We start from the raw sequence: 263,014 nt of genomic DNA on the forward strand, positions 1-263,014 counted from the left end.
TCAATTTCAGAGTATGAACATTTAAAATCCTGAAACCAAAAAAAATGTTATGTAGGAAATAAAGCCTGTATTTTATAAATGAGCAAACTAATATTTTTGAAAAGAATCTTAGCAAGATTAAAATTAGTGAATATAAATCATTTTCCCAATATTGAACATTTCTCTTACAAAAGCATTGAAATATTTTTATATCTTGAAGACAAAAACATTTTCCTTTGAATATAAGCTCCAACAAAAAAATTATCCAAACACAATAGAAAATATATTTTAACTACAAATGCCAGAATTTTTTAAATAAGGGTATAATATTTAATATAGTGGCTAATAGTGCTAACTTTGGAAGCATATTAAAACTGGAAATACAAAGATTAGCATGGCCCCTGCAACAAGAAGACATAATACAAGTAGCTAACAAAATTCTTATGAGATTATAAAACATGTTTGCTTTTATTTAACATTATTTTCTGTCTTAAAATCTTGGAGAAAATTTTTGGTAATGGATGTAGCTGTACTAAATTTTAAAATAAAGAAAAAACTGAAGAAAGCAATTAAACTTACTTTTATCCATAAACAGCATATCATAATATAATAATCACCATGAGAATTATAAACAGTAAATTTACATATATATGATTTTCTAAAAACTTGAAGATATACTATGCATATCTTGAAGATATATCTATGTAGATGTTAAAAAATCTATGTAAAATTAAATGTATACATTAATATTTAAGTATTTTAAAATAAGCCACAAATATATCCTTCAAATACTTTCACCTTGTGCTTATCTACATATTCTCATTCCTTGTTATGTTCATGAAATTCTGAACATTAAATGAAATGCTAAATTTTAAGCTGACATTTTAGAATATTAGTTGTTCTTAAGGATTTCCTGCCCTCCAGTGGTATCTGCCTTAATATTTTCACTGCACTTTTCAATATTACAAGGAGAAGACACATTATTTCTACATTTACATTTTGAAATTATATCACACTGTATGGCAGCATCTAATTTTTCTTCCATTACAGGTTCACTGTCTGTTTGTACCCATGCATCACACCTTGCAACATGTAGAATGCAGTTACTGCTAGTTTTGTTTTGTAATATGTGTGCTGAATTACACTGAGACAGCAGAAACTGATCTGTATTATTTTTCATTGAGCACTGGTGAAGATTTTCATTTTGTTTATGAATTTTGGCACTGCTCTTAATAATCCTACCACATGGAAGTTTTGGCGTCCTTTCTAGATAAAAATTATTAGTTGTTTCTTTGATTCTGATAGATCTCCTATTTGACTCTTCCATTTCTTGCAATATTTGATCTTCATCTTCAGATGGCTAAAAGAAATTTAGTAATTTTTTCGTAAATTTTTGCTTAAATTTACAAAAATCATTCAATCACTTCATAGCATTCTCAAAATTCATACTCTAGAACATGTCAAAATACAGAAGATACTTGGCAGGTTGCAATTCAAAAGTGTTATACCAGCAACCAGTCAGTCTTCAAACAGTAATCCACTTCTGGAGATGCCTCGAAAAACGTTAAAAATAGAACTACCATATGATCCAGTAGTTCCACTACTGGGCATTTAACCAAAGAATACAAAAACACTAATTCAAAAAGTTATGTGCACCCTTATGTTTACTGCAGCATTATTTACAATAGCCAAATTATGGAGGCAGTCCAAGTCTCCATGGACAAATGAATGGATAAAGATGATTTGATATATACATATACATATATACATAATGGAATATTAGCCATAAAGAAGAATCAAGGGGCGCCTGGGCAGCTCAGTGGGTTAAGGCCTCTGCCTTCGTTTGGCTCAGGTCATGATCCCAGGGTCCTGGGATTGAGCCCCGCATCGGGCTCTCTGCTCAGCAGGGAGCCTGCTTCCTCCTTTCTCTCTGCTTGTCTCTCTGCCTACTTGTGATCTCTCTGTCAAAAAAATAAATAAAATCTTTAAAAAAAAAAAAGAAGAAGAATCAAACCTTGCCATTTACAACATGGATGGATCTAGAGACTATAATGCTAAGTGAAAGAAATCAGTCAGAAAAAGACAAATACCATATGATTTCACTCATATGTGGAATTTAAGAAACAAAACAAATGAACAAAGAAAAAAAGAAACAGACCAAAAAACAGACTCTTAAACTATACAGGGGAGGTGGGTTGAGGAAATGGGTGAAACTTGTGAAAGGGATTAAGAGTATAATTATCATGATGAGCACTGAAGTAATGTATAGAATTGTTGAATCACTATATTGTACACCTGAAACTAATAAAACTATGTTAGTTACACTGGAATTAAAATTTTAAAAAATAATAATAATCTATCACTCCCCAGGTTGTTTATGGACTTTTAAAATAGCAAGAACAATAATAATAATTCTTGTATTAAAAATGCTAAAGAGAGGGGTTCCTGGGTGGCTCGGTGGGTTAAGCCACTGCCTTCGGCTCAGGTCATGATCTCAGGGTCCTGGGATCGAGTCCCGCATTGGGCTCTCTGCTCGGCGGGGAGCCTGCTTCCCTCTCTCTCTCTCTCTGCCTGCCTCTCTGTCTACTTGTGATCTCTCTCTGTCAAATAAATAAATAAAATCTTTAAAAAAAAATGCTAAAGAGGGGTGCCCAGATGATACAGGCTATTAAGTTTCTGTCTTCAGGTCAGATCATGATCCCAACCCAACATAGGACTCCCTGCTCAGTAGGGAGCCTGCTTTTCCCTATTCCTCCACAGCTCTCCCTGCTTGTGTACTCCTGCACATGTGCTCGTTCTCTGTCAAAAAAAAAAAAAAAAAAAATCTTAAAAAATGCAAAAGAACTAAAAAAGAAAAATTTTTGTCTCTTATCAGTCCCTCATAAATTTTTTTAAAAGATTTTTATTTATTTATTTATTTGACAGAGAGAGAGATCACAAGTAGGCTGAGAGGCAGGCAGAGAGAGAGAGAGGGAAGCAGGCTCCTGCTGAGCAGAGAGCCCGATGCGGAGCTCGATCCCAGGACCCTGAGATCATGACCTGAGCCAAAGGCAGTGGCTTAATCCACTGAGCCACCCAGGCGCCCCAGTCCCTCATAAATTTTTGTCTCTTATCAGTCCCTTTTGTCTCTACATCATCCCCCTTCCCTTTTACAAAGGAATTTAAAAAACACATTATTCACTCATTGACTTATTAGGTCAAAAAACATCTAAATTGTATCCTTTATGGGCCCAGTCTCATGAAAGGTATAATTAAAGAAGAGTATAAGCTAACAGGAAATCAAGCAGACAAAAGAAAAGTTAAAGTAAGAACAAATAGCTCAGGGTGCCTGGGTGGCCCAGTCTGTTAAGCATCGGACTCTTGATCTCCGCTCAGGTCTTGATCTCAAGGTTGTGAGTTCAAGCCCTGTGCTGGGCCTACTCCAAAAAAAAAAAAAAAAGAAGAAGAAGAAGAAGAAAGAAAGAGAAAAAAATTTTTTAAAAAGAATAAATATCTCAACTGTTATCTAAAAAGTCAGTTTTAAAACTTTTAATAGGCGATTTTAATAGATTAACTTTTAATAGTAGATTTCAGTTTGTTAGCTTGAATATTTCAACTTCATGAAAAATTTATCTTTTAATTACTGAAATAACCAAAATATTTTAACAAAAATTTTATCTAAAGTACTGATTATTCGAGCTTTTTATAAAAAAGAGTTAACATAAATACCCTATAATGAGATATAACCTCAGTGGACTGGCACTAAAATAGAAAAAGTAAGCCCAAGAAATAGCCTTGAGACTGGCTGGGCACACATTGAAAAAAAAAAGATCACACTCAATACATTTATTCAAGAAAATATTCCTTTAGCATCTGCAACATGAGTGAAGCAGACATGGCTGCTGCCCCATTAAAGCACACATTCTCATAGGTGGAAATGATAGTAACTGAATAATCATATACATGCATATATAATTACAAATTGAGAAAAGAATTATAAAGAACAAGTATGAGGCACTTTGAAAGCATATCTAAGGAACCTATTTTTTTCTTAATTTATTTGAGACAGAGAGACAGCAGCAGGGTAAGAGGCAGAGGAGTAGACCCCATTCTGACCAGGGAGCCCAATGTGGGACTCAATCCCAGGACCCAGAGATCATGACCTGAGCTGAAGGCAGATGTTTAACCAACTGAACCACCCAGGCGCCCCATAAAGGACCTAAATTAGGAGGAACCAAAGAGTGGCTTTTAGAAGTCATATTTTTGAACTGAGACTTAAAGGATGAATAAAAGTAAGGTAGAGGAAACAATATATAAAGGCCCCGAAACAGAAAAGAGACCAGTAAGCTAAGCAAAGTGAAAAGTCAGTATATGTGGACTGTGCTGTTAAAGGGAGACTAGCAGAAGGTGGAGATGTAGCCAGAGGCCAGATTACACATGGCTTTAGCCAAGTAAGTAGTTAAGATTCCAAGGTAAAATATAAATCTACTGAATAGTTGAACACAGAAATAACATGATTCAGTTTAGGTTTTCAAAAGATCATGTTGACTGCTAACAAAAAAAAGTGGAGCAAAAGTCGAAGTAGAGATATCTCCCAGGAGATAACCACAATAGTGCAAGAACAATACATCAGTTCTTTAGTGTGCTAACAGCAGAAGCTGAGAGAAGCAGATGAATATGCAATTTACTCTGGAAGTAAAACTGATTGGATGAAAAGACAGAATGAATGTGGGTAAGAAAACTGATAAGCCAGGGAGAAATGGCAAAGTTAACTAAATTTCTGGCACGAGCAACTGAGTGGATGAAAAGGTATCTACTCATACAGGAATTACCAGAAACACTGATCTGGAGCAAAGACCAGGGAGTTTAATATATGAAGAAAAGGAGATTTTTGTGAAATATCCAAGAAGATCTATCAGCTGAGACATATCAATAAGGATCCGGGCTAAAGTGATAAAGTTGAAAACAGTCTTGAGTCAAGATAGCATATGTCAATGGGATATAGGACATCACCTAGAAGGACACCTGTGTGGCTCAGTTGTTCAGCATTTGCCTTCAGCTCATGTCAGGATCACAGGGTCCTGGGATCAAGCCCCACACTAAGCTCCCTGCTCAGCGGGAAGCCTGCTTCTCCCTCTCTCACCCTCCTCCTCATGTTCTCTCTCTTGCTAGCGTTCTCTCTGTCAAATAAATAAACAAAAACTTAAAAAAAATCACCTAGAGTTTAGAGTGTAATCTAAGAGAAGAAAGAGTCCTATAGCAAACCCTAAACATTATAACATTTATATAGGGGGAAGGGTAGAAGAGAGTCAGCAAAGGCATAAAGCTGAATTCAAAGAGGTATGAAGGAAACCGAGATACAGTGCTATCACAAAAGCAAAAAGAAGAAAATATTTCAAAAAAAAGAAAATAAATAACTTTTTCCAGTATTATTAGTTCTCATAAAAACTATAGAGTGACCAATGAATTTGGCAACATAGAGGTCACAGGTGTTTTTTCCTTAGCAAGAGCAGTTTGGATGGTGAGCCAGAGACAAAAAAAAAAAAAAAAGAAAAGAAAAAGAAAAAGAAAAAAGATGGAAGATTCAATGAAGAAGAATTCCACTGAAACATGTGGTTTATGAGAATGCAGCTCTCCTACTCAGGACATAACATGTCACTCCAATTGTTTAGATTACATTACTCAACTTTTTATAGTTTTCTTCATATAAGGCTTCAGACTTTTTCTAAATATTCTTAGCTGCTTCAGGTTTTCAATTATTGTGACTGGAAATTTTAAAAAGTATACAACTTCAACATATACACATATACATCTTGATAAGGGTAGTTTTTATAAGTAACAATGAACATATTTTAATAAATGTTAATGAATGATACTAACATTTCAATTACACATTTCTGTTTATAAGTTTCTTACATTTTAAATATTTTTATTTTTTCTTTACATTTATTTTCACCACTTACTGACAATTATTTTTCTCAAAATATAAAGGAAAACTGTGAGAAATACAAGTAATTCCAAATAAGCAGAGCATAAATTAATAAGCAAAAAGAAAAGTAACTTACCATCTCTGAACTAGAACTGAAGCAACTATCTGTTGGCCTTGGAGAGTAACTGGCAGACTGACTACTCTGTGAAGAATCATGATCTGAAAATAAAAGTTTAATTGATGAAGAATTTTATTTGTTAATGCTCTACAAAAAATGCTCTACATGTATACAACTTTAAAATTTTTTGTGAATCTGGTATATAATATTAATACTGAAATATCAGAAAAACTGCACACACACATACCTATATACATACTCTAAAGACAAATCTCACATCACCAATGTAAAAATCTTATATAAACACTTAAATTTCATATTTCAAATTAAAACAGCATATAGTAAAATAGAATAACAAACAAAAGTATAATACATCATAAATTGGTAGGATGTATTATAAAAATGCTAGGATAGTCCATATCACAAAATCCATTAGTTAAATTCACTATTTTAAAATATCTCTAACACTGTGAGATATAACACCTCACACCCATTAGAAAGGCCAACCTACAAAAATTTTAAAACCCAGAAAATAATAAGTGTCGTCAAGGATGTAGAGAAAATAAAACCCTTGTGCACTATTAGTGGAACTGTAAAATGATGCAGCTGCTCTGGAAAACAGTACAAAAGTTCCTCAGAAAGTTAAAACCAGAAGTAACATATGATCCAGCAATCCCATTTCTGGGTATATATCCAAAAGAATTAAAAACAGGATCTTTAAGAGATATTTGTACACTCATGTTCACTGCAGTTGTTATTCACAAAAGCTAAAAGGTGGAAGCAACCTAGATGTCTCCATACAAATGGATACAGAAAAGTGGTATATACTTACAGGGGAATATGATTCAGCATTAAAAGAGAAGGAAATCCTATCCTATACTGTTACATGAATGAACTTTGAGGATATTATGCTAAGTGAAATAAGCCAGTCACAAAAAGACAAATATTGCATAATTCGATTTATGCATCTAAAATATTCAAACTCATAACAACAAAGTTAAATGGTGGTTGTCACGGCTATGGGGGAAGGGGAGCAGAGATGTACTATATACTTGAAAACTGCTGAGAAGGTGAATTTTATGTTATGTGGGGTTTTTTTTGCTAAAATAAAAAAAAAATCTATGAAGAAAAATTAATAATCATTTTTACAGATGCCAAAAATTAGTCTTCCCCAAATTACTCATTCTCCTCAAAGTCATTTCCTTAAAAAATTCTCAATAAAATAATCAACATACAAGTGCCCTAAGCGCAAAATCTAGAATCTTAATTAAGTAAAAACATGGAATACATATTCACATTAAAGCAGCAACAAAACAACAAAAGTACCTATAGATAAATCTAACAAGACACATGCAGAATATAAAGAAAAACTTTCAAGTGCTGAAACATGGTTTAAACAAGTATTACAAATATAAAATTAGGCTGAATTAATTGAAGAACCATCCCTTGTTCTTAGATAGCCTAATTTATATCATTAGACAGCACATACTACATTAATAAATACATTCCTAATAAAAACTAAAACATTTCTCTGGAGTTAAACAAGTTGATTTTAAAATATATATGAAAAAATAATTTAAAAATAGCCAGAAAAACTTTTTTTAAAAAAATGTAAAGGGAAGTGTGACTCTTCTAGAAATTAAACATACTATAAAATTCTCACAATAAAAATAGTATGATATTAGCACATGAAGATAAGAGAAATGAAAAGTACAGAAAGTCCCCAAACAGATCTCAGTATATATAGAAAGTCACTATATAAAAAAGGTGGTATCAGAAGTACTTAGGGAAAAGATACATTTTAAAAACCTGAATAGATACTCTTAAGATTAGCACTGAGGTTTATTGGTTCCCAATTTAAAAAAAAATTAAAAATAAAAACCTGAATAGATATATATCTCACACATTAACAAGATAAACTCCAAATGGATTAAAGACCTAAGTGTAAAGATATAAAATTATGCTAATACTAAAAAAATATATAAGTGAATTCATTTATAATCTGGGATTGTAGAGTCTAATTAAATCCAAAAGTATAAAGGAAGAGATTGATAAAATTAACTACATAACAAAATGTTATGCAAAATATTTTTGCAAAAGCAGAAAACACCATAAGCAAAGTAAAAACAATGCAAAAAATAATAATAAACTAGGAGAAAATATTTGTGATAGATCACAAAAGCCTAAATCTCTTTAATATATAAAGAGCTCTTCTTAACTGTAAGAAAAATGCCCAATGCTCAGAACATAGGGTCCCTGGGTGGCACAGTTGGTTGGGTGTCTGACTTGATTTTGGCTTGGGTTGTGATTTCAGGGTCGTGGGATTGAGCCCCACACTGGCCTCTGTACAGTGCAGAATCTGCTTGGGTTTCTTCCTCCCTCTTTCTTTGCCCACCCCCTGCCTCAAATACATAAAGGAATCTTATAACAAAAAATCCTTAAAGACATGGAGAGAGTTCACAGAAAAAGAAATGCAAATACAGCCACTGAACATTTTTTTAAAGAAGCTCAATTTAACTCATAGAAAGAGCAGTAAAAACTCAAACATCCATCTACCATTGCAAGATTCACAAAAAAAATTTCTAACTTAGACCACAACTCCTGTTGGTGAGTCTGCAGAATAAAAGGAGGATTTCTGATAGGATTGCCAAATGGTAGGACAGGGAATTTGGCAATACCTATTAAAAAAAAAAAAAAAAAAAAAACAATGTATATTGAGTGCCTGGGTGGCTCAGTCGATTGAGCATCTGACTCTTGATCTCAGCTCAGGTCTTGATTTTGTGTTCAGGGCCCGTGTTGGGCTTTCCACTGGGCACGGAGCCTTTAAAAAAAGAAACTAAGAAAAAAAGAAGACAATGTATCTCCCCTCATACTCAGTAATCCTACTCCTAGAAATTACCATAAAAATGCACTTCCACAATTAAGCAACATTATTTGTAAGAACAGAATACTGGAAACAACCCAAGTGTCCATCAACAGGGCACTGACTGAATGAACTATAATCCATCCACATAATGGATTACTACACAGTCATAAATAAAAGATGACAGAATGTCTAACATTAACATGGCAAACACTACAGGATGTTCTATTAATCTGTTTAATTAATTTATAAAATATCCTATATTAAGTAAAATATCCAATATTACATTTGGAGTGAGAAAGGTAAGAACTAAGATTCATACACTATGTGACCTTATATATTTTTAGGCTTTATTTTGGGGAGGAAAAAGAAAAGCTGGAATGATAAACTAAATCAACAAAAAAACAGCTATTCATAAGATGCAGAAGAAAATAGAGCAGCAAAGATAGGGACAGAAATCAAACTAATGTGTTACATATTCAAAAAATTAAACTAATTCTAAAAGAAAAAGATCCATAAAAATTTCTAGGTTTCCTACTGGATTAGATATCCAGAAGGATCATTTTATGTAAAAATGGTCAGAAATATTTGTCCATAAGACAGCATAGAATAAAAAGAACACTCAAATATTGAGTATTTGCTACACATAGGCCTACAACCAATTAACACCTAGGATCTATAAAAATATATAGAACAGACACATAGAGATATATAAAAGATACATCCCATAATAAAAGCCAAACTTCTTAAAAGAAATATGGGCAACAGATGTGAAAGGCATTTCACAGATGAAACATGGATGGTCAATCTACCAAATTAATAATTAGGGAAATATAAATTAAAATCATAGTGAGATTTCAGTTTGCCAACATTGATAAAAGCTGACCTGGAGTTAGAATATATAACAACTAAAACTTCTACCTCTTTATAGTGAAAATTTAAAATGGCACAACTTTGGAAAGTAATTTTGCATTACCTGGAAGAAGTAAAAATATTCAAATCATATGAACTAGTCAATTCTGCTCCTAGAGCTGCATCATAGAGCAAATTTTTATGTGTGTGTGCCAAGAGAAATACCAAGAATTGCCAAAGAAGCACTATTTATCATATCAAAATAGCCAAACAACCTAAATAATCACTGCCAGAGGATGTATAAATAAGATGTGGTACTACAGGCTATCTCGAGCAAACTGGCAGAGGAATAACAGACTGAAACAGCATTAGGTCCCAGGAGTTCAGCTAGATAGTTATCAAATCATTCCAAACACCTACAAAGTCAACAGGAGATAGAAGAGAAGAGGAGCAGCAATTCTAGCAACAGAAAATTGACCACTTTCTGCAAGGTAGGACATGCAGAGAAGTGAATCCGAACCAATGGGAAGACAGACCGTGTGGGGAGGGGCCAGCTCCTGGCAAGTGGTGGAGCAAAGGAGCACAAAATCAGAACTTTTAGTTAGAAGTCTGCGTTGTCTCAGGACCCACAGGGTCACAGAAAGATTGCGGGTGTTTGAGTATGGCACAGCAGGTATCAGAGCAAGGAACCCAGCTACAGAGACGGAGCCGAGGACTGAGCTCTCAGCTCAGGGTTACCTTAAGCCATGATCCAAGGCACAGTCGGGCGAATGCGCTTTAAGCAGGGATCCCACAAGTGGCAGATCCAGGGAGACTCACCTTCCTCCTCAGGGAGGAGCAGCACAGGAGTGCTGCAGGAACCTGCTGCATTTGGAGACTCCAAACAGGGACATGCACCAGAGATAGAAATGCTCAGTCACAGGCCAGGTGAGCACGGAGTGCAGCCAGAGACCAGGGAGACAAGAGTGACTGAATGCTTTTCTCTGAAGCCACACTGAGGAGTAAAGCCCTGACCTCTCAGCTCCTCTCAGCAGGAGATTGGGAGGCCGCCGCTTTCACTGCCATTCTCCAAAGCTCAACGAAAAGTGTTCAGGGAACCTGAGCACAAACCCAAGCATATTACTTAGCCTGGCAAGGGTGGTACAATTCCGCCTCAGGCAAAGACATTTGAGAATCTCTGCAACAGGCCCCTCCCCCAGAAGATCAGCAAGAACATCCAGCCAAGACCAAGATCACTGATCAATGAGAACTACAGAACTCCAGAACTCCAGAGCTAGGGGAAAACAATGCATAGAATTCATGGCATCTTACCCATGATCCTCTAGTCTTACAAAGTTAAAATTTTTAAAATTTTTTAATGCTATTTTAAAATTTTTCCTCTTTCCTCTCTTAATGTTTAACTATTTCATCTTAATACCTTTTTAAAAAAAACTTTTAAAATTTTCATTGTTATAGTCATATTTTATCCCTTCATTGTATTTAACCTTGTATTTTGTATACACATCGGTTTTTTCCTTTAAATTTGGGGACACAATTTCTTCTAAGAGATCAAAATATACCCTAAATCTAGTCTCCAGTCTGATCACATTCTCTCTTTTTTTCTCCTTTTTCCAACCAACTTATCAATTCCTTTTTTAGAATCCTTTTAAAATGTTCATCTTTACATTCATATTCCATCCCTTCATTGTTTATCCTTATTTTTGTTTACATATAAATTTTCCTTTAAAATTTTGGGAGGTAGCTTCTTCTAAGAGACCAGAATACACCCAAAATCAAGTGGGTGGCTCTGTTCTATTATATATGTCTAATATATATGTATGTGCGTATATGTATGTGTATAAAAAATATACACTAACCAAATATACATACACACACACACACGTATATATATATATTTTTCCCCCTTTCTTCTCCCCCGGTTTTGGGGTCTCTTCTGATTTGGTTAGTGTATATTTTTCTGGGGTCTTTGCCACCCTTTCAATATTTTATTCACTCCTACATATATCTGTACCTGAATAAAATGAAAAGGCAGAATAACTCACCACAAAAAAAAAAAAAGAACAAGAGGCAGTACCGACAGCTAGGGACCTACCCAATACGGACATTAGCAATAGGTCAGAAGTAGAGTTCAGAATGGCAATTATCAAGGTGCTGGCTGGGCTCAAAAAAGGCATGGAAGATATTAGAGAATCCCTTTCTGGAGAAATAAAATCCCTTTCTGGATAAAGAAAAGAACTAAAATCTAAACAATTTGAAACAAAAAAGCCATTAATGAGGTGCAATCAAAAATGGAGGCTCTTACTGCTAAGATAAATGAGGCAGCAGAGAGAATTAGTGATATAGAACACCAAATGAAAGAGAATAAAGAAGTTGAGGAAAAAGACACAAACAACTACTGGACCACAAGGGGAGAATTCGAGAGGTAAGTGATACCATAAGATGAAAAAGTATTAGAATAATTGGGATCCCAGAAGAGGAAGAGAGAGAGAGAGGAGCAGAAGGTATATTGGAGCAAATTATAGTTGATAATTTCCCTAATATGGCAAAGGGAACAAGCATCAAAATCCAGGAGGCACAGAGAACTCCCCTCAGAATCAATAAAAAATAGGTCCACACCCCATCATCTAATAGTAAAACAAACAAGTGTTAGTGACAAAGAGAAAATCCTGAAAGCAGCATGGGACAAGAAGTCTGTAACATACAATGGTAGAAATATTAGATTAGCAGAAGACTTATCACAGATACCCAGCAGGCCAAAAAGAACTGGCATGATATATTCAGAGCACTAAACAAGAAAAATATGCAGCCAAGAATACTATATCCAGCTAGGCTGGCACTGAAAATGAGAGAGATAAAAAGCTTCAGGACAAACAAAAATTAAAAGAATTTGCAAACACAAAACCAGCCCTACAGAAAATATTGAAAGGGGTCCTCTAAGCAAAGAGAGAGCCTAAAAGTAGTAGACCAAAAAGGAAGAGAGACAATTTACCATCCCAGTCACGTTACAGGCAATACAATGGCACTAAATTCATATCTTTCAATAGTTACCCTGAATGTAAATGGGCTAAATGCCCCAATCTAAAGAAAGAGGGTATCAGAAAGGATAAAAAAACAAGACCCATCGATATTCTGTCTCCAAGACACAAAAGACACCTCCAGATTTAAAGTGAGGTGGTGGAAAACAATTTATCAAGCTACTGGACATCAAAAGAAAGCTGGGGTGGCAATCCTTATATCAGATAAATTAGATTTTAAGGCAAAGACTATGATAAGAGAGGAGGAAGGACACTATATCACACTTGAAAGGTCTGTTCAACAGGAAGATCTAACAATTTTAAATATCGATGCCCCTAACATGGGAGCAGCCAATTATATAAACCAATTAATAACAAAATAAAAGAAACACATCAACAATAATACAGTAATGACAGGGGACTTTAACACCTCCCTCACTGAAACGGACAAACCACCCAAGCAAAAGATCAACAAGGAAATAAAGGATATAGAGCACATCCTTGGTCACAAATCAGGTCTCAACTGATACCAAAAGATTGGGATCATTCCCTGCATATTTTCAGACCATAATGCTCTGAAGGTAGAACTCAATCACAAAAGGAAAGCTGGAAAGAACTCAAATACATAGAAGGTAAAGAGCATCCTACTAAAGAAAGAATGGGTCAATGAGTAAATTAAAGAAGAACTGAAGAAAAATTATGGAAATAAATGAAAATGAAAACACAACTGTTCAAAATCTTTGGGACACAGCAAAGGCAGTCCTGAGAAGAAAGTATATAGTGATACAGCCTTTCTCAAGAAACAAGAAACAACCTACACAACCTAACCCTACAACTAAAGAAGCTAGAGAAAGAACAGCAAAAAAAGCCTAAACTGAGCAGGAGAAGAGAAGTCATAAAGATCAGAGCAGAAATCAATGAAATGGAAACCAAAAGAACAGTAGAGCAGATCAACAAAACTAGAAGCTGGTTCTTTGAAAGAATTAGTAAGATCTATAAACCCCTGGCCAGACTTACCAAAAAGAAAAAAGAAAGGACCCAAATTAATAAAATCATAAATGAAAAAGGAGAGATCACAACCAACACCAAAGAAATATAAACAATTATAAGAACATATTATGAGCAACTATACACTAGCAAATTTGACAATCTGGAAGAAACAGATGCATTCCTAGAGACATATAAACTACCAAACTGAACCAGGAAGAAATAGAAAACCTAAACAGACCCATAACCAGTAAGGAGATTGAAGCAGTCATCAAAAATATCCCAACAAACAAGAACCCAGGGCCAGATGGCTTCCCAGGGGATTCTACCAAGCATTTAAAGGATACATATTCTCCTGAAACTGTTCCAAAAAACAGAAATGGAAGGAAAACTTCTAAACTCATTTAATGAGGCCAGCATTACCTTGATCCCAAAACCAGACAAAGACCCTACCAAAAAGAATTACAAACCAATATCCTTGTTGAACATGGATGCAAACATTCTCACCAAAATACTAATCAATAGGATCCAACAGTACATTAAAAGGATTGTTCACTATGACCAAGTGGGATTTATTTCTGGGCTGCAAGTTGGTTCAACATCTGCAAATCACTCAATGAGATACAATACATTAGTGAAAGAAAGAACATGAACCACATGATACCCCCAATAGATGCTGAAAAAGCATTTGACAAAGTTCTTGATCAAAATTCTTCAAAGTGTAGGGATAGAGGGTACAAATCTCAATATCATCAAAGCCATCTACAAAAAACCCATAGCAAGTATCATTCTCAATGGAGAAAAACTGAGAGCTTTTCCGCTAGGGTCAGGGACACGGCAGGGATGTCCACTATCACCACTGCTATTCAACAAAGTACTAGAAGTCCTAGCCTCAGCAATCAGAGATCAAAAAGATAGAAAAAGGCATGTGAATAGGCAAAGAAGAAGTCAAACTCACTCTTTGCAGATGATATGACACTTTATGTGGAAAACCCAAAAGACTCCACTTCAAAACTGCTAGACCTCATACAGAATTGAGTAAAGTGTCAGGATATAAAATCAATGCACAGAAATCAGTTTCATTTCTATGCACCAACAGCAAAACTGAAGAAAGAGAAATTAAAGAGTCGGTCCCATTTACAATTGCTCCCAAAACCATAAGACACCTAGGAATAAACCTAACCAAAGAGGCAAAGAATCTGTACTCAGAAAACTATAACGTACTCATGAAAAAAATTGAGGAAGACACAAAGAAATGGAAAAACGCTCCATGCTCATAGATTGGAAGAACAAATACTGTGAAAATGTCTATGCTACCTAAAGCAATCTACACATTTAATGCAATCCCTATCAAAATCCCATCCATTTTTTTCAAAGAAATGGAACAAATTTATATGGAATCAGAAAAGACCCTGAATAGCCAGAGGAATGTTGAAAAAGAAAACCAAAGTTGGTGGTATCACAATTCCAGACTTTAAGCTCTATTACAAAGCTGTCATCATCAAGACAGTAAGGTACTGGCACAAAAACAGACACATAGATCAATGGAACAGAATAGAGAGCCCAGAAATAGACCCTCACGGTCAAGTAATCTTTAACAAAGCAAGAAGGAATGTCCAATAGAAAGAAGATAGTCTCTTCAACAAATGGTGTTGGGAAAATTGGGCCCACATGCAGAAGAATGAAACTGGACCATTACCTTATACCACACACAAAAATAGACTCAAAATGGATGAAAGACCTTAACATGAGATAGGAATCCATCAAAATCCTTGAGGAGAACACAGGCAGCAACCTCCTCCACCTCAGCCACAGCAACTTCTTCTTAGAAACATCACCAAAGGCAAGGGAAGCAAGGGCAAAAATGAACTATTGGGACTTCATCAAGATCAAAAGCTTTTGCAAAGCAAAGGGAACAGTCAACAAAACCAAAAGACAACTGACAGAATGGAAGAAGAAGATATTTGCAAATGACATATCAGATAAAGGAATAGTATCCAAAATCTATAGAGAGCTTATCAAACTCAACACCCAAAGAACAAATAATCAAGAAATGGGCAGAAGACATGAACAGACCTTTTTCAAAGAAGACACCCAGGTGGCCAACAGACACACAAAAAAGTGCTCAACATCACCTGGCATCAGGGATATACAAATCAAAACCACAATGAGATACCAACTCACACCAGTCAGAATGGCTAAAATTAACAAGCCAGGAAATGATAGATGTTGACGAGGATGTGGAGAAAGAGGAACACTCCTACACTGTTGGTGGGAATGCAAGCTGGTGCAGCCACTCTGGAAAACAGCATGCAGGTTCTTCAAAAAGCTGAAAATTGTGCTGCCCTATGACCCAACAATCACACTACTGGGTATTTACCCTAAAAATACAAATTTTGTGATCTGAAGGGGCACATGCACCTAAATGTTTACAGCATAGATGTGGTATATATATATATATACAATGGAATATTGTGCAGCCTCAAAAGAAATGAAATCTTGCCATTTGCAATGATGTGGATGGAACTAGAGGATATTATGCTGAGTGAAATAAACCACAGAAAGACAATTATCATATGATCTCTCCAATATGAAGAATTTGAGAGGCAGGGTAGAAGTTTTGGAGAATAGGGAAAGAAAAAATGAAACAAGATAGGCTCAAGATGGGGACAAACCATAAGAGACTCTTAATTTCACAAAACAAACTGAGGGTTTGTAGGAAGAGGGTGGTTGGGTTATAGACACTGGGGAGGGTATGTGCTATGGTGAGTGCTATGAAATGTGTAAGCCTGATGATTCACAGACCTATACCCCTGAGGCAAACAATACATTATATATTAATAAAAATAATCAAAAAAAGAAAAAGAAAAACAAACAAACAAAAAAAGATGTGGTACTACATTTCACAAAATAGAAGGCTTAAAGTAGTAAACAAATGATATGAACTAGAATCACAACTATCAAAGTAAACAAATCTCAAAATACATTACTGAGTAAACAACAACAAAGAAAAAGCAAATTGCAGAAAAATATGTGGAGTTTGCCTCAATTTGTAGAAAGTTCAAAACCAAGCAATGGAAAAGACTGGGAGATCACAAAAATAAATTCAGGATAACAGTTACCTCTAGGTGGCAGGATAGGAAATGCAATTGAGAAGAGCTTCAAAAGTACTAAGTATACATTATTTCTTAAGCTACAAAGTATATCCAAGGGTATCAGTTTTATTATTCACTAAACTGTATTTATACATTACATATATTTATGTATAATGTATCTTATAAAAGGTAAGAGCAATTTTAAAAGAATCAGTTGCACTGCCAGTATATTCTTAAATATCTATGAAATATTTGTTGGCAAAAATCTGGAAAAAAATCAAAATTTAACTGATTCTCATTTAAATGTTAGTTGTTGGTGGTTTTTTTTTTTTTAAGAATAAAAAATTCATTTTAGTTACACTGACAGATTTTCTTAGCAGATGTTGATCTGTCTTCTAAAGAACAGGTTCCTCTTCCTTCCATCAGAATCTAGAAGAAAAACAAAATTTTAACTTCCAAGTATAAATAGTTAATACCTACTCATATCTCCCTTTTAATCTCACCAATTCATTTTATAATACTTTTCCTTTATATTACTTTAGTTCAACAAAGATGATCTTAAAACTACAAAGAAAATTTGCCTGATGAACAATAAAATAAAATTTTAAATGTGTTTTGAAACAGCAAGCAACAGAATAGACACTTGCTAAGAAAACTGATGGGAAAAAAAGGCCTGAGGTAATCACAATAAATGAAATTCAAAGAGATAGAAATATAAAAGCAATCTGGAGATTTATTCTGTTAAATTGGATAACTTAAGTTGGATATCAGTTTATGTATCTTCAAGTTTCTTAAATAATAAAAGCCCACAAGGCATAAATTTTCTGTAGAACAAAGCACTGGTTTTCATTTTTATCAATTTCTATGTAAGTTCTATTTATTTCCTTTTTTTTTTCCTCTTTTTAAAACCCAGAGTGTTTAATTTCCAAGAAGGTAAGGGAGGTGAAGCATCTTCTGTTGTTGATTTCCAACTTAATGAATTATTAGAGAATGTGACTATAAATCTCTCCTTAGAAAAATCTCAAAATTTATGACTTATTTATTGTATTTGCAAATGTATCATGGACTTAGAAAAAACATATATTCTCTCTTGGTAAGACAGAGTGTTTTAATAAAGACAAGCAGGATAAAGGAGAAACTGTCCAGCTGTTCACCAAACTATTTCCCTTTCCTCTTATGCATACAGCTAGACCACATTTTCTAGCCTCCCTTGGAGTTGGTTTGGACATGTGATTTAAATTCTGGTCATGGGCAAAAGTGGTGTACACCACTACTACTCCTGGCTCTAAAAGTTTTCTCCACAATCCTCTACTTCTGTTTCTCTTCTGCTATCTGATATCAACATACAATATAAATGTGGAAACGACCAGTTAAAGACAGCAAAGCCCCCATCAACTTGGGGTTCTGAATAACTTTATGGAGCAGAGCCTCTTCTCTAACCTCACTATTCACTCATTTAAAAAGTATTCTATATTCAACTCTTAAAACACTCAAGCCCCAAACTCGCACCACAACACAAAAGTTGAGACAGCTAGTTCATAAGTACATAAACCAATACCTATCTCAGATCTGTTTATAGAGGATAAATGATAGAAAAGATCATCCCAAAGAGAAGAAATTAAATTATTCAAAGAACTTCTCCCATACCCCAGGAGAACAAGCCTTTTCACAATGCCTGCCAAGCTGGGTTTCTTAATTGGTATGGATCAGTAACTCCGTATTTCCACTTTTCCTGTTTTCTGAATCAGTTTTCCACTGCATTTATACCTTTTTTGCTCTGCTACTACATATTTTATGTGATAGGCTTCTAATTTAACACACATCTAAAGGCTTACTAAAATACTCTCCAAAGACTGTAGAGCCCAACAAGCACCATCCTCACACTCTCCTTCTGCTTTGTTCCAGGTCATGGGTACTGCCTGAAAATACTCCCAGTGCACACATCTAGAACCCCTACCACCCATGGGATGTCCCTTGATCATCAGCTCTGATAGCCAGTGGGGCTTTATGTATGCAAGTCCCACAGGACTTTAACAAACAGAAAAAGAGTTCTTAGCCAGCTACATATCCAGGGAGCAGTGATGAGGCAGCTGACTGAAATATCCATTTTTCTCTGAAAAAGGCCTATATTAGCTTATCTTCATACTTTGGCCAGAGGGGCAAGCTTCTAATTAAACACACATCTAGTGGCCACCTGAAATCCTCTCTAGATCTTGTGGAGGCCAGCATGTACCATCCTCATACTCTCTCTGCCTTACCCCAGACTGCTGGTGACTCCAAGAAAGGAGCTTATAGAAACACCCAGCATCCCAGCTTTTGTGACTGCTGCCCTGAGGACACTGTCTTTGATAGCCTGGTTCTGATGGCTAGCAGGGCTTGGGTTCACAGATTCAACAGGATGACAGCAAACAAAGAAACACTTCTTAACTGGCTATCATACCAGGGCTTAGTGCAGAAGGAACAGACAGATGCCCATCTCAGAGTCTGCCATGAAAGAGGTACATCTGCATACTTTAAAAGTTTCCACCTAAGGGTGCAGCTTCCAATCAAACATAATCTGAGTCCTGATTGAGATCCTTCCCATTAGGACACAGGCAGGTTTTGGCATACCCTCAACTACCAGGAACTACTAAAAATAAAGTAGCCTACTTGGAAAATCACAAAGGTTTGCGAGACACCAAGAGATAGGGCAGGGTTGAAACACAGGTTTTATTTCCCACTTAAGGCCCCAACTTCAGGACTAAGAGAGGAGTTTTGTTTTTTTTTTTTTTTTTTTTTTTTTTTAAAGATTGTATTTATTTATTTGACAGAGATTACAAGTAGGTGGAGAGGCATGCAGAGAGAGGAGGAAGCAGGCTCCCCGTGGAGCAGAGAGCCCGATGTGGGGCTCGATCCCAGGACCCTGAGATCATGACTTGAGCTGAAGGCAGAGGCTTTAAACCACTGAGCCACCCAGGTGCCCCTGAGGCATCTGTTTTATCCAACACACAGAAACTAACAGAGTCCAAGCAAATGAAGACACAGAACAATATGTTACAAACAAGAGAACAAGATAAAGTCTTAGAAAAAGACCTCTGTGAAATGAAGATAAGTGATAAGTGATTTTCCAATAAGAGTTCAGAATAACAGTCATAAAAATGCTCTCACTGAGGTCAGGAGAATAATGCAAGAACCAAGTGAGAATTTCAATAAAGAAACAGAAAATACAAGAAAGTAACAAACAGAAATCAAAGAGCTGAAGAATATAGTAATTGAACTAAGAAATATAATAAAAGGATTAACAGAAATCTTGATGAAGCCAAAGGAAGGATCAGGAACTCAAAGAAAGGGCAGTGGAATTTCAAATCAGAGGAGCAACAACAAAAGGAATTTTTAAAAAGTGACAAGAGTATAAGGGACTTACGAAACAGTATCAAATAAATCAGTATTCATATTATCGGAGCCCCCAAAGGAAAAGGAGCACAGACAGAAAACTTACTTGAAATTATGACCAAAAACTTCCCTAACCTGGGGAAGGAAACAGAGTTCCAAATAAGCTCAACACAAAGAAACCACATCAAGACACATAATTATGTTTTTATAATTAAATCATAAGAAGATATTTTTTAAAGTAACAAAAGAAAAACAACTCATTATATACAGGTAAACCCCACAAAACTATCATCAGATTTTTCAACAGAAACTTCCAGGCCAGAAGAAAGTGGCATGACATATTCAAAATGTTGAAAGGAAAAACTACTAACGAAGAGTATTCTACCCAGCAAAGCTGTCCTTCCAAATAGGAGAGATAAAGAGTTTCCCAGATAAGTAAAAAGCTAAAGAATTCATCACTAGACTTGGCTTTACAAGAAATGTTAAAGGCATTTATTAAAGCTGAAATAAAAGGTCTCAATTAGTAACAGGAAAACATATGAAAGTATAAACTTACTGGTAAAGGTAAATATATACTAAAATTCAAAATAATGTTGTAAAGGGGGTAGGTTAATCACTTACAAAGCTAGTTTGAATGTTAAAGACAAAAGTAATAAAAACAACTACAATAATTTGTTAATAAATACTAAGACCAAAAGAAGTTGTGACATCAAAAACATAACATGTTGAGGGGTAGTAAAACTACAGAGCTTTAGAATGCATTTGACTTTAAGTTTTATATCAAGTTGAAATGTACTGTTATCAATAGAAGTTGTTTTATATAAGCCTCATGGTAACCTCAAAGCAAAACCTACAAAAAATAAACAAGATGTAAAAAGAAATGACTCTAACACTACAGAAAATCATCAAATCACAAGGGAACAGAGCAAGAGAAGAAACAACAAAGGAATTACACAACAGCCAAGACATGATGAGCAAAATATAAATTAACCCAAGTCTATTAATAACTTTTTAAAACAAAGATGGACTAAATCAATTTCTCCCATCAAAAAATACAGAGTGGGGGTGCCTGGGTGGCTCAGTGGGTTGGGCCGCTGTCTTTGGCTGGGGTCATGATCTCAGGGTCCTGGGATCGAGTCCCGCATCGGGCTCTCTGCTCGGCAGGGAGCCTGCTTCCTCCTCTCTCTCTCTCTCTGCCTGCCTCTATGCCTACTTGTGATCTCTCTCTGTCAAATAAATGAATAAAATCTTAAAAAAAAAATACAGAGTGGCCAAAGGGATTTTTTTTTTTAAAAATCCATTTATATGCTCTGTTCTAAAGACTCATTTCACACATAAGGACACATACAGACTAAAAGTGAAAGGATGGAAAAAGGTATTTCATGAAAATGGATACCAGAAGAAAACTAGAGTGGGTACAAATAGACAAAACAGATGTTAAAACAAGACTGTATTAAGAGACAAAGTCATTATCTAATGAAATAGAGATGAATCCCAGAAGAAGATGCAACATTTGAAAATATATGAGTCCAACCTAAGAGTATCTAAATACATAAAGCAAAGATGAGCAGACCTAAAGAGAGAAACAGCAATATGATAACAGTTGGGAACTTGAATATCCCCCACTTTCATCAGTGGATAAATCCTCCAGACAGAAAATCAATAAGGAAACACTGGCCTTCAATAACACTTTAAACCAGATGTACTAAACAGATATATACAGAGCATTTCATTCAACAGCAATAGTATATACATTCTTCTCAAGCACATATTGAATATTTTCCATGATATATTGTATTTTAGGCCAAAAAACAAGTCAATAAATTTAAGAAGACTGAAATCACATAAGCCATGTATTCAAATCATAATGATATGAAAATAAAAATTACAAGAGGGAAACTGTGAAATTGATAAGCATATGGAAATTATACAACATGTTTTTAAACAACCAATGGCTGAAAAAAATAATCAAAAAATATTTTTAAGTACCTTGACACAAATAAAAAATGGAAATACAGGGGCACCTGGGTGGTTCAGTGGGTTAAGGCCTCTGCCTTCGGCTCGAGTCATGGTCCCAGGGTGCTGGGATCGAGCCCCACATCGGACTCTCTGCTCAGCAGGGAGCCTGCTTCCCTTCCTCTCTCTCTGCCTGCCTCTCTGCCTACTTGTGATCTCTGTATGTCAAATAAACAAACAAAATCTTTAAAACAAATGGAAATACAAACTATCAAAACTCTGGAACGCAGCAAAAAACAGTTCTCAATGGGAAGTTTGTAGTGATAAGCACCTATATTAAGAAACAAGAAAAGGGGCCCCCGGGTGGCTCAGTGGGTTAAAGCCTCTGACTTCGGCTCAGGTCATGGTCCCAGGGTCCTGGGATTGAGCCCCGCATCGGGCTCTCTCCTCAGTGGGGAACCTGCTTCCTCCTCTCTCTCTCTGCCTGCCTCTCTGCCTACTTGTAATCTCTGACAAATAGATAAATAAAATCTTAAAAAAAAAAAAAAAAGAAACAAGAAAGATCTCAAACAACCTAACTTTATACCTCAAGAAACTAATGAACTGAACCTATAGTTAGAAGAAAGTAAATAACAAAGATCAGAGTGGAAATAAATGAGACAGAAACTTAAAAGATAATAGAAAAGATTAATGAAACTAAGAGCTGGTTGTCTGAAAAGATTAAAAAAACATTACAAACTATTAGCTATACTCAAAAGGGTAAAAAGAGGACTCAAAATCAGAAATTTTTTGAAAGAGATCTTATAACTGATAACAGAAAAACAGGTAAGAAACTACTAAGAACAACGATAAACCAACAAACTGAATGACCTAGAAGAAATCAGTAAATCAAACTACCAAGACTGATTCATTAAGAAATTGAAAATATGAATATACCAATTACTACTAAAGACATTGAATTAGTAATCAAAAACTTCCCCATAAGCAAAAGTCCGGAACTAATGGCTTCCTGGTGAATTCTATCAAACTACCAAACATTTTAAAAAGAATTACCATCAATCCTTCTCTAAAACTCTTCCAGAAAATAGAGGAGAAAGGAACACTTCCAAACTCATTTTATGAAGCCAGCATTATCTTGATACAAAAACCAGAAAAGGACACTACAAGAAAACATAGATTCAAAAATCTTGAAAATACTAGCAAATCATATTTAACAATACATTAAAAGGATTATACACCATGATCAAGTGGGATTTATTCTAGGATTGTAAAGACAGTTCAACACTGAAGGATAAGAATCATATGATCATCTCAAAAAAATGGAGAAAAGGCATTTGACAAAATTCAACATCCATTCATGATTAAAACTTGCAACAAAAGAGATAGAGGGAATATCCCATGACAGAATAAAAAACATATATGTTCAGCCTATAGCTAACATCACACTACAGAGTAAAATGCTCAAAGCTTTTCCTCTAAGATCAAGAATAATACAAGGATGCCTACTCTGGCCACTTTCATTCAACATGATACTAGAAGTCCTAGTTAGAGTAATCAGGCAATAAAAAAAAAAAAAAGCTTCCAAAACAGAAAGGAACAATTAAAATTACCTTTATTTGCAGATATCATGATACTGCCTAAACATTCCACCAAAAGACTGTTAGATATAATAAATAAATTCAGTAAAGTTGCAGGTTACATAATCAATACACAAAATCAGCTGCATTTCTATACACTTATAATGAGCTATCAGAGAAATTAAGGAAACAATCCCATTTACAATTGCATCAAAAAGGATAAAATACATAGGAATAAATCTAACCAAAGTGGTAAAAGATCTGTAAACACAAAACTATAAGACACTGATGAAAGACACTGAAGACACAAATAACTGGGAAGATAATCTGTGCTCATGAATTGAAAGAATTTATCTTGTTAAAATGTCCACACTACCCAGAGCAGTTTCAAGACAACCCTTATCAAAATTCCAATGATATTTTTTACAGAAATAGAACAAGTAATCCTAAAACTTGTACGGAACCATAAAAGACCCTGAATAGCCAAGGTAATGTTGAAAAATAACAAAGCAAGAAGCATCACAATCCTTAATTTCAAACAACATTAGAAAGCTACAATAATCGGGGGTGCCTAGGTGGCTCAGCAGGTTAAGCATCTGCCTTCGGGTCAGGTCATGATCTCAGGGTCCTAGGATCGAGACTTGCACTAAGTTTCCTGCTCAGCAAGAGAGTCTGCTTCTCCCTCTATCTCTCCCCCGTTTGTGCTTGCTCCCTCTCTCAAATAAAAAATCTTAAAAAAAAAAAAAAATAAAAAGCTACAGTAATCAAAACAGTATGGTACTAGCATAAAAACAGGCAAAGACCAATGAAACATAATAGTAAGCCAAGAAGAAAATACACACATAATGGCCAATTAATTTACAACAAAGGAGCCAAAACTGTACAGTAAGGAAGCATAGTCTCTTCAACAAATGGTGCTAGGAAAACTGATTAGCTGCATGCAAAATAATGAAAGTGGACCCCTATCTTACACATACACAAAAATTAACTTAAAATGGAATAAAGACTTGAACATAAGACCTGAAACCATAAAGCTGCTAGAAGAAAACATAGGGGTAAAACACCTTGACATTGATCTAGAATGATTTTCTGGATTTAACACCAAAAACAAATGCAACTGAAGTAAAACTAAACAAGTGAGACTACATTAAACTAAAAAACCTCTGCGCAGCAAAGGAAACAATCAACACAATGAAAAGGCAACTACAGAATGGGAGTAAATATTTGTAAACCATTTATCTGATAATGGTTTAATATCCAAAATCTGTAAAGAATTCCTACAATTCAAAGCAAAATACCAACAATCTAATTAAACACTTGGCAGAGGAATTGAACAGACTTTTACCCAAAGAAGACATACAGATGGTCAACAGGTAAACAAAAAGGTGCTCAATATCATGAATCATCAAGAAAATGCAACTCAGTAAAACCCCAATGAGACAGCACCTCACACTTGTTAGAATGGCTAATACCATAAAGACAAGAAGTAACAAGTATTGGCAAGGACGTGGAGAAAAGGAAACCCTTGTGTATTGCTGGAGGGAATGCAAATTGGTCAGCCATTATAGAAAGCAGTGAAGAGTATCCTCAAAAATTAAAAACAGAACTACCATATGATCCAAAGAATCCACTTCCAGTCATTTTTCCAAAGGAAATGAAGTCAGTAATTCGAAGTGATTATCCTCACTCCCTTGTTCATTGCCATTATTTACTGTAGCTAAGACATGGAAATGAACTAAGTATCCTTAGATGGGAAAATGTATAAAGAAGATGTGGTATACACATGCAATGGAATATTATTCAGCTATATTAAAGAAGGAAACCCTGCCATTTGCATCAAAATGAATGGAACTTGAGGGCATTATGCTACATGAAATTAAGTTAGACAAAGAAAAACAAATACCATATGATCTCACTTACATGTGTAACCTAAAAAAATTAAAATTAAATACAAACTCAGAGATTCAGAGAACAGATAGGTGGTTTTCTAGAGGTGGAGTATAGGCATAAGGGATGAAGGTTGTCAAAAGATACAAACTTCTAGTTATAAAGTAAGTCCTATGATGTAATGTACAGCATGGTGACTAAAATTAGTAAATCACTATTATATATTTGAAACTTCCTAAAAGAGTAGATCTTAAAAGTTCTAATCACAAGAAAAACACATTTTTAACTGCTGTATGGTAATGGATGTTAACTAGACCTATTCTGGTGATTATTTCACAATTTATACATATATCAATCATTATGTTGTACACCTGAAAATAAATTGTTATATATAATTAAACCTTAATAAAAATAATTATTATACTCCTCCAAGACCTGTTCTTTCATATTCCCTTCCACATCCAACAAAAAGATCTTGGACCACCCCTACACTTTCCATTCCCCACTATCTGCCATCGGAGATGGATTTTTGTTTTCTCTGTGTGCTTCTGTTTCTTCATTAATTCTGCCTCAGTAGGAACTACCTGTCCTGATTTTACCCAGCCAGTGGGCAGGCAAACCTTACCTTTCTTCTGCTCGTACCTCTTCTTTCTTTCCAGTTCTGACTTCTGCCTTCATAGTGCTTACAGAATTTAGGATTTTAGCCAGTGTTCCACTATAGAACAAATTAAAAATCCTATGCCTGGTCTACACGAAGAAATTCTCATAGCATCAGATTCCCTTCAGGCTCCACCAATGGGCTTATTTTCTTCTCTGATTTGCTCTAGCCACATTCAAGCTGTCATAAATGTACTCAAACAGAGTTTGTTTTTTCAGTTTTCTAACCTGCTGACAATTCCTTCTTTGAGAGAATATATCTATATTATTCTTTTTGGGAAAATAGAAGTTCTAGGAGTAACAGGACAGCATCTGATATTACTGACTATATTCCCTTCCTTGAAAAACTATTTTTCTTTTCTACCATTCTTCTAGTAGAATTCATCAAACCTGTCTAACAATTCATTCTGTCTCTTTTCCTAGCTTCTCTTCTACTGAGTGTCCTCCAACTTCAAATGTTGTGGCTTCTCAGGACTCTTTATTCTTAGCCTATACGTTTTCTCCTGGAAATCACATATGTAGACACAAATGTACTCAATTACCATCTATTTACTGAATACTAAAAGCTTCTTCTGACTTCAGGCTCTCTATATATAAATGGCTATGATACATCTTCATATATATCACAGATTTTTCAGAAGACTTCAATTAACCTCAACATGTCAAAACTTAACTGATATTCTCTTAGAAATCTCTCATTCTGAATTTGAGAAATGCTAGGTAACAAAAATAAATCACAAAATGTATAATGCTTAAACAATTATTTCTTTCTCGAGTAAATAATCTAAAATGAGTTTTCCTAGTCAGTAGGTAATCTTCTTCCATCTAGTGATTTAGATTCAGTCTCTCCTATCTTATGGATGCAAACATTCCTTAGGTCTTCACTACCATCTAGCTCTCACAAGAAGGATACCACAGAGAAGGAATCTCCACTTTTTGTGGTGTGTGAAAACAATGCACATTACTTCTGATAATGTTTTATTATTGAGCCATATGGCCAAATTTAGATAGATGGAAGATTTGGAAAAGTATTCCTTTCAAAATAACAGCTCTATTCTATATATAAAAAAAAAAAGTACATAAAATTTGGTGGAGAGTTAACCTTTTCTGCAACCATCTCTCATATTTTCAATCTTGGTGAATGGCATCATCCCATCAACTAATCATTTACCTAAATCATAAATACAGGTCTTTAATTTTTTCCTTCTCACTTAACTAATCATCAAGTTCTTTCAAATCTAGAACTTCTAAATCTGTGATAGCTCTTCCCTGTTTCCATCCACAATGCCACTCAACTTTTTAATACCCTGATGTTATCATATTCCTCTGCTAAAATTTTTTTAGTGACTCTCTGATGATAGGAAATTAAACTATTATATGTCATACAAGGTCTTTTATGACTTGGTCCTTTATAATGTCCAGAATTATTTCTTGCCTTCCCTCAACCTCTTATAATTTATGCAACAGTAGTAGCAATAACAGTAAGTAGAATGAAACAAATTACTTACAGTTTCTAAAAGAAGCTATATTCCTTCACCTCTTAGTTTATATCTATATTGCTCTTTCTTCAAAGGATGATGGTAATTTGCCCATTTGGTTAATTTACTGACAACCCGGATCAAAAGCTTTCTCCTCTAACACATCTTCCTCTGAGTGCCCATGAAACTTAAAACTGTCTTTTATTATTTATTATTGAATTGACATAAAAGTTTATATTAGCTTTGGGTATACAACATACTGATTAAATCATTCTACACATTACTCAATGCTCACTATAACTACAGTTACCATCTGTCATCATACATTATTATAATATTACTGGCAATAGTTCCTAAGCTATACTTTCCATTTCCATGACTTATTTTATTTTATATCATATTTACTTTATAATCCTCTTCACCTATTTTGCCCATCCTCCATCAACCTTCCCTCTGGCAACCACCAGTTTGTTCTCTGTATTTAAAAGTCTTGGTTTATTGTTTGCTCATTCATTTTATTTTTTACAAGTGAAGTCATATGGTATTTGTTTTTCTCTGATTTATTTGCCACAATACTCTCTAGGTGCATCCATATTGTCACAAATGGAAAGATCTCATTCTTTTTTATGGCTGAGTAACACTCTACTGCGTGTGTGTGCATACTCACATATATATACATACACATACCACAATTTATTATTCATTCATCAACTGAGCATTTGGGTTCCTTCCATATCTTGGCCACTGCATATAATGTTGCAATAAAGATTGGGATGCATATACCTTTTCAAATGAGTATTTCTGTTTTTAAGACATTTTTGGTTTTAGATTTGATAGAATGAATGAGAAAGAGAACATGAGCGAGGACATAGGCAAAGGGAAAAGCAGGCTCCCCACTGAGCAGGAAGCCCTATGTGGGGCTCGATCCCAGGACCCCAGGATCATGACCTGAGCCGAAGACAGCTGCTTAACTGACTGAGCCACCCAGGTGCCCATATTTCTGTTTTTTGGGGGTAAATACCCAGTAATGGAATTACTGGATTGTACAATATTTCTGTTTTTACTTTATTAAGTTCAGTACTGATTTCCATAGTGGTTGCACCAATTTTTATTCCTACCAATATGCTGGTGCTTGACCTTTTCACAAGTACCAAAAAGGAGTCATTTATGAGACTGACACGCTACCTACTGCGCTAACGAGGCACCTCCAAAAAGGAGTCATTTAGAGGTCCCTGTCCTTAATTATAAACAGCAGCCTTTTCAATTTTGGCTGCATTTTGCTCAGAGCACATGACAGAATGTGTAAATAAACCAGACAGACAGCTAAATGACTATTTGGATGAATTTGATATGTATTTTTATGAAACTACATTCTCTACAAAGCAGTAAAAAGTTGACCTTAGGCACCAGAAGAATCCAAGTACTGAGTAAATCAAAGAATATAAGTTTGTAATTCAAGTTAATCTTTCAATAGCTAAAACTGAAGGGCAGGATCTCTCATAGGCAACTTTTAAATTTCTGCAGTTGAGGTATCAGAGCAGATAACCAGAAGTTTTGCAAATATTGTTCATGAAAAGATAGAGAATGTATTTCCAATATAAAAAATTGAAATTAATCCTCCACATCCCCCTCAATACTTGTTATTTCTTGTCTTTTGTATACTGGCCATTTTGACTGGTATGAAGTAGTATCTCATTGTGGTTCTGATTTGCATTTCCCTGATGATAGTGACATTGAGGATTTTTTTTATGTGTTTGTTTCCATGTGGTTTTTTTTTTTTTTTTCACCTGTTTGTCTTCACTGGAAAAATGTCCATCTGGGTCTTCTGCTCATTTTTTTAAATCAGATTATTTGCTTGCTTGGGGCTTGAGTTGTATCAGTTCTTAATACATTTGGGGCATTAACTTCTTACTGGATATATATAATTTGTAAATATTTTCTCCTGTTAAACAGGTTGCCTTTTTATTTTGTTGGTGGTTTCCTTTGCTGTGCAAAAGCCTTTTATTTGGGTGTATTTTAGTTCATTTTCACTTTTGTTTCCCTTGCCTGAGGAAACACAGCCATAAATATGTTGCTAAGGCTGAGTAGAACAAAACTGAAGGTATCACAATCCCAGATTTCCAGAAAGACTACAAAGCTACAGTAATCAAAACACTATGGTGCTGGCACAAAACCAGACACATAGATCAATGGAACAAGATAGTCACAGAAATAAACCCACATCTATATGTCAATTAACCTACAACAAAGGAGGTAAGAATACAGAATGGGGAAGAGTCTTTCCAAAAAATGATATTTGGAAAACTGGACCGCTTCATTTGAAAAAATAAAAACAAACCACTTTTCCTATACCATACATAAAAATGAATTCAAAATGGATTAAAGATCCAAATCTAAGAACGGAAACCATAAACTCCTAAAAGAAAACTTAGAAGTGTCTTTTACTAAGTTTTAGCTGCCTTTTGTAAAAACCCCAATTGGAGCAACTGTATCTAAATGCAATAGGTTTTTTGTTTGTTTCAGTACAGCTACTAGACTATAACTTCTGAAAGATACGTTCCATGTCCTTTTATCTCTGTACCTTTCATCATCTCGTGCATAATAGAATCTAAGTATCAGAAGAGCAGAAACTTTTGTTATTTTACCACTGTGGCCACAGTGTCTACCTAGCGTATAAAAGACACTCAATAGGGCGCCTGGGTGGCTCAGTGGGTTAAGCCGCTGCCTTCGGCTCAGGTCATGATCTCAGGGTCCTGGGATAGAGTCCCGCATTGGGCTCTCTGCTCAGCAGGGAGCCTGCTTCCTCCTCTCTCTCTGCCTGCCTCTCTGCCTACTTGTGATCTCTGTCAAATAAATAAATAAAATCTTTAAAAAAAAAAAAGACACTCAATAAATTATATTAAATGCATTCATAATATGCAGTCAATGCATATTTATTGAAGACAAAAAGAGAAAACAGTGTAGTAGAAAATATAGTGTCAAGTAAGACTCTGAAGCAGCGCCTGGGTGGCTCAGTCGGTTGAGCATCAGACTCTTGATTTCTGCTCAGAATCTTGGGCTCAAGCCCCGCATTGGGCGTCCTGCTCAGTGGGGAGTCTGCTTGTCCCTCTAACTCTGTACCTCCCTCTGCTCTCTTTCTCTCTCTCTAAAATAAATTATAAAATAATAAAATTTAAAAAAATATTAAGAGTCTGAATCTTTGAGTATGTTATCTTTAACAAGTCATTTCATCTCTCTAAATCAGAGTCTCTTTTGCACTGAAGCTCTTACAGAATCAAGCCCTTATAGGTTAGGAATGAAGTACATAAAGCTCCTAGCACAAAACCTGGACTGTTGTAAAAATCACACACCCTTATTATAAGCAGCAGTTACAACTTACATAACCAATGTTTATAGCTCTTTCAGTATTCTTAAACATACAACAATGTTGACCATAGGACACTGAAACCTAAATGCTTTCATCTTGGAAGAAATTTTATAGAATTTACAGAAAGAATTTTTAAAATATCTAAATTGACTCATAAAACAAACTGAGAGTTTCCAGGGGGAGAAGGGTAAGGAGAGGGTGGTGTGGTTATGGACATTGGGGAAGGTATGTGCTATGGTGAGTACTGTGTATAAACCTAGTGATTCACAAACCTGTACCCCTGGAGGTAATAATACATTATATGTTAATAAAAAAATTAAAAAATTTTAAAAAATCTGGATTGGTTTGTCTTAAAGCATATTACAGGTTTGCAAAGGTGTTAATTTTATTTCTAAATCCAAGCTAGAATTTCCCCAGAATAAAAAAAAATATTAATCTCAGAGGAAATTTTTTGATAAAAACTAACTTTAAAACAAAGTAAACTGCCAATAATAAAATATGACATAACAACAACTGACTTAACTGGAAAGATAATGGAAGATGTACTTTACCTCATCAAATCCAAAGTCCCATGACTGCTTAGAACACAATTCTTCCAAAGACATATTACACCTAAGGACCATAAATAAGATGCTTTTAAAGTGTGCCTTATTTCCTATTGAAAATTATTACTCTAAATTATGGTTTCCAAAGTTGGCTTCAGGTCAGAATTATAAGAGAAGATTTTTTGAAAAACAATTCATAAGCTCCAACCTAAAGAGTTTATTTATTACATGCGGATCAAATGTGACATTTTTAATTTTAAAAAGTCACCCCCCTCAAGTGATGTAGACATGCAGCCAGACTTGGGAATTGTGTTCTAAATCAGTTTCATAAAGTACATTTTAAAATTCAAGGCCTACCATGCTGTTTTTCATTCACAAGTTTCTGAATATTTAGGGATTTGACAACAAAGCAGCTAATTTATTGATTTTATTAAATAAGGTGTGACTCTTCATTTTAAATAATTTGTTGTGTCAATCCCATTAAAATAGCAACTATACGCTCTTTTTTATAAATAGGAATTTTAAATACTTCCCTAAGAAAGTATTTTCAAAATAAAAATATATTCTAGTTAGTGATTTTCAGTTACCAAAATGTGACTAAATCACAATTATTACCAAGAAAGTTTGGGCTATTCTGAAACCAGAAATTTTGTTTAATTCCCTATAAATAACAGTCCCATAAAATGTTAATATGCTTATGCCATTAACGTTGAATTCTATCACTCTCTTGTTCTGATTCTATACTAACCAATCAACCTTCCCAAGGAGAGCTGAACCAAAAGTTAGAAAATATGCTTACCATGCAAGTAAGCATTCCTATATTATGTGACTCGACTCTTCCTCACTGTAAATTAATAAACTACATTCTGGTGAGTATACAAGTTTCTTGAACACATAAGTGAGTTTTCTCAAACTTTATTAATACTAAGATTCCAGATATTTTTAAAATAGCAAATATGAGCACCATCCTCTCAAATAAGTTGATATTACCAAGATTCTGACAGCTGAGAAGTCTTCCCTGAGGCTAGTCTATCCAATTCCAGAAAGCAATATGCCTACTGACTTTTCATCAATTCAAACATTCAACATGCACCATCCTAGATCCTGATTTGTAGTCCCCAGATTTACCTAAAAACTTACATATGATTCACTGGGAATTTCTGACTTCCCTTCTGTGGTGTCTTCACTTGGAAATCACATTTAAATTTTCCTTTAAAAATAAAAGTATGCGTTGAATTCAAAACCTTAACAGAGACTACTTGTTTTTTAATTTGAAGCTTACAAACTACATAGAAGAACATTACTGATCCAAAAAGTCTTATAAAAGAATGTCATTCTATTTTTAACTTCCTATTTTTACACGCGCACACACGCACACACACACACACACACTGAAAACAAAAAAATCCCAATAGATTATGTTTTCTATGTATAACACTCACCTTTTTTTTCAGAGCTGGATGCATAACAATTATTTTCAAAAGATGCACTAAGAGTATTTCTTTCATTATTATGGTACTCTTCTTGATACCTCTTGTTTGGCTGACACTTTTCTGGACAACTTGTTTTATTAAAAGTAGAATTACTAACAGTCAATTCTGGATCTGAAAAAATACTTCTAATGTATCTACCAGTTGGATCATTTTTATTATAACTTGTGATTGCACAAATATCTCCCATACTATCATCACCACACTTGTCAAACGTTTTCTTTATCCTCTGTTGATCTATGTTTAATAAATTGATGACATTTTCACGAGTAAAAGAGTTACAATTCTCCGATTTAAGGCTGGTTGTTGGCTGGTTCACACCTGCAAGAAAATTTGAAACCTCTCTTCTATTTTCTCCCCAATTATGTTGTACTGATTGTTTTTCGGTAAGGAATTCTGACTGTCTTCGTTCATTCATGCTTCCACATTCTTCATCCATAACCACAACAGGTCCAGTAAGGAAATTCCTACTGTCTGGACTTTGAGATAAATAAAAATATATTTAGCAAGAAAAATATATAGCATTTTCATTTCAAAACAACTAAATTCTTAGAGAATATACTGGGCAACTACTAATACTTACCTACACTATGTTTTAATTTTTTTAATTTAAATACACAATTTGCTTTGGGTCAAAATTTGTCTAATGTACTATTCTAGTACATTAGTGAGTATAAAATAATCTACACTTAATTCAGTATTTCAAAATGAAAATTAGCATAGGTTCAATTTACTGTTATATTAACAAAAAAAAAAAAAAAACCCCGTAGTTTGTCTTACCATCTATAGTAAGATCTAGTGAATAACCTGAACAATTACTATGTATACTTCTGCTTCATTTAACCATATAAAGATATTTAAATACTGTGATTACCCTGTTAAACATAAATCAAATAGTCATGAGAATATTATAATAGATTTTTCTCAACCTAACAACTCTGAAGTTACCAAGGCAGAAAAGTAGATACAAATGCATATATAAATAATAAAGCCAAAATACAAATTAGATGAAAAGGTTAGACTAGATAAATTTTAAGTTCCTTTCTAATGCAGAAATCATAATTCTACTTTATGTCCAACTTGTATCAAATCAAAGTATCAAAGGACATAATTAGAAATCAAGATATTTCAAAATTTGTTGTTACTGATGATCAAAAAATTCACTTGGGGTTGGATTGTTCCAGAGGTTGGAGGTACCAAGAAATTTAGAAAAGAAATATAGGCCACTAAAAATCTGACTGATTTTCAATTTTACTTATTTATTTTTTTTAAAGAATTTATTTATTTATTTGACAGAGAGAAATCACAAGTAGGCAGAGAGGCAGGCAGAGAGAGGAGGAAAGCAGGCTCCCCGCTGAGCAGAGAGCCCGATGTGGGGCTCGATCCCAGGACCCCGAGATCATGACCTGAGCCGAAGGCAGAAGCTCCAACACACTGAGCCACCCAGGCGCCCCTCCAATTTTATTTTTTAAGTTATTTTTAAACACCTAACAAGCAGGTATACTTGTTGTGTTCCAGACACTATGCCATGTGTTGTGGACAGAGAAATAAAAAAGTTCAATTTGCTGTTAAGGAGAGATATTTTACCCACAAATGTTCACAGATCACAATCCTACACTATTAATCAACATAGGTCTCACTGGGGTTTGGGGCAATATAATGCTGTTATATTATACCAAAAGGCATAACACATAGCATGCAATGATATACAACATTAACACCAGAGAAATTATTACTCTAAATTTTAAAAAATGTAAAGACAGACTTATCTATATATATTAAGCAGATATTTAATGTATGCCTATTATGTGGTAGGGAGATAATACAGCTTATATTCTAGTTAAGGAAAATAATAGTAACTATTAATAAGAACAAAGGATAAAAGAAATACAGAAATAAACAAATAAAGAAGATAGTTACAGTGCCTTTATAGATGCTACAAGATCATATGATGGAATAACTTGTGTTAGAAGTCCTGTATCAGATGGTGTGGTTGGAAAAGCCCCCAGTAAAGAAGTGATAAATAAGAATGGTTAAACATGTGAAGAAAGGAGTAAACCTACTCTAAGGGGACAGAGTAATAAGCACAAAAGCAAAATATGCCACACATTTGAGAAACAAAAAGGAAAGAACAGGGGTGTCTGGGTGGCTCAGTAGGTTAAGCATCTGCCTCTAGTTCAGGTCATGATCTCAGAGTCCTGGGATAGAGTCCCAAGTTGGGCTCCCTGCTCAGTGGGAAGTCCGCTTCTCCCTCTGCCCCTCCCCCAGCTTGTGCTATCTTATCATTCTCACAAATAAATTAAATCTTAAAAAAAAAAAAAAGATTGAATAGAATCAGTGAAGGAAATGGCCCCAAATTACACAGAACTTAGTATTTCTAATTCTAGTATAATTAATATACAGTGCTACATTAATTTCAGGTATACAATATAATGATGCAATAATTCTATACATTACTCAGTGCTTAACATGGTAAGTATACTCTTAATCCCCTTTACCTATTTTACTGACCCTTCCCACCCACTTCCCCTCTGGTAACCACCAGTTTGTTTTCTAAATTTAAGTGTCTGGCTTTTTGTCTCTTTTTTCTTTGTTCATGTGTTTTTATTTTTTATGGCTGAGTAATATTCCACTGGGTGTTTGTGTGTGTGTGTGTGTGTGTGTGTGTGTCCTTTATCCACTATGGATGGACACTTGGGTTGATGCCATAATTAAGCCATTGTAAATAATGCTGCAATAAACAAAGGAGTGCATACATTTTTTGAATTAGTGTTTTAATTTTCTTGAACACCCAGTAGTGGAATTACTTGGTCATATAAATAGAGCTTCATTTTTTAAAAGAACAATAAGAAACACTGAAAGGTTCTAAATACAAAAGTAAAACTGACTTGCTTTTTGCCCTGAAAAATATCAGTTTGACTGCCAGGTGAATATAAGTTTCAAACTTCCAACTGGCCAAAATGAAGCAAGAGGAACTAGACTTACCCTCCTGACTGGTGCAATTAAAAAGACTAGACAAAATATATGAGATAAAAGTTTTCATATATGGAGGCACCTAGGTGGCTCAGTGGGTTAAAGCCTCTGCCTTTGGCTCAGATCATGATCCCAGGGTCCTGGCATCGAGCCCACATCGGGCTCTCTGCTCAGCAGGGAGCCTGCTTCCTCCCCTCTCTCTGCCTGCCTCTGCCTTCTTGTGATCTCTGTCAAATAAATAAATAAAATCTTAAAAAAAAAAGTTTTCATATATGGACCATCAAGTAGAAAAGGAAAATGATTCTTGAGAAAGAAAGCAATTGAGGCGAACCTCATGACTGCTCCCAGCTTACTGCCTACAGAAGGTATACAAGCCATAGAATATAAACGGACATCCCAGTCAGAGCTCACAGATTCCCTTTGTTGAGAAAACAGAGCTGGGGGTTCTAAAAGAATACAGAGGATAGAGTTCACACGGCAGAGTATCCTTAGGAGAGTGCTTCAAGGAGAGAGCATTCTGGAGATATAGGGAGAGTTCTCAAATCTTCAGCTAAGCATTGATCAGCACATGCATATGAAGAAATAATACCCAAGGCTGGCAGTGGGGAGGAGAATAAAGTATCTAACAGGATAAGATGGGAAAATTTTGTTTGTATCAACCAGAGTGGAAAAACCTCATAATTCAAAAGGAATCACAGAGTATTCAGAAGGGTATTGCCTCAGCAGAGGGCAAAATTAAGTATAGGCTAAAGGCATATGTGGTCCTGCCTAACAAAATTTAAAGCAAACCTCAGTAAAACCATAGTATTTCCAAATAACTAAACTGTATCCAGAATAAAGCTTAGGATAGTTTATAGGGATACAAACATCTCCGGACAACCAAAAACATGAAAATCAGAATTCACAGAATCCAAATAAAATTACCAGGAATAAAAAGAAGCAGAAAGTACAACCCATAATGAGAAGAAAAATCAATCAGAAACAGACCAAAAAATGACAAAATGCTAGTATTTGTAGACAAAGACATCAAAAAAGTTAGAGGAAAGACTGAGCATGTTAAAATAAATGCATGGGAGATATAAATAAAAGTTAAATCAAGCTTACAGAGATGAAAAGTATACTGAACAGATTTATGAGTAGATGAGACATCAAAGAAGATACAACTACTGATTCTAGAGATAAAGCAATATAATTTACATAAGGTGAAACAGAGAAAAAATACTGAAAATATATAAATAAAGCATCAGTAAACTGGGACACAACTTCAATTGGACTAAGTTAATGTAATCTGAGTCCCCAAAAAGGAAAAAGAAATCATAAAAAATATTTTAAAAATTAATGGCTGATCTGTTTCCAAATTTGATAAAAACAGTGAGTCCACAGATTTAAAAAGCTCAACACAGCCTAAACACAGGAAGTATAAAGAAAATGAACATTCTAATCAATGGATAAAAATCCATGGTAGAAAGTACATGACAGAGAATCCATGATAGAAAAATCTTAAAAACAGAAAAACCATATATTGTAGATACAGATATTAAGATAAAAATGACAGCAAATTTCTAGTTAGAAACAATGCAAGTCAAAAGACATCTTTCAAAAAGAGTAAAACACAGACAAGTATACAAAAGAGAAATTAATCACTGGCAGACCCATACTAGAAGAAATGTTGAAGTCTTCAGAATTGAAGGAAAACATCACCAGATGAAATTCTAGATCTACACAAAATCAAGACCACCAAAAATGGTGGTGAGAAGGCAAATTGTGCAACCAGTCTGGAAAACAGTATGGAGGTTCCTTAGAATATTATAAATAGAGCTACCCTACAACTGAGCAATTGCACTACTCTAAGAAGGGGCATATGCACCAAATTGTTCACAGCAGCAATATCCACAGTGTCCATGCCAAGATGTCCTTCAACAGATGAATGGATAAAGAAGATGTGGTTCGTTTATACAATGGAGTATTACTCAGCTATCAGAAAGGATGAATACCTACCGCTTGCATTGACATGGAAGGAACTGAGGAGATTATGCTAAGTGAAATAAGTCAGTCAGGGAACTCCTGGGTGGCTTAGATGGTTGGGCATCTTTGGCTCGGGTCAGGATCCCAGGGTACTGGGATCGAGCCCCACATTGGGCTCCCTGCTCAGCGGGGAGTCTGCTTCTCTCTATCTCCCTCCCCACTGTCCTCCCTGCTTGTGCTCTCTCACTCTCTCTGTCAAATAAATAAATAAAATCTTTAAAAAATAAAAATAATAAGTCAATCAGAGAAAAACAATTATCATATGGTTTCACTCATCTGTGGAATGTAAGGAGTAGCACAGAGGACCATATGGGAAGGGAGGGAAAACTGAATGGGAAGAAATCAAAGAGGGAGACAAACCGTGAGACTTTTAACTCTGGGAAACAAACTGAGGGTTGCGGAAGGGAGGGGAGTGGAATGAAAGTGTAACTAGGTGATGGGCATTAAGGAGGGCACACGATCTGATGAGCACTGGGTGTTACACACAACTAATGAATCACTGAACACTACATCAAAAACTAATGATGTACTATATGTTGGCTAACTAGATTTAAATAAATAAAAAAAAAAAAAAGATATTTAGCCTCAGGACAAACTCCAGGGAATTACTCATGGTTTCTTCTATTTTGCTCATAAATGTTGATTAAGAAAGTTAAAAAAGGGGGTTTCTATGTGGCTCAAAAGATTAAGTGTCTGCATTTTGGCTCAGGTCACGATCTCCAGGTCCTGGACCAAGCCCTGCATCTGGCTCCCAGCTCAGCAAGGAGTATACTTCTCCCTCTCCCTTTGCCTCTCTCCCCTGATCATGCTCTGTCTCTGTCTCCAATGAATACATTTAAAAAAAAAAAAAAAAAAAAAGAGGGTTTAAAAATAAAGAGAATGAATTCTTGCCATTTGTGACAAAATGGATGGAGCTTGAAGGTATTATGCTAAGTGAAATAAGCCACACAGGGCAAGAAAAATGCCATGTAGTTTACCTATATAGAGAATCTAAAAAATAAAACAAGCAAACAAAACAAAATTCATGAATACAAAAGATAAGCTGGTGTTTGCCAGAGGGGAGCTAAGTTGGGGTGTGGGTCAAGTGGGTCAAGAGGTTAAAAAAAAATTCCAATTATAAAATAAGTTGTGGGAATGTACAGAATGGTGATTATAGTCAGTAATATTACACTGTATACTTGAAAGTTACTAAGAATAAATCTTAAATATTCTCATTACAAAAAAATTATAACTTTGTATGGTGACAAATGGTAACTAAACGTATTGTGATCATTTTACAACATATACAAAGATTTAATTATAATTTATACCTGAAACTAGTATAATGTTATAGGCCAATCAGTTTTAAATTTAAAAAAATGACCAGGAGGGGCACCTGGGTGGCTCAGTGTGTTAAGCCTCTGCCTTCGGCTCAGGTCACGGATCTCAGGGTCCTGGGATCGAGCCCCGAATCGGGCTCTCTGCTCAGCAGAGAGCCTGCTTCCTCCTCTCTCTCTGCCTGCCTCTCTGCCTACTTTTGATCTCTGTCAAATAAATAAACAAAATCTTAAAAAAAAAAAAATGCCCAGGAAAAAGAAGGAAGAAGACACAACTCATATTAGTAATGAGAGAATGACATCACTTTAAGTGTTAAAAATTTTAAATACATAGTAAGAGAATATTATGGATAACTTTAAGTCAAAATTCTACAACATAGATAAAATAGATGCACTCTTTGTATGACAAACTACCAAAGCTCACTAAAAATAATAATAATAATAATAATAATAATAATAATCTGACTACCCTGTATCTCATTTGGAAATTATAGTAACACAAAACAAAAAAAACCTTCCTACCGAAAAACTCCATACCAAGCGGCTTCACTGATGAACTCTATCAGACATTTAAGAAAGAAATGGTACCAATTCTACATTAACTCTTTCAGAAAATTACACAGGAAGGAATACTCCCAACTCACTCTATGATATCAACATTAGGCTAACAGCAAACCAGATGAAGATATCAAAAGAAACATAGAAAATAATATCCCTCATAAAGATTAATGCAAAAATTCCTGACAAAATTTTAGCACATCAAACCAAGAAATTCATAACAAGAATAGCACGCTGTAACCAAGTGGGGTTTATCTCCAGAATACAAGGCTCATTTAACATTTAAAAATGAATCAGTGTGGGGCGGACTTCTGGAATGACATGTGAAAGTCTGGCAAATAAATCCTGCCCCCCCCCCCGCCTCAAAAAGTAATGACAGTACCAGATAACACTTGTAAAAACAATCATTTCAGAATCTGGAGAGTAACAAGGGCATGCAAATAAACTGAAAAGCAGTACTTCAAGAAAAACTACTAAACCTTATTAGCAGGAACAGTGGGGGTCTGGAATTTTAGCTTCAGGAAGCTACCTTCCTTCCACCCCTACTCCATGGCTGGTACTACCAAGGTTCAGTAGTCTAAAAGACAAGGGAGTCCCATGCCCAGGAATTTGTCAAAAATAATCATTACCTTGGTGGCAAACCATCAGGAAAGCCCAACAGTACAACTAACTGGGGCGGCAATACTTGGAGCAAGCAAAAAAACATCCAGAAATTTCACAGAGAGATCCAGGGAACAAACAGGCATAATGACCTCTAATAAACTGCAAGAAACCTCAGTGGTCTGAAAGGCTGCCCACATGTATAAGTCTGTATTCACACTCAGGAGAGGACCTCAAGTGTCTATACTCATCCCTGGTTGAATGTGAAGTCCTTCACATAGGAAGAAGCCTTATTGGCTCAAGATGTTTAAACATAACCTCCCAAGTAATCACTGGCTGGCCTCTAAGCATTGGTGGAAGGAAAATTATAGTCTTAAATGCCTATACTAAACAAAAAGAAAATATCAAGTAAGTTAAAGTTACACTTTAAGAATCTACCCCCAAAAGGGGGGGGGGGGCAACCAAACCCAAAGCAAGCAGAAGATGGAAATTATAAACATTAAGGCAGAAATCAATGGAATGGAAAACAGAAAAACAGAGAAAAGTGGTGAAATACAAAACTTAGTTCTTTAAAAATATCAATAAAATTAGCAAATCTTTAGCTATACTGACCAAGACAAAAAAGAGAAAAGACACAGATCTAGAATTAAAGAAGGGACATCAGGAATGCCTGGGTGGCTCAGTCCTCTATCTGCCTCTGGCTCATGATCCCAGAATGCGGAGATGGAGTACTGCATCAGGCTCCCTGCTCAGCAGGGACATCAACAGTGACTTTACAGAAATTAAAAGGTTTTCAAGGAAATACCATAAACAAGTTTATACTAACAAATCACACAACTTAGATGAAATGGATAAATTCCTAGAAAAACATACATTACTACAACTGACTCAAGAAGTTAGAAAATGTGGACATTCTAACATTTAGTAGTTAAAAGTCTTCACAGAAAGAAAAGCTCAGATGCAAAAACACTTAAAGAAAAAAATCACACCAATTCTCCACTAATTCTTCCATTAAATGGAGGAGGACACAACTTCCAGCTTATTCTATAAGGTTAGTATTACTTTGGCACCAAAGACACTAACAACAAAAAATATATATATATTCACACCAATTTTCATGAATAGAGACATAAAAATCACCAAAAAAATAGTAACAAACTAAATCCTACAATATATGAAGAGGATTATATACCATGACCAAGCAGCTTTTATCCCAGGAACCCAAAGTGGTTTAATATTTGAAGATAAAGTAATATACAATGTATTGACAGAATAAAGGTGGAAAAAACTACATGATAATCTCAAGAGACTCATAAAGAATGTTTGACAAAATCCATGATACAAACTTTAAAAGAACTAGGAATAGAAGGGAATTTCCTAAACCTGAAAAAGGACAACTACAAAAAACCCATGGCTAACATAATAGTGAAATGTTTTTTCTTTAAGACTAAGGATAATGCAAGCATGCCCACTCTTGGCTACCTGCTTGCTATGCAACACTGTACCAGAGGTTCTAGTTACTGCAGTAGTCAAGAAAAAGAAGTAAAAGGCATCCTGACTGAAAAGAGAGAGGTAAAAATACTTATATTTATGGACAACATAATCCAGTATGGTAAAAAAAAAAAAAAAAAAAAAAAGAACTAAAGAATCCATAAAACCTCTAGAACTCATAATGAGATCAGCAAGATCACAGGAGATAAGATTAATGTAAAAAATTATATTCCTGTATTTTATCAATGAACAATCCAAAAATGAAATTAATAATAAATACCATTCACACCAGGATAAAGAGAATAAAATAAGTAGGAATAAATTCAGCCAAAGAAGCACAAGGCTTATTTACTGAAAGCACAATAACATTACATTAAAGAAGTTAAAGAAAAGTAAGTCTGGGGCGCCTGGGTGGCTCAGTGGGTTAAGCCGCTGCCTTCGGCTCAGGTCATGATCTCAGGGTCCTGGGATCGAGTCCCGCATCGGGCTCTCTGCTCAGCAGGGAGCCTGCTTCCCTCTCTCTCTCTCTCTGCCTGCCTCTCCATCTACTTGTGATTTCTCTCTGTCAAATAAATAAATAAATAAAATCTTTAAAAAAAAAAAAAAAAGAAAAAGAAAAGTAAGTCTGACATACAAAGATGAGTACCATATGACCTCACCTGTATGTGGACTCTAAAAGGTGACATTCCAAGAAGCAAGGAGAGAACTGCCAGGAGCTAGGGAATGGCAGAAATTTGGGGGATATTTCCACCTTAAAGTTAGTGATTCTTCCAATCCATGAGCACGAAGTTATTTCTCCTATTTATTTTTTCTGAATGTCACAACAGCTTCCTTCAAAATAGTCCCAAATTAGAGCTATCCCAGATGTCCATTAAGAATAGAATACTATTTGTACACCTGCAACTAATAAAATACTGTATGTCTACTATACATTAAAAAAATAAAGTATTATATAATATACAGTGGAATAACATACAGAAACGAAAAAGAATTAAGTACTAATCCATGGAATAGCAAGCAACAGCATGGATGAATCTCCATACCAAAAGAAGATCACTATATAATTCTATTTAAATGAAGATCCAAGACAGAATTGATTAATATATAGTGACAGGGGTCAGAATGGTGATTACCGTTGGGAGCTATAGACTTGGAGGAGTGTGAGAAAACCTTCCAGTATGTTTGAAATTATCCTCTCCACCTCTCCCTACCTCCCCACCCCCCCCTCCCCTCAATCAGCTTTACTGAGATAAAACTGAAAAGAAAAAGCTCCTTGCTCAGCAGAGAGCCTACTTCTCCCTCTGCCTGCCACTCCCTCTCTCTCTCATTAATAAATATAAATAAATAAAAATAAATAAAAATAAATTGTATATATTTAAGGTGTTCAACATGATGATTTCATATAAGTGTAATTTGTGAAGTGATTATAATCAAGCTAACTAGCATATTCATCACCTCACATAACCTTCGCAAGTATATGAGGTAAGTCTACTTAAGAGATACTATATTAACAAACTTCAAGTATGTAATTATTAATTATAGTCACTATGTTGTATACTAGATCCCCAAAATTTATTTGTCTTATAACTGGAAGTCTGTATATTTTGAGTTGTGACTCCCCATTTCTGCAGGGAACATAATTATATGTCATTTACATAAGACTCTAGAAAATAGACTAATCAACAGTGACAGAAAGCAGATAAGCAGATGCTTGGGATAAGAATAAAGGTTGTGAAATGGCCAGAGGAAGATATTACAAAGATAACCAAAGAAACTACTGGTGATGGTGAATATTTTCATTATATTTGACACAGGTCAAAACTTATCAAAGCACGCATTTTAGATAAATTCAGTTTGTTCCATGTTGATTACACATTAATAGAACTGTAAAAAAAAAAATGCGAAAACAGAAAAGGAAAAGAGAAAACAAATTGAAATGTTACAATTCTCCAGGCAAGAGGCAGTAGTGGCTTAGACTGGGATGAAACCTATAGAGGTGAAAATGTGAGTAGGTAAATTTAAAGCTTATTAGAATACAGAATAGTCAAAACTTTGTTGGTGAAATGGATAGTGGGAGTTGAAGGAAAATAAGCAAATCAAGGACTTCTATTTTGATGCCAGTTGCTTTGTGAATAGTAGCATCATTTACTAAAATGAGGAAGACTGCGAGTGAATAGTAGTGACATATACTGAAACAGAGGAAGACTGGGATAGGATTACAGAGTCAAGGTTTCTCACCATGACTACTAGGAGTAATTCAAAATGGTTTTACAAGTTTAATGGATTTTAAAACCATGAACCAGGATCTATATACAACTAGAAAATAAAAGTGGTCACTTACCAACTACCATAAATAAGAAAAATTAATATGTTTAAATAAATGAGAAGTAGATATGCGCATTAGAAAATAATGACTTAAAACTATTTTAGTTAAATACTACATTTAACTTCTAATATTTGTTTCCTAGAAGTATTACTTAAGTTTGTCTACATTTCTAAAAAATATTTGTCTAGGGGCACCTGCGTGGCTCAGATGGTAAAGCAACAGCCTTTGGCTCAGGTCATGATCTTGGAGTCCCACATATGGTTCCTTGCTCAATTTCTTTATTTCCTTCAAAAATCTTTGCTTGGGATACCTAAGTGGCTCAGTAAGTGAAGCATCTGCCTTCAGCTCAGGTCATGATCCCAGGGTCCTCCATTGGAGACCTGCATCAAGCTCCTTGCTCCCATGGAATGGGAGAAGATATTTGCAAATGACAGTACAGACAAAAGGCTGATATCCAGGAGCTACAAAGAATTCCTCAAACTCAACGAACACACAAAACAGATAATCATGTCAAAAAATGGGCAGAAGACATGAACAGACACTTCTCCAATGAAGACATACAAATGGCTATCAGACATGAAAAAATGTTCATCATCACCAGCCATCAGGGAGATTCAAATCAAAACCACAGTGAGATATCACCTTACACCAGTTAGAATGGCCAAATTTAACAAGACAGGAAACAACGTGTATTGGAGAGGATGTGGAGAAAGGGGAACCCTCTTCCACTGTTGGTGGGAATGCAAGTTGGTGCAGCCTCTTTGGAGAACAGCGTGGAGATTCCTTAAGAAATTAAAAATCGAGCTTCCCTATGACACTGCAATTGCACTACTGGGTATTTACCCCAAAGATACAGATGTAGGGAAAAGAAGGGTACATCTGTAACCCAATGTTTATAGCAGCAATGGCCACGGTCGCCAAACTGTGGAAAGAACCAAGGTGCCCTTCAATGGACAAATGGATAAGGAAGATGTGGTCCCTATACACTATGGAGTATTATGCCTCCATCAGAAAGGATGAATACCCAACTACTGTATCAACATGGACAGGACTGGAAGAGATTATGCTGAGTGAAATAAGTCAAGCAGACAGAGTTAATTATCATATTGTTTCACTTATTTGTGGAGCATAAGAAATAACATGGAGGACATGGGGAGATGGAGAGGAGAAGGGAGTTGAGGGAAATTGGAGGGGGAGATGAACTATGAGAGACTATGGACTCTGAAAAACAATCTGAAGATTTTGAAGGGGTGGGGGGTGGGAAGTTGCGTGAGCCTGGTGGTGGGTATTATGGAGGGCACGTATTGCATGGAACACCGGGTGTGGTGCATAAACAATAAATTTTGGCACACTGAAAAGAAATTTAAAAAATTAAAAATTTAAAAAGAAAAAGCTCCTTGCTCAGCAGAGAGCCTACTTCTCCCTCTGCCTGCCACTCCCTCTCTCTCTCATTAATAAACGAATAAAAAAAATCTTCAAAAATCTTTGCTTACCTGTTTAATCTTCTGAATAATGACCCAAATTGTGCTATTTTATGTGGTGAACTAAGAGCATCTTGATTTTCACTTAATTTGGAAACCAAGGAATTAGAATAATTAACTTTACTGAGCTGAAAAGAGAAAGAAGAACGTGTCAGAATGGTAAATGTACACACATGTATACAATTTAAATTACTTACCATAAAATGTCATCTAAGTGGACACCTATATGCAAAAAAAAAAAAATGAATTCTCTAGTTTGAAAGAAACTGTGTCCTTAATGAAAAAAAAAAACATTGTGCCAACAGTGAAAGCAATACTAGTATTTAAATGATTGTCAATATAACAATTGATACGATGATGAGCTAACCATTTCCTAAGAGGTTAAAAATATAAATACTATTAATCATAATTAATATATTACAAATATAATTAAACAAAATTAAAATATTATAATTAATAAATATATGTAATATATTGATTATAATTAATGAATATATTCTAAATATATTCTAAATTATACATATATATGCATATATATAGGACACCAGAATCTCAAGCAAATTTTCTGAAAGAAAATTATTTTTCCCGAAAAAACAGCTGTATTTATCTCCATTTTCTCCATTTACTAAATAATTTTAGAATGCTCCTTTAATATTTCTTTTTTTTTTTTTTAAAGATTTTATTTATTTATTTGACAGAGAGAAATCACAAGTAGATGGAGAGGCAGGCAGAGAGAGAGAGGAAAGCAGGCTCTCTGCTGAGCAGAGAGCCCGATGCGGGACTCGATCCCAGGACTCTGAGATCATGACCTGAGCCGAAGGCAGCGGCTTAACCCACTGAGCCACCCAGGCGCCCCGATATTTCTGAATATCAATACCACTGAGTGCAAAATGGTGAACATATGGAGACTTGTAGAAAAGAGATGAGGTAATCCATTTGTTAATCTTTACTACATAAAGATATTATAGTGGCCTGACACTAATCTATCCAGCAATAATAATTTACATCTATAGCATATTATACTTATTAGCCATGAAGCACAGAAATGACAAGTCCAAAAACAATCTTTGAGACAAATTTGGATAAAAAGAAGACAAAAAGAGATACTGAGAGTCTTAGGAAATAAAAGGGGGAGTCCAAATTCAGGGAGAGCTAAACAAAAGTCTGGTAATACATCTCATATCTCAACCTCAGGAACAATGACCGAGGTGCAGAGCTGAAGTCATTCTATGAAGTGAGGGACATACAAACAAACCAAAAAAGGAAAGAATACTTTATGTAGGCTCAACACTACTTCTCTAGTGATCAGTGAGCCCCAGCCCATTTTTTCTTTTAACCTGTTGTTTCAACACATTTTCTTTTGTATTTTATAGTTTCATTTTAATTCTTACTTTTCTTGAAATCTCTCCAAATAAGCAATTAAACACTTTTCTAAAACTTAACAATTTGCCACCATACCTTGGACAGGAATATTAGCTTCTCTTTTTAATTTTCTCTTCTGTGTATTAAGTATAACATTATTGGGAATCCTCTGTGGCTCAGTTGGTTATGTGTTTGGCTCAGGTCATGATCCTGGAGTACTGGGATCCGTTCCCGCATTGGGCTCCCTGCTTAGCAGGGAGCCTGCTTCTCCCTCAGCCTAATGCTCCCCCAGCTTGTTCTCGCTCGCGCTCTCTAACAAAATAAATATAATCTTTTTTTTTTTTTTAAAGATTTTATTTATTTATTTGATAGAGATGACAAGTAGGCAGAGAGGCAGGCAAAGAGACAGGAGGAAGCAGGCTCTCCATGGAGCAGAGAGCCCGATGCAGGGCTCGATCCCAGGACCCTGGGATCCTGACCTGAGCCGAAGGCAGAGGCTTTAACTCACTGAGCCACCCAGGCACCCCCAAAATAAATATAATCTTTAAAAAATATAAATATTATTTACCCCTCTGAAGATAGTCACTAACCTGCAGCCTAAGTGTAGATTATTTAAGTAGAGATTACAGAGAGTTACATTCTCTATCCTATAAACTATCTACAATGCAAATTTTAGTCTTGTAAAATACAAACTGAATAAATGTTTTTCATTGCATCATTCCAAAGTTAATGGGTCCTTAAATTAATAAGGCTAACATCTATCACTGGAATATAATACTTTCTCTTCTCTGGAAAAGAGAAAACATACTTTAATACTTCCATAAAACTGAATCATATCATTAATATCACATATTATATACAATGTATCACATGTAACTGTAACTAATAAAATTTTAAACTTATAAATTATAAATTCATTTATAAATGACAAATATATAAATACGGCATAAAACCAATTCATGCTAAAAATGGGATAAATTCAAAACTGAATATTCCCATTAACAAGACATCAAATTTATATAATAACCATTTCCCCCACTACCATTATATATTAGCATAATAATCATAACTTATTATTTTTTAAACTCTATATAGTCTAATAAAATGACTACTTTTTATAGTTTATGGCAGATATAGTTCAGAATTTTAAAATCTGGATGTTTTTAGATTTCTAACTTTAGACAATACAGTGACTAAACAACATTTTTTTTTAAGATTTTATTTATTTATTTGACAGAGATCACAAGTAGGCAGAGAGGCAGGCAGAGAGAGAGAGGAGGAAGCAGGCTCCCCGCTGAGCAGAGAGCCCGATGTGGGACTCGATCCTCGGACCCCGATATCATGACCTGAGCCGAAGGCAGCGGCTTAACCCACTGAGCCACCCAGGCGCCCCCCTAAACAACATTTTAGCACTACACATCTCTATCTATATCAACACATTTGTATAGTTTTAATTCAAGTGCATATAACCAGTTGTCATCTGTCAAATCCTAAAAAGAACCAAACCATCACAACTCATTTTTTTAACAGACTACTACGACATCACTGAGATTATACACTGCAATTCACAGGGCCCTTCCATATCATAACTATCTGGCCACCATGACATCACCAACTAGTTATTTACTGTGATTACAATTATCAACTATTATATAAACACACTAAAATATTTTCAATTTCACTATCAGTCATTTTATCTTATTTTATTTTTTAAATATTTTAAAATAATTTAAAATAATTTAAAATTAATTATTTATTTGACAGAGATCGAAAAGATGATGATTTCAAAGATTTTTAAAGAAGATTCCAGTTTTTGGATTCATTATCTTCTACAGAAGAGACAATTAAATTTTGACCAAAGAGGAATTATTATATTTAGCTGATATCCTAATTTGGCTCTATTTACAGCAATTCACAACTAATATTTTTTAAGTCCACAAGACCAGAATAAAAGAGCGTATCATAAAAATACAATGATATAAAATGCTAAGACTAGTGATTCAAATGTACCTGCTCATTCTGCTTTTTCCAACATGCAACTTTCTGAGGACTAGGTGCTATTCTGAGAATGAAATTTTGTTTTGTAATATTCCTATTAGAAGATAATTCTGCTGAAAAAGATGGTTGAGCAAAAATACAATTTTCTATTCTGTTGAACTGCAGTTTAAACATTCTATATGAGTTCATAACTTATGGCAACTATAGAGAAAGAAGATACAACCATTTAATCTGATAAAATATATAAAATTGAGTAAAGGAAAGTAAAAATAGTGAAAAAAGGTCACAGATTGCAGAAAACGTTCCAAGGAAAAGCAAGTCATGAGTAATTCACAGGACTTATTAAGTCAAGAGAGGTTATCAACTAAACTTATACTGAAGAGTTCCTTTCCACCTGCCTTTTCATTTATGGTCCCCTCAATCTCTAACCTTCACACCATGTCTCCAAATGATGAGAAATCTGAGCTTCACTGACCCACAATTCAGCTAAAAAGATTTCCAAGAGATTTTAGTATCATTATCATTCTCTGATACAGTTTAATTTTGACAATTCAAAGAAAAGAAATTATAAATAATGTAGCTCTGGACCTGAGGCACTTGGGTGGCACAGTCAGTTAAGCATCTGCCTCTTGGTTTTGGCTCAAGTCATGATCTCAGTGTTGTGAGACTGAGCCCCATACTGGGCTCCACACTCAACAGAGAGCCTGCTTAAGTTTCCCTCTCCCTCTGTCCCACTCAGCCCCCTGTGCATGCTCTCTCTCTTTCTCTCTCTAAAATAAATAAATCTTTAAAAATATATACATAATAATATATCATTGGATCTTAAAATTTTATGGTTTTATCACAATCTACATATTTTCTAATTTATTAAAATTTTATTTACTAAAAAGATTATCTGCAGTACACTGAAAGAAAAATAATCTTGGGATCAGTATAATTGTTGAAAATCACAATTTAGGGATGCCTGGGTGGCTCAGTTGATAAAGCAGCTGCCTTTGGCTCAAGTCATGATCCCAGGGTCCTGGGATCAAGTCCCACATCGGGATCCTTGCTCGGCAGGGAGCCTGCTCCTCCCTCTGCCTCTGCCTGCCTCTCTGTCTGCCTGTGCTCGCTCGCTCTCTCTCCCTCGGTCTCTGACAAATAAATAAATAAAATCTTTAAAAAAAAAAAAAAAGAAAATCACAATTTAATATAAAATAAATGGTCACTATGCTAGAAGAGATGAATTTATCAATGATCAGATGAACCCAAAGCAGGAATCCCCAAACAAATTAACTTTTGCAGCTCATCAGTATCAAAAGTTATGTACACATAGACCTAATCTACATTACCAGAACTCCAAAGTGTTTCTCATAAGCAAACAGTTAAAATATACTTAAGGTATAAGTTCCATACATTAAAACCTTTAAAAATAATTTTAAAGACTATAAAAAAATTTTAAAGAATATTTTCCCCTGATATTCAAAAAATTTCTATCATTTAGTAGTATGCCACAATCATTAAAGTAACTTAAAAATTTTTTTAAGTCTCACCTGAACTGGGGCAAATTCTTTCTTGCTGTCTAGTCTTAACAGTATATAAAAATGAAAAGAAAATTTTAAGGTTAAAAAAATCTGGCAATAAATTTGACTATTTTTTCATGTATATATTTAAAACTCATACTGTTCTACAGAAATACACAAAAACATACAGAACTCTAAATCATTTTAGAGTTTTATTTAAAGTTTATTTAGAGTTTAGAGTTTCATTTAGAGTTTCATTTATTTAGAGTTTTATTTATTAAAATTGTATTATTACTAGAGAAACACAGTGAGGATAAGGAAAGCCAAACTATGCATAAAAACATTTACTATGGACATTAGCTTATCTGATAAAGGTCTTAATAGTTTAATAATACTGTTAACAGCCAAACAAAAACAAGAGCTAGAAGAAAAGTCCTTTGTACAGTTTCTAATGAATATAACAGTACTGATGATGACCTGTTTAAATACCTAAATAATATACAATCTTGATAAAACCTACCTGTTGTTTATATCATCAATGCAGAGGTTAGATGGTATACAGTGAGGTGACATTGGAAGTTCCAAATTATGCTTTCTTAGAGGCATTTTTATGTCTCTATGCATATTCACATGTATTGGTTTTCTCACAGTTTCTATAATGAAAAAAATTACAATTAAAAATAATAAAATCTTTAAAAGAAATGTTTGATATATAATGTCCATTAAATAAGTGTATATCTTAGAAACTTCCTAAAACTACCTATATTCTATAGATGCTAGAAGTCATTACAGTACTAAAAACTATCACAAATCATTCAAATCATCTCTTTTTCATTATCTTACATAGTCCTCATGAAAGGTGCTATACTCATTCAGTTCTATTTTTTTTCTTCCTCTAAGATTTCCTTGATCCCCAGACTATACCAGATGCTATGTTATACATGCCCACAGCACTAGGTATGTTCTCTATTACAGCACTTACCATGGTTTATTTTACCTGATTAATTCTCTCTCTCTCTTACTAGATTTTCAAACTTTATGAAAAGAGAAGCCTTTTCTCTCCTTATACAAGGTATCACTATTTGGTCTGCTCAGTACTTTTTAACTACTCTCCTTTTCTGGGTAATGCTTTTTCACAAATACCAACTACATAGGGGTGGTGGTGGTGGGTGTGTGTGTGTGTGTGTGTGTGTACGTGCACGCACGCTTTTTAAAAAAGTATTTATTTGAGAGAGAGCAGGAGGGAGAGGGAGAGAGAATCTGAAGCAGACTTTGAGATGACCACAGAGCCCAAGGTAGAGCTTGATCCCATGATCCCAAGATCATGATCTGAGCCAAAACCAAGAGCTGGATGCTCAACCAGCCTGAGCCACCAAAGCGCTTCAACTATACGGTTCTAATAGAGAACTTCCTATCTTCTGATAAAACTGTGTCACTAGAAAAAATAATCAACTTAAGAGCAGTCATCTGACTCCAGGTTAATCAATAATAGGATCATATCTCTGTGGTTATAAATAATTATTCCAATGCTAGGAACTGGCACCAGTAGGACAGGGTAAAATGCTTCCAGTAAAAAAAACTCAGAACCAAAGAAACAACTTTCAGTGTTTCCCTTGTGGCAAAACAGAAGAGATAAGCAATATTAGTATTTTAAGGTCACATTTCAAGTCTGAATGAAAAAATACAATCTGAGAGAATAAAGTTAATATCTAAAGTGAGAAAAAAATTTTGGTGGTATTCAAGTCCCCAATTCAAGCAGTCTCTGAGGCCCAGCTGCACCACTGCCCTTCCTTTAGCTTAGTCCATTCAGGCTGTTCTAACACAATACCTTAGACTTCGTACTTATGAACAGAAATTTGTCTGTAAGCCAGGCAGTGTCCAAGATCAAAGTGCTCTCAGATTCAGGGTCTGGTGAGAGCCTGAGTCCTGGCTTATAGAGAGCTGTCTTCTCCCTATGTCCTCACACAGTGAAAGGAGCAAAGAGAGCTCTCTGGGGTCTCTTTATAAAAGCACTAATTCCACTCATGAGGGGTCCCCCATCATGACCACCTCCTATAGGTCCCACCTCCTAATACCATCTACTAATAAACTTATGCTTTTGTAGGGAAGATAAAATATCTTTTTCCTCTACCTTTCTAATTCTCAGCTAGGGACTCTATAACAAAAGGCAGATCAATTTTAAATGAAACCCTTTATAAGGAAATGGAGACCCAAAGAAGTTAAACCTGAGCATTTTTTTTAATTTTTTCAATTTATTTATTTTCAGAAAAACAGTATTATTTTTTCACCACACCCAGTGCTCCATGCAATCCGTGCCCTCTATAATACCCACCACCTGGTACCCCAACCTCCCACACCCCCGCCACTTCAAACCCCTCAGATTGTTTTTCAGAGTCCACAGTCTCTCATGATTCACCTCCCCTTCCAATTTACCCCAACTCTCTTCTAACACCCCTTGTCCTCCATGATATTTGTTATGTTCCACAAATAAGTGAAACCATATGATAATTGACTCTCTCTGCTTGACTTATTTCACTCAGCATCATCTCTTCCAGTCCTGTCCATGTTGCTACAAAAGTTGGGTATTCATCCTTTCTGATGGAGGCATAATACTCCACATTGTATATGGACCACATCTTCCTTATCCATTCATCCGTTGAAGGGCATCTTGGTTCTTTCCACAGTTAGGCGACTGTGGCCATTGCTGCTATAAACACTGGGGTACAGATGGCCCTTATTTTCACGACATCTGTATCTTTGGGGTAAATACCCAGGAGTGCAATTGCAGAGTCATAGGGAAGTTCTATTTTTAATTTCTTGAGGAATCTCCACGCTGTTCTCCAAAGAGGCTGCACCAACTTGCATTCCCACCAACAGTGGAAGAGGGTTCCCCTTTCTCCACATCCTCTCCAACACATGTTGTTTCCTGTTTTGTTAATTTTGGCCATTCTAACTGGTATAAGGTGATATCTCAATGTGGTTTTAATTTGAATCTCCCTGAGGGCTAATGATGATGAACATTTTTTCATGTGTCTGATAGCCATTTGTAGGTCTTGATTGGGGAAGTGTCTGTTCATATCTTCTGCCCATTTTTTGATATGTTTGCCTATTTCATGTGTGTTGAGTTTGAGGAGTTCGTTATAGATCCTGGATATCAACCTTTTGTCTGTACTGTCATTTGCAAATATCTTCTCCCATTCTGTGGGTTGCCTCTTTGTTTTGTTGACTGTTCCCTTTGCTGTGCAGAAGCTTTTGATTTTGATGAAGTCTCAAAAGTTTATTTGCGCTTTTGTTTCCTTTGCCTTTGGAGATATATCTTGAAAGAAGTTGCTGTGGCTGATATCAAAGAGATTACTGCCTATGTTCTCCTCTAGGATTCTGATGGATTCCTGTCTCACGTTGAGGTCTTTTATCCATTTTAAGTTGATCTTTGTGTACGGTGTAAGAGAATGGTCGAGTTTCATTCTTCTACATATAGCTGTCCAGTTTTCCCAGCACCATTTATTGAAGAGACTGTCTTTTTTCCACTGTATATTTTATCCTGTTTTGTCGAAGATTAATTGACCATAGAGTTGAGGGTCCATATCTGGGCTCTCTACTCTGTTCCACTGGTCTATGCGTCTGTTTTTATGCCAGTACCATGCTGTCTTGGTGGTCACAGCTTTGTACTAAAGCTTGAAATCAGGTAACGTGATGCCCCCAGCTTTATTTTTGTTTTTCAACATTTCCTTAGCGATTCGGGGTCTCCTCTGATTCCAAGACAAGGATGCCCACTTTCACCACTCTTGTTCAACATAGTATTAGAAGTCCTAGCAACAGCAATCAGACAACAAAGAGAAATAAAAAGTATCCAAATTGGTAATGAAGAAGTCAAACTCTCTCTCTTCGCAGATGACATGGCTCTTTATATGGAAAACCCAAAAGATTCCACCCCCAAACTACTAGAACTCATACAGCAATTCAGCAACATGGCAGGATACAAAGTCAATGTGCAGAAATCAGTGGCTTTCTTATACACTAACAATGAAAATACAGAAAGGGAAATTAGAAAATCGATTCCATTTACTATAGCACCAAGAACCATAAGATACCTGGGAATAAACCTAACCAAAGAGGTAAAGGATCTGTACTCGGGGAACTACAGAACACTCATGAAAGAAATTGAAGAAGACACAAAAAGATGGAAGACCATTCCATGCTCTTGGATCGGAAGAATAAACACTGTTAAAACCTGAGCATTTTTATGCTAGATTCGATGGAAAATGAAAAGTAGTGAGAAAACGTGATCAAACAAAAAGGAGTGTTAAACTAAGTGTAGCCAACTGGAGGAAACAGCAAGGCATATTTGTTTAGATTCTTCTCAGTGTCCCTGTGTCTTAGAGATAAAGATGTTCCTTTCCTCCAGGTATAAGGAGGACACTTCTCACATGAGGATCTTTCCTGCACATACTGCTTCTCAAATTCCTTCTGCTTAAAATCTTTAGTATGCCAACATACCTTATTTTTGGGACAGTGTGTCCTGACCCCATAATTTTCTATTCTATTCCCAACATCCAGTACACTACTTGGAAGTACTCAATAATGGAGGTACTCAATAAATATGCCAAATGTATAAATAAAAAGAAAGTGAGGAAGAAAGGAAATACATAAATGTAAATGCCATCACTGGACTGTCTCATGAAAAAAAGTGAAACTGGTCCCCTATCCTACAACATACACAAACTTCACCTCAAAATGGATTAAAGAGTTGAATGTAAGACTGAAAACCACAAAACTAGAAGAAAACACAGGGGTAAGTTCCTTGACATCAGTCTAGACAATGACTTTTTGGATTTGACACCAAAAGCAAAGGCAACAAAAGCAAAAACAAACATGTGGAACTACATCAAACTAAAAATCTTCTATACAGCAAAGAAAATCATTACCAAAATGAAAAGACAAACTATGGAATGGGAGAAAATATTTGCAAAACATGTATCTGATAAGCATTCAAACTCCAAAGTATATAATGAACTCATACAACTCTTAGCTAAAAATAATCTAATTTTGTAAATAGGCATAGAAATGAACAGATATTTTTCTAAAGAAGACAAACAAATGGTCAACAGACACATGAAAAGGTGCTCATCACCAATCTTCAGGGATATACAAATCAAAATCACAATGAGATATTTATTACCTCACACCTGTTAGAATGACTATCAATAAAAAGGCAAGAGATACAAGTGTTAGAAAGGATGTGGAAAAAGGGAACCCTTGTGCACAGCTTATAGGAATGCCAGTGGGTGGAGCAACTATGGAGAACATAATATATATTCCTCAAAAAATTATAAGTAAAACTACATGATTCGGCAATCCCACTTCTAATTTCCAATTCTAATTCCCACTTCTACATATCCAAAGGAAATGAAGACAGAATCAGAGGGGATTTCTGTACTTCTATGTCCCATGTTTACAGCAGCATCATTCACAATGGGCAAGATATAAGATATGCAAACAACCTCATGTCTGTCAATGGGTGATAGGATAAAGAACATGTGAGATATATATATATATATATATATATATATGATGAAATATTCTTCATCCATGAACATTAAGGAAATCCTGCCATTTATGACAGCTTGGATGGACCTTAAAGGCATTATGTTAACTGAATTAAGCTAGAGAAAAACAAATAGAGCATGGTATCACTTACACATGGAATCTAAAAAAGAACTCAAACTCACAGAAACAGGGAGTAGAAAAGTGGTTGCAGGGCCTTGGGACTAGGGAGTAAGGGAAATACAGGTTGGTAACAGGTCAAACTTTAGCTCTGATAAATAAAATATGAGGATTTAATGTAAAACGTCATGACTGTGGCTAACATTGCATTACGTAAGTGAAGAAAAAGAAGATAAATACATCAAACAGATTTACAACAAAACTTTTATTCTTAAAGTCCTTATATAACATATTTACATCTAAACTATAACTAAATTTGCTTATGTAAAGGCCGTCTGCATTAAGGAATAAAAATGGCAGAGAAAGGAAAAGAGGAGATACTAACAGTACTTATGATCAATTTCTATCCCTCCTTTCAGAACTGCCTAATTTCTTAACCTCTCACTTTAGTACTTATTTTAAAAATTAAATATCAGACACAAGTTCCCTTGAGAAAAAAAAAACTCTGACTAAACTTTCTATTCACTTGAAGGCTCAAAGTACAGTCAAAAATGAACTTTATTTTTGAAGTATTAGACTACTATAGTCAACATTCCAAGAATGCCTAAGAAATTATTCAAGTTGTGATACAGGAAAATAATCACGGAGGCAAAAATCGTTTTCAAACAAATTCTCTAAATACTTTAAGATAGTAAAGACATTTATTCCCTGCTCTTTTACCTAAACTTTGGTTAACTATTCTGCCTACATAAAATAATGTAGTAACTAAAATGAATGTAACATAGTAACTTGAACCATACCTTATAAAATTAATTTTATGTAACACACAACTTAAAAACACAAATATATTAAGCAAAAAAAAAAAAAAAAAAAAAAGGATTTTAAGCAAAAAGTAACAAAGGTACTTTAAAAAAAAAGTAACTATTTAAAGAAGACAACCAAGTTTTAAAATTATTTTACTTTCCATATCCTTTGAGTTCTAAAATTATAAATTTATTAGAAAATTGAATGTTATTATCACATTAGAGTCAAAACAAAATGCTAACGGAAAGACTTACCAGGTGTTTTCTTCTGGCAAGATATGTGATTTACCATATATAGGTTAAGGAGATCTAAACTGAGAGTGGAATTTTTGACAGGCGATGAAACCCCCAGTAATTTCATTTTTGATTTTAATCTTTTCTTTTCAAAATATTCCTAAAATAATTTAAAAAGAAGTTATTACAACAACCATATGGTTTTATGCAGAATTATAAAAAATTAAAAACCAATAATGCTATTTAACAATTAACTGATTTGATATTTTTATATTTCTGACACCCCCTTTATATGCTTACATATAAATTAAAATCAATCATAATGATAGAGTTTGCCTAAAGACTCTTAATTCCACAGCCTCTTAAAATCTTTTTGGTAAATATACTGCCTTTAAAATAGAACTTTATAAAGGCATTACTAGGTATCAAAAGATTAAAAATGATCTGAAATGTAAAGCTTTTTAAAAGTTTGATAAAACAAATCTGACAAGGTAAAAACTTGTTTTTCTACCTGGTGTGCTATCTTACAGATATAAAAAGCCTTAAAGATATGCACAGTTGAGTACCAGTAAAAGTTAACTGAAATGAGAAGAGGACAAGAAAAAGCAGCTATGTGAGACTAATCTCCAGCCTGAGTCAATTTAATTTCCTTTACTATCCTTCCATGACTGCTACTTTGCCATTAACAAGAGCTGTACTGTTGAGTGGACTCAGAAGTGAATGAGAGATAACAGTGAAGGGGCAGAGCAAGAAAGGGAAAGGATCCAGAGAGGGCTTTAGTTGTTTTAATAGGGGGAAACTGAATATGTCTGAATATCAGTGGAAAGCCTCCAGCTGACAGTGACTCGTTGAGGATACAAGAAAGAGAAGAAATAATTAATGCAGTGAAGTCCTTAAGAACGATGGAATCCAGACTGCAAATAAAGAGACCTTCCTTTGTCTAAAGGAAACTACCTCCACAATCACAGAAGGGAAAGAGAAAATCAGTGAAGGGAAAGAGAAAATCAGTGAAGATGTAAGACAGGTTACAGAACTGGTAGTAGATATAGAAGATAATTCTCATCTGATAGCTTCTATTTCCTCTGAAATATAAGATAAAGTCATCTAATGAGTGTGAAGAGATTAAAAATAGGGTTGGGGAAGAGTGGCTTAAGGGAGACATGACACATTCAAGGGAAGATACGACATTTTCAAAGAATAGGAAAGTGACACAACTAGAGATCAACACTTTAGGGAAGGGCCATAGCATGTCTTTCCCTTTCTTATAAATATTCAAAAGAATGATCCAGAGTTAAGACTACTAAAAAAAAATCTGGGAACAGATTATAGTTTATTTATTGAATACCTGTGTTATTTCTTGACACAATTCTAGGCAAAGGAGATACAAAATGAACAAAAGTAATAAAATACCTCTTCTGATAAATATATGTTAATGAAGGGAAACAGATGAAACAAATTTATAAGAAAATACCAGATTATGAAAAGGAAGATTAAAAAAAATGGTCCTGGAAAGAAAATAAGTGGAGGGTGGGGAGCTACTTAGATGCTATGATCAGAGAAAGCCAATCTAAGAGGAGATACTTCAGCTGAAACCTAAATGCTGACAAGGCAGACATGCAAATATCTTGAGGAAGAATATTCCAGACAAAGAGAAGAAGAATGGCAGAGAGACTGCCAGTGTAGCTAAAATAAAATGAACAGAGCAAGGAGTAAGAAAGTCAGAGAAGTAGGCAGGGTGTAGATCCTTCAGGTCCTTCTAGGCTATGGTTGTCAGATATTATTCTAAAAGCAATAAAAAACTGAAACTTTTAAGCAGGGGAATGAAAATTCTGATTTGTGCTCTTAAAAGACCATGTTAACTGCTGTGTGAAGAACTCACTACAAAGGAAAAAATATATAGCAGAATAACACTGATAAATTTGATTATATTAAAATTAAGAACATTCCCTAAAATAACATTAAGAAAATAAAAATAAAAGCTACAGAGTACACATAAAACCCAAGAATTCTAAATATATAAAGACAATTAAAAAAGACAACACAAATTAAAAATGGAAAAAATACTCGGAAAAGTACTTCACAAAAGAGGAGAAACATGGATGAAAATGTCAGATAATCTCATTAGTAATCAAGAAAATATGAGTTGAATTTATAATGAGACATCATTTCACTTCACTAAATTAATAACTATCCTACTTTTATAATAATCACTTCCTTGTTTTTCTTTAAATTTTATGAGCTTTGAACATATTTTTTTCTGTTTTGAAACTTTGTATAAATGGAATCTTACTGCTTATATAATCTGTAAGTTGCTTTATTTGTTCAATATTATATTTTGGGGATTCATCTACATTAATTACATGTGGTTGACACATTTCCACTGCTATATCATTACTTGGGTATGCCACAATTTGTGTAACCATTCTAGTACTAATAGACATTTGGGTGGTCCCCTTCCCTCCCCATACCCCTGCCCCTCTTCTTCCTCTCTTGCCTTCTTTCTTTTTTGCTACTTAACAACACTGATCCAAACAAGCTTGTACATGTCTCAAAATACACATGTGGAAAAATTTCTCTTGAATATAGATTGCTTGGTTGTAAGATATATGCATGTTCAACTTTGCATAATAAAATCGATGTAAGAAAAAAAATTTTTTTTAAGTAGAAGGTAGGTTATAAGGCCATCATGATACTCTAGGCATAAATGAGGATTTGAATCAGGGTACTCATAGCACAGGTAGTGAGAAGTGATCAGACTTCCCTTAAAAAACTGGGATATATTTTGGAACTAGAATGACAACAAGAATCAACAATGACCTTTAGTCTCTGCCTGAGAAAACGGTTGGCTAATCAAGCTATCTACAAGAACAGAGAAGACTGGATGGTCTTCCAGTTACTTAGGTGTATTTATTAGCCTTTTGAAAAACACTTCAAAAGACCACTATTCTTATAAAGCTAATATAAATAAAAATATATTTTCTTTACCTTTTGCTTTCTCCTTTCCTGCTTGATCAGAACCCTGGTACTGAAAAAGGAGCAAGACAAAAGATGTAAGTTTCTGCAATGACTGCCATTTTGGCTAAACTGATGACTTGAAATTAAAATCTATAAGTATAGTAAGAATTATATTATTTTCTGAAAATAAACTATGAAAATGTTATAGTATATACTGTTTCACAAAAATTTTCTTAGAAATCCAAGAAATAGTAAAAAAGACTCTAGACCTACGAAGAATAATAAAGCACAGAATAAACCTGGATTATAAAATCAACATAAGCAAAGAGAAAGCAATGCATTGGAAAAGATGTATCCCCAAAACACTCTCATCTGACAGCAATATTCTTGGTCAAACTGCTATTTTCTTGTTTTACCTTACATTTCAATATTCTACTAAAACCAAAAGAAAATAGAGAAAAAATTAAAATCTATTTGGATCTAAGGAAATTTTAAGTTTATTATTAAAGCAACTTCAGTTATATTAATGTATCAGCTATGTGTACTTGAAATCTCCTAACATCTTTAAAAAAGTAGCTAGTTCCTATGGACATGCTTTATACCTACTTTATGTTAAACATTGCATTATATCCCAATGATAGCACAGTACTTAACAGTTATAAAATATCTGCTCTATTAGTAATTACGGAATGCTATAAAACATTCATGACTGTTTAAAAAGATCTGTACAATATAGCTTTTGGATATACATGAAACTATGGTCTCAAATTCAAGATTTGTGCAAGAATTATAAATAATAAAATCTTAGCTCTATGAGATTTATATAACAACATGAAAATAAAAACTCCTAATAACAACTATTATATACCTTACACCACCCTAAATGCTTTGGATACTTTATATGTATAAATTCATTTAATCTTCACAGCAACTAAATAAGGTTAAGATCTACTTTTATCCAAAAGAAGATGTGGTATATATACACAATGGAATACTATGCAGCCATCAAAAGAAATGAAATCTTGCCATTTGCAACGATGTGGATGGAACTAGAGGGTATCATGCTTAGTGAAATAAGTCAATCGGAGAAAGACAACTATCACATGATCTCCCTGATATGAGGAAGTGGAGATGCAACATCGGGGGTTAGGGGGGTAGGAGAAGAATAAATGAAACAAGATGGGATCAGGAGGGAGACAAACCGTAAGTGACCGTTAATCTCACAAAACAAACTGAGGGCTGCTGGGGGGAGGGGGGTTAGGGGGGTTTGGACATTGGGGAGGGTATGTGCTATGGTGAGTGCTGTGAACTGTGTAAACCTGGCAATTCATAGACCTGTACCCCTGGGTATAAAAATACATTAGAAGTTTATAAATAATAATAATAATAATAATAATAAATTTAAAAATTAAAAAAAAATTTTAAAGATATACTTTTATCCATAAGAAACTAAGAGAGGTTAAGTAACTTGCCCACAGTCACACCACTGAGAAGTGTAAAATGGAGATTCAAATCCAAGAATTCTAATTTTAAAGTATTTAACCAATGCATTACACTGCTTTCCAAGTATGTCAACTGTGAATACACAAAGCTGTTCAATTTTCCAAATAAAATTTTTCCAAATTTTCATAAACTACATGTGTAAGTTACTGAACACCCTCAGACTTGCCACTTACTGAACTTGTTCTTTAACATATTTCCCAATAGCTATGTCCTAACTGACCATTTTGAGCTTACTGAACAAAGAACCCAATCTATTCTGTTCTATGCAACATCATAAGTGTACTGCTGGCATTCAAACTTCAGAAAAGAAAAAGGAAATAAATTACATTTCATTGATATCTTAAATTTCAAGGGTGGAGAGGATCTTAGAGATTAGTTTATTCTCCAACATTTTAAAATTTACAAAAAACTTACATAAGAAGCAAAGTGCTTTTCAAAGTTCAGAAATATAAGAAGTATGACAGAGCCAGTAACATTAAGCATTTCAGATTATAAACAGATAATAAGAAGAGATATCAATTCTATGAGCAGTTCCCACATTATAAAGATCAGCAGAATTAGGGACAAGTCAAAGTCTAAATACAGTCTTTATATATGTAAATATGAGGTGCTTTTATTCTAGGCTGATTTTCCATTATCCATGACACACTTATGGCTCTCACCAAATTCTTTGTACTACATAAGACCCATCACTATGTGTCTAAGAAAAGTCAATTAAGGGATGCCTGGGTGGCTCAGTTGGTTAAGCATCTACCTTCAGCTCAGGTCATGATCCCAGCATCCTGGGATCAAGCTCCACATCAGGCTCCTTGTTCAGTGGGGGGCCTGCTTCTCTCTCTCTGACAAATAAATAAATCTTTTAAAAACTAAATACATAATCAAAAAATTTTTTAAAAGTCAATTAAGAACTCAAGGGGCATCTGGGTGGCTCAATTTAGTGTTTCCCTTCAGTTCATGATCTCAGGTACTAGGATCAAGTCCCTCGTCGAGCCTGCTTTTCCTTCTTCCTCTGTCCCTCTGCCCTGCTTGTGTTCTCTCTCACAGTTACATGGTCAATGAATCTTCAACAAAGCAGGAAAGAATATTCAATGGAAAAAAGACAGTCTCTTCAACAAATGGTGTTGGGAAAACTGAACAGCAACATGCAAAAGAATGAAAGTAGAGGAGCACAGCTAGCACGGTGGAGCATGCAACTCTATCTCAGGGCTATGGGTTCAAGCCCCATGTTGGGTATGAAGCCTTTTAAAAAAAAAAAAAAAAAAAAAAAAAAAAAAGAAAGAAGAAGAAGAAGTTGTTAAAAAAAAAAAAAAAACTAAACCAGTGATGCCTGGGTGGCTCAGCTGGTTAAGCATCTGCCTTTGGCTCAGGTCATGATTCGGGATCATGCAATCAAGTTCCACATCATCAGACTCCTTGCTCAGTGGGGAGTCTGCTTCTACCTCTGCTTGCCACTGCCCCAGCTGGCGTGTGCTCTTTCTCTGACAAATAAATAAATAAAACCTTTAAAAAAAAAAAAACATAAAAAAACTAAACTGGACCACTTTCTTACACCACACACAAAAACAAATTCAAAACAAATGAAAGACCTAAATGTGAGAGACAAAACCATCAAAATCCTACAAGAGAACACAGGCAGTAACCTCTTTGACCTCAGCCATAGCAAATTCTTACTATATACACCTCTAGAGACAAGGGAAACAAGCAAAAATAAACTATTGGGAATTCATCAAGATCAAAAGCTTCTGCACAGCAAAGGAAACAATCAACAAAACTAAAAGGCAACCTAGAGAATGGGAGAAGGTATTTGCAACTGACACATCTGATAAAGGGCTAGTGTCCAAAATGTATAAAGAACTTATCAAACTCAACATCCAAAAAACAAATAATCCAGTTAAAAAATGGGCAGAAGACATGAAAAGACAGTTTTCCAAAGAAGACATACAGATGGCCAATAGACACATGAAAAGATGTTCACCACCACTCTTCAGGAAGATGCAAAGCAAAACTACAATGAGATATCACTTCACACCGGTTAAAACAGCTAAAATCAACAATACAGTAAACAACAGGTATCGGTGAGGATGCAGAGAAAGGGAAACCAACTTACACTGTTGGTGGGAATGCAAACTGGTACAGCTACTGAAAATAATATGGAGTTTCCCTAGAAAGTTACAAAATAGAACTACCCTATGATTCAGCAATTGTACTACTAGATATTTACCCAAACAATACAAAAATACTAATTCAAAGGGATACATGCTGAGTGGTTTGTAGCAGCATTATCAACTATAGTCAAATTATGTAAACAGCCCCCGTATCAATCAACTGATGAATGGATAAAGAAGATGTGGTATGTGTATACACACATACACACACATACCAAATATTACTTGGCCACCAAAAAAAATGAACTCTTGCCATTTGCAATGAAGTAGATGGAGCTAGAGGGTATTATGATAAGCAAAATAAGTCAATCAAAGAGAAATACTTTCTCATTCACTCATAGGTGGAATTTAAGAAACAAAACAAATGATCATAGGGGGAAAAAGAGAGAAGAAAACCAAGAAACCAACTATCAAGAACAAACTGATGGTTACCAAATGGGAAGTAGGTGGGAGGATGGGTTAAATAGATGATGGGGGATTAAGGAGTGCACTTTGTGAGGAGCATGGGAGTTTTATGGAACCACTGAATGACTATATTGTACACCAGGAAATAACATTATACTTTATGCCAACTAACTGGAATTTAAATAAAAACTTAATAAAATGAAAAAACTTTTTAATTTAAAATTTTTTTTTAAATCAGCACAGCAGTCTGTAACACAGCAGACTCAACAGTGCCAGCTACAGATGTTATCATGGTACTCAGAAGTTGTGCAAGATAGTTTGATTCAGAGTCTTTCTGGGAAAAAATGCATGGTCTATAGATATACAAGGAAAGGTTTAGTTAACCAATCTTGTGGATTAAAGGTCCTTGCTAAAAGTTAAAGACTACTAAATTGGCCAGAGGGGCTGAGATAGCGACTTCACCAGCTCCATTCCTGGACAGCAGAGTACCTCTTCTGGCATCACTGACATTATTGTCCCTGAAAACTCAATCCTGCTACAGTTCCTACAACTGCCTGCAACTACAATAGATGCTCTGTATTCTCTCTTTATCTCTCTTTATCTCTTTATCTTTATCTCTCTTTGCTAATTCAAAGTAAAGGACAAGTGCATCAAAGTCTAAGCTTAGATCATATGCCCACTCCCTAGCTGCAAAACAGACTGAAAAACATTATCTGGGTTTTGTTGTGGTTTTTTTATGTTGGGCTTTGTGGGATTTTTTTCCCCACATTCTTTAGAGAAAGGTGGCCTGTGCCTAGTACCAAAACTCATAATGTGGGAAATACCTCCCCCTGCCCCCCTCACACACAAGGGGCTCAGATGCTGGGCTGCCAGACTACAAGTATCTTCTTAAAAGATGTTATACCATAAAATTAAAATGGTTGATGATCCAAAAGTACTTTTTTATTTGGCTGTCAGATATGTGTACATGCATGTGTATATGTATGTATGTGTATATATTTCTGGTAGTTTCTTCTAATGGTTTTGCTTAGGTGAGTGTCAAAATAAGACAGTAATGTCCTTTTTGTTGTTCCACAATGGTTGAGTAAGATGGCAATACAGAAGGCTCCTGAGGCCCTTTTCCCCACAGACACACTATATGTACAACTACATTTGGGAGCATTCCCTCTGAAAGAGATTCAGAAACTAGCTGAATGACTCCTACATACTAGATAACTGAGAAAATACCCACACTGGAACAGGTAAGAAAGGCTATGACACACTCTTACCATGAACACATCACCCCCGCCCGAAGCACAGTGCCAGACAATTGGGAGGGAACACCCATTCCTAGTTTTGAACTGAGAAGCAAATGGTTTGTACTGCATATCCAGCACTCCCAATTTTCAGGGCCCTCACTAGACAGATAAGTTTCCAAAAATACAGCTCTGAAAGCCAACAGGGCCCAAGTCCAGGAGAACCACAAGACTACAGCAAACAAATAAGCAAACTCTTAACAGGTGTGTAGCACTCACCATACCTACCCTCAGAGTTCAGCATGGAGTAGGTAAACCATCTATCTCCCAGCCTTTCCCTGAAAAAGGTTAATCTGCATACTTTACAAGCTCCTTCCTGAGGTCTAGGCTTATCATTCCACATTAGAGGCTGGCTACAAACCACCCCAGAAAATAAGAAAGCCAGAGGACAACTCTCCTGCCTTTTTCCAAACCACTCCAGCACATCAGCATCTCCCTAGAAGGAGATGGTGTGCTCCAGCTATTCCAGCTGCCACCCAAAGAACGGGTCACTAGATGCCCTGGCACTGATAGCCAAATAGGCTTCCATTCAAGAAACCAGTAGGACTTTAGTAAACAAAGAAGCAATTCTTAACTGCCTGTCACCTCAGAGCTAAGCAAGCAGTGACCAGGCAAAATCTCTTAATGCTGTTAGTTCCCTGAAAAAGGTTTATCTACTTACCTTAAAAAATACTACCTTAGGGTAAGGCTTCTCATCTAGCAGGCATCAACAGGTTGGTTGTGATCTTCCCCAAAGACCAGGGCAGACTGAAGACATCTCTCAGGCTATCTCCCTCCAGCCCACTCCAATAAAACCAGATCACCAGTATCTCCCTGAAGGAGATTGTACAACATATTTAAGGCCACAACTTTTGTGACAGCCACCCAAAGAGTAAGTCTCCAGATCATCTGGTTCTAACAGCCAACGGAACTTGCATTCACGAGTCTCAAACAAAGAAATAGTTCTTAATGACCACAGAAACATAACCCAGGGGCTAGCACAGAGGACAGGCAAAAAGCTTATCTCCCAGTTTCTTCCTAGAAGGGGCTTAAATACATACATACTCAGCTGCTGCCTGATGCTGATGTTAAATACATACATACCCAGCTGCTGCCTGATGCTACCTGATAGCAATCAGGTGCTAACTGCAATCCTAACCACTGGGACAATGATGGGTCTTGACATACCATCTACTACTAAGAAAGACTAAGAACAAAGGAGACTTGGGTAATCACAAAAGTTTGAGAGACAACTAGGAGGCAGGGCCTAGCCTATCAATGAGATTTCCTTCATAAGACCATCTGTAAAAACTGGGAAAAGAGAGAGATTTAGGGAAGATCAAGAGGTAGGATGATCCTGAGTTTACCTCTTCCCTCAGACACAGCCCTCCTTCAATCTAGCTGGTCAGATACTTGCAAGAGCCAGTTCTGACACTATATACTTTGCCAGGTCCTGACCTGGCATTCCCTTGCCAATATGCACTACCTAACCCCCTGCACCAACAGGCTCCCCTCCAAAGCAGCTCCCACTCCACCACACCCAGCAGGCAGCCCCAGCCAGACCAGTGCCACTCCGAAGCAGCGCCTGCCCCAGAGAAGGGGAAGTCAATACAAGTCATCAGCATGCCCACAGCAGTTGCAGGTGGGCCTCTCAGCCAGCCATGCCAAGGGCCAGCACTACCCACCAGTGTGCCCACAGTAGCCAGGGCCAGTCACTGCAGACAGCTGGACTGAGGGCCAGTCCAACTATCAGGGAATCCACAGCAATCACAGCCCAATCACAACAGGAAGGTACATGCAGCCACAAAGGAGACACCCCTAGAGTGTCTGGTTCTTATGACCAGGAGTAACTACACTACTGAGCTCTATAGGATCCTTCTACATGAGACCACTAGTTTCAAAACCAGGAGCTGACCTATCCAATATTTATAAACACAGAGTCTGAAAAAATAAAGAGACAAAAGAATAAAATAAAAGAATGAAAGAACAAAATAAAACCACAGAAAACTAAATAAAATAGAAATATGCCATGTGCCCAATAAAGAATTCAAACTAATGGTCATAAAGATGTTCACTGAACTTGAGAGGAAAGCGGATGAACTTCAACAAAGAGAAAACATAAAAAATCATCAGAACTGAAAAATAACTGAAATTAAAAATAAATCACAGGAAATCAATAGCAGATTAGAGAATGCAAAAGAAGAGACAGCAATCTGGAAGACAGAGCAGTGGAAAGCACCCAAAAACAAATGAAAAAAGAACAAAAAAAATTAATGATAGCTTAAGGGATCTCTGGAATAACATCAAAGACAAAAACACTGATATTATAAGCGTTCCAGAGAATAACATAGAGACAGAATGGAGCGAAAAACCCATCTGAGAACATAATAGCTGAAAACTTCCCAAACTTGGGGAAAGAAAGAAGACATCCAGGTCCAGGAGGCAAAGAAAGTTTCAAATAAGATGAACCCAAGGAGGGCCACACCCAAAACTATAATAATTAAAATGTCAAAAGATAAAGATGAAGAAAGAATCTTATATGAAAGAGAAAAGCAAATGCTTACATACAAGAGAAACCACATATGACTATCAGATATTTTTCTTTAAAAAAAAAAAAAAAAAAAACAGAGACAGAGAGAGAAACATTGCAGCCAGAAATAAGTATATTACATATTCAAAATACTAAAATAGGAGAAAACTTACAACTAAGAATAATGTGCCCTGCAAAGTTATCATTAAGAATCGAAAGAGAGGGGCGCCTGGGTGGCTCAGTGGGTTGGGCCTCTGCCTTAGGCTTGGGTCAGTCTCGGGGTCCTGGGATCGAACCCCACATTGGGATCTCTGCTCAGCGGGGAGCCTGCTTCCCCCTTCTTTCTCTCTGCCTGCCTCTCTGCCGATTTGTGATCTCTTTCAAATAAATAAATAAAATCTTAAAAAAAAAAAAAAAAGAATTGAAAGAGAATGAGATTCCAAGACCTACAAAAAAGGAGTTCATTACACTAAACCAGCCTTACAAGAAATATTAAAGAGACTTCTTCAAGTAGAAAAGAAATGGTTATAACAAAGAAAAATAAATAATGAAGGGGAAAAAATGCACTGGCAAAAGCAAATATAAAGGAAAGACACTAGATCAATCATTATAGAGCTAGTATGAAAGTCAAAAAACAAAAGCAATAAAATCAATTATATCTACACATTAGGAGATACACAAAATAAACATCTAAAATATAAAAAAATATACGTTTTAGGTATAAAATGTGAAAAAGACTTTAAAAATATACATAAAATGTGGAGGGGGCAGTAAATGTGTTTTATGAATGTGTTCTCTTTTTTTTAAGATTTTATTTATTTATTTGACAGAGATCACAAGTAGGCAGACAGGCAAGCAGAGAGAGAGGAGGAAGTAGGCTCCCTGTGGAGCAGAGAGCCTGATGCGGAGCTGGATCCCAGAACCCTGGGATCATGACCTGAGCTGAAGGCAGAGCTTTAACCCACTGAGCCACCCAGAAGCCCCTATGAATGTGTTCTGACTTAAGTCACACCCAAATTAAGAGAGGCTACTATATATACAGGATATTATATATGAGCCTCCTGGTAACCACAAACTAAAAAACCTGTAATAGATGCACAAAGAAAAGAGAATGAAATACAAGTCCCTTTGGGAAAGTCAACAAATCACAAGGGAAGAGAGCAAGAAAAGAATAAAGAAGAAGTACAAAACAACCAGAAAACAATGAATAAAACAGCATAAGTACACACCAACCAATAATTACTTTAAGTACAAATGGACTAAATGCTCTAATCAAAAAACATAGCCTAAATGGATGAATTAAAAACCCATCTATACGATGCTTACAAAAGGACTTCCTTCAAACCTAAAGACATATACAGACTGAAAGAAGAGAGATGGAAAGATATTCCACGCAAATGGAAGCAAACAAATAAACAAAAAGCTAGGGCTGCAATACTTAGACAAAACAGACTTTAAAACTAAGATTGTAACAAGACACAAAGAAGGGTATTACATAATGATATAGGGATTGATCCAAAACCACAACATAATCATTGTTAAATACCTGCACCTAACATAGGAGCATCTGAACACATAAAAGCAAATATTAAAAGACACAAAGGGAGAAATTAACAGTAATACAATAACAGTAGTGGGTTTTAACACTCCGCTTACATCAAAATCATCCAGACAGAAAATCAATTTTAAAAAACAGTGAACTTAAACAACACATTAGAAAACAAGGGTTTAACAGACATATATATAGGGCGCCTGGGTGGCTCAGTGGGTTAAAGCCTCTGCCTTCAGCTCAAGTCATGACCCCAGGGTCCTGGGATGGAGCTCCACATCAGGCTCTCTGCTCAGCAGGAAGCCTGCTTCCTCCTCTCTCTCTCTGCCTGCCTCTCTGCCTATTTGTGATCTGTCTGTCAAATAAATAAATAAAATCTTAAAAAAAAAAAAAGATATATACACAAAACATTCCAAAAACAGTGGATTCCACATTCTTTTCAAGTACACATGAAATGTACAATATGAGCAATAGAAACGATGTAAATTACAAGAAAAAACCTAGAAAAAAAGCAAGTATGCGAAGGCTAAACAACATGTTACTAACAAAAGCAATAGATCAATGAAGAAATCAAAGAGGAAACCAAAAAAATATCTGGAGACAAATGGAAATACAACAGTTCAAATTCTATGGGACAAAGGACAGGGAATTCTAAAAGGGAATTTTATACTCATATAGGTCTACCTCAAGAAACAAGAAAAATCTCAAATAAACAATATAACTTTATACCTACAGGAGCCAGAAAAAAGAAAAAAGCTGTATATTGGTAGAAGGCAATAATAAAGCTTAAAATGGAAATCAATAAAACAGAGACTATTTAAAAAAAATACAACAAACAAGGAATTGAGAGCTGGTTCTTTGAAAAGTAAAGCAAAAATTAAAATTAAACAAAACAAAAAAGACCCGGGGCGCTTGGGTGGCTCAATGTATTGGGCCTCTGCCTTCAGCTCAGGTCATGATCTCAGGGTGCTGGGATTGAGCCCCACAGGGGGTGTTCTGCTCAGCGGGGAGCCTGCTTCCCTTCCTCTCTCTCTGCCTGCCTCTCTGCCTGCTTGTGATCTGTATCTGTCAAATAAATAAATAAATAAATAAGATCTTTAAAGAAAAAAGCAAACCCTTAAACTAGATTAAGAAAAACAAAGGAGTGCAAAAAAAATATAATACCAGAAATGAAGAAGTAAAAACTGATATCACAGAAATACACAGGATTGTAAAAGGCTACTACAAAAAATTATATGGCAACAAATTAAAAACCTAGAAGAAATGAATAAATTCCTAGCAATATAAACAGGAATAAATAAAAATTCTGAACAGACCATTACTAGTAACAAATAAAATCAGTAATCACAAAACTCAACAAAAGTCCAGGACAAGATGGTTTCACAGGAAAATTCCACCAAACAGTTAAGTAAGAGTTAACACCTATCCTTCTCAAACTATCCCAAAAAATAGAAGAGGAAGGAATACCTCCAAATTTGTTCTAAGAGGCTAATATTACCCTGACACCAAAACATAACAAAAAAACTTTTAAAAGTTCATTAAATGAATCACTCACCAAAATCAACTGCATTTCATCTCAGTGATGCAAAGACCATTCAATGCATACAAATTAACCAGGATACATCACATTAACAAAATGAAAGATAAAAATCATAGGATTTTCTCAATAGACGCAGGAAAAAAATGGACAAAATTCAATCTCCTTTCATCATAAAAACTCAGAACAAAGTAGGTTTTGAGGGTACATAAATCAACATAATAAAAGCCATATACGACAAACCCACAGCTAAAAACATAGTCAATGGTGAAAATCTGAAAGTTATTCTTTAAAATGAAGAATAAGACAAGGACAGCCACTCTGTAACTTTCATTCAACCAACTATTAGAAGCCCTGGCTCTGGTAATCAGACAAAAAAAGACATTGAAATCAGTAAGGAAGAACACAGCCTGTCACTACATGCAGATGACCTGACACTATACGTAGAAAACTCTAAAGGCTCCACCAAAAAGCTATTAGAATAAATGAATTCAATAACTTTGTCGGATACAAAATTAATATGCAGAAATCTGTTGTGTTTCTATGTACTAAAAAAAAAAAAATAGCAGAAAGAGGAATTAAGAAAACAATTCCATTTACAATTACATTAAAAATAAATAAATAAATAAAATAGAAGCACCTGGAAGTCAGTTAAGTGTCTGACTCTTGATTTTTGGCTCCAGTCATAATCTTATGGGCTGTAGGATCCAGCCCGACACTGGGCTCTACCCTCAGCAGGGAATCTGCTTCTCTCTTTCTCCTTCCCTCTGCCTCTCCCCCTGCTCACAGTCTCTCTCTCTTTCAAATAAATAAGTAAATCTTAAAAAAAAAAAAAAAAAAAAAAAAAGACCAAATACTTAGGAATAAATTTAACCAAAGGGGCAAAAGACTTCTTTGTACTCTGAAAATGATTAAGACCTTGATGAAAGAAATTGAAGACAGCACAAATAAATGGAAAACTACTCCATGCTCATGGACTGGAAGAATTCATATTGTAAAAATATCCTTACTGGGGAGGACATTGGGAGATGGAGAGAAGAAGTGAATTGGGGGAAATCGGAGGGGGAGACAAACCATGAGAGACTGTGGACTCTGAGAAACAAACTGAGGGTTCTGGAGGGGATGAGGGTGGGAGGTTGGATAAGCCTGGTGGTGGGTAATAAGGAGGGCATGTATTGCATGGAGCATTGGGTTTGGTGCATAAACAATGAATCTTGGAACACTGAAAAAACAAAATAAAATTTTTAAAAAGTGGGAAAAATAAATATCCTTACTGGGATGCCTGGGTGGCTCAGTCATTTAAGTGTTTGCCTTCAGCTCAGGTCATGATCCTGGGATCCTGGGATAGAGCCCTGCATCAGACTCCCTGCTCAGCAAGAAGTCTGCCTTCTGCTTCTCTCCCTCCCTCTGCCTCAGCCCCCTCTCTGTGCTCACTCTCTCCCACAAAAAAGAAAAAAAAAAAAGAAAGAAAAAATTTTACTACCAAAAACTACCTACATATTCAATGCAAACTCTATCAAAATACCAACTGTATTTTTCAGAGAATTGAACAAATAATCCTAAACTTTGGATAGGACCACAAAAGACACCAACAGCCAAAGCAACGTTGAGAAAGGCGAATGAAGCTGAAGGCATCAGATTACCAGATTTCAAAGTACACCACAAAGCTAAAGTAATCAAGACAATATGATATTGATACAAAAATACATCACGAAGATGAAAGAGAGCCCAGAAACAAACAAACAAACCCATGTTTATATTGTCAACTAACCTACGGCAAGGGAGGCAAAATATATAATAGAAAAAAGACAATCTTTTTGATAAATAGTATTGGGACAGCTACATGTAAAAGAATAAAATGGGACCACTTTCTTATACTACATGCAAATATAAACTCAAAATGGATTAAAGATGTAGATATAAGACCTGAAACCATAAAACTCCTGGAAGAAAACAAGCAGTAAATTCTTAGACCTCGACCTCGGCAATATTTTTCTGAATCTGTATCTTTAGAAAATGAAGTAAAAGCAAAAATAAACTGGGACTACCATCAAACTGAAAAGCTTTTGCACAGTGAAAGAAACCATCAACAAAATAAAACAGCAACCCAGTTAATGGGAAAAGATATTTCCAAATGATGTCTCCAGTAAGGGGTTAATATTCAAAACATGTAAGAAAACCTCCTGCAACTCAGCAACTCCCCCCCAAAATAATGCAATTAAAAAATGGGTGAAGCAAAACAAACTGAGGGTTGCCAGGGAGAGGGGGTGAGGGAGAGGGGGTTGGGTTATGGACACTGGGGAAGGTATGTGCTATGGTGAGTGCTATGAAGTGTAAACCTGGCGATTCACAGACCTGTACCCATGGGGCTACTAATACATTACATGTTAATTTAAAAATTTAAAAATTTACAAAAAAAATTTTTAAAAATGGGTGAAGGACATGAATAGAAGTTTTTCCAAAGAAGACGTCCAAGTGGGGGAAAAAAAAACATGCAGATGGCCAAGAGACACATGAAAAGATACTGAAAATAATAATCATTAGGAAAATGCAAATTAAAACCACAATGAGATATCACCTCACACTGGTGAGAATGGCTAGTATCAAAAACAAAACAAAACAGAACAAAAAAAAAAAGGTGTTGGTGAGGATATGGAGAAAAGGGAACCCTTATGCACTGTAGGTACAAATGTCAATTAGTCCAATCACTGTAGAAAATAGTATGGAGGTTCATCCAAAAATTAAAAGTTAAGAAATCGTATGATCCAGTAATCCCACTACTAGGCGTTTACATGAAGAAAACAAAAACACTGACTAAAAAAGACATACGCACTCCTATGTTTATTGCAGCATTACTTACAATTGTCAAGATATGGAAACAGCCTGAGTTTCCATGAATATAAAAGATGTGGTACATACACACAACAGACTATTACTCAGCCATAAATAATGAAATCTTGCCATTCACAACAACATGGATAGCCTACAGGATATTATGCTAAGTGAAATAAGTCAAAGAAAGACAAATATCACTTGATTTCACTTACATAGGAAATCTAATAAAACAAATTTAAAAAATCAGAAGCAAACTCCTAATTACATAGAACAAACTAGTGACTGCCAGAGGTGTGGGGGATGGGGAAAAAGGTGAAATAGATGAAGAGGATCAAGAGGTACAAATTCCCAATTATAAACTAAATAGGTCACGGGGATGTAAAATATGGTATAGGGAATATAGTCAATAATACTGCAATGACTTTATATAGCAACACAGAGTAACTACACTTACAGTGATTAGCATTTGATAAGTATATGATTGCTAAATCACTATGTTGTATACTTGAAACTACTACAATACTGTATGTCAACTAAACTTTAATTAAAACTCTTTTAATTAAATTACAACATATTTTTTTAAACTGGGAGATGGCTATTTAAACTTATAAACAGAAGCCAAAACAGAGAATGAAGGAACATTAAGAAACAGAGGAACATATTTCAAACAAAGAAACAAAATCTCTAAAACAGATCTTAATGAAATGGAGATAACAGATTTAAATGATTGAGTTCAAAATAATGGCCATAACAATGCTCAAAATAATGGTCATAACAATGATCATAACAATGCATTTCTCTGCTGACCTCAAGGTGGTCAGCAGAGAAATGCATAAACAAAATGAGAACTCCAACAAAGAAAAAACTTAGAAAGTACCAAACAGAAATAACAGAGTTGAACAGTATAATAACTTCACTGAAAAAATTCAACAGAGCAACAGAAGACTAGATCAAGTAGAAGAAAAGATCACTGGGCTCAAAGACAAAGCAATGGAATTCAACGAATTAAAAGAGCAGGTTTAAAAAAAAAAAAAAGAACTGAAAACAACAGACTATTAAGGGACATACAGGTCAACATTAGCTAAACCAACCATACCCATGATAGTGGTCCCAAGCTTATTCAAAGAAATAATGACTGAGAACTTTGTTAACAAGAAAAAAGAAACAGACTCACATTCAGGAAACTCATAAAGTATCAAATAAGATGAATACAAAAATAGAAACACCAAGACACAACATAATGAAACTGTCAAAGTTAAAGACAAAGAGAGACTTTTAAAAACAGAAAGAGAAACACAACTTGTCACTGACAAAAGAACCACCAAAAGACTATCAGCAGATTTTTTTCAGCAGATGGCCTGCAGGCCAGAAGAAAGTAGCACAGTATGTTTAAAGTGCTAATAGAAAAAGACCTACCAACCAAGAATACTCTTATCAGCAAAGCTGTCCTTCAGAATTAAAGAAAGATGGAATTTTCCGAACAAAGTTTACAGAGTTTGTTACCACTAAACCAGCCTTACCAAAAATGTTAAAGGGAATTCTTCAAACTGAAATGAAAAAAATACTAGTAACAAGAAAACATACTAAAGTATAAAACTCACTAGGAAAAAGAAATATATAAATAAAGTCAGAATATTCAAATTAAATGGTTGTCGGTAATCATAATTCTCTTATAGAAGAAATATGATTATATTACTATAATAATTTGGTAAAAAACATAGAATGATAAATTGCAAATTGTGACATCAAAAAACTGTGGGGGTGCCTGTCTGGCTCAGTCAGGGAAGCGTGAGACACTTGATCTCAGGGTTGTGGGTTCAAGTCTTACACTGGGTGTAAATATTACTTAAAAGTAAAGTCTCAAACACACACACATTCACAAATTTGGAAGTGGGAGAACTTTGATATACATCTGAAGTTTGTTATTATCAGCTTAAAATAGACTGTTATATTTTATGTAAGTCTTGTGATAAACACAAAGTAAAAGCCTATAGAGAAAAATAAAGAGAAAGGAATCAAAGTATACACACAGAAAATGCCAAACCACAAAGCAATAGAGTAAGAGAGAAAAAAGAGAATAGAGGAATTAAACTAGCAAAAAACACTTAACAAAATGACAACAGTTAAGTCCGTAACTATCAATAATATATATATAACTATATATATATAGTTCTAAAAGATTTTATTTATATTAAGAACTGAAGTAAGAAGCAGCAATAGAATAAAAGAATAAGACTTCAATATCCCACATTCAACAAAAGACTGATAATTATGATACTCATATACAAGAAAAGTATATTTGTATACTTGGTATACAATATATTTGGCCTTCATCCCCAATCTCCAATCTTGGCACATAGCTCCTAAAACCCTTAGAATTTCCTAATGAGAGCAAAATTTAAAAATAAATAGATAGAAAGAAAGAAAGAAAGGAAGGAAGGGGGGGCTCTTTTGTTATGATAATGAAATGGTTTTTGGAACACACCTGAGGGTAGGGACTAGCTTCCAGGAGAACCAACCATGTGATTGGAGAATTGGAAATTTCAGTCCCACCCCCTTAACTTCCTGGAGGGAAAAGGAACTAGAGGTTAATCAATCAATAATAACGAGTGACTTAATCAACCACACGTATATAATGAAGCCTCCATAAAAACCAAAGAGACTGAGATTGGAGAGCTTTCAGGTTGGTGAACACATGGAGATTTGGGAGAGTGGCACTCTTGAAGAAACCATGGAAATTCCATGCTCTTTCTCCATATTTGCCACAAGTAATTCTTCTGTCTGGCTATTCCTGAACTATATCCATTTAAAATAAAACTACAATCAAGTAGGTAAAATATTTCTCTGAGTTCAGTGAGCTCCTCTAATAATTGAACCCAAGGAGGGCCTCGATGGAATCTCCAATCTACAGCTGTTGGTCAGAAGCACAGGTGACAACCAGGACTTGAAACTGGTGACTGAAGTAAGGGGCAGGAACAGTTTTGTAGGAATCTAACATTATCTCCAGCTAGATACTGTCATGAAAGAGTTTAATTTTATGACACTAACTACAGGACACCAACCTGGTTTTGGAGAATTGCTTGGGGGAGGGGGGTAGGGAGGACAGATACATCAAAATCAGATATAAAATCACTAAGAAAATGTTGGCCTTAAACTATACATTAGATGAGATGAATTTAATAGGCAGAACATATTACAGAACATTCTATTCAACAGTGACAAAATTTACAGCCCGCATAGATTATTCTCTAGGGCAGATCATATGTTAATAAACAGAATAAGTCTTAAATCTAAGAAGACTGAAATCATATCAAGGATCTCTTCCAACTACAATGGCATAAAATTAGAAATCACAGGGTACCTGAGTGGTTCAGTTGGTTAACATCCAACTCTAAGTTTCAGCTTGTAGTGATCTCAGGGTCATGAGATCTAGCCCTCCCCCACCTCATCAGGGTCCACGTGCAGCCTGGAATCTACTTGGGATTCTCTCTCCCTTTCTTTCTGCCCCTCTCCCTGTTCATGCATAGTCTCTAAATAAATAAATGAATAAAATCTTTTTTTAAATTTAATTAATTAATTAAAAAAGCTAAAATCACTTCCAAGTGGAAAACACATTTATGAGGAAACAACATCCTCCTGAACAACCAATAGGTCAAACAACAAACTGAAAACAAATAAAAACATATCTTGAGACAAATGAGAATGAAAACACAACATAAGAAACTTATGGGATGCAGCAAAAGCAGTTCATGATAGCAATAAATGCTCATATTAAGAAAAAGAGAAAGAGCTCAAGAAAACCACCTAACTTTACACCTCAAGGAGCCAAAACAAAACAAAAACAAACTAAGCACAAACTTAGCAGAAACAAGTCGATAGCACAGAGAGTGAAAATAGGTTAAATAAATACTAAAAAGACAGCAGAAAAGATCAATGGAAATAAAAGTTGAGTTTTTGAAAAGATAAAATTAGCAAACCATTAGCTACATTTATGCAAAAAAAAAAAAAAAAAAGATAAATGAAATAAAAAATGGGGGGGGGGGCGCCTGGGTGGCTCAGTATAAAGCCTCTGCCTTTGGTTCAGGTCATGATCCCAGGGTCCTGGGATCGAGCCCCACATTGGGCTCTCTGCTCAGCAGGGAGCCTGTTTCCTCCTCCTCTCTCTGCCTGCCTCTCTGCCTACTTGTGATCTCTGTCAAATAAATAAATAAAATCTTTTTTAAAAAATTAAAAATGGAAGAAAAAACATTACAACTGACATAATACAAATAAAAAGCATCATAAGAAACTACCATGAACAGTTATAAACCACAAATTGGACAACTGAAAAGAAATGGATAATTTCTTGAAACACACAATCTACCAAAACTGAATAATGAAAAAACAGAAAATCATAACAGACGAATACTACTAAGGAGACTGAATCAGTATTCAAAAATCAACCAATAAAGACTAGATGGCTATACTGGTGAATTCTACAAAACATTTAAAAAATAACTAGTATCACTCCCAAGCTTTTCCAAAAAACAGAAAAAGGAGAAAACACTTCTCAACTCATTTTACTAGACCAGCACTACCCTGATACAAAAACCAGACAAGGACATACAAGGAAGGAAAATTACAGGCCAATATACCTGTTGAATATGAATGCAAAAATCTTCAACATAGTATCAGCAAACCAAATTTAATATAATGGCAAAAATATCCTTCACTATGATTAAGCTGGATTCATTCCAGGGATGCAATGATGGCTCACCACATGCAAATCAATGTGATAAACTACATTAACAAAAGGAAACTTAAAAATCATACAATCATTTCAATAGCTACAGAAAAGCGCATTTGCCAAAATTCAACATCCTTTCATCGTAAAAACTCTAACAAAGTGAGTACAGAAAGAACATACCTCAACATAATAAAGGCCATAGATGACAAGCCTATAGCTAATCTCACATTCAACGGTGAAACACTGAAACCTTTTCCTTCATGATCAGAAACAAGGGTCCTCACTCGCATCACTTTCATTCAACATAGCAAGGAAGTCCTAGCCAATCAGGAACAAAAAAGAAATAAAGAATATCCAAAACAAAAAAGCAAGTAAAATTGTATTTATTTTCAGATAACATGATATACATACAGAAAACTTCCCACCTCCCCCCAAAAAAACCTGTTAAAATAAACAAATTCAGTAATTATAGTACATAATAGCAATATACAAAAATCAGTTGTTTCTATATACTAACAACAATCTATTAAAAAGAGAAATTAAGAGAATCCTACTTACAATAGCAGCAAAAAAAGACTTTGAATAAATTTAACTAGGGAGATGAAACACCTGTATACTGAAAACTATAGGATATTGACAAAAGAAACTGAAGGATACACAAATAATGGTGAGAAGTTTCATGCTTATGGAATGGAAGAATCAATACTGTTAAAATGTCCATACTATTCAAAACATCTACAGATTCAATGTAATCCCCATCAAAATTCCAATAGAATTTCTCACAGAAATAGAACAAACAATTCTAAAATTTGTATGGGACCACAAAAGGCCTCAAATAGCCAAGGTGATCTTGAGAAAAAAAGAACAAAGCTGAAGTTATTACACTTGATTCAAACTGTACAGATCTTCCTTGACTTACAACAGGATTACATTCTAATAAAGACATCCGAGGCTGAAAATATTGTAGTTGAAAATGCATTTAATACACCTAACCTACCAAATTTTATAGCTTAGCCTAGTTGACCTGAAGCATACTCAGAATACTTCATATTAGCGTACAGCTGGGAAAATAATCCAACACAAAGCCTATTTTACAATAAAGGGCTGCATATCTCAGGTAACTTATCGTGTGCTCTATTAAACGTGCACAACAGAATGGCTGTATGGGTACAGAATGGTTGTCCGTGTATCACTGTTTACCGTCTTAATTGCTTGGCTGACTGGGAGCTACAACATGCTACCATTATCTAGCATCCTGAGAGGGTATCATACTATGTATCACTAGCCCAGAAAAAGATCAAAATTCAAAATTCAAAGTATGGTTTCTACTGAATGCATACCACTTTTGCATCATTGTAAAGTCAAAAAATCTTAAGCCAAGCCATCATCAGTCAGAGACTATCTATATTACAAACCTATGGTTTGTATCAAATGGTATGGTATTGGTATAAATGTAGACATACAGACTGAAATTCTGGGACAAAATACCCTAGCATGCATATATAGTCACTTAATTTATGACAAAAGAACCAAGAAAACATAACGGTGAAAGGCCAATAAATTGTCCTAAAATAAATGGTAAGGAAAACTGGGTGGTCACATGCAAATGAAGGAAATGAAAGTGGACCCCTATCTTACATCATACACAAAAATTCAGTCAAAATGAAGTTAAAGACTTGAACATCAGACCTGAAAACATAAAAGTGCTAGAAGAAAACACAGGGGTTAAGCTCATTGACATTGGTCTTGGCAATAAATTGGTTTTAATTCAAAACCAATTTTGGTTTTTAATCCAAAAATGGATTAAACCAAAAACAAAGATAACAAAAGGAAAAATAAATAGAACTCTATTAAACAGAAAAGCTTCTGCACAGCAAAAGAAATCATCAATAAAATGAAAAGGCAACCTAAGGAAGGGGAGTAAACATTTACAAACGTTATATCTGATTAAGTGTAAATAGACACAATCTATAAGGAACTCATTTTACTCAATTACACAAAAAAGAAAACATTAACTCAATTTAAAAAGAGGCATGTGTCATGGACAGCGTAGCAGGACCCTTAGCTCCCTTCATCCCACAGATACAACTAGATAACACCCACATCAATGTAAATAACCCAGAAAATGATGCAAGACTAGCAGAACAGGCTCTCAACAGTTAAATGTAGAAAAGAGGGCCACATCGAAGAGTAGGAAGGGCAGAGATGATGGAGTCCAGAGCTAAATGGACCTGTGGGACTGTTGCCTAGAAGGAGGAACACAGCCCATAAGAAGAGGAGAGAGGAAATGAACCCAAACCAGGCACCCCAGGCATGAGGGACCCACACTGAGACAAAGAATCCCTAAATATTTGGGTTTGAAAACAAGAGGGGCATAGTTTCATGAGTTCTTACCATCAGGGGGTGCTTAACATATACAACTTTCAAAATGAATTGGCTCAGCTCTGGGAAAGCCAGGAGGGCAAGAGGAAACTGAGTCCCCACCCTTAAAGACACAGTACAACAGCCCAGTGATGATACAGCATAGAAGCAGCAGTTTGAAAAAAATACCTGAGGTATATGGGAGGGAGATTTGTTCACTAACCTCAGAGTGTATGCTGCAGGAATGGGACTCATTGGGAGATTTTTCTGGAAACAAACGATCTGGCAGGTGCCATTTCCCACCCCAACACTGCAGCCTAGACCCTCAGACATTCACAGGAACCAAGAGTGCCAACACTAGCTACCTACCTTGCCCCTGAATTCTCCTGCCCAATTAGCCCCTCCAATACACCCTTGGCCAGACCCCTCCAAAGTGGTGCCACAAGCCTGGCAATGTGCAAGCAGCCCCAAGAAGGGCCAGTACCACTCCAAAGTGACTCCTCTCTCAGGGAGAGGCAAAGATAACCACACACACCAGTCAGATTACAGCCCCAGCAATGGGCTGGAAACAGCCATCTGGTCTGACAGGCTCTGCCTACCAACAAAAGCTTCTCCAGGGACTACACAGGAAAGCACCCTGCAGTTCAGTGCTACTGCATCTCTGGAAAATGCCTAGTCTGACTCAAATCAAAGCTAAGGCAACTCCAGACAGGCCCACTAAAAACACACAGACCTAACCTACCTACAATAGGCAAAGAGAGCCATTTCACATGACTGGACTGAATGAAACATTGGCTCAACCACAACAGCAGGGGATACACACAAACACAGGAGACATCCCTGAAGTACCAGGTTCTGCTAAATAGGGAATGCTGCACTGCAGAGCATTACAAAAACCTTTTTTTCATAATGCTACTACCTTCAAGAGCAGGAGATGTATCTTATTTCCTAACACACAGAAACAGATACAAGGAGTTAGACAAAATGAGAAGACAGAGGAATATGTCCCAAATTAAAGAACAGGACAAAAATCACAGCCAGAAAGCTAAATTAAGCACATAATATCCTTGAAAGAGAATTTAAAGTAATGGTCATAAAGATACTCTCTAGATTTGAGAAAGGAGTGGAGGACCTCAGTGAGACTCTTAACAAAAAGAAAACATAAAAACATGCCTGGGTGGCTCAATCATTTAAGCATTGGCCTTTGGCTCAGGTCATGATCCCAGGGTCCTGGGATTGAGTCCTGCATTGGACTCCCTGTTCAGCAGGGAGCCTGCTTCTCCCTCTGCCTGCTGGCCCCACTTCTTGTACACATGCACTCTCTCTCCCTGTCAAATAAAGTCTTTCAGGGTGCCTGGGTGGCTCAGTTGGTTGAGCAACTGCCTTCAGCTCAGTTCATGATCCTGGTAGAGTCCCAGGACTGAGTCCCACAGTAGGTTCCCTGCTCAGCAGGGGGGCTGCTCTTCCCTCTGACCTTACCCCTCTCATGCTCAATCTCTCTCATTCTCATTCTCTCAAATAAATAAATAAAAAGATAAATAAGCTTAAAAAAAAAAAGAAGAAAAGAAAACATAAAAACCAATCAGGTATGAAAAAAATCAGTAACTAAAAATTAAAAATACACTAAATGGAATAAACAATAAACTAGAGGGAAGAGAAGGACACTGCTTTTAATGGTAAGCAATCAAGCTGAATAGGAGAGAAGAAAAAAAAATAATGAAAACAGACTGTGAGAACTCAGAAACACCATCAAGTGTAAGAACATTTGCATAACAGGGATACCAGAAAGAGAAGACAAAGAAAAGAGTGCAGAGAATACTCTCTAGAAGAGATCACATGTTAGGCCACAGAATAAGTCTAAACAAATTCAAAAAAATCTCAGTCATTCCATGTATCTCTTCTGACCACAACACTAAGAAACTAGAAATCAACCAGAAGAATAAACAAAGAAATCAAAGAAAGCCAAAAAATAACAAATGAAAATGAAAACACAACAGCCCAATATCTTTGAGATACAGCAAAAGTTTTCTATGAGAAAAATTTATAGCAATATAGACTTACCTCAAGAAGCAAGAAAAATCTAAAATAGACAACCTAACTTTACACCTAAAAGAGCTAGAAAAAGAAAAAAACAAAACCCCAAAACAGTAGAAGGAAATAATAAAGATTAGAGCAGAAAGAAAAAAAAAGATTACAGCAGAAATAAAAGAAATAGGAACTAAAACAAAATCAGTATAACAGTTCAATGAAACCAGGAGTTGCTTCTTTGAAAAGATAAAAAATTGATTAACCTTCAGTCAGTCTCATCAAAAAATTAGGGGAAAAGAATGTTAAAGAAAAAGAGAAAAGTGTCAAAATCAGAAATGAAAGAGAAGTAAAAACCAGCACCATAGAAATACAAAGAATTAGGGGTGCCTGGGTGGTGCATTCAGTTAAGCATCTGACTCTTGGTTTTGGCTTAGGTTGTGATCTCAGGGTCATGAGATCAAGTCCCATGTCAGGTTCCACGCTCACCATCGAGTCTGCTTGAGATTCTCTCTTCCCCTGCACCTCCCACTTGTGTGTGCATTCTCTATCTCAAATAAATAAATAAGTCTTTAAAGGAAAAAAAGGAAACTGGCTTACCTAGGTGGTACAGCTGTCACGTCTACAACCCTTGGTTTCAGCTCAAGTCATGATCTTGTAGTCAGGGGATCAAGCCCCACGTGGGGTCCTCACTCAGCAAAGAGTCTGCTTCAGATTCTTTCTCCCTCTCCCTCCTCCTCCCCCTTTGTTCTCCCAGCTCATTCTAACTCTCTCTCTCTCTCTACATATGGAAAATTCTTTGAAAAAAATATAAAGGATTATAAGAGAATATTTTGAAAAATTATATGCCAACAAATTGGATTACCTAAGGAAATGAATAAATTCCTAGAACATATAACTTCCCAAACCTGAATCAGGAACAAATAGAAAATTGAACAAATTTTACCAGCAATGAAACTGAATCAGTAGGGAGCCTGTGTGGCTCAGTCATTAAGCATCTGCCCTCAGCTCATGTTATGATTCCAGAGTCCTTGGATCAAGCTCCATATTGGGCTCCTTGCTCAGTGGAGAGCCTGCTTCCTCTTCCTCTGCCTGCCGCTCTGCTTACTTGTGCTATCTTTCTTCAAATAAATAATATTTTAAAAAAGAAAAAAGAAATCGAATCAGTAATCAAAAAACTCCCAACAAACAAAAGTCCAGGACCAGATGGTTTCACAGGTCAATTCTACCAAATATTTTAAGAAGAGTTATTTCCTATCATTCTCAAACTTTTCCAAAAAAGTAGAAAAGGAAAGCTTCAAAATTCATTCTATGAGGTCAACTTTACCCTATCCCAAAACCAGATAAAGACAGTACCAAAAAGAGAGAACTAAGGCAGTATCTTTGATGAACACAGCTGCAAAAATCCTTATCAAAATGTCAGTAGACAATACAACAATACATTAAGAAAAAAAAAAAGTTTATCACAATCAGGTGAGATTTATTCCTGGAATGCAAGGGTAGTTCAGTATTTGTAAATCAATCAACATCACAAATCACATCAACAAGTGAAAGGCTAAAACCATATGATTATTTCAATTAAGGAAAGGGAATAAAAGGCATCCAAACTAGTATGGATTTTTATATTTGCAGGTTTTCTATATGTAGAAAACCTAAAGACTCCACCAAAAAACTGCTAGAACAGACAAATGAATTCAGCATGATCACAGGATACAATGTCAGCATACAGTTGTGTGCTGCATTTCTATACACAAATAACAAATCAGCAGAAAGAGAAATTAAGAAAAGAACTCCATTTATAATTGTACCAAAAATAATAAGATACCTAGGAATAAACCTAGCCAAAAAAGGTGAAAGACCTATACTCTGATAACTAAAACATTGATAAAAAAAAAAATTGAAGATGACACAAAGGAAAAAGATTCCATCTCCTGGATTAGAAGAACAAACACTACCTACTACCCAAAGCAATATATAGATCTCATGAAATCCCTATCTAAATACCAATAGCATTTTTCACAGAATAGAACAAGTAATCCTAAAATTTGTATGGAACTACAAAACACCCTGAACAGCCAAAGCATCCTGAAAAAGAAAACAAAAATGGAGATATCACAATCCCAGATTTCAAGGTAGACCACAAAGCTGTAGTAATCAAAACAGTATGGTACTGGCACAAAAAGAGAAACACAGATAAACAACACAGAACACAGACCACAACAGAAACACAGGCCACAACAGCAAGTTCAGAAAACAAACCCACACTGATATGGCAAATTAATCTAGGAAAAAGGAACAAGAACATGCAATAGGAAAAAGTCAATCTCTTCAACAAATTGTGTTGGTTAAACTAGATAGCATGATGCAAAAGAATTCAACTGGACCACTTTCTTACACATTCACAAAAATAAACTCAGAATGGAGTACAGATCTACATGTGAGACCTGAAACCATAAAAACTCCATAAGAAAGCTCAGGCAGTAATTTCTCTGACATCAGCCATAACAACATTTTTCTAGATAAGTCTACTGGGCAACGGAAACAAAAGCAAAAATAAAGTACTGGTGGGGCGCCTGGGTGGCTCAGTGGGTTAAGCCGCTGCCTTCGGCTCAGGTCATGATCTTGGGGTCCTGGGATCGAGTCCCACATCGGGCTCTCTGCTCAGCAGGGAGCCTGCTTCCCTCTCTCTCTCTCTGCCTGCCTCTCCATCTACTTGTGATTTCTCTCTGTCAAATAAATAAATAAAATCTTAAAAAAATATAAAAATAAAAATAAACTACTGGAATTATATCAAAATTAAAAATTTCTGCACAACAAAGGAAACAATTAACAAAACTAAAAGATAACCTACTAAATGGGATATATCTGCAAATTGTATATCTGATAAAGGATTTGTATCCAAAATATATAAAGACCCCCCCAAAAAAATTAACCTAATTTAAAAACAGGCAGAAGACATTTCTCTAAAGAAAACATACAGATGGGCAACAGACACATGAAAAGATGCTCAACATCACTGATCATCAGGGAAATGCAAATAAAAATTACAGTATCACCTCACACCTGTCAGAATGGCTAAAATCCAAAACACAAGAAATGACAAGAGTGGACATGGATATGGAGAAAAAGGAACCCTCTTACACTATGGGTGGGAATGCAAACTGGTACAGCCACTGTGGAAAACAGTATGGAGTTTCCTCAAAAAGTTAAAATTAGAACTACTTTATGATCCAGCAATCACACTACCGGGTATTTACCCCCCAAATACAAAAACACTAATTCAAAGAGATACATGCATGTTTATATCAGCATATTAACAATAGCCAAATTATGGAAGCAGCCAAAGAGTCTGTCAACAGATGAATGGATAAAAAAGAGATGGTATGAACCATCTCATTGGTCAGAATGGTTAGAACTAACAACTTAGGAAACAACAGATGTTGGTGAGGTTATGGAGAAAGGAGAACCCTCTTACACTGCTGATGGGAATGCAAACTGGTGCAGCCACTCTGGAAAACAGTATGGAGGCTCCTCAAAAAGTTAAAAATAAGGATACCTTAAAACCCAGCAATTGCACTACTAGGTATTTATCCAAAGGATAAAACATAATTCAAAGGGGGCACATGTACCCCAATGTTTATAGCACCAATGTCCACAACAAACTATGGAAAGTACCCTGATGTCCATCAACAGACTGATGGATAAAGAAGATGTGATACACATACACACCATACACACACACACACACACACACACACACAGAGGAATATTACTTGGCCATCAAAAAGAATGAAATCTTGCCATCTTCAATGACACAGATGGAACTAAAAGGTATTATGTCAAGTGAAATCAGTCAGTCAGACAAAGACAAATACCATAGGATCTCACTCAAGTGGAATTTAAAAAACAAAACAGATGAACATAACAGAAGAGAAGGAAAAAATAAAAGATGAAAATAAGAGAGGAAGGCAACCCTGACACTGAACTCGAAGAAACAAACTGAGGGTTGCTGGAAGAGAGGCTGGTGGGGGGGGAGGGATATTTGGATAATGTGCATTAAAGTGGGCACTTGATGTAATGAGCATTGGGTGTTATATGCAAATGATGAATCACTAACATCTATCCCTGAAACTAATAATACAGTATATGTTAACTAAATTGAAATGAAATAAAATAAATTTTAAAAAGAGATGGACTGTATATACAATGGAATATGATATAATCAAAAAATAATGAAATATTGCTATCTGCAATGACATGGATTCTTCTAGAGAGTATAATGCTAAGTAAAATAATCAGTCATAGAAAGATAAATACCATATGATTCCACTTATGTGTGGAATTTAAGAAACAAAGAAACAAAATCAAAAACAGACTCTTAACTATAAAGAACTGATGGTTGCTAGGGAAAGTAAAACAGGTGAAAGGGATTAAGTGCACACTACCATGATGAGCACTGAGTAATGTATAGAACTGCTGAATCACTGTATTGTACACCTACATTAATATAACATTACTTTATACTGGAATTAAAACTTTAAAATCATAGGGTGCCTGGCTGTCTTAGTCAGTAAAGGATGCGACTCCTGATCTTGAGGTCATGAGTTCAAGAGGCCTGTGTCAGACATGGAGCCTACTCAAAATAAAAAATAAATAAATTTTTTAAAACATAGGCAAAAAACATAAATAGACACTTTTCCAAAGAAGACACACAAATGGCTAACAAATGCATGAAAGGTATTCAACATCACTAATCATCAGGGAAATGCAAATCAAAACCACAATGATATATCACCTTAAACCTTGAAGAATCTTATCAAAGAGAAAAGTAATCATAAATGGTGGGGAAGAAGCAGAGAAAAGGGAACTCTTCCGCACTGTTGGTGGGAATGTAAATTGGTACAGCCACTATGGAAAGCATATGGATTTCCCTCAAAAATTTAGACATAGAACTACTATATAATCCAGCAATACCGCTTCGGAGTACATATCCAAAGCAAATTCAATGTTTCAAAGAGAGTTCTACTCCCATGTTCACAGCACCATTATTTACAATACCCAAGATATGAAAGCAACCTAAGTATCTGTCAGTAGAGGAACAGATCAAGAAAATATGATGTATTGTGTGTAAATGTGTGTGTACACACACACACACAATGGACTATTCGCTTTTAGAAAGAAAAAACATCAAAACCACCTTTGTGGTAACATTACAGGGCATAATGATAAATTAAGTCAGACAGAAAAATATCTCACAGTATCACTTATATGGGAATCTTTTTAAAAGTCAACTTCATAGAAAAAGAGAATAGAAAGGTGACAGATGGAGGTCTGGGGAAACAGGGAAAGATTTTTTTTAAAGGTTACAGTTTTTATCAGATGAATGAGGTGAAGGATCTAATGTATAACAGGGTAGCTATAATTGATAATATTATAATATATAATTAAAATTTACTGAGAGTAGATTTTAAATGGCCTCACCCAAAGAAATTATATGTGTGGTGATGGATGTGGTAACTTGATGATGAGAATCCCTTCACAATGTATACATATATCAAATCATCAGGTTGTATACTCTAAATATCTTATAATTGGTCACTTTCACTTCAATAAAGCTAGAAAAAAATAAGATAGCAAAGGGAAAACATAGCCCCTAAATAAAGGGGGAACTGGAATTTTACATCTGACAAAGAAAAATGTGCACTTAATTAAGACAGTTTGCCATTGGGCGCCTGGGTGGCTCAGTGGGTTAAGCCGCTGCCTTCGGCTCAGGTCATGATGTCAGGGTCCTGGGATCGAGTCCCGCATTGGGCTCTCTGCTCAGCAGGGAGCCTGCTTCCTCCTCTCTCTCTGCCTGCCTCTCTGCCTACTTGTAATCTCTGTCAAATAAATAAATAAATAATCTTTAAAAAAAAAAAAAAAAGACAGTTTGTCATTATGTAATATGAATCCCTAGAAGTCATTTGTTACTTTGACAACTGAAATATTAAGTATGTAGCTAACTACCATAATTATATTTTAGAATTTCTGAGATTTTATTCAATTGTTCCCCAATACATTTCACTACACTGGAATCCCAATAAACACAGCTCTGGTTATCACTTAGGGACATGACTTCCATAGTCTGTCTCCAACTCAGATTTCAACCTGATTTTCATTCTTCTACTACATGTATTCTAACACCCAACCAAATTAAGGTATATGTTTCTATTCTCCTTATATGGACACCTCTCTCACCACACTTCTGAATTCAAAACTTTCAATATCTTCAAGGCCCTAATCATAGGAAAGTGTCTTCATGAAATTTATACACACTTTATAAAAAATAATTTCAAGATTTTGTTTAAATTTTTCCTTTAAATTTAAACCATTAGATAATTAAAATCTTTTAAAAAATAAATAAATAAATTACTAGATAATTAGAGGTGTGGAAGTAGGAATGAGGCTAATCTTTTTTTTTTTTAGTAAAGATTTTATTTATTTACTTGACAGAGATCACAAGTAGGCAGAGAGAGAGAGGAGGAAGCAGGATCCCCACAGATCAGAGAGCCTAATGCAGGGCTCAATCCCAGGACCCTGATATCATGACCTGAGCTGAAGACAGAGGCTTTAACCCACTGAGCCACCCAGGTGCCCCAAGGTTAATCTTTTTAAAAGCAATTACTACATTATCCAGGGAAATGGATTTTTAGAAAAATATATTGCAACCATCTCTTTCAATAGAGGAATGAACAATATTAGTTGCCATTATAGCCACATACTAAAAGACAATCAGTAATAGTCATAACCTGTTCACAGAACACTCTGCAAGTTATCAATTCTGGGATGCAGGAATATAGATATTTGTTACACTATTCATTGTAAGAAAGAATACAGTAAAATAGAGAGATGTAAAAAGGTTAAGGGAGGGAACGGAGTTAAGAGATGGGAGAAGAAAGGAGGAAAAAGGATAAGAAGTGAGAAGAGAGAGACACAGAAACACCCAAAGAAATAGAAAGTATGTTGACTACAGTAATGTATCATAGCCCTTTGCTATGTTTTCTTGCAAGGAAAGATTTAAAGGAAAAGGCTAAAGAAATACTTTTTAAAAAAAGACACAAAGGCAACAGGTTTATGAAAACAAAAAACACTAACATACATTTTACATGGAGCATGCAGGAGGTATTAAAACTACTATATAAATTAAATACTATGGGGACATGCCTTAATGGTCTTGAATTGTTTTTTGTTTCTTTTGTTATGCTTTTTAGTTTGCTGCTTAGTTTATTTTTTAGTGGCATGGTGCCCTGCAAAACAAACTGTTTCCAGATTGTTAAGATCTTACAACAGTATCTTAAGTGTGATTAAAAGTGGGAAATGCAAATAAAATAAATAGAGCAATAACTAACAAATAAAAACAATATTTTATGGCTTGTATTACATTGAAATTAATTTAATCTAAAACATCATAATCTAACATTGTTAGCTAGCAAACTTATTAAGATTCAGGACAGTAACTAGCCTAGAAAAAGTACTTACATTGGCTTTCCACAAAACTAAAACAGGTCTACCTGATGTGTCAGGAATAGTAATGATATATGTAGAACATTATAGATTTTACATAACTTTTTCTCTTATTAAACAAGAAAGAAGTTTTTAGAGATGTATGAATTATAAATGGTAAGGTATTGAGAAAAGAACTGTCAAATCAATAAGGCAAAAACCTAATACTCAAAATATGGAGCCTAAGTACAATAACTTCTTACGGACTAAATTTTTATAGTATTTCCACTAAGAAAACACTATTTCACAGTTACAGGCTTTAATGATAAACATGAGCAGCCATCTCCTGAGTCACATAGTGGAAGAGATTTTAAAAAGTGAATGATACTGGGGTGCCTGGGTGGCTCAGCTGGTTAAGCAGCTACCTTCAGCTCAGGTCATGATCCCAGAGCTCTGGGTTCAAGCCCCATATCGGGCTCCCTGCTCAGTAGGGAGTCTGCTTCTCCCTCTCCTGCTCCCCCTGCTTGTGCTCTCTTTTTCTCACTCTCTCTGTCAAATAAATAAATAAAATCACTAAAAACTAAAAAGAAAGAAAGAAAGTGAATGATACCCCAACATGAATGTATGTTTCAGGCTATCACAATTAAATCTTAAAAACTTTATTTTCAATAATTTTAATTCACTAAAGCTTCAAATGTTGAAGTTTTCCCACTCTATTAATGGAATAAAGACTTATTTATTTTGAACAAATATTTTTTTTTCACAGAATGTCACCAAAATTTGGAGGACTTCCTTTCAAAAATGTTCAGAACAACATAGGACACATGGATTGCTTTTCAAAGTAATTCTTCAAAGACTCATATGTTAACGAAATTCAAATAATGAAAGGCAGCAAAGAGAGAAAGCTTATAATGACATGCCAAAGTAGTTTTCAACATTAGTATTGTCTCAGAAACACTGTAATTCAGTTACATTAACTGCACATATATAAAATTGTTCAAAATTTTGACAACTGCAGTTTCCGTTTGGTAAAATATCAAGCTTCTTTGGATGCAACTATGAAATACATGTAAACCACAATCAATTCAAGTATATCTTGGTCACACAGGTTATATAATTTAGTAAGAACACTTTTTAACACATGATGCTATAATCCACCAAATGTGTATTCATATTACTATAGATATAATTTTATCTTCAATGTTCTACAGTTACATGTGTCAAATTATTGTTGGCCACTATATTTTCCTCAAAATAACTACTAAACCTGAAAGTAAATCCTGATGCTTTTTCAGATTTTCTTCAGCTTCTCATGTGGTCAATGATATAACCATGAAAGATGCTAAATGTTAGTAAAAATTCTGCACATAACTTATAGGTTCATCATCAACTTAAAAACAAAATATCACTACTTAATTTATTTTTAAACATTAGTTTCCTTTTAAGTTCTCCACTACCAAATGAATTACAAAAGCATTACCAAACAATATTAAAAAAAAAAAAAAAAAAAGCTGACAAAAGCCATTACAGCAACAACATTCCTACTACTCTTTGTATGTGCTCTGACAGGACAGGAGCTTAGCTTCTATTCCTTTCAATTTCACTTACATATAACCTAAAATTTCCCGTTTCATATTGACTCCACCCCCCAGGTATGGCAGCTATACAAATCTCTCAGACTTTAGCATGCTACAACACTAATTGGTACAACTGGCCAGCAGGAATAGCAGCATTTAATACTTCTGCTAATTGTCCCTAGCTGCTCATGTCCCAAAACACTCTATCAACTAGTGCCCTCTATTCTGTCCTTTAAAGGACTGGTTAATTATTTTCCATCTGGAAAGTGTTTTTCCCGAGTTATCACTGGATGTCTTTAGATTTAACCACATGTTAAAAGAGAGAACTCTCTTCACTGCACACTCAGCTCATGGTAGCAGAGGTTAAAAAAAAAAAAAAAAAAAAACTGGCCACTCACGGACTCTATCTGGGCTCATTTTAACAGAAACAGTGATGGTAGTTTCTTTAGTTAAAAAACAAAAACTAACTTTGCTAACCTGGGCTTGCCTCTAGGACCACAAGCATAAGTCATGACTGCATCAGGCAAACAGAACAATGTTCACAGTGCTTTAACAGATAAAGAAAAGATGCCCAGAGACTAACTTAATTATAAAGAGAATTTATTGTAAAACTGATTAAGGTTAAGTTTCAGGGCTCTTAACATAAAAATGCCCCTTCTACACCCTGTATCTAATTTTATAGTCGTGATTTTGCATTCTTTTTCCATATAGAAAGAAGGTTCTACCCTTGTATGAAGAGGTTTAATAATTAATCCAAAATCACATAACCCATGAAACCTACAAAATGAGTTAGGACTTGTGTTGATTTGATTTGGAGAACATACAATGATACCGGAAAATGGAAAAATAGTATTTTTTCCCCCAGCAGAATCCTAACTGGTAGTATTATCTTAAAGTTTATTCCCCACCATTTCCAAACTACAGAACACTAACCACAAACAATCATAAAATATCAATTTGATTGTGTTCCTTCCAAACTTGTATGACTCAATAACAGATTAAATTTCAACTTCTCAGTCTGGCTTTCAACCTCACTATTAAAAAGACACGTATACATATTTTTAAATATTTAAATATATAATCTTATCTCCAACTACTTATGTAATGTTTATTTGCATCTTTATTTTCCCCATCTCAACTATCCTTTATTCTTGTTTCTGAATGCCAAAGCTTCAACTAAAACTATCTTATATTCTGCTATCGTTCTGAGTATCTATTCCTTAAAGCATGTATTTTGGCCCCTTATCTTAAACATTTTCAAACTTAATGACATGTCATATCCACACCCCCAATAAAATATAAATCTCTCATAAAGGGGCTAAATTTCATTATTTTTCATGCCCACCTGGCACAGTGCTTGGTACACAGCACTCAACAATTATTTTGCACAAACGTTCTAGGCCTACATTTACAAATGCACACTTCTCCCTTAACTAAATTTAAACAAAATTTTATCTGTGTCCATCTTATGACACCGGTTGCTGTATTCAATCTAAGTTGCAAAATAAATTTCCCCTAATTAAAAATAAATGTTTTCTTATACTTCATATGTAGTGCAATATAGTCCACCTATAGTCAAACTCATAAAATGCATATTATAGCCCAAAGACTGTATACATCTTTAGATTCTCCTTCCTCTCCTATCTTCCTAACACCTTCATGTCTGAGGTGGCTATGAATTTGGTGAAAAAAGTTACTGATCAATAAATAGGAAAATGAAAGAGGATCATTTCAGTGAGTATACCTGTCCTGTCTCAAATGTATACCTCAATCTAACAAGGAAAATACAGGGTCTAAGCGACTTATAAAAACTATAAAACAAGAACTAGAGTTCTACAGCAATGATTCCCAGACAAGTAAAAGAAAAAAAAATTTTTAATTGGCAAGACTGACAAATGACTGATATTGTAACTGTCAAAAAAGGACTTAAATGAGGAGCATTTTAAAACTATATATATATATATGTGTGTGTGTGTGTGTGTGTATAAAATCTTTGAAAAAAAGAAAGAACAGACCATTATATTGAAAAACCTGACATTACCAATGATTAGCAAGTTTCAGAGACAGTTGATTGGGAATTGCTATTATAGCCATGTAAATTACTCTCAGCTTAGACCAAATCTCTAACCAAAATGAGACTCTTTTAAGTGAAATGGTATCTTGTAAAAATGTCCACGAACTTTAACACTAAAACCAAACCAAATAATTTTGAAAAGGAAAAAATAAGGGAAGCTTACATCTTCCCTAGCCACCAAACCTTTCCTTTTTATTTCACACACAAAACAAGACACTTCATGTATGACTGGTAGAGTCCCCAAACTGAAGAGTAGCAAAAAAATCAAATGCCAAGTTTGTTTTATGCCAAGAAAAACTGTACAGAACTTAGCCATAATAAAGATTTTCCTACTGGGGCGTGTGGGAGGCTCAGTGCGTTAAGCGTCTGACTTTTGGTTTTAGCTCACATCATTATCTTGAGGTGGCAAGATCGAGACCCTGCACAAAGGCTCCCAGCTCAGCAGGTAGTCTGCTTCAGATTTTCTCCCTCCTTCCTACCCACCCACACCCCACCCTCACTCTCTCTCTCTTTAAAATAAATAAAATCTTTTTTAAAAATTAAAAAATAAAAATTCTTCTGTAAATTAATTCTGCAATTAAACTTACATCAAGTTCCTACAATAAATAAGAATACTCTGCTTCCATCTTGTGTATACAATCAGACTGCTATGATCAAAACAAAACTGCTATAACCTGCTTTTTTAATTCTCTTATCAAAAATGTGTAAAGCCCCTTACTAGCTTCCTGTGTTAATGCAGACCCACCTGCTGTCTGACAAATAACCCATCCAATTTGTTTAATACCACCCCCATCCATCCCTTCTAAGCCTTGCTAAAAACTAGGTCTCTAATTTGACCAATTATTTACCTCACCTCCTTTTCAAATTTTAAGAACCTGTGCTTCATTGTTTCTCTGTGGTGCTTGTTCTGTGCAATACTGCTATCCTTCAAGGCTTCATGGAATTTGTTTCTCTGTTCTTTAAGTATCCACAGCCCTTTATGTGTGCCACTTTTAGAAAACTTGTTTCTATACAGCACAGCAGAGTGGTTAAGCACATTGCTCTCAAATCCTAACTCTGCTACTGATTAGCTGGGTGACCTTGAGCAAGTCACTTAACCTTAACTCTGCATCAGTAAAATAGGAATAACATTTGTATATACCTCATGAGATTCTTGTTAAGAGTAAATGAGCTAATATGTGAAAAGCACTTAGAACAGTGCTTCTTTTAATAGTAAGTGCTATTTAACTATTCAGTAATAATGCTATACTATTCTCACCATTCTACCACAGATTATTTTTGTGGATCAAAATTACATCTTTTTCAGGTGCCTGGGAGGCTCAGTGGGTTAAGCCGCTGCCTTCGGCTCAGGTCATGATCTAAGGGTCCTGGGATCGAGTCCCGCATGGGGCTCTCTCTGCTCAACAGGGAGGCTGCTTCCATCTCTCTGCCTGCCTCTATCTACTTGTGATCTCTCTCTGTAAAATAAATAAATAAAATCTTTTTTAAAAAATTACATCTTTTTCTTTTCTGCATTTTCCTCCCCCACCTCATACAGAGATTAACAATGCCCTAAACAGGAAGGCATGTGACAACCTGTTTAATGTTGAATGCTCTGAGCGAGAAGTTCTGATAGAGCTCTGTAAATGTTTTCCAATTATCTCATCTGTCTGTATTTAAGTTCTTAACATTTCTCAAAATTTTCAACCAAAAAACAGGATAAGGGAGGGTAATAAACAAGTTCCAGAATGGACTGGGATACAGATTAAAATGTTTATTCTCTAACAGCTCTCATCAGCTGCTAGTAGTCATTACTAAGCACTGTCTTGGATTCTGAGGCCCTTTAGGCCCTCATGATCACAATACCATGATCAACTAATCTTTCACACCCTCGTCTACTGTCATAGTAGAAAATGGAAATAACTGTTTCGTAACCAATCTGGGGTTTGACCTAAGGAGTCCATTCCCCCAAGAAAATATATTTATATTTGCAGATTTTAACTTAAAATATCACAGGATTTACGTACTTTAATCCATAATGTATCCATGTTTGTTTAAATTTACAAATATTTTTTTCCTCTAATCCCTGAGTAAAACTATTGCTCCAGGGAGAGGTGTCATGTTACTTCTGTGGTTTCTTAAGCCCCAGTGGTACCTAATACTTCCAGGCACAGTGCTACTTCATTTTTGAAAAACACACTGCTAGACTATTCTGCCGTATATTGCTTTTGCATCCTCCCAATAGGATGCAAAATATTACTCTCTGAAGAGCCAGAAGCTTTACATATAGGAGAATAATGGCACCTACGTTTTAACAGTATTAAGCATTTGCAAAATTATTTCGTATATCACTTAATAATTTTAAAGACTGTCAGATTCAAAAACATAAAATCATAATCACATATCACCTAACTCATGTGAAGCCTGTAAGTGAATTTTCCATTTTCTACAAAGTAGAAGTGTGACGCTAGAACACCAGCCAGAAATAATTCAGAGACATTTCTAAAATACAATGCTAACATATTCTTCAACAGGATAATATGCTTCTGCTAAAATTACTGGGCATAGTTACAATACTTGGTGAACACAAAAGCTGTCTCCTTACAAAATCCTTTAGAACGCAAATGTGTTATAGTCTAACCCTATCACCACTGCTCTGGGTCTACCTGTGACAAAAATCATATTTAACAGATTAGTATTTCAATTCTAAAATTTCCTTTTGTCAAGGACTTTCATCAAATGAAATTACAGGCCCACATTATTTCTATCCAAGTGGACCGTAGGCCAGTAGTAATGAAAATGTTATAGAGAACTACATTGTCAACCAGTCATGCTTTATGATTAATGCTAAATACAAAATAAATTGCCAATTCTCTTGTAAGTTATTGCAGTTAAAAACTGTTCACTTCGGGGACACCTAGATGGCTCAGCTGGTTAACCCACAGATTCTTGGTTTCAGCTTTGGTCATTATCTCGGGGTCTTGGGATAGACTCCCATGTTGGACTCCCTGCCTGAAGATTCTCTCTGCCCCTCCCTTCGCTTGTGAGGTCACATGCACGCATGCGCATGCCCGCCTTCTCTCAAAAAAATAAATCTTCAAAAAAAAAAAAAATGTTCACTTTACCTTCCTTTATAAAGCAAACTAAATTTATAACTGATACTGCCACTGCCCTTTCCCCCGACAATGGACTTAGGGACAGCAAGGCATGATCTCTTCCATAGTACTTTACACATTCATACAGAAGCTATACAGTACCTGAGAAAAAAACTTCTCCTGAGAGATGGGCAGAAGCGGGAAGAAGGCAGAAGAGGGCTCAGGTGCTGAGAGGCCTCATTAGAGAAGGAAGACATGGGACACGGGGGAGAGAAGGCAAAGAACTTCACCCACTGTGCGCCCCACACGCGAAGCCCTTGGAAAGACTGTGGGGAGAAGCTGATTTTCTTTTGGTTTAGAACAGAGAGGTAGTGACTAAGGTCTCCCAGTTGGGCTACCAATGAAAAGACCCACGCCTACCAAGGTTCCTCCGGCTCAGGCTACGCCCGCCCCTCCAGGGCTTAGGGAAAAGGCGCCATTTTGGGAATGAATGTACATGGACTCACGGCCTACGGTCTCAAGCTCCAGAAGCACAACTCACCGAGATCCCCCGACCCAATTCATCGCTCAGAAACTTCTGAGGCCCCCAAAGGTGGGAGCTCAGACGTCTTGGGTCTGTGCCCCGCCACAGCTCCTTTAGCCTCAGCCTCCTGCGGCGTACCGCCCAGCCTCCCGACAGCCTCTGCGCCCAGGCTGGCTTTTTGTGAGCCTCCCAAAAGCCTCTGCGGTTTCTGCGGAGACAGTGGCCTGATAGGGCCGCAAGGGACGCTGTGGGAAAGCAGCCAGTCCGCATAAGGGAAGAGGAATCAGCAGTTTTAACCGCTCAGGCAAGGGAAGCCTAAGTAAATGAAGTTTCGGACTGTGGCCACAGGGTTAGTGTTTCAAGCCACCTCCACCATAATTATGTTTAGCCTTGTATTGGTCTCAGCCTTCTTTTTCAGATCAAATCTGACTTGGGGGAGAAAAAGAAGGCAAAGACAAAGTTATACGATCCCTAATCCTAAAGATGAAGCTTGCATTCTCACTTATCACTCCCCATCCAAATCCTTTAAGTATCTTTCACATACTGTTTTCCTTTTTTAAGATTTTTATTTATTTATTTATTTGACAGACAGAGATCACAAGTAGGCAGAGAGGCAGGCAGAGAGGAGGAAGCAGGGTTCTCTGCTGAGCAGAGAGCCCCATGCGGGGCTCAATCCCCAGGACCCAAAGATCATGACCTGAGCCAAAGGCAGAGGCTTTAACCCACTGAGCCACCCAGGCGCCCCTCACATATTGCTTTAATATTAAGTAAACAGTTATTAGGAATGCTGCCCTGTAGTGATTTACTATTATGTACATTTTGTGAGTTTCTGAGTGATCAAAGTTTTATTTAAGCTGCAAAGTCCCAAAGACTCAAATTCTTATCAGAAATACTCAAAACAAAAATTGGATTTTGCTGTTTATTTCTGTGTTATGTTTGTATAGCCTCATAAAGCATATATCCTACAAACTATTCTATAATATTTTGGTTGGAAACTAGAAATCTCTTGTCCCAAATAAATCCACAAAGTACCCTCCCCTCATTGTCATGACTGTTTTCCAGAATTTAACCTATTCAAATATAATATATTTTCTGTTAAGTCACTGGGAAAAAGTACATAAAATAGAATTATGTCCCAGGGTAGATATCTTATTTAATCATATAAATAATAAAAATTCACCAGAATATACCTATTATTGGTTTGAATTAGACCAGATGAATACACCATTTCAGAACAAATTAGTCTTCCACATGAACTGGTCATTTTTCGGTATCTAAATTATACAGCCAAGTCAGAAGTAACAACCTAGAGTTATTAGCCTTACTATTTTCAATATATATATATATATTTTTAAGATTATTTATTTATTTATTTGACCAACAGAGATCACAAGTAGGCAGAGAGGCAGGCAGAGAGAGAGAGGAAGAGGAAGCAGGCTCCCGGCTGAACAAGAGCCCGATGTGGGGCTTGGACCCAGGACCCCTGCGATCATGACCTAAGCTGAAGGCAGGTACTTAACCCACTGAGCCACCCAGGCGCCCCAAATTTCAACATTTTTAAACAGGTACAAACTGACTAAATTAACTAAAAGGGGGAAATAATTTGCTAAAGGATTAACTGACTCTTTTGATATATCGTATATGAAAGAACATAAAGAAGAGATGGATCAATTTACTGAGAAATCAAGAACATTAACAGAAAGGCAGTAGAAGTGGTAAATTAGGCTAAGGAAAAAATTAACCTATAAGACACATCTTCAGACAAGATAATCTGCTGATTTTTCCTTCACCCCAAAAGCCATTTCGTTATTAACTAGTTATTAGGTGGTTATTTGTAACAGCTGAAATGCTGACCTAAGATCTCATCTTTAGTGTTGTTTATGCCTCTCATGAATAACTAACATGATCGATAGTTAATGAGTCAAACACAGTGCTATTTTAGGGCCAGGAGGGCAATTAGGTAATCTCTTGGGTCAGGAAACAGTTCAAGAAAGGAATACAGCACAGATGAAATACTACTTAGCATTTGGTGAAAGAAAATCCAAGATTCTTAAATCTTAATCTACATTACTAAAAAAAAAATCTACTTTCTGGTGATTTACTATATAAACTCATAACATATATAGTATCTATATTATATATTTTTTATTTATATCCTTGTATATGGAGATCTATTATAAAAAATCACTTCTGATATTTTACAGTTTATAATACATATGGTTTAATATGTTTCTTATATATTCTGAATATGTACAAAACCTCTTTAATCTGGCTCTTCCATAGATGTTGGTTGTGTTCACTTTGGCACTGACATTAAGAAAATCACCTAGGGGCACCGAGGTGGCTCAGTTGGTTAAGCATTTGACTCTTGATCTCAGCTCAGTTCTTAATCTCAGGGTCATGAGTTCAAGACCCACACTAGGCGTCACACTGGACACAGAACCTACTCTTAAAAAAAAAAAAAAAAAAAAAAAAAGACGGGCGCCCGGGTGGCTCAGTGGGTTAAGCCGTTGCCTTTGGCTCAGGTCATGATCTCAGGGTCCTGGGATCGAGCCCCGGATGGGGCTCTCTGCTCAGCAGGGAGCCTGCTTCCCTCTCTCTCTCTCTCTGCCTGCGTCTCTGCCTACTTGTGATCTCTGTCTGTCAAATGGATAAATAAAATCTTTTAAAAAAAAGAAAGAAAGAAAGAAAGAAAACCATATGAGGGGTGCCTGGGTGGCTCAGTGAATTGAAGCCTCTGTCTTAGGCTCAGGTCATGATCCCAGGGTCCTGGGATCAAGCCCTGCATCGGGCTCTCTGCTCAGCAGGGAGCCTATTTTCCCGCCCCCTCTCTGCCTGCCTCTCTGCCTACTTGTGATCTCTCTGTCTGTCAAATAAATAAATAAAATCTCAAAAAAAGAAAGAAAGAAAGAAAACCACATGAGAACAGAGTAATTTGGAAACTATTACTTATTTTTAATTTTCATTCATTTTCTAAGATTATTCTCCCCCTTAAGAAAATTTTAACAGTTTTCCATACAAACACATGTAAAATTGAGACGCTTGAGTAGAAATTAGGCTGAATTTTGTTTAGTTTAGTAACAAGTGATTTTTTTCAACATCCTTTTTCTCACTTAATTTGGAATTCAAAGCAAATTAACATTATCTTTGTTTTAACTGAATATTGCCAGTATAAAAAATGAAAGAAGTATCTTGACATTCTTTGTTTCTTACTTAAATGGCATATATTTCCAACTGGAATTACCTTTCTGGTTTTCTTTCTTTTTATTTTTTTTTATTAGATTTTTTCTAAATTTATTTATCCAACAGAAAGAGAGAGAGATCACAAGTAGGCAGAGAGGCAGACAGAGGGGGAGAGGGAAGCAGGCTCCCTGGCCCAATGCGGGGCTCGATCCCAGGACCCTGGGATCATGACCTGAGCCAACAGTGGAGTTAAATGGTTTTAGTTAGCCTGTACTTAAGGGGCTCAATATCAAGTCAAATCTCACAATGACCTTTTCCCCAGTTCTAGTAACTAGCTTTAAATGTTGCTTGTACACAATTCTAGCAACCAAATTTCTATCTTATTTTCCTCATATCTACATCCTCATTCTAACAAGTCTTTCACTCCACACATTAAAATCTTGCTCCTGTACCCCAGCCTCAGTACCAGTTTGTAAACTGACCTACCCATAATTATGTGTGGGCCTGTTTGGATCTCTAATGTTCTTTGCATCTAGATTCCCACTGCACTGCTCCTTCTAGGAAATGGCTGTCCTCTGCCAGTGATGTAAGCCACTTGCCTCAACTACCAGCTGCTTTCTGACCTACATCTACACATGCCTCTGTGTAGCATGCTCTGCCTGGCTGAACATCCTCCTGTCATTCCCACTTAAGTTTACCCTGGCCTTTCACTTGTCCTGTCACAGTGAGGAGATGAGATGTAAAGAATTAAAATTTGTAAATGTCTGACACCCTATTTTGGTACATAAAAAGCATAAGATTAAGAATAAAACATGTTGAAAATAATCACTATAACACTATGATCTCTACATACAGACTTAGTCTTAATGAAATGATTGTGCCTGCTAATATGGCCAACCATCAAAGAGACTTGTAGAAATTTGCCACTCGTTCATTATACATTTGCTGAATGGAATGCAAACAAATGAAAAGAGACCTGTGATGATTCTTAGAATTAATATAGGTACACGGGGAAAGAGTTTTTAAAGTTTATGAATACTGTTACTTATAAAAGTCAGAATAGTTCTTTACTCATAGTCAAATGAATAATGAAGATCATTCAACACTGAGACCGGTTTTATATTCTATCAGAGGGGTTGGCAAACTTCTTCCGAAGGGAGTGAGTTAGTAAATATTTAGGCTCTGTTTCACCTACTCAATTCTGTCACTGTGGCTTGAAAAGTATAAACAAGTAAATTAAAGGGTATGGTTATGTTCCAATAAAACTTTATTTCTAGATGCCGAAATAAAAATTTCAGTAAAGTTTCATAACACAAAATATTACTCCTCTTGTGATGTATTTTCTTTTTAGAGTTTAATTCTTTATTTGAGAGAGAGCAAGAGCACAAGCAGGGGAGGGACAGAAGGAGAGGGAGAAACAGGCTCCTGGGAGCTGGGTCCCAGGACCCTGAGATCCTGACCTTAACCCCAAGGCAGACACTTAACCAACTGAGCCACCTAGGAGCACCTCTTTTGATGTATTTTCAACCACTTTAAAATGTAAAATCTATTCTTGGCTCAAGGGCTGAGTTTGGCTCACTGGTTAGTTTGTAATTTGCTGACCTCTGTTTAATGCATATTTTCCCAGACTTTCAGATGACTAAAATGTGTATGTTGTGTATGGGGGAGGAGCACATGGGAAAGAAAAAATGTTTTTGCATATTTGAGAATATACCCATCCTTACCTTAAAAAAAAAAAAGGCCCTTTACATTGTTTAAAATATGTAGAATTTTCTTGACTATTTAGCAGTGTAAGTCCTCCATTCATGATGTACAGAGTTTTTCATTAACACACTTGGCTTTTATCAAATAACCAAGATGGAAATGGGAAGTAACCAGAAGATTATGTCTAAGCCTAAACAAAAGAAACAAAACGAAAGCTTGAAAAAGACAAAAACAAACAAAACTCTTGAAAAATAAGTAAGGTTCTGGAGAAGTTATTTGCACCATCTAACTCCAGTTGGATTCCCAAATAGTAACTTTTGATTATAGAGTCACATACCTCCAAGTAACAACTATCTAAAGGACACTAGGAGATGGAAGAAGTGAAATATTGCACTGGTTTAACAGTCACATTGTAAATAAATACGTTCCATTGCTAAAAATAGCAGTTAAGGGGCTGGAAGATTTTTATTATTATAAGGACAAGTAAACACTGGGATGAAAGTACAGCAAATAATTATTTTTTTTTATAATACAGAAGACTTACATTTATTTACCAAAAACAAAACAAAACAAAAAACATACCCTCAACCACAGCTTGTGTTATAGGTTTTGGGACTTCACGTGCTATCACAGAGAGAGGAAAACAAAATACCCCAGGGAAGGGGAGCGGCACCAAAAAACAGACCTAAGTATTTGCTACTTTGTTCTTTCCAGTGCCCTCCAAACTTGTCACTTTCTTCTCTCTCCGTTTTAGATTCATTGCATATCCTTTTCAGATTCTTTTTACAGCTCCCTAGTTCCTTCTCCTTCATCTCGTTTTATAGCTCTTGAAAATCTCCCTTTCTTTTTGCTCTTCCGCTTATGGTACCTACTAAAACCTTAGAAAAGAGATGTAGATTCTAAAACTTCTGTGGGCTTCTAAGTGACGCTGAGCATGCTCAGTAGCTAGGTCAGGTTTTGTCGCCAGCAGCTGCCCTGATTCGACCTCTCCAAAAATAGACGTTTAACTCTTTGAACGCCTGTTTAAAGATGTAATTCGTTTTGCTCTCTCCTCATTCAAGGTTCAAAGGGAGGCAGCGAGGATTCCAAGGTCCCACCGCTCCCTCAGCCAATGAGGAGCCTGAGAGGGAGGAGCCTGGGGCGGCTCGGTGCAGCTTGAGCTTCTGAGGGATTCATCCCCGTAGATGCCGTGGAGTCTGAGCTCTGCTGCATCTGTCACAGCAGAGCAACATTAAAAACAAAAACACAAAACAAAAAACAGAAGAGGAGAAATGCTGCAGACTATGGAACGCTGTAGGACTTTCTGAAACATTTGCCGGGGATTCCCGTGGAGCATGATCTTTTAAAAACCAATTCTTTTCGAAGCCTGTTTGGGTAACTGGGAAAATGACAAATATGCTAAATGCAGCAGCTGATCGGGTGAAATGGACCAGATCGAGTGCTGCTAAAAGGGCTGCCTGCCTGGTGGCTGCGGCATATGCTCTGAAAACACTCTACCCCATCATTGGCAAGCGTTTAAAGCAATCTGGCCACAGGAAGAAAAAAGAAGCAGTTTATCCGGCTGCAGAGAACAGAGAAATACTGCATTGCACCGAGAACACTTGTAAAAAACCTTGTCCTGGAGTTAACGCAGATTTTTTCAAACAGCTCCTAGAACTTCGGAAAATTCTCTTTCCAAAACTTGTGACCACTGAAACAGGCTGGCTCTGCCTCCACTCGGTGGCTCTAATCTCAAGAACCTTTCTGTCTATCTATGTGGCTGGTCTGGATGGAAAAATCGTGAAAAGCATTGTGGAAAAGAAGCCTCGGACTTTCATCATGAAATTAACCAAGTGGCTTATGATTGCCATCCCTGCCACCTTTGTTAACAGTGCAATCAGGTACCTGGAGTGCAAACTGGCTTTGGCCTTCAGAACTCGTCTGGTAGACCATGCCTATGAAACCTATTTTACAAACCAGACTTATTATAAGGTGATCAATATGGATGGGAGGCTGGCAAACCCTGACCAGTCTCTTACTGAGGATATTATGATGTTCTCCCAGTCTGTGGCTCACTTATATTCCAATCTGACCAAGCCTATTTTAGATGTAATCCTGACCTCCTATACGCTTATCCAGACGGCTACATCCCGAGGAGCCAGTCCTATCGGGCCCACCATATTAGCAGGACTTGTGGTATATGCCACGGCTAAAGTTTTGAAAGCCTGCTCTCCCAAATTTGGTAAATTGGTGGCTGAAGAAGCTCACAGAAAAGGCTATTTGCGGTATGTGCACTCCAGAATTATAGCCAATGTCGAAGAAATTGCCTTTTACAGAGGACATAAGGTAAGATAGAAATTAAGGTGATGAGTGAAATGTGAGACTCTTCCAGCTGCCACTGCAGTGCTAGATACCATCTGTTGTCCTGTTGATGGACCCACTTCTTTAGCGTTTTAGATTTCTATGACATCTAAACCTATATTGAAATATATGCTTCCTTACCTTTCTAATTACAAGCTGTTCAAGAACTGTGAAGTGCAAACTTCTCTGAAGATTCATGGGGATAAGATTTTCAGCAACCTGAAAAAGCAGTCTACTTCCCTCAGCTACCCAAATATGCTCAGAATTCTCTCCAAAGCATTTGCCTAAAACATAAATTCCAACTGGTTGGTCTTAGCATTAGAGGGAAATATTTGTTTGGAAACTCAGTAAACACATTTTCACCAGGATAGAAAATTTAGGATGGTATTCTTGCTGTTGTTGTTGTCATTGTTCCTTTGTTTTTCAAGAGGGGGGAAAAAACCATGCTTTTATGTGAAAGACATGTTTGACAGTTTTGCATGTCTGGTCAATGGAGTGACCTCAGTCCTCAGAATTGCAGGAGAATGTGTCTCACAAATAGCATTTGCATTAGTCTTAGTTAATGTTCAGCACCATAGTTTGAGACAAATAAAAAAAGGCAGTGAAATGAAATTTTGCCTAGCTTTGAGGGAAAAACTAAGATTATAGAAGAAATGAGGATAAGAAAAGGCGTTCCAGAATGTTATTTTTAAATATTAAAGATTTTCAACATTAAGTAGGTCCCTAAAATAGTTAGCCTAATTACATAAGCTTGCAGTGCATTAAAGTAACTTCAGAATATTAACTATGATGGAAATTTTTAGGTGATCCATTTGAAATCTTAATATAAATGAATTTGCAAATGAAATATTAGGGAATTCTAAAGCTAAAAATGGTATTTTAATTACCAAAGAGAATCATTTAATTTTTGAAGCTTCTTCAATTATCAAAAAAATTTTAAAGTAGTAGCATCCTGAAGAAGAAGATTTAAAGCAAATATAGGACTTCTATTTCCACTTGAAAATTGGCCTCATATGATTAATATACTGATTGGTCATTCCTCTTGACTCATTGAACTCAGTGATGTAAATTACAGCATGCCGTAGGCTTCCTGCATTTAAAACAAAATCCAGTAGAGTTAGTTCAAAAGTGGAGTCTAATTACACATGTATGTGTCATGTTTTTATTTTTAGATATTTTTGGTTCAATCAAAAAACGATAAGGTTCTAACATTGTTTATTCTTTTACAGGATATTATTTAATTTTAATATCTTATACATATCATTTTGAAATCATGATTATAAATCACTTATGTGTATTTTATACTTAACATTATATTGACTATTATGTTTCTTTAAAAATAATACAGGTTACCCAAACTAGATAATAATGCTTACTCCTGATAGTTATCTGTATTTATTACCTTTATAATCATAGATAATACTATACTAAATAAAACAAAATAGTATGTTCTTATCTTTTAAGAAAGTCCTCAAACATACACTATTTAATTTTATAGCTCATACTAGGTTAATTCTTATCTCTTTTTCCCTCCATAGGTAGAAATGAAGCAACTCCAGAAAAGTTACAAAGCTTTAGCAGATCAGATGAACCTCATTTTATCCAAACGTTTGTGGTACATCATGATAGAGCAATTCTTGATGAAGTATGTTTGGAGCAGCAGTGGACTAATTATGGTGGCTGTACCTATTATCACTGCAACTGGCTTTGCAGATGGTGGTAATGACATTTATGCTTAATCTCAAGTATATGTTTAAGATTAGTTCTCTTGAAGGTGTCACTGCTGGTTTTGTGTGAGTGAAACTGTGTCTGCAGTCGTTATTCTATGGTCATTACTGGTCAGAAAAAACTCACAGACCTTGAACATCCAATAATAAGATCAGCTATGTTAAAAAAAAAAAAAAAAAGACAAAGAGCTCTAAACACCTTTCTAGCTCTGAAATATTTCAGAGATCTCTGATGCAGTGTTTCTAGGAGGTCACCTTGAGCAATTTTAATTATTCTGCCTAACACACAATGATTCTCTAGTTTGCACTTAAATTCATAACAAAATAATACCTTCAAAACGAGTATTATACAAGTTCTCCCCATGTGTTGTAAACTTCAGTTCTGCACATTCTATAACTGGATTGGTCCTGACTTGTGATTTGAAGAACTGGTTGACTACATGAAGGAACCAGGAATATTATATCAGGGAATGTTTCATGCCATAGAACAAGGTCTCCTCTACTTACAGGTAATACCAGTAGCAACCTATGTAGCATGACTTAGTGGCACTGTGGAGGTAGAGGTTAGCAAGTTGCAGGCATCTAATTCTATTCTATTACTATTTCAGTAGTTTTTCCCAACATTTTCATCCTTTGGAATAACTAAAAAAGATAAGGGCAAGAAGGACAACATTAAAATGTTGTATAAAAACCTAACATGGGAGTTCGGGTTGTAATTGGCAAGGACGGGGAGAATTAATTAAAGGAGGATTGTTTTCTCTTCTTCTTCCAAAATATTCTTCCTCCTCTTTAAAAACCACTTGACCAAAATTGGCCTTGGTGTGGAAGGCGCTAGAGAAAAGCATGGGCTTTGTAATGAGACAGAGATTTGCTCAAATCTTGGCTTTCCCTCTTCCTGCCTGTATCCTCTAAGTCATGTTAATTAAACTTTATAAAAATCAGTTTCCCCATCTATAAAATGAAAATCAGAAAGGCTACTTCAGAGAGTCATTGTGAGGATTTAGTAAAATAATATTTAGAAAGTACAGAGCATACTTTTGCTGTTCTTGATCTATGGTGACAATTATTACCTAGAAAACAAAAGACTAATACTAATAACAGTGTGACAGAATCCACACTATATTACAGTTATTTTAGGTACAGAATTGAGAATCAGTAGTTATTTGTTTGAAGTCATCTAATAAAAACAAAGACAAAATTACCTTTTCTTTAATATATTGAAACTGTGCTTCAATGCTTTACCCAATTCTTACAAAAATATTTGTCAAATTTGAGTCATTCTTAACCTAAAATTGTTCACTTTAGTAAATTAAGATTTGTCCGTCCTTTGTGATGAGTACTATACATACACCAAATATATTCTACATCATAACTCTCTAATAGCTAATGTATTAAGACTGCTGGGAAAACTAAATTTCATCTATTTTCATACTTTATTTTTTAAAATAATTTTATTAAGTTTATATTGAAAAGAGCATTGTTAGTAATAATATTTTTAGATTTAATCCTTCCATAATGAAATGATTATTTTTTCAGAAGAGCATTAGAGAAAAAAAAGACACACTTAAAAACCTATGGTCTTAAGATTAGTTTTACTAAGAAACTTGACAAAATCATCAGATATTCATAGTGAGTCTCTTTAAATTTATGAATAAAAGTTTCATACATAATGTATATTAGAGATAACCCCAATGACAAGATTATGGTGTAGTTACGTTATTCCTTGGAAGCACTGGTCTTATTAGAAAACCCTGAAGTATTCAACATAGAACAGAGAAAATGTAGCTATTAATGGTGACAAATTAACCCCACTGGTGACAAATTAACCCCACAGAGACAAGTTAGAAGTAAACAGTGTGTGCGAAGGATCTAAAAGTCTTACTTCTACAGGTGATGTAATAAGATGTTTAGAAATAAATCTTATAAATCCTGAAAATATCTTATTAACCTAAAGAAACATTAAAATTTTAAATAGAAATTATGATAATAATTACATTTATGCAAATGAACAAGGTAATTCTTAAAGCTTCCTTTAGAAGAAAATTTTATACAAAGAGAAGCAATAAGACAATTACATAGACAAAAAGTAAATTCATATGTCAACATTATGAGAGTACACTTCAAGATCTTTTTTTTTTTTTAAATATTTTATTTATTTATTTGACAGACAGAGATCACAAGTAGGCAGAGAGGCAGACAGAGAGAGGAAGAAGCAGGCTCCCCGCTGAGCAGAAAGCCTGATGCGGGGCTCGATCCCAGGACCCTGGGATCATGACTCGAGCCGAAGGCTGAAGCTTTAACCCACTGAGCCACCCAGGTGTCCCCACTTCAAGATCTTCTATAATTTCTTAAGTTACTACCTGTTTGCTTATCATGTTTATGTGCATATTTTTACTAAATATATTTGACCTATAATAATTTAACACATGAAAATATTAAGTTACTATTCTACTCGGATAAAATTATTTATTTTTTTAGATAATGATATGTCTTTGACGCTGTAGGTCTTGGAATTACATACCCTATATTATTATTTTTTTTTTTTTTTTTAGAGATTTTATTTATTTATTTGACAGAGAAATCACAAGTAGGCAGAGAGGCAGACAGAGAGAGAAGGGGAAGCAGGCTCGCCGCTGAGCAAAGAGCCCGATGCAGGGCTCGATCCCAGGACCCTGGGATCATGACCTGAGCCGAAGGCAGAGGCTTTAACCCACTGAGCCACCCAGGCGTCCCATACGCTATATTCTAATGTTGTCTTCAATCTTAATTTACACATATGCCCTGCGTTGTCCCTTATGTTAGAGATGAACCCAGTACATGATACTGTGTATTTTAAGGCAAAAATACATGGAAAAAAAGTGGGTGAATAAAACAGATATGGCAAAGAGAAAAGGAGAAAAAGTAGAATAGATAAAAGAAATAAAAGAATAGAGAAAGAAGCAGGCCCCTGCTCAAATTTTGACTCTGCTGTTTAATACTTATCCATCCTTGAGAAAGTTACATAAATTTTTATGTCCCAGCTTTCCCATCTTAACTATAGGGATAAGAATATATATCTCACAGAATTGTTAGGAAATTATATATAAAGCATTTAATGTGCTTTGAAACAGTCCTTGATGTAAAGTTGAAACTTAGGTGGAAGCAATTGTTAATATTTTTATATTCCTACTGTGTGGGTACTGGAGTCAGATTTTCTGGGTCAGATGCTGGGTTATTTTCTTACTATGTAAGGCTGTGACTATGGGCAAATCATTTAACCATTTTGAGCTTCAATTTTCTCAGTTCCAAAATGGGGGAAATTATAGCAAGGTAGTTACAAGGATTAAGGAAGATGGCATGTGTGAAACTTAGAATATTGCCTGCCTCATAAGAAAGGCTCAATAGATGTTTGCTGGCATGGTTATTGTAGTTAAAGGAGCAAGGCATTTGGAAATGATTAGCAAACCAGAGGTAAAAACGCCAATAGGAGGAAGAGCATGCATAATTTTTTATTTTTGGAGGAGATAAGAAAAATGGTTCTACAATAGTTTTGTAATACTATTTACCTACAACTTTAAGTGAAATCTTATGGTAAGGACAGGATTATGTTTATATTTAAGTTCCCATTATGAAATTGCAAATGGAATCATGCTATTTTCACATGAAAAGAGGAGCTTCCGAGTCATCTAGTGTGGAGCCCCAGAATTGCACAAATGGTTAGTGGAAGCATGAAGGATAGAAGACACCATATAATTCCTAGTGCACTGCCTTTTTGCCCTTCACAATGCTCCCTCCATATTACCTGCATTGGAAATTGCTCTAGAAGGTATTTAACTTAGTTTGACACTAAGTAATCATGTGACCAAATGGTTGAAAAAGAGGCACTGGAATGGTTAATTATGTATATTTTCTATTTTGTTTTTTATAAGGTATTACCCTCTTTATTTTATATTAAGAGAGAGACTGAAATTATATGAAGAAAATAGTTACCTGGGAGATATCATCTCAATTTTTTTAATTTAAAGTATAGTTAACATAGTGTTATATTAGCTTCAGGTATTCAATATTGTGATTCAGCAATTCCATCCATCACCTGGAAGCCATCAAGCAAAGTGCACTCCTTAATCTCCATCACCTACTTCACACATCTCCCTCATCTGCCTCCCATCTGATAGCCATTCAAGTTAAGAGCTTGTTTCTTGGTTTCTCTCTCCCTTTCTCAGTCTTCTTCTTTTTCTTTGCTCATTCATTTTCTTTCTTAAATGCCACTTAAGTGAAATCATATAGTATTTGCCTTTCTCTGACTGACTCATTTCAATTAGCATTGTAATCTCTAACTCTTGTTGTTGCAACTCAACTGTTGTTGCAAATGGTAAGATTTCATTCTTTTTTATGGCTGAATATATTCCATTATGTATGTATACCACATCTTTTCTATCCATTCACCAGTTGATGGACACTTGGGCTGCTTCCATACTTTGGCTATTGTAAATAATGTTGCTATAAACATAGGGGTGCGTGTATCCCTTTGAATACATTTTTTTGTATTCTTTAGGTAAGTTCCCCTTGCTGAAGATTACTAGATCATATGGTAGTTCTACTTTTAATTTTTTGAGGAACCTCCATACTGTTTTCCACAGTGGCAGCACCACTTTGCCTTCCCTCCAACAGTGCACAAAGGTTCCTTTTCCTCTACATCCTTGCCAACACTTGTTTCTTGTGTTCCGGTTTTAGCCATTCTGACAGATGTGAGGTGATACCTCATTATAGTTTTGACATGTATTTCCCTGATAATGAGTGATGTTGAGCATCTTTTCTGTGTCTGTTGGTCATCTAGTATCCCCTCAATTTTTTTAATGTTATAGGCCACTTTATATCAAGAACAGTTCTGGGCAAGGCGAGAGAAAGCTGTTTATAGGTCCCTCCTGCCACTATCATCACCTAGTAACATGGGTGATGTTTTTTATTCCTAAAATGTACCTCTAATAAGGCTATATCCATAACTCTTGTTGTATTAGTGTTTCATATTCTAATGTAAAATTATTGGAATATAATTTTATATTATGGGTCAATTTGAATATACTTCTCCTGTTGACCAATTATTATAACAGTAATTAGCAAAACACATGAAAGATATACTTTTAAGCTATAATTAGCTATCCCTATTACATAGCTATTGGCAGATGGAATTTTTAAAGTATAACATATAGGCCATAAGGACCCAGTTGCTAGTGTACCACTCAATGAACTGCCACAAAGTTAACACATATACATAATCACTAGTCACAAAAAATAGAAACATACCTTCATCCCAGAACCCCTAGCTCCTTCCAGTTTTATCCCCATCCTCAGTCCACTATTGCATCCCTAACTTATTCCTGCCCCAAACATGCTGCAGTAAAGGTAATTATTTTACTAACCATTGATCAGTGTTTGCTGGGTTTGAAACTTGTATAAATAGTATCATACAGTATGTATGAGAGTTCTAGTTGCTCCACAAGCATTTGTTAATGTTTGATATCAGTCTTTTTCATTTTAGTGTTTCTGTGAGTGCATAGTGGTACATCATTGTGGTTTTAATTTAAATTTCTCTGATGACTAATGAAATTAAGTACTTTCTATTTGTTTACTTGCTATTTGGGTAGCCTTTCTTATGAAGTATCAATGATTTCTTTGTTCACTTTTAAATGGACTTATCTGTTTTTTTTCTTATTGGTTTCAAAGCTCTTATGTACTCTGTTATGTGACTTTCATCAGACATACACACACACACAAATACCAGTTTTCCCATTGTATTTATACTTTTCAGTCTGTTAACAGTGTATAAGAAGAGTTCATAATTTTAACATAGTTCAATTTATCAATCATTTTTTTTGTGTGGGGTTAGTGGTTTTATGCCCTGTTTAAGAAATACTTGCCTAATCCAAGGACATAAAGATAATTTCCTATTTTATCTTCCAGAATTTTATTGGTTTTTTCATTTCACATGGGGATCTTCAAACCAATTAGATTTGATATTTATATATGGTATGAGGTAGGAGAAGACCATAAGTTTTTGCTGAGATTTGTCAAGGTGATAGTTTTCAATTAGCAACTGTTGCACCTGGGATAAACCTCATTGGTTAGGATACTGCCATTGCACAAAGCTTGAGATTTGTCAAGATGATAAGGGTAAAGTGTAAATGAAAAGAAATAAACTCAGGTTATAAGTCCAAAGAAAAATCACAGACGAATAACCAACTTTTTTTTTAACTTTTAAAAAATTAATACACTTAATTTTCTTAGAGCAGTTTTTAGCTTATGGAAAAAAATGATCAGAAAGAATTCCAAATGTCTCCTCTCCTCCACAGTTTCTCCCATTATTTACATCCTGTATTTGTGTGGTACATTTGTTACAACTGATGAATCCATATGTATGCATTATTAACTGAAGTGCATAATTTACGTTAGGGTGTATTTCTTTGCATTGTACACTTGCATGGGTTTTGACAAGCGTCTAATGACATAATTTTAGTTCCTAAATCCTTTCTCACCTTTTCAGTGAGTAATAGCAGATGTCACCATTTTCAGTACAATACCTTTTATTAGTGGAGCTGGAAAGTAGCGGTAAGATGGGCAGAATGTTAAATATTATATCCTCAAGTGAGAAACATTTGACAAAACGTTTAAAATATTTGGTGAGGAAAATAAAATGGGTTGACCTATGATACAAAATAAATGAGTTCCTGAGGCCATGAATTTATATTCTGAAACTAAGGAATCTGGTTTTTTCACAGAGGTTATGCAATTGACTGTTGAGTGCATGACAAAATACTACGGGCACTGTTCTCATAGTACCTGCCAAAAAACAACCAGTAGAAAAAAAGTCAGATGAAATCTGTTCACAGCGATTTGTAATTTTGTTGCTAAAAGCATGAAGAAAGCCCAGTAGGCATTAATCTGCCAAAGCAACATGGAAAGTACCATGCCATATCAAATATAAGTCCATCTGTGCTCATGTTTCTCCTTCTTAACAGAGGCTGTCGATGCAAGCTGCTACTCAAACCCCTTTTAACCCAAATTCATAAAATGCCATAATTATTTTAGATCATCAGTCAGATTCTCTGTGAGCCAAAACTATTCTTAGAACTTTAACTGACACAGCAATTCATTATTTTGGTAGTTTGCTGAGAATCATTTGGTAATTTTTTTGTAGCTATCTAAATTTTATCACACACTTAAATGTATTTAAGAATATCTATGTTCTATTCTCAATCTATTTATTCAGTCACATTTTTCACTCCTCACTTCTACCAGCACTCAAAACCTTTTTTTTTTTTTTTTTTTTCATTCTTAGGGAAACTAACTAACTTCAAGGGAACTAAAGGTAGTTTGCAAAGCAGTGACTGACAGTAGAACGAGGAGGGGCCATACTGGACTATCATAGAAGGTCCCCATGAACATATGGTGATTTTGATGCTCAAACGAAACTTGTGCCTGACACCACCCATACTGTTACATGACAAGGCTATTTATCATTCAATTGACATTGCTTCAAATTTCCTTTTTCTGTGCCATTGCTTATGCTGTACTTGTAGTCTCTTTAAAATTGTACATAGTCTTCAAGGCCTTTCTCATAGTATGCTCCTCCATGAGGCATTCCCTGTCTCTTGCAGCTACAAATTATTTTCTGCCTTCTGCAAACACTTCACATTAACTCTCTTCATAGACTGCTCTCAACGGTTAGTTAGAAATTTGTCTTCTCTTTCTTACCAAACCATGAGGCCCTTAAGGAAAGAGTCTGAAAATCACATTTATCCTTATATATCTTATAACACCTTGCCTAAATTCTTGCACATCTAGTTGTTCAGTAAATATCTGCTGAGTGAATTCTACCTTATATTATGCATGGATCCCTTCCCAACTCAGCTGAGCTGTCTATAAGCAAGTAAAGGTAAAAGTAGCTGGTAGTTCTAGGAGGGCACAAGTTAAATATCTGCATTGTTATAGAAAAAAAAACAACAACAACAACTTCCACACTGAGATAAACCAGAAAGAAATATATATCAAAAGGGGCCTATGGCTATCTATATCATATCATTCTAATACTTTCACTAGTTTACAGTATTTAATTTAGAACTTTGTAGACAATTTATAGAAGAACCAAATAGAGAATCATATTGATGGGAAGTTTAAAGTAATGACTGGGGAGAATAATTTAGAAGAATAAGACTGAATTGAGTAATATGCAATAATAATAATAATAATAACTAGAGAAAGTAATACTAGCTAACATTTAGAGAACTTATTATGGGCCAAGGGTTGGGCTACTACTTCATTTGTATTTCACCTTTAAGCCCCACAACAATCCTTTGAGATAGAATTGTTTCAGATATTAGTATTAATTCCCTCATTTACACATGAAAAAATAGGTATAGAGAGGATAACTGGCTTGTTCTACTTATCTTACCATTTGTCAATAAGTGGTAGAGCCTGGATTCAAACCTAGTCTAGGGGCACCTGGGTGGCTCAGTGGGTTAAAGCCTCTGCCTTCAGCTCAGGTCATGATCCCAGGGTTCTGGGATCAAGCCCCCCATCAGGCTGTCTGCTCAGCGGGGAGCCTGCTTCATCCTCTCTCTCTGCCTGCCTCTCTGACTATTTGTGATCTCTGTCAAATAAATAAGTAAAATCTTAAAAAAACAAAACAAAACAAAAAAACAGTCTAACTCCTACTCTTGACCATAATTCTGCATTGACAGAAATTTAGGATGTTCATCTACCTACCCATTTACTCACCCATGCATTCATTCAGTATACACTGAGGAGTACCATGTGCTAGACACTCTGCTTGGTACTGGGAATAAAGAATACAAAACATAGTCTTGACTTTTAAGGAATTTATAATCCATTGGAAAAGCCAGACAAGGTTTTCCACTCAAACCTATATTAAAGAGTTAACTTTAAGGAAGAAAGAACTAGGCAAGAAAGGAAGGAAGTATTTTAAACTCAGAAGAAATGGTATATGCAAATACCAAAGGATAAACAGAATATTGCATGTTTGAGGTGCTGTGGAATGTAGGGGCAGCTTAGGTGAAACAGATGAACTGAGTCTAGATTATGAAGGTCAGCTAATCTGCAGTTCAATTGAAAGAACCACACTAGAAATATTTGCTTATATTCCAGTTATTAATATTTTTTTGACCAAATCCATAGTATTTTATTACCTAACCATAAGAGGGGTAGAGAATTGGGCGCCTGGGTGGCTCAGTTGGTTAAGAGGGGTAGAGAATTGAATTTGGAAAGGGTTAAATGAATGCTAAATGAAAATAGATTTAATTTTTAATTAAGTGTATTAACTCTCCTCCTAGAAAAATAATAAAACAAAAGGAAGCTTTAAATAAAATCTGGTACAAATACTCTATTTTCAATAATTCATTAAATTTCTAGGAAATTGCTGATACTAATGAAATATTTACAATGTGGGTTTTTTAGCTGCAATTTCATTTGTAAAAAGAAAATAGTTCACCTGAAAAAACTCAATAGTTTTGTAATTTGCTTTTAGATCTAGAAGATGGCCAAAAACAAGCTATGGTTAGTGAACGGACAGAAGCCTTTACCACTGCTCGAAATTTACTGGCCTCTGGAGCCGATGCTATTGAAAGGATTATGTCTTCATACAAAGAGGTACTGGTATATCTTGTTGTCTATTTGATTAAAATGATACATATGAAAATCAAGAAAAATGTAAATTATCAGATATACTTAGCAATTTGGAAACATATCTTTTCTCTACTAAAAATTCCTAAGAGTATAATCAAGATAAAGGGCAGCAACTCCCACATGTATTGCTGCTAATATTCTAGTTTTTACACTCTTAATTGCTCTTAATTGTAACTCCTCTTTTTCTGTCTATAGTATGACATATTTGTTTTCTGAAAAAGTCTATTAGGTATGGATTCTGGAACCAGAGCACCTAAATTTAAAATCTTGCTCTAGTATGTGCAAATTATGTGAACTTGATCAAGTTTCTTAATCTGTTTGTCTCCTTATCTGTAAAATGCATATAATGTAGCATTACTTGGTAGGGTTGTTGTGAGTTAATAGATGTAGGATATTTAAAACAACACATATTTAGAACTCAATAAGTATTAGCCAATAATATATACCTTGCAGACTTTTACTCATCCTTCATGTCAAGTCAACCCTCACTGACCACATCTAAAACCTTCTTGTGATTCTACTGTCTCTGCAAAGTCTGGGTCTTCCTTCTCTGTGTTCTGGTGCAATACCATGTTATAATTGCCCACCAGACCCTGAGAGGAAAGCAACATCCATTTACTTATCTTTGCATTTTAATATTTGTTTTAATGTGTGGAATATTGTATTTGGTCAAGAAATATTTGCTGAAAAAATGGTAATAAGATTTGCAGATATCAGAGGGTTAAAATTAGAAATTATTCATTTCTGCTATTATATGATATTCCCATGACCAGTTATTTTCACCATTAATTACTCTTGTGACTTTTGTATCAATATGAATCGCCGGAGCATCATTGTAAATTCCTCTGCCAATTAAATCATTCTTGAATAGACCATATGAAAGAGTAACAAAGTTTGTGATTTGCTCACAAAATTTTTAGTGTCCTTCAACAGCTGATTTATCCAATTGGGGCTCCTTAAAAAAGTAAAACCAGGGTGCCTGGCTGGTTCAGTTTGTTAAGCGTTTGGCCTTAAGCTCAGGTCATGATCCTAGGGTCGTAGGATTGAGCCCTCACTGGGCTCCCTACTTGTGGGGAAGCCTGCTTCTCCCTCTCCCATTCCCCCTGCTGTTCTCTCTCTTACTGTGTCTCTGTCAAATAAATAATTAAGATTTTTACAAAAAATAAAAATAATACAAATAAAAAAGTAAAACCAATTGTTTAGGGTCACATACCAAAACAACTCCGTTTTTAAAAAAATTTTTTCAGTGGCGCCTGGGTGCCTTAGTCAGTTAAGAGGCTGACTCTCAGAGTCTGCTGAGGTCATGATCTCAGGATCCTGGGATCAAGCCTTACCACCCACCCACACCTCCCCACCCCTATGACCCCCACCCCTTGCCCAGCCCTTGTGTCTGCTGCAACTTCAACCTGAGAGTTAGATTCTCTCTCTCCTCTGCCCCTGCCCCTGCTTGTGCTCACACATGCTCTCTTTCTCTCTAGCTCTCTCAAATAAATAAATAAATAAATAAATAAATCTTTAATTTTTTTTTTCAAGTAGTAATTTTGATAATCTATAGATAGAGTTTTAGGGATAGTTTTTTTTTTGATGTAACAAATCCCTTATTAAAATTAAATGACAAATCAAAATTTTATCCATCTCATATTAAAATACTTTGCTATCTAAAATATTTCACAGTCAATACTCACAGAAAGAATATTGACCAGTTTTTCTATATTTCTATATCTAATACAAGAAATAATTGCATTTTGCTTTATTTTCTGGGTGTACTTGGGATCATAGAATGCTTACTTCCTAAGAATCTTACTACCACCGTGACAGCACAGGAAAGCCCCAGGCCTTCTCTCGGCGAGTTCCACAGGGAACAAGATCTCTTTTCAGAATAAGAGTCCCAGGGCAAACTCCCTGCCATGTATACCAAAGTCATTTGGCCACAGTCACATTCTCCGATTTTTTGAGACGCTCTGCCCACTCCATCCTACATCCTACTGTATTAACTCATTGCCTCCTGCCTTTCTTTGACCCGTGCATTTAGTTTTTGGATTTTTTTCTCTATGCAAATATATTTACCCCAGTTTCTTTTGAATCTGTGTTTTGTTAATTCTTAGCTGTTTTCCTCCACTAGGGAACTAAAGAGATCCTTCAAGATAACACTTTAGAAATTACCTCTTAAATTGTTACAACATTAATATATAGAAATGCAATGCTAATGACAGTGGAGACATGCAGTGGAAGGCTTTTGATAAAAACACCTACTCATTTATGGCTTCAGTCTTGCACACCCATAAATCTTACACAAATGTCAGCATTGTATTGTATTATTCCACGGTTTGTTAGTGACATGCCTTGCTTATTGGTGCCAATTTCCTGGTAAATATTCCTAAAAGGGAATGGTTTTTGTGTTTTCCTTTTCACTGAGGAAGATGGTCTTCACAGGAGATGAGTCAGCTTTCACATTACCCTGATAACAAGGTGTTCTTCTAACAGAAAAACAGCAGGAGTTTTCTTCTAAATTGGATAACTGGCAGAATAAGAGCAAGACCCCATTCTACTGAGCCTTATGTACTAAAGCAGAGATTGATCTCATTTTATAATCTCACCTAGAATAAAAGTCATATTTAATGTTTTTCTTTGGCCGTACATCATGTTTGGCTTGAAAAGAAGCTGAGCTGTGGGATTTGGACTGAAAAGGATTTGAATCTTTTCACTGAGCTTACTCCCAATATTGATATCCACTGAGGGGTATTTCCTTTGGTAAAGTTCAGGAATGTTGACAATCAATTAGACTCAGAAACATTCATTTCATGATAAGGAAAAAAATGTGTTTTTCTTATATTTAAAATTTTCTGTTTTTTTTTTTTTTTTTTTAAGATTTTTTATTTATTTATTTTACAGAGAGAGAGATCACAAGCAGGCAGAGAAGCAGTCAGAGAGAGAGGGAGAAGCAGGTTCCCCGCCAAGCAGAGAGCCCAGTCCCAAAACCCTGAAATCATGACCTGAGCCAAAGGCAGGGGCCAACCCACTGAGCCACCCAGGAGCCCCAAATCTTGTTTTAAATTGAAAAAAAAAAAAAAGATGTCAAAACAAAGGATCATTATGACATTAAGTTTTCACAAAATTTCTAATTTTCTGGAAACGAAATTTGTCATATAAATGGAGCTAAATCAGAAATTTGACTGTTAGAAGTCACTAACATTCAAAATCTTTACATTTTATTTTGAACCCTGGCTTGAACGAATAATTTTTTACAGGTTTTGTAATTCCAGTCAAACTGACATCGACACCTTGCTGTGTTTCTCTCTTGGTTTCTCTCTTTTACTGTTAATTGTGATAGTTATCAAATATATTTTTCTTTCATGTAGAGTAAAATAAGATCTGTAAGATTAAATCAGGAAAGCTGATAGGGTTGCCTATCTTTTTTAAAAAGTCTGTCTTGAATATATTAACTCTATTTTATCCCCTCTGTTGGTTTTAGATCACCGAATTAGCAGGCTATACTGCTCGAGTGTACAATATGTTTTGGGTCTTCGATGAAGTGAAAAGAGGCATTTATAAGAGAGCTGTTGTCATGCAAGAGTCTGAAAGCCACAGCAAGAATGAAGCTAACATAGAAGTACCCCTCAGTGATACACTGGAGATCAAAGGTACTGAATCAAATGTTTTAAATTTTCCTATACTTAAACATTTACTTTAGCAACAGAACCAAACATTTCTGGAAGATACCTTTTTTCATTTACAAAGAACAAATACTTGCTTATTTAAACAGTTCTTCCTAAAATTAGTGTTGCAATTTGAGGAGTGGTGACTAACATTACCATAAGAAAATTATGCTACTTGTATTTAGGACAAATTTCTAGAATTATTTTTGGAAACTGCCCATATGGCAGAACAAATTGTTTGCTTTTAAAATTCAAACACAGAATTAGAGCTAACATCTTATTGTTCTTCATCCTTCCATGTTTTTAAACTTAAGTTTGGTTATCACATTTTTTAAAATTGTACTCTTCTTTGCCTTAATTCCCTTTTTGCTGTGCTGTATCTTTTTTTTTTTTTTTTAAATAAGAAAAGTCTTTAGTGAAATAAGTAATTGTAAAGAATATGGCCTGGGTTCCATCAGATAGAGTTTATCTCATCTTGCTCTCATTATGACATTGACATTAGATTATTGTAAAATCATGTTTCTGAAAAAGATTTTCCAAATATATGCATCAGAATGTCCACATTTACATTAAAATTTGCTCTAGATGTAGATGCAACGTGCAATTGCTTTTATAACTTGAACTATTCCTTAACTTTTAGGAAGAGTTATTGATGTGGATCATGGAATTATTTGTGAAAATGTTCCCATAATTACACCAACGGGAGAAGTGGTGGCTTCCAGGCTAAACTTCAAAGTAAGATGATATTCAAGAATCTTCTGATTGTTGCCATCCCACTAATACAAAACAACTCAGAATTCATGTACCTTATGTTAAATACTTGGAGGAGCGTATGGAAAGGAGGGGAAATCAAGAAAGGTATGCACAGTGGCTCAATTACAGAAGCAGTTACTTCCTCAGAAAGCAAAGAGAAAGAGAAATTTGATTTCTACTGCTTTTTTGCCAGGTTGAAAATCAAAATTTCTCAGTGCACTGAGGGCCTGTACAAGGTAACTTCTGGGAACAAAAGAAAAATTCCTCAGAAATTAATATCTGGAAATAAATTTTAATTTTTTCCTTATAGGGATGACTCAAAATATATAAGCCTCTACTGTAATATATTTACAATATAGGGAAAGAGGTCCTTAGCAAGTTTACTTCTGTTATTGTATATTACCTAAATTCAATTTATATTTCCAATAATCACATCTTCCATTTGGAAAAAAAGAGAAGATTCATGGATTGACATTTAGTTTTTAATTTTGTTGAAAAGAAGAGATATCTTTTTATTTATTGTTCTATGTCTTGATTGCAAAAACCAAGATGTAAAAATTGCTTAACAAACCTGAAGCCCTAAGTTAAAGCATTGTACAATTTAAACATACATTTTGGAATTCAAGTTACAAAATAATTTGCAGATAAGCATAAATGATTATAATGCAGGCATTTAAGCGTAGTTCAAAGACATGATTGGACTTGGTAACAGAATCATGAGCATGAGAATACATGTACAAATTATTTTAGTATGGACCTCAGTATAGGTTTAATTTAAAGGATGGGTTTGCAAATGAATAGGAGTGCTGGAAGATGATAAATACTGAACATAGGGAAATTCTGCGTTAATAAATATGAGAAATTGTGGGTTTTTAAAAAGATTTTATTTACTTATTTGACAGAAAGAGAGAGATCACAAGTAGGCAGAGAGACAGGCAAAGAAAGAGAGGGAAGCAGGCGCCCTGCCAAGCAGAGAGCCCGATGCAAGGCTTGATTTCAGGACCCTGAGATCATGACCTGAGCCAAAGGCAGAGGCTTAACCCAATGAACCACCCAGTCCCCCAAGAAATTGTGTTTTAACTACAACTTGGTTAGACTTTATTTTTCCATTTATAGACCTACAGACTGATTTAATTATTTGGATCTGGTCATGAGTACCTATTAGGTATAATGATGTACCATAATCTTAAGTAGATTTGAAATAAAACGTTTGAAGAGCCATGCATGGAATGTTTAATTACTTATTAATAGTTTGTAATTTATAATTTATGAATTTTTATATGGAATTTGTCAGGTTAGACTTTGTAATATCAATTCTCATTGCTCCATTTATTAAGCACATTAAGTCTTAATTCTGCCACCTACTAATTGCATTATTGTGGACTTATCACACTCTTCCTGTGAAAAAGCTCAGGGCTCAGTGTATTTTTTTATAAAAAAGTAAATTTTAGAATACATAATCTAAGAAATATATTATGAATTTTGAACTTCTACAAAGATACACGTTATTATAGTACACTTTATGATAACTGGTATTTTTCTGACACTTATTTAAAGTGTCAGGTCCCAAATGTAATGAAAGTTCTGTTTCCTCTGTATGCATTGACAAATAAGCAGGTTTCTAGTGGAAAATGTTCTCAACCTTTTGTAGATATTGTGGAATTTAAAAACTGTTTGGAGAAGAAAATTCAATGAATGTGGGAATTATTTTTGCCTCAGACTTGCTATTTACTAAACATGGGAAAATTTATGCCAGTAAAATAATTTGAATGTGGAAAAGGCTTCAATTAGGACTCAAAATGTGTTAAATATCTTAGAATTCCTGAGAATGATGCTTTTAAAATATTTTATGAATATGCCTTTTGCCATGGCACGTACCTTTAAAAAAATCATTTGCGAAGTATTGATGCTTCTACAAATTACATTTCCTTAACTAACTTCTCTCTAGTAAAAGAGCATAGCAAGTCACAAGATTAATTCTTTTGGGGCTTTTCCCAGGATTTTCAAACTTTATTCTATTAAAATAGCTTTTCAGTTTGGCTACAATTAGGGAGAAAAAATACCTATAGTAAAATGTTAGACTCAAGCTTACTCCCATCTTACATCCTTGGGGTAGCTGTGTCCAGTGTCTGAAATACTCTTCTAGCTCTGACTGGTTTTCTCTTGTCACCCAGGTTCAGGAGAAATATAACCTCCTCAAAGAGGATTTTCTGACCACTCAATCAAAAGGAGCACTGCTCACTACCGCCACTGCCACTAACCCCACAATGCCACCATCTTTCCCAAATGCATCTTTCTTCTTTTGCTATTAGAATAGCATTTATCACTAACTAATTTTTCGTTCATGTCTTTTTTTCCATCTTTCCCATTGAAATGTAAACCATGAGAACTGAGAGTTTGCCTTGGGTAGCCCTATATCCCTTGTGCCTAGAAGAATGTCTGGCACATGGTAAATAATCAGTGTTTACAGAGGAAATGTCTAATTATTTAGATGGAATATATATATCAACAATTTTTGGTTTACATATACTTATTATAAATTCTGTCATAGAATTCTATTCTCTTAACCCTATCCCAACCCTATTCTTTCCCTTCCCTTCCTCCCTCTTTCTACCACCTTCTTTCAACAAAAAGTTTTCAGCTTATGTTATATACGGTTTGCCGACATGGAGTGGACTCCTTATACTGGCATAATCCAAATAATACAATGTTTTTCATCTTTGAATTTTCAGTATGATATATTCTATATCATTAATACTTAAATATTTGTATCGATATTATACAAAGCTTTATCTACAAGCATACTGTAGAGTTCTGTCCTTCATACTTTTTTTTTTTTTTTAAGATTTTACTTATTTAACAGAGAGAAACACAGCCAGAGAGGGAACACAAGCAGGGCAAGTGGGAGAGGGAGGAGCAGCCTTCCCACTGAGCAGGGAGCCCGATGGGGACTTGATCCCAGGACCCTGGGACCATGACATGAGCCGAAGGCAGATGCTTAACAACTGAGTCACCCAGGTGCCCCCTGTCCCTCATACTTTGATGCTGTATTCACTTTTTAATCACCATTACAAAATATCATTTGTTCTTAGAAATGTTATCATTGTTCTTAGAGCAAATTTTTAAATGCTGTTCCTTTTCCTTGTTCTTTCTAATACTCTTCAAATACCATACTAAGACAACTTCCTGAACCTATTGGGTGGAATGGGAACTCATGAAATTCAACTGTTTAAATTTAAATGACAAAAAAAAGGAAAATTCTAAAGAGAACCATCCAGTTGATAATGGATAAATGACTTCTGACATATATATATATATATATATATATATATATATACACACACACACACACACATACATATATATAGGTTTTAAATTCATTCCTAGACATAAGACAAAATTATAATCCTGTTGCTTTCCTCTGTCTTGGTTTGGTAAATGTATTTTCTCCATCTGTGAATAAAACAGAATTAGAATCATTTCATCTGACTGATTATGGGCCTTTGTGACTGTGTAACATTTCAGACTGCTGAAGTATAAAATTAAGCTACCCAGCTGGATCTTAGAATAGCTTTGTAGCTAATAACTCCAACTGACAAATACAACAGAGTTCTATTTGAATTCAATATAAATTTAACCAAATATTAAAATAAATAAAGTAAAATTAAATGTATTTTAATTAAAAATTTTATACTTTCTTATTTCCCATGTGGCTGTGTTTCAACATATGTGTGTAGTATCTGATGACAAGACCTCAATTAAAATTTTAGAAAGGCAGTGCTCATTCCAAGAAGATTCATTTCCTTTGGAGTTGGATTATTTTATGATGCTTTTAGTTTTAGTTTCAGTTTTAGCTTCAGAGCAAAACTGGAAATTCTCCATCCTGATTTTTTTTTTTTTATCCTTGCCCTCCCTGGGTTATCATGTGTTTGAAAGTTTTTAAAAAATGAATCACTTTTAAATGCTGCCAAATGAAATCATTTTTAAATATAGCAGTTTATCATTTTATTTCTTACTTCAGGTACAAGAAGGAATGCATCTTTTGATAACTGGTCCTAATGGTTGTGGGAAAAGTTCTCTCTTCAGAATTTTAAGCGGGCTCTGGCCTGTGTATGAAGGAGTCCTCTATAAACCACCTCCCCAACATATGTTCTATATTCCACAAAGGTAGGTACATATTTTATATCATGAGAAAATTTCAGTTTGCTTTTGAATTATCTTGATTCCTTAAGCTCCTCAGTTTATAATCTTTAAACTTGTTTTCACTGAGAGAAACTATTAAGAAAATAAAATTCAGTTATTCAAAAAAGTTTCATTATTGCTTTGATTTTGAGAGTTTCCAGGATAAAACCACTTCTTTTTATTTTCACATCTATCTAGATATATGGAGCATTCAAAGACCATAGATGTTAGTCTCAAGGAAGAGCAGCCTAATCGAAGGAATGATTTGATTGCTTTAGATGTCAGATTATCTCTTCTCACAGACAAAGCTGTATTTGTATAGTATACCAGTCTTTTCATCAAACTGTATACATTCATATGTTCTAATATTGTTCATTTGTATCTGAAGAGCCTCCATAAAAGTCTTTATTACAGTTATCTATATTATTAATTAATAATTTGAAACTACCTTAATTTAAAAAATTACAAATGAGCGCAAAGTAAGCATAGAGATATTTTAAAAGAATATTGTTTCTTTTGAAGTCTTTAGCCATCCTTCCTTGTAATAATTTAGGAACATCTAAATACAAAGTTATATTTGAGAATTTGGAATATTTATTGTGGGTGAGAGAAAATGAAATTTGAGGAAGAGGCACACTCATGCTCATCTTTTCCATCTGTCATCACCCTGGGCTAGGTGGACATCACAGAGCACTCCTGTATTAGATGGCTATTCTGTGGAACATAATAGAGCACTTAGACTGGAAGTACAGAGACAGAACAAATATAAAACTTACATCAAGTAAGGTACTATCACATGTCTTTCTTGCCCCTTTTCTCTTGTCAAAAAGTGTTTGTACCATCCTGCTCCCTGGTCTAATTTTTAGACCATATGTTATATTTAGGAACATGAGGGTTTGTGAGGTTCTTTGCTTTAAAGTAAAACTTATGTTAGTAGTAGGAAGCTACTTCAAGTATGGGAGAATGAATTGCACTGGCAATAAGAAAATGTTGGATGTGAGCAGTGTCATGAATTCTTATGTTTAACATAAAGTAGATAACATTTTATGACACCAGAATCATTGTCTCTTCCTCTGTATGCTTTTGGGAAACCTTTTGAATCTGACAATTAAATTATACAGACAATGCTTAAGTTTCAGACATTAATGTGTTAAGTAGACTGATTTTAAATTTTTAATTTAGGTTATAAGGTATAAAATCATGAGGAAAATATTCTGTCATAGAATTCTATTCTCTTAATCCAAATAAAATCATATATATAAATTTTATATTTTTAGCTATTTTAAATTTCCTAGATAATATGAGAGATACAATTCTTGAACATAGCTGTGACATGAGCAATACAAGATATTTCCAAGGAATAAAAAAGTACATAATCCTATAAAATTATCCTTCAGAAATTAAGGAGAAATGAAGTCTTTCCTAGACAAACAAAAGCTGAGGGAATCCATTGCCACTAGACCTGCCTTATAAGACATGCTGAAAGGAGTTCTTGGAATTGAAATGAAGGTAACTTGTAACATGAAAAAACATGAAAATAGACAGATACACCAGTAAAGGTAAATATATATAGTCAATTCAGAATATTCTAATATGACAGTGTATCAACCACTTAAATATAAGTATAAAGGACAAAGTATAAAAATAACTATAAGTAGTATAATTCCAATATAAAAAGAGAAAAGTTGTGATGTTAAAAACTTAAAAGAAGGAGAGTGAAAGGGTAGAGAGTTTGTATGCAATTGAAGTTAGGTTGTTAACACAAGGCAAAAACCCATAGTAGATTCATAAATAAAGAGAAAGTTATCAGAGAGAGAACTACTATGGAAATCACCAATTCACAAAGGAAAGGCTACAAGAGAGGAAGAAAGGGGCCAGAGAACGCCAAAAAAAAAAAAAAAAAAAAAAAAAAAAAGTCAGAAAACTGGCTTAGTTTGGCATTAGTAAGTTCTTGACTATTAACACTTACTCTAAATGTAAATGGATTAAATTCTCCAGTCAAAAGGCATAGAGTGGCTGGCAAGATAAAAAACAAGACCCAACTCTATACTGCCTATAAGAGACTCACTTCAGCTTTAAGGACACACACAGACTGAAAGTGAAGGGATGGAAAAAGATAGTCCATGTAAATGGAAACCAAAAGAGAGCAGGGGTAGCTATGATTTTATCAGACAAAATAGACTTCAAGTGAAAAATGTTAACAAGAGACAAAGAAGGTCATTATATAATGATAATGGGGTCAATTTGTCAAGAAGATACAATAGCTATAATATATATGCACGCAACAAATGGAGCACCTAAATATACTAAGCAAATACTAACAAATCTGAAGAAAGTTATGCAACTATACATTAATACCTGGGGACTTTAGGACCCTACTTTCAACCACAAATAGATCATCCAGACAGAAAATTAACAACAAATATTGAACTTGAACCATACTTTAGACCAAACAGACCTAACAGACATATATAGGCATTCTATCCAACAGCAGCGAAATAGATATTCTCAAGCATGCATGGAACATTCTCTAGGAATATCATATGACACAAAAGAAGTCTTAGCAAATTTAGGAAGATTGAAATCATACCAAGTACTTCTTTTCCCATTACAATGGTATGAAACTAGATATCAATAATAGGGGAAAGCTGGAAATTTTACAAATATGTGAAAATTAAGTAATACTCCTGAGCAACCAATGGGTCAAAGAAGAAATCAAAAGAGAAATTTTAAAAATTTTGAAACAAATGAGAATGGAAGCCCAAATGTATGGGATGTTACAATAGCAGCTCTTTTTTTTTTTTTTTAATAAAGATTTTATTTTATTTATTTGACAGAGAGAGAGAGTACAAGCAGAGGGAGCAGCAGACAGAGGGAAAGGGAGAAGCAGACTCCCTACTGAGCTGGAAGCCCAATGTGGGGCTCATGATCATAGGTCCAGAGATCAAGCCTGGGATCAGATTCCCTGGTCAGCGGAAAGTCTGCTTCTCCCTCTGCCCCTTCCACACCTCTTATGCTCTCTCTTTCTCTCTCTCTCAAATAAATAAATTCTTTAGGGAAAAAAAAAAGGCAAGAGATAACAAGTGTTGGGAAGGATGTGAAGAAAAGGGGACCTTGTACACTATTGGTGGGAATGTAAGTTGGTTCAGCCACTATGGAAAACTATAAGGAAGCTCCTTAAAAAATTAAAGACCAAACTATCATCTGATCCAGCAATACCACTTCTGGTTATATATGTCTAAAGAAAATGAAAACAGGATCTTGAAGGGATTCCTGTATTCTCATACTCATTGCAGCATTGTTTACAATAGGCAAAATGTGGAAACAACCTCAGTGTCCAGTGACAGTCAAATGGAAAGAGATGTGTGTATGTGTGTGTGTACACGCACACACATATATTTGTACAATGGAAACTTCTTCAGCTAAGAGAACATGTGAAAAGACTTTGAGGACATTATACTAAGTGAAAATAGTTATACTAAGTGAAATAAATATATAATACATTATACTAAGTGAAATAATTCTGACAAAGAATGACAAATACTGTATGATAGCACCTATATGTGAACGCTAAAAAAACCAAGCTTAAAGAATCAAATGATGGTTACCAAGAGCTGGCAAGTAGAGGAAATGGGGAGATGCTGGTCAGATATACAAAATTCTAGTTAGAAGTTGAGTAAGTTCTGATAATCTAATGCACAGCATTGTGGTTACAGTTAGCAGTAAAATATACTTGGAGGTTGTTGAGAGAGTAAGTCTAAAATGTTCTCGCCACAATAAAGTCATGGTAATTATGTGAGGTGATAGAGTCATCAGGTAATACTTCAGTGATAATCATTTTGCTATATAATATATGAAATCAACTTGTATACCTTAAACTTACTTGTATACCTTGTATAAACAACTTGCATACCTTAAACTTACACAATGTTATATGCTAATTTTATCTCAATAAAGCTGAAAAAAAGAAAAGAAAAAATACCACTGAACTATGGACATAGAAATGGTAGAACAAATTTTATGTGTATTTTATCAAATTTTTAAAAAGTAAGGGAAAAAAACAAAGTACATAAATTCCAGTATTTGCCCTCAGAGAGACCTGTGTTATTTTGCAACAAACATAAATCACTGGGAACTTTTTCTTCATTATGAAATTTACTGTTGCCTAAGCAAAAGGTCAACTGCAACTTAGGGAGAAATGAGAATGAAAACTATTTTTTAATGTTAAAGTATTTTAAAATAATTACTGTTAAAAGTAATTTTATTTTATGTAGCTTCTAGAAACATGAAGATTTGTATTTATGTTTAAAATTTAATAAAACTTATCTTTCAAAAAAGCATAAAATATATTTAAATGTATATATAAACCAAGAGAGTCTAAATGTATATTTCTTATATTCTAAATGCTGTTTTCTTCAAGAAAGCTTGAAAATAATCTTATAAGTGTTTATGATTTCAAAGAAAGCTGCTACAACCTCCTTCAAAATATTTGTCAGTAGGCATTCTTAAACACTTCTTTGAATATTCTCATTAATGACTTATTATCTAATGGTTTATTGCATTAATTTATAGTAATATAGAATGGTTAAGTACTAGTTTGGTAGGAAAAAAAACTGTAAAGTGAATACAGAATTGAGTCTTATGTACCTACAGAATAAGTATATAATATAATAAGTATAAATTCATAAGTTATAAACAGACTTTATAATAATCTCCCTGTTTTCACTTTTTATAACTGAAAGACTTCTTGATTGAGGATGTGTCTTCATGCAGTGATCAAATGTACATTAGTTGTTATCTTCATGGGGAAAAAAGGAGTAGATTTTGTTTAAATGGGTTCCCAGTAATGTCATTTGTATACAAAAGAAAAAAGAACCACTGAGGAAAAAAAAAGTTGAAATTAAGCAAATTAGGACACTTATATTTTAAACCATGTCTTCAGAGAATGTAGCTATGGCTCATTTTGCAAGCTGGAAAACCTGAATTCCTAAGAAATTGTGAAATGTCCTCAGTATTATCCCACTTAATGTCTCCTAATACTTTAACAATGTTAATAATGAGAACCAGATAAGCAAAAATCTGGGCCTTAGTTCAAGGATACAAATAAAAAGTTGTGCTAGATAAACTAGTTTCAAAACAGTTTCCTGTTAGCCTGTTTCATTAATTGGGTATGATAACTATTAGAACATTTGATAAGTTTTAGCAAAGAAAAATTTCATCTCTAATGTAGATTTAACTGCTCTAAATCTATGGAATAATATATGGTAAAATGCTTAGTGTTGCTTAAGTGTGACTTTAAAAAAAATATTTGGGCAATTTGTTCAAGACTGAATTTCCTCAGCAATGTGACTGTACCGTACTCTTCAAACTGATGTCTAAAACTTGTTGTTTCTTACTATTAGCTATCTTAACCCTCAGGAAAAGTTTTCCAGTTGGATACAGATCCTGAATATCTTTTGTCAATTCTTGATGTAGTTTTTCTTGTTTTCTCAACCACCTAAGAGTAGATTGTGATTTCCTGCTTTTGGATTCACTAATCCACTAATTTAGGATCCATTAGTCATGTAGTAACTCAGTAGAATATCTCTATCTTCAACCATTAAAGCCTCAAAAGCTCGGTCCTTTATTTGTTTAGTTCACCTGCTAACAAAACATTATTTTAGGGGCACCTGGGTGGCTCAGTGGGTTAAGCCGCTGCCTTCGGCTCAGGTCATGATCTCAGGGTCCTGGGATCGAGTCCTGCATCGGGCTCTCTGCTCAGCAGGGAGCCTGCTTCCTCCTCCCCTCTCTCTGCCTGCCTCTCTGCCTACTTGTGATCTCTCTCTGTCAAATAAATAAATAAAAAATCTTAAAAAAAAAAAAAAAACATTTTATGCCTACATTCACCACAATAGGCAATTGAAATATCCTGATGGGGGTTGAGGACAAAGAGTGAGGAGAGGAAAGGAGAAAGTGGGGAGGAACAAAGAAGGAAGGACTGGAGGGAAGGGAGGAAGAAAAGAAAGAGAAGAAATAGTTGTTTCTTGACAAAAGGTAGCGAAATCTTGTGTTCCTTTATATTACTCTGGTGTTGGTTGTTTTTTTTTTTTATATATATATATCATTCAGAGGATCATTTGTATACATATCTCTCCTCAGCAACAGTCTCCAGTTGGGCACCAACCCACTGTATAATTCTGTTCCCAGAGCTCTTGCTCTCACTACCCTTTCTTGGTACAAATATCTTGGGAATGAAAATTTAACCATGATCTTCTTACTACTCAGTCTCTATGCCTTAATACACCTTCAACAGGTCTGAAATAGAGTCAGATTTCCCATAATTTTGTATGAAAAGGTAACTTGTGCAAATTTCTGACCATCCTTGACTTTGGAATTTAAGAAGTAAAAGGTTAGGAAAGTGAGAGGATTGTATTATAAGGGTTGAATTAGATTTAACTAAACATTAAAAAAAATAAAAACAAGAGAAAAGGGATGAGATGGCTAGGATATCGTACTTCATATCTTGGGAACATTAATGTACTTTATTCTTTGTTAAAACTCGACTCTTTTTTTAAAATTTTAAGTATTTATTAAAGTCCTGCTATGGGGCACCTGGGTGGCTCAGTGAGTTAAGCCTCTGCCTATGGCTCAGGTCATGATCTCAGGGTCCTGGGATCGAGTCCCGTTATTGGGCTCTCTGCTCAGCAGGGAGCCTGCTTCCCTCTCTCTCTCTGCCTGCCTCTCTGCCTACTTGTGATCTCTCTCTGTGTCAAATAAATTTTTTAAAAAAACTTAAAAAAAAAAAAAAGTCCTGCTATTAGATGCTACGGAGGATAGACAATGAAGAAAACACAGTAACTTTCAATGTGGAACTTGTTAAATTTGATTAGGAAAAAAAATAAGCAATCAACTTCAATACAAGTTAGAATAAGTGGCTCAAGAAAGGCAGGAATTGCTGTAGATGTTCAAAATGAGAAAAATCACAATATAACACTGTGTCTTTTGATTTAGGTTTTGAAAGTTAGTTAGGATTTTAATAGCTGTCATGATTTGGATGTTTCTCCAGTGACTAAATAGATCAGAAATGCCTCAGATTCAAGTAGGCATGCAATTTTTGTTCTTGCTTTTGGATGCTTCTAAGCAAGGTTTTCCTATTCACCCTCTCTCTAATACACCAATTTCAGAAAAGCAAATATTTATTAATTCAACTCCATGAATATTCTGTCATTGGTACATACTGGAAATAATAGTGCCCATTAGCTAGGTCCTTAAACATTGCTAAAGCTTTTCATGTTGAAGTTCTCTGAATTACTTTTTAAAGTTTTTAAAACTTTTAAAAGGTTTTGTAACTTTAAAAAAAAAGAAAAAACTTTTTAAAGTTCTCTGTTGCTTTGTGGATCTGCTATTTGTCCAGTTTCCACCCAAAGAACTTATCTCCTCTCTATAAATAAATGACACATTTTTCTTATATTCAAATATATATTATTATATTTATATCATATATAGATAGCTTAATATGTTAAATTTTAGTCTATTAATGCTCCTCAAGAAACATACCAAAAGATGACAATAACTTCTCTTACACTCATTGATTCTCATTCTTTTTTGCCAGAAGATATTCTGAAATCATAAATAATATTTCATTTATCAACTCAGTATTTGCTTGCCACTTCATTCACAGTATAGTATGTTCAAGTACCATGCAGTTTAATCTTCTAGGCTAAATGTGTAATAAAGTAGTTATGAACTACATTTTTAAATTAAATGAAACATGAAAATCCTAAATTTGATTGTATGCAGGAATGATAGCACAACTAATTAGACTATAAAGAAAATTAAATATAGATAAGGCTACTTCTGTCTTTTAATGTAGCAACAGTATATATTGATCATGCTCTGAATAAACCATGTTAAATAGAATGTTTTAAATAATTAAACTGGAGTTCAAAGAGACCAGAGACTTTAATACTTTGAGTTACATAGCATTTCAGAGCCAGGGTTAGAATTCATCAAATCTCTGGTTCTAAACCCTCTACATTCACTGCTTCTTATTTTCAGATTAATAAAATAATCGTATTAAAAACATCTACCTGTGATTGAAAAGAAAAAAACAAACCACTGTTTGACCTTAAATGTTTTCTCAGACAATCATAGTAATTAAAGCCTCTCCAGCATTGTCCCAAATTTATGGGGGATAACAAACTATGATTCTTGTATAGTTTGCATTCACTTTCCAAAAATTTCTGTATTTGTCTATTGCTTTCCTTAGTCAGAAGAGCTTATGACATGAAACCTCAGCTTTAGCGGTGCCAGCATTTAATCCATGCTCCCTTTGTTGGCATTTCTATTCATGCATGTAATGATACAGCTTATGCATTTTTTTAACTGAAGTATAGTTGATCAGCCTATGTATTTTTAACATAAAGTGAATTAATATTGATTTTTATGTTGGGAATCATATGACCTCTTAAAATAATTGATGGATCCTGGAGCATCTTTAGCAAGAGCTAAACATCTCTGGTCTTATTACTTTGTTTTTGTTTTATTTTGTTATTTTACAAGGTGACAAGCGATTGCTGTGCATTACTCAACTATTCTACACATATGTTTCTAATTTTTCTGTATGAAAACTCATAAAGTTGGTGTTAGTGTCCCTATCTTTAGATGAGAAAACTTAGGTTGAAGTCATCCAGCTGAGTGGAGCTAACATATGAACTTAGGCAAATCTGACTCTGAAGTTATTTTGTCTTGATGGTTGTTGGCAGCAGGGCACATTTCTCTGAAAAATTACTACTCCCTTGCAAATATCACCAGCTAAGGTTGTTTGCTCGGTACGCTAAATCTGTACTAATATCAAGCTATTGTTTGGAAGCAGAGGTCATTTATAATGCTGGGGGGTGAGGAAAATCCGAGACAATTTTAACGTAACAGGAACTGGTGGGCCTGGGTGACTCAGTCACTTAAACGTCTGCCTTTGGCTCAGGTCATTATCCCAAGGTCCTGAGATTGAGCTCTAAACTGGGGCTTCTACTTCTTCCTCTCTCTCTGCCTCTCTTCCCCTGATTGTACTCTCTCTCTCTCTTCCTGTCTCTCTCAAATAAATAAAACCTTTAAAAAGAAATAAAATTTAGCATAGGTACTGGCTATCGTTCATTTATGCTAACGTGAAGAGAGATATTCTTGTTTAACATTGAAATTCATTTAAACTAAGTTCAAATTACTTTCAAATTAGAATATGTTCACTAGTCCTTCTAATCTTCCAAAACCCACCTATCTATAAAATTTTATATAATCTGTAAAAGTATTTCCTTAATTTAATATCAGGCTTCTGGTGTACCTGGGTGGCTCAGTCAGTTAAGTGTCTGCCTTTAGCTCAGATCATGATCCCAGGGTCCTGGAGTTGAGCCCGGTGTTGGACTCCCTGCTCAGAGGGGAGTCTGGTTCTTCCTCTGCCTCTCCCCTTCAGCCCGTCCTCTCTCTTTTGCTTACTCTCTCTCAAATAAATAAGTAAAATCTTTAAGGAAAATTAAAAAATAAAATCAGACTTCCTGCAGAGATATAAATTTTAGTTTTCATAATGCATTATGACATTAAAAATCATCAGTTAACCTCTATGTTGTCAAAAGAAGAGACTGTCTCACAACAGAATAAAGACTTTTGGTTCAAGAAGTACATTAGAATGAAATAAACACATAACACCAATAACACCAACATTGACACAACTGCATTGCAGAATGTATTGTGTCAAATGAGTTTTGTAGATACTTAAAAGTTTGAACATCCTTTTGAATTGTTTCTATATAAATACTTTCCAAATCCAGGATTTCCTATTTGGAGGGGTAGAACTGTTATTGAAGAGTGTTGTTTAACCCACACATATAAAACCAAATAATGACTATTAAAGAACCAGGAGTGCATGAGATCAGGACCGAGGTTAGAACACCCTAGTTTGCCTCCTTGAGAGGCAACTTGAAAGGGTGCTCTCATAATCAACCAAGTATTGTTAGTGAGATCCTTGATTTGCTCTTCCTTTCTTTCTTTTCTTTTCTTTCTTTTCTTTCTCTTCTCTTTTTTTTTTTTTTTTTTTTTCCCCCTTAGTCTCAGATCTCAAATTAGAAAATGATGATGTGGCCTGGAAAATAACCTAAGTAAGAATATGGAGGAATGCTAGTTTAAATATCTTGATTACTGTTTTACTCTTGGTCTCTAGTTTTTGGGTTTTTGATTCTTAATGGAACTCTAGGTACAAATATGTAGAGTACACCAATATGGAGAGCCTCTGAAGGACAAAGAGTGTGTTTATTTAAGTAAGATGCAGGCTTCCCTGGGGCCATTGCCTGAGTGGAATGTTGGTCTGAAAGGGCCGCTGGAATAAAGAATGTGATATGGCTTAATTCAGGCCTACTCATGGAGCCCCATACACAGTCAGTTACACATACACTAGTCTTGCTGCCCCCAAATTAGACAAATCTTAGGGAGTGTGATTTGTTACTAGAACAGACTTTGCCTATGTTGACTCACTGTTGCACAAATTTTCATAGAATATAAGCTAGAAAGGGCATCTGAATATCTGTACCACACTGGTAGTATACTACTACATCTATAGAATCTCTAGAATGTTATATTACAACAATGCAATGAACAGACAATGAATGATTGAACAAGTGAATGAATGAACATCTCCACAGATTTGGTTTCTACTGCCAAATCAGTCTGGCCCCATATACTAATTAGGAAGCAAACTTTTGTTTCTTGTACTAGATATGTTATCTAATCCTCTTTATGATGGGGATAAATATTTGTCATTTAACATGTCCTTTGTTTGTTTGTTTAAGATTTTTATTTATTTTATTTACAGGCAGAGAGGCAGGCAGAGAGAGAGAGAGGTAGAAGCAGGCTCCCCGCTGAGCAGAGAGCCCGATGTGGGGCTCAATCCCAGGACCCTGGGATCATGACCTGAGCCCAAGGCAGAGGCTTTAACCCACTGAGCCACCCAGGCGCCCCTAACATGTCCTTTGTAAAAGAAATTATTTTAGCCATGAGGAAGGCTAAGTAATATGCTGTAACTAAATTACTTCTATTCCTTTGCTTTCTGATTACTAGACTCAAAGCAAGTGAGCTGCATAAGTATCTTCAAGGAATTGGCTGACAGAATTATAAATTATACATTTTGGTATCTCCTGTGTAGTAAAGGGCACATTCATTTAAAAAAACAAAAAAAAAAAACAAAAAAAAACAAAAACGCTCTCTTAAAGAAATCTATCAATGTAAATAATTTCCTTTAGTTTCCTGTTACTTGGAAAAAAATGTTTAGGATGCATTTTTTTTCATATTTAAGTCTTCTATTTATATATAAAAATAACTTCTATTCTTTTATAAAAATAGCAATGGTGAAAAGTCTTCCTTTGCATCTGAAGTTTCCTTATTTAATGATCAGTTATTAAGTTGAATCATATGGAATTAGAATTTTCATAGATCAAAAAGTCAAGTAACAGAAATTTCATATAGTAATCTAATGATAAATAATACTTTTAACAAAAGTTGAGTTTTAAGAGGTTTGCATTTTTTTTTAAAGATTTTATTTGTTTATTTGACAGAGAGAGATCACAAGTAGGCAGAGAGGCAGGCAGAGAGAGAGAGAGAGAGGAGGAAGCAGGCTCCCTGCAGAGCAGAGAGCCTGATGCGGGACTCGATCCCAGGACCTTGAGATCATGAACTAAGCCGAAGGCAGCGGCTTAACCCACTGAGCCACCCAGGCGCCCCAGAGGTTTGCATTTTTATCAGGTTAACGATACTTTGATTTTTCCACTAACATTATTCTTATTACTTGAAAATAAATATAGTCCCTGCTCTTCAGAGGCTCTACACATCTCCGTTTTGGCACCTAGAAATAAGACCCTAAAAATAAGATTGCAGTAATAGTAATATCTCTTTTTAGTTGAGTACTTCTTATTTGCCACATATTTTTTTAAGAATATTAGGAATGACTAATGCATTGAAAACTCAGATTTAATTCTTATTATTCATGAAAGGATCTGATAACATGATTGGTCCCATTGTGTACATTTATTTGAATTATTAATAGCTAGATTTTGTGGCTTTCTGATTGTCAATTTCTTATCACTATGGTAACACAGCAGTACTTAGCTGTACCTTAAACTTAACACATCTCATGCTTAAAAATAGTTAGTATTGCTGTGAAATTTTTGTCAACATTGTTGACAATTAAATTCCAGATGACAATGAAGCATTTAGCATTTTGGATGATCATTCCAAAGACAACAAGCACAAAAGATAGCCAACATTTCTCAATACTTTATCTTTTTTTTCTACTTTTATCTCTATTAAAGAGAAAAATACAGAACAATATACAAATATATGAATATAAACTCTAATAGTTGCTAACACATTTTACTAAAACAATCATAAATTGTCAGATTTTTTTCTATTTTTTTATTTTTTAAAAAAGATTTTATTTATTTATTTGACAGACAGAGATCACAAGTAGGCAGAGAGGCAGGGGGGGAAGCAGGCTTCATGCTGAGCAGAGAGCCCAATGCGGGGGCTCAATCCCAGAACCCTGGGATCATGACAGTGGCTTTAACCCACTGAGCCACCCAGGCACCCCAAATTGTCAGATTTTTAAACGTTAACACAGAAAAGTAGGGAGTAGAATACAAATTATAGAAGTTCTCTGCGACATTCATATATAAAATAAAAAGCCATAATCATTGGGAATGGATATAATCTGAAATAACTTTCATTTTACTTATAATTAACAGGTTTTTTAAAAATATATTTTATTTATTTATTTGATAGAGAGAGACAGAGAGATCACAAGTAGGCAGAGAGGCAGGCAGAGAGAGAAGAGAAAGCAGGCTCCCAGCTGAGCAGAGAGCCCTGTGCAGGGCTTGATCCCAGGTCCCAGAGATGATGACCTGAGCCAAAGGCCGAGATTTAACCCACTGAGCTACCCAGGCGCCCCTATAATTAACAGTTTTAAATGTAGGTACATTTGAAGTAATCCCAGATTATAAAGAAAAATAATTATGGTAATTGTTCAAATAAAAATAATTATTTAAATTGTAATGGATACCTAGGAGTTTATTCGGGTATCTTTTCTAAAACAAACTGAGGTGATTCTGGGTTTTGCTTAGAGAAGTAAATTAAAATTAGTTAGTGTTTATTTTCTGATAGCTGCTAATTATAAGCAATCTGTTTCTTTTGTTGCTTGTAGGAGGTATGTTGCGTTATTCCCTCTCTGATGGGCCAGAGCAAGTAAGCTAATGATATTCTGACATGGTAACTGATCTACCTAAAATATTTAGAAGATAATCTGAATAGTTCTATATATTTAGAAAGGAACGCTTAGTAAAGGGTTCTTTAAGTGCTTATCCATTATGTATAACTTTAGTAAGACTAGAGGAACTTGAGCTAGCTTAAAATGTAAAATTCTAGGCCTTTGAGCTGAAAAGGATCACAGGCAAACTAATTATATAAATATTGGATATAGGGTCCTCTGTTTCCTGTGCTTTCAAGTAGATTCAGCATCATCCCAATTTTTTTGACATAGCTTTTCAAAAGAATTTGTGGTAACCACAATTTTATAATATTTTAAAATGATTAAATTAATAAAATCTATCAAAGTGTCCTTAGTTGGGGGTGCCTGGGTGATTCACTTGGTTAAGTGACTGATTCTTGTATTCAGGTCAGGTCATAATCTCAGGGTTGTGAGGAGCCCCACACTGGGCGTGGTGCTGAGTGTGGAGCCTGCTTAAAATTCTCTCTTTACCCCTCTCCCACTGCCCCTCCCCCTCTTAAATAAAGTACCCTTGTTGCTATATACCACATTAAACCCATATAGAATGTGTTATTTTTATCATTTTACATGATGGTAAGACAATTGAGAGAAAATGGGACTCTAATAAAGCAGCATTTGTTGAGTCCTTATAAATTTATAATTTTATAAATATTTCTTGTATAATTTCATTTGTAGTCCCTTCACATAAATTTTCAAAGTAGCAATTTTCATATTCTATTCTATCATTTTGAGTAATGATAGCTCAATAATAAGTTATGTGGATACATATGCAGTTCTTCATTTTTGCATCATAAAATGTTTAGGGTTTGGCATTTTATTTAAATTTCATGCTGATTGAATTTTAAAAACTTGATAGCTAAGCGCCATGTTTTTTTGTTTTGTTTAGACTCTTATTTCAAGAGTGCATATTCAAAATGTCATGAGACCTATAAACTCAGTAAAAACTTTAGCATTGCAAAAATGTAACTATATTTTTTATATTGCTTCTCCCTCTCTCTTCGCCTCTGCTCTCCCTGCTTGTAATCTCTCTCTGTCAAATAAATAGATAAAATCTTAAAAAAAAAAAAAGAATATCTTTTTTAAAAGGAACCCCTAAGAAATAAGTTTCCTTATCTATTCATCAGAGAATTGACAGATTTCAAAAATCATAAAGAAATAATAAATAACATAAATTAGCCTTTTATTTTTTTATTTTATTTTATTTTATTTTTTAAAGATTTTATTTATTTATTTGACAGAGATCATAAGTAGGCAGAGGCAGGCAGGAGGGAAGGGAAAGCAGGCTCCCTGCTGAACTGAGAGCCCGATACGGGGCTTGATCCCAGGATGCTGGGATCATGACCTGAGCCGAAGGTAGAGGCTTTAACCCACTGAGCCACCCAGCCACCTCCTAAATTAGCCTTTTAAAGAAGTTTTGAAGTTTTGCTCTTCCAAGTTCTTACAAAGAAAGCCTATGGCAGTCTTATGTGCACTGATCTTTCAGACCCTATAAATTACTCCAGTGAACTAAATGGTGCTAGAGTTACTGAAAAAAGTACTTCTAGGTAAACCTAAGATGCTTTCTTTAGTGTTTAACAGAATATAATCACTAAAATTTACATAATTAGGTACTTATTATTTATTAATCTTGTGAAATAATAAAAATTTACTATGTGGTATAAAACCACACATCTCTTAGCTGGTTAAATAGAAATTCTTTTGCATCTGTTCTTTTTTAAGATGTTGCCTTTTCTGGGCACCTGGATGGCTCAGTGGGTTAAGCTTCTGCCTTCGGCTCTGGTAATGATCTCAGGCTCCTGGGATGGGACCCCACAGCAGGCTCTCTGCTTAGCAGGGAGCCTGCTTCCCCCCTCTCTCTGCCTGCCTCTCTGCCTACTTGTGATCTCTCTCTCTTTCTGTCAAATAAGTGAATAAAATCCTAAAAAAAAAAAAAAAAAATGTTGCCTTTTCACATAAGTAGCAATCTTAAGCCTAAGTAGAAATGAACTTTTGTTTCTTTAAAAATTTATTGGGTGCCTACTGTGTACCTATACTTACTAAGTGCTCTGACTACAGTGGTTCATTTATGCTTTATAGAAACCCACTGCTTTGTTTAGTTTTCATAACAAATGGAATAAAGTAAGTTACTTTCCAAATGAGGTAGCTCTAGTTCAAAATTTGGGTCACATGGCTAGTAAATAGTGAAACTGGAATTCCAGCCCAGAACCATCTCTCCAAAGCGTATTATCACAACCACAACTCTTTACTGTCTTCCTTGCAATATATATATAAAATATTATTTCATCAAATATTGCTAGTTAATCAAGTCTTATGGTAGAATCCTGTAGAAACATTTCTGAAATGAATGTTCGGATGTAGTCTCCATTTTATATTGTCTCCATTTTATATTGTATCATGTCTGTTTGGAAGATCGAATTATATCTGGAATTTATACTAAGGTGTAGGATATATCTGTGCTTCTAATTTACATTAATTTGGAGCTGGTGTCACTTTGGAAGTTAGCAGAAGTACTGCCCACTATGGTTTCCTTGTATTTCTTCTTCAAGTAGTCTCAGAGTACCAGTTGAAAAACTCCTCATTGGCTCTGATAACCAACTTCTATTTTATGCTACTATTATTATTACCAGATAAAAATCCAAGATATTGTCACATTATATGAATGTTTAATATAAACAAAATAACTGTGTGTCCTAATTCTATTTTCTTTAATATGGTTAGCCTAAAGGGGGACAGGTAAAGAAAAAGGCAGGAGAGGAAGATATAGGGATATGGCAGAAGAAATGTGACCAGAAATGATATAGTCATTTCAGAAAACAGTTGGGCAGTTCCTCAAAAAGTAAACAGAGTTATATGGTCCAGCAATTCCCCTGTTAGGTGTATGCCCACTGTTTATAACAGCCAAATAGTGAAAACCACTGGAATATCCAGCAACAGATGAATGGATTAACAAAATGCGGCATATTCATACAGTAGAATATTATTCAGCCATAAAAAGCAATGAAATACAGTTACATGCTACAATGTTAATGAACGTGAAAGCATTATGCTAACAGAAAGAAGGCTGTCACAAAAGACCACATATTATATGATTTTGTGTATACAAAATGTCCAGAATAGGCAAATCCGTGGAGACAGAATGTAGATTAGTGGTTGCCAGGGATTGGGAGAATGGAAGAATAGACTGTCGGCTATTAGATATAGAGTTTCTTTTCGGTGTGAAGAAAATGTTCTGGAATCAGATCATGGTGATGGTTACATGAGCCTGTGAATATACTAAACATTACTGAATTGTACACTTTAAAAGGGTGAATTTTATGGGAATTATATCTCAATTTTTAAAATAGATTCATTTGGGCGCCTGGGTGGCTCAGTTGGTTAAGCAACTGCCTTCAGCTCAGGTCATGATCCTGGAGTCCCGTGATCGAGTCCCACATCAGGCTCCTAGCTCTGCGGAGTCTGCTTCTCCCTCTGAACTTCTCCCTCTCATGCCCACTCTCTCTCTCTCTCAAATAAGTGAAGTCTTTAAAAAAATAAAAATAAAATAAAATAGATTCATTTATTTGAGAGAGAGAGAGCGCACCTGAGCAGAGGAGGGACAGAGGAAGAGAGAGAATCTCAAGCAGCTCCCCGCTGAGCATGGAGCCTGACTTGGAGCTTGATCCTATTACCCTGAGAACATGATCCCAGCTGAAATGAAGAGTTGGATATTTAGCCTCTGAGCCACCCAGGCACTCCTATATCTTAATTTTTAAAATATGACCAGGGATTCCCATGTTTGTAAAGATCCCATTGAAAATCTTTATATGAGTGTATATATGCATCATTAAAATATAAATATTTTTATTTTCAAATGTTAGTTAAGCCTGTAGTAAAATAATCTTATGTTATCTGTCCTTCAACTGAATCATTTTCATATTATGGAAAAATAGGTAGACAATTGATCCACAAAAAAACATTTATATTTAAAACCTTCAACTTACTCTCTCTTTCTCCCACCCCCGCCTTCTAAAGTAAAGTTCAGCAATCATAAATCTTCATCCCTAACTACACTAGGATGTATTTCCAAAGAGCAAAGATATTTTCTAGCATAACCATAATATAATACTTAAATTCATGAAAATTAACACTGCTTTAATATTTTTACCTAAACATAATTTTGGTGGTTCACAAACTGGCCCCTGTACACGGAGAGTGAAAGAAGATGGAAGAGACTACTCCAGATTGATAGGTTGCAGATTTGAGAAGCAGAGGCATTAACATAAGTCTTGTCATGGTTGGCTACAAGGTAAATGGATCTCTGCACTTGCCCACCAGAATCTTAAATTTGTAGAGAGGCCTTAACTGGGTTCAGTCACATCTAGCGTCCAGATGGTCCCAACAACACAATGTTCTCTCAAGGCTGCTTCCTTGGAAACAGTTTCCAGCAATGGGAATGGTGGTCAGTGTATACACTCCAAGCACATGTGAGGGGGTGAGGAGCCTCCAGTTGTCCCAGTCTAGCTCACGGTCAAATGGCAGTCATGTCCTGTCAGTGACCCCCAACAATTCTCCATATTTTTTTATAAATGTATTTTTTAAGATTTATTTATTTTAGAAAGAGGAAGAAAGAGTGTATGCGGAGAGGTGGGAGAGGGGGAGGAGGGACAGTATCCTGAAGCAGACTACCCACTGAACACAGAGCCCCACTTGGGACTTGATCCCACGACCCATGAGATCATGACCTGAGTCACAACCAAGTATCGGACGCTCAACCTACTAGCCACCCAAGTGCCCCATCAACTCTCTATATCTAAATATTGCCAATTATCATAATACTATCCTTTATAATAATTTCTTTCTCTCAATTCATTTGCATTTTAGTTGTCATGTTGTTCTCGTTTCTTTTAATATTACCTCCTCAGCTTCTCTTATTTTTATTTTCTCTTCTCTTATTTTATTTTTATTTTTATGACATTGATATACATAGAGTGCAGAACTGTTGTTATTTTAAGAAAGTTCTTTAAGTTAGATTTGTCTGGCAGTTTCCTGATGCTATGATTCAGGTTACGCCTTTTTTTTTTTTTTTTTTTTTTTTTTGGTGTAAGAGTTCTACGTCTTTCCGAAATCTGCTGGGTAACCAAAAACTTGGTAGTTTAAAACAACAGGAATGTATTCTCTCAGAGTTCTGGAAGTCAGGAGTTCAAAATCAAGGTATTGGCAGGACTTTACTTTTTAAAAAGCTCTAGGCTAGAGTCTTTTCTTGCCTCTTCCAGCTTCTGTTGCTGCCAGACATTCCTTGCCCTGGGACAGCGTAACTCCAATCTCTGTCTCCGCCATCACATGACTTTCTTCCCTTCCTTTCTCCTCTTCTTATAAGGGCATTTACTAGACTTAGGGCCCATCTCTGTAATACAGGATGATCTCATCTGGAGATCCTTAGCTTAGTTAGATCTGCAAAGACCTCCCCTCTCCCCCATAAGGTCACATCCACAGGTACATGTGGTTTAGGACACAGTTCAACCCACTACAACACTGCCTAAATGATGTTGGGTCTTCCTCAGAGGATAATGTCAGGATACACCGAGTGTAGACAGAAAAGGAAATAGATTTTTTTAAAAGCATGAATCATACTGACATTCGAATTAAAATGAAATATTATAGTTTTTCTTACCTTCTCACCCATCATGTTTGTAAATTCTTTCTTCAGAGGGAGCGTACTAATTCCTAACATTATTAAGATGTTTACTTCTTCGGTCAGTCCTGTAACATAGGTAAAATAGTTTCAGAATTGCTACTCCTGAATCATTACCAACAAGAAACTTGCCAAATAACGTTTAAGATTTCTTTGTGGTTCTTCTGGTCTTCAACTGAAATTGTGTGGCCAGGTTCAAGTAATTTAGACCAGTATCTCCTCCCCCTTTTATGTGGTTGTCACTCATTTGATATACCATTCAGTTCATTTACTCTGTTTGTATTTAATTTTAAGGTTCCTACCTTCACTGGTTATTGGTTTTTTGTTGTTTTTTTTTTTTTTTGAATAATAACATATAACATGATTCTAAAAGTAAAAACATATAGAAAGGATATTTAAAGAGGTCACTCCCTACCCTATCCATTCTCCCTTGTTCCTCCAATCTCCAATAGGTAACCAATTTCATTAATTTCTGGTTTACTGTGTTTCCTTTTATAAAGGTAAGCAGGTAAATGTACACTTTCTTATTTCGCATAAAGATAGTATACTATATATTAGAGATTCTCAAATGGAGGTGGTTTTGTCCTGTAGGGGGTGATATCTGGAGACTTTTTATTGGGTCTACTGTAGTAGACACTTTTAGCATCTGGTGGGTGGAGACTAGATATGCTGCTAAACATTTACAGTATGTAAGATAGCCCTCAACTGCAAAGGAGTACTGGTTCCATACATCCATAATGCTGTTCAGAAACCCTGCTATACATCTACTTCTGCACTTTACTTTCCAACTTAGAAGTATATTATGGAAAATCACTCTACAGAGAACATCCACATCCTGTTTTACAGCTCCATAATGTCAGTGCTATTGTTTATTCAGTCTCCTCTTTATGGACACTTAGATTGTTTTCAGTATTTTGCGATTATAGATAATGCTGCAATGGATCTTATGTACTCCTATTGTTATTTTTGGAAGTATATCTTTAAAGTTAATTGCAAGAGGGTCAGAGGCCAAAATATTTGATGCTTTGCAAAATCCCCTCCAAAAGGTTTTTGCATTTTTCACGAATGTATGAAAGTACTGGTTTCTCTATATTTGCTAGCTGAATTGTCAGGTTTTTGAACTTTTACCAATTTGAAAAGTAAGAAACTCAGTGTAGTTTTATTAAAGATATTTATTTATTTATTTGACAGAGAGAGAGGGAACACAAGCAGGAGGAGTGGGAGAGGGAGAAGCAGGCTTCCCGCTGAGCAGGGAGCCGGATATGGGGCCCGATTCCAGGACCCTGGTATCATGACCTGAGCTGAAGGCAGACGCTTAACGACTGAGCCACCCAGGTGCCCCTCAGTGTAGTTTTAATTTGCATTAATTTTATTATTAATGGCATATTATTTATTTGTTAAAGTTTTTATTTATTTATTTATTTGTCCTAGAGCAAAAGAGAGAGCATGTGTAAGCATGGTCCCACACACAAGTTGGGGGGAAGGGCAGAGAGGGAGGGAGAAAGACAAGCAGACTCTGCCCTGAGCCCAGAGCCTGACGCCAGTGAATCCCACCGCCCATGAGATCATGACCTGAGCTGAAACCAAGAGTCTGTGCTCAACCTACTGAGCCACCCAGGTGTCCCATTAATGGCGTTTTCAAAAAGTTTTTGCTTTTTCACATCCCTGAATCAAAACCTCAAATTTTATATTTAAACCAAATAATTTTAGATGAAATGCAGAAACAATGTTTATAAAATACAGTGAAACAAGGTATGTATTTTTGCACTGAAAATATCCAACTTTTTCCTCATGGCTATGTCTCAATGAATTTTTACGTGAACATATCAGAGTGTAATCCTATCATGCCTGAGAGAGAAATACTCATCACCAGGTAATGAATGTAACCCTAGACATATGATATTTATAGTCTCCTCTGGAGTTTTCAGACCATGAGGTCTGAGTAAACTAAGATGGCTTTGTACTAGGATTCCTTGTGTGCTTGGTGTTTTATAGGCCATACATGTCTCTTGGAAGTCTTCGCGATCAAGTCATCTATCCTGATTCCGTGGATGACATGCATGATAAAGGCTATACAGACCATGATCTGGAATGCATTCTACACAATGTCCACCTCTATCACATAGTTCAAAGAGAAGGAGGTAAAGTCTACCACTTTTAAAATGCATTTGTTTAAAAAAAAATAAACTTGGGTAAATAGTCTATGGTTTAATGTGAACATATGCTACTATTAGAACATAAATACAGAAGACAGACTTTATAGCATTTATTGCTTTTCTATTACTGACATCCTCTTTTCTGCTTGGATTAAATTTCCTGCAGCACACTAGGCTTTTTATTGTCTGCTACTAGCATTTGAAAACAGTTTTTCCTTCATATTTGAGTATACAATTGTCCCTGAGGCCACCATCAGTCTAGATGTATGTAAAGTCTGTGACAGAAATATTATCCTGTCAAGTTCTCAGCTTATATTAAGCTTAATAATTTGAGAAGTAGATATCACAGAATTAGTTTTTTCTTTTCTTTTTTTTTTTTTTTAAGGATTTCATTTATTTATTTGACAGACAGAGATCACAAGTAGGCAGAGAGGCAGGCAGAGAGAGAGGGGGAGGCAGGCTTCCCGCTGAGCAGAGAGCCCAATGCAGGGCTCCATCCCAGGACCCTGGGATCATGACCAGAGCTGAAGGCAGAGGCTTTAACCCACTGAGCCACCCAGGTGCCCCTACTTTTTAATTTTCAGACCCACAGTCTTACCAACATGTTTTTTTTTTTCCTCTTTCAAGTAGCACATAGAGAATCAGATAAAATACAAACTTCTATAGTATGTGATTTATGCATAAGATATTTTTGAAAAAGTAGAATTAACACTTATACATATGAACCTAAAAAGGAATTACTTCCTAATAGTCAAATTTTTAAAATATTAATGTTTATTTAAATTCAATTGATTTACATATAATATATTATTGGTTTCAGAGGTAGAGGTCAGTAATTCATCAATCTTGTATAACACCCAGTGCTCATTATATCACGTGCCCTCCTTAAAGTTCATCATGAAGTTATCTCATCCCCCAGCACCCCTCCCCTCCGGCAATCCTCAGTTTGTTTCCTATGATTAAGCAACTAATAATACTCTCCAAAGAGTCCCACAACTATATGGCCAATTAATTTTTTTTTAAGATTTTATTTATTTACTTGAGAGAGAGAAAGAGAGTGAGAGAGAGCATGAGAGGGGAGAGGGTCAGAGGGAGAAGCAGACTCCCCACTGAACAGGGAGCCCGATGCAGGACTTCATGCCAGGACTCCAGGATCATGACCTGAGCCGAAGGCAGTCACTTAACCAACTGGGCCACCCAGGCGCCCAGTCAATTAATCTTTGACAACACAGGAAAGAATCTCCAATGGAAACAAGGCAGCCACTTCAAAATGGTGTTGGGAAAACTGGACGGCAACATACAAAAGAATGAAACGGAATCACTTTCTTACACCATACACAAAAATAAATTCAAAACGGATTAAAGACCTATATGTGAGACCTGAAACCATAAAAATCCTAGTAGAGAACATAGGTAATAACCTCTTTGACACCAACCTTCGCAACATTTTTTCTAGATATGTCTCCTGAGGCAAGGGAAATAAAAGCAAAAATAAACTACTGGGGCTACATTAAAATAAAAAGCTTTTGTGGGCAGAAGACATGAACAGATATTTCTCAAAAAAAGATATCAGATGACCAAGAGACATATAAAAATATGTTCATCATCACTTACCATCAGGGAAATGCAAATTAGAACCACCAGGAGGTAATAACTCACACCTCACAGAATGGCTAAAATCAACACAAGAAACAATCATTGGTGAGGATGTGGAGAGAAATAAACCCTCTTGCACTGTTGGTGGGAATCTAAACCAGTGCAGCCACTCTGGAAAACAGTATGGAGTTTCCTCAAAAAGTTAAAAATAGAGCTCCCCTGTGACCCAGCAATCACACTACTGGATATTTACCCAAAGAATAAAAAAAAACACCAATGTGAAAAGATACATGCATCACTATGTTTATAGCAGCATTATTTATTTATAATATCCAAGATATGCCAGCTGCCCAAAGTGTGCATCTATTGATGAATGGGTAAAGAAGAGGTGGTGTGTGTACATACATATAATGGAATGTTATTCAGCCATAAAAAGGAATCAAGTCTTGCCAATTGCAATGACATGGACAGAGCTAGAGAGTATTATGCTAAGCAAAATAAGTCAGAGAAAGACAAATACCGTATGATTTCACTCATATGTGGAATTTAGGAAACAAAACAAATGAGCAAAGGGGAAAAAGAGAGAGAGAGAAACCAAGCAACAGACTCTTTATTATAAAGAACAAACTGATGGTTACCAAAGGGGAGGAGCTTGGGAGGTTGGATTCAGGAGTGCACTTGTGATGAGCACCAAGTGTTGCATGGAAATGTTGAATCACTATATTGTACACCTGAAACCAATATTACACTGTATGTTAACTAACTGGAATTAAAAACTTCTTGAAAAAGACTCTCTGTAGAGCATTTAGAATAATGGCACATAGTAAATGCACACAAATTAGTAGCTAATGGTAAAATTACTACTCATAATATTAATACTATGATATTTTGTCTTTTTGTGATGGTACTTGATAGTTTATATGGATATTTCATATATATTATTTCATTTGATTCTTATAATCAGAAATGAGTCAGACAAGAGACGTTATTCTGTTTATTTTTGTGACATTTCTAAACATGAGTCACAAATACTGAAAATATGGAAAGCAGATTGTCTTTTTTTTTTCACACGGTCCTCTCCCTCCCAGTTTTAAAACACCAGGGCAGAATAAATGCTGCATGTTAATCTCGAGGAAATTATTTTGGGTAAATTTGAAATCCAATCACCTAAATAGAAATTTATAATAAACATGGACCATTCTATTCTTGTAGAAATCATCAAGAAGTTTAAGAACTTTTTAGAAGAATGTTCCAACCTTAATAATGTAACAGTAATTGTTAGGCTTATTGAGTGCTCACCTTGCAAAACACATTAAGCAATGTACATTGTCATCTTAGTTAACATTTATAACTGTCTCGTGATGTAGGTTTTAATAACCCCTTTCACAGGTGAAATTCAGAAGTTTAGAAACTTCCCCAGGGGCTTACTATTGTTATGACAGGGACTCAAATACAGATCTCACTTGAAAGTCAGTGTTCTGTACTAGGCCATGCCACTGTGCTATGCTATCTTCTAGCTTCTTAGATACTAATAAGAGCTGTTATATCTTTACACATAAAAAACAAAAACAAAAACAAGGGGGCTACTCTTTACTCACTTAATCATGTTTTTAAGCAAAGCTTGAAAGCACCTAAATTTGAAATGACATCACTTACTTTAGAAGAAGCCTACAGAAGTTATATTTAAACTAGCTAATACTTTGCTTAGAGAAATGCTTTGCTTTAAAGATGGAATTAGAAACTACCTTTGATTCCATGCACAAGGTTACATAATAGACAAGAGTAAAAGTGTTAACAAATGTTAACATGAACTAGAGCAATACCTACATCTCAAGGAAGCAGGAAAACTGTTTTCTTTGCTGGCTCAGCTCACTAAATCAGCATCAGAGGTGAAATTATAACTCAGACTTTTGATTTATATGTTCTATGATCAAGCAACATTGCCTACTAAAACTTTTGGGTTGAGTGGAACAGAGGACATGATTTATTTAAATATGTAAAGCTAAAGTTTCCTTTGACCCAAATACTTTTCTCTTGTGCTTTCTCAGTTGGCAGGAAAAAAAAAAAAAAAAAAAAAAAAAAATTAAGCCCGGACTATTTCTCCACTGTGTAGCAATCTGAACTTATTTTTCAAATCCTTGCTTGTGTTTCATAAATGCTATAAAATTCAGTTACAGAGAGAAATTGTATTTCAACAGTTTTCACTAGAAGCAAGAACTTTATTTAAATCAGATGACATTTTGAGATTTTTTTTTCCTAATATAAAACTGTAAGGATATGTTTTTAAAAGAACAGAAAATTCCTGGAAGTTTATCCAAAAAAAAAGGAACAGTGGTACCCACTGGGGAGTATTATTAGGAAATAGGGAAAATCTTTTTAACCTAGTGCACAAAAACAACAAGACTCTACACTTCCTATTTTCTTTCCCTTTGTCCAAGTTTATTTAGAAAGTTTAATAAAGGTGAAAATTCAGCTGATGGATAAAGAGGAGGGCAAAGAGCCTGAATTTTTTCCAAATGGGAGAACTAAGCCTTGAATACTTGGGATTTGGAATTGTTGTACTGAATGTATATGTCAAGTTTTGGCAGTCATTTTGCTCTCTGAATATCAGACATTCCCTACTCTGCTTTATTTTCTGATATTCTCACAGATAATATTTGATATGGCCATCTCTCTCATAGGCCCCCCCAAAAAGATAAGCCATAAAAATAATAAAAACCATCAAATTTTTAAATATTATAAAAATGTGTAACTTAGAAAATAAAAGTCTCATAATTCCATTCCTGGAGGGGTTTGTGGGGTGTGTGAGTGTGTGTTTATAGAAATGTAATCATAATTTATATAAACATGTATGCGTGTATATATCTATACATACTCATATAAAGTACCAGGCACATGGAAGCCATTTAAGTTAGTTTCTGTCTTACTATTTGTAGGCTTTGCAATAGGCCTGTATAAATTGTTGGCTTTTCTCCTACCACTGTCCAAAATAAGCATAGGTATACCAACTTTTTAGAGATATTCAGAAACAAATTTTAAAAGTGTCTGTATTTTATATTCTTAGGACATGTTTTATCAGCACAAGGAATTATTAACATTAAAAAATACGAAATCTGGAGGTGCCTGGGTGGCTCAGTTGTTAAATGTCCGCCTTCTGCTCCAGTCATGATCCTGGGACCCTGGGATCCAGACCTGCATCTGGCTCCCTGCCGAGCAGGGAAGCCTGCTTTTCCTCTCCCACTCTCCCTGCTTTTGTGCCCTCTCTCACTACCTCTATCTCTGTCACATGAATAAATAAAGTCTTTTAAAAATTTTTTAAAAATAAGAAATCTAAACCAAAATGCTTATAAATGAGGCTTTCTAGTATCCAAGCATATGTTCTATAAAATACCAGGTCCTTTGGTGTTAATAACTTAAACTTGCCAGGAATCAATTGTCCAGGGTAAAATATATGTTATATGTTATATGTAAAAATGTATGCTATATATTTTTAAGGATGGGATGCTGTTATGGACTGGAAAGATGTTCTGTCTGGAGGGGAAAAGCAAAGAATGGGCATGGCTCGCATGTTTTATCATAGGTAAGTATGCCATCGTTGTAAATAAAAAAATCTTTGGACAAGATTCAATGTCCTCCTCTTTAGTTTAAAATTATCTTCCTGGGGGATGGAGGGATGGACAAAATGAGTGAAAGAGAGTGGGAGATACAGGCTTCCAGTTATGGAATGAATAAATTGCAGAAAAAAGGCACGGCATGAGGAATATAGTTAATGACATTGTAATAGTGTTGTCTGGGGACAGACACAGCTACATTTGTGTGAACATAGCCTAATGTGTAAACTTGTCCAATTACTATGTGGAATACCTGAAACTATACAACTGTGTGTGTCAACTATACTCAAATAAAATAGAAAGAAAGGAAAAAAGGAAAAACTAATGCTTAGAATTTACAGGTTCAGTATTCTTGTTATTTCATTTCATGTGTTGGAAATCTCCCAGTACTTTTTCCTATTTTTTAGGTTGAGTAATGTTGGATGACAGAATTAAATTCACATATATCCTCTGTTTGAAAGGATTATTACTAATTTTAAAATGTGATGAATACATAACTACTATTTTACTGTGGTGAACACAGTAGGTAGGCATTCAATACTACTTCTGAATTAAATTATTAAATTCAAACTAAATTAACTTTTCAAGCACTCAGTAGCCTATTAAGCTCCTCCTTAAAAATCAGACATTTACTTAATGCAAAAAGGAACCAGCCAGCACAGGTCTTAATAGACTCAGAAAAAGAGAGATACAGGAAATAATTTCTCCTGATAAAACTTCTCTCTGCAACCAGCTTCATAGCCTTTTGAGGTTCAAGGATACCAAACACAAGAAGCTGGTAAGAAATATTAAAGCTATTCTGAAATATTTTTACTTGTCCTATTCTTCTCTGAAAAAAGATCTCTCTGTCTCTGTCTGTCTCTTTCTGTTAATCTTAGGCCTCTGGCAATGAGAATCAGAGTTGTATGCAAAGCAGGAGGCAGACAAGAAATACATTACTCAGTTTTAACAAACCATGTTGGGAAAAAAAGAACTAGAGTTATGTACACGAACGCCTAAATGGCACCGTTTATGGCTATAAACTGGGGCAGACGTGACACTCTGAAGGAGTTACAATAGAAGCAGAAATACTTTTATAGTGAACTTTAATAAAAGATAATGATAAAAGGAGCCATAGATGTGTGTGTGTGTGTGTGTGTGTGTCAAGGAAGCCTCATTAAATACTTAGCAGCTAGTTACCCCTCACTTAGTGATCAGTTGGCTATCATTTCTTTAAAAAAACCTTTTATTATGGAAAAAATATTAAAAATCCATCAAAGAAAAAATTGTAAGTTGAATCCCACGTCCCCACCACACTGATTCACCAAGTGTAGCATTTTACCACGTTTAACTTTTTGATTTTTTTTTTTAATTCTGAAGTATTTTAAAACAAATCCCAAATACCATGGCATTTTTCCTCTAAAAACTGTGGCATCAAGAAAATATAGGAATATTGTTTTACATAATAGCTACCATTATGTAGCTATTCATAACTAATAAAACTGATAAAAATTGAAGTCATCTAATACCAGGCTCATATTCAAAAAGTTTCACTAGTTGTCTCAAAAATATTTTCATAGTTGATTTGCTCAAACATGTTGAATTTTGTTGTTACATCTTTTAATCTTTTCAAACTAAAGTCTCTGCTACTCTGTGCCCCACCACCACCACCACTCAGCTGCCAATCTTGTATGTCATTGACTTGCTAAAGAAATAGGGTTAGAGATAGAGAACAAACTGATAGAGGGAAATGAATGGGAGATGAGCTAGATGGGTGATGGGAATCATCACTTGTTATGATGAACTGAATGTTGTATGTGAATGATGAATCACTGAATTCTACTCCTGAAACCAATATTGCACTATGTGTTAACAAAGAATTTAAATTTAAATATATATATATATATATATATATATGAAAAAAAAAAAAAGAAATGGAGTTAGTTGTACCATAAGAAAAGTGCTCATTCTAGATCCTCTGATTACTTCCTCATGGAATCTTTTACCTCTTTCTTTAATCTCCAATTTTTCTTGTAAACTAGAAATTAGAGCTAAAAGCATAATTACATTTTACTTTAGACTTTTTAAAAGAATATAAGATATTTATCTTTGAAAAAGGAACATATTTAAATAATTTTATTAAAACATAATTATATGTTCATTTCATAAAGGTAGAAAATTTAGATAAGTAAAAAAAACTATTATCTCATTACCTATGTTAAATAAAAATTCAGGTAAATTTTAAAGAAAAAATTGGCTTTATTGAACAATTTATGAATAAGACAGCAGCTCATCTAGCAAGTAGAGAGGAGCTCCAAAGGGATACAGAAAGAGAATAGTTTTTAAAAGCAGGACAAGGAAGTCATGAACAAATTCACCTCCTATTGGGAGTCTAAAGGGTCTTACTAGGTTGATTACCTCACCAATGTTGACCAAGAAAATCTAGACCGACCAGTTCAGATTACATTCCTGGGGAAGGTTGAACCAGCAGTCAAGTTAGATAGTAAGCCCCAGTTTGGTGACATGGACCTAGCACAAGTGACTATTTTGGGCCTGTAGGTGTCTGGCTAGAGTTTTTTTAATGAAAAAATATATTGTGTTAATAACATGGTGTTTTGGAATTTAAGAAACAAAACAGATGAACATGGGGAAGGGAAGGAAAAATAAAATAAGATAAAAAAACAGAGAGGGAGGCAAACCATAAGAGACTCTCAACTATAGAGAACAAACTGAGGGGATGTGGGGGGAGGGGAATGGGTGATGGGCATTTTGGAGGGCATTTGATGGAATGAGCACTGGGTGTTCTGTACAACTGATGTATCACTAAGTTCTACCCCAAAACTAATAATACACTATATGTTAATTAGATTGAATTTACATAAAAAATCTAAAGAAAACGAAAAAAAAAAAACCATGGTATTTATAATAATGTGCATGGTGTGTGTTGAATCACTACATTGTATACCTGAAACTAATATCATACTATAGGTTACCTAATTAGAATTTAAATAAAAACTTTTTAAAAAAGAGTTTGGCGAGCTAAAAAATTACAAACCAGAATTTGCTACCTCAGAATTTTTAGTGCAATGTATGTTAGAATGCCCCTTTCTTAGATGATGTGGTGAGATTCAAGAGTAAACTTTACTCTTTGACATTTATGACCAGCTGTTACCCACTATCACCATGAATCTGTTTGAGCCTTGTCCGTAAATATTCAGTAATATGATCACCAGCATACTTGGTGAAATATAATATGATGGGATGTAAAATGTGACCATAAATTTCCCACTGTGTTGGTGTGTTAATAAAATAAACCCTGTAACAAAGAGCAAGAGGCATTAATCTCAACCCAAAGAGATTTTTAAGTACTTGTAACTGGAAATAAATAGTCGATACTTGGTATTTAAAATATTTTGGATACAATGTGAGACTAAATGAACATCAAGTTTCAAGCATACCAATAGAAAGAAAATTTAGTGACCTATGGAAAGATCCATGGAGATGAGCAAGTTGTTGAAAAGCAGAATCTGTTGAGGGAAATCAAAATGAAATAGAAATTTTAAACCCAGTGAGAGAAAAGTAAAATAATGAGGAACTGCCTTTCCTCATCCTCAAAGGATTAGCAAGAAGATTTGAATTGCAGTATGAAAGACCTAAACTAGCTAAAATGGAGAATTTTGGCAGGGATTATTTAAGTGTCATAGTAGTATACTCTTTTTGAGAGGATTTTAATTTTAATGTTTAATGAATGATCAGAAAAGTTCTGTCCTAAGAGGAATAGATTAGGTCCTTCACAAAGATTCCTCTTCTGATGTCACACCAAAAGAAAAAGAAAGGAAAATCAGAAAAACAATATTCTCTAGTGTTTTATTTAGTTATGTCAGCCCAGATTCCAGCTATTGCTTAAGTACAAACACACACACACACACGCGTGCACGCACTCACACCAGTTCTGCCAAGAAAACAAAACTATGGAATCTATCTTGCATCTGCTAGCCTAAGAATTACCATGACCACTGAGTGTAAGATATATACTTTATTTCTAATTCTAAGATGCCATCTCTTCTCTGTTTAGCTCAAAGCACTCTGAAAAATGACACAGTAAAAAAAATAACTAAATTGCTAAAAAGAGATTTACACAGAAAAGGAAATATTTATCCCAAATTGTTCTCTTTTATTCTTTCTTTCTTCTCCCTTTTTTCTACTTAAAAAAATTATACACAAAACCGTAACCAAATCTGAGACAAAAAAATAGTGCTTAATACTTAAACAGAACAGTAACCAAAAGCCAACAAGTACAACTATTTCTGTTGATGCTAGGGGGACTCTCCAAGTGGTCTTTCAGTTCTTTGCATGGAGAGCAATTACAAAGTCAAAGCGGGTGTTAAAGCTACCTTGATTCCTGCGTCTACTTGCCTTGACTATCCTCCCTGGAATAGGTAACAGGATCCTATTAGTAAACAAATCCAGCTTATAAAAACAATTTAAAGTGCTAAATAAGTATGCTGAAGGAGAAATTATTACTGGCTTTAATGTTTACCTTCTCATTGTCATTTATTTTTAAAGATCAGAATATCTTCATGGAGGAAATTGTCCTGGTAAATACTTGATACTGATTTTCAGCTCTGAAATAAATACTGAATGACAGTGCATGAGCTGACCTTTGGTCCCATTAACAAAGCTAGTCACGTTGCTGAGTACCAAATATGTACCTAAAGTCCAGATAGGCTTGAAGGAAGACAGGGAAAAGAAAAAAGAAAGATAAGAGCAAGAGGGGTTGAGAGGAAAGGAAGAAAATAAACAGAAGGAAATGGTAGCAAATGTTAGGTGCCTGTGACTGTAGTAGATAGTCATTTCCAAAGTAAAAATCAAGCTAAAAAAAAAACTTACTGAGTATAATCAGAAAAATATTTATTGATTTTTTTTTTTTCCCTTAAGAATTTGATTGCAGGGGTGCCTGGGTGGCTCAGTGGGTTAAGCCTCTGCCTTTAGCTCAGGTCGGGATCTCCGAGTCCTGGGATCCAGCTCCGCATCAGGCTCTCTGCTCAGCGGGGAGCCTGCTTCCCTCTCTCTCTCTCTGCCTGCCTCTCTGCCTACTTGTGATTTCTCTCTCTGTCAAATAAATAAATAAAATCTTAAAAAAAGAAAAAAAGAATTTGATTGCAAAGCAGGGTCTCAGTGTTACCAGGTTAAATGCCTACTCTGCATTTGTCAGATTAGGCATACCATTTTTGCAGAATCTTGTAGCAGTGTAATTCCATTAATCATGCTCTGGTACTTACATGGTTGGTAAAGTTATCTTCTCAATAAATCTTTGCTAACAGGGCTTTTGGCCTGTTTGATAATTAGCTACTGTAATGTATTTTTCATGCAATTAGTCAGAACCTGTCACCAGGAATGAACTTGCCTTCTGTGAGAAAATGCACTCAGTGACCTGCCTCATCTTTCTTATGTCTCACACCCATGATTCACTCATCTGCATAACAATAAAGCCTATTGTATAGTGAACAGGCATCCAGAAATCTATTTAAAATTTAAAAAAGAATGTAATATTCTAATCCAAAGAGGGAAGATGACTACTCTTTTGCTTTATCATTTATCACCTTTAATAATGTCATATATTCTTTTGCTCCTTTAAAGTTAACATTGCAGGGTACCTCGCTGGCTCAGTTGGTAGAGGATGTGACTCCTGATCTTGGGGGTTGTGAGTTCAAGCCCCTATGTTGGGTAAGCCCCCATGTTGGGTATAGAGCGTACTTAAAAAAACAAATTAATGAAGTTAACATTACAACTCATATTGTCCATGTAAAGATTTATAATTCAAATAGGAAAATCATTCATTTATTTGTGTTTATTTTTTTCGAGACCAAAATATGCATTGCTGGATGAATGTACCAGTGCTGTCAGCATTGATGTCGAAGGAAAGATATTTCAGGCTGCAAAAGGTGCTGGGATTTCCTTACTATCTATAACACATAGGCCTTCTCTGTGGTGAGTGTTCTCAATGTTAATTTGCAATAGACGGCTTTTCTTTATATTTCTCAGAGAATAACTCTGCCTAAACTTTCACTATAGAGCATAGACTATTTCACTTATTTTCTACCTATATTTCTGTTAAATTGCTCACTGGTAGTGTAGATACCCTAAAACCTAACATTGTAAGATTAATGTGCTATTTGAAAATGGTTATCACATTCCAATAATTCTGAAAATAAATTGAAAAATTGAGTGATATTTTTAACTGAAAATATTCATAATGCATAGCATGTACTGGGAAAAATATATTTCTATAATTTTATATCATCTTTTTAGCCCTTTTTCCAAAATCCAGGAAAAAAATTCCACAATTTAATATTCTCCCAAATGATTAAGTTGGAGAAAACACAGGGGAAAAACTTTTCTAGAGGAGGAGTTTTGTTTTAAGGAAAAATGAATGAAAATATTTTCTAAATAACAGCTCATTAAACTCAATGGGATTTCCCCTATTTAAAAAAAAAAACAACACTTTTTACCATTCCCCTACTTTTCTACTGATTCATCACATAATAATAGTTGCTATTGCAGATTTAGCACCTATTCTGTTCCAGGTTCATTTTATTTAAGTATCATAACAACTCTATATTGAGTATAGAGTACAGTCTAATTAGACCCTTACAGATGAAGAAACTGAGAATTAGAAAAATGAAGTAATTTCCATGATCACACACTCTATACTATAGTATGCTGCTCTACTTATTATAAGGAACTCAAAATGCACTGTATATGTAAGCCATAAAAACACTTGTTCATTCATAGTACACTCGTCTACTTGGATATTTCTGTTCCTTCAATCAAAATCTTTTCTTTTGATATATTAGTAACTACAGTGGACTCTGTACACATTAGTCTCGTCTTTCCCAAGGGACAGAAAAGACTTCTTTCTCTCCATAGCAGGTGGCTAATCACATTCAATGCCAAAGCTCTCGTCATGTACATGATTTCAAACCAAGGCTGAGTAACAAGCTTTATTGGAGTTAGTCCTGGAAGCCATTCTAGACTTTTCACTGTATAGGGAATGTTTACTTTAAAACTATGAGTTAACTGAGTATGCAGTTCAGATCAGGCTTTCATTGTTTAGCATTCTTTGATTCTATGTTCTACTTCTGTTGAGTAGATAGTAATCTATTTTTACTCTCTACTTAAACATTCGAATTTTTCATAATTTTTTCCCGCAGAGAGGTGACCTGAAAATAGAGCATTTCATGAAGTGACCTTTTCTATAGAACTATGGAGTTTGTCTCTCTGTCATTAAGAACTAATTGGCATATGAAGTGATAAGAGCCTGACTTACTAATCTCTTCAGAAGCAGTCTGGATATAGTCCAGGATGAGTACATGGCAGTGAGTGTGATTCCTCTGACTTTTCCCTGGAGAAAATCAAGAGGAACTGGATCTTTACAACACATTACATTGGTCTATAAATCTCCAAATCAGTGACAACATAGAATCACACCAGAAGAACTCTTGAGCCCTTTCTGGTATGGACTTGTCATTTCCAAACATGCTTCCTAATTGATCACATGTTTGGATAACATGGACCTAGTCTTAGTTCTGGAGCTTTTCTGACTTTGTCAATAGATTTACTATGCTATTCTGTCATTCAGTTCCTTATTCAAGTAACCTAAAGAGCCACTGAAAATATATTCAGCCATTTTTTTTTTCTCATAAGGAGCAAATAGGTTTTTGTTGTTGTTGTTGTGTTTTTAATTTATAGCAGTTTTATGTTGTTGTTGTGATTTTATTTATAGCAGTTTTATGGTCACAGAAATATTGAGAGGAAGGAACAGAAATATCCCATATGCTGTGCCCCCACAACATGCATAACTGTATTATCAACATTGTCCACTGGAGTCATACATTTGTTATGACTGATGAACCTACATTGACCCATCATTATGACCCAAGGTCCATAATTTACATTAGGGTTCACTCTTGGTAGTATACAATCTAGGGGCTTAGACAAATAAATAGTTGCATATATCCATCATTATAGTATTGTACAGAGTATTTTTACTGTTCTAAAAATTCTCTATGCTCTTCCTATTCATTCCTCTCTTCCCTCAAGCCCTAGAAACCACTATCTTTAATATCTCCCTGGTTTTGCCTTTTTTCAGAATGTCATATAGCTGGAATCATATAGTATGTAGGCTTTTCAGTTTGGCTTCTTTACTTAGTGATAGTCACTTAAATTTTCTCCATGTCTTTTCTTAGCTCATTTCTTTTTAGCACTGAATCATATTCCATTGTTTGGATATAAATAGTTTATCCATTCACCTACTGAAGGACATCTTGGTTGCTTCCAGTTTGGGCAATTTATAAATAAACCTCCTAGAAACATTCCTATAAATGTTTTTAGGTAGACACAGGTTTTCTCAGCTCCTTTGGATAAATATCAAGGAGTGCCATTGCTGGATCATATGGTAAGAGCGTGTTTAGTTTTGTAAGAAACTGTGAAATTGTCTACCCTAGTGACTGTACCTTTTTGCAATTCCCACCGGTAACGAATGAGTGTTTCTGTTGCTCCACAGTCTTGTTGGCTTTTGGTGTTATCAGTGTACTGGATTTTTGGCCATTCGAATAGATGTAGAGAGAACAAATTTCTAAAGCAAATTTTTAAAGCAAGTAACAAAATCTGTAATTTTCTGCCTTTTAGCAAGAGAAATGTGTTCTTAATTGTAGCTATTTAGAGTACATTTTCCCCTAAAACTAAAAATCATGTCACTTCTGCATTACAAATTAATTTAGACATTGTACATTCAACACATCTATCATTTCTTATTTGGCTTTCTCCCTAGATGAAATTCTTATTTTTCCTGAAAAGATTTCCATAGAGAGAAAAAAATATATTATATTTTCCCCATGACAACAAAGCGGTAATTGTGGATTTAAAGATTAAAATCAATCAGTATACAGAGAGGTCAGAAGTTACAGATGCTTATTAAATTATTTGATTCTTGGATAGAATTATACCCCTGGGGAAAATAATACATTATGTGTTAATTAAATTTTTTTTAAAAAAAGAGTTATAGCTTTATACCTACCACTTTCCTAAGCTTGATCCTATTAATACAGGAAGCCTACAGATTATTTCCAATGAGCCTCAGTTAATATAGTATCTTCCTTGAAAATCCTCTAAGTCAAACCCTGAAATATTATTTTAGCCCATTATATAGAACATACCTTTGAATCTCAGGTCATGAAACACCCATACATTTTCTTCCTCCCATGTAGAAATCAAATAATGTTGTGGGACTGGAGTGACGAGCCAAACCTTCATTACACATTGAAGATAGAAGTTGCCCAAGATCAGAACTATTGCATTTTAAAATTACTCCCAGTTGTAATACGTTAAGAAAGTCCAAGAATTTTAAAAACAAGATCATTAATCTCTGTCATATGTTATCAAACACATGAACTTTCAACTTGAGAGTGATTTTTAGCCTTTTAGACACAGTTTAATACAAGGTAATGTCCTCCTCTTACAGCATGATCTATCCAATCAGAATAAGATGAAACCAGAGGTCCTTCAGTCAATGAACAGATAAACAAAGTGTGTAAGATCATGCAGTGGAATATTATTCAGCCATAAAAATAAAGACAGTACTTTAAGCAGCCATAAAAGGCATAAAAGCCATAAAGGCAGCCATTAAAATAAAGGCATGTATTAGTAAATACATACTAGATGAACTTTGAAATAATTTTAAGTGAAAGAAGTTAGTTACAAAAAGTCACATACTATATGATTATATGTATATGAAATGCCTAGAATAGACAAATCCAGAGAGAGAGAAAGGAAACTGATGGTTGGCAGGGACTGAGCAGGGGATGGGGCTGCTAATAGGTATGGGGTTTCTTTTCGGGATAATGAAAATATTCTGGAATTGGACAGTAGTGTGGCTACATGAGCTAGTGAATCAACTAAAAATTTTTCACTGAAAAGAATGAGTTTATGGTATGTGAATTATATCTCCAGTGTAAAAAACGAGGTAAGTCTACTTGAAATAAACCCACTGATCATAGTAAATAATGACAGATGAGAGCTTAAAAGGGATCAAGAAGCAGGAAAAACTATAAGGAAAAGATAGGAAAACTGGGGACACATAAGAACATGGGCCACTTCAGCATAGTGACAAGATGGAGGGGCTCAGCCATGCAGGGCCAACTCTGCTAGCATTATTGTCTCCATGCATCCCCCACAAATCCCCGAAACCAGAGTGACTTTAGCCTCTCCTTAGGACAAGATGGACTGTCTCCTGTCTCATCAATAAAATTATCTCTAAAAAAAAAAAAAAATTATCTCTATGCTTCTCTGAAGTTTCTAATTATGAATCAGAGCCATGAGAAAGAAAATTACATTATAAGAAAGCATGGAAGTATCTTTAAAAGATTTTTATCGAAGAGTAAATTTTTTTAAAGTGTTTTAAAACTTTTTTTTTTTTAAATATGCTCCACACCCAGCATATTACTCACAACCCTGAGATCAAGACCCAAGCTTAGATCAAGAGTCTGACGCTCAACTGCCTGAGCCACCCAGGCACCCTTGAATTTTCTTTATTTTTATTAGTTCCCCCCCCCCCCCCGTATAACCTTTAAAATTTTTACTTTCTTTCCTCAGCTTCCTTTCCATATTCCCATTCTAACTAGGCTTTGTTATTTACTCAGGAGTCATACTGGGTTTGAAGATAAATTAATTAGATACAAATAGCATGACTTCCTTAGCAATTCATATATATTCAGGATATAAAAGAAATTTAAGATAAGCAATAGAATTTCCAAGAGATCAATGACTTCTGGGGTTAAAAAAAAAAATCACAATATTCAACCTCTTAAGGGATTCTTTTTTTTTTTTTTAAAGATTTTATTTATTTATTTTACAGAGAGAGATCACAAGTAGGCAGAGAGGCAGGCTGAGAGAGAGAGAGGAGGAAGCAGGCTCCCCACTGAGCAGAGAGCCCGATGCGGGACTCGATCCCAGGACCCCGAGATCATGACCTGAGCCGAAGGCAGCAGCTTAACCCACTGAGCCACCCAGGCGCCCCAACCTCTTAAGGGATTCTTGAAAATCAAATGTAAAATAGGCACCTTACTTAAAATTTGCCTTTGAATATCAACTGGAATGATAAACCTAAAATGGCTTTTCACAATTATTGCTAATAATATTATTTCATTTTTAATTATGCAGGAAATACCACACTCATTTATTACAGTTTGATGGCGAAGGAGGTTGGCGCTTTGAACAATTGGATACTGCTATCCGCTTAACACTGAGTGAAGAAAAACAAAGGCTAGAATCTCAGCTAGCTGGAATTCCCAAAATGCAGCAGAGACTCAATGAACTATGTAAAATTTTGGGAGAAGACTCAGTGCTGAAAACAGTAAAAGACAAAGATGAGACATCCTAATTTGTTTTGACATGTTTTAAAAGTTAATTTTTAGCTGAAGACTCAGTCTGTTACAGTGCATGCATTGTGTTTAAGCTAAGCACGGAGAAAAAAGAAGAAGAAAGAAATGTTTTATAAAACTTTAGCATCAAGGAAATACATGATCTGACTTTTCAGAAGAAAATAAACAAATGCATTATGTGAGATTAGTCATTTTGGCTTATACTAATTCCTAGCAAAAGTCTAATTCACCCTGTCAAACAGGATTTTCTGGGTGAATTTATGAAGAATACCAGATTTACTATGTGTATGTGATGTGTCTGAGGTGCTTAACAAACATGGGAGATATCTTGAGAATGGAACAACTTAAGAACAGCATATGGTTTGAAACAGGTGCATAAAATTAGAAATTTGAGTAATGTTTCAGTCCATTTATGGTTATTAGTTTAATAGGTAGAATTCATGTTCATCATTACTCGCCAACTAAACCCTGTATACAAAATAGCTGACAGTCTGATAAATAATTTCAATATGAAAAAATTATTTAATGGCAGTGGTTGAAAGAAAGAAGCATGGCTTTACATGTATAAAATGCCATATTCTTAAATTTTAGATTTTGAGCATCTTACTATGGGCACATGACAAATTAGTTTTAATGAGAATCTTACATATTCGTTAATAAACTCGTTCATTTTAAGAAGAGAATTGCCAATACAGAAAAGGAATATCCCAACAATGTATGTCTTAGCCTATTACTTTGCTCGGCAGCATTATCTACTGCAACTTCTGTCCATAAATACTCAGCTTGGTTTTGTGCTCAAAGGAGGAATCCATCACATTTTTAAATAGCAGTGCTGTAAGAGAATATAGAGATTCTCAAAATCACAGTAGTAATAAAATGCAATGAAATAGCACTTTATAATTTACAATCCTTGTTTATATCATTTCATTTTAATTCTTGTGACAGTGTTTGAGGCAACTATTATTTACCTCGTTCACTTTTGAGAAAATTAACACTCAGACTTACTTTTATTATGCAATTTATTTAGGGAACATCCAAGATCAAATGAAGTTCGGATTCCTTATCCAGTTCTATTTCCACTTTCCACTATCATCCTTGAAATCTAACTGGGCTATGATATCAATAAAACTTAGATGAGATGTTGAAAAAAAATAAATTTGGTAATGTTAGTGGTATTATTATTTGGTTATTGATTACAAGAAGTGGAAATTAAATACAAAGTGGAAAGAAAGGTCATTGGGCTTTGATTTAAAAAGAGCCAAGAAAGCAAAATTTTCAGCAACAATGCACTCATATTGAATATTAACATACCTCTACAGCTAGCAATCAGAAGGGAAATTCATAGTGTTATAGGTAAATTTAGTATTTATTGAACATAATGAGAAAGAATCTGCATGGAACAGTCCATATAAAATAAATCTTACCTATTCATGTGCCCTGACGTTGGAAGTACACAAGCCAGAACTGCATTTTAATCTCCTATATTGCCTATGCCACCATGTTGATAGGCCAGGAAAAATGAGAATTATTAGTTGTTAGTGGTTTGGGGTTTTATTTACATATTTAGACACAACCATAATCAATGCTAAGTCAGTGATTCCCAAACTTTCTCAAGTGTAGAGGACCTAGAAGTCATTCATTCATGATGACTGTAGTTGAACAGCATGACATTTTCACATTTTCAACTCTGCCGTGCTAATTAAGACATTGTTAGTTATCAATAAATGTAACCATCTCAAGTGAAGGAATGCAGGATAAAATCCTGATCAGTACATCTGTCTAGGTTTTTCTGTTAGTATCTCTAGGTACTCATATTCTTTTGTCAGTTACTGCTTCTTCCTGTTAGAAAAGTGAAATGGGTATCCCCTGTTTGAAAAAATGCATGGAGCCAAAACTTAAACATGAAAACAATGATCCATTGATCTTAATTTCTATATTAGCAGTTACTCAGTTTATACTGCTGTAGGGAACAGCGTGAGGCAAGCATCTTACGTTAACTTTTCAAGGTACAAAAAGAAAATGAAAAGTCCTCATTTGAAACATGTGCATAACTTCCATGCCTTAATTTTCACAATTTGAAAAAGAAAGCATTTAGGACTTGATATATTGTGTTTTGAAACCTAGAAACGAATGCCAAAACAAATATTAGATTTGTGATTAACCCTTATTTGATACATCCTACCAATGAGCTGAAGTGAGTAGGATTCATTACAATGTACGGGATTTAAGAATGTTTACAATTCTGTACTAAAACTGTACACACTGTAATTTAAATGTTACAGTTCTAAGAAAAACATGTTTTACATGAGCTTTTTTGTGCCTATTTTCTGAATTTTCATCAAGGACCAATATCCTCTAATTTGGAGGGGAGATATCTGTGATTTGAATTTGTACTGATGTACCATTTGACTATTTCCAAAATGGTCCAATGAGTATACCATATTTTACTATTCTTGTAGTTGTATTTTATGAAAAAAGGTGAACAAAACTGAGAAACTAAAGAGGGTAGATGAGGAAAGGAAAAAGAAAATATTTCCATTTTCCAAAGTACTTTTACCATGTTATCTATTTGCCCAAATTTTTGACTTCTAGGATTTGGGTGTTTTGTCAAAGAAAGCTATAAGTTTAATGGAACTTAGATTTGTAAATGGGCACTCTTTGGCTAACTTCTGAACTTGAAAAATAAGTTGCATTCTATGAAAATGTTGCATTTTATTTCTTCAGCATGTATTGTTAGGCCAAGCATGAGTCTAAAATAGTGTGCGTTCTTGTATACATGACAATGTTTAAGAAAATCCCTCTCAAGGAATCTCAAGGAAAATGATACATCCTGATATTTAAAGCAGGTTTATATTTGTTACAAAAGGAATGGTTTTCCCTTGATAATAATTTGAGTTTTGTGTCAAATTTTGCTCTGTCAGTAAAGGAATAAGTGAATATGTTAGTTTTTTATTTGAGACCTTTGTCCCAAGTATAATTTCATAATTGGCAATAGGCTTAGCCTATTAAAGTTGTTTGGAACAATTTTTTGATTCCATAGCCCAGAAAAATTTGTTACTTACTGGAACCTAGACCTGGAGAATGTTACACACTTCTGAGATGTGCAGAAAATGGTAATGATTATTAAATTATTGATTAGGAGATGTCTTTGATAGAATTACTTTATGGGCAAATAGTATTCTCATTTAGAAATGTAAAGTACTTTCATATAACCCAGGGTGTTGACATTTCTGCTGATATACCTTTAGGTATGTGAAATATGTTTTAGAGCTGTACTTGTCATGTTTGCGACATGAGAACTTTCAGATGGATGTATAAAATATTTTTATTAAAAGCAAATCCCTTCTTCCATTGTCAGTGCCTTTCTTGACTACCAATTACTAGAGTGCTTTACAGATTTTATCGTGAAATTTCCAAAACTAGTTATCTACACTTAAACACAGGGCCTGTGTTAATGAAAGCAAGTGAGAAAAATGTCCTAAGGGTAAAAGTTACTATATAGCTAAACTAGAATGTGGCTGTGTGTGACTACTCTATAGTATAGTCTCTTTCCAATGAGCAGTTACTTGAAGGCAACATTTCTTGTGAATTCCTTAAATCCTCATCAAAACCATTTGATTAATCAAAGGAATTACAAATTGTTCCAGGGGTAGAAAATGTCCTATTTTTATATTTTAAATGACTGTTGGCTATGTGTCTACAGACATCTCACTTACAAGCTGTACAATATGCAATCTTTTTTTAGGTAAATATTTTTAAATTATTTTTATTAACATATAATGTATTATTTGCCCCAGAGGTCCAGGTCTGTGAATCATCAGGCTTACACATTTCACAGCACTCACCATAGCACATACGATATGCAATCTTATGTAGTACTATGAACAATAGTTCCCAAATAGTTGCTTAAACATTTATTTTCTTTATTAATTCAACACACACTTACTTATTAAGTACCAGCCTATGCCAGGCACTGTGCTAGGTTTTACAAATAAATAAAATATGGTCCTTGTCCAAAGAAGTTTACTGTCCACTAAAAATTAGGAAAATGAGTACCTTGAGAGGAAAAAGTCGATAGCTACTATGTATTATTTACCAAGAAGGCACAAAGCATTGCATATACTTGACTCACCACATCTTCACTAAACTGTAATTTAATAAAAGAGGAAGGTGAGGACAGAAAAGTTAAGTAATTCATCCAACCGCATACAGCTATTAAACTGTAGAACTGAAATCAGAAGCTAGCAACATTTGATTACGAAGTCTATGCAACTCCCTATCACTTTCCTTTTAATTAGTTTAGGTCAATTTTCATTATAACTTTTAAACTCTAAAGTTATAAGTATATTTTTCACTGGCTCAAAGTTTCTGATTAACCAAACATGCATTTTTTTCATCTAAATAGGAAATGCCTCAGAAGTTATATTTTCATTGTTATTATAAATGTAGGATGCAGTCATATGGGAGAAGAACCAAAGGCAACTTTTCAAATGTTTTGAGGAATAAATGTCCAAACTGGTTAACATTCATTCATTTAGTAAATATTTATTGATGCATTCAAGGCACCATGTACTGTGTTAGGGATTCTAGGTGAACAGCACAGACTCCGTCTCAGTCCTCATGAAATGTTTTAGTATGCCAGTATTAAACAACTGTATGCCCGTTAGATGTTGTGGTCCTGTCTAAGTGCATCTTTGTTTTGTAGTATCTTCTCAACTCTTGTTATTTCATGCCTACAACCACTCTGTTGCAACATTTAAGCAATTAGCATTTTTCTGACACCGGGATTCCCTTGATTACACATTTAAAGGCTTCATAATCCTCATGCCCTCTAACTTGGTCTAAATGACAAGATCCAATAGAACCAGTCTGCAAGGCAGTATCATCCTTCACCAGGAGGTGCTCCCGTATTTAGCATGTTGCCTTGAAACCTGAGAAACATTATCTTCTCAAGTTCAGGTCATGTAAAGTGAACCAGTTTGGGACAATGAAGAGTATCTCACTAGTGTTTACACAGAATACAGATAACTGTAGCAGTAAAGTTCCAAAAAGCAAAAATAAGATTGAATTTAAAATAAAAAATAAGTAATTATAAAAGTGAGTACACAAGTCTTCTAAAGTTAAGGACATTGAGAATTACACGCTCTAACTCAGTACTTGTTACCCCATGTAGAAGTTAGTGATTAAATATTCACTTCATGTGTTATGTTATTTAATACCTATAGTAAAGATTACGCAACAGTGAAATAATGAAATATTAAACACCAATGACTTGTCAAGTCATTTAATTGTAGTTAGTTTAATCCATATAAAATAGGAGGCAACCCTATATATCAAATATATTATTTAACTTTCATCTCTTGAATATATTAAATTTAATAATTAAAATGTATTGGGTCTACAAATCCCTTTTTAATTGAAAAATATAAAAGCTTATTCTAATGAATATATGTAAAATGAATGTGAATAATATGAATATGTATGTACATATGTAGTTACACACATACAAAAATAGGATAAATACTTTTTTAAATCCCAAATGGAACATTTACAAAATTTGATCACTTATCAGGCCACATAATAAGTCTTGATAAAGTTCAATCAATTTCTATCTGGAAATAAAAGAGGAATTGGGCCTGAACTTCATGTAAATGTATAAAACTACAAAAGTTTATGCTAGAAAAGTGCCTTGGGACTCACATAAGGATGGGGTAAAAGGAGTCCTATAATAAGATCTCATTTTTTGGAAAGCTACTATTAAAAAAAAGAAAAGAAAAAGAAAGCTACTATAAAGTGACATTTTGCAACATGCAGATATTGATAACACAAGTGTGATAAACAATGATGAAGCAAGTGTCAAAGCCCCTTGTTCAGGCTAGCTGCTTCTTCCATACGACAGCCTTCCATTCACAAAGGTGATGTGTAGATAAGTGAGGTTAATGCAGACCCAAGCACAAACATATATTTTTCTGCAACCTAACACACACACACATACATGCACACACACACACACGAATTCTAAAAGTTTAATACAGGGATACCTGGGTGGCTCAGTCTGTTAAGTGTCTGCCTTCAGCTTGGGTCATGATCTCAGGGTCCTGGGACTGAGCCCCACCTCAGGCTTCCTGCTCAGTATGGAATCTGCCTCTTCCTCTCTTTCTGCTCCTCCCGGCCCCCCACTCCCATTCTCTCTCAAGTTAAAAAAAATTAAAAATTAAAAAATTAAAGTTTCATACAAAAACAGCACAATAATTTTGAGGACTTAAGTAGCAAATGATTTTTTTCTATTGTGATTAAAAAAACATAAAGTTTACCATCTTAAACATTTTCAAGTGTACAGTTTAATATTGTTAAGTACATTTACATTGTTGTAAAACAGCATCATCTTACAAGTTGGAAGCTCTATACCGATGAAGTAATAGCTTTTCTTTGTTTCCCTCTCCTGCCCCTGGAAACTATAATTCTACTTTCGATTTCTGTGAATTTGACTATGTGAGTTACTTCACACAGTGGAACTGAGCAGAATTTGTCCTTTCGTGATTACCTTATTTTGTTTAGTATAATGCCCTTAAAGTTCATCCACACTGTGACATGTGACAGGATTTTCTTCCTTTTTAAGGCTGAATAAAACCCATTGTATGTTTGTATCACATTTTGTTTATCTGTTTTTCCATTGATAGAGCGGGTTGTGTCTGCCTTTTGGCTATTGTGAATAATACTGCTATGAACATGGGCGTGCAGATATCTCTTTGTGATCCTACTTTCAATTCTATTGGGTACATAGCCAGAAGTGGTATTGCTGGATTGTGTGGTAGTGCTGGTTTTAATTTCTTGAGGAAACTTCATGCTATTTTCCTTAGTAGCTATATCAATTTACATTCCTGCTGACAGTGGACAGTGGTTCCAATTTCTCCACATTCTCACCAACACTTGATATATTTTAATAGTAACCATTTTAATGGGTGTCAGGTGATATCTCATTTTGGTTTTGATTTGCATTTCTGATGATTAGTAACTTGAGCATCTTTTCATATATTTCTTGGCCATTTGTATATCTTCTTTGGAGAAATGTCTACTCTGAATATTTTTTTTTTAAATTAAGACTTGTTTCATAATGTTCAAGGCCCTCCATGATCTGGCCTTAATCTCTTTCCTCTGCTTCCAAAAAGCTGTCTCTCCTTATCCTTCCTCCATCCCTCTGTTCCTCATGAGGAACAACAATGGCCATGGCAGGTAACCAAAACCAAAATGAGATACCACCTCACACCTGTCAGAATAGCTAAAATCAACAAGTCAGGAAACAACAAATGTGGCAAGGATGCAAAGAAAGGGAAACCCTCCTACACTGTTGGTGGGAATGCAAGCTGGTGCAGCCACTCTGGAAAACAGCATGGAGGTTCCTCAAAAAGTTAAAAGTAGAGCTGCGCTATGATTCAACAATTGTACTACTAGGTATTTACCCCACAGATACAGATGTAGTGATCCAAAGGGGCACCTGAACCCCAATGTTTATAGTAGCAATGGCCACAACAGCCAAACTATGAAAAGAGCCCAGATGTCCATTAACAGATGAATGGATAAGGAAGATATGATATGATACACACACACACACACACACACACACACACAATGGAATAGTACTCAGCCATCAAAAAAATCTTGCCATTTGTAATGACATGGATGGAACTAGAGGATATTATGATAAGTGAAATAAATCAATTAGAGAAAGACAATTATATGATTTCACTTCTATTTTCAACTTAAGAAACAAAACAGAATCCTAAGGGAAGGGAGGGAAAAATAAAATCACAGAGGGAGACAAACCATAAGAGACTCTTAATCATAGGAAACAAACAGGGTTGCTGGGAGGGAGTGGGGTAGGGTAACTGGGTGATGGACATTAAGGAAGACACTAGATGTAATGAGCAATGGGTATCTTTATGTAAGACTAATGAATCACTGAACTCTACCTCTGAAAGTAATAATACACTATATGTTGATTAATTCAATTTATTTTTTTTTTTTTTTTTTTTTTTTAAAGATTTTATTTATTTATTTGTCATAGAGAGAGAAGCGAGAGCAAGCACAGGCAGACAGAGTGGCAGGCAGAGACAGAGGGAGAAGCAGGCTCCCCGCCAAGCAAGGAGCCCGACGTGGGACTCGATCCCAGGACGCTGGGATCATGACCTGAGCCGAAGGCAGCCGCTTAACCAACTGAGCCACCCAGGGGTCCCGATTAATTCAATTTAAATGAAAAAATTAAAATAGCCCTCAACCAGTATCTCTGGATCACATTGGTCAGTATTATTTATATAGCTTATTTCTCCATTTATCTTATTCACTTATTTGCTACTTGATTCTCTCTGCCTATGACTCCTACCCTCCTTAGATTGTAAACTTTGAGAACCAGGAATTTTGCTTACGTTATTTACTGCAGTATTCATAGCACCCCAGAGCAATAAATAGTAGATACTTTTAAAGTATGTATTTAATAGGAGCATTAATAAATGAGTGAACAGGGGCACCTGGGTGGCTCAGTGGGTTAAAACCTCTGCCTTTGGCTCAGGTCATGATCTCAGGGTCCTGGGATCGAGTCCCACATCAGGCTCTCTGCTCAGCAGGGAGCCTGCTCCCCTTCCTCTCTCTCTGCCTGCTTCTCTGCCTAATTGTGATCTCTGTCTGTCAAATGAATAAATAAAATCTTTAAAAATAAATAAATAAATAAATAAGTGAACAAATAAATAAAAATAGAGCAAAAGAACAAATATATGAATAGAGAATTAAACAATTTAATGAGGATGAATGAAATCACTGAGGGAGAAATATAAAATGAAGTGCACTCTTTCCTTAATATTCTTGCATATTAAGCCCACACTGCTAGGTAGAACTATAAAGTGCAGTTTGTTTTGTTTTTTTTTTTCTTTTCTGCGGAAAGAAAAATTGAGCATCTTGGGGATTTCATAGTATTTGTTTGATCTGCTTTATCTCCTCTTCTCCAGAGTAAGTCTAAAAATAATACTCTGATTTTACTCTTCCCAACAGGATGCTTATTATATAACTTTTTATTAACATTTATTTATTTATTTATTTTAGAGCGAGAGCATAATGGGGAAGAGCAGAGGAAGAGAGAGAATCTCAAGCAGACTCCCCACTGAGCATGGAGGCAGGGCTGGATTCCATGACCCTGAGATCATGGTTAAATGGGAAACCAAGAGTCAGATGCTTAATGGACTGATACAGCCAGGGGCCCCAGCATGCAGATTATAAAAGTTTCACAAACATTTCTTCTAATTCACTGATTCACTAGAAATTGGATATCCCTTTAACTGTCTAACTGGACCACCTCTCTAACTGCTATGTGTTTTCTCTTTCTGTGATCACAAATGTGTATCTTTCCTCGTTCTGCTTCCCTGGATAGGTCCAACACCCCTCAAGTTAAGTAGACCATGCCCAGGTTCAAAGACACCATACCCTCATCACTCTCAATCCCAGTGCCTGAGTGGCTCAGTGGATTAAAGCCTCTGCCTTCAGCTCAGGTCATGATCCCAGAGTCCTGGGATGGAGCCCTGCATGAGACTCTCTGATCAGCAGGGAGCCTCCTCTCTCTCTGCCTGCTTGTGATCTCTGTCTGTCAGGTGAATGGGTAAAGTCTTTAGGAAAAAAAAAAAAAAACTTTCTTTAGATTAGTCATGAATGGACTTTTACTTTCTTTGATGTTTATATAAAATCCAATACTAACAGAGCAACTTTATCCTAATGACCACTGGACTTCTGATGATAAGAACAAAAGGGTCAATTCAAAGCAGAAAGCAAATTTCAATTCCAACCTATAACAAAGCCTGTAAGAGTACAGCACCTCTTATGGCCTCTGTAAGAGCCACGGCAGGCTGTCCCCACTTCAGCATGAACATTATTTTGAGTTAAAAGCAATTAAAAGCCAGCAGATTCAGGAAAAACTTTTTACCTCATCCTCAACTGCCTGCTGGCACAAGGAGGAAAGCTATTAACAGAGATTCTTCTTAAGAAATTTATCTACAGGGGCACTTGGATGGCTCAGTGGGTTAAAGCCTCTGCTTTTGCTCAGGTTGTGATGGGATTGGGCCCGGCATCAGGCTCTCTGCTCAGCAGGGAGCCTGCTTCCACCTCTCTCTATCTGCCTGCCTCTCTGCCTACTTGTGATCTCTGTCAAATAAATAAATAAAATCTTTTTAAAAAAAAAATTATCTACATCAGCGCACTCTGCCTTCGGCTCAGGTCATGAACCCACAGTCCTGGGATCCAGCCCTGCATCGGGATCTCTGCTCGCCAGGGAGCCTGCTTCCCCCTCTCTCTGCCTGCTGCTCTGCCTACTTGTGATTTCTCTCTCTGTCAAATAAATAAATAAAACCTTAAAAAAAAAAAAAAGAATCTACATAATAGAGCAACCATAGTTTCAAATACCTCCTTTCACCTTCCTGCTAATGATCTTCTTAGACCCGTCACCTTCTCCTTAGCTCATAAACATCATGTTGCCTAAGGAAAACAAAACAAAACAACAAAAAAACACATACACATCATGTTGCCTGACCGTCTTTGGAATTTCCCTGTCTGTGTGGAGTCCCCACACGTATGCAATTAAATTTTATTTTCTCCTGTTAATCTGTCTCATGCCAATTTCATTCTTAGCCCAGCTAAAGGACCTTGAAGGGCAGAAGAAACTCTTCTTCCCCAAAGCCTCACTATAAGCCTCAGGTGTAGGCTTTGCTGGGCAGTAGTAATTAGGAACACAAACTATGGAGAAAGACTGCTTGCTTAAGTCCTGCCTCTGCCACCTCCTTACTGAGCATGTTACCTCATCTTTCCATGCCTTCAGTTTCTAGTTTTTAACATTAACATAAGAGTAGTACTTCCTTTATAGTATATTGTGAAGATTCAAAGTATTCACATTTATAAAGGGCTTAGGAGAGAGTGTGGCATATGTTTATTAGCTATTGTCATTTACACATAATATTGATATGAGTTGTTGAAATAAATACCTAGTCAGCATCCTTCCACAAATGGTTGAATGGTCATGGAAAATAGAGGGCTAATTTAGGGGGAAGGGTGATCCTTTGGGGTGCGAAACCCCTACTGTGAGTTGCTAGAGGACAACTAGCTCAGTACATGATGCATAGTGGTTCCTCAATACATGTTTGTGGGACAAATGACTGAATGACTGAACGACTAAATTAGTGGCATGTTGGCAGGAGAAAGAGAAAGGGAGATAGGCAAATGTCAAAGATAAAACTGCAATTCTGCTATGCAAAATGCTAGCTGGCTTATCACTGAAACTGCATGGACTAGCTATCTTTGGGCCCATCAGTTACTGGAGCCTGCAACTATGTAAAAACTGCTGTATCCAAAAGTTGAAGCACTAATCTTCTTTTCAATGTCCTATCTCCAGTCCCAAATCTGCTAGGCTCCCAACACAATTTTAGTGTGTCCATTTCATGCTTATTTCTTCTATACAATCCCCCAAAGGGACTTGGAGAAAAAGAACAACAAAGAGAAAGTGAAAGAGAGGAAATGGAAATATCCCGGTGGTGACTGTGGTGACCATGACTGTAGAAGTGTGCTCAGACAGAAGAGAGTAATCCTGAGCCCTAGAAGTGCCCATCTTCTCTCTTACCTTCTCGGGAGAACTTCCATATTCCCAGAGAACTCTAGAACAGGTGCCCATTAAAGACCATCTCCCTTTATGAAAAAGATGGAAAATTGAGATTTATCACAACCTCTTATTCGTCTATTTTGAATTGTTTTAATGCCCCCAAACTACTGATCACAGCCACCTGAACTCTGTGTGTGACCCTGATTACCCATTCTCTTCACGCCTGGGCAAAGAAGGGATGAGCGATGCTGGTGCAAGGCATAGTGCAGGGTAAAATGTTCACTACCAATTGGTGACGATCAAAAGATGCCTCAGCGTCACTCAGCAACCCACTGTATTCTTCAGTTCACTCACTTTCTCCCTCTCCACAACTACTTTCTCTGCTCTCTGAACAACTCCAACGTCCTTCTCTTTTTCTCACAGCTGGTCTCTGGCTGACCCTTTACCTTCTACCACCCAAGATGAAAACTAATCCTCATCCTCATCCATTTCACCCTGGTCCCTGCTGACAAACAGAGGCCTGCCTATTTGTTTCTTAAATCAGTGGCTCCTAGGAATCACCCTTGCTACCTCCTCACTCCTTACACTCCATATCTACTTCACCACCACATCCTGTTCATTTTGCCTTTTAAATAATCACTTTCAAATAAGTCTCCTTTCCATCTTTCCCGTGTTAGAAAGTTTGAAGTAAAATCTCCCATTTGGACTACTGTCATTGCTTCCTGACTGATCTTACTGTATCCATTCAGTAACTCCATCTGTTTTCTTTTCTAAAAAGATTTTATTTTTCAGCAATCTCCACAACCAGCGTAGGACTCAAACCCACAACCCTAAGTCCAGAACTCCTCTGCTCCACCAGCTGAACTAGCCAGGTACTCCTCCATCAAGATTTTATTTATTTATTTGACAGAGAAAGATCACAAGTAGATGGAGAGAGAGGCAGGCAGAGAGAGAGAGAGGGAAGCAGGCTCCCTGCTGAGCAGAGAGCCTGATATGGGACTGGATCCCAGGACCCTGAGATCGTGACCCAAGCCGAAGGCAGCGGCTCAACCCACCGAGCCACCCAGGCGCCCCATCAAACTGTTCTTAAAAACAAAAAGTTTAAAAAATGTTTTCAAGTGTGTGATATCACACATATACTGAAAACTGCACAAAACATAAATATGCAATGTATACACATTTTCACAAATTGAACACCTGCTTAACCACCATTCAAGTTACTAAACAGGGTGTTGCCAGCTTGGAAGCCCACCTAATACCACCTTCTGATAAAGAGCCCCACATTCCCCACTCCTAATATAAGCACTATCCTGACTTCTAACACCGCACATTAGTTTTGCCGGCTTTTAACTTCATGTGAGTAGGATCCGTACTCTATGTATTCTTCTATGTCTGGCTTCTTTCATTTAACATTATATGCATGACGTTTATTCATTTGCAGTGCACAATCATAGTCTGCTCATTCCCATTTTTATTTTTATTTATTTATATTGATTTTTAAATAGGCTCCATGCCCAGCATGGAGCCCAATGTGGGGCTTGAACTCACAACCCTGAGATCAAGACCTGAGACGAGATCAAAAGTTGGATGCTTAACTGACCGAGCCACCCAGGCACCCCTCATTCCCATTTTTATATAGCAATCTTTTGTATATTTATAGCACAATTATTAATTCCATTCTCACTGAACACTGAGACTGCTTCTAGTTTAGGACTATTCAGAACAGCAAACTGCTGTGAACATTATTATACACGTCCCGTGTTACGAATGTGCATAACAGCTACAGTGACTATTTCCTAATGCAAACCTAACCCTATTACTCTTTAAATGGTTTTCAATAATTTGGGGGAAAAAACTAAAACCCTCGATTTGGCCTGCAAAACCCTGAATGGTTTAGATTCTCTCCTTCCACAGCCTTTTCTCAAACCTTGGCCTTTTTTTGCTCCAGGTCCTTCTTTTCTTTCTTGAGACAAAAACATTCCCTCCTATCATGGGGGTCTTTTACAGTTTTTTCCACGTGCCCAGGGAGCTACTCTTTTGCCTCTCCACCTAGTTTGTTTATTCTTTCTTCAGATCTCAACTCTGTCTTTAGCTCCAGAGGGAAGTTCTTCTAATGTTCCTCTCTGGTTAAATTTCTTAAATACCACATGTGTCCTTCCTATCATTTGTTACATTTGTAATTTTACCTTTCTTTGATTAACATCTGTATCCAATCTGCACACACACACACACACACACACACACACGATCATCAGTTTTAAGAGGACAAGGACTACGGAACTTGCTTCTGATTGTTAGGTTGGGTGGTTTGGTTCAAAATTTTACCCTAGCCTTCTGCCTGGCCTATAGTAAGAAATCAAGAAATATTTGTCCAACGAACAAATAAATAATCAATCAAATTACTACACCTTACTGGGTGTAAGGGTCAAGTATCAAAGAATTGCTGTTGGAGTCACTAAATCATTTTGTGAGAGGATTATTAAAACAACAACAACAAAACTCTGTTCTCCATTTTCTAACATCAAGAATCTGTCACCATACTCATTAGCCTCACTTAAAATTAGGATTTGGCTTGTTTCACATAGATAAAAATGTTAGTTTAATTTTGTCAATTATAGATGGCATTTTATGGACAGATTGATAAGTGTCTTTTCTTAAAATATAACTTAAGCATGAGAATATATTTAAATACTTTCATATTGATGAAATGTTAATTATGGAGCTTCTGGCTTTTAGTTCTGCTCAGTGCAGCTCTGAACACGGAGACAACTCTCACCACTCCCAGCATGTGTGGAGTGGAATTCTGTGGGGTCTGGCTTATGCTCAAAAGTACAGAGCATAAGTGAAAGAATAATGAAAAAATAACAAACAGAAATATAAAGCACTTTCTCAGACATAAGGAAAATGGGTATATGTGTGAAAAGTAAATGAATAAATATAAAGGGTACCATCTGGACTGTATAGTTTATAGCGATATTTCATTTCTTTATTTAATTGTTTGCATTTTTATTTGATACTTTTAATAGTATAGGATATTTGCGTAAGGCTACTTTTCAATGATAGCATCATAGCTTCTACTAGTTTCTAGGTAGGTTTGAATATTTCTTGACCTATTTTGCATATATTTTAGAATAATGGGTGTTCAAAGTTGTTGCCTTAATACTTGAAGTTTACTTGAATATCTAAGGACAGACTAATTTCAATTTGCTGAATCATAAAGCAAAAATTAAAACCTACCTGAGATATTTCAAATGTAGACATTTTACATTATTAATTAAATGCATGGATTTATTTTGCATTTCAAATTATTTAAATTGAGTTAAAGAAAATATTTAGGGGTGCCTGGGTGGCTCAGTCGGTTAAACATCTAACTCTTGATTTCAGCTCAGGTCATGATCTTTGTTAGGGTCACCAATATCGAGTCCCACATCAGGCACCATGCTGGGTGTGGAACCTGCTTAACATTCTCTTACTCCCTCTCTCTCTGCCCCTCCCTCCCCTGCTGGCACACTCTCTCTCTTGAAAAAAAAAAAAAAAAAAAAAAATATATATATATATATATATACACACACACATATATATGTGTGTATTTATAAATACATTATGTATTTATATATTTATATATATTTATAGATATAATAATATTTATATATATAAATAATTAAGGAAAATTAAAGAAAAAATGGCTTTGTTGCTAAGGGATGTTTATTTGTTCTCACACGTGTCTTCTTTCTTTTCATAAAATGATTTAAAAATTAGAAAACTTTCAAGAGAAAATGAGATTTATTTATTAACTCTAGATTTGTAGAGGTAGTGATTTAAAAACCATAACAATTACATGTTCATATTTGTTTAACTATCTAGTTCCCTCATCTTTAAATATGTGTTGTATTAAATTTTTTCTAATGTCTCCTCAACACTACTATTATTTGACTCCTCTGATTTTTTTATTTTGTTCTCTAATTTCCTAGTGTGGTCGGGGTGAGTGGAATTGTATCCTGTTATGTAGCCCTCTAGTGGCTAAAACTTAAAATATTAAGGAAGAAAAAGAAATGATCATTCCAGAAAGAAGACCACCCATTTAGAGAAGGAAAAGAACCAGGCAGGGCAGAAAGTAGGTGATAGACAGTGAATGGAAAATTAAATGAGAGGTCAAAGATAGCCATTTTGAAATAGGTAGATGAGCAGAAGATAAGGAATCAACAGTTTCTGAGCAGACTTGGTATTAGGAACTTTTTGTGTATTTTCTCACTTTATCTTCACAAAAGCTCTATAGGTACAACCCCATTTTACAGTCAAAGAAACTGAGGCTCCGAGGATAAAATAAATAACATGCCCAAATCATACAGTTAGGAGCTAGAGAGCTGGAATTTGATTCCAAAGTCCATGGCCTTAAATCAAGTGAAGGTGGGAACACTGAAGATCGGCTGAATGGAAGTTTTCCCTCATTCCTTATAGGACTGCAACTTCCTGCTGGCTCAACAACCAGATTAGCAGGAGTATGATAGATGGCTGGGCCAGGGGCACCACCCTATCACATACACACCTATCCACATACTTAAGGTTCTTGTGGAACTGGAAGTAAGGGGTGGAGTTCACTGATGACACCCAGGCGCCGAGCTCCAACCACAATGCATTAGCTCAAATGGGTGGAGGGGGGAAACAGCAATACCATGACAACTTAAGCTAAAGAAACAGTTTCTTTAACCCAGTTCTGCATAACACAGTATTCATATGCAGCATGATAGTAAGAGAGATAATAGCCTCCATCTTTCATATAAGCCTTCTGCTTATTTTTCTTTATCTATTTTCATGACATGTAATACTGTATCTATAGCCAAAGGCTAGGGATGGGCTGTGTTTTCTAAAACACTACACTAGTTCCAGGCAATGTCTAGAGACATTGTGTCTCAGGCAAGGAAACAAGACTAGCACCAGGGAGTAACTAACGACCTATTAAACTCTCACCACTATTTGTCAACTGTTACAAAAGTAGGGATTACTACTATTTAAAGAATGAACTTCCAGCACATATAAAGAAGAAATTTTCCTGTAAGGTAGATCTCATTATAGTAAAAATGGCTGTGTTGCTGAATGACATATCTATATGTACTTTGAGGAGAGGTTAGTAAGGTGACTATCAGAATTCAAAATTTGAGCAGGTTGATCTTCTTAAAAATATTATTAGGTATGAGAAAATTCATAGAGTGTTTTACTTAAACTGTTCTCTACCTAGGTAATTTATTGATCTTTCAAGGTACATCAGTTGTTCTGCCTCTTAGTGCTATTTGCATACTTCTCTTATCCCTTTCAAGATTGTAATTTCTTTTGAGTAAACAGATGATTTTGCTCATCATGGTAGTTTTGGTTTTAATAGTAAAAATAATCCTAGTTAAGCTAGTCAAAAAATTCAAGGTGTATAAGTAAAGCACTCATAATCTCTGTCTTCTCTCTTCCATTTCTCTCCCATGATATATATCTCATGTGAACAAACTGGTGGGTAATCTCCCACATTTTCTCTATTTTCATACTAACAAATATAGGATTTGTTTTTTTTTATTGTTTTTATTGTTTATTCCACATATAATTCTTGTAACTTGAAACAGTTTTTACATATTATAGATATTTTCTCTTAAAATATTTATCTCTAACTTGTTTGTTTTAGTAGAAGCAAAACATTTCATACTATAAATGCACTATCCCTCTACTGACAGATATTTCGTTATCAGTTTTTTAACACTCCCATCAACACTACAATAAACATTTGTGCATTTGCCTTCTATATTGGTAGCTCTGTTCCTATAGGACAGCTTCTCGAAGTGGGATGGAAGAATTAACAGATATTTCCAACTCTCTAACCAAAAAGATAGTAGCATTCCACTCAGGGATACATAATATATTTTTGCCTATTCAGTTTCCAATACTGAATATTATCAACCTTTTAATATTTGTCAAACTGGTGAGAAATAATATCCAATAATTTTCCAATATGCTTTTTCCTGACTATTAGAGGTGTCAAATTATCTTTTCAAAAGTAAAATGTCAGGTTCCCTTTTAAAGTTCTATTACCTAACACCCCTCATCACAAGTCCTACCACTAATTGAGCCTTTTCAAAGTACCTTGGATACCTCATTGAACAACATGGCCATTTTGTTCCTGGACTATAGAAGAATGTCATCAAAAAGACATGACCACTGATTGACCTGTGAGCTGGACCCAGGCACTCAGAGGCTCCTCAACTCCTTCCCTCTCCTTGGAATGTGGGTTCTGCTTGCCTTACCTGCTCCCACAGGCTGCTCCAAGGATATCATAGCCTTGAGATGGCAATGTGGTGTTGAAAACACCTACACAGTATGTATCTTACTGAGTCTGTCAGGACCTCTTTATAAATTTTTAAGTTTGGAGAGTGGGTGCAGGGATTCATTTGTCTTGCTGCAGCCCAAAACTAGCCTCATATGTTGTTATTAATACTACCACCTACCAGCTTCTTTCTGCCCTCCACACATGGGGCATGTTTTCAAATTATACCAGGAAAACTCCCATGAGGGCTGGGAACCAACGTTGACCTCTTCATCTTCAATGATATTCACCTCCACCCACATGAGCCATCCACTTCCATGGACACAGATGAACTTGTCATCATCTGGAACTACTTGAACTTCTGAACTTAAATTCAGACACCTCATTCTGACTACTGCCTTCTTTCTACTTTTTCGCTTCTCTTTCTCAGATGTTCTCATAACATGTGTTAATTCATCTAATTGAGGTTTCAAGTCCAATCTGCCTGTTCTCTGCAAGATCATCATCCCACAAGCGAGAAAAGACTTTTCCAAAAATGAGGCAATCAAAGCTTTAGAAAACCATGCTTCTTTGATCTTCCTTGGGATTATATAATATCCAGTGATTCTTCAATTCAAGAAGTCCTCAAGGATGGACGGGAACATGGGGGTTGTTTGGGGTTGTCACAAAGATTAAGGAGCCATTCCTGGCATTTGATGAACAGGCTTCCAAGGGATGTTATATGTCCTTCAAAATCTGGCACAGTCCCTAACAAAGAAGTATTGTCCCAAGTAGAATACCAGTAGTGGCCTTAGTTAAAATACACCAACCCCCCTCAATAATCTGATTATAAAGAGTTATTCAGATCTACATAAATTTTCTTTATGACTTACAGGGTTCTGCTGACCCCTGAAGTCCATTAATGGGGTCCAGATTAAAAACTCCTGCATCAGATTAATGAAACCTTTATAGCATTCCATGATCTTGAAACTTTGTGCCCACTTGCTGACAGATTTCTTAGGAAAGTAATTCAGAATAGTTCCTAAACATGAAGATTGCATCTCCTGACAGCTTTCATTGAAATTTTAACTGTTGAGTTCAGACTCAGGGTCTCAAATAGAGTCCATATAGCATTGAGAAGCAGGAGTAACAGTTATAGTCACATCAGAATAAAGTCAAATATGCAAGGTTTATTATAGTGAATTTCTAATATAAAAGGAAAATAAACTATATATGAATATTAATCTAATATTTCTAAAACTTAAATGTTTTACTTAAGAAGTACTTTTGGGGTGTGCCTGGGTGGCTCAGAGGGTCAAGCCTCTGCCTTCAAATGTTAAATATGCTCTCATGCTTCCTTCACACAGTGTTCATTTAGAAGAAAGCAATACTAACGATCCACAGAAAGCCCTATCAGTGCAGTAATTCTAATTAATCTATCCGATAATGTAATTATGTTTCATTTTGTAAGGTACACAACAGTGATCTCCTATTTTGCTGTCATTTTTTCAATAATGTTTTAATTATGGGCCAAAAAAACTCCCAACTTCAACATAAAGTAGATAGTATTTAAAAATATGATTGGCAGCATTCAGCTTTTAAAACTTCCTTTTTGTTGATATTTCTTATCTAAGAACTATTTTTGTTTATATCTCTTTTTCCTTCAAAATGATATGTTAAGGGGCACTTGGGTAGCTCAGATGGTCGAATGTCTGCCTTCAGCTCACATTGTGACCTCTGGGTCGCAGGATCAAGCTCTGCAGCAGTCTCTTGCTCAGCGGGGAGTCTGCTTCTCCCACTCCCTCTGCCTCTTCCCTGTTCATGCTCCTTCTTTCTCTGTATCTCTCTGTTTCAAATGAGTAAATAAAATTTTAAAAAATAAAAAAATGATATTTTAAACAAAATTTATAGGTGATTTTAAATTAACATTTATTTACTATACATTAGGGAATAATCCAAAGATGAATTATGCATTAGTCCATAATTTCAAGGAGTTGACAATCTAGAGGCAAAAGTAAACAGCTATTGATTAGTTCCTATTTCATTTGGAGAAACAATGCTGATTAGAATAGACATGATCACTTCCCTCATGGACTTTACATCCTAGTGAAGGGTTCAGACAATAAGTTTGTATATAAATAGAGAAAATAATTACAACTTCTGATAAACACTAAAGAAGAAATGAATATTGAGTGTTTTTTAAAGAATTCTATTAAATTGTTTTTTGAGTTCTCCAAGGTGCTTCTCCAAGGAGGAGGAAATGTTAAGAATGAAATGTGGTGATTTCAATGTTCAGAAAGATTTATACAGTCTTACTTCTAACTATTATTATTATTATTATTTTTTGACAGATAGAGATCACAAGTAGGCAGAGAGGCAGGCAGAAAGAGAGTGGGGGGTGTGAAGCAGGCTCTCTGCTCCATGTGGGGCTCGATCCCAGTGCCCTGGGATCATGACTTGAGCCAAAGGCAGAGGCTTTAATCCACTGAGCCACCCAGGCACCCCCTTACTTCTAATTCTTACAAATAAGATAGTATATTACTTTTTTAAATTATTGGATTTTATTCATTTATTTGATAGAGAGAGAGGGAGAAAGAGCTCAAGCAGGGGGAGTGGGAGAGGGAGAAGCAGTCTCCTCGCTGAGCAGGGAGCCCAGTGTGGGGCTCAGTCCCAGGACCCTGGGATCATGACCTGAGCTGAAGGCAGATGCTTAACTGACTGAGCCACCCAGGCACCCTAAGATACTACATTTTGAAGAGTCTGAACATCAACCTCAAAATAGGCTAAGGAATAATCACTTTCAGACAATTCTTTATGTAAGTAGCTATGAGTGATTTAACTTGTAACTTCAGACTATAAGCCTTTACAACATGAAAATAACATAATATAATGTTATTTATACACATTCAGAGGTACCAAATAGTGTAACTTTCAAAGTAGCGTTTTAGTTATTTTGAACAATTATTAGTTAGGTCTCTAAAGGAAAAGTTGTATGAAAGATGAAAAATAATTTTGTGACTTCTACTGAGTCAGAAGAAAACTAAATTAACTAATTTACCTTAGTACAGTCTTTGTCTTCATTATCCAGAAAATTGCTCTACTCTTTACTGATAGTCCCATTAATATCTAAATATTAATATCTAAATACTAGACACTAAAATATCTTCATGTAAAAAAGTTACTTTTGACATAAATCAATATTTAATTTGTGAACTATTTCCTCATCAGCTAAAATAAAGACATAAAACTGTGACAGGTCATAAATATCCTCATAAAAGTTATCAGTAGCACAATAATTTAAGGCAGTTTCTATGTTTAATTTTATTATAGATGCTATATTAGTCTGGGCTTTTATAATGAGAATACCATAAACTAGGTAGCTTATAAATAACAGAAAATTTATTTCTCACAGTTCTTGAAGCTAGAAAGTCTTAGATCAAGGTTCCTGCAGATTCTGTCTTGTGAGAACCCATTTTCTAGTTTAGAGACAACTGTCTTTTTTTGCTCTTACACTTAGAAGAGGCAAGGGAGCTCTCTGGAGTCTCTTATAGGGGCACTAATCCCATTCATGAGGGTTCTACCCTGAGGACCTAATTACCTCTCAGAGGTTCCACTTCATAATGCTGTAACCTTGAGGGTAATAAGGACTTATTTGGACTTAATAAATTGAGAGACAAACATTTTTATTCCATTGCAGTGTCCCAAATCACTGGCTTATGTTAATATTCTTTATTTTACCATCCATAACATTTAGCACAAAATAAACAGACCTGCCCACATGGTCATAGAAATATCATGGCAAGACTGAACTACCCATTTTTAAAGTTACCTTTTTTTTCCAACCATACATTTGATATATCAGTTTGACAGATTCTTTGTACAAGAATCCTTCCATCGAAGATGTTAATTATTCGAAGACCTCACCCAAGGTCTTTGAATCCTCATACATTATTAGAAGACTTACTGTTTTATTTTTATTTTACAGCAAAATATACAGAGTAGACTTCTCTCTTAACTCAGAGAGCAGGACATCTGTTTTAAAATATTATAGATTAAATATTTAAAATATTAAAGATCTAGGAAAGCCTAGGTGGCTCAGTTGGTTAAGCATCTGCCTTCGGCTCAGGTCATGATCCTGGAGTCCTGAGATCGAGTCCCCCATCAGGGCTCCTTGTTGGCCAAGGAGCCTATTTCTCCCTCTGCCTGCTTCTCCACCTGCTTTACTCACTCTGACAAATAAATAAATAAAATATTTTAAAAAATAAAATATTAAAGATCTAGGGCACCTGGTTGGCTCAGTTGGTTAAGTCTCTGACTCTTGGTTTTGGCTCAGATCATGATCTCATGGATCATGAGATCAAGTGCTGAGTGGAGCCCTGTCTCAGACTCCAAGTGGTGCCCTGCACTGAGCTCTGCACTGGGTTCTGCACTCTGTTCTCAGCTGGGAGTCCTCTTAATATGCTCCCCCACCCCTGCTCACACATGCAGACTCTCTCTCTCTAAAAAATAAATAAATCTTTAAAACAATATTAAAGACCTAAGCTGGACCTTTAGTTATGGCTGATAAATTTATCTAACCTCATTACTTTTTGGGTGGATCCCTAAATTAAGTAGCTTCCTTCAGAGAAAACTGACTTAGAACCACAGATTTAGAACCACAGATTAGATAAGAGAGTACTATCAGCTCAGACAAGCCCATCCCCTATAATCAAATACCATTTCATGAGCACATGCTCCTAAACCGAGTCAGTAGTTTCATTTTAACATATATAAGTAACCCATTTTTCATGGACACCTAACACAGAGCTGACCACTCCTTAGATAATAGACAAATCCAATAAAATGTAAAATTTCCCACCAAAATAGAATGCTTGGAACTGCAGCTGATAGGTATTTGTTGTAAGAGTTAACAATATATGTACTTAAAATGGTGCTTAAATATATATTACAAAAAGAAATCTTTAGCTCACATTCAGAAGTAACTGAATTGTAGATGTTATACTATAAACAGTCCAATAAAACTTCGTTTTTAACTTTTCAGAGTGTTAAAAATACTTTGACATGATTTTTAAAAGTACTAAGAAAAATGGACATTTAAAGACTTCAACAAGCCATAAAAATCCTATTCCAAAGGAGGAGCTGAGTAGTCAAAAACATGGAGAGTTTTCTCTAACTCAGAAATGTAAGATATTACTGAAATTTAAAAACTTAACTCTTAACTCCTCTGTCTAAATTATACAAAAACACCAACACGAATACTCTTGAGATTGAGTGGCACAGTAAATCCTCTAAGTGAAAGTGCACCTTAGAAAGAAGACAACTGAATCAAGAATTTATTATGACAATGAATTGTGGTATAATCAGGCTCGGTTGGTTCTGAATCCCATACAGTACTTTCTATTTTTTCCTTTGTAACTGAAAGTGAACATCACTGATAAAAAATAAATTATTGACCCCAAATTGCAAAATACCTTTATAATTTTTTAATAGGTGATCAATAAAAAGACTTTTTTAAACCAAATTTTCTAATATACTCATGGCATTTTCAGATGTGAATTTTCAAAGACACCCTGATGAAGAACACAAGAATTTCCTTGTCCTTGTGTTGGCTCATTGGAAATGCTCTGTGGAGAGCAATGGGTTTGGGAAGGGGCACAAGATAGGGGTCAACTACCTCTGCTGTTCATCATCTGCTTACTACCACCCAAAGAGGAAAGTAATCTGGAGGAAACATGGAAAAATGTTAACATGTATCAGATTTTGAGGTTTAGGTTCTCTTTGTATAAAAGTAGATGGTATTGGGAACTGGTCAAGTCTAGTCTTTGGAGCCAAAGACTTGCATTCAAATCCCAGTTCAGCTATTTATTAGTTGTGTGGCCTTGAGCCTCACTTTCCTTACCTGTTAAATGAGGAAAACTAATATGTTTACCCCAAGATGTTACTGTGAAAATTTAATGACTCAACACATGTAAAGTGCACAAAACAGAACCTAGCTCAGAACCCTTGATAGAAATATTAGTTACTATTATTAATTTCCTGTAAGTTTGCAATTTCTTCTAACTTGAAAAATAAAAGGAAAGGTAATGCCATATAAAGTTAAATTTTCTCCATTTATTCTGGTAACTGAAGACAGAAGTTAAATTCTTAGAGGAAATTCTGTGGCAACTGATAAACACTCAAAGTGTTTTGCGCTGTATTACTGGAGATTTTAAACAAAGCATAACATAGGTCTTAAAAAATAAAGGAAAATAATTTGTATACTGCATCTAGAAGATGCAAATTTCTACTAGAGGCTTAAACATATTCCAGCTAGGTCACATTCAAGCTTAATTAAAATATAAGCTCCAACTTAGAAGTTGCAAGCATTGTGGTGATTGCTGACTAGCTTCTCATCAGCCATCATGGGCATGATTTTGTATCCCTTTCAGATTTTATCTACTTTATTCCATTTCACCTTTGGTAACAATAAATATTTACTTTATTCCTCCCTTCTCAACACCTTTTCCCATATTTGAATTTTTTAAAAGATCTTTATTTATTTATTTAACACAGAGAGAGATCACAAGTGGGCAGAATGACAGGCAGAAAGGGGGAAACAGGCTCCCTGCTGAGCAGAGAGCATGATGCAGGGCTTGATCCCAGGACCTTGAGATCATGACCTGAGCCAAAGGCAGAGGCTTAACCCACTGAGCCACCCAGGAGCCACCCATATTTGAATTTATAAAGAATTCCTGGGCACTGTCCTACTTGATCCTTACACAACATGATGAGGTAAGCTGGGTAACTGTAGCGGTGATGAAGGAGTAGAGAATTTGGACTAAAGACTGGGCCCAGTGGGTTGGTAGGAGCTTCAGGTGCAACTGCGTTATGTTTCAGTTGGCACAAATCCTGTGTGAGAATTTTTGGCTGAACACACATTGTTGGGGACCCTTTTGTTTTCACTCTGAGGAAAATGAGTGGTTAAGGGGTTTCCTCAAGGTTACATGGTAGAGTTGGGTCTTAAACACCAGATCTTTGCACCCTAAAACTAATGTTCTTATAGTATACAATGTTGCTTCTTCAGATAGTTATCAGTATCGGAAGAGTTTGTTGGGGCCAAAGGACTATGCTAACAATGGGACCAAGACCAAAATTGATTTTCCGTTGTACCTAGTTCAGACTAAGGTAGCTGCTATCTCTTGTCTAATTCATTTCTATAAATAGTTTGGGTGCCTCCATTTTATTCCCAATAATTTCAGTTCAAAATGGCCATTCTGAGAGACATTATGGGTTCCCTAGGGTATGTATACATGTGTATATGTATTTGCAGAATTTAGGGTAGGTACACCCATACACACACAAACATTCATATATGTATACATATCCTATAGTGTAAATCTCTTTTTTGTGTACCTCTCCTGTCATCCACCCCAATCCACTCCAATCAGAAAATGGACACATGGCTATAAGATCGTGACAGGGAGCCTAATAAATAATGTCTACCAAGTTATTTAAATTAGTCCAAAGAAGGGCGCCTGGGTGGCTCAGTGGGTTAAGCCGCTGCCTTCAGCTCAGGTCATGATCTCAGGGTCCTGGGATCAAGTCCCGCATCGGGCTCTCTGCTCAGCAGGCAGCCTGCTTCCCTCTCTCTCTGCCTGCCTCTCCATCTACTTGTGATTTCTCTCTGTCAAATAAATAAATAAAATATTTAAAAAAAAATTAGTCCAAAGAAACAGGCTATGAATACGATGGGGGGTGGGTGGCATTACTCTTATGAAAACATTTACTTGGAAATGATATTCCAAACCATGAAGAACAATATTTTAGCATTAAACTGGGAAAGAAGAATAGCAAGTTCTAGAAATAGCAGAGCTGTGGGTTCTAATCTCAGCTTTACCATGACTCACCTGTATGACTAGACATGTCATGGAACCAATCTGCATTTTTATTTCCTTATAGGCAAGACAGGGATGACAATACTCACCCTACCTCATAGGGAAGATGTTTGGACTATCTAATTAGTGATTGTAGAGTGTTATTAAAACACACTATGTAATTATTATTGGATCTGAGTCTCATCCTATGTAATTCAATTAGAATTACTCCTTTAATTAGAGCTGTGGATTTTATATAAGGGTTCCCATTCCTCTACATTATTTCTCACAGAAGAAACCGCAATAGATCTCTATGCTAAATATGGTAGTTCTCCTCTTTAAAATTAAAAAAAATAATAATTATTATTTATTTATTTATCTACTTATTTATTTATTTAAGAGAGAGAGCACAAGCAGGGGGAACATCAGAAGGATAGGGAGAAGCATGCTCCGTGCTAAGTAGGGTAGGTCTCTTTTTCTAACTACCTATTGAGGAAGCATTATTGAAACCAATGAATAATACCTCTGTGTAGTCACAGAAGATATTATGAAAGACTAAGGACTGTGATAAGAGCTCATCTTTTGCCTGAGGAATCAATAAATTAGCTCCTTGACTCAATTAGTAACACCTTCTGAAAGAAACTATTGTATTTAATTTTAGAATGAATATTAAAAAATTGCAGTGAGGGCGCCTGGGTGGCTCAGCGGGTTAAGCCACTGCCTTCCGCTCAGGTCATGATCTCAGGGTCCTGGGATCGAGTCCCGCATCGGGCTCTCTGCTCAGCAGGGAGCCTTCTTCCTCCTCTCTCTCTCTCTCTGCCTGCCTCTCTGCCTACTTGTGATGTCTCTCTGTCAAATAAATAAATAAATAAATAATCTTTTTAAAAAATTGCAATGAGCCAGTATTTCTTAACTACATACAAATTGTGATCAAGTCAACTTTTTACAGTGAACATAGTTGACTTGAAGTCATGAACATCATTTAGTAAATAGAGTATTATAATTAAATATCTAACTCCAGCTATTAGTTTCTACATATTTGGGCAAGTAATTCCTTAGTGTTGCTCTCTTTTTCTTCTCTTTTCTTTTTTTTAAGATCATTTATTTATTTATTTGTCAGAGAGAGAGCGCAAGTGGGGGGGTTGGTGAACAGCAGGCAGAGGGAGAAGCAGGCACCTCATTGAGCAAGGTGCCCGATGTGGGACTTGATCCCAGGACCCTGGAATCATGACCTCAGCTAAAGGCAGATGCTTAACTGACTGAGACAGCTAGGTGTCCCTCTTTTTCTTTTATTTTTTATTACAAAAATCAAGCTAAATGAAATAGAGTTTCTCAAAACTAAAAATGTAACAGTATTTGCTTACTTCTCTAAATTATAAAGTGTCACATAAATGTTACATTATTTTTATTATTGTTACTATCTTGCCATTGATATAACCCCCAAAAAATGCTGCTAAAGGATTATTGTCTATATATCTACTGACAGGGATGTCAGTCCCAGAGGTCAAAGTGATTCTTTTAAAACTCTGTCATATGATAGAACCATCTTGACCTACGTGGTAAGCATGAGTGTAACACAGTAGGTAATGCTCCTAAATAGATTATATCTCAGAACACGTGAGTAACCTGAGTCCAAAGAATACAAATTATTGCAAAAGACCTAAAATAAATTCATTGCATGGACTGAAGATGAAGAGCAAATGCTTGGATTTCAGGAAATCTTCCCATTTTTATATATATATATATTTATTTATTTTTAAATATTTTATTTATTTATTTGACAGACAGAGATCACAAGTAGGCAGAGAGGTAGGCAGAGAGAGAGGGGAAGCAGGCTCCGTGCTTAGCAGAGAACCCAATGTGGCACTCGATCCCAGGACCCTGGGATCATGACCCGAGCTGAAGGTAGAGGCTTAACCCACTGAGCCACCCAGGCGCCCTTCCCAGTCATTTTTAATAAGTAAAGCAATTTCATTTGCTTTCTCTAGAATCCAGTTATCATTCATTGGTATCCTGAAGCTTCATCTTTTTTTTCCTTCCCCAGTTTTATTGAGGTATAACTGACATATAACATTGTGTAGCTTAAGGTGTAAAACCTGTTGATTTGATACAGTTATATATTGCAAAATGATTACCACCACAACATTAGATAACATAACTGTCCTGTCACACGAATATCATTTCATTTTGTGGTAAGAACATTTAAGATTTACTCTCCTAGCGACTTTCAAGTATATATTATAGCATTATTGGCTATAGTTACTATGCTGTACATTAGGTGCCAGAACTTGTTAATCTTATAACAGGAAGTATGTACCTTTTGACTAATATCGCCCACTCCCCTTATAGCCATCCCCTGGTTACCACCACTTTACTGTTCCTCTCAGTTTGATTTTTTTAGATTCCACATATAAGTGATATCCTACAATATTTGTCTTTCTCTGCCTGAGTTTTTCACTTAACACAATCCCCTCAAGTTTCATCCAAATTTTTGCACCTGACGGAATTTCCTTCATGGCTGAATAATAGTCATAGCTGAGTAATTTATAGTTATAGTATAACTATAAATATTATAAACACACATATATAATACTTATAGTTATATATATGTTATATATATAGTTATATATATGAAGTTATATATATGAAGAAGATGTGATATATATATATCTTCTTCATTTATCCATTCATTATGGACACTTGGGTTATTTGCACATGTTAGCTATTATGAAAAATGCTGCAATGAACACTGAATGCAGATATCTCTTTGAATCCTGTTTTTACATTCTTTGGATATATTTCCCAAAGTGGATGTATTCCCTAAGAAGGATTGCTGGATCATACATATGGCAGTTTTATTTTTATTTTTTTGAAGAACCTCCATACTTTTTCCACAGTGCCTGTACCAATTTGCATTCCCACCGAAAGTATACAAGGGTTCTCTTTTCTCCACACCCTTGCCAACACTTACTATCTCTAGAGCTTAGCTTACCACTTAAGGATACAGAGAAATGTCTATGGGTTCACCTTACCTGCCAGAGCAGAAAACTGAGGGGTCAGAATTAGGGTTGTAACTCATGGTGACGTTTCACTTTCTAGAATAGAGTTAGAGAACCACTAATGGGAACATAAAGGCAAATGAGGTTTGAAAATTCTGTCTCAGGTCTCACTTGAGTCCCAAACAACCCACAGCTGATACCTTCAGAGATTAGAGATTCATGGATCAACATAAATACAGTTATTTGCTTTTTCAAATCTGCCTTACAGAGAATATCAATGTCTGTTTATTTACTTATTTTCTTAATTGAAGAGACTATTTAAATTAGCACCCTGGCATAACTTGTCGCCAGAGGGTAGTCTCACATGAGGTCTAGAGACACACAGGACTGTAAAGGATGAGCTCACTTAATGATTCATTCACAGTTCTTTTCTTGGTTACTTTTAGACATTATGAGATTGTGGTTTCCCTCACAAAACAAAAGTCAGTAAGATGCCAGCAACTTTTACTGAATTTCAGTAGTCTTTAAAATCAATTTATTAATACAATCATCAGGGATTTCTAAAAATATGTATTTCTGGGTCCCAACCCCTGAAGTTCTGCTTGAGTAGGTCAAAGGTGCAGCCTGAGCATTGGTGAGCCAGTTGTAGAAAACATGGCTCTACTCTTGCCTACTTTCCTCAAAAGAATATTGTCATCTTCATTGTCAGTGCCATTGTCACCATTTACTGACAGTTTATTAAATACCATGTACTATGCCAAGTACTTTACATTTAATACTTAAAATCCTGGAAAGTAAGTATCTTAATCATTTAGTAATGTGAAAACTGGAGAATAGAGAGATTTAATTACACCAATGCCAAATGGAGCTAGAATTCCAGCCCAATCTGTCCAACCTTAGAGCTCCTTCCCTTCGATACCACCTCATATTTGACTCTGTGCAGAAGTTTTTATTTCAGCAGTTTCCTTCTTGCTCCTTGCTTATCAGACACAAGCTTAGATTTTCCAAGAAGTTTTGCAAATATTTCAAACACATTTGAAAGCAATGTTTAAAATGGCCTCAGGGTGCCTGGGTGGTTCAGTTTCTTAAACGTCTTAACTCTTGATTTCGGCTCAGGTCATGTTCTCAAGGTTCTGGGATCATGCCCCACATTTGGCTCCATGCTCAGCGTGGAGTCTGTTGGAAATTCTCTATCTACCTCTCCCCTTCCCACACCACCCCCATGCTCTCACGTCCTCTCTCTCTCTCTTTTTAAATAAATAAATTTTTTAAAAATGTTTTAAATAAATAAATTTTTTTAAAAATGTTTTAAATGCCCTCTACCTTGGAGAACAGGCCACAAAACTTAAAAATTGATTTTTTTTTGAGTTGACAAGGTGTATTTTACTTGATTTCATTATTTTTACTGTCAGCCTACTCCAGGTTAGAGTTTTCCATGTACTCCTTCCCCTGCCCAGTTTTCCAAGTCTAACTGATTCATACAGGAATTTGACATGTATCTAAAACTTCTCATGATACGCATAATGCTTTCATTCTCTCTATGTCAACGTTGATAGTAAAATAAATATTTTTGCTCCTCGATGGCACCAAAACTCAGATTCTTTGCTGTTGAAAGTTGTTCTTTTAATACTTTTTTAAAAAGACTTTATTTATTTATTTGACAGACCGAGATCACAAGTAGGCAGAGAGGCAGTCAGAGAGAAGGGGAAGCAGGCTCCCCGCAGAGCAGAGAGCCCAATGCGGGTTTCAATCCCATGACCCTGAGATCAGGACCTGAGCCGAAGGCAGAGGCTTAACCCACTGAGCCACCCAGGCGCCCCTGTTGAAAGTTATAATAGAAATGATTAATAAAGGTTACCTTAGCCTGTCATGATTATGGTTAAAGTTAAATTTTAGTCACTGATATTTACTAATCTGTTCTATTGGGCCTTGAGAGGCTTAAGCCTGGTCTCAAAAAAACTTTCCCACTTAATTATATTATAAGCAAAGATAATATGAGAATTCTTAAACTTTCTGCCTTCATCTTTCATAATTAGAGACCAAATTCTAGTTCTAGCTTTTTAAAAAAAAGGAAATAAATACACACATACAAATATATAGAGAATAAGAATTTCAAAGATTTTTTTTTTTTTTTTATTCTGACAGAGATCACAAGTAGGCAGAGAGGCAGGCAGAGAGAGAGAGAGGAAGGGAAGCAGGCTCCCTGCTGAGCAGAGAGCCCGATGCAGGGCTTCATCCCAGGACCCTGGGATCATGACCTGAGCTGAAGGTAGAGGCTTTAACCCACTGAGCCACCCAGGCACCCCGAGAATAAGAATTTTTAAATTATCCTTTTTATAACATTTTAATCACTGGAATGTTTGCTTCTCATTGTGGTCCTTCCAAAAAAATTCTTCAACAAAATTTGTCCTTCAACAAAATTCTTAAAGCAATGGTACATTAAATTTGGCTACTGTGATAATAAGGCCCATTGAATCAATGAAAACTTCTTTTAGATGGGAAGACGTCCTTTCTATTCTGGCTTTCATGATTCTGAGCTCTGCTTACTAAATATTTATTCTTTTGGTTAAAAAATATTTATTGATTTCTGTGTTTCAATCATTACATTAAGTTCTATTTTTGTAGTATCTGTCAAATAAATCAGGTCAATAAAAAAGAACACAACTTCACAATTTTTATTTTGCTTTTAATGTTAAAGGACTATAACGAACAGAAAAAGGAATGCCATATTTTTATTTTTTCCATCTACTTATTTACTTTATAACTCTAGACTGTTTTTCCTCGCACACAGGAATGGAATCTATTAATTAATGTAAACCCAATAATACAATCTCATCCCAGTAGAACAAAAGATGAAAAAAGTAGTTATTTGAGCAAATGGCAAAGAAAGTGCTGCCTTACATGTCAAGGCTTCCATTCTGATTTTCAGTATATCATCTTTAAGACCCCAAACCAAATATCATTTTTTTAAGATTTTATTTATTTATTTGAGAGAGAGAGACAACAAGCAGGGGATAAGCAAGGGGAGAGGGAGAAGCAGGATCCCCGCTGAGCAGTGAGCCTGATGTGAGACTCGATCCCAGGACCCTAGGACCATTACCTGAGCTGAAGGCAGACTCTTAACCCATTGAGTCACCTAGGCACCCCACCCAAATATCACTTTTAAGTAAAAATTAAATAAGAGCTTTCGATCATTGCTTTCTAGCTTTCCTAAAAAGAAAGTATACATAGGTGGGTATTAGATGACAGATGTGGAATAACTGCCTGACAACACCAGATGATTGTGCCATGGTTTTCCCATCTTTGTTCATATAGTATAATTTGAAGGAAAGAAGGAACCTGTATCAGTTGGGGTTCTTAGTCACAAAACAAAACTCATTCTAACTAAAGACCAAAAAACAGATTTACAGATACAAGAAAGACCACAGAATTTCTATGATAGTTAGGAAGTCAGGTTTGTAACCAATGAAACCAGAAAGAAAGCCCAAATCACATTGCAGAACCACTCCAACAAAGATCTCATTGCTCTCCTTCTGGGCACAGACCTCCCAGCCCACATCACTGACCTTAGACACTAGACAAAGACTCTATCACTCCTCCCTTGAAAACCATATATCTCTGCAACCATTTTCACCAGAAAACGTATCTGATGTGGGGTCTGTCTTGGTCACATTGTTCTCTTCCAACTGAAACTCACCTGGGTACATGTGAAGAGTAGAGCTGAGGTTACCTGACTGTAGCTTAAAGGTTTACACTGAGGGAGAATGTCAAAAGATGATGAAAATCCAAGTATGAGAAACAGGTGTTACGGATCTTTTCCTGGCCTGTCATAGATCTACTCACTCTTTTGTGTTAAAGATTCTTCCAGACGGTCCTAGGTCTCCTTTCAAATGCAAATACCCATTGAAGAGGCAACGGTTAAAGTCATGTAAGACATAGTATATTTTTTTTCCAGATTCCTTTGCTCAGATAAGAAGCTCTGGACTAAACTAGAAGGTAATATACTAATGACATAGAGAAAGATAAATGCCATGTGATTTCACTTGTACATAGAATCTAAAACACAAAATAAATGAATAAACAAAAAACAGAAACAGACCCATAAATACGGAGAATAAGCTGAGGTTTGTTGGGGGGTCTGTGTAAAGAGATGGGTAATACAAGTGGAGAGTGGAAGATATAGGCTTCCAGTTATAGAATGAAAAATTCATGGGGATAAAAGGTACAGTATAGGGAATATTGTCAATGGTATTTTAACAGCATTGGATGGTGACAGATGGTAGCTACATTGTGATGAGCACAGCAAAACATATGCACTATGCTATACACCTAAAACTAATGTAACATTGTGTGTTGGTGATATGTCAATATAAAAAGTAAAAAAAAGTTCAAAATTAGAAAAATAAATTCTGGACTATATTAGAGCAGAGAACATATAAGAAAAGATGCAGACTCAAGAACTGGTTAGAGTCAATAAACAGGATAAAATTTGACTTCTCAAATTGTTTAGAATCTTGGATTCTAGAAGGTCAAAGAAGGCACTATAATCTCTTCACCTTATTATTTGGAGATATATCAATATATGTGAGTTTTCAGTTGTTATAAAATGTTCTTCTAGTGGCTTATATACATTAATAATCTTTACATCAAAGATCAAGTGATTGGTTTCTGGTTTAGGTACAGACAATAGGATCTTGAGGAGCTCCATAAATCACACAATCCTGCTGTACTAAACTTTAATAACTACAAAAAATTCTATTCACTACAATTATAGAAGCAGAATCTCCATTTCTCCAGGAACCTGCTGAATAGAGCTTGGTGCCAAAGTTAAGTTTCCCCAGAGGAAATCAGGGTTGCTGAGAATAGCCACAAAAGAAACTGGATTGTTTGATGCTCTCATCTCCCTTTCCACATCCTCAAATCCTAAGGATTTCCCTTTTGTCTACCTGAAGCACTCAGTATCCACTAACAAATATCTTCACCACAATTTAAAAAAACACATTTTAGGGGTACCTGGGTGGCTCAGTCAGTTAAGTGGCTGCCTTCAGCTCAGGTCTATGATCTCAGGGTCCTGGGATTGAGCCCATGTCGGGCTCTCTGCTCAGGAAGGAGTCTGCTTCTTCCTCTGCCCTCTTCCTGCCCCCACCTCCCCCCCACCTCATGTGTTCTCTCTCAAATAAGTAAATACAATCATTAAAAAGAACACACATTTTAGGATAAGATCTAGTGTGTGTGCTCACAGTGTCACAGTAGTTTTCGAATTGTTTTTGGCCATATCCTTATATAAAGAATATTTACCTCATGTCCAAATAAATGCATAAATGACTGAAATAAAAGTACCATGAAACAATACCTTACCTTACTAGGAGGAATTAACTCAGATTATTTTCTATTCTTTTCAATTTCATTTATTTTTTATTCAAATCAAGATTCAGTATATTGATTTCACAGACATAGCTTTAAAAGAATTGGCTTCTGGGGCACCTGGGTGGCTCAGTTGTTAAGTGTCTGCCTTCAGCTCAGGTCCTGATCCCAGGGTCCTCAGATCCAGTCCCGTGTCGGGCTACTTGCTCAGCAGGGACCCTGCTTCTCTCACTACCTCTGCCTGCCTCTCTGCCTGTTTTTGTGTGTACTCTCTCTTTCTCTCTCCAGCAAATAAATAAAATCTTAAAAAAAAAAAAAAAAAGAATTGGTTTCCTATGGTACAAATGCTTAGCAAGATTACTAGAAGAAAACATAGGGGATAAGCTCCTTGATATGGGTTTCAGTAATGATTTTTTTTCTTTGATTTGACATCAAAAACAAAGGTAACAAAAGCAAAAATAAACAAGTGGGACTACTACATCAACCTGAAAATCTTCTGCAAAGCAATGGAAATAATCAATGAAATGAAAGGCAACCTACCAAATGGGAGAGAATATTTGCAAACTGTATATCTGATAAGGAATTAATATCCAAATATATAAAGAAATCGTACACTTAAAAACAAACAATCTGATTTTTTAAATGGGCAGAGGAGGGGCACCTGGGTGGCTCAGTGGGTTAAGCCTCTGCCTTTGGCTCAGGTCATGATCTCAGGGTCCTGGGATAGAATCCCGCATTGGGCTCTCTGCTCGGCAAGGAGCCTGCTTCCCCTTCTCCCTCTGCCTGCCTCTCTGCCTACTTGTGATCTCTGTCTGTCAAATAAATAAATAATAAAATCTTAAAAAAAAAAAAAAAAAAAGAAAAGGGCAGAGGATTTAAATAGAAATTTTTCCAAAGGAGACATACCACAGCCAACAGGTACAAGAAATGGTACTAAATATCCCTAATTAGGAGGGAACCACAAATCAAACCTACAATGAGATCACCTCACACATACATGATTGGCTATTAGCAAATAGACAAGAAAGAGAGCATGGTGACTATAGTTAATAATACTGCATTGCATATTTGAAAGCTGTTAAAGAGAGTAGATGTTAGAAATTTTCATCATGGGATGCCTGGGTGGCTCAGTTGGTTAAGCAGCTGCCTTCGGCTCAGGTCATGATCCCAGCGTCCTGGGATCGAGTCCCACATCGGGCTCCTTGCTTGGCAGAGAGCCTGCTTCTCCCTCTGCCTCTGCCTGCCACTCTGTCTGCCTGTGCTTGCTCTCGCTTCTCTCTCTATGACAAATAAATAAATTAAATCTTTTTAAAAAAAAAAGAAATTTTCATCATAAGAAAGGTATCTATGTATGGTAGCAGATGTTAACTAGACTTGTTATGGTTATCATTTCACAATATATGAAAATAATATTATTTTTTTGAAAGCAATATAATGTTATATGTAAATTATACCTTAATAAAGCAAAATTTAGTTAAAAGATAAGACATAACAAGAATTGGTGAGGGTATGAGAAAATGGAAATCCTTGTGCACTATTGATTATAAATGGGGCATCCTATGGAATCCAATATGGAGGTTCCTCAAAAAATGAAAAATAATGCACATTTTTTGAAAGTGACACATTAGTCCAGATGGACTTTATGGATATATATACAGAACATTTCACCCCAAAACTGCAGAATATACATTCCTTTTCAAGTACACATGGAGGGGCGCCTGGGTGGCTCAGTGGGTTAAAGCCTCTGCCTTTGGCTTAGGTCATGATCCCAGGGTCCTGGGATCGCGAGCCCTGTGTTGGGCTCTCTGTTCAGCAGGGAGCCTGCTTCTCTTTCTCTCTCTCTGCCTGCCTCTCTGCCTACATGTGATCTCTGTCAAATTAAAAAAAAAAAAAATCTTTTCAAGTACACATGAAACATTCTCCAGGATAGATCACATGTTAGACCACAAAACTGGAAACCAATTACAGGAAGAAAACTGGGAGAAAACATAAGCACATGGAGCCTAAAAATGTGTCTAAACCACCAGTGGGTCAATGAAGAAATCAAAGAGGAAATCAAAACATACTTTGAAACAAATGAAAATGAAATGACAACATTCCAAAACTATGAGATGCAGCAAAAGGAATTCTAAGAAGGAATTTCATAGTGATACAAGCCTATCTCAAGAAACAAGAATAATCCCAAATAAATAATCTAACTTTATATCTAAAGAAAGTTTAAAAAGAACATAGTACAAAGTTATTAGAAGGAAAGACATAATAAAGATCAAAGCAGGGGTGCTTGGGTGGCTCAGCGGGTTAAAGTCTCTGCTTTCAGCTCAGGTCATGATCCCAGGGTCCAGGGATGGAGCCCCGCATTGGGCTCTCTGCTCAGCAGGGAGCCTGCTTTCCTTCCTCTCTCTCTGCTTGCCTCTCTGCCTACTTGTGATCTCTGTCTGTCAAATAAATTAAAAAAAAAAAAGATCAAAACAGAAATAAGTGAAATAGAGACAAAAAGGTCAATGAAACTGAAAGTTGTTCTTTAAAAAGATAAACAAAATCAATAATCCTCTAGCCAGAATTATGAAGAAAAAAAGGAAAGCGGCCAAAATAAATAAAATCAGAAATGGAAGAGAAGTTACAACTGATATTATAGAAATACACAGGATTATAAGAATACTACAAAAAATTATACACCAACAAACTAAAAAACCTAGAAGAAATAGATAAATTCTTTGAAATATACAAACTTCCAAGACTGAATCACAAAGATGGAAAATCTGAATAGACCAATTATAAGTAACAAAACTAAATTAGTAATTTTAAAATTCCTAAAAACCAAAAATCCAAAACCAGACATCTTCACAGGTAAATTCTACAAATACTTAGAGAAGAATTAGTACCTATTCTTCTCAAATTCCAAAAACTGGAAGAGGAAAAAGTACTTCCAAATCATTTTACAAGGCCAGAATTTCCAGGGCACCTGTGTTGCTCTTTTAAGTGGCAGACTCTTGATTTCAGCTCAGGTCATGATTTCTGGGTTGTGAGACTGAGCTGTGCATCAGGCTCTGGACTCAGCCAGAGTCTGCTTGAAATTCTCTCTCTCCCTCTGCCTCTTCCTCTGCCCCTCCCCTTGCTCACATTCACTCTCTCTAAAACAAATGAATACATGAATGAATGAATGAATGAATGAATGACTAAAACAAGGTCAGCATTTCTTTGACAGTGAAACCAAAGACCTCCCCAAAAAAGAGAAAATTATAGGTCAAAACCTTGATAAACATAGATGCAAAAATCCTCAACAAATATTACAAACCAAATTCAACAATACATTAAAAGGATCATATACCACAGTCAAGTAGGATTTATTCTAGGGATGCAAGGGTGCTTCAACATTTACAAATTAATCAACATGGTATACTACATCAACAAAAGAAAAACCCTACGATTATCTCAATAGTTGCAGAAATAGCAACAGACAAAATTCAACAACATATCATCAAAAACAAAAACAAAAACAAAAACCTCCTAACAAAGTGGATGTACAAGGAATTCACCCAAGTGTGATAAAAAAAAAAAACTCACACACAAAAACAAACTCATAGATATGATAAACCAGTTAGTTGCCAGTGTTGGGAAGTTGGGGATGAGAAAAATAGGCGGGGAGGTCAAAAGGTACAAACTTCCAGTTATAAAATAAATGAGTTCTAGGGATGTAAATATTTAAAAGTAAACAAACACACACATAAGTAAAACAAAGTTCACTATAATCTTATTACCCAAAGATAACCACTGTTAATATATTTTTTAAAGATTTTATTTATTTATTGGACAGAGAAAGAGATCACAAGCAAGAAGAAAGGCAGGCAGAGAGAGGTGGCGAGGCTCCCTGCTGAGCAGAGAGCCTGATGCAGGACTCAATCCCAGGACCCTGAGATTATGACCTGAGCTGAAGGCAGAGGCTTAACCCACTGAGCCACGCAGGTGCCACCACCATTGTTAATATTTTACTTTTCTTATGCACATAATGACATGCATAAAAAGTAGCTAAATAACACATATTTTTAAAATAGATGATAAACATGTTATCATAATAATAATAATAAGGCTAATATCCCATTACAACTTGATTTTTAACTGACAGTATCCATTGTATGACTGTATCATCATTTACTTAAACAATCTCTCATGTATAACTTTTAAGTTGTTTCCACAGTTAACAAAACAAAGAGGCAACCCATGGAATGGGAGAAGATATTCACAATTGACACTACAAAGGGTTGAAATCCAAGATCTATAAAGAACTCCTCAAACTTAACACACACAAAACAGATAATCATGTCAAAAAATGGGCAGAAGGCATGAACAGATACTTCTCCAAAGAAGACATACAAATGGCTAACAGACACATTAAAAAATGTTCATCATCATTAGCCATCAGGGAGATTCAAATCAAAACCACATTGAGATACCACCTTACACCAGTTAGAATGGCCAAAATTAACAAGACAGTAAACAACAAGTGTTGAAGAGGATATGGAGAAAGGGGAACGCTTTTACACTGTTGACAGGGATGCAAATTGGTGCAGCCACTTTGGAAAACAGTGTAGAGATTCCTTAAGAAATTAAAAATAGAGCTACCCTAGGACCTGCAATTGCATTACTGGATATTTACCCCAAAGATACAAATGTAGTGAAAAGAAGGGCCGTCTGTAGCCCAGTGTTCATAGCAGCAATGGCCACAGTCACCAAACTGTGGAAAGAGCCAAGATGCCCTTCAATAGATGAATGGATAAAGAAGATATGGTCCATATATACAATAGCATTATTATGCCTCCATCAGAAAGGATGAATACCCAACTTTTGTAACAACATGGACGGGACTGGAAGAGATTATGCTGAGTGAAATAAGTCAAGCAGAGTCAATTATCATATGGTTTCACTTACTTGTGAGGCATAAGGAATAACATGGAGGACATTGGGTGAAGGAGAGAAGTGAGTTGGGGGAAATTGGAGGGGGAGACGAACCATAAGAGACAGTGGATTCTGAGAAACAAACTGAGGGTTTTGGGTGGGGAGTTGGGTGAGCCTGGTGGTGGGTATTAAGGAGAGCCCATATTGCATGGAGCACTGGGTATGGTGCATAAACAATGAATCTTGGAACACTGGAAAAAATTAAATTAAAGTTGTTTCCAATTTTTTGACATTATAAATGAGGGATCAATGTGAGCATGTTTATGAATATTTCCTTACGTTAAATTCCTAGAAGTGGAGTCAGTGGTGACGGGTTTGTACTTTTAAAATACTCTGGCTTAGCTATTATACTAAGTCTGTGGGGTCACGGACAGAACTCACCATTGCAAATAGACTATCTTGAGAAGGGTTCAGATTTCAGAAAAAATAGTACATTTGCTGACATTTGAAATGTGATTAATAATTCACTGTCAAAGGAGTCGTACAGGTAAAAGGAAGAAGAAGAAGAAAAAAGAGATGTCACAAATTCTTTACGAGCAACTGAGACAGTGCTGTGGAACAAGTATCATAGCTAAGCAACTATCAACAATCCAAAGCTCATTGGAGGGGTTGGGGTGGAGAAGCTATAAGCTGCCTCTGTGGGTGCACTTAGAAGTTCATGTTGGGTCATCTAGGTGGCTCAATTGGTTAAGTGTCTGCCTTCAACTCAGGTCATGATCTCAGGGTCCTGGGATCAAGCCCTGAATCCGGCTCCCTGGTCAGGGGGGAGCCTGCTTCTCCCTCTGCCTCTGCTGCTCCCCCTGCAACCTGCCTGCTCATGCTCGCTCTCACTCTCAAATAAAAAAGTAAAGTCTTAAAAAGAAAAAAAAGCTCATGTCTGTTTTGGTACCTACTGGTCTTACATCTCCTTCCTACTCTTCCAATTCCTTTCCTTGCTAAGTGCCAGTTTAGCTTCCTGACTTTGAAGTGGTGTGTTCTCTTTCAATGATCAGGCTCCAGGTAATTTCTTAATGGATGGTGTCAGTTTTGCTTGTAAACTGGAATCTGAACATTGTTTTCAGTAAATATCCAATAATGTATTGGGGCATGCCGGTGAGTAACTCATCCCTTTCACATGTGAGATCAGCATCTTCTGTAAGCTTTGCAATTCCCTATAATCTTGGGCCATAACAGAAAAGAGATACTTTCTTTTGAGACAGAGGTGAAGAAAGAGAACTGGAGTTAGGGAAAGGGCAAGGAAACATAGATCACAAAAGAGAAAATTGTCTTTAGTATATAGTATTAACAGCATTGTCTTTGTATGGGAGGTATTTGGAGCATTCATTCATTTCTTATTTATTGATTTACTTATTGATTCAACATTTATTAAGTACCCACAAAGAATCAGGTGATTAGTCACTGGGAAGTCAAAGTTAAATACTTCATAGTCATCGCCCATGAGGAGCTCATAGTCTAAAAGATGACCATGTAATATTTTTAGTTATATCTGAACTTAGAAGTGGGGAGAAATGGTAAATATAGTTTTCAGTGTAAAGCTCAAGTTGGGACTGAAGAAATAGCATAACTGGTAGAGTACAGGATGCAGCTACATAACAAGCTGTAATGCCTGTTGGGTGCCCCAGACCGTGGAGAACCTAAAACTGTATTCTGGGATTACATTTGGGTTATGTTCATCACATGTGCTTAGACTGTTAACACTTAATGGCATACTATGGACATGTCACTGAACTAAGTGCTGCTAACTAAGAATAATTATGCCTTGATTTCATGAAGTTTACATCTAAATCCATTGGTCACTGGAGGACCCAAGAGAAGAAAAAGATATTTATTTAATGTTTAGCTAATGAGAAAAGCTGGTACAAGATCTTGTAAGACAAGTTATCATAATGGATTTGGCTCAGTTGAATTTATTCCAGAGGGCACTTACCAAGGCCAAGAAGGAAAGCTACACAAAAAGCAGAGTTAAGAGGCAACTATCTTAGGTAAGCAGTTAATCAATCTCAAGTTTCTTAGTAGTTCCTCCAGGGAAGTTGTACCATCTTGTTTGAAAACCGTGTGCAGTGGTTAGTCAGTATTGGAAAGGAGGACAGTGACGAATCAAAGGAAAATGCAACCGTTAAAATTACATTGCAATTATGATAAGAAACAGATTAGCCAGGAGAGATTGTGCTGTCAAAACCTAGATATTGAAAAAAAAAAAAATTTAACAAACCTGGCATCTGTGAAGTTTGTGATTAAGTACAAAAACAAAATGCATTTTTAGGAATTTCAGTTAAGTTCTATGCTTCTCTTTGGTGATGATCCCATCCTTAGTTTTATGATAATCCAGGTATCTCCAGCTATCTCAATGTATGTTGTGAAATTTTGTAAGCAAAATAAAGTTACAAAGATAAGTAATTTTGTATAGGAAAATATACTTGACTAAACTCATAAGATCTGAATTCCATTTTAGTTTGCCAATAACTCGTGTGGATTTGACAAAAATAATTCTCTTTCTGATTCTTAATTTCTTCACTTCTAAGTTATGGAATATGACCGGTTTATACAGTATCATCTCATCATCTTTTTGTACACCTTGGGCCTCATGTATGTATAGGGCTGGGTGGGAAGTGGTATTAGTGACTTGGAAATCCGAGTTTTGTACCTCTCCAAAACTGGGGGCTCATTTACATGCTAAAGAACCTCACCCTTTGGGAAGAATGGGATGAAAATTTGTCTTGCAGCTGGGAGGACACTCAGAGCACACAACTAAGCACATGCAAAGGGAAAATTAATACTTACTGGAGGCTTCAGTCTGGTAGCGAAGACAGGGGATGGGCCAAAGAAACCTATAATGGGACCATTTCCTACCTATCTTAATATTTATTGAGAATCTCTGTTTTCTAATTTAATTTTATTATGTAATGTAATTTAATTATTTTATTCTTTGTTTCACACTAATATCTGGATCAAGAAAGTGCCATAATATTCCTTTTCTGGGATTTTGCAATCGCTGAAGTCATCTTGCTGATTGCTTTACTTTAGTCTTGGCAGGAGCAGGTAACATACCCCTGCTTTTACATGATTTATAGCTAAACAAAGCCTTTTGTTTTCCCCACTCAGTTCTTAATAGGGCAGAACAATTGTTTTTTTGTGTTTTGTTTTTAATTTGAAGGAATAATTCTGAGCGGCAGTCAACACCCATCCCAGGCATGTAGAGTCAAGTGTTTTGGCCAGTCAAAGGTGACTTTTGGGTCAGGTATTAACCATGGAGAGACATTCAGATATTTTGCCTATTGAATTTTAAAAGACTTATTTGTGAAAGACTTAACTTCAGGACATTGTGGCTTTAAAAAGTGTGCAAATGTTTAGGTTGCCACCACTCCGAGTGGTTGCTCACAACACAACCAAGGTGTGGCATTTGTACCACACAGGTTCTATCTTGCTGATTATTTATGGTAATTACACAGGAGGTGAATGAACACACTGTGCAAGCTGGAAAAATAAAGAGAGATTGTGATTTGAGGGGAGGGGAGGAGAGACGTGAAGAGAGGGATATTGAATAAAATGGGTGTGGTGTATGTTCTGGTTCTGAAACCTTGGTATCTGTCAACCATGCAGTAGATACAAAGATCATTGTAGCATTAAAATTAATAGAAATCCCATTTAAATTTTTGTTCCTGCTGCTTTTGAAATATATCCTCTTAAATACACATGAGAATTGTAAAAGAACTATTTTCCAATTTAAAGCAAAACAAGCTAATTTGCCTTTTCTCTTATCTGAATCTTTATATGCTTATCAGAACATTGTTGTTTGTACAAAACCATTAGTTGATATTTCCAAAATTTTTATTTATTATTCTTCTGCTATGCTGCTGAGTAGTTCTTTCCATAAGCATCTAAAAAATTTAAAACATACACTTCCAAATGTTTCTTGTTAAAGTATTTCAAAACTTTTCATTCATAGTATTCTGATTTAAAAAAAAAAAGAACCTGGGGAATATTTTAGATTCTGTTTTTCTTTTATGATTCATACTGGTATCTGTACTTTAGCATTAGTAAATATCACGTAATTTAGTGAATATATACACGAAATACTAAAATAATATATAATTACAATTAAAATAGAATATTATAATGTATAAAATAATTATACTTAAAATATATAAATAATCTATTATATAACTATATATAAAAATAATACAAAGTAATATATACTAAATATATTATGTAATTGGTTTATATTTGTTAAACTGTCAAAGCTTCAGTTTTCCCAGCAATAAAATGGCATTTGAACACTTCCTAAAGATTACTGAAAGGATGAAACAAGAAAATTAGACAAACAACTAGCACAACTACTCTGACAGTAGTAGTTAATGAATGAATATATATTATTAGCCAGATAAACACAGTTACATATTCAAGATACTTATTACATATATATCAAATAGTCCAAAGGATGATTTATAAGACACAAATTCAGAGATCTTGAGAGTCTCATTATTCAAAACTCTGCATCTATTCACATACATTATTTCCTGAGGTGAAGAAAGGCTTCCCTGATAAGTTGTCATATAAGTAAGATGAGCATAGGCTAGGCAGCTTGGAGGAAGAATCAAGAATAAATAAGGGGGGGGGGCACCTGGGTGGCTTAGTCCATTAAGTGTCTCCCTTTGGCTCCAGTCATGATCCTGGGGTCCTAGAATCGAGTCCCATGTCGGGTTCTCTGCTCAAAAAGGAGTCTGCCTCTCCCTCTCCCTCTGCTGCTCTTTCTCTCTTTTTCTGTCAAATAGGTAAATAAAATATAAAAAAAAAAGAATAAATAAGGGTGATGGTGATTGGGGCAGGGAGAGGAAATTAACATATGCAAAAATTTTCAGAGGCTCCCAAACTGGGCTGCGTATTGGAATCATTGGGGGAGCTTTAAAAACATGAATCCTAGCCCTGGGTCCCACCCCCAGGAGTTCTGATTTCACTGGTCTGGGGCAACCAGGCTAGTAGGATGTTTTTAAAGCTCTCCAAGTGATTCTAATGTGCAGTCAAGGTTTAGAACCATTGCACTGGAGGCAAGAAATCTGGGAGCCACAAGAAAATAGAAAGGGTAATGAGTAAAGAGGATAGAGAGGCTAAGATGGAAGAAGTGGACAATTTATAAAATGCCTCATCCACTGTGTGATCCCTATCCTGTGCTGAGCTATGCTAAGAACTTCCAGCTTTACTGAACAGGGAACAGCTGCAAAGAAAGGTTTTGCTCTCACAGCTGCAGGGTCAAGAACTGATTGTAGAAAGTAAGACTAGAGGCAGGAGAGAAGTTTGGTAAGGTAGAGTTTGCAGTTGTGCAGGCTAGAGAAGACTGTAGCCTAAACCAGAGCAATGCCCATGGATGGAGGAAAATGGAGTGATTTGAGAGCCCTTAGAGGAAGAGCTGACAGAAGCTGGTGACTAACTGGAAAGCAGGGTGAGATGCTTTTAATTAAGGTTAGCCAGAACAAGTAGAAGTCTGTGAGAAAAAGGTAAATTCAGTGTTGGAAATGCTGGTTTGACATGTGCAATGCATGTCTAGATGCAGGTGCTGGGAAGCAGTTGGGACATATAGCTCTGGAACTAGAGAAAGCAAGGGTGGGGACCCATGTATTAGATACTGAAAGCAAGGATTTAGTACTCAGGTCTCACACAGACTTCCTTTTCCCTCTCTTCTTTGCAGCTTCACTGGGCTGGCCCCACCAGACCTGAACTTCGGGGGCTGGCACATAAATCATGTTTTGATTTAGAATGTAATGTCGGTAAAATACTAAAGTAAAGGGGAGAAATGAGAGCAGCACAACTTATTACAGAGAGCTACTTTGTCACAACTCTTCCCGTGGAGATGGTAAGACACTGTGGAAGCACCAGAAAGAAAAAATCAAATATGACATGGGCTCTGCATCCTACCTCAGATGTAGGTTCTTGGCAGCCCTGTTTTTTCCTACCTGACCCTGGCCCCTTGGCCAGACCTAAGTGGACCAAATGTGGCACCTGAGTCCAGTTGGACCAATATGAAACTCTCTGGACAATGTAAACTGAGAGACATCTCAGAGCTCTGGAAGAAAAGTTAAAGGATTCCTGCTGGGGAATTGCCTTATTTCCTCCATTCCTGCTGAAAGTTGGTTAACTTTTCCTTGGATTCTGTAAAACAGATTTCACTGATAGTCCCAGTAAAATATCCATAAATTCTTGTAAATAAATTGGAAATATTCCAAATGTCAATGAACATAATACCGCCATTACAAAACTGGGAAGCCCTCTGACTTACTCTTCAATATTGTCTTGTAAGATTACTCATTAAATGAAAAAAACACGGGAAGAGCAACACAGATGGTATCATTCCATGCGAAAAAAAAAACTATATGTGTAGGTATGCATAAAATCTGAAATCTGAGCCACAGCCAAATTTTAAGAGTAGTTACTTTTTTCTGGATTTGGAATTGTACAGAAAGTATTTGATAGTGTTTTATTTTTATCTTTTTTTAAGTTTTAACAAAATTTTCATTTTTTGTTAACCTAGCTTGAGTTGATTTTTTTAACTTGTAGCCAAGAGAGTCTTCACACAACAGATGAAGCCACATAAATACAAAACTTCAAGAAGCTTAATATTCATTAACTCTATAGTGAGATTTGGAGAAGAGCATTAAGTTGGAAGGGCATTAATAATTAGAAAGGATATAAATTAAGAAAGGTAATCAGGATCCAGATCATGACAGTTCTCATATATATACATCTCCAGGTTCCCCACCTTATAAATAACAACCTCAGGTTCTAGGAATGATTGAGTACAAGCCATCCTTCTTGCTGTACAAGAATCTAAAGATAAAGCCTCTGAACCCTTCCAATTTATAGTAGCACAAGAGATTGTTTTGAATATTTGAAGAATATACAACTGAAATCTTTGAACCGAGTCTGGATTTAGTGGTAGTAGGAAAATATTTGTGCTAACTTGTCCTTAATAAATACTTCAGTATCAGTATCAACTTCTAAATCTACAAACACCTCCATTAATCTTTTATTTGACACGACATCTCAAAGAAAATGACAGCAAACACAGCAAAGATATTTAAAATATCTGGCCACTTAAAGAATAAAAATATGCCATCTGGTTTATGCATACCCCCAGGGAAAAAAAGTGATGTTGTTTTTGTTTAAGTATGCTTTCCATAATCTACTGCCAACATTTCTCAAATAACAATTTCCCACCATCACTAAAAGGTAACTCTCTAGCTTGTACACTAAAAAATCTGTACACTTCCATCTACATTCCATGCAATTATGAACGGTCACTCAGTTTTATCAGTTTAAACAGGATTTTTTATTTTCAAAGATGGAGGCCTGTTCAATGAACTGTGACAGTGATTTTTAGCCTATTTTTATTGCAAAATATAATATGTTGAGAAGAATTTATAGGAAAATGCAGATATTACCAATGCACAGGTTAGGAGATAGAACACTGCTGGCAACCTAGAAGTCTGCCCATGTTGTTGATGTGGGCCTTCCAGAACATATCCTTCTCCCTTTAGCTTAGACATAATCATTATTATGATTTATGATAATAACTTCCTTATATTTTTGTTATAGTTTATTTTTTTTTACCAATTATGTATGCATCCCTTTTTCTGAACTTCATATAAATGGATGTATACTAATACTTTTCTTCTGTATCTCATGATTATAATGTTTATTCAAGGGTGCCTGGGTGGCTCAGTGGGTTGGGCCTCTGCCTTTGGCTCGGGTCATGATCTTGGGGTCCTGGGGTCGAGCCCGTGCCGGGCTCTCTGCTCGGCAGGGAGCCTGCTTCCCCCCCTCTCTCTGCCTGCCTCTCTGCCTACTTGTGATCTCTCTGTCATATAAATAAATAAAATCTTTTTTTAAAAATAAGGTTTATTCAAGTTTGTATAAACCTGTAGTTTGTTCATTTTTTAAAAAAATATTTTATTTTATTTATTTGTGAGAGAGAGAGAAAGTGAGAGCACAATTAGGGGGAGAAGCAGGCAGGGGGAGAAGCAGGCAGAGGGAGAAGCAGGATCCCTGCTGAGCAAGGAGTCTGATGTGGAACTCAGCTCCCAGGACTCTGGGATCATGCCCTCAGCCAAAAGCAGACACTTAACAAACCGAGCCACCCCGGTGTCCATGTAGTTTGTTCATTTTAAATTACTGAGTAATATTCGACTATAAGAACACAGCATTTTTTTATTATTGTTATTCTATTTTTGATAGACAAAAAAGTATAAAGCCTCTTGAAGACCTAAGGTAAATATAATTTGGAGTGACCCTAATAATTGTATCCAAAATTTTATTTGAAATTGAATGTTTATAAAATATGGATCTCTAGAGCAACATTGCTCAATAGAAATTTCTGGATAATGGAAAGGGCTCAAAAATGATTGTCTTGGGGCGCCTGGGTGGCTCAGTGGGTTAAGCCGCTGCCTTCGGCTCAGGTCATGATCTCAGGGTCCTTAGATCGAGTCCCGCATCAGGCTCTCTGCTCAGCAGGGAGCCTGCTTCCTCCTCTCTCTCTCTCTCTCTCTCTCTCTGCCTACTTGTAATCTCTCTCTGTCAAATAAATAAATAAAATCTTTTTTAAAAAAATTCAAAAAAAAAAGACTGTCTTTTTCTCTTAGTTTTCCCTTTTAAAATCTTTCATTCTATGAGATCTATTAAAAAGTTCTGCTGCCTTTAGAAATATGCTCCTCTTTATCACTTTCCACAAATTAAAATGGAAGGCAGGAAGAATCTCTTACAAAACAGTTCCTCGAGGATACTGTCAGGCCTGACACTTTTCATAGGAATTCCTGAAACAGCGAAGCATTTACACCTCATGTGAGAGAAATCACTGCTGAACACACTCCCTGCATGTTTTGTCCCTGTTTGGTTGTCATTACAGCTGTGTAACAGGTGCACAGACTTTCTTCCTTTTTAAAAATAATGGCAAAGAGGCTTCCCACCCCCATGCACTCAGTAGGTGGTCCTAAGCCTTAAACCAAACAAAGCTGCCAGGAAAGGATCTCCTTGTCATTGAATTCTGCCCATTAGGAACAGTCACTTTCCAGAATTAATGCAGCAAAAGCAATTGCCATTTTCTATCATTGCAGAGTGAAGCACATGATCTGCACTTGGCAAAAGTACATGAACAAATGCTCAAACCTTGAAAAGTAATTGTGTGATGTACTATCAAGAGCATTAATCAAATACTTGAGCAAACTAAGCAGCAATAGCTTAGCAGCATATTTATGGATATATCTCCTCAGGCAAGGAAAACAAAGGCAAAAAGAAACTGTTGGGACTACACCAAAATAAAAAGCTTTTGCACAGCAAAGGAAAAACCATCCACAAAACAAAAAGGCACCCAACTGAATAGGAGAAGATATTTGCAAGTGACATATCTGATAGAGGTTAAATCCAAAATACATAAAGAACGTTTACAAGCCAACAACAAAAAAACAATCTGATTGAAAGATGGGCAGAGGATCTTAATAGACGTTTTTTTCTAGAGAAGACATACAGATGGCCAACAAACACATGAAAAGACGTTTAGCACCACTCATCTTCAGGGAAATGCAAATCAAAACCACAATGAGATATCACCTTACATAGTTAGAATGGGTATTATCAAAAAGAAAAGAAATAAATATTGGCAAAAATGTGGAGAAAAAGGAACCTGGTGCACTGTTGGTAGGAATGTAAATTGGTGCAATCATTGTGGAAAACAGTACGATTCCTCAAAAAATTAAAAACAGAAATGCCACATGATCCAGTAATTCCGCTACTGGGTATTTACCCAAAGAAAATGAAAACACCTATTCAAAAAGATACCCCAACCCAGCCACCCAAGTGTCCATTGATAAATAAACAGATAAAGAAGATGTGTATATATATATATACACACTTATGTATACACATATATGGAATATTACTAAAAAAAAGATCTTGCCATTTGCAACAACGTGGATGGACCTAGAGTGTATTATGCTAAGTAAATAAATCAGACAGAGAAAGACAAATGCCATATGATTTCACTTTTATGTGGAATCTGAGAAACAAAACAAACAAATGAAAAACGGACTTTTAAATACAGAGAACCAACTGAAGACTGACAGGAGGTGGGTGGGGGGATGGGCAGAATAGGTGAAGAGGATTAAGAGGTATGGGTTTTCAGTTATAAAATAAATAAGTCATGAAAATGAGAAGTACAGCATAGGGAATAAAGTCAATAATAGTATGGTATGAGGCAGTGTGTCCAAGGTCCCGAGGATCTGTCTCTGGCTTCAACAGTGTTAGGACCAAACAGATCCAGGGATGCCCCTCCTACAAGCCTCCAACCACCTTCCAAACTTTTTTCCAACTTTTCTTTCCAGAGCTATGTTCTCGGTCACTCTTCCTCTGGGACCAGCCAACACCGTATTTTGAGGGTAGCTCCTTACTACTGATCTCCCCTGAGTTCCCAGATTCGTTAGAATTTTTCCACCCAAGTGGAGGACACCATCAACCGCCTGGTCGGCAGATGCTTGCTGACTTTCTTTGGGCATATATTTCTTTGGGCTTCTACTTCCTTTGGACCATGTGGCTCTGGAGGGAGGGGGCCGCTTATTCCAGGAGTTGGCTGAGGAGAAGCGCAAGGATGCTGAATGTCCCTTAAAGACATAAAACCAGCACTGCAGCTGTGCCCTGTTCCAGGATGTACAGAAGTGTCCCAAGATTAGTGGGGTAAAAACCTGGACACCATGGAAGCTGCCATGCTCCCGGAGAAGAACGTTAATCAGGCCCTTTTGGATATGCGTGGCCTGGGTTCTGCCACACCAACCTCCATCTCCGTGACTTCCTAGAAAACCACTTCCCAGATGAGGAGGTGAAAGTCATCAAGGAAATGTGCTACCACCCAACTAACTTCCGCAGGCTGGCTGGCCCATAGGCTGGCTGGCCCCCAGGCTGGGGCCAGGTGAGCATCTCTTCCCAAAGCTAACCCTCAAGCACAGCTAGAGCCTCTGAAGCCCAGCAGTCCTTGAGGGGACCTCTGGCATCCCCTTGGTGCCAGGGCTTGTGCCCAAGCCTCTCTCTGCAGCTTTTAAACCACTCTAGAGCCCTCTCACAAGCCATGGACCAAATGAAAACAATAAAGCTTTTTACAGCAAAAAAAAAAAAATTGTAATATTATAATAACAATGTACGGTTAACTACACTTACCATGTGAGCATTAAGTAATGTAAAGAATTGTTGAATCACTGTGCTATACACCTGAAACTAATATGACATTGTATGTCAACTATACTTCAATAATTATTAAAAAGCAGCCATAGAAAAGAGCATGTTTGGCTCCCTAAAAATGTTAAATTCTATATTAATAAAAGATGAGAATATAACAATAGGTTACTCTGTTTCTGCTATGTAAGGAGGAGTTTTTAAATCATTTTATAAAAACACTCAAAAATAAATGATCACAAAAAATACCAAATTAGTTAATAAAACTAGTAAACAAATATCTCCTTTCAGATGGTCCCTTCTCTACTCAAATTAAAAAAGCTCTTGAGGAATGCTTGGTATTTGCCCGGGTTGGTCCAATCACTGGAACTGGAGGTGACTGGGTAGAACTTGTACAAGCTCCTACTTGAAACAGGTAGCCAGGACAAAAGTTGCACCCCCCAACCCCCTAAAAAATTATGGTGCACACATAGTGTTGGGTGTACAAAATGACTAATACAGTAAAATTTAGATGAATTACTTTACTTATTAGTAGCAGGTTATATAGAAAATGTGATTGGGAAAAATGGAGTTACTGGCTAATATGTGATTGCCAAAACCTTGTGCCTCTACTAATATGAGTAACTAAAATATTTCCTATAACTATAAAATTATGTCTCATCTTACCAGAAGGGATTTCATAAGACTGATAACATAAATGGAAATTTAAATTCAAACTCCAAGTTCTTTTGGAATAAAGACACAAAGTATGAAACAAGTAAAAATATCACAGCATATAAAAATAAGCAATTTCAATTCATAGGAAAAAAATCCCCCGGATGTTTTATATTTAGGTATCTACTGAGTCTTACAACCTGAGCTTCAATTCTTCAGGAATATTTGGAAGTCATTCTCACTGAGCTGGCCAATTCCCCTTGTACACGATGAATAGAACCATCTCATCTCTGATTAACTGAGCACAGTGATTTCCAAAACAGGAAACAATCTGCCTGGGACATATCAACAAAGCAATTTCCTTTTCTGAATGCATGTAGTTGTATTAAACTGGGAAACATTTCTGAATATGGTTTACTAGCTAGAAAACCATGCTCTTGGGTAATGTTTTCACAGTTTGCCAGCATCCATAGATGAGAAGAAACATGAGCTGTAAAGAACTCTATTTCAGCTTAATGTTTTTTCTCACCCTCAGTATTTATCAATAATCAAGAAAACTGTTGATGGTACAATCTTCCTTGAATTTCATTACAAAGAATAAACAACCACGGGAATTCTGCAGGTTTGTTATTAAATATGAACTGATATTATGAACTGAAACTGATAAATCTGAATGGGGAATAAAAAACCTCCAGATTGCTGAGTATAAACTCTGTTATTTTTCAGTTACATTCCTCTTTTTATTCCAAAATGGAAGATACACACATAAAAGTGCTTGAAAGTTTTCGTAAAGCAAATGTGCTCATCAAGCTAAAGACCCGAGATACTAAATAATGATGGTTCAGCAGCACAACCTGTGGTTTACTTTTCTATTTATGTCTTCCATTTTTTTAAATGACATACTTAATAACTGAGCTCATACAGAGAGGGAACATTTTCAATTATTGAAGAGTCCAAATTCAAAATGTCATAAAAATGGTATGTAAACCCTTTTTATAAGCAGTCTTTATATTAGGATTAAGTTTTGCTATAATTCAGAGTTTACCTCAGCACTGTCTTTTATACACACTCACATGCACACAGACGTACACATCCCACACATTCCAGGTAATAGTTATATATATGTTGTACATTATATATACTATATTTGATAATTTTAAGAAATTTTTCTTTATTCAAATCTCTTCTCTATCACTCTGATTAATAACATCCAACTTTTAAAACATTAAATTAATAATTTCAGAGATCGGTTTATAAGGTAAGTTCATTTTGGGCTTTGGCACAAAACTGATTATTAAAGCAAAGCACAAAAGCACTTTTTAATAAAAGGATAAGTTTTTTTTTTTTTAAAGATTTATTTATTTATTTATTTGATAGAAAGAGACACAGCAAGAGAGGGAACACAAGCAGAGGGAGTGGGAAAGGGAGAAGCAAGCTTCCTGCTGAGCAGGGAGCCCGATGCGGGGCTCGATCCCAGAACCCTGGGATCATGACCTGAGCCGAAGGCAGACCCTTAACGACTGAGCCACCCAGGCGCCCCAAAAGGATAAGTTTTCTCTTGCTCTCAGCTTCCATGAGGAAACAAAAAAAATAAAACACTGTGTACTGAAGAATATGGAAGTATTTTCATTTAAGTGCCAAGGAGCAATATATTGACATTTGAGCCAGATTACTTATTATACTAATAATCTGGGAAAATATACAAAATTAAATTATATAATAAAGCTAAATTGGATAAATAATGGCTAGTTATTTGTTTTGTTTTAAAAATTTTATTTATTAAAGAGTGAGAGAGTGTGCATGCACAAGCAGGGGGAGCAGCAGAGGGAGAGAGAGAAGCAGGCTCCCCACCAAGCAGGGAGCTCGATGCCGGGCTGATCCCAGGACCCTGGGATGATGACCTGAGCAGAAGGCAGACACTTAACTGACTGAGGCACCTGGGCGACCCCAAGTTATTTGTAAGCAGGAAACCCACACCATAAGTACTCAATGGTTAAGCAATAAAGACAAAGCACTATTGTTGCTGGGAGTAAGTGAATTAGGTTGACTTGCCCTTCTTCAGTGGTGTGCCAGGCCTCCCCTTTCTACAGGGAATTGTCTGTGAGTCAGCGGATGCATCGTATCACCATGCAGGAAGGTGCTCTTGTCTCTAGGCAGATTCTCGCTAAGGTATTGTTGAAACCCCAAAGAAGAGAAAATCAATCAATGGAAACGTTCTTTCAGTGTCACAAAGAGCTGGTAATCTAGCTGGTTGGCTTCCACATCCAGGTTTGCCATTGATTTGCTCCGTGATAAAACACTTAACCCTCAGCTCAGCAGTCTAAAATAAAGGAAGCTTTGCTCTGGGAATGGCAGCAGGTTTAATTAATCTTCTTAAGGAGCTCTAAATCCCTGGCTATGTGGCTAGGGGAAAAGTACATAATTAAGGGTCTGGTCTTCCAGAGAGGGAAAGCACTAGGCTGGAAAGTCTTACCATAATAAGCCCATGCCAGGAATGTGATAAGTAAGGAAAAAACTGAAAAGGAAGATAAATTAATGTAGGAAGTTATACTGAGAAAATGTGACCACCTAATGATCACCATCAGTTTTGGCCATTTGAAATATGAGAATATAGAAGTATCTGAAGAAGGAGAAGGCAGGAGCGACTTGTTTTCAAGATAATAATATAAGCAGTACCATTTATTCAGATCCTATTATGTTTTAGGCATTCTCCAGAGGCAGTTTATACATACATATATATTACTTTATCCATTGAAAGGTAGGCATTACTCTCTTAATACATAAGCAAACAGTGTCACTGCAAGATTCCTTGATTTGCCCAAGGTGATAGAGCTATTAAGTGGCAGAGTCAGGTTTTAAACCGAGGTTTAAAAATCCTGTAGTTGTCACTCTATGTTACACGGGTCTTAGCGAGTCTGGGTCTTGATATTATTCTAAGAGAGGAACTTGTTTGATGATGTCTGTGCCCAAAGAAAACTATTAATTCCATGGAAGTTCTATTCAATGAGATTTTTGTCTCTTAGGTTGAGTAGCAGATTTTGTTCCCAAGGGAAGAGCCCTAAAGAATTTCAAAAGAAAGAGTAACTTCAGGGTACAGCTTCCCCCAAACAGAAGACATGTGACCCTCACAAATTCCAAGTCATGACAGTCACATGAAAAATATTGGACTCTACATAAACAATCTTGAAAAATAATATAGTAACTCATTTAATAGCTAATGCACAAACTGCTTAAGAGGAATGAAATTCTATTTGCACTGGAAAAGGATGGGGTTCTTCATTTACTGCCCAATGAAATAGTTACTTGTGATGTTTTCAAAGGGTGTAGGTATTTGTTAGTCCATATGTTTAACATTTAAGTTTTACTTTAAAATTTGGGTCTTGGGGCAGGGTGGTGGCTCAGTTGGTTAAGCATTGGCCTTAGGTTCAGGTCATGATCCTGGAGTCCCTGGATCAAGCTCCAAATGGGCTTCTCCCTCTGCCCCTCTCCCTGCTCATTCTCTCTCTCCTTCTTTCAAATAAATAAATAAAATCTTTTTAAAAAAATAAAATAAGATATGGATCTTGGGGAGCCTAACTGACTCAGCTCGGTAGAGCATATGACTCAATCTTGGGGCTGTAATTTCGAGCCTCATGTTGGGTGTAGAGATTACTTAAAAATTTAAAAAAAAATCATAAGAAAAAATAAGATCTGGGTCTCACACTGTATTTCCAAAATGAGTAACTGACATTTTACTGTGTGGCAGCAGCTTCACTTAGTTTTATTATTTTGAAAAACTTAAATGTAATAGATTTTTACCAAGTGACAATTTCTCTGCATGAAAGTTTAAATATTTTCTTTGTATATTTTACAAAACTGAATAGATACTATAACATTAAGAACACAAATATGAGGGGTGCCTGAGTGACTCAGTGTGTTAAAGCCTCTGCCTTCAGCTCAGGTCATGATCTCAGGAGCCTGGGATTAAGCCCCGCATCATCGGGCTCTCTGATCAGTAGGCAGCCTGCTTTCCCCTCCATCTCTGCCTGCCTCTCTGCCTAATTGTGATCTCTGTCTGTCAAATAAATAAATAAAATCTTAAAAAAAAATAAAGAACACAAATATGAAAAAATATGAAATTGAAGAACTTTCCTGCATGAGAACAATTGCTTGAAAAATACACCCTTAATTGTACTACAGAAGGAACAGAAGAGTGCTTATAAAATAAAATTACCTATTTTTACATTAAATAAATAGGAAGCAGGGGCGCCTAGGTGGCTCGGTTGATTAAGCATCCAACTCTTGATTCTGGCTCAGAGCATGCATGATCTCAGTGCTGTGAGATCAAGCCCCACATCAGGCTCCACACTCAGTGGGAAGTCTGCTTGAGATTCTCCCTCTCCTTCTGTCCCTCCCCTGACTCGAGCACACACACTGTCTTTCAAATAAATACATCTTTAAAAAATAATAATAATAACTAGGAGTCAGGGTGAGATAGTGAAACGGAGACCTGGGTTTTAGTTCTAGTTCTTCCAACAACCATATCGTGGGTAAGTTTCAAAAATAAGGGGGTTGGATTTGGTGATCTCAAGTGTTCTATGCAGCTTGCTCTATATATCTAAATCTCCTAAGAGCTGGATGAGTAACTTGCAAAACATTTTCTCAAGCACAGATAGAATCATAACTACTTGAGTCACTGAAAGTTTCACTGGACAAGTTCCTCATGGGGGTGCCATATGAGGAGATCCTTCCTTGGCTTGGTATATGCAGAATGATGTAATGTTTTAATAGGCCCCACCTTGTCTGGTGGAATCACTTTATCAGTTGCTTTCTGGATGACAGCACTGAAAGAAGTACTCAAAGTGGCCTGTACATGAGATTTAAAATCCTTTTATTATGCTGCATGAGGAATTTAGAAAAACCAACATTCCAATGTATTCCAAATGAAAAAATACCACTATCTGTCGCCATTTCTGGTGCTGACCATGACAAGGTGTGTTCTGTGTAAAACACCCAGTCACACAGATAGAGGTTTACTTAGCAAGAACTCTCAATCAGTGAGGAATAAGCCCTAATGATCTTATAATTCCTATTATCATCATGCAATTACACGATGAGTTCCTTTGAGGAAGGCTTCTTGAAACTTATTCCAAGTAATATGGAAAGGCTGGCATTTAGCCATGGTTGAAGAATCGTCAGAGTTTTCTGTGTAGGTGGGGGAAACTGCTTTGCTAAACACACAACTGAAATATTCCCTCAATGTAATAAAGTAAATAGGTTTCATGTTTCCCTGGCACTCTCTCCTCTCTTTTTGATCATCTCTTTCTTTACTCATGTTGCTTTTATTTATTTATCTTGTTTGTTTGTTTGTTTTAAGTAAGCTCTATGTCCAACATGGGGCTTGAACCTACAACCCCAGACCAAGAGTTGTATGCTCGGGCGCCTGGGTGGCTCAGTGGGTTGAGCCGCTGCCTTCGGCTCAGGTCATGGTCTCAGGGTCCTGGGATCGAGTCCCGCGTCGGGCTCTCTGCTCGGCAGGGGGCCTGCTTCCCTTCCTCTCTCTCTGCCTGCCTCTCTGCCTACTTGTGATTTCTCTCTGTCAAATAAATAAATAAAATCTTTAAAAAAAAAAAAAAGAGTTGTATGCTCTACCAACTGAGCCAGCCACGGGCCCTGCCTGTGTTGTTTTTAAAACCAAGAAGTATATGCAAGAAAAATCAGACCACAAACGTTCAATTATCCTTATCAGCTTTTACTCAAATTTCACTTTTCTTACTTTAAAGTTATAAGCCAGCCCTCGTCCTCCTTTAAAATTTGAGGATTTGAGTTTTACTTGAGAACTATAGATAAGGCTGGGGCACCTGGTTGGTTGGTTAAGGTCAGACTCTTGGTTTCTGCTTAGGTCATGATTTCAGGGTTGTGAGATGGAACCCCAGGTGGGGCTCTGCACTCAGCAGGGAGTCTGCTTGAGATTCTCTCTTCCTCTACCCCTCCCTGCCCTTCTTTGTCTCTCTCAGATAAATAATCTTTAAAAAAAATTAAAAAGAGCAATACCTGGGTGGCTCAGTTGATTAAGTGTCTGCCTTCAGCTCACGTAATGATCTCAGGGTCCTGGGATTGAGCCCCACATTGGGCTCTCTGCTCAGCAGGGAGTCTGCTTCTCCCTCTGCCTGCCATTCCCCCTGCTTGTGCTTGTCCTCTCTCTCTCTCTGACAAATAAATAAATAAATAAATAAATAAATATCAGGCAATCACTATTTATGACTCATAGACTAAGAGTATTGTATATATTTCTTCTTACCTATACCATCCGCAATCAGGAAAAATGAACAGGATTTGTTTTTTACATTTCTCTCTGTAGATCATAAATCTGGTTCAGTTCCACAAACATGTATCAAATACTATACTAGGTACTGGAAGCACAAAGATTAAAGAAGAATGGTTATTGCTTTCATGGAGATTATAGTTAAATAGAAATATAATTATAGTAGTAATGATAATGTATAACATTTATTGAATGATTACTATGATGCCAAGCAGCTCTAAATGTTTTAGACAAATTATCTCATTTAATTACCTCTGGAATAAGGATTATTATTTTACAGGTGAGTAAATTGAACATTGAGGGAAGTTTAGCAACTTGTCCATGGTCATGCTTGCAATGAATGAAAAAGTTGTGTTGAAACTTGGTCTCTCAACTCTAGAACCTCGTATTCTTAATCAGTACTTTATTTATTTTAAAGATGTTATTTCTTTATTTAACAGAGAGAGACAGTGAGAGAGGGAACACAAGCAGAGGGAGTGGGAGAGGGAGAAGCAGGCTTCCTGCCAGTCAGGGAACCTGATGTGGGGCTGATCCCAGGACCCTGAGACCATGACCTGAGCTGAAAGCAGATGCTTAATGACTGAGTCACCGAGGCGCCCCCTAATCAGTACTTTAAAGTCTTCTAGGAGTACATCTAATAAGGTAAGAGAAGTGATGACATCTCAAAGAAGGACTCGGTAGCAATCTATGACTCTGGGGATGTCTTATCAATGACATAGAATAGGCAATGCAAGTAAGATGGAGATGGTCAATGGATTCTAGGCCTTCATACAGAATCAGACCAAGCTTTGATCAAAAAATAAAATACTATATTCTTTCATTTCATTCTCTAATTCAGGTATTTACAGAGCACTGGGTGGAATGTAGGACAGGGAAGAACATGGCTCCTGTCCTTAGAGATCTTCATTCATACATAACAGTAATTCATATATAATCCAGAAACTTTACATTTCCAGGAATTTGTAAAAGCAAACAAAACAAAAACAAAAACAAAATTATCCAGGCACAAGAGTTATTGTTTCTGTCTTTATTTGATTTTATTTATTTATTTATTTATTTATTTATTTATGAGACAGAGAACAAGAGAGAGAGCACAATGCAAGACTCAATTCCAGGACTTTGGGATCATGACCTGAGCCAGTAGTTAAACCAGCTGAGCCCCTCTTGTGACTCTCTTGTTGCTATCTTCAATACCTTTAGTTGGAGTATTTGAGTTCTTTGGAGAAAATACCAAGGATAAAGCTGCAAAGCAAAATGGAGAGGTAGATTGAAGAAAATCTCTATCTTAACAGTTTTTATAGCATTTAAGAAATAAAACACAATTAAGGAAGACTCATTAGAATTTAGCCAGAATAAATATTTTTAAAATTTCTAGAGATTAGGGGCACCTGAGTGGCTTAGTTGGCTAGGGGTCTGCCTTTGGCTCAGGTCATTATCTCAAGGTCCTGGGATTGAGTCCTGTGTCCAGCTCCCTGATTAGTGGGGAGTCTTCTGCTCCTTCTCTGTCTAGCCTTCCCCCTCTTGCCCCGCTAGTGCTATCTCTCCCTCAAATAAATGGATAAAGAAGATGTGGTCTGTTTATACAATGGAATATTACTCATCCATCAGAAAGAATGAATATATAACCTTTACACCAACATGGATGGGACTGGAGATTATGCTAAGTGAAATAAGTCAAACAGAGATAGTTAATTTTCATATGGTATTACTTATTTGTGGAACATAAGAAATAGCATGGAGGCCATTATGAGAAGGGAAAAATGAAGGGGGAGAAATTGGAGTGGGAGACAAACCATTAGAGACTATGGACTCTGGGAAACAAATGGAGGGAAGGGGGTGGGATGATGGGTGAGCCTGGTGGTGGGTATTAAGGAGGGCACAGATTGCATGGAGCACTGGGTATTATATGCAAACAGTGACTCATAGAACACTACATCAAAAACAAATGATTACTGCATGGTGACCAATATCACACTGTAAAAATCAAAGTAAGTAAGTAAATAAATAAAGTCATCTAAAAAATTTTTAGAGATTAATATTAAAAAACTTACTGTCTGCTACAATTTTTAAGGTATATCAAGACTTTACTCAGAAGAATGTACTTTATGGGAAAAGTTTGATGGTGAAAAATGATATTTTTTTGAGGTGAGACACTAATAGGCTTTATAATCCATGGAAGGATATTGAAAATTAAGGACCAAAAACAAAGATAGAAAAAAATATTTGTGGAAAGTTTTTTAATTATTGTTCCCAAAATAGTAAATACACATTTCTTTTTTATAATAACTCCAAGTTAATCAATGTTTTATAAAGACTAGGGGAGGAAATTGAATTTTAACTCTAACTGTGCAAGTTCACTTGAATAGTATTTAATATTTAGTCTGAACACAGTTTTCTTTCTTTTTCAAATATTTTTTTAAAATTTATTTATTTGAGAGAGAGAGAGGAAAGAGTTCATGAGCAGGGGTGGGGACAATGGGAGAGGGAGAATCAGATTCCCTTCTGATCAGGGAGCCCAATGTGGGGCTCCATGTGGGGCTCCATATGGGGATTGATCCCAGGACACTGAGATCATAACCTGAGCCTAAATATGATATTTATCCAACTGAGCCACCCAGGGTCCCCTGCTTTTTTTTTTTTTTTTTTTTTAAATTACATCCATAAACAAGTTTAACAGATGAACTGTTCTTACTGCCCATAGACTCTGGGATGTACAAGAAGAATACATATTCTTTTAAAATCAGTGAATAATGAAGTATGGTTAAGAGGCGTAATTTTCTTAAATAACCCTATCAGAATATGAACATTTCAATATATGTTATTTTCTTTCATATGATCTCTGTACAGCATCAAGATCAATTGCTTGATCTATTGAGGCTACTGCTACAAATAATTTTAGAAATGCTCATTTGGGAATAGCCATCCAATTCTGAATTGCATTTTAAAAAATTAACTATTTGTGAAACTTTATCCTTTGAAAGTGGTTTAATTTTTGGAGTAAAGCTAAAATCATTGAGCCAAGTCTGAGGAAAAAGAAAGATTGCTTGTAATTAAAAATGAACTGTGTGTCTAAAGTAATAAGACTAATTCTGATATGAGGCTTACAGGAAGTAGAGAAGTGATGAAAGGAAAGGCATGTTGCACAATGATTTGCTTGGTTAATGCTAAGTGGGTGATCAGCTAGATTACTGACTGATGGTGGAAGAGATTTGAGTAACTTGTTCATGGTGAACTCAGCAGAATAAATAGTAGAATCCACAGGTGAGCTTTTATTTGAGGACATACTCACCTAGGTGGTGCAATCACTGCTTGTCTGCTGCACTAACCAAAATGATAAGTCTTATAGTGGGGCAAAGGGCAAAAAGAGAATGTGGGATTATGGTGGTAAAGGGAAAGGTTCTGTGTATTTTTAGATTAAATGAATAATGTAAAATTTCATTTTTACTAGAAGGTTTGAGAACAAAAGCTTTCTGCTAAAATCAAAGTACATAATTTACCCAATTATATTGAATGATGAGGAGAAATAGAGAACAACACTATTCTCCCTTTTACCTTTGTTATCAAATTAAGATTCAAGAAATAACTAACACAGTTTTTCAGGGGTGCCTGGCTGGCTCAGTCTGTTGGGCATCTGCTTTTGGCTCAAGTCATAATTTCAGGGTCCTGGGATCAAGCCCCACATCAGGCTTTCTGCTTAGTAGGGAGCCTGCTTCTCCCTCTCCCTTTGGCTCTTTCCCTGCTTATGCGCTCTTTCTTTCTCCCCACCTCCCTCTGCTCTCCCTCTCTCTCAAATAAATAAATAAAATGTTTTAAAGCAAATAAAACAGTTGTTCACAAGCATCATCCAAATGCTCCCTGCTGTCTTCTCTTTTGAAAACTAGCACTTCTGCTCAAACTATCATTTGTAATATTCCTTTACAAGAGAAAACTCTCAGAAACATATAATAGATACATTTGCAGTCATTAATTTAAAATACATATTTGAAATACAGTTAGGATAATGATATCTTCAATTGGCATAGTACTTTGAAGTTTTCAAATTACTTTCCTATTTCTGTGGCATAGAAGCAGGAAAGATGTATCACTTAATTTTTTTCTCCAGAAAAACAGACCAGTAAGGGATAGATTGGATAGATTGGATGGGTAGGTAGGTAGGTAGATGTAGGTAGATTTATATTAAAAAATTGGCATACATAATTATGGAGGATGGCAAGCTTAAATAAAAACTGTAGGGCAAGCTAGCAGGCTAGAAATTCAGGCAGGATTTTTATGTCTTGAGGCAGAATTCTTTCTTTTCAGAGAAATCTTGGTCTTTACTCTCAAGGCCTTCAACTAATTGGGTGAAGCCCACCCACATCGTCAAGGGGTAATCTTCTTCTTCTTCCTCTTCTTCTTCTTTTTTTTTTGGTATAAGTTTTTAATTTTAACTCCAGTATAGTTACCATACATGTCATATTAGCTTTTTTTGTATAAGTTTTTAATTTTAACTCCAGTATAGTTACCATACATGTCATATTAGCCTCAGGATACAATATAGTGAATGATTCAACAATTCTATACATTACTTGGTGCTCACGATAAGTGTACTCTTAATTCTTTTCACTTATTTCACCCATCCCCCACCTGTCTCCACTCTGGTAACCATCGATTTTTTTTTCTATAGTTAAGAGTCTATCTCTTGGTTTCTCTCTCTCTTTTTTCCTTTTGTCTGTTTTGTTTATTAAATTTCACAAATGAGTGAAATCACATGGTATGGTTTTTCTCTGACTGGCTTAACTTGCTTAGCATTATACTCTCTAGCTCCATCCATTTTGTTGCAAATAGCAAAATTTCATTCTTTTGTATGACTGAATAGTATTACACATAGTATTATGCATATATACCACCTCTTCTTTACATTCATCTCTGTTTTTTAAAAGATTTTATTTATTTTATCAGAATGAGAGAGATCATAAATAGAGAGGCGGGGGGAGGGGGAAGCAGGCTCCCTGATGAGCAGAGAGCCTGATGTTGGACTTGATCCCAGGACCCTGAGATCATGACCTTAGCCAAAGGCAGAGGTTTAACTCACTGAACCACCCAGGCACCCCTACATTCATCTCTTAATAGACACTTGGGCTGCTTCCATATCTTGGCTATTGTAAATAATGCTGCTATAAACATAGGGGTGCATGTATTCTTTTAAGTTAGTATTTTCATATTTTCTGGGTAAATACCCAGTAGTGTAATTACTGGATCACAGCTAGTTCTATTTTTAATATTTTGAGGAACATCCATACTGTTTTCCAGAGTGGCTGTACCAGTTTGCATTCCCACCAACAGTGCAAGAGGGTTCCTTTTTCTCCACACCCTCATAATACTTGCTATTTCTTGTATTGTTGACTTTAGCTCCTGACAGGTGTGAGGTGGTATCTCATTGCATTTGCATTTCCCTGATGATGAGTGATGTTGAGCATTGTATCTGTTGGCCATCTGTATATCATCTTGTAGAAACCTCTGTTCATGTGTCTTCTGCCCATTTTTAAATTGGAGTATTTGTTTTTCGGGCATTGGGTTGCATAAGTTCCTTACGTATTTTAGATACTAATACTTTATTGGATATCATTTGAAAATATCTTCTCCCATCCAGTAGGTTGTCTTTTATTTTGTTGATTGTTTCTTTCACTGTGCAAAAGCTTTTTATTTTGATGTAGTCCCAATAGTTTATTTTTGCTTTTATTTCCCTTGTCTTAGGAGACATATCTAGAAAAATGTTGCTATAACCAATTTCACAGAAATTAACTGCCTGTGCTCTCCTCTAGGACTTTTATGGTTTCAGGTCTCACATTTAGTTCTTTAACCATTTTGGATTTAATTTTTCTGTATGGCATAAGAAAGTGGTCTTGTTTTATTCTTTTGCATGTAGCTGTCCAGTTTTCACATCATTTGTGGAAGAGTTTGTCTTTTTCCTACTACATATTCTTGCCTCTTTTGATGAAGATTAATTGACCCTATAATTATGGATTTTTTTCTGGGCTTTCTATCCTATTCTATTGATGTATGTGTCTATTTTTTTGTGCCATCAAGGATAATCTTCTTTATGTAAGTCAGTTGATTGTAAATGTTAATCATATCTATAAAATAGCTTCTTGGGTTTGTCGTCGTTGTTACTGTTTTTCTCACTTGTCATATGAGGAAACCACAGCTCAGTAAAGTTAAGCAACCCAAGTAAGTTGCCCATCTAAGAATTGAGTGAAGCCAGATTAAAGTTCACGTTTTGCAAAAAAATAAAAAAATTAAAAAAAAAATAAAGTTCACGTTTTGCTCTCCGAGGTTAGGGTTTCACCAATTCCACTCTATCACATCTCTCCTTAATGTTTTCAACAGGGCTCATAGCCCTTAATATTTAACAGAAATTATTGCCTCAATCACAATGACTTTTTTTAATGTTTCGTGATTATTTAGTTAGCATAAATGTTTTGTTCTTGATTGAAAAGTTCATTTTCAGGGTGCCTAGGTGGCTCAGTTGGTTAAAGCCTCTGCCTTTGGCTCAGGTCTTGATCCCAGGGTCTTGGGATTGAGCCCTGCATCGGGCTCTCTGCTCAGCAGGGAGCCTGCTTCCCCCTCTCTCTCTGCCTGCTTTCTGCCTACTTGTGATCTCTATTTATCAAATAATAAATCTTAAAAAAAAAAAGAAAAGATCATTTTCTTGGCTGTGTCAATTTTTTTGTTGTTGTTTAGTGATTTCACTTAAGCTATTTACTCATCACATGGAGAATTACAATGATGTGGTCATAGTGATGAGGGAGCAGGAGGCTGGCTGAGGACAGAGCAAAAGCTGGCACCTTGCACTCCCTCTTCACCCGCTCCCCTCCATATGTGTAGCATTCCTCAGGCACCCCTGACTGCCATAAAACGATAAATAGTTAACTTGCAGGGATCACAGTCCTGCAGAACAGGAATCTCCCTTGCTCTACAGATGTCCTAGAGACCTAAACAGGGAGGTTACCTTATCAATAGCACAAATTTCCAGAGGCAAATAACTCTCAGTTCCTGAAGCCCTAATGTCTCCCTCCCCACCATAAACTGGAGGAGACTGAGGTAGAAGGGAATGTAAATGATAGCAGGATCATAACACCCCACCAAGAATCTCCCAACTATCTTGATGTTAGTGCCTGACCTAAAGACGACATTGATCAAGCCATAAGGGCAAGGCCTCCCCCGGCACCTTGTAGGCCCTCCTTAACATGTGAAAACTCTGTTGAAACCTCCCATCCCTTCCCCTCACCTTCCCCCAACCACAAGGTATATAACATGACTACCCTCACAACCCGGGGCAGAAGCTCTTCCTGCCCACGGGTCCTGTCCCCGTGCTTTAATAAACCTCCATTTTGCACCAAAGATGTCTCAAGAATTCTTTCTTGGTCATCGGCTCCGGACCTCAGCCCACTGAACCTCACCTAGGTTCTAGAACTTCATCAATAGCCTCCACGCATACTATGAAGGCAAGCTCTCCCAGGGGCCATGGGACAGAAATGCTTATTGACAAAATTAATAGGTCCAAATTATAGTTTTTTAAATCATTTGAAGATATCACTATGAAGCCATAAAAAAGAGATTGATTAGGTTAACACACTTAGATTGAGAGTGAGAATACCAAACTATCTGAATCTCTTATGCAAAGCACATATGTCCTGTGTCTCTCTCTGCTGTTTTAGGTCTCCTGGCTCACAACATGATTATGAGAGCCATAGTTGAGATTTGAATAAGGTGCCCACAGGCGGGCAATGATACACATTTGTCCATCAAAAAACTTGGGCCAATTAACCTGTTTGAGCCACTATGGTTTTTATTTGTATTTCCTGGGATGAGAAGAGAACACTTAAGACCAGAATGGGATCATAATTGTGTTATTATTATCCAGGGGTCATCATGATCATAAATTGGTTTTTATGCTTCTTTCTGTCTTAAGTAACACTTTTTCTCCATCACAATTTCTATTACTTTTATCTGTCTTTGGTGTATGTGAAAGATTAGTAATTAATCCTTGATATACCATATAAATTATAAGTTTGCTTATGTTTAACAAGCTACTTTTTACTCATTATGCATACCTACATCCTGTGGACATAAACTCTATGTCATAAATTAATAGCTTACTTACTATCTATGCTTTCTGTTTTTTATGAGTTTTACTCAAACCATTTGTTTACTTGTCTTTTTACCATAATTGAATATTCTCAAATAGTTTGGACATTACAATGTTGGAAGAAATAATCACAAATTTTATAAACCTTCAAGTCAATAATCTTAAGAATAATAGAAATCTCTTTAAAAAGTTGCTATGAGGGGCACCTGGGTGACCCAGTTGTTAAACATCTGCCTTCAGCCCAGGTCATGATCCTGGGGTTCTGGGATCAAGCCCCGTATCAGGCTCCCTGCTTAGCGGCGAGCCTGCTTCTCCCTCTCCAACTCCCCCTGCTTGTGGTCCCTCTCTCACTGTGTTTCTCTCTGTCAAATAAATAAATAAAATCTTAAAAAAAAAAAGTTGCTATGAGACCAGAGCTCTAGTGTTCTTATCATAACAACAATAAAATGGCAATTATATGAGGTAAAGGATGTGTTAACTAATCTTATTGTGGTAAACATTTTGGAATATATATATGTATCAAATCATCACATCGTAAACCTTAAATTTACACAATGTTATATGTTAGTACATCTCAATGAAGCTGTGAAAAAAAGGATAAATTATAAATTACAACTCCATTGGGTAACTTTGTTCATAACATCACTTCAAATTTGATTTTTATAATGATGAGGGATTGTGCCAGAAGAGGCAAACGATAGCAGGTCCTGCCTTTGAGGCTTACTTCTAGAGAATCCAAATTATAAATATAGCTTCTCATGGATTAATCCAATTTCTCAGGTATTTATTTTTTAAAATAAAGTCTTACAAATATTAATAGAGAGCTCTTTCTATCATAGGACTTGGATTCTAAACCAATTCAAATACAAACATAATTATGAAATAGTCTCTCAGTTTGAATAGCTCCAACTATCAGGACAGGAACATCCATGAGTAATTACTATGAACAATGTAACAAAATAATGGGAAAAGGAATGCCATCTCTAAGGGAATAGCAAAATTTTCTAAGAGAAGCCATTATGGTTGAATTTGATGAATAGGAATTTGTAAGATGGTTAACTGAGATGAAGAAAACACACATACAAACCATGCAGGAAAGATATGGAGGAATAAAAGAAAAAAGCATGGACAGAGCATGGGGCAAATTTGGAATGGGTGAAGATTTCCTTAGGGTTGGGAGACAAATACAGTAAGGTAACATGTTCATAGAATGAAGGGCCTCTTAGTATGTTGTTATGGGTTTGGAGTTTCTTTTTAGACAGTGAGGAATTATAAAAGAAATTTAAACATGGGTGTGACATAATCAGATTTGTGTTCCCAGATATCATCCAGCTTGGGTCGGACAGATCAGATTCTGATCTTGGTTTCTACTTCAAGGCTTTGGGTAACAAGTTTCCTGCCAGACTCTTCAGCTATGTCCAACATGTAGCCATGACCTACCAACATCTTTTTATCATCTCCAGTCAACCCTTCTTCTCTTCCAAACACATACAGAGAGGGGTTCCTGGGTGGCTCGGTGGGTTAAAGCCTCTGCCTTCAGCTCAGGTCATGGTCCCAGGGTCCTGGGATCGAGCCCCGCGTCGGGCTTTCTGCTCGGCAGGGTCCCTGCTTCCTCCTCTCTCTCTGCCTGCTTCTCTGCCTACTTGTGATCTCTGTCTCTCAAGTAAATAAATAAAATCTTAAAAAAAAAATTTAAAAAAACACAGATATAGAGAAACATACTTCGTATTTTTTGGTTATTTTCTGGGCTGAAGTTTCCCTTGTTAACTTTTTACGTGTATAGCTCTCAACTATCCCTTTACATAGGCTACTCCTATTCCTTCTATAAAGTTCTCTTGAACTGAAAAAATACATCAGCTCAGAAGTTATGCAGTTCAGCTTCCCCACTCTATTCTATACAGATTTCCTGTAACAATTTTGAAAATATTTTTCATTATTTAGTTCTCAGCTGTATATTTTATGCATAGTTTCCTTACAGTTTCTTTTTTTTTTTTTAAGATTTTATTTATTTATTTGTCAGAGAGAGAGAGAGAGAGAGTGAGAGCAAGCACAGGCAGACAGAGTGGAAGGCAGAGGCAGAGGGAGAAGCAGGCTCCCTGCGGAGCAAGGAGCCCGATGTGGGACTCGATCCCAGGACGCTGGGATCATGACCTGAGCCGAAGGCAGCTGCCTAACCAACTGAGCCACCCAGGCGTCCCTACAGTTTCTTTTGTAAGTCTTTTTGCCATGAATATTTTTATAACTATATGCCTTTAGTTTGTTTATTTGTTTATTTATTTTTAAAGATTTTGTTTATTTATTTGACAGAGAAAGAGAGATCATAAGTAGAGAGGCAGGTGGGGCGTGGTGGGGAGAAGCAGGCTCCCTCCCGATGCTGGACTCGATCCCAGGACCCTGGGATCAGGACCTGAGGCAAAGGCAGAAGCTTAGCCCACTGAGCCATCCAGGTGACCCTAGTATATTAATTTAATTTAATTTTTATTTTTTAAAAGATTTTATTTATTTATTTGACAGAGAGAGAGAGAGAGATCACAAGTAGGCAGAGAGGCAGGCAGAGAGAGAGGGGGAAGCAGGTTCCCTGCTGAGCAGGGACCAATGCAGGGCTTGATACCAAGACTCCGAGATCGTGACCCAAGCCAAAGGCAGAGGCTTAACCCACTGAGCCACTCAGGTGCCCCTAGCGTATTTATTTAATTTTAAAAGCAAAATTCCAAAAAATAGTACCACTAACTTGCTATGCAACTTAAAATGTTATTATTAACAAAATTCAAACTATGCATTTTTGTAAGAATAATTACAGGAGTTTGGATATATGATCAAGAATGCAGACAATGGTTTGCTTTAATCATTCTTGTCACAACTGTTGCAGATATGGCTTGGAACAGAAAGCAAGAAAGAAAGTTAGCAGACTTCTGGTAACAGGTTAAATGAATTGAACTCCAAATTGTAGGCACTTCTGTTCATTTCTGAAAAGACTCTCTGTCTAATCTCCTGCCTGAACACATTGAAACTCTCCTTTTGTTGCGGATGACATGTATTCAGGTGTCACTCAGGGTTGGGAAACACCCCTTCTGACTGGTGCCTGGGAAACTTTAAGGCTTCTGGACTGAACAAAAGGTTCTCTCTGAATATAAAGGCTCAAATGTCTGTTGTTAGTTCTCAGCCCTTCAGGAAGCAACTGCTATTCTACCAATGATTAAAACAGCAACAGCAACATCAACAACATGAACAAACTATTCTAGGCAATAATTAAGTTTTCAAAGAATTGTGTGCAGTGGTTGTTATGATTAAATCAAGAAAAAAAGGAGCCAATGATGTCAGATTCTTCAAAATTTGAATAGGAAGAAGTTCTTAGAGAAGATTAAGAAAAAAGAAGGAAAAAAGATTTACTGAAGTTCATAAGAAAAACGAATAGTATATTTAACTACAAAAGCATCTTAAACCTTTGTACAACAAAATGTCTATAAGGAAATTCAAAAGAAAACAGCAAAATAAGAAAAATATTGCAACACATATAGCAGAAAAAAATTTTTTAGCACAAAAAGTGTTCTGAAAATTCAATAAAAAGACAATCTACTAGAAAAATGAGCAAAGGTTTTAAAGGAATAGTATATACAAAAGGAAATATAAATGTCTAATAACCATATAAAACACAGTCAACCTCAAACACAAAGAAAGGCAAAAGAAATTATCATTTTTTATTAACAGATGGGTAAAGCTAAAAATTTTGGCTTACCCTATGGTATGCAAGAGATTCTCAAACACTACTAGAATAGTATTCTAGTCTCAAACACTACTAGAGGATAGTATATATAAAAACATATAACATCATTGAAGATAATTTGGTAGTATCTCTCAAAATTTCAAATAGAAATACTTGTTAACCCAACACTCTCACAATTAGAAACATAAAATGTGGGTATACTAACACATGTATATAAGGATATCGTCTCAGAAAGTTTGCTTGATTATAGTAGGAAAAACTGTAAAAACCTAAATGTCCATCAATGGAGAACTTATTTACCTACATAAAATAAGATACAATGCTGCTATAAAATAATACATAGTATAGATAGATGTGTGTGTGTGTGTGAGAGAGAGAGAGAGAGAGAGAGAGGAGTGAGAGAGAAAGAGAGAGAAATGTGGAAAGATGTCCAAGAACTACTAATAAGAAAAAACAATTTGAGGAATCATGGGTATAATATGATTATATTTGTGTTTGAAAAAAGTAGAGACAAAAGCACAAGCAACAAAAGAAAAAACTGAGTGACAAAATTTCCTCAAAATTAAGAAAATTTGTATTTCAAAGGATATCAGGAAGAAAGTAAAAGGACAACCCACAGATTGGGAGAAAACATGCAAATCTTATATAGCACAAGGCACTTATATCTAGAATATATAAAGAACTTTTCCAATTCAACCATAAAAAGACAATAGCCCAATTAAAAATGGACAAAGGATTTAAACAGACACTTCTCCAAAAAAGATATGGTTATTACTTAATGGTTAATAAGTACATAAAACAACATTCAGCATCCTTAGTCTTCAGGGAAATAAAAATCATGATGAGATTCCTTTTTACCCCATTAGAATGGTTAAAATAAAAGGCATATAAGTGTTAGTGAGGATTTGGAGAATTGGAATCCTCATATACTGCTGACTAAGTTGAAAAATCATGCAGTACTTTGAAAACAGTTTTTTCTCAAAATGCGAAACAGAGGAGCACCTGGGGGGCTCAGCTGATTGAGCGTCTGCCTCTTCCTCACATCATGATCCCAGAGCCCCAGGACTGAGTCCAGCATTGGGCTTCCTGCTCTGTGGGAAGCTTTCTTCTCCCTCTGCCTCTGCTTCTCTCTTTCTCTGTATCTCATGAATGAATAAATAAAATCTTAAAAAAAAATACCTTTAAAAAAATGTTAGAGTTTACCATAGACTCCACCAATTCCACTCTTATATATTTACTCAAGAGAATTGAAAGTAGAAGTTCACCCAAAAACCCAAAACCTTGTACATGAATGTTCATAGTAGCATTATTCATAATGCAGGAAGAAGTAGAAACTGAAATGTCTATCAGCTGATGAAAAGATAAACAAAATATGGTATAGCCATACAATGGAATACTATACAGAAAGACAGAACGTAATGCACATGTTACAACAAGGATGAAACTTAAAAACAACATGCTAAGTAAAATGGGCCAGACACAAGTGGCCATAGGCCGCATGATCCCAGTTAACAGATAAATTCATAAATACAGAAAGTAGTTTAGTTTTTTCCAGTGGCAGCAGGGAATGAGGAGTAACCAATAACATGTATAGGATATCCTTTTGGGGTGATGAAATGTTCTGAAATTAGGTAGTGATACTGACTTTACAACCTTGTGAATATACTAAAAGCCACTGAATTGTATATGGAAAGGCTGAACATTAAAATATTTGAATCATATCTCAGTAAAGTTATTTTTAAAAGGCAAAGGAATAGACCTTTGTGTTCAGTTGATCTTTGAACAATACCAGGGTTAGTGGCACTGATTCCCCACACAGTCAAAAATCTGTGTATAACTTTTGACTCCCCCAAAACTCAACTCCTAGTAGGCCTACTGTTGACTGGAAGCCAAACTGATTACATAAATAGTTGATAAACACATATTTGTATATGTATTATATATTGTATTCTTACAACAAAGTAAGCTAGACAAAAGAAAATGTTATTAAGAAAATAATAGGAAAGAGAAAATACATTTACAGTATAGTACTATATTTATCAGGAAAAAAAAGTCTGCATATAAGCAGACATGTATAATTTAAACCAATGCCTTAAGTGTCACTATATAATCCAAATTAGTTTATTGAACTTGGTAAAGTGCAAACATCTTCACTTGTTCTCCCCACTGGGCTCCAAACAAGCTCAGCAAAATCTTCCTTTTTTGGACACTATCTCAGGCAGAGTCCCTTAACTTCTCCCTGTCACTTTCATAAATTACCACAAAGCCTCACTTGTAGGTCACAGAGACTACAGGCCAGTCTAACATCAAGGGTTTAATTTTATCCAGTTCAAAGCTTATCTGCTCTCCCTTCTCTCTTCTAACTTGTTCCTCCACCCTGTCCTCCCTTCTCCTGCGACCTCTTCACGTCTGCTTTCACGGTGAAGTTACCGTCTGGAACATAACTTGTCTGGAACATAACTTCGGTGCTGGCTCTTCTCTGTTGGGCCACCTTGGTGAGCTCTCTGGACACCTCTCTCCCTCCCAACTCCCCAGACAGAGCCCCCACTCACACTATGCTCTCGCAGGCAGGCCCTGGCTTTTCCCATGAAGCCACATACCCTCACCTTGGGCGTCTGTAGGGTAGGATACTTTCAGGAGGATCCAGCCCAACAACCTTCTCTGGCACACATGCAGATCACAGAAAACTCAAGCACAGGTTTCTCTTCCCCTGCAGGGACTGTTCCTCTGTTCAGGATTCAGAGGCTGGCTTCTCTCCCTTTTAACATTTTTTTTTTTTTTTAAATTCAGGAATATAGTACACCAAGAAAGACTGCATGTAATGGATATAACAGAGAATAACAATATCAACAATAAAATTAACATCTATATACACACCTCCCAGATGCTCTCTTAAGAAAGAGAGCATTGCCAATTTCTTTGAATTCTATTTCCCTCTAAGGTGGCATTCCCTTCCCTCCCCTACAACAGGTGATTGTGAGTTTTGTGCTGTTTTGTTTTGTTGTATATTTTATGCTAGTTTTTGCCATATATATAGCCAAATATACATATATTATTAAATAATAATGTTGCTTAGCTGTACCTGCTTTTGAAATTTATATGAATGGAATTATATTCCAGACCCTGGAGGCAAATTGTCTGGTTTCAAATTAGCTCCCTCCCCATTATGTGATCCTGGGCAGTGACTTAATCCTTCTATAAATCAGTTTCTGCATCTGTAAACTGAAGGTAGTAATAGCAGTTACATCATTGAATTGTAGTTGAATTAAGTAAATGAATAATTGTAAAATACCTGGTCTGATACTAATAATTGTTTGTTTGTTTATGTATTCTTCTATAACTTCTATGATGTTTTCTATAACTTCTATGATTTTTATGTAACATCTTTTTTTAATCTTTACAAATTATACATAGGTTGTGGTTCATTTGTTAATTTCCCTAAAACATTCTACTGTACCATAATTTATCTATTCTACTTCTCACTGATACTTGAGATGTTTCCAGATTGAGGTTATTCAAGACTTAAATCCTTTGATCACTTTTTAAATTTTTCATTTTCTGGCTTTTTCTAAGTAAATTGTAGGAATACCTTACGTATTCTGCATACTAACCTATTGTCAGTTTTATGTAAGTAGATAACTTTCCATAGGTTTTTGCTCATCTTTATCTTGGTAATGTGTTTTTATTTTATTTGAATTCACTTAATTAACATATACTGTATTATTAGTTTCAGAGGTAGAGTTCAGTGATTCATCAGTTGCATTTAACACCCAGTGCTCATTACAACATGTGCCCTCCTTAATGCCCATCACCCAGTTACCCCATCCCCCTACACCCCTCCCCTCCAGCAGCCCTTAGTTTGTTTCCCAGAGTTCAGATTCTCTTAGGATTTTTCTCCTTCTCTGATTATAATGTGTTAACTCAGCAAAAAAATATTACATTCTGAGATAATTGTAGATTCACTGATGCTGTGTTTTGATAGAGAAATTCTTAGTTTCAATGTAGCTAAATTTCTCAATCTTTTCTTTTACAGTTAGTGCTTTTCTGAATCTTGTTTAAGAAATTCTTCCCTGTCCGAGATCATGAATACCATCTTCTGTATTATCTTCTAAATTGTTTATAATTTTGCTTTTTATATTTAGGTCTTTAACACACCCGGATTTATTTCTATTATTTTTCATCTGATGTCAGGTAAAGGTCCATTTTCACATTTTTTCTTATTCAGCTTTTCTAGTACCTTTTATGGAAAATTCCTAATTTCTCGACTCATCTGCACTGCCATCACTGTCACAGATTAAATGTCTACAGATTGTAGGTCTTTCTTTGATCTTTGATCTTTCTTTTTCTTCAAGGGTTTTATCTGTTTGTTGCCAGTATACAGAGATGTAACTGATTTTTTAATAATGATTTCCAGCTAGAACCTTATTAACAATTTTGTATATAGATTTTGTTGTTTTCAATAGTGACAATCAGTTGCAAATTATAACAGTTTTATTTCTTTCTTTCCATCCTGATACATTTTATTTCTTTTTCCGGCCAGACTGTAGTGACTAGGACCTCCAGGACCATGCTGAGAAGAGCCAGTAATGGACATCCTTTCCTGTTTCTGATCTATCACCATTAAGTAGGATACTTGCTGTATTTTGTGTATTTTTGTGGAAATGTGTAGATATCATTTATAAAATTATGGAAGTTCTTTTCCATTCTTAGTTTACTAACAGCTTTTATCAAAAATGATTGTTAAATGTTATACAATGCTTTTTGAAATCTATTGTGATAATGGAGTTTTTCTACATTGAAATTTTAATACAGATAATTAGATATTCTAATATTAAATGAACTTGCAATTCCTATAATAAAATCAACTCTGACTTGATTTATCAACCTTAATAATACATTGTAGGGTGAAATTTGCTAATACCTCGTTTAGGAATGATTCTTTAATTAGGAGGGCGATATAGGCTATACTCCACCCCCCTTTTTTTTTGCGTTCTTTTTTGATTTTGGTATCAAGCTGATGAAATTGGAGAATGTTCCCTTTTTTATACTTCCTGAAAACATATGAATGATCAAAATTTCCTTGACTGTTTGGTAGGATTCATAAAACTATATGGGTCTAGAGTTTCCTTTATAAGACTTTTTGACCTAGTGATTGGATTTCTTTTATTGCTACATGATCATACATGTTCTATTTTTTTGCCATATTAACTATACAGATTCCTATTTTAGATTGGTAATTACATTTTTCTAGAGATTTGTCTATTTTATATGCATTTTAACACTCTTTGTCATAAGGTTGCTTGGAATATTTTAAAAATATCTGCTACATATTTTATTTTGTTCCTCATTCCTAGTAAATATTTTAAGATTCTATTTATTTGAGAGAGAGCAAAAGAACTAGAGAGAGCATGAGTGGGGAGGAGCAGAGAGAGAGGGAGAAAGAGACTCCCTGCTAAGCAGGGACACAGGGCTCTATCCCAGGATCCTGAGATCATGACCTGAGCTAAAGGCAGAGGCTTAACTGACTCGAGCCACCCCTTCATTCCTAATATTTTTAGGTTGTGCCCTTTATCTTTTTTTTTTAATTTTTTATTTTAATTCCTGTTAGTTAACATACAGTATTATATTAGTTTCAGGTGAACAACACAGTGAATCAATAATTCCTTATAATACCCAGGGCTCATCACAAGTGCCCTCCTTAATGCTATCCTTATTTAAACCACTGGTCCACCCACCTCCCCTCTGGTAACCATGTTTCTTCTCTATAGTTAAGTGTCTGTTTCTTGGTTTCTCTCTCTCTCTCTCTGTTTTTCCCCCTTTGTTTTGTTTCTTAAATTCCATATATGAATGAAATAATATAGTATTTGTCTTCCTCTGTCTGACTTATTTCACTTTGTATTATACTCTCTAGTTCTATCCATTTTATTGGAAATGACAAGATTTTGTTTTTTATGGCTGAATAATATTCCATTGTGTATATATATATATATATATATATATATATATATATATATAACCTCTTTATCCATTCTTTAATAGATAGACACTTGGGCTGGTTCCATATCTTGGAAATAGTAAATAACATTCCTATAAACATGGGGTAGACTTATCCCTTTGAATTACTGACTTTGTATCCTTTGGGTAAATACCCAGTATTTACCTGGATCACAGGATAGTTCTATTTTTAACTTTTCAAGGAACTTCCATACTGTTTTCTACAGAGGCTGTACCAGTTTGCATTCACACAAACAGTACAAGAGGGTTCTTTTGTCTCTACATCTTGCCAATGCTTGTTATTTCTTGTATTGTTGATTTTAGCCATTCTGATAGGTATAAAATGAAAACTTCTGGGGATTTTGATTTGTATTTACTTGATAGTGAGTGATGATGAACCTCTTTTCATATACCTCTTGGCCATCTGCATATCTTCAAGACTTCTGCCCATTTTTGAGTATTTGTTTTTTGGGTGTTGAGTTGTATAAGTTCTTTATATATTTTGGATACTAACCCTTTATTGGGTATCCAAATTGCATATATTTTCTCCCATCCTATAGGTTGCCTTTTGTTTTGTTGATTGTTTCCTTTGCTGTGAAGATTTTTATTCTGATGTAGTCTCAGTAGTTTATTTTTGCTTTTATTTCCCTCGCCTCAGGAGACATATCTTAAAAAAAGTTAATATGGCTGATGTCAAAGAGGTTACTACCCATGTTCTCTTCTAAGTTTTTTTTTTTTTTTTTTATGGTTTCAGGTCTCACATTTAGGTCTTTAATCCATTTTGAATTTGTTTTTGTGTATTGTATAAGAAAGTGGTCTAGTTTCATTCTTTTTGTATGTAGCTGTCCACTTTTCCCAAAACCACTTATTGAAGAGACTGTCCTTTTCCCATTGGATATTTTTTCTTACTTTGCCAAAGACTAATTGAAAATATAATCATATGGTCACATATAATCTATGTGTCTATTTTTGTGCCAGTACCATCCAGTACCATACTGTTTTGATTACTATAGCTTTGTAATGTAACTTGAATGCAGAGTTATGATACCTCCAGCTTTGTTTTTCTTTTTCAATTATGCTTTGGCTATCTGGGGTTTTTTTTGTGGCTCATAACAAAGGTTAGAAATGTTTGCTCTAGTTCTGTGAAAAAAAATGCTGTTGCTATTTTGATAGGGATTGAATTAAATGTGTAGATTGCTTTGAGTATTATAGATATTTTAACAATATTTGTTCTTCTCATCCATAAGCATGGAATTTCTTTGCATTTCTTCGTGTCATCTTCAATATCTTTCCTCAGCTTTTATAGTTTTCAGAGTACAAGTCTTTCACCTCTTTGGTTAGGTTTATTCCTAGGTATCTTATGGTTTTTGGTGCAATTGTAAATGGGATTGTTTTCTTAATTTCTTTTTCTGCTGCTTCATTATTGGGGTATAGAAAGGCAACAGATTTCTCTGTGTCGATTTTGTATCCTGCGATCATATTGCATTCATTTATCAGTTCTAGCAGTTTTTTGGTGGAGCCTTAACAGGTTTTCTATATAGTGTATCATGTCATCATCACATAGTGAAAATTTCACTTCTTCCTTGCCAATTTGGATGCCTTTTATTCCTTTTTTGTTGTCTGGCCCTTTATCTTTTTTACTAGAGTTTATCAGTTATATTAATCATTCTAATTTTTCACATAGATGAAAAAGTGGAGCATGTGACTCTTGATCTTGGTGTTGTGATGTTGAGCCCCACATTGGGTGCAGAGATACTTAAAAATAAAATCTTAAAAAAAAATCATTTCAGTTTTGTCTTTGTTGATATTGTCTATTTGGTTTTCCATTTTCATTTGTATGTTCTTTACTATATTTTTCCTTTTACCTTGAGTTTATTATGTTATTCTTTTTTAATTTATTAAATTAGAAATGCTTATTAAATTGCTTTTGAAAAATTAATTTTCTAATTTTCTTATGACAAGTTTTTACATTAGTCTTCTCTTTTAATTATAATATTTCCAAATTTCCATTAGATTTTTTTTTTTAATTTCTAGAAGTTTCGGATTTTTTTAAAAAAAGATTTTATTGATTTATTTGATAGAGAGGAGAGATCACAAATAGGCAGAGAGGCAGGCAGAGAGGGAGGGGGAAGCAGGCCCTCCGCTGAGCAGACAGCCAAATGCCGAGCTCAATCCCAGGACCCTCGGATCATGACCAAAGCTAAAGGTAGAGGCTTAACCCACTGACCCACCCAGGTGCCCCAAGTTTGGGATTATTTAAATTATAATGTTGTTAATATTTTTTACTTAATTGTATCTGTGGTATAATAATTTAATTCTATCTTGGTTTTTTGAAATGGCAATAATTGAACATTTTATTAATTTTTTAGTTTTAATTATGTTTACTTTTTTCTTTGCTCACTATTCCTCTTGCATCTCAGACATTTCTGGGATCATTTTCTTCTCCTTTCTCAAGTTTATTTACTGGGTTTCTATAGAATACCAAAGACAAACAGGTGATATTAAAAGTAGAGGAAAGAAAATCCAGCAAACCTACAAAGAATGACCATTAGATTGACAGCTGTCCCAAAAGCAATACTAAAAACCAAAGGATATTGGAATGACATCCTCAAAATGATGAGAAGAAATAACTAGCAAATTAGAGTTCTATAGCTCAGTGAAACATCTTTTAAGAGGAAGAAAAAAAGCAAAGAAAAATACATTTCAAACAAAAACTAAAAAAATTTACTACTGCCAGAGTCAAGATAATGACTGAAAATTTTCATGAATTCTTGAAAGTCATACACTTTCAGATTCAGGAAGCCAAAAGATCATAACCAACATGAATAAAAATCAATCCAGGGGCACCTGGGTGGCTCAGATGGTTAGTCATCTGCCTTGCGGTCAGGTCATGGTTTCTGGATCCTGGGATCAGGCCCTGTGGTGGGCCTCACGGTGGGCCCCATGTTAAGGATCCTAGCTCAGCAGAGAGTATGCTTCTCCCTCTCTCTCTCTGCCTCTCCTCTCCGCTCATGCTCGCTCGCTTTCTCTCGTCTCTGTCTCAAATGAATAAAACCTTTAAAAAAAATCAATCCATAGCTTCCCCATTCTCTCTAATCATTCTGGATCCTAGAATTGAACATTACAAGGCTTTTTCACTCTAGCCTTCAAATCTCTTAAGATCTCTTTAACTATATTTCATCTCTTCATCTCCCTGTGCTACATTTTTGTTTTTCTTTTAGAACTATTTTGCAGGTCTATCCTTCTTTCTTCAGCTAGTATAACTTACTATTTGATCTATCCATTGAGTTTTCTTTTTTTATTTTTAAAGATTTTATTTATTTATTTGACAGAGAGAGATCACAGAGATCACAGAGAGGGAGGGGGAAGCAGGCCCTCCGCTGAGCAGACAGCCAAATGCCGAGCTCAATCCCAGGACTAGAATTAGAATAATTTAATTCTATCTTGGTTTTTTGAAATGGCAATAATTGAACATTTTATTAATTTTTTAGTTTTAATTATGTTTACTTTTTTCTTTGCTCACTATTCCTCTTGCATCTCAGACATTTCTGGGATCATTTTCTTCTCCTTTCTCAAGTTTATTTACTGGGTTTCTATAGAATACCAAAGACAGAGAGTCAGGCAGAGAGAGAGAGAGGGAAGCAGGCTCCCTGCTGAGCAGAGAGCCCGATGGGGCCTCGATCCCAGGACCCTGAGATCATGACCTGAGTCGAAGGCAGTGGCTTAACCCACTGAGCCACCCAGGCGCCCTATCCATTGAGTTTTCAATTTTAATTATATTTCTAGAGTTTGTGTTGTTCCCTTTCAAATCTCATTAGCCAGTTTCAGTAGTCTTTTTTTCCTCATCTCTTATTTTTATTTCTATTTTCTATTTCTTGAAGTATATAAAACACAGTTATTTTGTATTCTCTTTCTGCTAATTCTTTAACTGCAATCATCGCATATCTGATTCTCTTTAAATTATTGGTTTGGAGTATTATGGGCCATATAGGTGAAGCTCAAACTTAGGTAAGCAGATGGGGAGGAAAGGGAAAAAGACTATTGCATGAAGGTCCTTCTCCCGGCAGACACCCCTATTCTCAATAAGTACATTAAAAAAAAAAAGATTTTATGAATTTATTTGACAGAGAGAGACACAGCAAGAGAGAATACAAACGGAAGAGTGGGAGAGGGAGAAGCAGGCCCCCCACTGAGCAGAAATCCCGATGCGGGGCTTAATCCTAGGACCTTGAGATCATGACCTGAGCCGAAGGCAGAGGCTTAACCCACTGGGCCACCCAGGCACTCCAACCACAAGTACATTCTTGATGCACTTCTTATTTGGCTTGCTACAAGAGAGAAGTATACATATACTTCTTGTATACATATACAAGAGTAATAATGCTTTTTAAAAAAATTTTTTAAAGATTTTTATTTATTTAATTTTATTATTTATTTATTTGACAGAGAGTGAGAGAGCACAAGCAGGCAGAGCAGCAGTGGGAGAAGGAGAAGTAGGCTCCCCACTGAGCTAGGAGCCTGATGTGGGGCTCAATCCCAGGACCCTGGGATCATGACCTGAGCGGGAGGCCTAACCAACTGAGCCAACCAGGCGTCACAAGAGTAATAATGCTCTTAAAAGAAATCCTCACTTTCCAGCTTCTTTAGATTTCTCATATGTAGGCTGGAAGTAGAAGATAGCTATGCAACTTCCTAAGCATTATCTACACAGTATGTATCTTTTTTCTGTTTTTCACCTGTGATTCTGAGCTTTTGTGCTTTAGTAGAAACCAGGAAAAGACTTTTTAAAAGACCTTTTTAAAGGTAAAATACATATGAAATTACACAGTAGTATGAGTATATATGCATAGCACATTCCTGAAAGGCTAACCACAAAACAGGTAATTGTGACTATTTCTGGGAATAATGGGAATGGTAATGAGTTGGTAAGGAAGGACTACTGTTTTCCATCATTGTTTAATTTTCTTTTCTTTTTTGCCATGAGCATCTTTTAAGTTTATTATTTAAAATGTCTAGGAAAAATATTTGATTGGGGGGGTGGTCCCTGTGTGGCTCAGTGGGTTGTATCCGACTCTTGTTTTGGCTCAGGTCATGATCTTGCAGTCATGAGATGTTGCTTTCTGCACCCAGCACAGAATCTGCTTCAGATTTTCCCTCCCTCTCCCTCTGGCTGTCTCTCTCTCTCTCTCTCTCTCTCTCAAATGAATAAATAAAATCTAAAAAAAAAAGAAAAGAAAAGAAAGAAAAATACTTGACTTTTAAAAAATTAACATTTATTTAAAAATGGGTCAGTTTTCTTGAGAATTGTGAGAAGTGAAAGGAGACTTTTTATATAGGTTTTGTTTATAAAAGTTCATTTACCAGGTAGCTATTGTCCATTAAAAAAAAATTATTTGAGACAGAGTGAGAGAGAGAGAGAGAGAGAGCGAGTTTGAGTGCACAAGCTGGGAGGAGGCTGAGAGAGAGAGAGAGAGAGAGAGGGAGAAACAGACTCTCTGCCAAGCAGGGACCCCAAAGTGGGGCTTGATCTCAGGACCTGAGATCACAACCTGAGCCGAAAGGTGGACGCTTAACCTAATGAGCAACCTAGGCACCCCTATGGCCTATTTACTTATGTGCTAAGCACTGGGAAATGTAAAGATAAATAAATCCCACAAACACAAGCTCTAATCTAGTGGGGGAAATACACCTGTACATAAATAATTGAAGGGAGTCAACCAATGCATTGAAAATGGAAAAATTTTGTGTCTGATATTTCAAATTAGAAAATATGTCTGTTCTGGGGCACCTGAGTGGCTCAGTGGGTTAAGTCTCTGCCTTCAGCTCAGGACATGATCTCAGGGTCCTGGGATGGAGGCCCCATCGGGCTCTCTGCTCAGTGGGGAACCTGCTTCCCCCTCCCCCTCGGTCTGCCTCTCTGCCTATTTGTGATCTCTTTCTCTGTGTCAAATAAATAAATAAAATCTCAAAAAAAAAAAAAAAAGAAAATATGTCTGTTCTGCATTGAAAATTCTATTCCACTGGTAAACCTCCTATATCATAAAGATGTTGAAGGATATTTTCTATAACAAAAGGAAAATCTCTCCATTAATGGCATAGATTTTCTGTAACAAAATGAAATTGTCAAGCCCTTCTCCCTCACATATGTGCCACACAGATGCCAATATTTGGTTTGTAATTTCATTCAATGACATCCACATCAGTGATTTTATTCAGCCGTATACTATTTCTCCTTGTGATATTAACTGACCTTTACCTTTGTTCTTTATAAAATAATTTCCCAACAGTTCAGTGCTGCTTGTAGCTGATTTCATAAGTTTCTTGGCCAAGATGTGACTGGTAAGTATTTGCTTTAAAAAAGTTAACTTTATGGGGGCGCCTGGGTGGCACAGTTAGTTAAGCTTCCGACTCTTGCTTTCAGCTCAGATTGTGATCTCAGAGTCATGAGATTAAGCCCTGGCCAGGTTCCACACTGTGCGAGCAGTCTGCTTGAGATTTTTCTCTCCCTCTCCCTCTGCCCCTCCTGTTCATGCTCTTTCTCAAATAAATAAGTAAATCTTAAAAAAAAAAAAAAAAAAAAGCAATTTTATGGAAAGGCAAAACTGTGGATACACTTTGAAAATATCAGTAGTTGCCAGGGGTTAGGGAGAAGAAAGGAGGGAGAAATAAGTAAAGAAGGGGATTTTTAGTCCAGTTAACCTATTCTGAATGATACTGTCATGTAGATACATGTCATTATACATTTATCAGATCCAAGAATGTACAATACAAAGAGTGATCCCTAACGTGAATTCTGGACTTCAGTTAGTAATAACGTCTCAATATTGGCTTATTGATTGTAACAAATGTACCACACTAATGCAAGATATTAACAATAAGGGAAACTGAGGAGGGCAGTGGAGGTATATGGGAACTCTATACATTTCACTCAATTTTTCTGTAACATAAAACTGTTCAAAAAATAAAATCAATTAATTAAAAAAAATAAAAGGCAACTTTGAATTTAAGTTGCCCTTGAGGCGTTGCTTACGACTTCACCTTTAGATACAAATGTCTCAATTTAATAATAGAAAGCATCAAAGTTGCCTTTTCTGTGCAAAACCTGATTTTGTTTTTAACAAGTAAGCCTCTCAATCTCTTTTGAAAGTGTGACAAAGTTTATAACAACGTTTGCATTGATAGTTAGATATAAATGGACTAGAGTAGTACAATTTCGTTTTCAAATATCCAGCCTCAAAAGTCCTATTCTCACATTTAAATTTTGACTGCTAGTACAATCACCACACTCAGAGTCATTTGTTCCAGCATGTAAAAATTTCCATTCTCAAACAGTATCTCAAGATGCCATTTCTATTTTTTCTCTCATAAAGGCTGTTTAAAACACACTTCTCGGAAAAAATCTTTTTGGCCATTATACGTTACTGAATCACTACCTGACTTTCTGAATAGTGCTCATTCTTCTCTTATTTCTGACTTCTCTTTGCAGCTAGAAATAATAGCACAAAGCACTTATAGGAGTACTTGCTTTATTGTGCTTCACAGATTTTTTTTTTAAAAGATTTTATTTATTTATTTGACAGAGAGAAAGATCACAAGTAGGCAGAGAGGCAGGCAGAGAAAGAGGGGGAAGCAGCCTCCCTGCTGAGCAGAAAGCCCGATGTGAGGCTCAATCCCAGAACCCTGAGATCATGACCCAAGCCGAAGGCAGCGGCTTAACCCACTGAGCCACCCAGGCGCCCACTTCACAGATTTTTTTTAACAAATTGAAGATTTGCGGCAAGTCTGCATCAAAACCAAGACGAGTGGTACCATTTTCCCAACAGCATTTGCTCACTTCATGTCTCTGTGTCACATTTTGGTAATTCTAACCATATTTCAAACTTTTATATTATTACCCTTGTTACGGTGATCTATGATCAGTGATCTCTGATGTTACTATTGTAATTGTGTTCGGACGCCAAAAAACCACGTAAGACAGCAAACTTAATAAGGCCTGTGTTCTGACTGTTCCATATTCCCTGAGACACAACAATTGAAATTAGGACAATTGATAATCCTACAATGGCCTTTCCATGTACAAGTGGAAAGAAAGAGTTGGGTATCTCTCACTTCAAATAAATAGCTAGAAATGATTAAGCACAGTGAAGAAGGCATGTCGAAAACTAAGACAGGCTGAAAGCCATGCCTCTTGGGCTGAACAGTTAGCCAAGTTGTGAACTCAATGGAAAAGTTCTTGAAGAAAATTAAAAGTGCTGCTTCAGGGGCGCCTGGGTGGCTCAGTGGGTTAAAGCCTCTGCCTTCGGCTCAGGTCATGATCCCAAGGTCCTGGGATCGAGCCCCGAGTCGGGCTCTCTGCTCGGCAGGGAGCCTGCTTCCTCCTCTCTCTCTCTCTCTCTCTGCCTGCCTCTCTGCCTACTTGTGATCTCTGTCTGTCAAATAAATAAATAAAATCTTTAAAAAAAAAAAAAGTGCTGCTTCAGTGAACACGAGAATCATAAGAAGTGAAACAGCCTTATTGCTGATATGGAGAAAGTTTGAGTGGTCTGGATAAAAGATCTAACCAGCCACAACATTTCCTTAAGCCAAAGCCTAATCCACAGCAAGACCCTGACTCTTCAATTCTCTGCTCTGAAGGCTGAGAGAATTAAAAAGCTGCAGAGGAGGGGCACCTGGGTGGCTCAGTTGGGTAAGTGACCAACTCTTGATTTAAGCTCAGGTCATGATCTCAGGATTATAGGATTGAACCCCTTGTTGGGCTCCATGATCAGCACAGAGTCTGCTTGTCCCTGTCTCTTTGTTTCTCCCTCTGCTCTCTCTTTCTAAAAAAACAAAAACAAAAACAAAAAAACCCCATATATATATATATATATATATATATGTGTATATATATAATTTTTATTTACAAAGCTGCAAAAGAAAAGCTGGAAGCTAGCAGAAGTTGGTTCATGAAGTTTAGGGAAAGAAGCCATGTCTAACATAAAAATGCAAGGTAAAGCAGCAAATGCTGATGTAGAAGCTGCAGCAACACTGAGACAAAACCCTCCACCAGCAGTGGGAGTATGTGTAACTCAATGAAAGCTGAGATGATGGTTAGCATTTTTAGCAAAAAAGTGTTTTAAAATGGAGGTATGTACATTTTTTAGGCATACTGTGATTGCACGGCTAATGAAGTACAGTATAGTGTAAACACAACTTTTGTAAGTACTGGGAAACAAAAAATTTACTTCACTTGCTTTATTAAAATACTTGCTTTATTGCAGTGGTCTGGAATGCATAATAACTCCAAGGTATGCCTATACTTTGTGCCAGACACTCTTTGTGCTAAGCATTTTACTTATATTAATTTAATCTTCAAGATAATCCTTCCTGGTAAATAGAATGATTTCTATTACACTAAAACTGAAGGAAGCCAGGATTTTGAATTAGGTCTTATCTGACACCATCAGCTTTCTGCTTTTAAAGACTTTACCATAATTTTGTGGGTTTTTTTTTTTTTTTCTGTTTCAATGTGAATCCCATTATATGTTGCTGCACCATTTAATAAATTTAAATTCTTGTCCACATGCATGTTGTGAAGTCCAAGGAAATGGTAAACTCTGAAGGGAAAGCACTGTGAATTCTTTGTTTCTATTAGCTGAAGCTTCCTTTCTCCAGTGAATCCTTTGTCTTGTATTTTGACCTCAACAAATACTGATGACTAGCTCTAAAACCATTTTTTTAAAACTGCAGAGCTCATCAAATTCAGAAAAAATACTAATTTTCCACCGAAATATTTTTATTCAGTAAATGCGAAAACTCAAGCACTAGGAAGAGCTGCTTCCTTAAAGTGCAAAAATTCAGTAAAATGAGAATATCTTAAGTGTTTTCTGTTTGCAAAGTGTTTTTAATATATATCATCTCTTTTCATTCTCACAACATGCCTACATAGGAAAAGTTATATAGACATTTTAAAAATGAAAATTCTGGGACTTAGAAAAATAAAGAAACTTGTTTACACTTAGATAGTAGTCATTAGTGGATTCAGACTCCACCCTAAGTGTTCTTAGATTCCAGATCCCAGACTATTCAAGATGCTACAGTTTTTGTGTCTGTCTATGTTCATTTAAAATTTTTCATTATAGCCAAATTGCCAACCAGAGAGGTTGCTACCAATTTTTAGCTAGTATAGTGTAATTGTTAAAAGCATTAACTTGGCGAGGGCGCCTCAGTGGCTCAGTCCTTTAAGCATTTGACTTTGGCTCAGGTCATGATCCCAGGGTCCTGGGATTGAGTACCACATCGAGGCCCAAGTCTGGCTCCTTGCTCAGAGAGGAGCCTGCTTCACATTCTCCCCCTGCTTGTGCTTATGCTTGCTCTCTGTCTCTGTCAAATAAATAAATAAATAAATAAATAAAATCTTAAGGGAAAAAAAAAGTGCTGGGGTGCCTGTATGGCTCAGTGGGTTAAGCCTCTGCCTTTGGCTCAGGTCATGGTCTCAGGGTCCTGGGATCGAGCCCCGCATCAGGTTCTCTGCTCAGCGGGGAGACTGCTCTCTTCTCCTCTCTGCCTGCCTCTTTGCCTACTTGTGATCTCTCTCTCTCTCTCTCTCTGTCAAATAAATAAATAAAATCTTAAAAAAAAAAAGTGTTAACTTGAGAATCATTAATTGTGGGACCTTGGTATATATTACTAGACTATGCTGTCCTTCAGTTCAATTGTAAAATGTGAATGACAATATAGCCGCTACCCACAAGGTTATTGTGAGGATTAAGTGAGGTAACACATGTAGAGGGCTGAAAAGAGTACCTGGCACATTGCAAACTGTTGTTGGCACTTGAGAGTCTATCAGAATATCTTTATTATTATTAACAACCCGATGGGTATAAAATGCTGTAGACTGACTGTTTTTGAAATTATTATTCAACTTATTTCAACAAAATATCTAGTGTTGTTTTATTTTGCATTTTTCCTAATTACCAGTAAGGTTGAGCACCTTTTGTGGGGTTTTTTTGTTTTGTTTTATTTGTTCTGCGAATGATCAGTTCATACCCTTTGCTCATTTTTAAAAATCTGTTTTATGTTTTCACATTGATTTGTGTTTTATAATACACTGTGTATACTAATCCTTTGTAATACACATAGCAGTATTTTTCTTTAGTCACTACTTTTAATTTTGTTCAAGGTGTCTTTTGGTTATAGCTTTAAAATTTTATGTACTTAAGTCTGTTAAGCTTTTCCTTCATGGTTTTCAATTCATATCATATATTTTACATTTTCTTCAATATATTTTTACAGTTTTGGTTTTTACATGTGGGTACTTAATATGTTAGGAATTAATTTTCGGGACTGGGGTGAGGGAGTGTTCTTCTCCCATCCTCCAAAATGGGTAGGCTTCTCCACATGAATGATCTGGAATTTGGTCATTTATCTAGGCTTGAGCACTTGTTCTCCCCATCCCTCCAAATCTAGACTCTTGCTTATAGTCACTTCTTTAAAAAATTAGGGTGGATAATCTGATCACCACTTTCTTGGCTTTGGTTTTCCACCTTATATATGGAAACTGACCTTGACAAGGGTTGTGGACATCTGGCTGAGTACCACTGAAAGACAGTTGGAGATGGGAGGGTGGTGATTAAGTAGGCAAGCAGGTCTTAAAGGTCATTGCCTTGGCTTTGCTACCATAACAAAGTACCATGGACTAGGAAGTTTAAACAAGACACATTTATTTCTCACAGTTCTAGAAGCTGCAAAGTCCAAGATCAAGGTGCTGGCCAATTTGAGTGCTGGATAAGAACTCTCTTTCTGCCTTGTAGTTGGCTGCCTTCTTACTGTATGCTCATCTGACTTCTCTGTTTACACTGGGAGAGAGTGAGCCAAATTGCTGGTGTCTTTTTTTCTTTTCTTTTTTAAGTAGGCTCCATATGTGGAGCCCAAAGTGGGGCTTGAACTCATCAACCTGGGATCAAGAGCTGAATTGAGATCAAGACCCGAATTGGAATTGAGATCAAGAGTTGGACACATAGGGCGCCTGGGTGGCTCAGTTGGTTGGACGACTGCCTTCGGCTCAGGTCATGATCCTGGAGTCCCAGGATCGAGTCCCACATCAGGCTCCCAGCTCCATGGGAAGTCTGCTTCTCCCTCTGACCTTCTCCTCGCTCATGTTCTCTCTCACTGTCTCTCTCTCAAATAAATAAATAAAATCTTAGTATATGTGCTGCTGAAGCGAGCACAATAAATAAAATCTTAAAAAAAAAAAAAAGAGTTGGACACATAGGGGTGCCTGGGTTGCTCAGTGGGTAAAGCCTCTGCCTTGGGCTCAGGTCATGATCTCAGAATCCTGGGACAAGCCATGCATCGGGGCTCTCTGCTCATCAGGGAGCCTGCTTCCCCTCTCTCTGCCTATCTCTCTGCCTACTTGTGATTTCTCTCTTTCAAATAAATAAATAAAATCTTTAAAAAAAAAAAAAAAAGAGTTGGGCACTTAACTGACTGAGACACCCAGGCACCTGTGGTGTCTTTTCTTATAAGAACACTAATACCATCATGAGGGGCCCACCCTCATAACATCATCTAAACCTAATAATCTTCCAAAGGTCCCCCTCTCTAAATGCTATCACACTGCAGGTGTGGGACTTCAACATATGTATTTGGTGGGGAAGATGGGGATTATAAACTTTCAGTCCATAACAATCATTCTTATAGGGCAGTGGGTCACCTGTTGGTCATACCTTTCTACCTCAGATAGCCTTCAGGGCTGGGTTGATTGGGGGGCGTGGGAATGAACGGCCTATTGAAACTTCTGAGAAACTTCATGTAGGCTGTAAATGCTGCTATCATCTGCACCCTGAGGTTAGCCCAGAAGAAAGCAGAAGCTATGCTATATCAGTGTGCCTACAGTAGCTGGCCCAGTGTAGACAGCATCACCTTATTGATTTGGGACTGCCACTTGGCTCCACTTTCTAGCAGGAATGAAATAGAGCAATAGTGCCCATTAGGGCTCGGATATTAAGGAGCATCATAGCCACTGACATTCAAAGTTACCAACTGGATTCCCTTCTCAATGTCAATCTCCTCTAGCATCTGATTTATGCTGTGTCACTCTGGTGACAAAGGAGGGGCCTCATGTACATGGTCTGGGCACTGCCATCCTGGCCTTGCCTCCACCTCAGGCATGGAGTCCCACAGAGAGGGAAAGAGCTTCTGCCTGTAAAGATATTATATTTTAAAATTACTCCACCCACCAGTAAAAACAAAACAAACTAATTTGGCATTTAGATTCATTAAGAAATTAAAATAATTAGAAAATACTATTATTGATGTATGATGTTGCCAAATGAAAGCAACACATATACATTAATGAGGAGTACAGGGAGATATAAGGAGCAACAAAAAATAGTAACACATTATGGTTCAAATGTTAGCACTCTTTTTTCTGGAAATCCATAAAGTTTTACTTATATTTAGCATTTGCCTCTAAATCTAAACTCTCAGGTCAGAATATGATAGGGATTTGGTGTGGTGAAACTTTTCAACACTTTTTTGTATGTTATGCTGAATTGTTTCCCAAATTTAAATATAGGAGGATCAAAATAAAACCCATGAGCACATCTACATATCCTACATGTGCAGTAAAAACTAGTGCAACTTAACTGATAAAGCTATGTTCCATGAGAGCAGCTAGTGTTTCCTCAGCTGAAGTTCATGTTCTTTAACATTTGAAAGTACCATTCATTGGTCCTTTTGCTCACTGAATATTTACTAAGCATATACTTTGTGCCATTGCACATCTTAGGCATTGGACACAAACTAGTGTACAAGATACTTAATCCATGACTTGCTGGAGGTTAGAGTCGAATGTGTGGAATTTTTAGCCAAGTAGAAAAGAAAGAACAAATATGTCAAGAAGACATAGATTTTTACTATATGATTTCACTCATACGTTGAAATTAAGAAACCAAACAAATGAACAAATTAAAAAAGAAGACAATCAGAAAAAGAGACTCCTGACTATAGAGAACAAATTGATGGCTACCAGAGGAGAGGTATGTGGAAGGATGTGTGAAATAGGGGATGGGGATTAAGAGTATGCTTAAAAGGGCAACTGGGTGTCTCGGTTGTTACGTCTCTGCTTCAGCTCAGGTCATGATCCCCGGGATTGTGGGATCTAGCCCTGTGTCAGGCTCCTTGATCAGTGGGGGAGTCTGCTTCTCTCTCTCCCATTCCCCCTGGTTGTGTTCCCTCCCTTGTTGTCTCTCTCTATCAAATAAATAAATAAAATCTAAACAAACTCAAAAAAGAGTGTGCTTATCATGATGAACACTGAGTAATGTAAAGAAAACCTGAAACTGATGTAATATTCAATTAATTATGCTGGAATTAAAATTTAAAATTTTTAATAAAAAATGAAGACATGGATTTGATAAAGAACAAGGATTACAAATGAGATCTAGGTGAAAGTAAGTTTGTGCAGAAGGTTTAAACTATTGTAAGGGTAAAGAAATACTGGAAAGGACACAGAAATTTCAGGTATGGAGATGGCAACTGGGTGTCTTAGAAACACAAATATCAAACTATTCTTTGATTTTAACTCAGAAACCAGACTATTGGGGCACCTGGTTGGCTCAGTGGGTTAAAGCCTCTGCCTCAGGTTATGATTTCAGGGTCCTGGGATCGAGCCCCACATCGGACTCTCTGCTCAGCGGGGAGCCTGCTTCCTCCTCTCTCTCTGCCTACTTGTCTATCAAATAAATGAATAAAATCTTAAAAAAAAAAAAAGGAAAAAAAAACATACTATTCTGTGGAATTCTTTTCAGGTTAATACAAGTAATAAAAAACAGATTGTTTTGGAAGTATTTTTTTTAGAAAAATGCATGTGTATATAGCTCATGGCCCTATTAATATTTTGATTTTATACATTCACTAAATAGTTTTTTTTAAAACCCAACACTCAGACAAGTATTTCTAAAATCTTAATGATATAAAAGTAATTTATAAATAATTTGATAGGTGTTCTGGTGCTTAGACGCTGATGCTGGGATGAATTTAAGAAAAGCAGACTGGAGTCAGAGATACCATTTGGGAAGAAAATACAATAAAATAGCTCTGACAATTGTTTGATGTTTGAGTTAATAGTTTTCTTTGATTTATGTCTTATATACTTTATATCATTATACATATATTTTATGTTATTTTTTATTATATTTATTTATTTAATTAATTTATTTATTTGACAGAGAGAGAGATCACAAGTAGGCAGAGAGGCAGGCAGAGAGAGAAGGAGAAGCAGGCTCCCCACTGAGTAGAGAGCCCTGTGTGGTGCTTGATCCCAGAACCCTGAGATCATGACCTGAGCAGAAGGCAGAGGCTTAACCCACTGAGCCACCCAGGCACCCATACCATTATATTTTAATATTTAGTGACTAAAATATGTAGGCACTTCAAAAATTTTACTGAAGCTTTATGTTCTTTCAAAAATCATAACTTATTTTTATTTTATTTTATATTTTTAAAAGATTTTATTTATTTGTTTGACAGACAGAGATCACAAGTAGGCAGAGAGGCAGGCAGAGAGAGAGGCGGAAGCAGGCTCTCCGCTGAGGAAAGAGCCTGATATGGGGCTTGATCCCAGGACCCTGAGATCATGACCCAAGCTGAAGGCAGACGCTTTAACCCACTGAGCCACCCAAGTGCCACTGATTATTTTCTTTAAAATACAAAACATTCCTACCATCCAAGCATTGGGAATACTCTTTTTTTTTTTTTTTTTTTGCATTAATCACCATCAAGCATGTATTACATTTTACTTACATTGTTTATCTTTCTCTCACCTAAAAATGTAAGCCCTAGGAGGGCAAAAATTTTTGCCCATTTTGTTTTCTGCTGTATCTCCAATGCCTAAAACAATGTTTGCACACAGTTATTGAATAAATGGTTGCATGAATGAGTAGTAATTGTCACCTAGATTAAATTTAAGCCATGGGGGAAAGTATGAAAAAGGAAAGGGGACCTGGCCCCATGACTTAGGAGTTTCAAGATTTAGAAACAAGGAAGTGAAGGCCTGTAAAGAAGTTTAAAATATAGCCATCTGAATTAGTGGTCTAGAAATAGAGAGTGTGGGGTTTGGGGGGCAAGGACAACAGCACAGTTAACTCTTAATTGCTATTTGGAATTCAAGGATAATGTTGACAGAAGAGAGCCATCCATAAACATTTACAAACTATCAAATGATAAGCATTGTTTGGAGATGCAAATATAGTGAATAAGATATGGTAACTACCTTTAAAAAAATAATTTAAGAGAGAGGGAGAGGGAGAGAGAGAGAGAGAGAGGAGAAAGAGAGAGCAGAAGCTGGGGGCGGGACAAAGGGAAAAAGAGACTCTCCACTGAGCTGGGAGCCCAACATGGGGCTTGATCCCAGGACCCGGGGATCATGACTGGAGCTGAGGGCAGATGCTTAAGTCACTGAGCCACATAGGTGCCCCGGTATCTACTTTATAAAAGCTTATAATCTAGTGGGAAAGACATCTTTAAAACAGATAAATTTGAAGTATATTAATAACCTTAATTATGCCTATGTACAATGTAAGTGTATCAAAGAGGCTGTGGTCTAACCTAAGCGTGAGGGCATAAAGAAAAGAGTCTAGGGTCGCCTGGCTGGCTCAATCAGTAGAACACGTGACTCTTGATCTCGGGGTTGTGAGTTTGAGCCCCACGTTGGGTGTACAGATTACTTAAAAATAATATCTTAAAAAAAAAAAAGGAAAAGAAAAGAGTCTAAGAACACTTCCAAGATTGGGTAGAATTTCTTTCAAATAAACAAGGGGTAGAATGGAGATAAGGCAATGAAAGTAGCTTAAATATGGTGTCATTTAGGCACTAAAAACTTTGTAAAACTGATGTAATGATTTACAAGTAGAAATGGAATTTAGGTTGAACCCTTTTGCACCATCATTATGAACTTCTCAAAGGAGTAAACTCTCCCTTTGCCTTCCCATCACCAATTTTTAGTTCCCTGGACACCAAGCTTTTCTTTTCCTTGTCCTACTACAACTACTCTCTGTGGTTACAATTAGTTGTGTTGATCTGATAGACCTGTTGATTCTTCTTTGTCCTCATTCCCTTTGGTCTCTCCAGTGCCTTGATGCTCATGTTCTACAACCCTTTGAGAAACTACTTTTATTTTATTCAACCCAACTTCTCCTTCACTGTTCCTCTTCTACCAAATTAAGTCTCCCTTCCTTCTACTCAACTTGCCTATTTCAGTTAATAGTACTATTCTTTCAATCGCTAGATTTAGAGATATTTTTGAAAACCACTTTATAAATTCATAATCTCTGATTGGAAGGACCCTCCAAGATTTTTATTTTTTAAAGATTTTATTTATTTATTTGTCAGAGAGAGAAAGAAAGAGAGCCTCCAACACCTTTTAGATCGTATTTCCCCTGTGTTCTCTACAGTTGATGCTTGCATCTTTTTCATAGTGTCATCATCAAATGGTTTTCTAGCTAAGCCTGAATCAATGACAGGAAGTTTAATAGCTTAATCCCCTACCGTTCTTCTCCCATTAGGATAAATCCCATTAATTCTCCTTAAGAATGTCTTTCATTTATAAGTCCTACTTCTTCATTTTCACCATGGTCTATTAAGATGCCTCATTTAGACCCTTACCATGTTATAAGTAAATTAGTATGACATGATTACCCCACTGAGTCCCTCCAGTTCATTTCACAGATCTGAACCAGACTTGATCCTTTTTAAAATGTTATTTTACTTTACCTATTCTTAAATATTGCCATTGTCTTATCACTCTTTTACTCACAAACTTTAAATAGTTTCCTATATTTTATTTTTTCAATCTGAAACCCTCTGCTTTCAAGATTCCACCCACCTTATTTCTCATTGGTGTTGAAACACACCTTCTTTGTGGTATATACATAAGCAAGTATGTTTAGGTGCTGCCACTATATTTTGCTAATTTATTGTCCACTGACAGCTAAGTGTGTCCATATCTCTGTTTTTATCTTTATTATCAATGTCAGAAGTAGAAAAAAGTCCTTTAAATACTCGTTTTGAGATTATTTGGACAAAAAAGTGAGTTGAACAACTATTTTCCTATCAGAAATAGTTCCCAATAACTATTTTTCTATTTCCCTTTGGACTTCTACAAAAATTGGAGGAGTAGCTTGGGGTCATAAAACAAATACAAATGTAACCAATTCCTTTTGTCTGGGGGCCTTTCTTGGTGGCCTACTATGAAATCACTGTTCTAGATCAGATCAAGGAAATGAGAACCAAGTTACATATTGATCTACATAAAGCATCTTACAAAAATAAGGTGTATGTTTTCACTTAAAAAGCACTGATTCTATCAAATGGATATCTGTATAAGGAAAACTGAGAGATCTAGAATGTAAAGGCTTTTTTTTTTTTTTTTTTTAATTTATTTGACAGACAGAGATCACAAGTAGGCAGAGAGGCAGGCAAAGAGAGAGGAAGGGAAGCAGGCTCCCTGCGGAGCAGAGAGCCAGATTAGGAGCTTGATCCCAGGACCCTGGGATCAGGACCTGAGCCAAAGGCAGAGGCTTTAAGCCACTGAGCCACCCAGGCACTCCTAGAATGTAAAGGCTTTGTATTCTCTTCTGTAGTGTGGCTATTATGATGTTGTTGTTGTTGTTGTTTTAAAGATTTTATTTATTTATTTGACAGACAGAGATCACAGGTAGGCAGAGAGGCAGGCAGAGAGAGAGGGGAAGCAGGCTCCCTGCTGAGCAGAGAGCCCAACGCGGGACTCGATCCCAGGACCCTGAGACCATGACCCGAGCTGAAGGCAGCGGCTTTAACCCACTGAGCCACCCAGGCGCCCCGGTGTTGTTGTTTTGAGGAGAGATAAATCACATGTTTACTGCAGAAGTTGGTAAAATATTTGTCATATAGTTTTAGATTATAATGAACTTTAACTTCATATTTTGCTATAGGTTTTCTAAAATAGAGTAAGAATGAAAAATCTAAATCTTCATTAATCTTTTGGTTTCAGGGTATCCAGAGCCATGAGAATTTGAAAAATATCTATGTGGAGGTAACAAGAAAGGCCACCTACCCCAACCTCCCTGCAACCCCGCTTATGGCCGTGCTCTCTCTTTCTAAGTAAATAAATAAAATGTTAAAAAATGAAATTCAGTTAACAGATATGAAAAAAAGTGAATGAATAAATGAATAAATAAAAAAAGGAAGGGTAGTAAATGGTGAAATGTTCTCAATTAAAAATAAATAATAAAATTATTTTTCAGTGATTCAGTTCTATAATATTCCAAAATAAAAAAAAACAGAAAGAATGAATGAGTATCCCAAAAGGCTTATCAAGTTCAGTCTTGCACAGTTAGAAAAAAAAAACACACTCCTCTCAACAAACTTGGCTCAGAACTTTGGCTCAAGACCAGCATGACTTAATAGCTGTAATTTGCATTTGAATGCAATTAACTGGGCCAGTACTTTGGGGTAATCAAGCTGTGTGCAATATGCATAAACTGCAAACTCAACAAAAATCCAAAGCAGTGGAGAGAAATTTTTAATCTGTGAATTCCCCTTAGATTAAGAATCCAGGTCCAAACCCTTAAATTCAGTTTTAGATTTCAAAATTGTAATTTTAAGTGTGGACACTGAAATTTAACTTTTTTAAAAAAAGATTTTACTTATTTATTTGTCAGAGAGAAAGACAGAGATACAAAGCATAAGCAGGGGGCAGAGGCAAGCAGAGGGAGAGGGAGAAGCAGGCTCCTCACTGAGCAGGGACCCTGATATGGGACTCCATCCTAGAACCCTGGGACAATGACCTGAGCCAAAGGCAGATGCCTAACCCCCTGTGCCACCCAGGCATCCCTGAAATTGAACTTTTATCTAATTGTCTATTCTTAATGAATAGACATTTAGATACTTGCCATTATTTTTCCTTATAATAATAATTTCACTATTTTTTATAAAAGTGACTGTTATTTTAAGAATTTCAAGCAATATAAAAAGATAAAAAGAAGGAAATAAAAAGTTCCTCAAATCCTTAGTTTCCACCCAGAAATGACTCACACCAATATTCAAAATAAACATAAATGAGAAAAATATGAAGAAATGGATATTTGGTTAAAAGTTTGTTTTTCTAGTAATGTTATGAATCATTAAAAAATAAATTTACAAAATGTTAACAAACTGCTTTTATCATAAGGTAAACTACTGCTGTAAGTATTTAAGCTCACCTCGGGTTAGTTTGCAGTATATATTCTTCATATGTAAATACTTTCAGTGCAGGCTGAAGTTTTCTAAGCCTAAAGAATAAAATGTATAATGAAATTAACAATGAAGAACAAAGAATCCAGAACAGGGAGTGGAAATACATAGATTTTAGTTGAACTCTGCCAGCTGCTTAGTATGTGTGTGTACTGGGGCAGGGTATGTAGGTGGGGGTAGAGAGAAACAGTAGAGGAAGGGGTGGGAGCTGTTGGTGGTGATTAATTCTCCTCTCATGAACTATTTACCTGTCTGTAAAATGAAAGGAGTGGACTAAATTGTAAAATGTTCTCCATCTCCAAAACTATTGGAGCCTAGCTTACATTTGCTGGTTTACGGAATCTGAGGTACTCTGGTTTCCTTCCTGATAGTTTGAATGCCATCTTTATTAGATACTATGGTGTGCAAATAGTCTCTTTGAGAACTAGAACTGGTAGGCAGCAGACTATGTACGATGAAAATGTGTTCTGTGTTGAAATCAAAGCATAGCATGCCCTTCTTCTGGGATTCACTTATTTGTTCAACAAATAAGTGCTGGCTGCACTCTTGAATTTTCCACAAATTCTGCCCTTTAATAATTTACAGTCTAGTTGAGGAGTTAAAAAAATGATCATTACAATAATAACAAAGGCATTAATGAAATGTGATGAAGATTTAAAAGAATAAAAAAAAATCATAGAGGCAAAGTGAAATCAGGAATAGGTTGAAGAAAGGTGAATTTTGAGTGAGGCCGGAAATAAAGATAAGATTTTGACAGGAAGATGTTGTTGGGCAGGCTTCTGTTTTCTTATATGTTATATGGAAGTAAGTAATAATTGTACCCAACTTCTAGAGATGAGAGACTTACGTGAAATAATGCATGTTAGTCACTTCGCACATTACACTGGCATGGTAGAAGGGTCCTATAAATGCTTTTTCATTGTTATTAATGAGGAAAACGTATAAAATGAAAAGAATCACTGAAGGAAAATTGATATTTCTGATTGTGGTTTTAAGGGTTAGTTTTCCAGAAACTTTTAAAAAAAAAAGATTTCTGAGGAGATGGCTGTCTAGGCATGCTCTTCCAAAGCCGGTTGTTTGCACGAAAAGTTGTAATCAGAACTTTTTCTTTTAATCTTTTCTGCTAGCAGCAAAAGGGAAGAGGCAAATAACTTTTAATGACTGATTAGAATGTGGAAACCAGAAAAACACTGGGTAGAGGGCCCTGAGGGGACAAAACTGGGGAGATAGTTGTCCTAATGCATGTTGAAGCTTCTTTTTGGCTGTCTGTTTAGGGTGTGCTAGAATTGATCTTTCTTCAAAGTATACCTTAGACAAGTGCAACTGTAGCATCTGTATCTGCTTTTTAAAACACTATGTATTACTGAGATATTTACCAAAAAATTAGCTAGTTTTATGGGATACTTATTATGAGTTAGTGCTGGGGTTAACAAATAATAAGCCAAGCCCTGCCAATTTCCAAAACAACTCTGTAAGGTGAAAAATACATTACTTACATATAAAAAGCTGAGGCTTAGAAATGTCCCATATCTTGTCACTATGTCCTTTGGCTTATCTTTAATGATCTGTATTATGTGTCAGACACTGTTCTAGGAGCCACAAATACATGAGTGAATAAAACAAAAGATCTCTGCTATCCTGAAGCTAATACTCAAATAGAGGGAGGGAGACTCTATATTATAGAGATAATATAATCATAATATTAGTAAGATTATTAACAAAAAAATATCACCTAGTGAAAAGGGCTATGAAGAAATAAAATAGTGCTGTAATAGTGAATAACTGGAGGTTCACGGTGCTGGCTTCATGGATGAAAGGTTAGTGCAGTCCCACAGGGCCCTGGGATTACAGGGGCACTGCTCTTAGTTTAATGCTCTACTATCACTGTCTTAAAATACTTAATAATTTTGTCTTTAGATTTGCGTTTTGTGAGGCAGGTCTGATAAAACACTGGCACATGTGAGTTAGTAGAGGACATAGGGCAATATCCATGTCCTTCATTCCTTGTCACACCATTGTTATATAACTTTTGTGAGGCCCTGTGAACATAGACTTCTGGTTGACCCACAATGTGCGGCAGTTCAGCGAGATTCAAAGCCAGTGGGAATATGAGGTAAACGTGCTGTGTGTGACTAAGCAATGATGTTGACACCTGGAGAGGCTATGCTTCCCTCAAACCAGAACTTGCTTCAGATAAAAAAGAAAGCAATGGCATTCTAAGAAACACTCTACCAAAGAACTCTATCTTACCCTTTCTTAGTCATCACTTCCCTGTAGTTAACCACTAATGATGATGTAAAAGAAAAGGCAAGGACAGGGAAAGGTGGTTCCTCTTCCTTTCAGTTCTTCCTTACTCATCTGTAAGCCAAAGGTAGAAAGTGTTAGTAATATGTAGATGAATCAAGAAGTGAATTAAAAAAAGTTGAGTTAGTTTTGTGCAAATTTTTCACAGTTAAGAGTGAAATTCACATGCATTTATGTATGACAGTAGGAATTACATCATTTAGATAATTCCACATGAGTTAATTGCTCTTTATTCATATTTAATACTGGCATGTACAATTTAAAGATGAGTGGTAAAACTAATGCTAATAATGAAAAATTTTAATTTTTCTTAATGGAAAATAACACTAAATAGCAAATAAAAAACATCATGACAAGCTGAGTGAGAGAGTTTAGGATCTGAAAAGCTTTATATTTTAGTATCTTTTTTTTTTTTTTTTAAAGATTTTATTTATTTATCAGAGAGAGAGAGAGGGAGAGAACAAGCACAGGCAGACAGAATGGCAGGCAGAGGCAGAGGGAGAAGCAGGCTCCCCGCTGAGCAAGGAGCCCGATGTGGGACTCGATCCCAGGACGCTGGGATCATGACCTGAGCCGAAGGCAGCTGCTTAACCAACTGAGCCACCCAGGCGTCCCTATATTTTAGTATCTTTAACAGGATTTTTATATGGCTTTCCTTTTTCTTTTCTCTTTTTTTATATTACTTTTCTAGCAAGACACCCTGCATTTTCATTTTGCACAGGGCATGCAAATCATGTTTACATGATTATGTAGTTAAGAGGAGGAGGCTCAGTCAGTAGAGCATGAGATTCTTGATCTCAGGGGTTGTGAGTTCAGAGCTCCATGTTGGGCATAGAGATTACTTAAAAAACAAAACAGAACAAATGAAAAGCAACAACCAATTAAAAAAAAAAAAAAAAAAAAAGGTTAGCATCTGGAGAGGCCAGAGTGTGAAGTATCCTAAAGTCTAGAATTTACTCCATTTCTGTTAGGTAGCTATTGGAAGGTTTCAGTCAGAGGAATGATATAAATGACTTAGGTTTTAAAAGATCACTTTCTGCAGTGTGAGGCAAGAGTGGACTCAAGAAGACCATCCTGAGTGGTGTATACCTGGAGAATTCCTCACTCTTCCAGACAGAATTCATCATACTCTTGTTACAATTTCAATTATGGCACTAATGGATTTCTAAATTTGTCATCTTGAACTATACTGTAAGCTCCTTGTAGACCCCGACAGCCTTAATTCTCTCCACATCACTAGTGTCCAACATTGCTGGTATATAGCAGTCATTTATTAAATATTTGTTGACTGAATAATTGGAGTAGGGTTTAAACTACTCTTCTGATAAAAAGCTCTCCTATTGCAGTTTTCTTCAGCTTAAGATAACTAATTAGGTAAGCTGTAAGGAAAGGGGTTATAGCAACTATAAAAGAATCTGAAGTGAATACAAAATAGACAATTAATTTACAAATTTTGAAACCTGGCAGAAAACTACTTAGTCATCAGAGGAAATCTGAATTTTTATACAGTTTTCCCCTGAAATCACGTACAAAGCCACAGCTATTATTGGTGCCAATGTTTTGGTCAGAAATTCCAACCCATGGCTTGGAACTGAAGCTAGGTGGATACATATTTTGATCGGTTTGCATGTTATGTACATGTGGTGCTGAATTAGCTGTTGATGCTGTGAACTAAGGAGTTTTCACATAAAGGTCTGACTTTTCTCTATCTCTTGAGAAATAACAAACATACAAACAAAAAGCTTGGCAGCAATGGGTCTGCATTCCAGTGAGTCAAAGCTGAGGATGGCCACTGCCTTTGTAAGGGGCTGTGTGTTCTGTTTTATCTTTCCTCGCTCTGCCTGCTCAGACACACTGAAGCCTGGTTGTTGCCTGGCAGCATTTGTGCTCATGACATCTCCTACTGAGATATATATATATATATATATATATATATATATATATATATATATATATATATATATATATATACATACATACACTGGTTCTATTTTAAATAAGATTTTTTTAAAAAAGGTCTTGATAAATTTGCTAGGCTTTACTTGCCTTCCTGGCAGCTTTTAACAATCCGAGAAGGAAGGAGGCCCATCCAGAGCCACCCGGTTAGGGCTGGAGGAAATGGTGCTGATTTGTTCACAGATAAATACTGAGGGCGGCCAGACAGCTTGGCCACTAATTTGGTCTACAGAAGGATACTCACCGTCTCTGCTCTCTTTATCTCCTGGTCCCATGTCTGTTGAGACCCAGGGGTATGGAGTTCAGGGACAAGATACCTTTTAAACGAATATAATTATATATCACACCGGCCTCCACTTAAGACCAT

The 263,014-nt window shown here is 35.9% G+C and overlaps 2 protein-coding genes and 2 pseudogenes across 3 annotated transcripts; 2 read left to right on the top strand and 2 right to left on the bottom strand.

Moving 5' to 3' along the window:
• Positions 1-681: 681 nt before the first annotated feature.
• On the bottom strand, positions 682-98,224 carry C8H12orf40 (chromosome 8 C12orf40 homolog). 2 transcript variants are annotated; one of them, XM_059185647.1, is made up of 12 exons: positions 98,092-98,224; positions 60,464-60,503; positions 57,500-57,638; positions 51,298-51,430; positions 50,808-50,841; positions 45,928-46,043; positions 33,098-33,624; positions 32,796-32,865; positions 31,662-31,722; positions 17,182-17,245; positions 6,024-6,106; positions 682-1,339 (listed from the first exon to the last, which is right to left on the bottom strand). In XM_059185647.1, exons 1-12 carry the CDS (start codon positions 98,112-98,114, stop codon positions 872-874), a joined length of 1,758 nt encoding a protein of 585 aa, XP_059041630.1. In that variant the 5' UTR covers positions 98,115-98,224; the 3' UTR covers positions 682-871. The 2 variants fall into 2 exon arrangements, with proteins under 2 accessions (XP_059041630.1, XP_059041631.1); XM_059185648.1 differs by lacking the exon at positions 682-1,339 and adding an exon at positions 1,596-1,940.
• Positions 98,225-98,287: 63 nt separating this feature from the next.
• Positions 98,288-166,401, top strand: ABCD2 (ATP binding cassette subfamily D member 2). The gene is made up of 11 exons (XM_059185646.1): positions 98,288-98,422; positions 104,022-105,285; positions 106,839-107,019; positions 116,548-116,669; positions 120,178-120,346; positions 121,002-121,096; positions 125,136-125,281; positions 146,263-146,408; positions 151,515-151,599; positions 157,475-157,600; positions 162,830-166,401. The coding sequence occupies exons 2-11, from the start codon at positions 104,347-104,349 to the stop codon at positions 163,047-163,049; spliced, it is 2,229 nt and encodes a 742-aa protein (XP_059041629.1). The 5' UTR covers positions 98,288-98,422; positions 104,022-104,346; the 3' UTR covers positions 163,050-166,401.
• LOC131839963 (U4 spliceosomal RNA) lies at positions 112,989-113,154 on the bottom strand (annotated as a pseudogene).
• Positions 166,402-187,719: 21,318 nt separating the features above from the next.
• LOC131839783 (ferritin light chain-like) lies at positions 187,720-213,111 on the top strand (annotated as a pseudogene).
• Positions 213,112-263,014: the final 49,903 nt, after the last annotated feature.

Source organism: Mustela lutreola, chromosome 8 (genome assembly GCF_030435805.1).
Source record: "Mustela lutreola isolate mMusLut2 chromosome 8, mMusLut2.pri, whole genome shotgun sequence".
Lineage (NCBI taxonomy): Eukaryota > Metazoa > Chordata > Mammalia > Carnivora > Mustelidae > Mustela > Mustela lutreola.

Bases quoted from the DNA above. Each gene is read 5' to 3' on its own strand.
- C8H12orf40 (XM_059185647.1), bottom strand. From the start codon at position 98,114: ATGAATTGGGTCGGGGGATCTCG. The intron at 32,866-33,097 runs GTGAGTGTTATA...TTATTTTTAAAG, and splicing joins ATCCAGCTCTGAAAAAAAAG to GAAAATTTAAATGTGATTTC. The intron at 31,723-32,795 runs GTAAGTTTTTAG...TATGGTCCTTAG, and splicing joins AAATTCCCAGTGAATCATAT to GTGTAATATGTCTTTGGAAG.
- ABCD2 (XM_059185646.1), top strand. From the start codon at position 104,347: ATGACAAATATGCTAAATGCAGCAGCTGATCGGGTGAAATGGACCAGA. The intron at 116,670-120,177 runs GTACTGGTATAT...TGTTGGTTTTAG, and splicing joins TTATGTCTTCATACAAAGAG to ATCACCGAATTAGCAGGCTA. The intron at 125,282-146,262 runs GTAGGTACATAT...GGTGTTTTATAG, and splicing joins ATGTTCTATATTCCACAAAG to GCCATACATGTCTCTTGGAA.